The sequence below is a fragment of the Stenella coeruleoalba genome, assembly GCF_951394435.1.
Source record: "Stenella coeruleoalba genome assembly, chromosome: 17".
NCBI classification, from domain to species: domain Eukaryota; kingdom Metazoa; phylum Chordata; class Mammalia; order Artiodactyla; family Delphinidae; genus Stenella; species Stenella coeruleoalba.
Genome location: NC_137163.1, coordinates 20,678,593 through 20,966,950, shown reverse-complemented (window position 1 = coordinate 20,966,950; position 288,358 = coordinate 20,678,593). Strand labels below are relative to the sequence as shown.

Here is a 288,358-nt window from a genome sequence, read left to right as displayed (position 1 = left end):
GTCTTCGTGATGAGAGCCATTCTAACAGGTGTGAGGTGATATCTCATTGTGGTTTAGATTTGCATTTCTTTGATAGTGATGTTGACCACCTTTTTATGTACCTCATGGGCATTTGGATATTGTCTTTGGAAAAATGTCTATTTCCTTTGCCAATTTTTAAATCATATTATTTTTGCTAAGTGTGTGAATTCTTTATGTATTGTGGATGTTAACACCTGCTCCAATACGGTTAGCAAATATTTTCTCTCATTTTGTACATTGCCTTTTCATTTTTTGGTTGTTTCTTTTACTGTGCAGAAGCTTTTTAGTTTGATATATACCACTTACTAATTTATGCTTTTGTTGCTTGTGTTTTCAGTGTTGTATCTAAAACATCACTGCCAAGAGCAAAGTCAAAGAACTTCTCTCCTATTTTTCTTGTAGGTGTTTTACAGTATCAGGTCTTTGTGTCTTTAATCCATTTTGAGTTAATTTTATGAGTGGTATAAGACAGGGGTTGGATTTCATTCTCCTGCGTGTGCTTATCCAGTTTTCCCAACGCAGTTATTGAAGAGACTATCCTATCCCCATTCTTAGCTTCCTTGCCAAATATTAGTTGACTGTAAATTCAAGGGTTTATTTCTGTGCTTTTGACTCTGTTACATTGGTCTATGTGTCTATTAGCCAATACCATACTATTTTGATACTTTTTTGTAATCTGGTTTGAAATAAGGAAGTGTGATACCTTTAGCTTTGTTATTCTTTTTCATGATTGAGTTGCCTATTTGGGGTCTTCTGTGTTTCCATACAAATTTTAGGATTGCTTTTTCTATTTCTGTGAAAAATGCTATAGGAATTTTGACACAGATTGCACTGAATCTGTAGATGGCTTTGGGTAGTATATACATTTGAACAGTATTCATTCCTCTGATTCATGGACACAATATTAATATTAATCAGTTGGCTGATTAATTTTTCATTGACACTATATTCATCAGAGATTTTAGACTATAGTTTTCTTGTGCTGTCCTTATCTCAAGTGCTGGCCTCCTAAAATGAGTTTGCAATGTTCCCTTCTCTTCTGTTTTTTGAAAGAGTTTGTGAATGATTGCCATTAATTCTTCTTTAAGTGTTTAATAGAATTCACCAGTGAAACCATCTGGTCCTGGGGTTTTCTGTATTGGGAGGTTTTGATTACAGATTTAATCTCCTTACTGGTTATTGTCTCTTCAGATTTTCTATTTCTTCATGATTTAGGCTTCGTAAGTTGTATGTTTCTAGAAATTTATCCATTTCACTAGGTTATCTGATTTGTTGGCATTTAATTATTCACAGTAGTCTCTTATGATCCTTTGTATTTGTGTAGTATCAGTTGTAGTGTTTCCTCTTTCATTTCTGGTTTTATTTGAGTCTCTTCCTTAGGAAGAGTAGGTAAAGGTTTGTCCATTTTTCTTTTTTGAAAAAACGGCTCTTGGTTTTGTTGATTTTTTAAAATTGTCTTTCTGGTCTCTATTTCATTTATTTCTGCGCAGATATTAGTTATTTTAGTTATTTTCTTCCTTCTGCTTACTTTGGACTTAGTTTTTTTTTTTTTTTCTTTTTCTAGTTCCTTATGATATAAAGCTAGGTTGTTTGAGATTTCTATTTTCTTTTTTTTTTTTTTGTGGTACGTGGGCCTCTCGCTGTTGTGGCCTCTCCTGTTGCAGAGCGCAGGCTCAGCGGCCATGGCTCACAGGCCCAGCCGCTCCGCGGCATGTGGGATCCTCCCGGAACGGGGCACGAACCCGTGTCCCCTGCATCGGCAGGCGGACTCTCAACCACTGCGCCACCAGGGAAGCCCTCTATTTTCTTAATACATGCATTTATTGCTATAAACTTTCAGAACTGCTTTTGCAGCATCCCATAGGTTTTGATATATTGTGTTTCCATTTTCATTTGCTTTGAGGTAGTTTTTGATTTCCCTTTGATTTCTTTTTTGACCCATTGGTTGTTCAATAGTGTGTTATTTAATTTCTACATTTTTGTAGATTTTTCAGATTTCCTCTTGTTACTTATTTCTAGTTTTGTACTATTGTGGTCAGAAAAGATACTTGGTATGATTTCAGTCTTCTTAAATTTGCTGAGACTTGTTTTGTGGTCTGTTACATCATATCCTGGGGCTTGTTCCATGTGCACTAGAGAAAAATGTGTATTCTGCTTCTGTGGGATGGAATGTTCTATAAATGTCTCTTAGGTCCATTTGGTCTAATGTATGGTTCAAATTCAAATTTCCTTGTTGATTTTCTGTCAGGATGATCTTGTCCATTGTTGAGGGTGGGGTATTGAAGTTCCCTGCTATTATTGTCTATGTTTTCCCTTCAGATCTCTTAGTATTTGCTTAACATATTTTGGTGCTCCAATGTTGGGTTTGCATATGTTTGCAATTGTTATACCTTCTTGATGAATTGATCCCTTTATCATTATGTATTGACCTTCTGTCTCTTTTTACCATTTTTGGCTTATAGTCTATTTGGTCTGATATAATTATAGCTACCCCTGCTTTCTTTTGGTTTCCACTTGCATGGAATCTCTTTACCTGAGCTTTTGTGAGCTGAAGTGAGTCTCTTGTATGAAGCATATAGTTGAGTCTTTTTTTTCTTTAATCCATCCAGTCATTCTGTGCCTTTTGATTGGTAAATTCGACCTATTTATGTTTGGAGTTATTATTGACAGGTAAGGACGTGCTAATGCCTCTGGTTCATTGTTTTTTGGTTCTTTTGTATCTCCACCCCCTCCCCCTTCTGCATATCTTTATAAATTGGTGATTTTCCATGGTGGTGTGTTCTGTTTCTTTATCTTTTGTGCATCTACTCTAGGACATCTCGTAGATAAAACAGTCTATTTTTAAGCTGATAGCAACTTAACTTTGCTTACAAAAGCTTCAGATTTTTACTCCCCCGTTTTATTTTTTTGATGTCATTATTGGTATTAGTTATAATTACACCTCTTTTAATATCGGTGTTCGTTGTAATTATACTAGCTACAATTATTTTTAGTATTCTTTTCCTTTGCCCTTTATACTATAGTTAAGTGGTTAACACACCATGCAATTACAGAATTAGAGTTTTCTAAGTTTGACTTTATATTTACCTTTACCAGTGTATTGTATACCTTTATATATTTTTATGTCATTTCATTTCAGCTTGAAGAGCGTCCTTCAGCATTTCTTATAGGTCTGGTGGTTATCAACTCCCTCAGCTTTTGTTTGCCTAGGAAAGTCTGTATTTCTCTTTCACATCTGAAGGATAACTTTGCCAAATAGAATATTCTTGGCCGGCAGTTTTTTTCTTGGAACACTAAGGGTGTATCATTCCACTCTCTCGGATGTCTAATTCTCTCCCCAGGTTTGGGACGTTCTTAGCTGCCATTTCTCTAAATCTGTCCCCTTCGTGCTCTCTTCTCCTTCTAGACCCTGGTTATTCTAATGTTTGTTCTTTAATGGTGTCCCATAGATCATGAATGCTTTCCACTCTTTTTCTTTGTTCCCTCTAACTGGGTTATTTCAAAATTCCTACCCTCTACCTCACTTATTCTGTCTGCAGGTGCTCTGCTCTACTGCAGATGCTCTGTACTGCATTTTTCATTTCATTTACTGAATTCTTCAGCTCTAAAATTTCTGCTTGGCTCTTTTTGATGATTTCTATCTCTGGTAAATATCTCATTTTGAACCTGTGCTTTTGTGTGTGTGTGATTTCATTGATTTGTCTATCTGAGGGTTTTTTTATTTTTTTGGTAGCTCATTGAGTTTCTTCATAACAGTTATTTTGAATTCTTCATCAACCACATTGCAAATTTTGTGTTTTGAGCTCTGTTATTAGAGGATTATTAGTATCTGTTGGTGATAACCTGTTTCTTTGATCCTTTATGTTGCTTGTAGTTTTGCTTTGCTGCTTTTGCATTTGAAGAAGCAGACGCCTCTTTAAATCTTTGCTAGTTGCCTTCAGGTAGGTATTCAGTTCACTGGTGCTGATATTTTCTGGGGTTTTCTCTGCCTTTGTGTAGATACACCTGTTCCACTCATCTTGTGGCGGAATTCTTAAGCTTTTAAGTCTTCCCTGGTTCTTACAACTCACCAAGCTGGCTACTTGAAACCTCTCTTTTGTTTTCTAAAAGTGGTACTATAGCTCGAGCTTTAATTTCTTCCTTGCCCACAAACCTTCGCCCGTTTTCTAAGCACATTCACCGTCTACGGAAGCTTTCTCTTGTCGCCACACTTGGGAGTGTACAAGGAGCCAGTTGCAGACTGGAGGGAGCTATGGGTTTAGCCCTCAAGGTATTGGGGGTGCCTGTGGACTTGGTAGGGAGATCCCTGGCTGTGGGACTCCCAGAGGCTTGCGGATGGACTTCCTGCTGACTATGTTTCTTTTAATGCCCTTTGACAGTCTTACCTGTCCGTTTCCTGATCTCCTCTCTCCTCCCATTCATGGAGGTTCTACCTTGGTCCTCTTGATGCTGCTGGAGAGAAACAAGTTTCTTCAGCTGTGTCCTGCATCCCTGGTCACTCACCACTCTCCTTTTTTCCTGCAGGAGAATTCACCGCCGCCTGATAGGTCAGCCCTGTGCAGTGTTGCCGTGGTGGGGGGAGACTGGTGTTGGTAAAGTTCTTATTGTCTTGGCTGCATTCAGACTCTCTTTCCTTTAATGAGGTACTTGAATCTTTTCTCAGGTAGGCTGGACTTCTAAAATTTCTCTCTTGACTACGGGTATCTGCCCAGTTTATTCTCCAGGCTTTTTCCTGACCACGTGACAGGGGTTGCGGCGTTTGCTGCTCTGCTTGTTCCATCCTGTACTGAGGTCTGTCTGCTTATTACTGGATACACAGGTGAGTGAGACTCCTCCTGTGTCCCTTGGCACGTGTTGCTGGATCCCACAGCTCCCACCAAGGTACTGTGGTTCATGGATGGACGTCTAATTCTTTGTTGAAAAAAGGGGGACAAAGAGAGGAGTGCCTTATGCTGCCATGATGCTGTCACCCTATCTACAATGTGATGTTTTTATGTCACGTGCACTTGAGATAATAACCACAATCAAGCTTATTAACATATCCATCACCTTGCATAGTTCATTGTTACACAAAAAAATTTAAGATCTACTTTTTGCAAATTTCAAGTGTACGATACAGTATTATTAACTATATCACCATGCTGTACATTAAATCTCCAGTACGTATTTAAACTTTGTACCTTTTGACTAATAGGTCCCCATTTTCCCCCCTGCCCCAGCCCCTGGCAACCACCATTCTACTCTCTGCTTCTATGACTTTGACTATTATAGATTCCACATATAAGTGGTACTATATAGTACTTGGCTTTAAGTGTGAGACTTGTCTTTAGGTGTGAGACTTATTTCACTTAGCATAATGTCCTCCAGGTTCATTTCTATTGTCACAAATAACGGAATTTCCCTTTTTTTGGAGACTGAATGATAAAGGATATTTCTTTGTGTATGTACACCACATTTTCCTTTTCCAGTCATCTGTCAATGAACATATAACTTGTTTCTGTGTCTTGGCTACTGTGAATAATGCGGCAATGAACATGGGAGTGCAGGTATCTCTTTGAGGTACTGACTTCATTTCCTTTGGATATATACTCAGAAGGAGCATTGCCGTATTATAGGGTAATTCTATTTTTAATTTTTCATGACCGTCCATACTGTTTTCCATAATGCTTTACTTGTTTACATTCCCACCAATAGTGTACAAAGGTTTTTTTTGCTACACATTTCCTCATCCTCAACTTCATCCAAATATCCTATACTTTACACAGAACCTGGAATATAAAAGATACTTTATTTGCTTGGTGACTGTGGAGTCAAAGGAGAATTGTTAAAGCTGTCATTGTGTTTGTTGTTCTGGTGATGTTGCTATATTTTAAAGCATTAACATTTTTTCTTAAAGAAATTTGCCTACAGTGTCAGTGCTGCATTTTGGAGGATATTTTCTTTGGCCCCTAGAGGGCGCTCCCGCCTCCTCTAGCGGTCCCCTCATCAGTACTTTCCTCCAGGATTTTGTTATTCCATGCCTAAAGAGAACTGAAAATCTCTTTTAACAGCAAAAGCATTTCCTGGACGTGTATTTAGGGGCATGGGTTTCTCTCTAGATCATACAGCCACAGAAAGACTAGTTCACGGCTATTGATCTTTGGAGCTGCCGCTCTCAGGAAGGCCTTGAATTGTTGGATTTAGTTATCTATTTAATATATATTATTTGAATGCTTGCCAGGTTCCAGGCACAGTTCTAAGGCTTGGAATTCGGCAATAAACAAGTGATAGGAGATCACTGTTTCCTAAAGAGCACACCCTGGGATATTGTACCCTTTCTGCCTCAGTCCTTAGAAAGAAACTAAATACAGGTCCAACCTTAGCAAGCTTGCCAGGTCCAAAGCCTCCTAGTGATCCCAGGGAGTCCTGGCCTCTACCACTCCAAAGGTGGTTCTTAAATATAAATTGTCATTGTGTTAGCATAAGACCAACGGCTCCCCCCCACTAATTTCCCCTGAACAAAGCTGAATGGCCCAGGTGTGGGAATCTGATCAAACAAGCCCATCTGTAGGTCAGATGATAGAACAGGCTTTTCTGAGAATTTTGCCCAACAGGCGCCAGTCATTAACTTGAACCCATCAGATTCTCTCCCCTTGGAATTTGACTGAGATGCAAAAAGAATTGGTTCCTTGGTGGTAGGGGGATATTACCCCAAGGAATGTCAGTGCCACAAGGGAGCAAGGACTTTGAGTATGCAGGGGATAATCCTATCAATAGTACCTATATCTTTTTTTTTTTTTGCTACATCGCATGGCGTGTGGGATCTTAGTTCCCCAACCAGGGATCAAACCCACACCCCCTGCATTGGAAGCGTGGAGTCTTAACCACTGGACTGCCAGGGAAGTCCCAGTAGTACCTATCTTTTTTGAGGTTAAAGGATTAAGTGAGATATATATACAGTACTTAGCACCGTGCTAACATATATGGCTCTTATTTTCCCTGTTTCACATATAAGGAGAATGAGTGTATTAGAGTTCTCCAGAGAAACAGAACCAATAGGAGATTATGTATATATATATATAGAGAGAGAGAGAGAGAGAGAGAAAGAATTATTATAAGGGAATTGGTTCATACAATTATGGAGACTGAGAAGTCCCATGACCTGCCATCTGTAAGCTGGAGACCCAGTAAAGCCAGTGGTGTCATTTCAGTCCAAGTGCAGGAGGTGACCCATATTTCAGCTAGAAAACAGGCAGAAAGAGTGAATTCTCCCTTACTCCACATTAGGGAGGGCAATCTGCTTTAGTCTCCCAATTCAAATGTAAATCTCACCAAGAAACACCCTCACAGACACACCCAGATACTTGGTTAAACATTATTCTAGGAATCACCTGGCTCCATCAAATTGATACAAAATTTACTACACATCCCACTGAAACTCAGAGAGCTCAAATAACTTGCCCATGTGTGAACAGATAACAGGCAGCAGAGCTGGGATTTGAATCCAAGTCTCTAAGTCAAAGTAGCTCTGGGCACAGGTAGGGTGAGACAGCGGTAGAGTCACTGAGGCAGGCCGGATTAAAATGTTTAGAGGTCATCTACAACAAGATTTACACCCTCAACTGGGGAGATTCCTAACCCTTTAAGGAGGAATTTGACTTCTGGAAAGGACCTAAAATAATTTCATAATAATCAATGGAAAAAATGTTTTGGGGAATAATCAAAGGGAAAATTAAAATATTTCTTGTTCTCTTATGTGCTTTTGACACTGGCTCTGAAGATCATTTCAAATTCTAGGGAGGGATTCTATGCAGTGTCATTACTATTGGAAAAATGTACTGTTTCCCAAGGTAGTACTTTGAAGGACAGCATTCATACAGAGGTGTTTGTATATGCGTACGTGTATTCCTTTGCTGAACACCTTGTTGGGATTCAGTGATGAGATACAGTGTCCTTTCCTGAAGTTTGTGATCTGCCTGGGGAACAGATATGTAAATAGTGAATTTTATTACATTGAGATTAGTGTTATAATAAAACTCCTCATAAACTAGTGTTATAATAAAACTCCTTCCAGCCACAAAATTCTTTGATTGTATAACATGTAACATCAATCTGAATTTCCCGGGGGGGGGCACAAGTCAAGGTATAACTATAAATAAGTAAATAAATATATTTATAAATAATTTTTAAAGATTCATTCCACCTGAGAGCTTTCAGAAAAGCTTGACAGGGGAAGCGACATTTGAAGACTCAAAGTAGCCTAATAAAAATATATGCCAGAGACAAAGAGGTATTCAATAAATGTTTCTTAAATAAACCAGTGACATAAGGATGTACCAGTCTTTCTTGATGCCAGTATATATAGTGTTGAGCCTTTATAAAAGCTGACTATACTATTTCTTTCTTTCTTTTTTTTATTGTAGCCAATATTTATTTTTTTATAGGAAAGAGGATTAATTGAGTGCATGCGTGTGTGTGTGTTATGCATATTTTTTTGAATTTTATTTTTTTATACAGCAGGTTCTTATTAGTCATCCATTTTATACACATCAGTGTATACATGTCCCAGTCTCCCAATTCATCACACCACCACCCCCATATCCTATTTAAATTATGTCTACTCTGGTAGAAAAAGCCCTTTTGAAGCTTCAGTCTAAAGTAGACACAGTTAGCTAACTGAATGAATAAATGAATGTAGCATAAGCTACCAAATATAGGCCAAGTGGATTTATGCTGCTTGCCCTAGAGCCTCAACAATTATGATCAGGGCCCAGCAGACTTGGTTTCAGGCCCCCAGCCTTTCGGTAAATCACCTCTAAGGACTTTCTAGAATTAAGCCAAGATATAAAGGACTTCACACGTTCCTAGGTTACATTCTCAGTATTTGCTCAAGATTAACTGCCCTTTAGTGCTACTTTTCTGCGTATTTTCAGGCCCTTCCTGATGAAGTCACAGGATGGGACCAAAACAAGAGCTGGGCCACTCTTTTCTTCATTCTCACCTCATTAAGTTTGGGCGTCACCATAGCAGCAGAGTAGCTCCTGTTCTGACTTAGCTCCAGTGGGACCAAACTGTGTTTCTCCAGTGGGATGAAACAGCAGCATCAGTATCACCTGGAACATTGCCTGCTTAACATGCAGATTCCTGGCCCCAGTCACATCAACTAAATTAAAACCATCGTAGGTGAGGCCTAGAATGTACAATTTTAACAAGCACCCTAGGTGACGCTGATTATGTACGTCAAATCTAAGATCCATTAAGAAAGACGAAAGAGTGGCTTCCCTGGTGGCGCAGTGGTTGAGAGTCCCCCTGCCGATGCAGGGGACACGGGTTCATGCCCCAATCCGGGAAGATCCCACATGCCGCGGAGCGGCTGGGCCTGTGAGCCATGGCCGCTGGGCCTGCGCGTCCGGAGCCTGTGCTCCACAACGGGAGAGGCCGCAGCAGGGAGAGGCCCGCGTACCAAAAAAAAAAAAAAAAAAAAAGAGTAAAGAGCTTCTTACACTTTCCTTCTGTAGTTTCTGATTTTCTTGGGAAATGGCCAACTGTATGGCAGCCCCTATCCTAGAGGCCAACTTTCACCTCAGCCCTCTTTTCACATAATAACTCTGTGATGTGTTATTAAACTTGCTTTGTAAGTGACAAGATTGGTTACAACAGGTTGAGTGCTCTTAAAATTCACATGTAGCTCAAGGCTCTTAGAACTGGAGGGTCTGATTTGAGGGATGTTAAGTGATTGTTCAAAATGACTCGCTTGCAGAGGAAGGGCGTATGGGTGGGCATGACTAAAATCCCTGGGGTGCAGGGCAGTGACATCTCCAGTGCTTGAAGACCAGACTGCCAGCTCTTGAGAGAGGTTTTATTTTTTTTAACATTTTTTCCTTTTTTTTTAATTCGTAAAAAGTGTTATACATTTATAAGGAAAATTAAAACATTGTAGAAATAGGAGATGGAAAACGAAAGTCAACGATTAAATGTCCTCAGCAGGAGAGAGTTTAAATAAAATATAGCACATTTCTATTCTATAGAATTTTATGTAGCTATTAAGAAGATTGAGGTAAAGGTATATGTATTAATACAGGGAGAGCTTTAAGGCGTGTAGGGTAAAAAGCAAGTATCAGGACATTACTATAGTGTGATTCTATATATGTTTAAAAAACAGATGCATGTGTATGTATGTACACATATAAAGTATATACACACATAGAAACAGGAAGGGAAATGTACTCAACTATTGACAATGGAATGGAAGTGAGATGAATAAAATGAGATTTTCTTCTTTGTTTTGTTTGCTTTTAATTTTTTAGATAAACCTTTTTTTTTTTTTTGGCCACGCCATGCGGCTTGCAGGATCTTACTTCCCTGACCAGGGATTGAACCCGGGCCACAGCAGTTAAAGCACCAAGTCGTAACCACTGGACTGCCCGGGAATTCCCAATAAACTTTATTTATTTAATTTTATTTATGTATTTATTTTTGGCTGCATTGGGTCTTCATTTCTGCATGGGGACTTTCTCTAGTTGTGGCGAGCAGTGGGCTACTCTCTTCATTGTGGTGCGCAGGCTTTTCATTGCAGTGGCTTCTCGTTGCAGAGCACAGGCTCCAGGTGCATGGGCTTCAGTAGTTGTGGCACTTGGGCTTCAGTAGTTGTGGCTCGCAGGCTCTAGAGCACAGGCTCAGTAGTTGTGCCGCATGGGCTTAGTTGCTCCGCAGCATGTGGGATCTTCCCAGACCAGGGCTTGAACCCATGTCCCCTGCATTGGCATGCAGATTCTTAACCACTGCACCACCAGGGAAGTCCCTCCTATGTTTTCTTTTACAAGTTTTATGATTTCAGGTCTTAGAAAAAATGAACTTAAAATGGATTAAAGACTTAAGTGTAAGTGGTGTAAGATAAGTGTTGAATTTCATTTTTCTGCATGTGGTTGTCCAGTTTTCGCAGCACCATTTATTGAGGAAAGTGTCCTTTCCCTGTTGAGTATTATTTGCTCCCTTGTCTAATAGTGTTAGCTCATATATGCAGGGGTTTATTTCTAAGCTCTCAATTCTGTTCTATTGGTCTATATGTCTGTTTTTATGCTAGTACCATACTGTTTTGACTACTATAACTTTGTAGTATAGTTTGAATCAGGAAGTGTGATGCCTCCAGCTTTGTGGAATCTAAAAATTCTAATGCACAATTTCTCTGTAGCATGCAATGCTGTTTGATAGCATTTTATCCACAGTAGCCCTTTCAAAATTGGAATCAAACCCTGCCACTACTTTATCGACTAAGCTTATGTAATATTCCAAATCCTTTGTTGTCATTTCAACAGTCTTCACAGCATCTTCAACAGGAGTAGATTCTATCTCAAGAAACCACTTTATTGCTCACCCATAGGAAGCAACTCTTCATTTGTTAAAGTTTTATCATGAGATTGTAGCAATTCAGTCACATTGTCAGGCCCCACTTCCCTTCCTTCCTCCTTTCCTCCCTCCCTTCTTTCCTTCCTTCCTTCTCTCTCTCTTTCTTCACACATTGTGGGATCGTAGTTCCCTGACCAGGGATCAAACCTGGGCCCTCAGCAGTGAAAGCTCAGAGTCCTAACCACTGGAACGCAGGGAGATTCCCTCAGGCTCCACTTCTAATTCCAGTTGTCTTGCTATTTCTACTACATCTGCAGGTACTTCCTCCACTGAAGTCTTGAACCCCTCAAAGTCATACATGAAGGTTGGAAGCAACTTCTTCCACATTCTTATTAATGTTGATGTTTTGACCTCTTCCCATGAATCACAAATGTTAACGGCATCTGGAGTGGTGAATCCTTTCCAGAGGGTTTCAGTTTACTTTTCCCAGATCCATCAGAGGAATCACTATCTACGGTAGCCATAGCTTTACAAACTCGGTCTCTTAAATAATAAGACTTGAAATTCGAAATTACTCTTAGATCTATGGGCTGCAGAATGGATATTGTATTAGCAGGCGTGAAAACAACATTAATCTCGTTATTCATCTCCATCAGAGTTCTTGGGTGACCAGGTGCATTATCAATGAGAAGTAATATTTTGAAAGAGATCTTTTTTTACTGAGCAGTAGGTCTCAACAGTGGGCTTAAAATATTCAGCAGACCATGTTGTAAAGAGATGTGCTGTCATCCAGGCTTTGTTGTTCCACTTATAGAGCACAGGCAGAGTAGACTGAGCATAATTCGTAAGGGCCGTAGGATCTTTGGAATGGTAAATGAGTGCTGGTTTCAACTTAAAGTCACCCGCTCCAATAGCCCCTAACAAAAGAGTCAGATTGTCCTTTGAAGATTCGAAGCCAGGCCTTGACTTCTCTCTATGTATGAAAACCCAAGATGGCACTTTCTTCCAGTAGAAGGCTGTTTCATCTACACTGAAAATCTGTTGTCTAGTGCAGCCACCTTCATTAATAATCTTCACTGGATCTTCTGGATAACTTGCTACAGCTTCTACATCAGCCCTTGCTTTCTCACCTTGCACTTTCCTCATGAACCTCTGCTACCTTCAAACTTTTCTTCTGAAGCTTACTCACCTCTCTGAGCCTTATAGAGTTGAAATGAGTTAGGGCCTCACTCTGGATTAGGCTTTGGCTTAAGGGAATGTTGTGGCTGGTTTTATCTTGTATCCAGAACACTAAAACTTTCTCCATATCAACAATAAGGCTGTTTCACTTTCTTATCATTTGTGTTCACTGGAGTAGAACTTTTCATTTACTTCAAGAACTTTTCCTTTGCGTTCATAACTGGGCTCACTGTTTGGTACAAGAGGCCTAGCTTTTGGCCTGTCTCAACTTTTGACATGCCTTCCTCACTAAGCCTAATCATTTCTAGTTGTTGATTTAAAGTAAGAGACGTGTGACTCTTCCTTTCAGTGAACACTTAGAGACTATGTTGGGTAATTAATTGGCCCAATTTCAGTATTGTTGTGTCTCAGGGAATAAGGAAGCCTGAGGAGAGGGAGAGAGACAGGATTGGCCAGTGGGTGGAGCAGTCAGAAAACACACATTTATCTATTAAGTTTGTGGTCTTATATGGGTGTGGTTTGTGGCACCCCAAAGCAATTACAGTACTAATATCAAAGGTCACTGATCACCATAACAAATATAATCATAATGAAAAAGCTTGAAATATTTCAAGAATTACCAAAATGTGACACAGAGACACAAAGTGAGTGAATGTTATTGGAAAAGTGGTGCCAATAGACTTCCTCAACACAATGTTGCCATAAATGTTCAGTTTGTTAAAAAACAAACAACTGTAAGGCACAATGAAACAAAATGCAATAAAACAAGGTATGCCTATATAGATATTTGATGCTGTACTTTTCCTTTTATGTTCGGCTTTATTTGTATGTCATAAAGTTTGATGTGTTGTTTTTCTTTTTCATTTATTTCAAAACCCTTTCTAATTTCCCACTTGATTAGGTTAGGAATGTGTTACTTAGTTTCCAAATTCTTTAGTTTCTAAATATTTGGAGATTTTCTCAATATCTTTTTTTATGGATTGCTAATTTAATTCTATTGTGTTTAGAGAACACACTTTGTATATTTTGAAATTTTTAAATGTATTGACTTGTTCTACAAGACAGCATGTGGGCAACTTCTGTAAATATTCCATGTGCATTTGAAAAGATGTTTTCAGCTGTAGTTAGGTCATGTGTTCTATAAATATCAATTGGGTCAAGTTGATTGATAGTCTTGTTCAAGTCTTCTATATTAATAATACATTAGTCAGGGATCTCTAGAGACAGAACTGATAAGATACACATAAAAGGAGATTTATTAAAAAATTGGCTCCCACAGTTATGTAGTGCAGAAAGTCCCCACAGTCTGCATCTGTGAGTTGGAGAAGCAGGAAAGCTGGTGGTGTAATTCAGTCATGTCCAAAAGCCTGTGAACCATGAGGCTGCTGTTTTAAGTCTTAGAGTCTGAAGGCCTGAGAACCAGGAGCTCCAATGTCTGAGGGCAAGAGAAGATGGATATCCCAGCTCAAGAAGAAAAAGGGAGCGGCTTCCCTGGTGGCGCAGTGGTTGAGAGTCCGCCTGCTGATGCAGGGCACACGGGTTCGTGCCCCGGTCTGGGAATAATCCTACATGCTGCAGAGCAGCTGGGCCCATGAGCCGTGACCGCTGAGCCTGCGCGTCCGGAGGCCCGCATACCGCAAAAAAAAAAAAAAGAAAGGGAATTCACCCTTTGTTCTGTTTTCGGCTCTGAAGGGATTGGATGATGCCCGTCCCCATTGATGAAATCTTTACTCAGTCTACTGGTTCAAATGCTAATCTTTTCTGAAAACACCCTCATAGACATATCCAGGAATAATGTTTTACCAGCTATCTGGGCACCCCTTACCCCAGTCAAGTTGGCACATAAGATTAACCGCCCCACCTACTGATTTTCTGTCTGCTTGTTCTATCGATTATTGAGAGAGGGGGCATTGAAATCTTCAACTATAATTGTATTGGGTTGGCCGAAAGGTTCGTTCGTTTTTTTCTGTAAGATGGCTCTAGTAGAGCTTAGTCGTTTTTTAGTCGTTTTTAACTTCATTCGAAAGATTTTTTTGCGGTACACGGGCCTCTTACTGTTGTGGTCTCTCCCGTTGCGGAGCACAGGCTCCGGACGCGCAGGCTCAGCGGCCATGGCTCACGGGCCCAGCCGCTCCGCGGCATGTGGGATCTTCCCAGACCGGGGCACGAACCCGTGTCCCCTGCATTGGCAGGCGGACTCTCAACCACTGCGCTACCAGGGAAGCCCCATTCAAAAGAATTTTGTTAGATTGTATTGTGACAGCTGTCATATCACTGTGCATTAAAAAAAAAATTATTAAGACTGGTGAATTTTTTTGTAGCCATTTTAATATTGAAGATTGAAGAGAAAAAGCAATATTTTCAGCATATTATGCTTTATTATTTCAAGAAATGTAAAATCGCAACTGAAACCCCAAAAAAGTTTTGTGCAGCGTATGGAGAAGGTGCTGTGACAGAACGTGTCAAAATTGGTTTGCAAAGTTTCGTGCTGGAGATTTCTCGCTGGACGATGCTCCACAGTCGGAGTAGACCAGTTGAAGTTGATAGCTATCAAGTTGAGACATTAACAGAATAGTCAACATTATACCATGTGGGAGGTAGCTGACTACTCAAAATATCCAAATCAAGCGTTGAAAATCATCTGCACCAGCTTGGTTATGTTAATCACTTTGATGTTTCTGTTCCACATAAGTTAAGTGAAAAAAACCTTCTTGACCGTATTTCTGCATGCGATTCTCTACTGAAACATAATGAAAACGTTCCATTTTTTAAACAAATTGTGATGGGCAATGAAAAGTGGATACTGTATAATAATGTGGAATGGAAGAGATCACGGGGCAAGTGAAATGACCCACCACCAACCACACCAAAGCCTGGTCTTCATCCAAAGAAGGTGATGTTGTGTATATGGTGGGATTGGAAGGGAGTCCTCTGCTATGAGCTCCTTCTGGAAAACCAAACGATTAATTCCAACAAGTACTGCTCCCAATTAGACCAACTGAAAGCAGCACTCAACGAAAAGCTTCCAGAATTAGTCAACAGAAAACACATGATCTTCCATCAGGATAATGCAAGACTGCATGTTTCTTTGATGACCAGGCAAAAGCTGTTGCAGCTTGGCTGGGAAGTTCTAATTCATCCGTGGTATTCACCAGACATTGCACCTTTGGACTTTGCATTTATTTCGGTCTTAACAAAATTCTCTTAATGGAAAAAGTTTCCCTGGAAGACTGTAAAAGGCACTTGGAACAGTTCTTTGCTCAGAAAGATAAAAAGTTTTGTGAAGATGGAATTATGAAGTTGCCTGAAAAAATGGCAGACGGTAGTGGAACAAAAGGGTGAAGACATTGTTCAATAAAGTTCTTGGTGAAAATGAAAAACGTGTGTTTTTTAAAATTTATTTTTTAAAATTTTATTTATTTATTTACTTTTGGCTGCGTTGGGTCTTCGTTGCAGTGTGCGGGCTTCTCATTGGTGTGGCTTCTCTTGTTGCATAGCACAGGCTCTAGGCACGTGGGCTTCAGTAGTTTTGGTGCACGGGCTTAGTTGATCTGTGGCATGTGTGATCTTCCCAGACCAGGGCTTGAACCCTTGTCCCCTGCACTGGCAGGTGGATTCTTAACCACTGCACCACCAGGGAAGTCCCATGTGTTTTATTTTTTACTAAAAAACCAAAGGCACTTTTTGGCCAACCCAATAGATTCATCTAAATTCTCCTTGTAGTTCTATTAGTTATTGCTCCATGTATTTTGGAGCTCTCTTATTAGGTGCATAAATATTTAGAATTTCTGTCTTCTTGATCAGTTGGTATTTTATCATTATAAAATGACTTTATCTATCCCTGGTAAAGTATTTGCTCTAAAATATACTTGTCTAATATTAATATGCTCATTCCAGCTCTCTTTTGATGTGTTGTTATGATATACATGTGTATATATCTCATCCTTTTACATTTAACCTATACAAGTCTTTTTATTTAAAGTGAGTTCTTTTAGGCAGCATAAATTGGATTTTGTTTTTTTAATTCAATCTGACAATATCTGCATTTTTCTTGGGATGTTTAGACCATTTACATATAATGTGATTGTTTATGTGGTTGGGTTTAAATTTACCAATTTAAATGACTACATTTGCTTTCCATTTGTCTCATCTGTTCGCCTTTTCCTATTTCTCTTCATTCTTTGTATTAATTGAATATTTTTATGATTCTATCTTATCTCCTTTATTGGTTTGTTGACAATAACTCTTTGTTGTGTTACTTCTGTGGTTGCTCTTGGTTTTGCATTATATAACTTTAATAATTCACAACCTGCTTTAAACTAATATTATACCACATCAAGTATAGTATAAGAACCTGGCAACTCTATACTTCCATTTCCCCCTTCCTGGCCTTTGCTATTATTTCACACATTTTACTTCTATGATGTAAACCCTAGAATACGTTGTTAATTTGTTTTTCTTTAAATAGTAAATTAAAAATTCAATAGTAAGAAAAGTCTCTATATTTACCCACATAATTGCCCATTGCTCTTCATTCCTCTGTGTAGATTCAGATTCTATCTGATATCACTTTCATTCTACCTTAAAAACTTCCTTTAACATTTCTTAAGTGCAGGTTGTCTGGTAATGAATTATTTCAGCTTTTGTATGTCTAAAATATCTACTTTATCTTCATTTTTGAAATATTCTTTTTTAGATATAGAATTCTCAGGTGATAGGTTTTTTTTGCCTTTTTTTATTGGAGTATAATTGCTTTGCATTGTTGTGTTAGTTTCTGCTGTACAGCAAAGTGACTCAGCTATATGTATACATATATGTCTTTTTAAAACATTGAGAGGCAGGTACAGAGATTTCCTGGATACCCCCTTCCCCCTCACATGTGCAGTCTCACTCATTATCAGCGTCGCTCACCAGAATGATACTTTTTTTTTTTCCCCTGTGGATGAACCTACATTAATTCATCATAATCACCCAAAGTTCATAGTTTACCTTAGAATTCACTTTTGGTGTTGCACATTCTATGGCTTAGAACAACATACAGGCATACCTCGAAGATACCGTGGGTTCAGTTCCAGACCATGGCAATCAAGTGAATATCTCAATAAAGTGAGTCACATGAATTTTTTTCGTTTCCCAGTTCATGTAAAAGTTGTATTTAGGGACTTCCCTGGTGGTCCAGTGGTTAGGATCCACACTTTCACTGCCGAGGGTGCGGGTTCAATCCCTGGTTGGGGAACTAAGATCCCGCAAGCCACACAGTGTGGCCAAAAAAAAAAAAAAAAAGGTATATTTACGCTGTACTGTAGTCTGTTAAGCATTATATCTAAAGAAAACGATGTACATACCTTAATTTAAAAATACTTTATTTCTAAAAGATGCTAACCATCATCCAGGCCTTCAGTGGGTCATAATCTTTTTGCAATAGTAACATCAAAGATCACTGATCACAATCAATGGACAAAGAATTAATCTCCTAAATACATAAACAGCTTATGCAGCTCAATATTAAAAAAACAAACCAATCCAAAAATGGGCTTAGAAGACCTAAATAGACATTTCTCCAAAGAAGACATACAGATGGCCAAGAAGCACATGAAAAGCTGCTCAACATCACTAATTATTAGAGAAATGCAAATCAAAACTACAATGAGGTATCACCTCACACCAGGTAGAATGGGCGTCATCAGAAAATCTACAAAGAACAAATGCTGGAGAGAGTGTGGAGAAAAGGGAACCCTCTTGCACTGTTGGTGGGAATGTAAATTCATACAGCCACTATGGAGAGCAGTATGGAGGTTCCTTAAAAAACTAAAAGAATTACCATATAACCCAGCAATCCCACTACTGGACATATACCCAGAGAAAAACATAATTCAAAAAGACGCATGGGGCTTCCCTGGTGGCGCAGTGGTTGAGAGTCTGCCTGCAGGGGACACGGGTTCGTGCCCCGGTCTGGGAAGATCCCACATGCCGCGGAGCGGCTGGGCCCGTGAGCCATGGCCGCTGAGCCTGCGCGTCCGGAGCCTGTGCTCTGCAGCGGGAGAGGCCACAGTGGTGAGAGGCCTGCTTACCGCAAAAAAAAAAAAAAAAAAAAAAAGATGCATTCACCCCAATGTTCATTGCAGCACTATTTACAATAGTCAGGTCATGGAAGCAATCTAAATGCCCATCGACAAACAAATGGCTAAAGAAGATGTGGTACATATATACAATGGAATATTACTCAGCCATAAAAAGGAACGAAATTGGGTCATTTGTAGAGACATGGATGGACTTAGAGACTGTCATGCAGAGTGAAGTAAGTCAGAAAGAGAAAAACAAATATCGTATATTAATGCATGTATGTGGAATCTAGAAAAATGGTACACATGAACCAGTTTTCAGGGCAGAAATAGAGGCACAGATGTAGAGAACAAACATATGGACACCAAGGGGGGGAAAGTGGGGTGGGGTGGGTGATGAACTGGGAGATTGGGATTGACATGTATACACTAATATGTATAAAATAGATAACTAATAAGAATCTGCTGTATAAAAGATCATTGATCACAGATCATCATAACAAATAATAACAAAAAAGTTTGAAATATTGTGAGAATTACCAAAATGTGACAAAGAAAAATGAAGCGAGCAAATGCTGTTGGAAAAATGGAGTTGATAGACTTGCGAGACACAGGGTTGCCACAAACCTTCAAATTGTAATGTGTCATCTGTGAAGTGCTATAAAGTGAAGTGCAATAAAACGAGATATGCCTATCATACAAAGTATGATATCATAGAGTATTTTCACTGCCCTACGAGTCCTGTGTGCTGTGCCTATTCATCACCCCCTGCAACCACTGATCTTTTTGATAGTTTTGCCTTTTCCAGAATATCATACCGTTGGAGTCATCCAGAATGTAGCTTTTCCAAATTGGCTTCTGTTACTTAGTAATAGGCATTTAAGATTCTTCCATGTCTTTTCATGGCTGTTAGTTCAGTTATTCTTAGCACTGGATAACATTCCATTATTTAACTATACCATAGTTTACTTATCCATTCACCCCTGAAGGACAGGTTGTTTGCTTCTAAGTTTTGGCAATGATGAATAAAGCTTCTTTAAACATCCTTGTGCAAGTTTTTGTGTGGGCATAAGTTTTCAGCTCTTTTAGGTAAATACCAAGGAGCACAACTGCTGGATCATGTGATAGGAATATGTTTAGTTTTATAAGAAACCACAAAACGGTCTTCCACAGTGGCTGTGCTATTTTACATTCACATTAGCAATGTATGAGAGTTCCTATTGCTTCACATTCTCACCAGCATGTGGTGGTGTCAGTATTCTAGATTTTGGTCATTCTAATGGGTGTGTAGTGGTACCTCACTGTTGTTTTAACTTGCATTTCCCTGATAACGTATGATGTGGAGCATCTTTTCATATGCTTATTTGCCATCTGTACATCTTCTTTGGTGAGGTGACTGTTAAGATCTTTGACCCATTCTTTAAATTAGGTTGTTTTCTTAACATGGAATTTCAAGAGTTCTTTGTATACTTTGCACAACAGTCATTTATTAGCTGTATCTTTTGAAAATGTTTTCTGCCAATCCGTAGCTCGTCTTCTAATTCTCTTGAAGTAATAGTTTTTTCCCTTTGGGATTTTAAATATTTTGACCCATATTCTCTTGGCTTTGCATTGTTTCCAGTGTGTGATCTTCTGTCTTCTTTTCTCTGTTTCTCTATATGTAATGCATCTTTTTCATCTGACTGCTTTCAAGGTTTTTCTATTTATAACAAATTAGTTGCAATTTAATTATGATATACACTGGTATAGTTTTCTTCATGTTTCTTGTGCTTGGATTTTGTTAAGGTCTGGGGTTCGTGGATTTACAGTTTTCATCAAATTTGAAAAGTTTTCAGTCATTATTTCTTTACCGGTTTTTTCTGACCCTCTCCCCTCTTTGCTAGACTCCAGTTACACATATATTGGGCTTCCTGATATTGTCCTCCAGATCAGTAATACTCTACTTTTCTGTTTCATTTTGATAGTTTCTGTTGCTATAGCTTCAAGCTCATAAGCCTTATCTTTTGCAATGTCTAATCTGCTGTTAATCCCATTTGGTTGCTTGTCTCATTTTTCATTTCAGTCATTATAGTTTACATTTCTAGATGTTTGATTGGGGTCTTTAAAATTCTTTTCCCTGGGCTTCCCTGGTGGCGCAGTGGTGGAGAGTCCGCCTGCCGATGCAGGGGACGCGGGTTCGTGCCCCGGTCCGGGAGGATCCCACATGCCACGGAGCGGCTGGGCCCGTGAGCCATAGTCGCTGAGCCTGCGCGTCCAGACCTGTGCTCCGCAACGGGAGAGGCCACAACAGCGAGAGGCGCGCGTACCGAAAAAAAAAAAAAATTCTTTTCCCTGTCTCTACTACATATGCTTCATCTTTCCTCTAGCTCTTGAAATAGTGGAGTATATTCTATTAACTGTTTTAATGCTCTTCTCTACTAATTCTATATCTATGTCATTTGGGGCCTATTTCCAATGATTCCTTTTTCTCCTTATCATGGGTTATATTTTCCTGCTTCTTTGTAAGCCTAGAATTTTTTTATTGTTTATTCCAAACATTGACTATTATACCTTGTTGAATGGCTAGATATTTTTGTATTCTTACAAATGTTTTTTAAATGCAGTTAAATTCCTTGGAAGAAATTTAATCCTTTTAAGTATATTTTTAAATAGCGTTAGGTGAGACCAGAGCAATATTTAGTCTAAGGCTAATTCTGTCCCACTATTGAGACAGATCTGTTTTGGGTATCAGCACAGTATCCTATAAATGATGATATTCTCTGTTCTGGCTGGTAGGAACAGACACTATACTTCAGCCCTGTTTGAATTCCAAGTGTTGTTCCTTATACTTTCAGATAGTTCTTTTCCTGGCCTGAGTAGTTTATTTACTTACATGTGCTGATTGATACTCAGCTGAAGACTCAAGGAATGTCCTCTGCAGATCTATGAAGCCTGCTCTCTGCAACTCATTCATCTCTGGTAGTCCATCCTCTGAATTCTAGCCACCTTGTCCTCTCTGGACTCCCAGAGTCATCTCTTCCTTCCAGGGAGTTTGATGGGTTCAACCTGGGTTCCTTTTCCATGCTCTGTAGCTGGAAAAGTGTCTCCAGGCATAAAGCCATAGCAATTGTAGGAAACATTTGTTTCCACCTCTCAGGGAATATAGTCCTTTGTTGCTGATGTACAGTAACTTGAAACCCATTGTTTCATATATATTGTCCTGTTTTTCAGTTATTTCAGGTAAAAGAGTAAGTCTAGTTCCTGTCATTCCATCTTGGTTAGAAATAGAAGTTTCTTTTTTTTTTTTTTTTTTTGCGGTACGTGGGCCTCTCACTGCTGTGGCCTCTCCCGTTGCGGAGCACAGGCTCCGGACGTGCAGGCTCAGCGGCCATGGCTCACGGGCCCAGCCGCTCCACGGCATGTGGGATCTTCCCAGACCAGGACACGAACCCGTTTCCCCTGCATCGGCAGGCGGACTCTCAACCACTGCGCCACCAGGAAAGCCCAGAAGTTTCTTTTTTTTTAATTTATTTTTTTTAATTAAAGTATAGTTGATTTACAATGTTGTGTTCATTTCTGCTGTATAGCAAAGTGACTGTGTTATCCACATATATACATTCTTTTTTATATTCTTTTCCCTCATGGTTTATCCCAGGAGATTAATTATAGTTGTCTGCGCTGTATAGTAGGACCTTGCTGTTTATCCATTCTAAATGTAATAGTTTGCGTCTACTAACCCCAAACTCCCAGTCCATCCCTCCCCCGTCCCCCTTGGCAACCACAAGCCTGTTCTCTATGTCTGTGAGTCTGTTTTGTAGATAGGTTCATTTGTGCCATATTTTAGATTCCACATGTAAGTGATATCGTATGGTATTTGTCTTTTTCTGACTTATTTCACTTAGTATGATAATTTCTAGTTGCATCCATGTTGCTGCAAATGGCATTATTTTGTTCTTTTTTGTGGCTGAGTAGAGAAATAGAAGTTTCTTGACTGTAGTGCTTTTGAGACTTTAATCCTAAAACACTAGTAAACTTTGTAAAGGAATAGCTAGAGGAACGAGGTCAATCATGGTTTAATTTCGAAAGAAAGGGAAGAAATGCATGGATATGCATGAGGCGAGTCCAAATGTGAATGTTAAGATTGTTTGGCTATTAGGAGTGAGTCTTCTCTTTTTGATGGTGCAGCACGTTCCGTGGACCAAGATGAAATTATTTTTACTTGTGGCGTCACCACTAGATGGGGCTATGTGGGAGAAAAAAATACCTGAGGAGTGCTTCCCTGGTGGCGCAGTGGTTGAGAGTCCGCCTGCCGATGCAGGGGACACGGGTTCGTGCCCTGGTCTGGGAAGATCCCACATGCCGCGGAGCGGCTGCGCCCGTGAGCCATGGCCGCTGAGCCTGCGCGTCCGCAGTCTGTTGCTCCGCAGCGGGAGAGGCCACAACAGTGAGAGACCCGCGTACCGCAAAAAAAAAAAAAAAAAAAAAAAAAATACCTGAGGAGATGTGTCTTTCAAATTTGGGGCAGTTGGGTATATGCAGCATCAGGCCTTACCCTCTTCAGAGGCACTTGTGTGGGATAATAATTATTATTCATGACAATAGCAACTATTACTTCTTGAGTACTTGCTATGTGCAGGAATTCTTGTATGTTACACAATTTATGTAAATACACAACACTCTCTGGGTACATATTTTGTCCCCACTTTCTAAATGAGGGAACTAAAGTTCAGATAAATAAAATGCCCAATGTTTCTTAGTTATTGAAAGTTATAGTTAGGATTTAAACCCACATCAGAATTATCCCAAAGCCAAAACGCTTTTACATACTGTGGTATGCTGAAGGAACTGCTTCAGCCAGCTACTTTAGTTGTCTTCGGAGAAGATGCTAAGGGACCAAGAATTTGAGGGGTGTTTTGGTACCAAATTCAGCAAAGCATCATGAGGAGGAAGAGAGAATTTCCATCAACCAGTATCGGCCTGGCTTCAGTCATTCCTGGAGAAGAGAAACTAGGGGACCTGATGGAGCTCTCATTCATCACGAATTCATTTGGAGGTCCAGGGCACTGTCTGAATTTTACCCTTAGAAATCTAAACTAAAATCAAAAGTTAAACAGAGATCGTCCGGCTTCCTTTAGAAGGCATCTCATGTACTTCCAAAGCCTGGGGGAGCGTCAGTCAAGATGTCATGTAGTTCTACTTTAGCAATTTCTTTGAACATAGAATCAAGAAAATTGAATTCTTATTACCTTGGGTGGGTAAGAGTTCAAAGGTTCTGTTGGTCAAGGCTAGGATTCAATTTAATTTCATTCAGTAAACATTTATAAATGCTCTATCTACACCCGGCACCGTCTTAGGCTGGGAAATCGAAAAGGAGTAAGACATAGACCACACGCTAGAGGAAATCAAAGTCTATTTGGGGAGGTGAATGCATAAACAAAGAATTTTGAGAGGGTGAGTTAAGTACAACAGAACAAATGTACACAGAGGACTATGGGGGCTCAGAAGAGGGGCCAGTGATCCTGGCCTTGGGTTGGGAATGTCAGACTAACACTCTTTACCCAGGCATGTAGCAGTCATGCCACTTTTTTTTATTGTTGTTCTTGGTGATTCCATATGTGATTCCAGAGTCACAGTGCTGGGAATACACTGAGAGGAGAATGGAGAATTCCAAGTGGTTTAAGAGTTTGCTCTGCCTTTGATGTGCTTTGTGATTTGAGTACGTCAGTGTGCCTTTTGGCTTTTATCAGGTGTCAATCCTGTGCATGCATTTTAAGTCACCTATTGGATATTAACAGCAGAAGTCAGGAATCTTTTCTAGGAGAATTATGGGACCAGAATTCTGTTAGTGCAGAGTGAGATTCTCCTGCAATATGCATTGAAATAGTGCTTCATTCTGATTATATTCTACAGTCCTAGACAGGAACCGAGCTATGTTGAAATGTAGAAAAATATTATTCATACCACCTCTTACAGCAAGCCATACTTAACCCTTCTGTTAAATTGATTTGTGTTTCTTTTAAGTAAGATGTTGATCAAAGGAAAGTACAGAGACAACTACTACGTTTGTTTTCTATTGCTGCTGTAACCAGTTATCACAAACATAATGGCTCTAAGCCACACAAATTTGTTATCTTACAGTTCTGGATGTCAGAAATCTGAAATCAGTTTCATTGGGCTAAAGTTAAGGTGTTGGCAGGGCTGATTCCTTCTTGGAGCTTCTGAGAGCAAAATGTTTCCTTGCTTTTTGCAATTTCTGGGACCCGTTTCCTTGGCTTGTGATTCCCTTCCTGCCACTTGAAAGCACATCACTCGAATTTTGCTTCTGCCCTCATATCACCTCCTCTGACTCTGACCTTCCTGCCTTCTTACAAGGACCGTTGTGGTTGTATGAAGCTGATTCCGATACTCCAGGGTAATCTTTCCACTTCAAGATCTTTAATCACATTGGCAAGTCCCTTTTGCGAAGTAAGGTAACATTCACGGGTTCTGAGGATTAGGACACATTCAGGGGTCCATTATTCAGCCTCTACCATAACTACTGTTTATGCTCTTCAGGATTGACTTTTAATATTCTTCAAAAATTTATATAGTTCAGATTATGCTCTATGTCTACACTGGTCTTATGCTTTTTTCACTTAACCTTATATTATTTGTCCATCTTAAAAAATATATATATATATATTTGAAATAATGGTTGTTGATAGCTGTATGATTCTTCCATGGAGAAATGTCATAATTTATTTAGCCATCACATTATAATTTTTGTTAGGAATCTTGATCGTAAATAATAGAAAGCTAACTATAGGTGGTTAAACAAAGAGAGGAAAGTTATTGCCCTGGCAATCTGAAGAATGAAGAGTTGAACAACCAGGCTGTGTGGGATTCAGCAGGGCTCCAGGAGCCTCTGAAACCAGGGATTCCAATAGTGCCAGGACGTGCTCCATCTTCCTGTCCTTTTGATGCTCTCTCATTGAAGCCTGATTTTTTCCCCCCATGTCATAATTTCATCCACTAGAGGGGGCTGAATGACCAAAGCTCTCTGTCTAACCTGGCCAATGAAAGTCCCCTAACAAAAAGCAAAACCCCAGTCTCATTACAACCTGAATTTAATCTCAGGGAATTCAGTTGCAGGTCCTGGTGAGATGGGTTCTTTCTACGAGCAGTGGTTCACGGACCAATAGTATCAGCATCACTTGGGTGCTTGTTAGAAATGCAGAACTCAGGCCCCACCCAGGACGTAATGAATTATGATCTGTCTTGTAACAATATTCCAGGTGGTTTGCATGCCCATGGATGTTTGAAAAGCACTATTCTAGTGACAGTTTTATTTCTACCCTTCTGTTATGTTGACAAAGCCTGTGTTGACTGACCATCAGTCAAGATTTGTAGCTGTAAGGGGAATGGGTGAGGATGGGCCAGAAAGAGTGAAAATAAGTAGCTGCACAGGCATTGGGAATCACACTCATACCAACTGGTCATTACCTCCGCATGACACTTTCTGGCACCATGGGAAACTAAACTAGAATAGCCAAGATCTGCAGCTGTGTCATCCATACGTTGTCCAAAGCACCCCAGGAAAATATGGCCTTGTCAAGTAAATCTGGGATCTCTCTCTTTTGGGCTCTGTCCCTGTCTGGCTTACCCCAGAGAATCAGCTCCTTGGTCCTCCCATATGTTTGTTATTAAAGTAACACGATGGGTAGTCAAGGGCGAAGCTAGTGTGATGCAGTATCGTATTGCGGATTACCTGTGAGGCTTTTTCCCATTCTACACAAATCACCTATGGGGACTTTTATCTGGGACTTCTGTGATTCTTTTCCTAATAAGAAGAGTGTAGTTTACAAACTGTTGCTAGCCAGGAAATGTCCAACTTTGAGTAATGCCTAGAAGGAAAACTAAAGGAATTTGCAGAATGATTTTTTAATGATACCAAAGTATAATAAATAATTGGTAACATGTATTTGGGTCAACACAGGGGCAATATGGACTTTGGTATCTGATATTTCTGTGTTGTCACAGAGTAAAAAAAGGAAATTTGGGGCAATGTGAGGGATCCTTGTGCAGATAAAAATGGTCTGTATCTTTACTCTTTCAATGTCAATAACCTAGTTAGGATATTTCCCATAGTTTTGTGAGATGTTTCCATTGGAAGAAACTGAGTAAAGAGTACCAAGAATATTATTTCTCACAATTGCATATCAATCTACAATGATCTCAAAACGTTTAAAAGACTGCATTAAAGTAGTACTTATCTTGATTACTAGGTTTTTTCACATCCCCTTGAGTTTTTCTCCCATGGCAAGTGCCTCTCTTGCCTCTCCCAGTCCCAAGGCACACAGGCTGAATGCCACTTTCTAGTGAATAACCTTAGGCAAATAAATGATCGTCCCTTAAGCCTTAGTTTCCTCATCTGCAAAAAGGAACAACAGTACTTCTTACCTCCTAGGGTTTTTGTCAATATTAAACAAGATAATGCATATTAATTATTAGTCTAGGGCCCGGTACCTAGTAAATTCTATTTAAATGTTTGTTATATAGCCTATTGGAACATGGTAACCAGAGCATCCACGTAAAAAATGTGTACACATGGTAGGGGATAGGGTTAGCAGGAAGGTTCATTTTATTTAATGACTCAATATCCAGGTGATATGGTGCTAAAAATGTAACTCTCCCCCTCAGGGTCACTTTCATGGGCGTGTGACCTGTATGGACGGTCTCGCAGGGTCCCGTGTTTGGTTTAATGTTCTATGGTCACCATTTTGAAATTCTTAATAATTTTTCAACAGGGAGCCCCCTTTTTTGCAGTGACCCCAAAATCTATGTAGCCAGACCTGCCCCCCCCTTAATCAAAGCCCATGTCCCCCTGGATAAGGTAAGACTGACTAACCACTGCCACCTCTCCAGCATAGAGGAGACTGAAACTTCTCCCCAATAGCCCAGCAGCCTGGGAAATAGGTTCAACTCGAGTAGAGGGAGTTCTACTCCCAGACCTCTTCTATCATGACCCCATCTCTCTGTGACCCTATCTCTCCTCATTCAAAGATTCTTCCCCATCTACCCACCCCCCAACCCCAAATAATGCCTGCCCTCAAGTGGAAACCTCCCTGGCTTTGTGAGTACAGGTGGGCTGGTCTGTAGAGGGTTTTCCTCCAACTTTGTGGGTTTGGGTACTTGTGCTTGATCATTTTTTTTATTAGGCCAAAGGATATTTGTGGACAAGGTCAGGGCTCTGCTTAGCCACAGTAAAAAGAAAAAAAAAAAAATCTGTGGGTCTTGAAGAAACAGAGGAGGCTCAAGAAGAAAAACACATAAAATCATTAAACGATCGCTTCGGTGATATTTCCAAGTTGTCAAAACCACTCTGAAGTCTGTCTTGCTAAGAAGCGTTCTTGGGATTTTACAGACCCTGAGTTGGGAAGGAATTTCTCAGTGAGAAAGCTGAGGTTGTAGCCAGTAAAATGATCCATGGGGCAATATTGCCCTTGGACCTGAAGGGTCTGAGTCCTGTTTGTCCAGGTGCAGCACTCGTGTGCAAATCTGTCCACTCAGCCGCTCTGCCACTAGGGTCTGCTAAGACAGCCAGGTGTGCCCTGGGCTGGTGGGCTTAGCCTGGGGGCGGCTGCACCTCGCAGGAAGGGGGAGGGGGAGCCAGGGAGGGGGCCTGTGCTTCCTCGTGGAGAAATGATGTGCCTGGAGTAACAAAGGAAAGAAATCAAAACAAAACGAACCCGCAGCATAGGAGTTCCTACCAAGCTTAGAAGTGATGAAAGTGAAAAGAAAATTTTAGCTGGGGTTCAAACTGTGGCTAGTGTTATGACAGTTAATAAATCAGTGAATCTGGAAAACGTTACATCTCAACGATAAAATGAGGCAGCAATACTGTCATTCAGCTAGTGTTATTAAAAATAATAATTATGAAAACGTGTATATTCCTTCTGCAGATATCTATTATTTCTTCATCAGTGAGGCTTGCCCTTTCCAGGAGGTTAAGGTATATTGGTAAAAAGGGTTCTGCCACTTGCTAGCCATGAGGCCTTGGGTGGATTATTTAAGATCTCTGAGCCTCTGTAAATTGAGTTTCATAATAACTGTCTCTTCAGGTGGTGATTTTCAAATATTTTTGCAGCAGCCTGGAGTAAGAAATCGTCTTTTATCACAAGGCAGTAGTACATGTACACATACTCCATCCCTGTATAACCGAAACAAAGCTTTCATACATTTCTCTCCTCTTTTATTCTTTTTCCATTGTCTTTTATTTAAGAAATACTGGTTGTGACCCACTAAACTGATTTCATAACTTAATGTTTCCAAAATGCCATTGTGGGTAATCTACATAAAGAGCCCAGCTCACAGAAGGTGGCCAGATAGTGTGAGCTCCCTTCCTTCCTTCCTCCTCCAGCAGCCAGACTTAACTAGCTACAGTCTGTACTTCACACTTCCATGACATCTGTATGTGTAATGCTTATGTAGTTTTTGTAATTCAGTAAACTCGTCACTTGGTACTCTGGGTTTCTCGATACCAATGCCGATTTGACATTGGGCCGATGGCAAGCCTACTTTGCCTACTCACCAAGGAGTTTATAGGATCCTGGGTCAGATTTAGTCTACAACAAACAAAGCAGCCATCCAAGAAGTAAACATTTTTTAAAGCATTGCTACCCATTGATTGATAACATGAGAAATACGGCTTTAGGTTTATATAAAACGTTATTCCTTGTGCTTTCACATACTACTGTTTCATAGGTCCTTCACAGTAACTCTCAGATGCTGACACAGGAGCTGTCACTCTCATCTTGAATGTGGGAAATCTGGGCTGCAAAGGATTACACTTGTGTTCTTGACCCTGGCTGTAGATTAGAATAACTCAGAGAACTTTAAAAATATGGCCAAGGCTTGTGGTCCAGAGATTCTAACCCAAGTGGTCTGGATGGAGCCTGTACATCATTATTTCCCTTAACAGCCTCAAGTTAGTCTAATGTACAGTCAGCATTGAGAGGCACTGGGTAACACAGTAAGGAGATTGAGATGCCGATTCAATACATAAAACTAAATATCATAATATAGTGAGTACTTCTCACCCCTTCCCCAAACCTCTACTCCCTTCAAATGTTGTAACTTAGAGAATGTCTGCTGGAACCCATCACTTTGGGTTTACCTCTCTGCTATCACGTCCCACAGATTATATTGTTCTTGATTGTTTTCCCCCCAAGCCTGTTTCACTCACAGGCTGCGAGTCCTTCAAATCACACACCATATTTTAGATGCCTTTGTGTTTCCCAAACCTAGCACAGGGCATGAACTGGGGAAGAGACTCGGCAAATTTTGTTGAATAATGACCCTGGGGCTCAGAGCAGATCTGTGGTTCTGTGGGAAGATGGGACAGAGGGTGGCCCTGTAGAGCAGGTGTCCTCTGCTCTATTCTACCTCTCAGCTCTTTTATAAAAAATCATGATGTCAAAGGACAATTAGGTGAAACCTGGTGTCTCTTGATCACCACTAAGAAACCATAAAGTATAAAACCCTCCGCCATAAGGTTCCTCAAACTCCGTGATGGGTCTCTGATTTCTGAGTACCCCCAGCACTGCCAGCTGCCTCCTGTTTTGGAAGCCGACTGCACTGTAGAAAAACCGAATCCCCTGAGAACCTAAAGCCTTTCAAGTACGCACTCTACTGCCAGGCTGGAGCTGGGTCTCTACTCCAGAGTTTGGGACACTGGCCATTGGCAATGATTCTGATTTAATACACCAGACTGGTGATGTAGCAATTGAGAAAACATGGTTCACTAAATCAACCAAGAAACTTGATTTACCTCTCCTGGAAGTTCAAATCCCACATCTTGGGGACGAGTCTGGCTGATCCTGGTCCTAGCAGGAAAGCAAAGGAGAGTAGCCCCCGCTCGCCACATAATGTTACAAACATGAAATGTGTGTGCTTATCTTTCTCCCTTTCCCCTTCTCAGCAACATTTTCTACATTTTATAGCCCCTCCCCCCCCTTTTTTTAAAGCAAAACTTTTATTTTTTAAACTTTTAAAAAACTTATAATCGGATCATTAAAGCACTGTATTGTACAAAAGTCTATGGAAGACACTAAAAAACTAATCATAATCTCTATAGAGAAAACATTGATAATATTCTGGTGTGTACATTTCCATTCCTTTCATTATGTTTGTGTGCATGTCTTTGTACAGTATATGTGTATATAACAATATTGTGCTCACAGATTTGTTACCAAATTTTTCATTTAAAAATATGCTATCGGGCTTCCCTGGTGGCACAGCTGTTAAGAATCTGCCTGCCAATGCAGGGGACACGGGTTCGAGCCCTGGTCCGGGAAGATCCCACATGCCGCGGAGCAACTAAGCCCACGTGCCACAACTACTGAGCCCACATGCTGCAACTACTGAAGCCAACTGCCTAGAGCCTGTGCTCCGCAACAAGAAAAGCCACTGCAATGAGAAGCCCGTGCACTGCAAGGAAGAGTAGCCCCGCTCGCCACAGCTAGAGAAAGCCTGCGTGCAGCAACGAAGACCCAGCACAGCCAAAAATAAAACAAATATATAAAAAAATACATATATACTATCAACACACCCCTTTTCTAATTTTTAAAATTTCCTTTATCCTTAAATATTCCCTCAAGATTGTCTTTGCCTGTCCAGCAATACGTTACCAGGAATCTTGCACAGTCTTTGGTGCAACATTCATGTCTTTCAGGACCATTTATGCCCTTCTCAGATTATAGAAATCACACTATGTGCTGGGCACAGTAGGTGCTTGGTGAACACAGTAGGTGGTCAATGAAGTAAATGGAATTGAACAATTGTCGCCACAGAGAGCTCAGGTGTTAAGTCAGGAAGGCATTTGGCAGATGTTCTAAGGCCTCTTTCAGGAGATGAGGTCCCATCTTAGGGCACCTTTTCCAGCAAACAACCTGTCACTCTGCGTTTGGATAACATAGCTGGATATATTTGGTCCACTCTAAGTAATAGAGAACCCTAGGGTCTACTACAGCAGGAGTTTATTCTGCAACCTGAAGCTCTCTGTGTCTTCATTTACTTGTCTGCAGTAGTGATGATCCTAACAGCCACCACACGGGGAAATGACGTAACAAACACAAAAGTTCCCAGGGGCCATTGTGAAATGAGTTTTTTTTATAAACCCTCACCTGAGTGGGAATTTTGTCCTTTGTAGACCACACATCAAATCACGGCTTTTTCAAGTTCCTTTTGTTGAGTAAGTACACCTGAATAGACATCCTGCAAGAGCTATTCTTTTTCCAAATTAAAATTTATATCTCGCTTATAAATATTTTTATTTATATTCATGACATATGCAATCAATGCACCTTTTGGTCTCTTGGAATCTAGTTTGTTTTATAACAGCGTCTTCCAGCTGGACTTGATTTGCTTCTGGTGAGAATTCCCTCTAAACACTAGTAGATATAACAGACAAACTACTAGAGCTCTAGACATACGACTAAACATAATTTTAGGTTATTCTGACAGGCAAGGAGATCCTGGAGGCTTCTGTGGTTTATTCATTTATTGGACTATGCATTGATTTGTTCAATAAATACTAAGGGTTTTTTGGTTGGTTGGTTGGTTTTTGGCCAGGCACTGTGAAAAGTGCTGGGATAGAGGCAAAAAAGTGCTGGGATGGAGGCAAAAAGGACTCTGCCGCCAGGAGCTCACATTCCTGTGGAAAAGGCAGACTTGTCAACAAACAACTCTAATATGATAGGGCTGAGGCAATAATATAACAAGAATTTGTTGAGCTCCTCCAACATGCCAGAAACCGTTTGGGGGCTGAGAACATATTGTGTACACACAGCACTTGCCATCAGGGGCTTATATGCTAGTGTCAAGGGGAAAGTTATGACTTGGCGGTTATAGGCACAGAGGTAAAGGCAGCTAACTTTTCATGGGGAATTCATGGAAGGCTTCCTAGAGCAGGTGATATTTGGGCAAAGCTTTCACGGTTGAGGAGGGTCTTTCCAAATGACGGCTATGGATGTAGAAGCTAGTGGGGAGGGTATATGGGAGGGAGAAGGCTTACCGATCAGAGGAAACAGCGGCTGCCAGTGCATGTGTGGTTGCGTCTGGGGGAAGTGGGAAGAGATGAAAAGACCAGATCGAAAGGGATTTAGGTACCTTAATAAGGAGTTTAGGCTTCATTCTCTAGATGTAGAGGCTCAATATTCTAAGACTTGTGTTTTAAAATGATCTGTCAATAGCAGTGAGGAAAATGGATTTCTTGGGGGCAGGAGTGGGCAAGAATGTTGTCAGAAAGAAAGGTTAGGAGTCCGATCCAGTTATCTGAAAGGACGTTGATAAGTGCTTGAACTGAAAACAGTGGGATTGAGAATGGAGAAGAAGGGATGGATACAAGAGAAATCTCGGCTATAAAATCTGTAGACCTATAGAATATTTGCTGGAGAATTGGTTCAGAAGTATTAGAAGGGGTGGAATTCAAAGTGACTACTAGGTCTCTGCTTTCAGTGACTTAAGTTGTGGGTACATGATGGTGCCGTGAAGAGACCATAGGAAAGTGCCCTGGATGTCCCTTTGCTCATGTTCAGGTTGTTTGAAGAAGCTATCACTGTCCAGGGTGCAGACAGACAGCTGGTTGACTTGTGCAAGTCCTTTTAGGCTAGGAAGATAGTTTTGACATATATTCAAGTATATATACCTGTATGTATACTGTATGTATATATATGACCTGACATAATACCACACTTGTTTAAGTGACCACGCATGTGTTTACAGATACCACTTTGTTTGGCTTTTTTTAAATGACGTGTTATCGCAGCAGTACTGTGTAAAGTGATGTGTATGGTTTCTGGAGCCAGACCACCTGGGCACAGACCCTGCATCCAGCCCTCACTTGCAGGCTGACCTGGGACCAGAAATAGCACTGTTTCCTCCCCTAGTATCCCTGCCTCTGTAAAATGCTTACAGCACTTAAACCTGCCTCATAGGGGCATTGTGAGGATTCAATGAGTTAGTTCCTGGTAAATCACTTAGAACCTGGCCTGCCTGATGCATAGCGAGTGTTCTATGACTGTTATCTCTTATGATCATGCCAAAAACACCTCCATAAAGCAAGTCCTCTAAGGGTCCCTGATGCTGCTTGAATGGCAGCTGTACCTGTTGCTGACACACAGAGCCCGTGCTCTGTGTCATGGCTGTGCGTGTATTCCTTTCTTCAGTTGTACAACAGACTTATGAGGTCCCGGGTACAGTATCATGATCCAGTGTTACAGATGAAACGGTATTGGCGTATCCCAATGATCTGTACAGTTCTAGGGTGTGATGGCTTAGGAGTGACTATGATTTGAACCTAATACACTTTTAGAGGGTGTCAAATTCAGTACCAGGCAGATCCATCGCCTGACCCTAAACATGGTCCTAAAGGAAATCGCTTGAGGAAATTGGATCCCAAAGATTACAGGTGGGGAATTTTGAAGCGTGTCCATATTTCACTGGAGATCAAAGAAGCCTAACTAAAAGAATTGTGGGCTGACTCACATGACAACTTCTTTTTGAAAGGGCTGTTTTATCTTGAAGATTATGAGTTTGGAGGAACTAAGGTGATTGGCAGTGGAAAGAATCAGAACATGTGAAATTCCTTAAAAATTTATTGACTTAGGGGCTTCCCTGGTGGCGCAGTTGTTGAGAGTCCGCCTGCCGATGCAGGGGACACGGGTTCGTGCTCTGGTCGGGGAAGATCCCACGTGCCGTGGAGCGGCTGGGCCCGTGAGCCATGGCCGCTGAGCCTGCGCGTCCAGAGCCTGTGCTCCGCAACGGGAGAGGCCACAGCAGTGACAGGCCCGCGTACCGCCAAAAAAAATAAAAAAAAATTTATTGACTTAAATAACTTTGTGTTACACATAATTAAAAAAAAAAAGACACAGAGACTAGAGCTGTTGAGCAAGCTGTCCCAAATCCCACAGCGAGTGAGTAGAGGAACCAGGATCCCAACACCCAGGACTGCCTGGCTTTAATGCCCGTGGACATAATCTAGGCTGTTGCTAGGGCAACCGGTGACCAGAGCAGCAAGTTGTTTCTAGTAGGACACTGGCTGGAAGGGTCCATTACTCCAACAGCGAGCCACCTTGGTTCTCTAGGAGCCTGGTCCATACCACATAGGAGGGTGCAGTGCGACCTAGCAGGTGTCCTTCCCTCAGTGTGCAGGTGAATGATTCCACTTCTTTCTTTATCTCTTCTCCCAGCCATCCTGTCCACCACCATCGTCTCTTCTCCTCCTCCTTTTCTCTCAGGGATTTAGACCTGCTTGTAGAAATCTCGACACAAAAGATCCAATTTAGGAGGTTGCAAAACATTGTAAGATTATGATCTAGAAAAGATTTCAAATCGCAGTTGCCTCAACTGCTGTTAGTTGAACCATACAAGCCGCTTACAGGAGAATATGCTTTGAATAGGTGTCGCCTGTATGTTCAGCTTATCCATTTCCATGCCATCGCCTTCATGTCCTGCTGGAACTTGGTAAATATCATGCCTCATCTTCCATTGTGCCTTTCAGTTAGCTTCCGGCACATACTGCTGAGGGTTCGGACAAATGTTGCCATCTCTCACGAAGCTTTCTCTGATGCACGAAGATCGCAGTTTGTTCATTACAGGTGTGAAATGTTACTAATCACACTGTCTTTTTGGATTGCAAGCTGGGACACTTGGGGGAACTCAGGAGTAAATTATTGATATAGGTTATTTCCAGGGTGCTGAAGCCTGAGGACTTTGCACCATCCCAGATCACTGTTTATAATCTCAGAGCAGACTCATATTTCTAAGGACCTATTTCAGCCCAGAAGTCTGCTCTGCACAACTTTCCTAAGTTTGTGGAAGTTGAATTTTCTAAGCTTCGCATCAAACCCCTCATTTTCTCACGGAGACACTCCCACCCTCAGCAGTCTCTCATGTCATTTTCTCCTGGGTAAAGAAATCTGGTTTCCACCCAAGTCATGTGTGCTGCGTTAGCTCCTGGATATTTGAAAATCTGCACGTTAAAAGAAGATAAAGTAGATAAACTGGGTCAATGGGTCAATCTAGCAACGATCCATGTTTATCTGAAAGGATTCACCCTAGAGATTCTTTACATTAAAATCTTTCCTTGAAACTTTGAGATGATTTACAAAACCCGATTTACACAAAACTTTTCAAGAGCTCATATTTTGAGTAAAGCACTATTCATTTGCATTTGAAATCATTGGTTAGCATAGCTTAAATGCAGATCTAAAAAAAAAAGAACCCCCCCCATATTGCATATGGCAACATGGCTCTCTATATTACAAGCAAACAAGAAGTTCACGAAATTTTTGGCTTGAGAGGAAGTGAATTCTTGTGGACTCAGGTATAGTTCCTGTATTTCATTTTTGTACTCATTGACATGTTTGTTGTGTCATCCTGTGAATCTGAAGGTGATCTGGAGGCCTCATGCAAGTACAAGCTGACAGAATCACGAGAGAAATGCGTTGCTTTGCCTTGTTTTCTTTTAAAGCCACCATTTTATTGGGTACTTGTTAAGGGCTGGAAGATGTGCACAGTCCCTCATATACCTCATTTCGTCCTTGCATGAGACTGATGCAGCTAGAATTGATTGTCCTCATCTCGCCCATGAGAAAACTGAGGCTCTGGGAGATGAAAGCATTTGTCCAAGATCACACAGTTTAATTTGTAGTTCTTGATTTAAATACGGGCTTTTGTGGTGTAAAAGGTCATACTCTGAGTCAGTGCACTGGCCACTTCACCTGCGCCTCCAGGCTGAGCCACTAAGTTGTTGAGTAGGGATTCAATGGATACCTATGTGTTACTTACCCAACAGGTATAATGAGGGCAATAGTATCTCTCATGATTGTGGTGAAGGCCAGGAGAGATCCTAGATGAGAAGATACTTTCAGAGCACCTTGATGTTGTGTAAGGAGTGACAATACGAGTGTAATGTCTCCCTCTGAAAGAGTAAGTGTCTCCCTCTGAAAGAGTGAATTTGTTTTATACCACCTTGTATTGTGCTTTTGTGTATGTACTCATACCATATTTTTTGAGAGGTCAGGAATGCATCTCATTTTAATATACTTCATAGAATCTAACAGGTTAATGAGTGCTAAGTAAATACTTATTGAATGAATGAATAATAGGGTTAACATTTTTTGAGCCCTTACTGAACTCAGGCAATGTTCTAAATCTTTTATATATTGTAAACACATTCAGTCCTTACAACCGCCCTATTTGGTAGGTTGTAACATCCTTCCCATTTCACAGATGAGGAATCTAAGGTACCAGGAGGTTAAATGCCTTGCCTAAGAACACACAGTTAGAAGATGGGAGAGGAGGGATAAGAACCTAGCTCCTTCAGCTCCAGAATCTTCTCCCCTAACCATTGTGCCCTGAAGCATCTCTATAAGATCCTGCCTCACCACTTTTCCCACTTCCATTGTACTGTATAGCTCCCCTCCCTACTTTATTTTTATCATAGCATTTCTCAGAGCTGACATACTTTGTACTTGTTTAATTATGTTATTTTGTTTTCCTTTTTGGTTTATCCTCCTACGCTAGAAATGTAAGCTCCAAGAGGGCAGAGAATCCTGTCTTCTTTGTTTACTGCTATATCCCTGGCATTGTTTTTCCTGGCACATCTATGAATTACTGGTAAGCATAGAACAGTGCCTGGCACATATCAGGCAGCGAATAGCTCTTCACTGAATGAGAATGATTGAATCATGGGCATATCTGTAAGTTCATCCGAACTGGTCACCATTCAGGATCCATCCCACTATAATTCTGCTGGTAGTGGTGCTTTTGAATACAACATAGTAGAATGGTAGGTATGTAAATCAAATTTCTCTAGGTTTAAGAATGAATAAGAAGTCAAGAAGTAACGCAGTTGAGGGGAGGAAAGATATAGGATGGTAGCTGGAAGGGGTATCAGTGGTGGAAGAACATAATCTGTGGGTGAAAAGACTTCTAGACTACGAAGAAGGAAGATGTGAGTGGAGGTGATTGATGGCTCAGCAAAGGGAGATAGGAGCTGGGTTAAGAGTGCTAGTGGAGGGGTCAAACTTGGAGAAAGTGGAAGACTGCCACTCTTTCTGAAACAGGGCAAAAGGAGGTGAAGATTGGTAATTATGCAGAGAGATTTGAAGTACAGAGAAGTTGAGAAAGATCCTATTGCATGTCCCTGATCTTCCCAGGATAATAGGAGGAAGGTATCTACAGATAATACTGAAGAAAATGCTGATTTCAAAAAGTGATGTCAGATAAAATGATGGTTTGCCACTCCTGAAACAGGGAATAGGGGACTGAACTTCATCTCATTTAAGACATTCATTTCATGCAGGCAATCAGTAACAATGACAGGTGATCAAGACTGGGCTGTAATTAAGGTGAAATTGCTCTCTGTGGCACTGCTAGTAAAAGGAGATCTTGTTTGGTAAAAGAACGCTGACTTAGCACTGTTTTCATTGACCTCTTTCATCGGAACGAAGCAGTTGCTTCATGCCTTGATGTTCATATGGGATCAATCAAAGGTTCAAGACAGTTGGAAAAAGGACATCTTCCCTCCCAAAATGATGTAGTCACTGACTTTCTCAGACCAGGAGGGCACTTGTGATTCCCGGTTACTTGTGGCAATCAGATGCTGCGCTTACCAAGATCACCAACTACATTGTTCTAGTCAACATAAGATCTGCTTCCAGTTTATTACTTGAAGTTTGCTTCTGCCCCCTTTATCTTTCCAGTAGTCTCTGAGACACTAATCTTTTATCGTTCTTCTCTTATTGATACTTATTTCTGTTCTCCAGGAAGTCTCATACTCAAGAACACACTCTTTGTATTAGGTGTTGCTGAGTAACGACATTACCCCCAAATTTAGAGGCTTAAAACAGCAAACATTTATTATCTCACAGTTGCTGTGTCAGGAGTTTGAGAGCAGATTAGTTGATGCCTTTGGCTTAGGGCTTCTCACGAAGCTGTGATAGGAGTTCTGGCTGGGGCTGCAGTCTCATCTGAAAGCTCTACTGTGGGAGCATCAACTTCCAAGTTGGCCTCTCCATAGCACAGCTCACAACCTGGTAGCTGGCTTCCCTCAGTGAGCAAGAGAAGGCAAGAAAGATGGAAGTCAGGGTCTTTTTGTAACCTAATCTTAGAAGTGACATCTCATCACTTTGCCATATTATATTCATTAGGAGCAAGTCACTAGGTCCAGCCCACATTCAAGTAAAGAGAGAAACCTGAGTATCAAGAGGTGAGGATCTCTGGGGACCATCCTAGAAGCTGCCTGCCATCCTCACGTTGGTGTCTTCCCCCCACCAACCAGCTGTTGTAAATCAGCTATAGCTGATTGTTGTAGTCACTCTGCATAGACAGGATGTACTCTCCCAACCTTCACCCCCCAAATTTGGTTCAGATGTTGAAACTGAGGGCACTGCACATGAACCAAGAGGACATGAAATGATTTATTACATAATAAGGCTCTCTGGGGAGATCAGGGCTGGCTCCCATGCTGATCCAAAAAAGGCTTGAAAGAGCAAGGAAAAGAGACTGGTGCAGAGCTTGATGGTGGTTAGGTGGTGGGTCTGGGATGAGGGTCCTTGTGTGTGGGTCAAGGCTTGTGTGATTTGCATTGCCTGCTGACAGCAAAGGAGGCCGTCTGTGGGCTTTCTTATCAGTTTTCCCAGATGTACAGCAGCAGGGGAAAAGGAAGTGGTAGGGCTTAAACTGTCAGCTGTCAACTACCAAAAGTGGAGTCAGACTCTTTATTACACTTGAACTTGAAATTCAGTGGATAATATTGAGTATTAAGATTTTAAAGCCTAATTCTGTGGTAGATCTGATGATTTCGTGTGTGTACTCACCCATGCATGGAAGCACATGCCTAAAAAAGTGAGTCGACTATAAATAAATGTGTCCGTATAGTTACAAAAACTTTTGAATATTTTTTTCCTCGCAGTGGCCACCTTGGGGAATTTTTCCTCCCCCAAATTACAACATTATGATTTAGCTAAAATATATTGGCATTTTGCCAGTTGTCCTCAGCAATTTTATATTTTGATAAAAACAACACGGTGTTGTTCAACTTTTGCCTTTCAGTTTTTTTGTTTGTTTTTTTTTGCGGTACACGGGCCTCTCACTGTTGTGACCTCTGCCGTTGCGGAAAACAGGCTCCGGACGCGCAGGCTCAGCGGCCACGGCTCATGGGCCCAGCCACTCCGCGGCACGTGGGATCTTCCAGGACCGGGGCACGAACCTGTGTCCCCTGCATCGGCAGGCGGACTCTCAACCGCTGTGCCACCAGGGAAGCCCTCTCTTCTTTTTTTAAAATCAACTTTATTAAGGTATAATTTACATACAGTAAATTGAATTTAAAGTATACATTTTGATGAATTATGACAAATGTGCATACCTGTGAAACTACAGCCAAAATAAAGACACAGAAAATTACCATCACAACAAAAATTTTCCTTGTGGACCTTTGCAATCCCTCCTTTCTTTTGTCCCCATCCAGATAAGGCAACCACTTAATCTGTTTTGTCACTATAGGTTGTTTACATTTTGGGGAATTTTACAAAAAACTAAATCCTGTAGTATGTTCCGTTTTGTGTGTTCTTTCACTTAACCTAATGATTTTAGATTCATTGATACACGCTGTCACGTGTATTAATAGTTAAAGCCTCTTTATTGTTGAATAGTATTCCGCTGCACAGAAATAACACAATTTGTTGATCCAGTCAGCTGTTGATGGACATTAGGGTTTTTTTCATTAATTAACTTTTTGTGGGCATTTGTGTATAAGTCTATAGATTGACATATACTTTCATTTTTCTTGGGTAAACACCTGGGATTGGAATGACTTGGATATATAGTAGGTAAGTGTCCAACTTTTAAAGAAACTGTCAAACTTTTCCAAAGTAAAGTTGCACTTTTGCATTCACACCATTTGTTGGCTTCTTATCCTCACCAGCAATGGGTGTAGTTCATCTTAATTTTAGCCACCCTAGAAGGTATATGTCGTAGTATCTCATTGTGGTTTTAATTTGTGCTTTCCTAATGACTAATTATGTTGAGCAATTTTTCATGACATTATTTGTTCTCCAAATCTCTCTTCTCTGGTAGATTGTCTATTTAAATCTTTTGTCTCTTTTTAACTGGGTTGCTTGTTTTACTGTTGAGTTGTGTTTCTTGCATATTCTATTTACAAGTCTATTTCTCTATGTGTGTATATATAAAATGTTTTCTCCTAGTCTATGATTTGACTTTTCATTTTAACAATTCTTGAAGAGCAAAAGTTTATGATATTAAGTTCAGTTAGCTGATCTTTTTCTTTTATAGTTCATGCTTTTTGTGTTTAAGAAATCTTTGCCAAACCCCAGATCATTAAAATTTTCTCCTTTGTTTTCTTTTTGAAGTTTTATAGTTTTATTGAAGTCTATGATTCATTTCAAGTTAATTTTTGCGTATGGTGCAAGGTACTGTTGAGGTTCATTTTTTTGCATATAGCTAGCCAATTACTCCAGCACTATTTATTGAAAAGCTTATCCTTCCCCATTGAATTGCCCTTGTACCTTTGTCAAAAATCCATTTACACTGTATGTGTTGGTCTATTTCTGGACTCTCTGTTCCATTCTCCTCACTTATTTGTCTATCCTGATCCAACACAACATCGTATTGATTATTGTAGCTTTACAATATCCTTGAAATCAGAAAGAGTAAATCCTTTAACATTCTAATTCATTTGTAAGCTTGTTTCAGCTATACTCAGTTCTTTGCATTTCCATATCCTGTTGGTTTTTTATTGGGATTACATGGAGTTTATAGATCAATCTGGGGGAGAATTGACATCTTAACAGTGAGAAGTCCTCTGATCCAAGAACACAGTGTATTTCTCTATATATTATGTCTTCTTTAAATTCTCTTAGCAATGTTTTATAGTTTTCAGCATGCAGGTATTACACATCTATTGCCAAATACACTGCTAATTTCTCATATTTTTAAATGCTGTTGTCAGATATTTTTAAAAAATTTATTTTCTGATTGTATGTTGCTCACATATAAAAATATAAATAATTTTTGTGTATTGATCTTGTATCCTGCAACTTTATCAAAGCATTTAAAAATATATTTCTTAGGATTTTTTTTTACATGGAGAGTCATCACTTATGAATATAGCTGTAGGGTTTTTTTTTGGTTTTTTTTGTTTTTTGCAGTTCGCGGGCCTGTCACTGTTGTGGCCTTTCCCGCCGCGGAGCACAGGCTCCGGATGCGCAGGCTCAGCGGCCATGGCTCACGGGCCCAGCCGCTCTGCAGCATGTGGGATCTTCCCGAACCGGGGCACGAACCCGTGTCCCCTGCATCGGCAGGCGGACTCTCAACCACTGAGCCACCAGGGAAGCCCCAGCTGTAGGGTTTTATAAATGCCCTTTATTAGGTTAAGGAAGTTTCCTTCTATTCTTAGTTTGCTGAGAATTTTTATCAGGACTAGCTTGGGGATTTTCTCAAATAAATGCCTTTTCAGCAGCCATTGAAACGATCATATGACATTTTGATTTTAGCCTGTTAAAATGGTGAATGACATTGATTTTCAAATATTAAAACAACCTTGAATTTCTGGGATAAACCCCATTTGGTAATTGTGTGCTGTCTTGTTATATGTTGCTAGATTTAATTTACTAAAATTTTGTTGAGAGTTTTTGCATCTACGATTATGAGAGATATTGGTCTGTAGTTTTTTATTGTTGTTAATGTTTCCTCTGTTATTTTTCTCTTGTCCATTTCATTATTTTCTGCTATTTATTATTTCCTTTCCTGTTTTCACCTTGGGTTTTATTGGCTCTTCAGTTCCTAGTTTCTTAAGGTGAAACTTTAGATCGTTAATTTCAGACCCTTATTCTTCAGTGCTATAAATTTTTTCTATGTACTTATTTAGCTTAATCCCATAAACTTCAATAATTTGTGTTTTCATTTTTACCAGTTCAAAATAATCTCTAGCTTCCCTTTTGATTTCTTCTTTGATCCATGGATTATTAGAAATCCATTATTTAGATCTCAGGATTTTCATCACATTTTCTGTTAATTCCTAATTTGTTTTTAATCCTTTAAAATTTGTTAAATCTTGTTTTGTGGCCCAGAATATGGTCTACCTTGACAAATATTTTATGTACATTGGAGAGAATGTGTATTATGTTGTTGCTTGGAGAGTTCTATAAATATTATTTAGGTCAAGTTAGTTGGTAGTCTTGTTAATCTTTCACATCTTGACCGAATTTTTATCTACCTTTATTTAAAAAAAATTTTTTTAACATCTTTTCCTCTCGGTTTTAATGAAAGGGATGATGAAATCTCCAACTCTAATTGTAGATGCGCCTATTTCTCTTTGAGCTCTGTCAGATTTACTTTTTGTATTCTGAAGCTCTGTTATTAGGTGCATAAATATTTAGCATTCTAGATCCTTTTGATGAATAAACCCCTTTATTATTATAAAATAACTGGTAATATTCTTTGCTCTGAAATCCAATTTATTTGATATCAATATAGTCATTCCAGTTTTCTTTTGATTTGTGTTTACATGTTATATCTCTTCTTATCCTATTACTTTTAATATATTTGTGTCTTTATAGTGAATGTAGGTTTCTTATAGGCAGCCAAAAAATTGGCTTGCTGTGTCTCTGATGAAAATTCTGCTGTTACTTTTATATTGATTCCTTTATGTATAGTATGTCTTTATTCTTTGGCTATTTTAAAGATTTTTCTCTTTATCAGTGGTTTTAAACAGTTGACTATGTTGTACCTTAGTGTAGGATTTTTCATGTTTCTTTTATTGCAGCTTGTTGAGGTTCTTTAGCATTTTCATGAAATTTGGAAACTTTTGGACTTTTTTAATTCAAAATTTTAATAATTATACTCTGTTTAAAGTTATTATAATATACTGGTTATATTCCCTGTGCTGTACAATATATTCCCTGTGCTCAAGCTTATTTATTTTATGCATAGTAGTTTGTACCTCTTAATTCCATCCCCAAACCTTGCCCCACCTTTCCCTCTCCCCATTGGTAACCACTAATTTGTTCTCTGTATCTCTGAGTCTGTTTCTGTTTTGTTATATTCACTCGTTTCATTTTTTAGATTCCACATATAAGTGATAACAATGTATTTGTCTTTCTCTGTCTGACTTATTTCACTAAGCATAATACCTTCCAGGTCCATCCATGTTGTTGCAAATGGCAAAATTTCATTCTTTTTTATGGCTGAGTAGTATTCTATTGTATATATAAACCACTCTTCTTTATCCATTCATCTGTTGAAGGACACTTAGTTTGCTTGCACATCTTGGCTGTTGTAAATTATACTGCTATGAGCATTAGCAGTGTGTATGTATCTTTTTAAATGAGTGTTTTTGTTTTCTTTGGATATATACCCAGCAGTGGAATTGCTGGATCATATGGTACTTCTATTTTTTTTTTTAGATTTTTGAGGAAACTCCATACTGTTTTCCACAGTGGCTGTACCAATTTACATTCCCACCAACAGTGTACAAGGGTTCTCTTTTCTCCACATCCTTGCCAACATTCGTTCTTTGTGGTATTTTTGCTTATAGCCATTCTGACAGGCATGAGGTGATATCTCATGGTGGTTTTGATTTGCATTTCTCTGATGATTAGCAATGTTGAGCATCTTTTCATGTGCCTGTTGGCCATCTATGTGTCTTTGTTGGAAAAATGTCTATTCAGGTCTTCTGCTCATTTTTAAAATCAGGTTGTTTGTTTCTTGATATTGAATTGTATGAGCTATTTATATAGTTTGGATATTAACCCCTTATTGGTGATACCATTTACAAATATTTTCTCCCATTCAGTATGCTGTCTTTCCACTTTGTCAATGGTTTCCTTTGCTGTGCAAAAACTTTTAAGTTTACTTATGTCCCACTTGGTTATTTTTAATTTTGTTTCCTTTGCCTTAGGAGACAGATTCAAAAAATATTGCTATGATTTATGTCAAAGAGTATTCTGCCTATTTTTTCTTCTAGGAGTTTTATGGTTTCAGGGCTTCCATTTAGGTCTGTAATCCATTTTGAGTTTATTTTTATGTATGTGTAAGAGAATGTTCTAATTTCATCTTTTACACATAGCTTTCCACTTTTCCTAGCACCACTTATTGAAGAGACTGTCTCTTCTCCAATGTATATTATTGCCTCCTTTGTTTTTTTCATATTTTTTAATTTTTTCATTTTATATTCGTGTATAGTTTATATACAATGTTGTATTAGTTTCGGATGTACAGCCAAGTGATTCAGTTATACATATACATATGTTATTCTTTTTCAGATTCTTTTCCCATATAGGTTATTACAGAGTATTGAGTAGAGTTCCCTGTGCTATACAGTATGTCCTTGTTGATTATCTATTTTATATATAGTAGTGTGTATATGTTATTCCCAACCTCCTAATTTATCCCTCACCCTCCCCACTTCTTGCCACCTTTGTCATAGGTTAATTGACCATAAGTGTGTGGATTTATTTCTGGGCTCTCTATTCTGTTCCATTGATCTATGTGTCTGTTCTTATGCCAGTACCATACTGTTTTGATTACTATGGCTTTGTAGTATAGCCTGAAGTCAGGGAGCATGACACTTCCAGCTCTGTTCTTCTTTCTCAAGATTGCTTTGACAATTTGGGAAATTTTTAGTCATTCTCAAATATTTTTCCTCCTCCTCTTTTTAATGGACTCCATTAGTATATTAGACTGCCTGAATTTTCCCCTCATTGATTCTCTGTTCAATTTTTTTCAGTCATTTTTCTATGTTTCATTTTGTATAGTTTTTATTACTATTTCTTCAAAGTCACTAATCCTTTTTTCTACAGTGTCTATTCTGTTAATTCCACCTAGTAAATTTTTAAATTACAGTAATTGTATTTTTCACTTCTAGAAGTTCCATTTTGATTTTCTAAAAAAAATTAAATGTCTTTATGTAACATGTTGAATTTACCTTCTTTACCTATTGAATATAGTTATAATAGCTGTTTTAACATCTTTGTCCACTAGCTCTGTAGTCTTTGTCATTTATGGCTCTTTATCTATTGCGTTTTTCTCCTTCTAGTCATGTCCGAAATTTTTTAATTGGCTCCTGGACACTTTGAATTTTACATTGTTGGATATTTTTGTATTCCTGTATTCTTGAGATTTTTAAATAAGATGCAGTTATATTCTTTGGAAACAGTTTGCTCCTTTCAAGTCTTGTTTTTAAACTTTATTATGTATGTACAGAAAAGTCTTCATTCTCAGGCTAACTTTTTCCCATTGCTGAGGCAGTAATTTTATGAAGACCCTATGCAGTCCCCTTGATTACAAGGTTTACCACCATGGATAATGGAACACAAACTTCTCATCTTTGTGTGATCCCTGGGTATTAACACCTTGTTCTCTTTGTGTAGTTCTTTCCATAATCTCAGGTAGTTTGTTCACATGCATTCATTGAATAGTATTTACCTGAATATTCAACTCTCCAGAATGTCGAAGTTCTTTTTTTGTGTGTAGTTCTCTTCTCATAGGTGGCCTTTGAATTCTAGTCACCTTGACCTTTTTGGACAACCAGCGCCATCTTTTCAACTCAGGGAGACTGTAAAGCTTCACTTGGGTTTCCCCTCTCTGAACTGCAGCAAAGAATCTCTCTCCAAGCCTAGGCATTCAGGGGACTTATCTCACTTGTTTCCATTCTCTCAGGGACCACTGTCCTGAGCAGCCTGATGGTCAATGTCTGAAAATTTCTGTACCGTAACTGTTGTCTGTTTTTTAAATTTCATGTAGGAGGATAAATCCAGTACTTATGTTCCTTATCGGCTAGAAGGGGATACCTCTCAATGAGTTTTTAATTTGTTTTTCTCTTATTATGTGTGAGAGTGAAAATCTTGTATTTTATTTGTATTTCTTTTGCCTTTCTGTATGTTCTTGTTCTTTGACTTTTTTCCCATTGAGGAGTTGGTATTTTTCCTTCTTCATTTCTAGGAGTTCTTTAGATATGGTGATTAGCCCCCTCTTTTTTGTAAACCTATTTCAGTATCTTATTTGTGCTTTCACTTTGTTTATGGTGTTTTTTTATTCCATAAATGTGGTTTTCATTTTTATGTAGTAAAATTTATTAATGTTTTCTTTATTACACTTGGATTTTGAGTCATATTAGAAAGGCCTTCTTGTGGCATATTTTTAATATCTTCAGAGTTGAAATTCTTTGCCTGCTGAGGATGGTTTTATGTTTGCCAGTAGCCTAAAATTACTTGGAATAAAATCTGGTGAATAAAGTAGGACACGAAATTGAGTAGTGACAATTTTGATTAAATCATAAATTTTTTGTGTAGTTAAGGGGTTGGTTTTCATACCAAATGCATACATTTTTCTGAAGTTGATTCCAAAGTGAAATTATAGAAATATGTGACTGGATAATATTTTTAAATAATAAATTTCCCTTCTACTGTAGTTCCTTCTTTCCCTTTCCCCATTTAAGAAGGGAGTCTGGGGACTTCCCTGGCAATCCAGGAGTTAAGTGTCCATGCTTTCACTGCAGGGAGCACGGGTTCGATCCCTGGTCAGAGAACTAAGATCCTGCATGCTGCACAGTGCAGCAGGGGGGAAAAAAAAAAGGGAATCTGTTCTAAACTTTCTGGCTTTGGAGGAAATATGTGATGAGTAACCATGGGGAAGTTGAAGGCTCTAGAGAGAAATAGCTATATGGTACCTTTAGGAAGAAAGGACTTAGGCAGACATAGGGGAGAGGTTCTATGGTCAAGCAACAGAGAACCACTGAACCCGAAGAAGCCATCAGAGAGGAACAATGGACGTTACTTGGGTAGCTTGTGTGGACAGATGATCAACACAGAGAGCACCCCCACTCCAGATGATGAAAGACTGAGGAAGAACCTGGAATCATGACAAATTCCCCAAATGGTTGGGTAGAAACACCAAGAATAACTGACATGAGATGTCTTACCAACTGGTTGTGTGGAGTCTTGAATTTGAAATTTAGTTTATAGAAAATAAATATGGCTTATACATTTATTTTTTAATTTTTTTTAATTTATTTTTTTAAATTGAAGTATAGTTGATTTACAGTGTTGTGTCATTTTCAGCTTATACATTCAAATGAGATCTACTTTTTAAACAAATATTCTGAGCTATGGTTAACATAAATTTGTAGCTTTCCCAAGTGAGGTATTTGAAGAGATGCATTCATTTGCTTGTCTGCTAAGAGGGGGAGGAGGGTGGGTCAACTGAATTTGTTTCTATCACCTTATCACAAGGGTTTTTAACTTGAAGTCCTTAGATCCCTTAGGGATCCCTCATATCCCTAGGAACTTGGAAGGCAAAAAAGATTACATCTTTACTAACTTCTAATTGAAATATAGAATTTTCTTCTATTATAAACGTAGGCAACAAACCCATAGGAGTGTTAGCAATGTAATTTCATCAAAAATAGACCGCCCACACACACACATTATCATAGCATGATACGGTTACTGTATCTCGGTATACTGTTTGCTACTCATTACTACTCAACAATACTTCAAAATTATGGTAGTTTTAAGACTTATTGCTAGATTTTCTTATTTAATAAGGAAGCACTATAATTACTATATCACAAATATTTTTAATATTTTGATAATTTATATTTTAACATAATTCATTTTCTTTGTAATCTCATATATTTTATCTTGAGCATTTACAAACATTATCCTGACAAATTGTCCATAGGCTTCAACAGATAGTTAAATGTGTTCTTGGCATAAAACAAGTTAGGAGCCCCTGTTTGGTTCAATTCCTGGCTCGAGTCACCTCAAGAAGGGACAAGATAGTAAGAAGGCAGTTACAAGCTTTTCTTTTCCACCTCCTAAGATTTGAGGATGTAACTTAACTCTAAGAGGAACTGACCTTCTACAGTCATTTCAGGCTCAATAAACCGCAGGAGCCAGCAGTTTATCTGTCTGACTTGACAGCTTCCACCAGGAGCAGTGCTTACTAGGTTTGAGGGCCTGAAACTTCTCTGCAAGGCTTGGCTGATGATAGATTTGCTTCTCTTCTTAACTTATGAGCTGGTGCCAAGATGACTTTCCATATCAGTGAAATAGCTGTAAAGCTGACCTTCTGGGCTTGGGGGCTCTTCTCAATTTCATCAGCACCAATTCCATCCTGTCTTTGAATCCATTACATTCAGAGCACTGGGCCTATATCCTCTCATTCACCTCTGCGTCTGCCTCTGCCCTCCCAATACTCCTTCTTCTCTGTCCACATCCCCTCCAGCTGTGGCAGGTGATGGTGCCAGGAGGCTGGAGGATTCCAGCATCCAAGACTTGCAGGCCCCTGCTGAGACCAGCTATCAGCTTTCACCATTTGACAAGAAGAGAATGGAAACAAAATCAGGCCGAAAGCAAAGGCCGTGCTGAGTTGAAGTCTCTGATCTTATCGTTTTTTAAACACAAAAGTCTCTGACCCAGAACTCCCTTTTCTGAAGATCAACCTGAAAACAAAACTTTTCAGTCTCTGCTACCTAAGAACATTTTACCACATGCAACACCATCTTCTGTTTTAACTGTAGTAATGAGAACTAACATTTCACAGTGTATGAAGTGCTTTCTTAATTAGTATTTCATTTATCCTCAGGGCAATTGTGTCCATCAAGTTTTCTTGCTCCCATTTGACAGATGAGATATCTGAGCCCTGAAAGCTTTAAGTTAGATGGTATGTGAATTATCTAGATTGCCACAGTCCCCACCATTCCCTATTGAGCCCAAGCATTGAGACTGAATATCTGTTGTCATTTATTATTCTCTTCGTTCTATTTTTCTTATAGTGGAATTAAGAGGAAAGGAAAACATTTCTTAAACTCACTTATATCTCAAAAGTGGGAAAGTAAAATCTAGACCTCGAGAACTTTATTTTCAGCCTGATTTGCCTGGGTCCTGTAGGAATTTGAGATTCCTTATGGAGACAGTTGTTCCCCAATCTGGATGCCCACTGTAAACATCTTGGAAAATTTGAAAAAATACATGACTCTGCACTATACCACAGACCCATTGAGTCTGAATCTTCAGGCATGGGACCCAAGATTCTGCAATTTAAAAATTTCCCTAGATTATTTTGATTAGGAAGCCACTGATTTAACTCTCATGGCTCCTTATTTGTGAAGCCCTCTTATGGAAAGCAGACTCCACTTTCCCCTAAGGCTCCTTCAACAACCCAACACTACGAAACCCAGGTAAGCTGGAAACTGACTGACAGCCCAGGGCAGTCAGGTGAAAATGGTCCATTTGGAGTTTGTAATAAGTAGAATATCATTTGATTCACTGGTTTGGCCCTATTCAGTCACCAACAAAAGGGGCATCAGGAGACCATATCACTGCTGATTCCCATTAACCCATGGCGAATTCACAGAACCATATCCTGTTCACACTGAAAGAGACCTAGAAATCATTTAGAAAATTTGAGAAGTCACTTTCTCTCCTTGTTTCTAGCTTCTCCATCCAAAAAGCCAAAATGCAGGAAGAGATAGAGACAAAACAGGGTTTGAACATGGATTTCCTGATAATTTTTTTTTGAATTTTTGAATTTAATTTTATTTATTTTTTTTTACAGCAAGTTCTTATTAGTCATCAATTTTATACACATCAGTGTATACATGTCAATCCCAATCGCCCAGTTCATCACACCACCATCCCCACCCCGCTACGGCTTTCCCCCTTGGTGTCCATACGTTTGTTCCCTACATCTCTGTCTCAATTTCTGCCCTGCAAACCGGTTCATCTGTACCATATTTTTAGGTTCCACATATATGTGTTAATATACGATATGTGTTTTTGGCTTTCTGACTTACTCCATTCTGTATGACAGTCTCTAAATCCATTCACGTCTCAACAAATGACCCACTTTCTTTCCTTTTTATGGCTGAGTAATATTCCATTGTATATATGTACCACACCTTCTTTATCCATTTGTCTTCAATGAGCATTTAGGTTGCTTCCATGACTTGGCTGTTGTAAATAGTGCTGCAGTGAACATTGGGGTGCATGTGTCTTTTTGAATTATGGTTTTCTTTGGGTATATGCCCAGTAGTGGGATTGCTGGGTCATATGGTAATTCTATTTTTAGTTTTTTAAGGAATCTCCATACTGTTCTCCATAGTGCCCTATCAATTTACATTCCCACCAACAGTGCAAGAAGGTTCCCTTTTCTCCACACCCTCTCCAGCATATGTTGTTTGTAGATTTTCTGATGATGCCCATTCTACCTGGTGTGAGGTGATACCTCATTGTAGTTTTGATTTGCATTTCTCTAATGATTAGTGATGTTGTGCAGCTTTTCATGTGCTTCTTGGCCATCTGTATGTCTTCTTTGGAGAAATGTCATTTAGGTCTTCTGCCCATTTTTGGATTGGATTGTTTGTTTTTTTAATATTAAGCTGCATGAGCTGTTTGTATATTTTGGAGATTAATCCTTTGTCCATTGATTCGTTTGCAAATATTTTCTCCCATTCTGAAGGTTGTCTTTTCATCTTGTTTATGGTTTCCTTTGCTGTGCAAAAGCTTTGAAGTTTAATTAGGTCCCATTTGTTTATTTTTGTTTTATTTCCATTACTCTAGGAGGTGGATCAAAAAAGATCTTGCTGTGATTTATGTCAAAGAGTGTTCTGCCTATGTTTTCCTCTAAGAGTTTTATAGTGTCTGGTGTTACATTTAGGTCTTTAATCCATTTTGAGTTTATTTTTGTATATGGTGTTAGGGAGTCTTCTAATTTCATTCTTTTACATGTAGCTGTCCAGTTTTCCCAACACCACATATTGAAGAGACTGTCTTTTCTCCGTTGTATATCCTTGCCTCCTTTGTCATAGATTAGTTGACCATAGGTGCGTGGGTTTATCTCTGGGCTTACTATTCTGCTCCATTGAACTATGTTTCTGTTTTTGTGCCAGTACCATATTGTCTTGACTACTGTAGCTTTGTAGTATAGTCTGAAGGCAGGGAGTCTGATTCCTCCAACTCCGTTTTTTTCCTTCAAGACTGCTTTGGCTATTCGGGGTCTTTTGGGTCTCCATACAAATTTTAAGATTTTTTTTGTTCTAGTTCTGTAAAAAATGCCGTTGGTAATTTGATAGGGATTGCATTGAATCTGTAGATTGCTTTGGGTAGTAGAGTCATTTTCACAATGTTGATTCTTCCAATCCAAGAACATGGTATATCTGTCCATCTGTTGGTATCATCTTTAATTTCTTTCATCAGTGTCTTATAGTTTTCTGCATACAGGTCTTTTGTCTCCCTAGGTAGCTTTATTCCTAGGTATTTTATTCTTTTTGTTGCAATAGTAAATGAGAGTGTTTCCTTAATTTCTCTTTCAGAGTTTTCATCATTAGTGTATAGGAATGCCAGAGATTTCTGTGCATTAATTTTGTATCCTGCAACTTTACCAAATTCATTGATTAGCTGTAGTAGTTTTCAGGTGGCATCTTTAGGATTCTCTATGTATAGTATCATGTCATCTGCAAACAGTGACAGTTTTACTTCTTCTTTTCCAATTTGTATTCCTTTTATTACTTTTTCTTCTCTGATTGCCGTGGATAGGACTTCCAAAACTATGTTGAATAATAGTGGTGAGAGTGGACCTCCTTGTCTTGTTCCTGAGCTTAGAGGAAATGCTTTCAGTTTTTCACCATTGAGAATGATGTTTGCTGTGGGTTTGTCATATATGGGCTTTATTATGTTGAGGTAGATTCCCTCTATGCCTACCTTCTGGAGAGTTTTTATCATAAATCGGTGTTGAATTTATCAAAAGCTTTTTCTGCATCTATTGAGATGATCATATGGTTTTTCTTCTTCAGTTTGTTAAGATGGTGTATCACATTGATTGATTTGTGTATATTGAAGAATCCTTGCATCCCTGGGATAAATCCCACCTGATCATGGTGTATGATCCTTTTAATGTGTTGTTGGATTCTGTTTACTAGTATTTGGTTGAGGATTTTTGCATCTAGATTCATCAGTGATATTGGTCTGTAATTTTCTTTTTTTGTAGTGTCTTTGTCTGGTTTTGGTATCAGGGTGATGCTGGCCTCGTAGAATGAGTTTGGGAGTGTTCCTTCCTCTGCAGTTTTTTGGAAGAGTTTGAGAAGGATGGGTGTTAGCACTTCTCTACATGTTTGGTAGAATTCACCTGTGAAGCCATCTGGTCCTGGGCTTTTGTTTGTTGGAAGATTTTTAATCACAGTTTCAATTTCATTACTGTGATTGGTCAGTTCATGTTTCTTCCTGGTTCAGTCTTGGAAGGTTATACCTTTCTAAGAATTTGTCCATTTTTTCCAGGTTGTCCATTTTATTGGCATAGAGCTGTTTGTAGTTGTCTCTTAGCATGCTTTGTATTTCTGCGGTGTCTGTTGTAACTTCTCCTTTTTCATTTCTAATTTTATTGATTTGAGTCCTCTCCCTCTTTTTCTTGATGAGTCTGGCTAATGGTTTATCAATTTTGTTTATCTTCTCAGAGAACCAGCTTTTAGTTTTATTGATCTTTGCTATTGTGTTCTTTGTTTCTATTTCATTTATTTCTGCTCTGATCTTTATGATTTCTTTCCTTCTGCTAACTTTGGGTTTTGTTTGTTCTTCTTTCTCTAGTTCCTTTAAGTGTGAGGTTAGATTGTTTATTTGAGATTTTTCTTGTTTCTTGAGGTAGGCTTATATAGCTATAAACTTCCCTCTTAGAACTGCTTTTCCTGCATCCCATAGGTTTTGGATCATCATGTTTTCATTGTCATTTGTCTCTAGGTATTTCTTGATTTCTTCTTTGACTTCTTCAGTGATCCCCTGGTTATTTAGTAACGTATTGTTTAGCCTCTGTGTGTTTGTGTTTTTTACATTTTTCCTCTGTAATTCATTTCTAATCTCATAGTGTTGTGGTCAGAAAAGATGCTTGAAATGATTTCCATTTTCTTATATTTACTGAGGCTTGATTTGTGACCCAAGATGTGGTCTATCCTGGAGAATGTTCTGTGCACACTTGAGACAAAGTGTAATCTGCTGTTTTTGGATGGAATGTCCTATAAATATCAATTAAATTTATCTGGTCTATTGTGTCATTTAAAGCTTCTGTTTCCTTATTTATTTTCATTTTGAATGATCTGTCCATTGGTGTAAGTGAGGTGTTAAAGTCCCCCACAATTATTGTGTTACTGTCGATTTCCTCTTTTATAGCTGTTAGCAGTTGTCTTATGTATTGAGGTGCTCCTTATTGGGTGCATATGTATTTATAATTGTTATATCTTCTTCTTGGATTGATCCTTTGATCATTATGTAGTGTCCTTCCTTGTCTCTGTAACATTCTTTATTTTAAAGTCTATTTTATCTGATATGAGTATTGCTACTCCAGCTTTCTTTTTGTTTCCATTTGCATGGAATATCTTTTTCCATCCCCTCACTTTCAGTCTGTACGTGTCCCTAGGTCTGAAGTGGGTCTCTTGTTGACAGCATATATATGGGTCTTGTTTTTGTATCCATTCAGCAAGCCTGTGTCTTTTGGTTGGAGCCTTTAATCCATTCACGTTTAAGGTAATTATCGATATGTATGTTCCTATGACCATTTTCTTAATTGTTTTTTGTTTCTTTTTGTAGGTCCTTTTTTTCTCTTGTGTTTCCCACTTAAAGAAGTTCCTTTAGCATTTGTTGTAGAGCTGGTTTGGTGGTGCTGAATTCTCTTAGCCTTTGCTTGTCTTTTTGATTTCTCCATCTAATCTGAATGAGATCCTTGCCGGGTAGAGTAATCTTGGTTGTAGGTTCTTCCGTTTCATTACTTTAAGTATATCATTCCACTCCCTTCTGGCTTGTAGAGTTTCTGCTGAGAAATCAGCTGCTAACCTTATGGGAGTTCCCTTGTATGTTATCTGTCGTTTTCCCTTTGCTTGTTTCAATAATTTTTCTTTGTCTTTAATTTTTGCCAATTTGCTTACTATGCGTCTCGACGTGTTTCTCCTTGGGTTTATCCTGTATGGAACTCTGTGCACTTTGTGAACTTGGGTGGCTATTTCCATTCCCATTTTAGGGAAGTTTTCAACTATAATCTCTTCAAATATTTTCTTGGGTCCTTTCTCTCTCTCTCTTCTCTTTCTGGGGCCCCTATAATGTGAATGTTGTTGTGTTTAATGTTGTCCCAGAGGTCTCTTAGGCTGTCTTCATTTCTTTTCATTCTTTTTTATTCTGTTCCACAGCAGTGAATTCCACCATTCTGTCTTCCAGGTCATTTATCCGTTCTTCTGCCTTAGTTATTCTGCTATTGATTCCTTCTAGTGTAGTTTTTATTTCAGTTATTGTATTATTCATCTCTGTTTGTTTGTTGTTTCATTCTTCTAGGTCTTTGTTAAACATTTCTTGCATCTTCTCGATCTTTGCCTCCATTCTTTTTCCGAGGTTCTGGATCCTCTTCACTATCATTATTCTGAATTCATTTTCTGGAAGGTTGCCTATCTCCACTTCATTCAGTTGTTTTTCTGGGGTTTTATCTTGTTCCTTCATCCGGTACATAGCCCTCTGCCTTTTCATCTTGTCTGTCTTTCTGTTAATGTGGTTTTTGTTCCACAGGCTGCAGGATTGTAGTTTGAGAATTTTTTTTAAACAAGATCATGATGGCCTACGTTGGATTAATATTTCTCTTTTGTCCTGAGGTAAACATGGAACATTGGGAGTTTCTTGTAATTTATTTGCTACCACTTTTCTTATATCAAGGATGAATCAGTTATAATGTTGGATACCCTGTTGTCTGGTCCAGCTATTTAAGGGAATCAGGGATATGTTTTCTTTCCTTCCTTTTTGGATAATAATATTGGTAGCAATAGTAGATACTCTTTATTGAGCAATAATTCTGAGTCACACAGTCTCCTATTCATTTTCTGTATATTACCTTATTTAATCTTTACAAAAAACCCCAGCAGCAGGTGTTTACTTCCATGTTTTAGATATGAGGAATTGGAGCTCTGCAAATTAAGTTAACTTTGTTTATTCATTCAACCTCTATTTATTGAGCAGCGATCACGTGCTGGGTCAGAGAGCACATAAGCAGCAGAGCTAGTATTTAAATCCGACTTTCTGATTCTCAAACCCATGCATTTCGCCAGCCCTGAGAAACTTTTCTGTTTTTCTTTTTTTTGTTTGTTTGTTTTTTGTTTTGTTTTGTTTGTTTTTGCGGTACGCAGACCTCTCACTGTTGTGGCCTCTCCCATTGCGGAACACAGGCTCCAGACGCGCAGGCTCAGCGGCCATGGCTCACGGGCCCAGCCGCTCCGTGGCATGTGGGATCTTTCCGGACCAGGGCACGAACCCGTGTCCCCTGCATCGGCAGGCGGACTCTCAACCACTGCGCCACCAGGGAAGCCCACTTTTCTGTTTTTCTAGGACTTTCTTCCATTTCTCCCTTGGGCCCCAAGTTGATACTGATTCCAGTGTTGGTTCCCATAATACTTCTTTTCTTAATATTTCCTTGAATAAAGACCTTGTCCAGGTCAGGTCTCCTGAGGTTAGAGCCAGTGTGTGGGGTGCAGTTAATGTGAGGAGAGTATGACTGGAGGGACTTAGCTCCAGATGCTGGGGGCACCTGCCGGGAACTGCCACACGGAGGCTGCTGGGCTGGGGCAGGTGTGCTGGACACGTCTCCATGATGTTAGAGTTCACCTCCTGTGGACAGATCAGGTGAGACCCTTGTGCCATAATCTAGAGGGTCACTGGTCATGAAACACTCCCATATACCTTGGAAATAAACTACACCTAGTAAACAAAGGTAGGAGGTATCTTACAATGAATAATTATGACTCATTTCATTTTGGAGTTAATTTCCAAAGCAATTTTGTATATATGGTTTTTATTTCATGCTCAGGTATGTGTACTATAGCTAGCATAAGCAGAGATTCTGTACTTCCAGTGGGTCGGGGATTGTTAATAGCTGCTATATGCTCTGCTCCCCTTAGCCTCTCAAGAACCACTTCCTCTCTACTAAAACATTGTAAAAAAAAAAAAAAAAAGAAAGAAAGAAAAATCACTTAATAGGGACTTCCCTGGCAGTCCAGTGGTTAAGACTCCACGCTTCCACTGCAGGGGTGTGGGTTCAATCCCTGGTTGGGGAACTAAGATCCCACATGCCACATGGTGCAGCCAAAAAATTTAAAAAGAGAGGAATGATGGGAGAAACAAATAATAATATTTTAAAAGATCACTTAATAGTATTCATAGTAAAAATAAGTTTGCTAGAGTACTGACATTATGTGAGGATCGTTGTGGAAGTGGCATGGTGTGGGACCAAGGTTGTGGTGGCAAAAGTAAAAAAGTTGGTCTGGACCTGGTTGGTGGATGAGCGTGAGGGTACTGAGATCATGGGAAACATCGTCAAATGTAAAAGTTGGGGAGAAAATAATTGAGGGTGGGGTTAGAAAACAAGATAATTTGAAAAGGAATTTAGTTATATGCCAAAGGGAATGGAGAGTTGGAACGTAATTGCCCTAGATTATACTTTACAATGTGATCCTGTAGGCAAGCTGCATATAATACAGTTTCTGTGTGAGGATAAGCCTGTATCATCTTCATGGATTTTTGATAGAATACCAACCTTTAAAAGTAACAGAGCTGTGCTTCTATCAAGAAGTAATTCTCCTCATAATCCACTTTTCATTTTAATGTGCTGTACGGTGGCTTGCTCATCACTCTTTTTTCTCTCTCATGACGACCCTAAGTCTATTTTTCCAAAAGACAACCACTGACAACCCCAAAGCCACTGTTCTGAGTTCTGACTCCTATGAGTGTTTCAGGTAATACTGTTCTTAGCACCCATGTCATCTTTCTTATCCTTCCATTTGCTTTCTTGGCTGCCAAACGGCTCCCATTTATCTGTCTCCTCTTTCTTCTGTCCAGCCATTCTGAGTGGTCATTTTTCATCCTGTTTCCTTATTCCAGTGATCCATTCATTTTCTTTAGGCTCCCTTTCCTTCCTCCTCCACACCCCGTTCCTGACAGCACTTTCGCTAGTGACGTTTTGAAGCGTTTCAAGAGTTGGCAGCTGAAGATGGTGATGGAGCTGGAATGAGAAGATGAGTTTATTGAACAGCAATCCCAGGGTTTCACATTAGAGTTCTTGGCAGTCAGTGATGGCAAATCAACTCAGCTTAAGGAAAAGGGAATTTATTGGTTCACATATCAGAAGAGGAAAAGCAGGGTGGGAGGAATTACCGTAGGAACCTGGACTTCACAAACTAGAATCAGAATTTAGTGAATTCAGTGCCACTAGGTCACTGCCTCCCTTTTCTCCACTTTTTTTTTGTTTTTTGATGTTTCTTTCTGCAGGTAGGTTTCCCCTATGTGCTGGGAAATACGGCTACTGACTTTTAGCTCCAGATTCATATCTTCCAGCAGACAAAGGGCTTCCTTTCTTTCCTGCCCACCCCCTCCAACCCCAGATCCATATAGCATTCCCAGGGAGGGCATCTGAGTGATTCTGATTAGTCATGTGTCATGAGGGCATGGGGTGGAAGGGACTAGGATATGGCACTCACAACCCCACCAGAACCATCAACAGGCAGAAGAGTGGCTCTTGAAAGGATGCTAGGATGATAAAAACAGTGTATAAGCACTGCAGAATAAAAACAAAAAATTTTTTTTTCCTGCATAATTACACAAGGACGAAATCTCTTCCTCTGTAGTTACCCTTACAATTAAAAAATTAACTTTGAAGAGAAGAATTATACTATTATAGTACAGGGGTTCCCAACTACAAGTTTGTTCATTTGTTTTTTTTCCCTAAAACAATACCATATTAGATTTTAAAGAAAAAAGTCTGATATAATCTCCCTCTCTCAATCCACACTGGTTGAGTAGTCCTCTCCAACACTGACTCTGGGCTTGGCGGTTTGACTTGTTTTGGCCGGTGGGACAATAATACACATGATACAAAACAGAAGCTTGAAACGTGGGCATTGGGGCATGCCCTCACCTGCTGCTCTTGAGAACCATGTTAAGCCTGGGTTAGCCAGCTGGACTATGAATAGCACACGGCCTAGATATATCCATCATTCCTACCAACAGACAACCAAATACTAGACATGGACCACCAGCTCACCGCAAAAACATGAGTGAGCAAAGATGACACCACATGGAGTAGCAGTGAGCCATCCTAACTGAATCAAGCCCAAATTTCTGAGGAAGGTGAGGGAGCGAACCACATGGACATCTAAGGGAAGATCATTCCAGACAAAGGAAGTTACCAGTATAATAATCCTGAAGTATGATGGGCCTAGCTTGTTCCAGGCATAGCAAGGAAGCCAGTGACTGAGTGCAATGAGCAAGGGGAAAGGAAGTAGGAAATGTGATCAAAGAGGTAGTGGAGGAGAGTGAATTTGCCCCGGGGCCAATGCCATTGTAATGACTGGTGTTTACTCTGAGTGAGATGGGAAGCCTTTGGAAGGTAGTGAACAGAGGAGTCATGTGATCTGACAAAGGTTTTAACATGATCCCTCTGGCTTCTGCGTTGGGGAGAGTTTGAAGGAGGGAGTTGGCTAACGTGAAAGGGAAACCAGTTGAGAGGCAGTGATCCAGGGAAAGAGATGATGGTAACTTGGATGGTAGCAATCAAGGTAGTAAAAAGTGGTTGAATTCTGGCTATATTTTGAAGACAAAGCAGCAGGATTTGTTGGAGGGTAAGAAGTAGGGTGTGTGAGAGAAATTGAGTCAAGGGGGACTCCAAGGTTGTGGGTTTGAGGAAATGGTAGTTCCATTGACTACGATGGTGAAGTTACAGGAGGAGCTCGTTTGTAGGTGAAGATCAGAAGCTCAGCTCTGGACGTGTTAAATTTGAGATGTTCGGTACGTATCCCAGGGGACAGATCAAGAGGGCAGCCCGAGTTCAAGATTGAAGTCAGCTGGAGGTATAGAGTTGAGTAATCAGCACGTGGATGCTATTTAAAGCAATGCGACTGGAAGAAATTACCAAGGGAATGTGCACATAGGAAAAAACCTTTCAAGGACTGAGCCTTGGGGCGTTCCAGTGTTAAGGACAGGGAGATGGGGACTCAACAAAGAAATCTGAGAACCAGCTTGTAGTGAGGTGGGAAAGACAAACAGCTGAGAGAGCAAATATCCCAGAAGCCAGGTCAGAATGTATTTCAAGGATGAACCCAGAGATCAAATGAGAGAATGCACTAATTAGGACAACAAAATCATTATCATGTGATGATCATGTTTCTGCGAACAAAATGACAAACTGGATTTCTGGTTTAAGTCTTCTGTGAGTTGGATACTCCAAGTTGGACTCTGAGCAATGATTCTGCTTTGGGTCTGCTGACCAGATCGGGTAAGACTGAGGGCCAGGCCCTGGACTGTAGTAAATTCATGTGACCTTGTGAGGTGATTTGGCAATCCCTCTGCTTGTATCTGCTTTTAGTGACTTTTTAGCTTTGTCACGTGCAGGGTCTGCTTGGGAATTCCGTCCTCACATCTGCCTCTCACCAGCCTGCCCTGTCAGAGCTACTCTATCAGCTGTCTTTAAGAGATGTCCCATATGGGCTGGGTTTTTCATGCATGGGTTTTTGGAGTCATTGCCACACACATGGTGAATGGTGAAATAGAAACTATGGCCCTTATCTCAGTCAGATTGGAATTTGTGCAGGAGAAAGACTTGCCTGGAAACCAGAAAGTTTTGGTTCCAGTTCTAACTCAATCACTTAATTAGATCTATTATTTAAGGTAAGTTACTAAACTTCTTAGGGCCTCAGTGTACTATCAGGATAGGTTAGATTATGGAGCTGTTAATAAATTAACTTTGAAGTCTCAGTGGCTTAACACAACAAAGGCTTATCCCTTGCTCCTGGTATACGTTTATCCCAAGCTTATGAACAGGCTCTGCTCCCCTCAGTTGCTCAGGGACCAGCCTGTTGGAGCTGATGGAGATTCTACCAGCTAGGAGCTTCTGTGGCACTCCCACCCTCCTTAATCCCTGAGCTTGGGGGAAGAGAGGAAAGGGGAGGAAAGTTCATACGGGCTTTTCACTGCCTCAGTTCTGAAGAACTGTGCTTTGTTTCTGCTTAGAGCCCGTTGGTCACAGCTAGTTACATGACCTCACCTAACTACCATCAGAGCCGTGAAATGTAGAGAAACAAGTGAAATCTTCACTGACCATTGTAGTCTACGTCACACTCAGTTTCTACATCTGTTGATAAGGTTAATAATAATACTATTATTATTATCATAGAGATACTATTATTTATCTCACAGAGATGTTAGGAGGATTAAATGAGGTAACACAGGTGACACGCTTAATGTAGAGCCTGACTCCTAGCAAATGTTGGACAAATTCTAGCCATGATAAATGTATTATTATTATTAAGTGGGCAACAAATTGTACTATTATTATTCTTTTTTTTTTTTTTTTTTTTTTTTTTGCGGTACGCGGGCCTCTCACCGCTGTGGCCTCTCCCACTGCGGAGCACGGGCTCCGGACGCGCAGGCTCAGCGGCCATGGCTCACGGGCCCAGCCGCTCCGCGGCATGTGGGATCTTCCCGGACCGGGGCACGAACCCGTATCCCCTGCATCGGCAGGCGGACTCTCAACCACTGTGCCACCAGGGAAGCCCACTATTATTATTCTTATCATCATCATTTTATGATTCTCCTAAAAGCAAAAGTGATTTTGCCGAAGCTCTAAACCATTTGTCACCTTTGGGCCGTTACAAAGTCATTCGGCCCTGAACTTCGGCTCAGGATCAAGACAAGGGCCACTGACAAAAAAAATTCCAGGAAAACTGGAATTTGACGAGGCTTCTCTTTACCCTCTACCCCTGGCCTACCCCTTTTGCCAATACTCCTGGCCACGAATGCCTCTGTCAGCAACCCAGGAAGAAGTCTGAAGACATTGGAAGCTTTCAGCTCTTTCTCCTCCTAAATGATTTTCCAGGGCCCAGAATGATTCCTACACATCCAGGCTCTAAGAGTGTGAGACACGGGAGGCTGCTGGGACAGCTCAGTTTTCCCGGCAGTAAGGCTCCCATGTAAACAGTGGAACCAGAAGGACTTAGAAAAGTGGTCATACTCAACAAGCAGACTCGCTCTTGTCTGGAAATGTTTTTCAGCTTTCTATTTTCTATCTGGTGGTTCAAGGTATGAAGTTCCTACGTGACCTGGTTAAAAGCAGAAAGGTCTGTTGAGAGGCCCTATTTGTTGGTAAATATAGGAATGCGGAGAAGGAAGGAAAAATGCCAGGTGGTCCTTCAGCCTAGACTCTCTAGAAAGTCCAGCAAGACTGCTTAGCCTGAGAGTTGATCCTGTCCACTGCCTGCTACCTTGGCTTTGCCTCCTTACATTTGGCTCCCAAATCAACCCTCCTTCTTTTTACCTCCACGCCTTTGCCTGTGCTATTCTTTCTTCCTGGAACACCCTGCCCTTCTGGCTTCTGTATTCCACCTGCCAAATGAAATCACACTCATTCTTCAAGGTCTGGTTCAAGTGCCACTCACTACTTCCTTGACACCTTTGAAGAGGTAATTGCAAGGACTATGTTTTTGTATGCTATTAGCAGTGTCTGATGTTCAGTAAATGTGTGTCAAGTTGAAAATCTCCCTCTTTGTTAATTGTATCCTTTAGTGTCTGTTTTTTGGAAGCCATTGACTGTGTCAAAGTTTCAAAAAGTTTGTGGAAAGTTGTTTCTTCCCCAGAGTCTCATCAGGAAAAGCATTAAGTGCTGAAATTCCCCCAAACTGTTATGTTTATAAAACTTGCAACAGTTGCCCAAGAAATCAACCTTAATTATGTGGTATCCTCTTACCATCTGTGAAACTGACTTGTAGATTAAGACCTAACCTCATCTTCACCTAATATGCTCGCTCTTCTTCCTGAGGAAGCTGTGTTATTAACTACGTTTGTGGAGCTCTCCAGATAGCAAAGTCTGTGCACATACGTAACCTCATTTAGTGCCCATCATGATCAGGGGGCTTGGTAAAGTGGGGGATAACATTTCATATGCAGCTTTTATAATCAAGCAAATATGGCCATCTCTGTTATTTCAGCAGAGTCAATCTGAACACATTTGGGATTGCTTGGGTAAGAAACTCAGGATTTACGACCTATTGCATTTCAAACAGCATGAAGAAAGTGACACTGTTGTTTCCTAGAAGGCAAAGCTTCTTTTGTTTTTTTCATTACACAGCATCTTTATTTTATGATGCAAAAAAAAATTATAAATCACTTTTTGGACTGTTTTGATGTCTGTAAAACAACTTGTAAAAAATGGAGTCAGTCTTTTTCAAGACGTCCTTGTGTGCGCTGACCTTCTGGGCACCCATCCGCATGGCCCAAGGTGCTGGGAGTCTATGTTTGTCAAGGAGAAAACCTCTCTCTGGCACCCTGATGGCTGTCACTGTGACCTGGGGTTGGCAAGACTGTGTAGGCATTAGAGGTCTGGTCTACTCAGCGGGGGGCCTGGGAAACATTGTTCTGGAAGCGGGCAAGGTGGATTCCTTGTTCATCTTGCCACCCCTCTCCTGGTTGAGCACCGGAATTGCTCTGTTTTCCCATCCAGTGTACTCAGCACATTTGTCCCCCACAAAAAATTATTGTGGGGATTTAGAATCCCAAGTCAAGTATTCTTCTGTATCTGACCACTTATTTAAACTCCGAAGGGCGGCTCTCTTCTAAACTGGTAAAAGTATTACCTGAATCTTGGGCCTTTGGCTGTTTGTTCTGATCCAGCTACCTCTGCTAGGTGGGCTTTGCACCAGCCTTACAGGCGCAAACCCTACCAGAGCCTTCAGCCTCCTGCCTTGGGGCGTTTCCCAGAAGAGATGGGTAGTTAATGTCCCATGGAGCAAACCTTTGCCCACTGGGAGATGGAAGCTGGCAGATAAATTATTCTTCCTTCCTGTTAGTTTTTCTTCTTTCCTTACTTTTTAAGGCAAGATTATGAGTCTTTAAGAACCATAAGAATTCATATTCTACTCTTAAGACCAATATCTACAGACATTGGCTTGATGAGTTACTTTATTTTCATCCTTTGCCACTGGCGATGCTGAATACAATAAAAACGATCACACCCCGCTCAGAGTGACTCACCGGGCTAGGGAGTTCTGCGATTACAGACAAGTCCTCCAGAAGTTCATGTCAAGTAGTCAGAAGAAGGACAAGTAAGCAGGTAAATTACAGTATATTGTGATGTTTCATTAAAGAGGTATAGGGACTTCCCCGGTGGCGCTGTTGTTAAGACTGCGTGCTCCCAGTGCAGGGGGCCTGGGTTTGATCCCTGGTCAGGAAACTAGATCCCACATGCATGCCAAAACTAAGAGTCCACCTGCTGCAACTAAGGAGCCCACAAGCTGCAACTGAGGAGCCCGCCTGCTGCAACTAAGACCTGGTGCAATGAAAAAAAAAAAAAGGTATAAATAAAATATAGTGGAAACAGAGAAGACAGGGGAAATAATTCCTTTGGGGGAATCAAAGAAGGATTTATTTCTTTGGAGAAGCTGTCCTGATTCCCTTGAACTTACCAGAAACGTAGCTCTATGAGGCCAGGAACCATGTTTATTTTGTTCATGTCAGTATACCAGGCAGCTAGAATCATGCCTTGCTCAGAGTAAAGCCCTCAAATATTTGTAGCCTGAACAACAGCTAATAGATAAAGAGCAGTGACCACAGGCCAAGCACTATGATAAGTGCTTTGTTTGCATTATATTATTTAATCCTCATGGGATCCTTATGAGATTTTGCAGTAGAGAAGCAAGACTTAGAGAAGTTAAGGTGGTCTCCATGGTTTCTAGTTAGAGACAGAGCTTTTATTCAACCCACCTTCTGCTTATTCCAATCCCATGCCCTCAGCTAGGCCAAACTCAATAAAGAGAATCTATCAATTTTGCATTAATTTCCGGTGTACAGTAAAGTGATTCAGTTATACATATACATATATTCATTCTTTTTCAGATTCTTTTTCCATATAGGCTATTACAGAATACTGAGTAGAGTTCTCTGTGCTATGTAGTAGGTCCTCGTTGGTTATCTATTTTATGTATAGTAGTGTGTATATGTCAATCCCAAGCTCCTAATTTATCCTCCTTCCCACTATGTTTCCCCTTTGGTAACCATAAGTGTATTTTTGAAATCTGTCAGTCTGTTTCTGTTTTGTAATTAAATTCATTTGTATCATTTTAAAAAAATAGATTCCACATATGAGTGATATCATATGATATTTTTCTCTGACTTCACTTAGTATACCTCTCGATGTTTTGATGATTGCCGTTGACATGATTATTTTCCATCCACTGGCTCTCTTACTCATTCACCTAGCATGTAGGAGACCACCAGCAGCTGGGATAATTAGAGTGGGACTTGAACCCCTTTGACCAGATGCCCTCTGGAAATAACCCTGTATCGGTTTGCTGGACTTGGGGAGCTTCATTCCATCTTTGAAATGTATGGGAATTTCCCACTGAGCAGCTGTTGGCCAACTGAGACCTAATTAGTCCTAGAGCATAAATAATAAGTGATCACAGAGGGCTCCTCCTCCCTCCAGTTGGGGCTCCAGATGCTGGCCAAGTGTTCCAAAGGCAACTCTGAGGATGAGGCTAAATTGTGGTATCTAAAAATGTCATCTGGGAATTGCCTGCCTCAGAACCACAGGAATGCTCATTAAAAAGGCAGATACCTGGGCCAAATTTCAAGCCTGCAGATTCACAGTCTCCCCCATGACTGCTTCATTCGTAACATCTGAGAATCACTGCATCGTTGGGCTTTGGGAAATTTGACAGGATGAGACTTGTGTCCCTAGGTTTAATTTTTTTCTAGCCCTGCTTCTAAGAAGAGGTTTCCGTTAGCTTATGTGCTCATATAATGGTTACACAGTGGTTATCACACAAGGTAGTAGCAGGCCATAAGCTGAAGTATAAAGTCAAGTAAGAATTCTCCCTCTGGGCCTAAAGAACCAAATAAAGGCCTTGGGAAAAATGAAGACTGTACTTTGAAGAAGCAGCAGCCAACCTGTGGTCTTTGAAGCTGTGACAGAGAAAAGAGCTCTGGAAGCTTTGCTTTAGTGGCTCAAAATCGCTTTCCTTACAGCCTTCACACAGCTCAACAGAAGCCACAAACCTGAGGGTAATGGGCTGGGTCTGCGTGAGGTTGAAAACAATTTTGGATAATACATCACATTTGAAAATCAGGAGTAGGGGCTTCCCTGGTGGCGCAGTGGTTGAGAGTCCGCCTGCCGATGCAGGGGACACGGTTCGTGCCCTGGTCCGGGAAGATCCCACATGCCGCGGAGCGGCTGGGCCCGTGAGCCATGGCCGCTGAGCCTGTGTGTCCGGAGCCTGTGCTCCGCAACGGGAGTAAGCCACAACAGTGAGAGGCCCGCGTACCGCAAAAAAAAAAAAAAAAAAAAAAATCAGGAGTATTCACATAAGAATCTGGATTCCTGGCGTCTCTTGATAAACCCCTAAATGTGGCAATGCTGGGTCTTTTCTGAACCAGCAGTTGGTGAGACTTTAGCAGACACCGCCCACCCCTCCCACCTCTGTTTATCCAACACCGGGCCACTTCACTCATTTCCATTACCTGCAGAGGCTAAGCATTTGCACTCCTGACAGAAGCACAGCTGGGAGAGAAGCAGGAGGAATACTGAACAGGAAGCAGACGCTTCTGGAAGGAAGCATGTTCTTGATATAAAAGCCTCCCTGTCCTGCCACCATTTTAAATTCCTATGTTGATTTACTAGTTGACAATAACTTAAGAATGTTTAGAGGAAACAGCATGCAAGCAAGACTATAAGGCAGGAACAGAGTGATATCACTTACATGTGGAATCTAAAAAAAGCGTACAAATGAACTTATCTACAAAACAGAAATAGAGTCACAGATGTAGAAAACAAACTTACGGTTACCAGGGGGGAAGGGAAGGGGAGGGATAAATTGGGAGATTGGGATTGACATATACACACTACTATATATAAAATAGATAACTTTACTAAGAACCTGCTGTATAGCACAGGGAACTCAATACTCTGCAATGGCCTATATGGGAAAAGAATCTAAAAAAGAGTGGATATATGTATATGTGTAACTGATTCACTTTGCTGTACACCTGAAACTAACACAACATTGTAAATCAACTATACTCCAGTAAAATTTTTTAAAAAGGTAATATAAAAAAAAGAAGATAGTCAAAATAAGTGGCTCCAGATACCTACTAATGCCCCAGGGCCCCCAGCTCCACCTGAGAGGTCATGTCCAGGGATTGCTTCCTATTTTTATGGAACAGAGCTATTTGTCTGTGTATGCCCTTAGCCTCCAGGGTTTATAAGCGATAAATTCTTAAATTACTTTTATAGGAGAAGCTTAGAGACTTGTAGAAATTAACTGCCTTTTGTGATAATGTGTATATAGTGACAAAAGAAAGAAATGCTTGGATGGATGTAGCTACGTACTTCCTGATACTTTCTAGGTACCAGCCTGGCTGGACGCCTGTTGCATTCACAGAGTATTACATTTGATCCTCACAAACCCCATGAGGTAGGTCTTGCTACCCAACCTTATGGATGAGGAAACTGAGGTTCAGAGAAGGGAAGAGGTTTGCCCAAGGCACACTAGTGGTAAGTGACAGAGCTGGGCTTTAAATCCAACTGTGCCTGATTGTGAAGTTAGCAATTTTTCTACCCGGGGGTGTCATGTGATATTTTCTCATGTTTTACATGGTTTCAAGAGACATGTTATGACAGGAGACATATATAATGGTACTTATTGGATTGTATTATACTAACCAGTAGGTCATGCCACCTTAGAAATTTAACAGCATTTTTCTAAATGGTGTGAATGTTTACCTGCCTTTGGGTTAGGACTATCACAGGTGACCCCTTCTGACTTCTAAAAAATTGTGATTATTTTTCAATTATTTAGCACTATATAGTTTAATTTTTTTGGAGAAAGATCCTTAAAAGAATGTATATTAAAGCCTGCAATTTCTTTAGAAGAAAGAGGGAAAGTTTTGCCAATTAACTATAGCAATCATTCATTCATTTCCCTTCATTCATTTTTAGTTTTATTTTCCCCTAGGTTTATTGAGATAATATTGACATATAACATTGTATAATTTAAGGTGCACAGCACGTTGATTTGATACACTTATCTATTACACGATTATTACCACCATAGTGTTAGCTAACACCTCCATCTCTTCACATAATTACCATTTCTTTTTTGTGGGGAGAACATTTAATATCTACACTCTCAGCAACTTTCAAGAATATAATAAAATATTATTAACAATAATCACCGTAGTATACATTAGATTCCCAGATTCATCTAATAACTGAAAGTTTATACTCTCACCAACATCTCCCCTTTTCCCCCACCTCTCAGCCCCTGGTTCTACCAGCCTACTCTCTGCTTCTGTGAGTTCAGTTCTTTTAGATTCCACGGGTAAGTGATATCATACAGTATTTGTCTTTCTCTGACTTATTTCACTTAGTATAATGCCCTCAAGGTCCATCCATGTTATGGCAAACAGCAGGATTTCCTCCTTCTCATGACTGAATAATATTCCACTGTGTGTGTTGTGTATTTACCACATTTTCTTTACCCATTTATTGACAAACACTTAAGTTGTTTTCATATCTTGGCTTATTCTTTGATGATAGCCATTCTAGCTGTTGTGAGGTGATATCTCATCGTGGTTTTGATTTACATTTCCCTGATAGTTACAGATGCTGAACACCTTTTTATGTACCTTTGGCCATTTGTATGTCTTTTTTGAAAAAAAATGTCTATTCAGTTCCTCTGTCCTTTTTAAAAAAAAAATTTTTTTTTGCCCTTGAGTTGTATCAGTGCTTTGTATAATTTGAATATTCACCTCTTATCAAATAGATGATTTACAAATATTTTCTCCCATTCTGTAGGTTGCCTTTTCAGTTTTTTGATGGTTTCCTTTGTGCAGAAGGTTTTTTCTTTGATGTAGTCTCACTTACTTATTTTTGCTTTTGGTGTCAAATCCAAAAAATCATTTCCAAGACCAATGTCGAGGAGTTTATACTCTATGTTTTCTTCTAGGAGTTTCACAGTTTGAAGTCTTACATTCAAGTCTTTAATCCATTTTGAGTTAATTTTTGTGTATGGTATAAGATAGGGGTCCATTTTCATTCTTTTGCAGGTGCTACCCAATTATCCCAATGCCATTTATTGAGACTATCCTTTCCCTATTGAGTATTCTTGGTGCCTTTGTTGTAAATCAAATGACTGTATATGAGTGGGTTTATCTCTGATCTCCCTGTTCTAGTTCATTGATCTGTGCGTCTGTTTTCATGCCAACCCTGTGCTGTTTTAATTACTAGAGCTCTGTAATATAGTTTGAAATCAGGACATGTGATGCCTCCAGCTTTGCTCTTTCTCAAAACTGCTTTGGCTATTCAGGGTCTTTTGTCATTCCATACAAATTTTAGGATTGTTTTATTTCTGTTGGAATTTTGATAAGGATTACATTGAATCTGTATTTTGCATTGGGTAGTATGGATATTTAACAATATTCTTCTAATTCATATGCTCAGAGTATCTTTCCATTTTTCATGTCTTCTTCAATTTCTTTCATCAATATTGTATAGTTTTCAATGTATAGGTCTTTCACCTCCTTGGTAAAATTTATTCCTAGGTATTTTATTCTTTTTGATGCAATTGTAAATCAGATTGTTTTCTTAATTTCTCATTCCAATAGTTCATTGTTAGTGTGTTGAAACACAGCTGATTTTGTATCCTGCAACTTTACTAAATTTGTTTATTCTAACAATTTTTTGGGGGGAGAATCTGTAGGGTTTTCTATATATGTCACCTGTAAATAGATAAAACTTTACTTCTTATTTTCTGATTTGGATGCCTTTTCTTTCCTTTTCTTGCCTAAATGCCCTGGGTAGGACTTCTAGTACTATTTTTAATAAAAGTTTAAAGAGGGCTTCCCTGGTGCCACAGTGGTTAAGAATCCGCCTGCCAATGTGGGGGACACGGGTTCAAGCCCTGGTCTGGGAAGATCCCACATGCTGTGGAGCATCTAAGCCCATGTGCCACAACTACTGAGCCTGCGCTCTAGAGCCCCCGAGCCACAACTACTGAGCCTGCACACTGCAACTACTGAAGCCCGCGCGGCTAGAGCCCGTGCTCTGCAACAGGAGAAGCCACCGCAATGAGAAGCCCGCACAGTGAAGAGCAACCCCCATTAGCCACAACTAGAGAAAGCCCATGCACAGCAACGAAGACCCAATGCAGCCAAAAATAAAATAAAAATAAATTTTTTTAAAAAAAGAGGGCTTCTCTGGTGGTGCAGCAGTTAAGAATCCACCTGCCAATGCAGGGGGCATGGGTTCGAGACCTGGTCCGGGAAGATCCCACATGCTGCAGAGCAACTAAGCCCATGTGCCACAACTACTGAGCCTGCGCTCTAGAGCCCATGAGCCACAACTACTGAAGCCCACACGCCACAACTACTGAAGCCCATGTGCCTAGAGCCCGTGCTCTGCAACAAGAGAAGACACTGCAATGAGAAGCCTGGCCATTGCAATGAAGAGTAGCCCCTGCTCACTGCAACTAGAGAAAGCCCGCGCATGGTAATGAAGACCCAATGCAGGAAGGAAGGAGGGAGGGAGGGAGGAAGGAAGGAAGGAAAAAGGAGGGAAGGAAAGAAGGAAAAAGGAAGGAAGGGAAGTAAGTTAAGTAAGCAAAGTAAGTAAGTTAAGTAAGTAATTAAAGTAAGGGCATTCTTGCCTTGTTCCTGATCTTAGAGAAAAAAGTTTTCAGCCTTTCACCATTTAGTATGATGTTAGCTGTGGGCTTGTCATATACGGCCTTTATTATGCTGAGGTACATTGCCTCTATACCCATTTTGTTGAGAGTTTTTATAGTGAAAGATGTTGAATTTTGTCAAATGCATTCTCTGCATCTATTGATTTTTATCATTTTGTTAATGAAGTGTATCACATTAATTGATTTGCAGATGTGGATCCATCCTTACGTCCCTGGAATAAATCTCACTTGATGATGGCATATGATCCTTTTAATATGCTGTTATAATCAGTTTGCTAATATTTTGTTGAGGATTTTTGTGTTTATGTTCCTCAGGGTTATTGGTCTATAGTTTTCTTATAGTATCCTTGTCTGTTTTTGGTATCAGGGTAATGCTGGCCTGGTAAGATGAATTTGCACGTGTTCCCTCCTCTTCTATTTTTTGGAAAGGTTGAGAAAGATTGGTTTTAATTCCTCTTCAAATGTTTGGTGGAATTCACCAGTGAATCTATTTGCTCCTGGGCTTTTTTTGTTATTGGATGGTTTTTGATTACTGACTCAATCTCACCACTCATGATTTTTCTGTTCAGATTTTCTATTTATTCATAATTCAGTCTTGGTAGGTTGTAGAAATTTATCCACTATTCTAAGTTGGCATGTATTTATTATTCATAATATTCTCTTATAATACTTTGTATTTCTGTGTTATCAATTGTAATATCTCCCCTTTCATTTCTAATATTATTTCTAATAAGTTCTTTATTAGTTAGCCTACCTAAAGGTTTGCCTATTTTATTTATCTTTTCAAAAAACAGCTCTTAAGTTCATTGATTTTTTTCCTAATGTCTTTTTTAGTTTCTATTTCATTGATTTCCACTTGAATTTGTTATTTCCTTCCTTCTACTAAACTTAGATTTAGTTTTTTCTTTTTTATAGTTCCTTAACGTGTAAAGTTAGGTTGGCTATTTGAGATCTTTCTTTTTTCTTTTTTTTAAAAATTAATTAATTTATTTGTATTTAGTTTTGGCTGTGTTGGGTCTTTGTTGCTGTGCGCAGGCTTTCTCTAGTTGCAGAGAGTGAGGACTATTCTTTGTTGCAGTGTGCAGGCTTTGCATTGTCATGGCTTCTCTTGGTGAAGAGCATGGGCTCTAGGCATGTGGGCTTCAGTAGTTGTGGCACATGGGCTCAGTAGTTGTGGCGCACAGGCTTAGTTGCTCCGCAGCATGTGGGATCTTCCTGGGCCAGGGATCGAACCCGTGTCCCCTGCATTGGCAGGCAGATTCTTAACCACTGCGCCACCAGGGAAGCCCTTTCTTTTTTCTTTATGTAAGTGTTTACTGCTGTAAAATTCCCTCTTATAACTGCTTCTGCTGCATCCTGTAAGTTTTGGTATGTTGTATTTCCAATTTTTATTTGCCCCAAGATATTTTTGATTTCTCTTTCAATTTCTTTTTCAACCCATTGATTGCTTAGGAACATTTTGTTTTATCTCCACGTATTTGTGCATATTGTAGTTTTCCTCTTGTAATGGATTTCTAGTTTCATGCCACTGTGGTCAGAAAAGATGATTGATACGATTTCAGTCTTCTTAAATTTATTGACTTGTTTAATGGCCTAATATATAGCTATCCTTGAAGAACGTTCCATGTGTATTTGAGAAGAATGTGTATTCTGCTGCTTTTGGATGGAATGTTCTGTAAATGTCTAAGTCCATCTGGTCTAATGTATAGCTGAAGTCCAATGTTTCAGTTTTGAATTTTGGTCTAGATGATCTATCCAATGTTGGATGTGGGGTACTAAAGCTCCCTACTATTACTGTCTCTTTCTCCCTTCAGAGATGTTTATATTTGCTATATAGCAATATATATATTTGGGTGCTTTGATGTTGGGTATATGTGTATTTATGATTGCTATATCTTCTTGATGAATCGAGCCCCTTTATCCTTACATATTGACCTTCTTCGTCTCTTATTAATGTTTTTGGCTTAAAGTCTATTGTGTTTGATACAAGTATAGCTACCTCCACATACTTTTTGTTTCCACTGGCAAGGAATATATTTTTCCATCCCTTCACTCTGAGCCTATGTGTGTCCTTAAACCTGAAGTGAGTCTCTTGTAGGCAGCATATAATGGGGTCTTGATTTTAATCCATCCAGCCATGCTGGGTCTTTTCATTGGTGAATTCAACCCACACATATTTAGACTTATTACTGATACGTAAGGACTTAACTAATGCAATCTTATTAATAGTTCTCTGTTTGTTTTATATTTCCATTGTTTATTTTTAACCTCTGTTTCTGGCTACCTTTATAAATTGGTGATTTTTTATGATAGTATATTCTGTTTTCCCTTTATCTTTTGTGCTTTTACTATAGGTTTTTGCCTTGTGGTTATTATGATGCTTACATAAGATATCTGATAGATAAAACAGTCTATTTTAAGCTGATAGCAACTTCAATTTTCTACAAGACCTTCCCCCTTTTACTTTCCCTCTTTTAAGATTTTGATGCATTATTTACTGTTTATATTGTGTATTCATTAACAAATTATAGTAGCTATAATTTTTTTTGCTATAATTATTTTTAATACTCTTTTCTTTTGACGTTTATACTGTAGTTAAGTGGTTAACACACCATCCTACTACAGAATTAGTTTTTTAAGTTTGACTGAATATTTACTTTTACCCGTATGCTGTATACTTTTGTATGCTATCATGTTACTAATTGGCATCTTTAAATTTCAGCTTGAAAAAACCCCTTTTAGCATGTCTTGCAAAGCAGGTCTAGTGGTGATGAACTCCTTCAGATTTCGTTTTTCTGCTCTAGGAAAATCTTTATGTCTCCTTCGTATCTATATCTGAAGGATAACTTTGCTGGATGGAATATTTTGGGCTGGCAATTTTTTTCTTTCAGCACTTTCAATATATCATTGCTTCTCTCCTGACCTAGAGTTTTAGCTGAGAAATCTGCTGAGAGCAGGCCTAATGGGACTTTCTTTATAGGTTACTATCTTTTTTACCTTGGCTGTTAGGATTATCTTTTTTTTTTTTTTTTTTTTTTTTTTTTTTTGTGGTACGCGGGCCTCTCACTGTCGTGGCCTCTCCCATTGCGGAGCACAGGCTCCGGATGCGCAGGCTCAGCAGCCATGGCTCACGGGCCTAGCCGCTCCGCGGCATGTGGGATCTTCCCGGACCGGGGCACGAACCTGTGTCCCCTGCATCGGCAGGCAGACTCTCAACCACTGCGCCACCAGGGAAGCCCCATCTCTTTATTTTTGATTTTTGACAGGTTCATTATAATGTGTCTTGGATAAGGTTTTATTTGCACTGAGATAATAGCGTTATATTAGCTTTGTGAACTTGGATGTATAATTCTCTCCCCAGGTTTGGAAAGTTCTCAGCTATTATTTCTTTATTTTAAATTGAAGTATAATTGACATATATCATTGTATTAGTTTCAGGTGTACAACATAATGATTTGATATTTGTATATATTGCAAAATGATCACCACAAGTTAACATCTGTCACCATATGCAGTTACAGATTTTTTTCTTGTGATGAGAACTTTTAAGATATACTCTCTTAGCAACTTTCAATTATGCGATACAGTATTAACAACTATAGTCACCGTGCTGTACGTTACATCCCCATGACTTATTTATTTTATAACTCAAAGTTTGTACATTTTGACCTCCTTCACCCATTTTACCAACCCCTCCCCTCCACCTACCTCTGGCAACCACTAATCTGTTCCCTATATCTGTGAATTTGAAGATTTTTGTTTGCTTATCTGTTTAGATTCCACATATAAGTGATGTCACATGGTATTTGATTTTCTCTGACTTATTTCATTTAGCATAATGTTCTCAAGTTCCATCTGTGTTTTCGCAAATGGAGAAATTTCATGTCATTTGTTTTTTATGGCAGAATAATATTCCACTGTGTGTGTTTGTGTATAAAATATACATATACACACCATATCTTCTTTATCTATTCATCCATCATAGACATTTAGGTTGTTTCCATATGTTGGCTATTGTAAATAATGCTGCAGTGAATTTGGAAATGTGTATCTTCTTGAGTTAATGTTTTCGATTTCTTCACATAAATAAATACCCAGAGGCAGACTTGCTGGATCATATGGAAACTCTGTTTTTAATTTTCTTAGGAACCTCCATACTGTTTTTCATAGTGGCTGCACCAATTCACATTCTCACTAACAGTGTACAAAGTATTCCCTTTTCTCCACATCTTCACCAACATTTGTTATTTCTTGTCTTTTTGATAATAGCCATTCTGACAGGTGTGAGGTGGTATCTCATTGTGGTTTTGATTTTCATTCCCCTGATCATTAGTGATGATGAGCATATTTTCATGTACCTGTTGGCCATCTGTATTTCTTTTTTGGAAAAATGTCTACTCAGACACTCTGCCCATTTTTAAATTAGATTGTTTGTTTTGATATTGAGTTGTATGATTTCTTCATGTTTCAGATATTAATCCCTTATCAGATATATATTTTGCAAATATTTTCTCCCATTCTTTTTGTTTTCTTTTCATTTTGTTGATGGTTTCCTTTGCTGTGCAGAAGGCTTTTGATTTGATGTAGTCCTCCTTGTTAGTATTGCTTGTTGCCTTTGCTTTTAAGGTCAGCTCTAAAAAATCTTAGCCAAGACTAATGTCAAGGTGCTTATCACCTATGTTTTCTTCCAGGAGTTTTATGGTTTCAGGTCTTACACTCAAACTTTAATTGATTTATAGTTAATTATCATGTAATTTCCAGCTTCATTCTTTTGCATGTGGTTGTTCAGTTTTCCCAATACCATTTTTGAAGACACTGTCCTTTCCCAATTGTATATTCTTGGCTCCTTTGTCATAAGTTAATTGGCCATATATGCATGGGTTTAATTTTGGGCTCTCTATCCTGTTCCATTGATCTATGTGTCTGTTGTTATGACAATACCATACTGCTTTGATTACTATAGCTTTGTAATATAGTTTGAAATCACAGAGTGTGATGCCTCCAGCTTTATTCTTTATCAAGATTGCTTTGGCTTTTCAGGGTTTTTGTGGTTCCATGCAAATTTTAGGATTGTTTGTTCTATTTCTGTTAAAAAAAAAAAAAGCAGAATTTTGATAGGGATTGCATTGAATCTGTAGATTGCTTTGGGTAGTATGGACATTTTAACAATATTAATTATTCCAATCCATGAGCATGAAATATCTTTCCATTTATTTATTCAAGCGGGGTATTAAAGTCCCTACCTTTATTGTTTTGCTGTCTATTTCTCCTTTTAGTTCAATTAATTTGTCTTATATATTTAGGTACTCCTATCTTGGGTGCATAAATATTTACAAATGTTTTGTCTTCTTGTTGGATTGACCTCTGTCATTATGTAATGTCCTTTTTGTCTCTTAATGAAGTGTTTATTTTAAAGTCTATTTTGTCTGATATAAGTATAGCTATCTCAGCTTTCTTCTGGTTTCCATTTGCATGGAATATCTTTTCCCATCCCTTTACTTTTAGTCTGTGTGTGTCCTTATATCTGGAGTCTCCTATAGGCACTGTAGAGATAGGGTGGCTGAATGGATTAAAAAAAAAGAGAGACCTATTTCTTTTTACTGGAGAATTTAGTCCATTTACATTTGAAGAAATTATTGATATGTGTGTGTTTATTGTGTGGTAATTGTTTTCTGACTGTTTTGTAGTTCCTCTGTTCCTTTCTTTTTCTCTTGTTCTCTTCCTTTGTGGTTTGATTTTCTTTAGTAGTATCCTTCAATTCCTTTCTCTTTATCTTTTTTGTATCTGCTATAGACTTTTGCTTTGTGGTTACCATGAGCCTTACATATAACACCTTATATCTATAGCAGTCTATTTTAATTTGATAACAAGTTTGAGTGCATTCTAAAAGCTCTACATTTTTATTGTCTCCCCCACCTCCAAATTTTGTATTTTTGATGTCACATTTTACATCTTTTTATCTTTTGTATCCCTTAATTATTGTAGTTATAATTGTTTTTTTACTAAAACTTTTGTCTTTTAACCTTCACTACTAGGTTAGGAAATTTTTCAGCCATTACTTCTCCAAATACATTTTCTGTCACTTTTTATTTCTCTTCCCTACTGAGACCTCTATAATGCAAACGTTGGTCTGCTTGATGTTGTCCCATAAGTCCCTTAAACTACCTTCATTTATTTTTTATTTTTTCCTGCTCTGTTAATGTACTATAGTCTAGTACATTTTTTCCAGTTCAGTTATTGTATTCTTCATTAATATGACTTATGTTTGGTACCTTTTTTTTTTTTTTTTTTTGCGGTACGCAGGCCTCTCACTGTTGTGGCCTCTCCCGTTGCGGAGCACAGGCTCCAGACGCGCAGGCTCAGCGGCCATGGCTCACGGGCCCAGCCGCTCCGTGGCATGTGGGATATTCCCGGACCGGGGCATGAACTCACATCCCCTGCATCAGCAGCATTAGCAGGCGGACTCTCAACCACTGCGCACCAGGGAAGCCCTTTGGTACTTTTTTATACAGCATTTTCTTTTTTTTTTTTTGAAGTTCTCACTGGGTTCATCCATTCTTCTCCTGCGTTCAGTGAGCACCTTTATGAACATTACTTTAAACTCTTTATCAGATAAATCACTTATTTTTGTCTCATTAAGGATATTTTCCTGAGATTTTATCTTGTTCTTTCATTTGGAACATAGTTCTCTTTTTCTTCATTTTCCTTGACTTTCTGTGTTGGTTTCTGTGCATTAGGTAGAAGAGTCACTTCTCCTGGCCTTGAAGGAGTGGCCTCATGTAGGACAGGAACCTTATCATTTAACCCTGTTTAGCTCTTTGTTGTCTTTCAAACTTTTGTGATTGTCCAAGAAGATTTATTTTTAGTGGCTCCCAGTAGTTGAGAGTGTGCCAAGACCTGTATGTGTCCCAAAGAGGAGAATCTCAGTCAGCATCTGGATTTAGGCTGACTGGAAGCCAGAAACTCAGGCAGCAGCTTTTAAAGTATTCAAATGTATACAGTCCAGTGGGACCAGGTTAGGGAAGTTTTCAGCCATGACTTCTTTGAACAAGCTTTCTGCCTCTCTCTCTCTCTCTTCTTTTTTTGGGACCCCTATAATATGTATATTGATCCTCTTAATGACTTCCCATAAGTCCCTCACACTATTGTCTCTCTTTCTCTTTCTGTTCCCCAGCCCAGATGAATTCTACTCCCTGGATTTGAGTTAGCTGATTCTTCCTTCTGCTTGACTAGTCTGCTGTTGAACCCCTCTATGGAATTTTTCAGTACAGTTATTGTATTCGTACACTCTGTGATTTCTATTTGGTACTTTAAAATATTTTTTCTCTTTATGGAAATTCTCACTTTGTTCATGCAATGTTTTCCTGACTTCAGTGAACATCTGTATATTATTTTGAAATGTCTATTGGGTCATCACTTATATCTGTTTCAGTAAGATCTGTTTCTGGATATTTGTCTTGTTCTTTTGTTTGTAACGTATTTCTGTTTCTTCATTTTCTCTGACTGTGTTGGTGTCTGTGCTTAGACAGAACAGTCACCTCTCCCAGTCCTGACAAAGTGGTCTTGTGTAAGAGATGAGCCTCAGCAGTAAGCCTAGCCCTTGCTCCTAGTTGTTTCTCAAGCCTTTGTGATTGTCCAGGCTGCTTTCTTTGTTCCTACTGGCTCTCAGTAGTTGAGGGTGTACCCAGATATGACAGTGTCCCAAAGGGAAGGACTGCAATCAGCACATAGATACAGGCTGGTTGGAAGCTGGACCTTTAGGCAGCAGCTGGTTAAAGTATTTAGACCTTCCAGGTGGGTGTTTTGCCTGCTCCCTCTGATTTGGGCCTGGGTCTATGGCAGTGGGGTGTGTGTGCGCGTGTGCGTGCTTCTGAGTCTAAGCTAAGAACTCCTTTGTTGTTTGCTACAGTTCTGTGGGACTTGTGAATGTCAACTTGTGAACCCTGTTGGCTCTCAGAGTCAGGTGATCCAAGGGTCTTTCCCTCAGGCAGCAGCCGTAAAAGCTGGGGCATAAGACACTTGTGAAAGCTCCTTTCAGGGATATACTGGTGACTTGAAGCAAGCTAGAGGGAGAGAGCGGGGGGGGAGGCGTCTGCTGGTTTCCCTAGTCTGAGGAGGATTGCAGTCAGCCCCTGTAAGTGTGCTCAATTAGAAACCTGACCCTTAGGAATCAGATTTTTTTTTTTTTTTTTTTTTTTTTTCCGGTACGCAGGCCCTCACTGCTGTGGCCTCTCCCGTTGCGGAGCACAGGCTCCGGACGCGCAGGCTCAGCAGCCATGGCTCACGGGCCCAGCCGCTCCGTGGCATGTGGGATCTTCCCGGACTGGGGCACGAACCCGTGTCCCCTGCATCGGCAGGCGGACTCTCAACCACTGCGCCACCAGGAAAGCCCAGAAATCAGCTTTTAAAGTACACAAATAAGAGCCTTTCTTTGCTCCCTTTGCATTGAACCCTGGGAGGATAGCTGTGGCAAGTGCTCGCACACCTGTTAAAAACGTTTGCTAGTCTTGTGGGTCTCCCGGATGCAAGCCCCATTGGCTTTTAGAATTAGGTATTTTGGGAGCCTGTCCCTTGGGTGGCGTCTTAAGAGTTGTGGTGGTGAATGTGGGGTCCAAGTCCTCCACTCTTCAAGGAGAAGTTGGAGTTCTCTCCTGATTATATATTGCTGTGCTGGGGGTGAGGTTTATGTCAAGCATGTCTCAGCCTTTCCTACCCACTTTGACGTGGGTATGTTCTGGTTTTACCCAATGTATGGGAGTCGCTTAGGGTTTCTGGATTTCTTTCAAAGGAAACTGCTCCATGTGCAGCTGTACATTTGGTATGTCCATGGGAGGAGGGGAGTTCAGGAGCCTCCTATGTCACCATCTTTGCAGCCAGGATTGCTCATGTCATAGGGCACTGAGGCAGAAGGAAGGTAATGTGCTGAAAGGGAGGGAATGTTCAGAGAGAGACCATCTCCTAGGTTCCTTCTGGCATCTTACTCAGATTCCCTAGTGTTTACAAAGACCTTTAGTCTCTTCATAATCCTTTCTTGCATCCCACTCTTTCAGATTCATATCTTGAAAACTCCATTTTCTAATATGAATCCCTTGCTTTAAACATTTTTACAACCGCCACAATTTACTGAGTGCCCACTTTTAGGAACCCTTCGCCAATACTCTGCAAGTTCTGTACCAACCACCCAGATTGATGGTTGAGGAAATGGAGTCTCAAGGCAACCCTGGGCTATTTAACTGTAAATACCAGTTTACTTTTCACTTGACGGATTTTTCTCAAATTTTGCGACTGGTGGCAGCATGTCAGGCATTACTCCAAACCACACAGTAAATAAGATACGCCTCGCAGGCGCACTGATGTTGACTCTCAGATTGTTGTGGGAGATCTATTACTTTATTTCCTTCCATCCATTCAGTTATTTTGTATTCAGTGGGCATTAGCAATCCAGAAGAACATTCTGCAGGAAATAGGACCCAGACATCCAGTATTTTCTAAAGCTCCTCAGGTGACCACAAAGGGCAGCGAGGTTGAGAACCTCTGCTTGTATACGATCTGGCCCAGATAGAGAATAAAGCTTCTTGGGCTTTAGGCTCCATAATCAAATTAAGATTTTGAAGCTGAGTTTCTACACCCCTGGCCCATGGCTCTACTGCACCCGCCCCCCCTGTTTAAAAATTAATTAATTTTTGGCTGTGTTGGGTCTTTGTTGCTGCATGCGGGCTTTCTCTAGTTGCGGCGAGCGGGGGCGACTCTTCGTTGTGGTGCATGTGCTTCTCATTGCAGTGGCTTCTCTTGTTGCGGAGCACGGGCTCTAGGCACACGAGCTCAGTAGTTGTGGCACGCGGGCTCTAGAGCACAGGTTCAGCAGTTGTGGCGCACGGGCTTAGGAGCTCCGCGGCACGTGGGATCTTCCCGGAGCAGGGCTTGAACCTGTGTCCCCTGCATCGGCAGGTGAACCACTGTGCCACCAGGAAAGCCCTACTGCGCCCTTTTTGTTAGCTCTAAGTTGAGGAAGGAAGTCAAGGGGCAGGATTCCACTTTCACATCTCTACCTAGGCTTTTTAGAACCAAGTTGAATACTCATGGTTCTGCTATACCTGATAATAAAACCATTACCACACTGAATTATCTTTCAAATCTTAGCAAAAGCTTTTCTCGTTGGACTATCTGCAGGTACTTTGGCATGCTGTATTCTAGGCTCCCATGACTTCCATATTAGGCTGCAATTCTTTACTAGGCTGTCTTTACCACAGGTGGTGAGCCTCAAATTAAAGCATCTTCGGGTTGAGGCTAATTGGTGTTTAGTAAACATTGGTTTTTCTATTATAAACAGTATTAAACTATTTATGCGGAAGATACAGCACGGCTTACTTAAACCATAAAGTCTTGAATGTCTTAAAGCTCACAGCTGGTGGCAGGACAAGTCAGATGCTTGAGTGAAAAGGTGGATACATTCCAAGTTACCTACCAAAAGCCCTGGCTAAGGTAGGCTTCTCAGATGGCCCCAGAAAATCTCCAGGACGTTGCCCATGGGCTACAATTGTTTAGGGCGCCAAGAACCATAGGCATGTCATAATTTGTTATGTACTTAGCAGTTACAGGCCTGACCTATGCCCCAGAGATTCCTCAGTACCAGCCATTGTAACGATTTGTTTTTTACTCTAAGACCTCTTGAAAAGTTCACTTACTATTTGTATGGATAATTATTCAAGATAGGGCAAAAAAGATGAAGCGATGTTTTCTTGGGGAGTGCCACCAACTGAATACCAATACCTCAAAATTTACAGCTTATAACACAACTTTTATTAGAAAAGTTATACATAACATAGCATCAACTATTTTCAAGAACAATATTAAACCTGATAAGCAACAAAAACCAGACTAACAAAATGTGTAACAAGAAACTAATGACCTTTCTATAATCAAACATTCAATTATCTACAATGTCTTTATACAAAGGGAGAAAAAACCATGGTTTACAGGCACATCATATTGAAAATAAAGCGGCAACAGCAATTTTATACAATTACCATTCTCAAGAAACTGAATCATCAAAACAGTAATTACGAGTTCACAGATTTAAAACATCTCACATAATTTAAAATTATTGGGTATACACTGAAGTCTGAGTGATTTTTGTTTTCCACAAAAGTGCCAACACTTAAAAGCTAGAACTTTTCAGTGTGTAATTTTGCCCTAAAATGTTAAGACATGTATTGATAATCGTAACAGTCACATAATTCCTGGTGCTATCTGATCTGTTAATATTAAAGCCTTTATTTGGATGTGTTTTTCTTCACTTAAATTATAGGAAACCGGATACTGGATTTCTGTTGCAAAGCTATTAGAGTTCCAAACACAGGAGTGTGCAAGCACTGGAAAAAATGATCAGTACTAAAACATAATAAATATCAGAGAAGCCATTAGTTTTTACAGCACTGTCTGCTTAAAGGTTAAGTCAACCAGTTGTACGATTTCCCATCAGTTTGTCCTTTCAGTTGGCATAGCAATTTCTATTTTCATGATCTGAATACTCAAATATATCCAAACATCTTTTTAAAACTTTGATTTATAGCTCCTGGAAAGTTATAAATGCTTTTTATATTCATTCTACGCTAAAAAGTCTATTTCTGCTCATGTTAGAGCCTCACTAAAACAATAGATTTCAGGATAGTAAGATTCATTAAAAAGGTTCAAATGGAATGATTTACAAAAAATAGGGCACTTTAAACCAAGTCCTATTTTTTTGTAGCTGAAAGGGATTAGTTACAGTACAATTTCACACAACCCCATGATCAAGTGTGGAATTATACTTTAAAACCTAAGAGGACAATCTCTGCTTTGGGCACCATCCCTAAAGCACAATGGTTACGAAGAAGACTGCCCGGTGCTGGTGGGAAAAGACGATTCACACTATAGTTATTAACTGTCAGGCATTTTTTTCCTGAAAAGTTCTCCTTTACAATGCATTAATGGAGAACTAAGATAAAAACCCTGACTTTCCACTGCTACTCAACAGTATTATATGCGCCAGTATTGCACGAATCTGTTCTGGACTGTTAAAATAAACTTGGGGTACTTGTTTTCTCCATCAGAGCACAAACACCATACAAGCAGTTTCCCTTAATTGATAAATTTAAAATACCAGAAAACATGAAGAAAGAGGCAGGGACTTTGTACACACAAAAATCTAAATTTTCTTGAAGGGTTCTGAAGGGTTCTGTGTGCCCTACACATGGGGGCAATTTGTACACACTAGTGAAATGAACACTAGCTATAATGCTTCTAGCTGCTCAAATGATGTGGAACCTTGGTCCGGGGGTTGCAATGATATCGCTGTACGGTTCTTCCTGTGTCAGCTCAATAGCCTGCTGCTTTTTAAGAACCAGGAAGCTGTAGAACTTTGCTGCAGCCTGCTTTCTGTTCGTGTTTCGACACAACTCAAGCAAACTGATAGACTCAGCTCCAGTTTTAGCAAGAGCTCGCTGAAATGAAAGGAAGAATTAAATGAAAATAATCTACACAATGAAGTAGTAATTTTAAAAGGATACTACTTTTGGATACTGAAAAAAGTATACTGTATATTCTGTTGGGGGCTAGGAGTAGATTTTTGAACAGTACCAGGGTGTTTCTCACATTAAAAAAGGCAAGGGGGCAAAGTTAACATTTGTTGGGGCAACCTAATATAGATGATTCATTTTTTCTAATTAATAAAATCAGTTCATCTATCAATTTCATCTAGCACTTACAGCTCTGAAAACTGTCAACTCTCCTTTGAATTTATTTTAGGAGACCCGAGCACCTTGCCTGGTATTTCATAGACACTCAAGGTATCTCCTCTGTATCTGACACATTAAGGCCCAAGGATAAATGACACTGTACAATGATTTGACAAATTTAGTGATTCAACCCATTAAATTTGCTCAACCAAAAGTAAGAAAATGTGCACACACAAAGGAGCTCTGCTTTGCAGGGTAACCACGGGAAAGTGTTCACCTGGATGCTTTCCAGGCTTACTCTTAGCCCAACAGCTTATGTATTAAAATAGTTTAAGGTGTGTGGTTTTGCAAAAAGTTTCACAAAAGGTTTTCTGGTTAATTTTTTTTTTTTTTTTAAGGAAACACTGCCAAAAGCCTTTGATGCAATTTTTTCTCTAAGACTTTACCTGAAGACCATGAAGCATCTGCTGAGTCCTTTTGTTCCATCTTCTTTCCTCTTGATCCTGATCACCCCCTGAGGCATCTTCATCCTGAGTGAAAATGACCCCCACACAAAAACAAAAAACTGCCAAAACTGCTACAAAATGAAGCATTTCCGTATCTCCTGAAAGCTCTAAATTGTGTGCATTTTGACCAATGGAAAAATCACTTAGCATCTAGTTCGACATCCTTCTTAAATTACAAAAGAAAATCCTCTGTACCTGCAAGCAGTTAACTGAATATATGACTCTGTACTGGTCTATAAGTGTGTGATCTACACGGTCTGGTCCATGGACTATCGCTGGTTGGCGAGCTATGCATTACCGGCCCTTGCTAAGGTAAGAAACTTAAGCAAGGAAATAAACCAACTATGTCACTAAGCATACTGTTTATTTTAACTGAATGTATATTTATGTATTTTTTTTGTAGCATGATTTTCTGGACGATGGTATTCCAGAAAATTCCTCATCTCACTATGGACCACTACCAAAGAGCCTGCAGGCTAGCAAAGATGAGTAAGTAATACTGTTCCATACAGTGTTTTAAAAGCAATGGGCTATAATTATAATACATATTTAACTGGAGTGGCGTGGCTGCCAGTCACCTGCCCCCTACAAGACTGTCCTAAGTTGGCATGGGGCAACAGCTGAGATGCTTCCAGGCTATGCTGCAACTATCACCACATCCAAAGAACCAGGAGTTAATAACAGCTTAACATAGAAAGTATAATTTTAAATGCTAATTGAACACTAAGGCTGAGATACTCTAGCACACAGGCTGGAAGAGCTTTGGGGCTACATTCTGACTTTAAAACAGTATAAGGCTCATGTTAAGCACTAAATGGTTATGAAGTCTATGCTGGCATAAATTACAAACACGACCAGACGGTAATGAAAATTGGAAGAAACTTTAAAATATTTGACAGAACATCAAATAGAAGAATACACATTCTAATATACAACCTTAAAGATCCAGGAAAAGGGGGAAAGAAAAAACTTGAACAGCCAAAGCATGCCCCAGGACAAACCACTCCAGTCTAATGAAAAAGCAAAATCCACACAAATAGATTAGAGGCAGATGCTAATAGCTGACCACACAATAACAAAAGCAGCTCACAAACAATTCAGAAGTCAAGAAATCAGTGAAAGGGCAAGTCCCATGTCCTTGAAAAGCCCCCAAGGGACAAATAAGAGAGAACACAGCACATCTGAAGTTCTTAATGATGGTCTAGATCACTAAGAATTTGGCTAAGTTCTGCTTATATTCAAAATTTTTTCATCACTCTGATGCTCCACCACAATGAACTCAGCTCCAAGGTGAAAAATAGTAAGAGCTGGTTGAAGACTTTCGCTAAACCTAGAATGGGAATTTATTCATCAGATCTTTTTTTACAACGTTTTCTTACCTCCTCCTCTTCATCATCTTCTTTCTCCTTCTCTTTCTCCTTTTCTTTTTCTGGTAAAAGTTCTAACTCTGGAATTAATTGACAAATATTTGGAGGCTCTTCTGGGGGCAGCTCTACAGGAGGTATTTCCATCTGCTCTACCTGCTGAGGCTTAAAGCAATAAAGATAAGGCAAGTTCAGATGCACATTTCCAGGGTAGCTTCTCTTAACTATGCAAACATGCATGTAGTTGCTGCAGTTTTCAAAATGGAAAGAAATACTTTATCTTCACACTTCCTCATAATCAAAACCTGATTACACATCTTGTTCTTTTACTGTAAAGCCACAACATTAAAGTACTTTACAAAGGAAATTAATCCATTCATTATCTTAGAACAAAAGTGTTTTGTTTAATTCTATGTTAGGAATTTGCAAACAAGAAAAAACCCTCAACACTTTCTGTATTAGCATTTTAGGACTAAACAGAACCCACTGACTCCAGGGCAACGCAAAAGGGCTCGAACATTAATTAGCCTGGTACTGTCGACCACTGCTGTATAAGGGCTACTGCAACTCAGCCTGAGCTCGAAATAAGAGCCTTTGTGCTCTTCCAGCAGCAAATATTAGGCAGGAGGAGACTATTTTTCTGGGTCCATTTCTTGAATTTCTTTCTTCTCGGACTTAATACTAACACATGAGAACATTAAAAGAGTGACAAGGGAACAACTACCCGGAGAGTGGTACTAGAGTAACCCACTAATTACTTGTTCCTGTTCCTGAACTCAAAAACGCTTTTTTTTTTACAACTCCTTACCATCCGAGGGCATAGAGAACTAGTTGTTAAAATTGGCAAAGAATATTCTTTTGCCAATGTCTTGATGATGGAGGCTGAACCAAGAGCCTAAGGTACCGAAAAGCCTCCCTTTGCCCAGAGTTAATTTATTCTATAGACTTAAGCTTGGGAAGCCTTAAACCAGACCACCTCCTTCCTTTATACTCAGGATAGGAACACGAAGTGAACTTAATGGTAGCCAGTCTAAATGAAGTAGCAAGACGTTGCTTTACCTTTTTTCAGCAACTGGATGAGTATATAAGATAGCCTAAAACTGCTTAGTATTAAAGATATACAGGAATATTTATAAGGAATAAACCAGAACACGGAAGAGAATAGAGTCTAGGAATAAACCTCTGCATATATGGTCAATTAATTTAGCACAAAGCAGCATACAATGAGGAAAGGACAATCTCTTCAATAAATGGTGTTGGGAAAACTGGACAGACGCATGCAAAAGACTAAAATGGATTAACGACTTGAATCTAAGACCTGAAACCATAAAAATCCTAGAAGAAAACATTGGTCCTGACAACTTTGGATTTGACACCAAAGGCAAAAATAAACAAGTAGGACTTCATCAAACTAATATATCTGCAAATCAGAGATTAATATCCAAAATATATAAAGAATGCAACACAACTTAAGAGCAAAACAAACTGATTAAAATGGGCAGAGGATCTGAACAGACATTTTCCCGAAGACAGCAATACTGATGGCCAACAGGTACATGAAAAGGTGCTCAACATCTCTAATCAGGGGCACGTAAATAAGAACCACAATAAAGCATCACCCAAAAAACAAGAGATAACAAGTGTTGGCAAGGATGAGGAGAAAAGGGGAATCCTCTTGCACTGTTGGTGGGAATGTATATTGGTGCAGCCACTATTTATCCAAAGGAAATAAAATTGCTATCTGAAAAAGGTTATCTGCACTTCCATGTTCACTGCAGCATTATTTATAATAGCTAAGCTATGGAAACAACCTAAGTATCCATCAACACATACATGGATAAAGAAAATATGATATACGTGCACAACGAAATATCATTCACCGTAAGAAGGAAATTCTGCCTTTTGTGACAACATGGATGGACCCTGAAGGCATTATGCTAAGTGAAATAAATCAGAGAACGCTCAATCCTGCATGATAGATACATCACTTACATGTTGAATCTTAAGTATCTTAAAAAGCTCACACTCACAGAAGCAGAGAGTAGAATGGTGGTTACTAGGGGGTGGGGGAAACGAGTAGATATTGAAACGAGTAGATACTGGTCACAGTCAGTTTTGGGGATCTAATACACAGTATGATGATTACAATTAACAATACAGCTGTCCCTCAGTATCTACAGGGGATTGGTTTCAGGATCCCCTGTGAATACTAAAATTTACAGATGCTCAAGTCTCGTACTGCAGACAGCCCTCAGTATACATCCATGGATAAGGAGGTTCAACTATATACTATGTACTTGAAAGGTGCTAAGAGTAGATCTTAAAAGTTCTCGTGACAAGAAAAAAATCTAATTCTGTGAGGTGATGGATGTTAACTGAACTTACCATGGTAATAATCATTTCACAATATATACATCTATCAAATCATTATCTATTGCACACCCAAAACTAATACAATTTATATATGTCAATTATATCAATAAAACCAGAGAAAAAATGTTCCATCTTGCTGACAAAGTTATTATTAGCAGGAAGTTTGTTTCATTTTACTCACAATGTACTTAACAGGTTCCATATGCTGCTTTACTTTTCTATCTAGACTGTCGGATTCACCGTGGGCTAATATGGGCTAATGTTTGAGAAGTAAAGTAAAAACCAGAACCAAGTTCAGAGTCAAGGAGTCCACATTAGCCAAGGATGCTCACTTTAGTCCACTGTGAAGCAGAGTCAGAAAAACTCCTAAGAACACCTCCCACTTACATGATATTGTGTTTTGATCCTCAGCTGTCATTCTTTCTGGACCCATTCCTTACTATTTTCTGCCTAAACCAAGACACTTCAAAAGGTCTCCTTAAATAACACTTGCTGTTACTAGGGATCTAAAACATTGCCCGCACACCCACACCCCAAACATCTTGGAGAGCTGTGCTTACAGGGATCATGGGTTCTGGGTCCATCTGTCCCACTTTTCGCTTAACTCCCTGAGGTGGTGGTGGAGGCATGGCTGACTCATCCAGGTTTGTTCTGCTGGTCTCCATTGACTCCTGGAGGCGGCTTGGCTCTTCCAAAATGGGCTCATCTGCAATCGATCATATGAAGAGGGGACAACGGTCATACAGTCCTCAACATTCTAGAACCATTTAATACTAATATGCTAAGACTTTCCCTAATGAAGAAGGCTGAATAAAATTTTACCTCCACAAAGGTTACTAAATTTATAATACATTTAAAGGTGGGAAGAGGTTTTTAGAAGGATACGTCCCACCTCCAAGGCAGGACAATCCTTTAGTAGACTATCACTCGGCCAAGTCCTAGACCTTTCTGAAAACAGAAAACTTCCCAGCTAACAAAGGAATCAGAGAATATAAGGCATGTATTTCCCTGTCCAAAAGTTTGAGAATACGTCTTTGTTCCTGATTTCTTTTACTCTGGCAATATACAGGTAAATTCTAAGCCAATGTTCACTGCGATCGTATCAGGGAACTATTCCAGTGGAACAGACCGATGACGTCACGCTGCTGCTGCTGAGGCTGCTGGTCCTCTCTGGGAACCTCCGGATTTTCGAATTCTTTGAGGAATTCATCCAAATTATCAGCCTCTCCTCCTTTCCTCCTTTTTCTAAGATCTTCTGGTACTAGTGGTGTAAGACAGCGTGTAAACAGCTATTAAATAAAGAAATAAATATCAATTATAAAATCTCTACTATAAATCACATGAACCGAAAACCTACCACTGGCATTACTATTTTCCATAAGTATGTTTTAACTATCTGTATATATAATTTAGCATGATTTCTACTTAATGCTATATTCATGCTTCATTCTACTTTATAATTTGAAATCCTCTATGTAAAAATTATTTTCACTTGCAATTTTAGAAAAGTTGAGAATGAAATTTTTAACCATTGTCTCATAACTTGGAGATAACCCTAAAGTTCTAAATTTATTTACCTGCATTTATTTTCATATTCATACACTTAAAACAATCTAACTGAAATCATACCCAACAGCTTTGCATACTGCCTTTTTCACTTAATATTGTACAGTAATTTCATTAACTATCATTTCTAGTATTTTTAATGACTGAATATTCCACTGAGTGGAAATAAATATATATGTGCGTGTATATATATGCCACACTTGAATGATTCTTCACTATTTTAAGTTTCTTTTAACTGTAAATAATAATTAATGGACATCTTTATAGAAGTGGCTTTTTCCATATTTTGAATTACTCCTTAAGAAAAATTCCTGACAATGAGACCACTGAGTCAAAAAAAAAAAAAACCACTTCAAAACCTTCTTCCAAATGATTCTACGATTGTGCTTCCAATATACAGCAGTTTTACCAAAGCCTTGCTGCTTTAAACACTTTATAGTAAAAATCAATTGGTTCTACGATGCCTCAGAACTTTGCTTTAGAATAGTCTGGAACCTAAAGTGAGCAGAAAGGGCCTGTAAGTGAAAAAAAACTCTCATAAAGCCAGATTTCTGTACTGTGGGAAAAGCAGAACGACCCCTTGTTTTAGCCAGAAAGCAACATCTAAAGATTGCAGACTGGAACCACAGTACACACCAAGGCAACAGAAGTGGTAATGTATCATAGAAAGTTGAGGAGAGAGAACTGTTATTAAAGACATCAGTGGCTTTTTAGAATAGTGAAGATTAATTCTACATCTTTTAGAAATGCAGGTGTCACTTATCATGATCTTTCAGATCAGGTTTATGTTCAGTATACTGTTGTTTAAGGGAGGGAAAAAAAGAGAAGATGCTATATCACTGAGCAATACCTGATCAAAAATGATTCAAACAGAAGTTTTTAAAGTTTATTTTAAAAAATGATCAAAATCTATATGAAATTTAAAATTCTGCAAACTATATTACCTTCAGTAGTCTGTTATTCCACAAAGGCTGAGCAGGTAAAGAGAAAAGTTTTTCCACTCCCCCGGTCTCTTTCCACATCATCAATTTCTTGGTGGGTGGCGCCAGATCCAAAGTAGTAACAATATCGGAGTAATCACTAAGCTGGGCTCTGATTGTCTTGCTATCCAACTCTTTGACACTGTCAACAATTAGCTTCCTCTTCCTCTTGGCTTTTGTTTCTTTGACTGGCATGATATAAGAAAATAAGGTCATTTTTTCTGAGGCCAGCATGAAACATACAACTACCAGATTTGGTCTCATTATATTCCTGCTTTTCTAAACACCTAGAAGAGAAGTTAAGTTTTCATGAGGGTAGAATCTGTTTTAAGTGATATTTCCCAAGTACCATATAGAGGCTAGCGTACAATAGGTGTTCAATAAAAATTTGCTGAATGAATGAATGTTGACTTTTAGCACAAAATGAGCAAAATAATGGCAAGAGCCAATTCATTTTTGCCCATGTAGCTTTATATTGTAAACACATCACACTTGGTTCAGAGTTGGGCTCAAGTCCTAGGTTCTGCCGCTTATTAAGTGAGTGACCATTAAGAAAAGTTAACTTCATTTTGCTAACCTCTTCATTTTCTCATTTGAAATATGGCCAACCACTTATAGGGGATTGTAAAATATTTAGTACGATGTCTGACATAGATTGAGGACTCCATAAAAGGTTGCAACTACCATGATTTGTATTGGAACTTACAATTCATGTATGGCAGCTGCACAAGCAGCTTGATAAAGTGAAACAAGCCCAAACCCAGTCAGATGAACCCAGAACTCCATCCTGTACACTTTTTGTATCCTCATTTCTAATCCTTACTAAACTCTTACAAAGAGGTAACATCATCTCAATTTCTTAAGATACAGAAAAGCTCATGGTATTAAATAAATTCCTCAAGATTTCATTGTCATACATGTTATATACCCCATAGGTTTTAAAAATATTCATGTGGTTCAAAATTCAAGATTCAAAAAGATGTTATACAGTGACAGCCTCTGTCCAGGCCCTGTCCTCCAGCTACTGAGTTCCCTTCCTTGAAATTAAAAAGTTCAAGTTTTTGTAACAGCTGGCTAAGCTCAATTATCCTATTTTAAACACTGCAGTTTATGTCCCTCTTACCTTGTTTATAGATCTCTGTAATATCTGTCAATAATATAGTATATAATTTACTTAATTACCCATGTTCCCCTATTATTTAAGTTCCACAAGGATAAAGACTTGTTCATTTTTATATTTTTAGTTCCTAAATATAGCTACACAGTAAGTACTCTTTTTAAACCAGAAGCCCAAATCAGAATTTTTGGTGATCAGATTCTAAGTAGGAAACCCAAAAAGTTAATCTTGTTTTACTTAGAAGTAATAACAGTAACTTGAATTATACTGTAAATGACTTATTCTACCCCATTGTACCCATACACCATGTAGAAATTTTAAAGTTTCTCATCCAAATTACATACTGCCTCTTTTACTCAGAAGCAGCACCCCCAATTAAATATGCTTTGCTGTGCTTCTTAATAAGCAGTATAAGAAAAATACTGATTTTAGAACCTTTGATATTTCCAGCTAAAAGTATTTTTAGATTTTCCCAGATTGTAGCCCAAACCATACACAGAAATCTAGAATTTTGGAAGATAACTGATCAATCTTGTACTTTACTGAAAAATGCCTTGCAATGCTTTCTGTTACACATGTGACCTGTTGGCATTTTTGTAACCCCCAAAGACTACGATATTTATTAGCAGAAAGCTTGTTCCATACTTTTATTTCACAGCAACTTGTAAAGATACTCTGTAAGATATTCGAATTATAAGTGAATTAAAGTTTCCATAATAGATAACTAACAAAGGAGAAAAGAAGTTTAGTTATATTTAAAATGAGCAGATTAGTGGACATGAGCCAGAACTAGAAAAAGTTCTAAGTCGAAAAGTTTGTTTGCTCACCAGTGATATCAATAGGTTCCAAAGCAAACGCTTCTTCCTCATTTGGAACAAGTGTTGTTTGATCAGTCATAGTTGGCATCGGTTCGACAGGATCCACTGAATCAGGACTATCAGGCCCACCCACTGTAAAAGCAGAAATTTGGTCACAAAAGGCTTGGCTATTTAATAATATATATCCAGCAAATGAGGGGAAAAAAATCCCTTTGAGTAACTGAAAGAAACCCACGGGTTCCAAAGAAAAAACACTTTTCTAGTTATAAGGAGGTCTCTCCAGTTGACCTATTGCCCAAAAAAGGGGGCGGAACACTGGGTTAAACAGACTCAATCATAAGCACTGTTTTTAAGGAGATTTACAGCTCATTAAAAGCTGAAACTTTTAGTTTTTGGTCTTCTACAGTAAATATCTTTTTGGATGCCATACGTCATGCCCAGGATCACTGAACATGAAATGCTTACTTGATACATTATCATCCTCATCCATGTCATCATGCGCAGGCTGTTCTGGCAACATCACCCCCGCCTCAGACAGGGCAGGGGGATCGTCAAAGATACCGCCGTCATTATTACTAATAAGTTTGTCATCTGAAATACGGAATGTAATTTAGTTACAATTTGAAAAAGAAATGCTAAAAGAACAATAGCCAATCACTGGAAAAATAATGTTAAAATGGATTAAATTAAAAAATTTAAATCTGTATTCATTATGCATCTGTTCTCTTCAAGGTAGTACACAAAAGTATAAAACACTTAACATATGAAAAAATCTCTTAATTTTAAAACATATATTTACTTAAACACAAATAGAGCACTTCGAAGAATTAGTAAAACTTAAAACTCCAAGACAAGCAGTTTTAAACAAAATTAGGTATTGTTAAAACATTTTTAGGCTACAGGTTTACAGAAAACTTTTACTGAACCAACTGGTGACAATTCACACATATATACCTAGAGAGATGCTCAAGACTAAGAATTAGCAACTGCTCTAAAACCCCGCAACTAAATAAAGAAATTATGTTAGAATAATCACCTTGTTGTGACTTACCTAATATACCACCATCATTTCCTTCTCCAAAATTGTCATCCTTATATTGGTCTTCATATTCTAAATGGTTAATCTTCTCATTCAGATTGCTGGTGCTCTGTTCAGGCTCTAATAGGAGGTTAGAAGCACCAGTGCTCACTAACATGTCATCATCCTCGAAAGCGCTACCTTCTCTCATTATTTCACGATCATCCATTCCAAAGTCACCTAAACAAATTTTAGTTGGTCATTAGTTGAAAAAAAGTTAGAAACATCACCGAATCAAAAGAAAATGGCTAATGATTTATTTTAATTATAATGTCACATTTGCTTACTGAAGTCTTATTTATCTTCGAATATTAAAACATCTAGTTTAAACTTTAAATCTTTATTATATTTCATAAACTGATTCTGGTGCATGAGAAAATTCAAATATAAGATCCAAATTTAGGTTACCCTAAATATATTACATAACATAATTTTAACATTATAGCTAGTGGCTAATGATTTGTTTCTCTATTACCAAAATCATTTTCTTGTAGAATACTGATGTTTCCAACTTCTTCTCTCATGGTTATCTCTTCCACTCTACTCTGGTTCAGGCTGAACTGCTGGGCCACATCGATGTCACTTTAAGAGAATTTCAAATACAATGTAGTCTCAAGTCTCATTGTAATGTATTTATAAGGGAACACACATCTCAATTCTTTATATAAGCAAGAAAAAAAACCATACATACAACCTATGGAGCCTAAATATTTAATATTAAATAAATACAATCCAAGAATCTAAATGATGTGGAAGTTAATTTGTATTTAAATTTTAAAACTGTTAATGACCAGCAAGCAAAATATAATATGCTGAAATCACTACATAAGGCAACATGGTATACAGCGCAAAAACTTAGAGATGCATGGGCTAGATAGGCATGGGTTTTCATCAGGGCCCTGCAACTTACAGGCTATGTGAACACTGAAGTTACTGGCTTTTCTGAGACTGTTTAGTACAAATGTGGAACATCATCAACCAAATTCAGAATGTAAATACTTCCAAACAAATCACCAGGTTTGTTCAGCAAATAAATGGCAAGGACAAACACACAAAAAACATGTAGCTCTGTTACAGGTTCTTACGAGAGACTTCTGAGACATATCAACCAAATGCAGGCTGGAAACTCTGTATAGACCGTAGCTGAAACAAAGCAGGGCGGGGGGAGCCTAAGCGTCAACTGGGGGCATTTGATTGCTGCTTGTATATTATATTAAAGAATTATTGTAATTTTTAAAAAACTGTGGTAGTGTTATGGCTTTGTTTTAAAAATTCCTTGCCTCTAAAGAGATACATTCCAAGGTATTTACAGATGAAATAAAATATTTGTTATTTGCTTTAAAATAATCCGTTGTTAGAAGGTCAATTGGAGAAATACAGCTGAAACCTTGAGCAATGTGGGATTTAGGGATTTTGACCCTGAAGTCAAAAATCCACATATAACTTTACAGACAGCCCTCTGTAACTGTGGTTCTGCATCCACTAATTCAACCAACCTCAGACTGTGTAGTACTGTAGCATGTATTTAGTGAAAAAATATCTGCACATAAGTAGACCCTCCCAGGTGAAACCTGTCTAAGGGCCAATGGTACACATGAAATAAAACTGGCAATATATTGATAATGAAAGAAGCTGGATGATCAGTACCTGGGGTTCATAATATTTACTAATCTCTCTACTGTTCAGCTATGTTAAAAAATTCCACCATAAAAATATTTTAAAAATAAAATAGGAGTATAAAGAAAAGGAGGAAAAAGTAAAGCAGCCAAATAGTGCCTAGCACTAATTAACACAATAAATGCAAAATAAATCATAAATTTACTCCTATAATTAAAAGTCAAAGATCATTTTTTAAAAGAGCAGACAAATTTGTCAAAAAATAAATGGGGATTGGTGGAGAGGGTTTCTCGGATAACCGTGCTACTCAATCACTTGGAAAGTGACAGTCACTTCCCTGTCATGGTAATCATAGCTGAATTCTGAAGACTTGAGAAGAGGGAAACATACCACAGTATTCTGCTGTAATGGCCATCTCTGTACAACTTTCTCTTCTTAAATGTTGTGTGACAATGACCCTTTCTTGCTCTTTATAGAAAGTTATCTCATATGTTTATTAAAAAAAGAAAAGAACAAAAATTGTGGCTGAGTATAGCTTGGCCAAGATGATAAACTGGTAGATGACTTTACTATATACCTCTGAAAAAAATCATGAAGCAACAGTTCAAGTTTTACTGATATCATCATGTAAAGCAAACAGCTAGGCTGCTGTTCAGTTTACACAATGGCCTAAGCAAATCAGAATTCTCTTAGCTGTGTTAAAGCTGGCATCTTCTACATGATCTTATAGAAGAAACACTTCTAGGTTATGTGTTTCATATTTATACGCTAAATGAAAGCACATGCATTCTAGCTACATGTTAACGCAATGTCAAAACATCCCAAGAAAACTATGCATTTGGTAAGCCAATAATGTTTTTTGCACACCAAGTCAAAAAAAAAAAAAGAAGAGACAGAGAGAGAGAGACATACTCTAAGTCAGGCAATGGCTGATCAAAATCATGAAATTCTTCAGGTAAAGTAATAGCATTGTAAGCAGCTTCTCGATTTTCCTCAGGCAGGTCAACAACACCTGGAAAAGAAACGGTAAGCTTGAAGACCTGTGGCTACACCAAAAATTATCAAGGGGTCAAGGAAGGTAAAGTCAGTATAGGGAGGGAGGGAGACACAAAAGGGAAGAGATATGGGGACATATGTATATGTATAACTAATTCACTTTGTTATAAAGCAGAAACAAACACACCATTGTAAAGCAATTATACTCCAATAAAGATGTTAAAAAAAAAGTATAATTTCTTAAGGTTATTTTCCAGAAGGTTGATAATATTTGCAAAGTACCACTGAAGCTCAAGTACTTTTGTTTTTTTAATAATCATTAGCCACATTACTTGTGTTACAAGAGGTCAAAGCACTAATTATGCATTAAACTGAGAAGTCTTTAAAAGGATGTATCAACAAGTAAATAAATATTAATAACAGTTTTCTAAATAAGCATGAAATTTATGAGGAAAAGGAATGACTGCAAGAAAATACCCCAAATGTTAAGAGGAACTGGTTATTTTAGGAAAGTGGGATTAAATTATTTCAATTTTCTTTACATTTTCCCCTATATTTTTCAAGTGGTCTATAATAAAAATGCATTGCTTTACAAGATAAAAAGAAACAAAACATGTTATTTAAGCAAAATACACTTAGTAGCCACATATAAGAAACCATCGGCCGCTGCCTAAATATTTTACTTTTAACCAAATCTTAGATGTCAAAGATTTCACTATTTATATATTAAAATAAATGGAAGTATAAGACTATAACAACAGTAGAAATTACGGTATAAGGCATCTCTCCTACACATTGAGATTATTTTAATCAGAATAAAATTTTGTCAATGCTTTAAAAAATTATACAATAGTAATTATCTATGCAGATGCAAGTTTGGTTGCTAGAGTCCAATTTAGAATTAACTATTACCTAAAACAAAACAACAACGAAGAACTATAGAGAACATTTAATAAAGTCTCAACAACGTAAGCTAAAAGTGAATTTGATTTTAAGACTACACTAAGGGCTTCCCTGGTGGCGCAGTGGTTGAGAGTCTGCCTGCCGATGCAGGGGACATGGGTTTGTGCCCCGGTCTGGGAAGATCTCACATGCCAAGGAGCAGCTAGGCCCGTGAGCCATGGCCGCTGAGCCTGCGCGTCCGGAGCCTGTGCTCCGCAACGGGAGAGGCCACAACGGTGAGAGGCCCGCGTACCGCAAAAAAAAAAAAAAAAAAAAAAAAAAAAAAAAAAAAAAAGCATACACTAAAATTATTCAGGAAAAAATTAGAAGTCTAATATTTCCTTTCCTGAGCTTTTTAAAAATCACAGAACAATTAGTTTTCCACACTTCAACCTCTGATGATTGCTGAAAAAGGGGTTAAAAGAAAAAGGCAACTCCAAAGGATTAACAAAAAAGGTGTAACTGTCGTAATTCCATATGTAGAACAAAAATAAAATCGGTTTTCTCCCCTTGAAACACTGCCTCTCTAAGCTCTGCCCCGTTTTTAAGGGGTTCCCTGTACTGCAATTAAAACAAAACAAACTACGCTCATCTAGCATATTTGCTTAGCAGTTTTTAAACTAAACACGATTAACTCCAAAGTTAAAAACAAAACAAAGAAGTCAACAATACCTGGCCGAAAAGCCATCTTTATCTTAATGAATGCTTCATTACAGTCTGCCAGGAGATATTTGGCTTTTCTGTGATAGATTCGAACTACTCCCAGTAAGAGATGTCCTGACGTTCGGAGTGCCATCTTCACCTGTGAATTAACATTACTCTAATTTATAAAGTTAATTTTCTGGATTTAGAGACTACTTCAAAGCTTGTATGTTGTGCAATTCACAGGCAATTTATATCTCTCCATACTTTTAACCATTTATTTGAAGTTACCTCACAGTCATGTATATTTTATTTCTCACTGCCTTTACCTGTAAATTTCCTGAGTATACCCAAAGAATAGACTGGCAGAAATTCATGAATGAATATAGATGTGAAGGTAGCTATGAAGCAAGTATTAAGGCAATCCATGAACTGTTGTCATTAGCACATTAAGAAGTATGTGGCACTTTTGGTTGCCAATCTAGAGTCATTGCTCCTTGCTGGCTAACTGAACTCTGAGTTTATTTGGGAAGTGAAATGTCCCCAGTCTTGAAGGATGACTGTCTCATTCTTCTCTGCTGGTGCTCGTTTTTGAGCGGGCATGTAACCCAGTTCAGCCAACGAGAAGTTGGCTTGACTGAGCCAACTTCTCAGTCAAGTAGGTCAGAGAATTTCTGAGGAAGATTTTCCCAATTAAAACAAAACAAAACAACGAATACCCCTCCCTTCCTTCTCCCCTTCCTGCACTGTGAGTAGGTGGGGCCTGTAGCTGCCTGCAGTACCCCCGTAACTGCAAGGCTGTCTGCATGAGGACAAGAAGCCATTAAACTAAGAAAGGTGAGTCCTTGGATGACATCTTTGAACTGCTGAACCTAGATCTTCCTATTTCTAAACTTCTAGTTAAATAAGACTGTTAATTTCCTTATTGTTTAAGCCACTTTTCACTGAGTTTTTATTACCTGACTCGAAAGCATACTAACTGATAAAGGATAATGGTATCCATCTTTCTTCACAAGAAAATACATTCCTCAGCCTGTATTTTATCAAGGTAGATCTTGATCAGTGCTTAGGGGGATCCAGTATGTGGGATGAGACAGAGTAGTTGGAAAAGAATGAGAGAAGTAAATACCCAATCTAAATAGAATGATTCAAAATTCCTCTGGTTATAATAAGAATTTTTTTTTTAAGAACAAGAAAACATGAGCTCAACTTTACCAGATTGTTTTCCAGATAACACCATAAAAACATCAAATTTTTAAGTAGCAAAGAAAGCTGTTAAATATTTGCTTAAAGTTTAAATTATGCTTAGTACACTATGTTCCTTATAACTTACAAATACAATGTATTGTCTTATTTAATATGGGTACTCTCTATAGCAGTCTAGAATCCGATTTACAATAACTCTCAGGCTCTATATTTATGGTCACATCTCATAACAGCATAAATTATGAAGTTTAGTGTTATAAATTCTTAAGTATCTAAAACTGTAATAAATTTATAACTAAATCTAGGACTTATCTGATGATAAATCCCTGATATGAAAAATAATACCCAATTAAAATACTGCTCATAATGGAAAATGAGAATCTCCCTTTATGGTGTAGTCTTAGGAAATTTAAAATTACTGCTGACTGCACCTTCACCTAAGAAAAAAGGAGGGAAAAAACCCCCAATCTTGGCATGCCATTACCTTGTCCAGAATTAGCAACTTTTAAAAGGTGGTGTTTAAACAAAAACATGGAGATACAGAGAAGAGAGTAGTGGTTACCTTAGGAGAAGGGGTGGGGGAAAGGCAAAATGGCTAAAGGGGATCAACTGTATGGTAATGGATGAAAACTAAATTTTTGGTGGTGAGCACACTGTGGGGTATACAGAAGTAGAAATATAAAACCTATATAATGTTATAAATCAATGTTACCTCAAAGTAAATTTCTTAAAAATGCAGATAATAAAGAAGTCACCTCATTAAATAAAAAGGTGGTGTTTGGGCCAAGTCTTTCTTTCTGGATTAGTTTGGTTCAGAGTTCAGTCCCAGAATAGGTAAAATGAGGTGTGGCATTTTTGCTGTTGAACTAGCTCATGTTAAGAGTGGAGGTATAATCAAGAACACAGGCTATACATCCAAGGAAAACTCTGATCTGCAGGGATTTAAGAGGGGCTGTTCCAACCAGAGACGGAGAGGGGAAGGGGGGAGAGAGAACGCATGCAGCTGCAAGGAGCAATTTGTCTGCCACTTGTTCTAAACGACTAAACCAACATTTCACCCACAAGAACTGCACAACAAAAGCAGACATTAGAAATTTTCAGGTCAGTTCACCCTGTGGAGATATCTATTGTGATATATTCTATCACAATAAAACAAAATCAATCAATCAAATAAAAACACACTTAGAAATGGTTTTTAAAGTTGTAGTGTCCCTAATGGGGTACAAAGTACTCTGCACATATTATGAAAAAGTTTGTTATCCTTTTAAGCCAAATCACCCTCAATACTTGCTTATGGATGTTAAAGTTAGCCACACTTAGCAATTTCAAGAAAAGAGTTCAATTTCTCCTTTCTCCATTCACCTAACTCAGTAAGCAGACCTATAAAAAGAAAATATCATCTTCTCAAACAATTCCACCAGCAGTGCACACTGGTGCAATTTCCCCACAGAACAATTGTTAATGCACATCAGATATCTTAAATAAGTATATCACCTGCTCCAATAATTATATTCCTAAACATCAACATTAAGGAAAGACAGAGAACAAAAGATTTTACAAGTAACAGTTACTAAATGGCTGTTTTTTAAAAAGAGGAAAACAAAAACTTGTAATCCTACCACCTAGAGAAACCTTTAGTAATATTTTAATATGCCTTCTAGGCTTTTATATATGCATAAACACAATTTTTCTTTTTGTGTGCATGTGTACACAAAAAACTGTATTATATTGTTTTGTAATGAGCCTGCAGCCAGGAAAAGCTCTGTTCATAGCATTATCATAATTTTTAATGGTTGCATTATACAGACCAGAGGAATTAAATTCAAAAAATTTGGAAAAAATATGGATTACTTCCCTCCCTCCCAAAAGAAGCTGGTCAAACAAATCATACACAATCAAAATGATAAATTTCAGGTCCATAATCCTTTATATGAAGTCCTAGGGGCCAAATGTGTTTTGGAATTCAGAGCTTTTTGAATATTATAAAGGTAATGCAGTGCACATGCCGTTTATTAAAACATTCCCAAGAGTGTCTGCAGCAGCTCCCCATAACCATACACATTAGAATTTATGAAAACACAAATAACCTCACTTCAATTTTGGTCTAGTTGTGTTTCTGGGTTTTTTTGTGTATTTAAGTTCTGTGGGTAAAAGACTATGACAATGTACAATGCAACCATTAAAAATGATGGCAGAGTTATGAACAGAGCTTTTCCTGAATGCAGTCCTGTTACAAAACTTAACAGTGCAGTTTTTTTATACATGCATAAAAAAGGAGAAAAATTACATGTATAACACATGCACCCATAAAAGTCTAGAAGACACAGCAAAATACTAAAGGTTTCTCTAGGTGGTAGAACTACAGGTCACTTATTTCCCCCTGTTTGTAAAGTTTTCTAATTAGTATTGTCTTAGAAATAACATAATAGAAACATCTTTAACACCAATAAATTCTACACTATAACTCTAAGACTAGTTGAATTTCCATATACAGATAGAAATTTTATAATTTAATCTAATTCCAAATACAAACTTTCACTTCTCTCCTGTGAAACATTTATTTTCCCAGAAAACTTTTCTGAACAAGTCTCTGCTACATCCCACCTTTGTTCCTGGGATGCCCTTGCTCCTTCAGTAGTAAAGAACTACTCTTATTTAACACACTATACCAGCATTGTCCAAACTGTTAATTCTAAGAGGAGCTCCCAATGCTGATGCAGGGAGCTGCAATCTGGAATGCTTTCAAAATAGGAAAACTGGTACATGTATGTGTGTATGCATATGCATAAATACAAAGCCCAGGAAAGGACCTTTAAAACACAGATGTGATATGTGTGTGTATGTGGATATATAAAAATTATATTCAAGGACTATACCTTTGAGATTAGCCCTTCATACATTTTTAAAGTCAACCTGTCTGTTCCTCAATGAAATGCTCATGATGTTAGTAGCTATAATTGTGACTGTTTGTTTGAATGGTCTTTCCTTGGCAACACAAAAAACACATATTAAGTCATACTATTTGTGAAATAGAAGGGTGGAAACCACTGCTTCAGAAGTTTCAGAGGATATCAATAAAATCTCCTCTAGAAACAGAGTAGTAAGCAAGGCAGATAAGGTAAGGACATTCATAAGGCTTCCATTCTAGGGGAACACAGTAATTAAATATTTAGGGAAAGATGGCCAAGTACAAAAGTTCTACGATGGGGAAAAGTTCTGGTATCTTCAAGAAACGGCAAGTAGGCCTGGGAAGCTGAGGTGGAGCAAGTGTTCTGGATACTATTTGCTACGTGGATAAAGTATCAATAGTTAGATCTGGCCCCTGCAACATTTTCTAACTAATGGGTCCTTATTTTGAAAACTTTGTAAATTCCTCAATCAGGAATACCTATACACATATTTAGTATAAAAAACATCTAGAAAGTTAAATATAAAATATTTGGGTACTGTCCGACCATACTTATCTGCCACTGAAAGAGGCAAATGAAGATATCTGTATACTCAACAGAATTTTTAAAGAGAAGAAAGTATCAAATTGAAACTCTGGCTATGGATTTTCTTTACCTCCAGTATACATCGGTGCCTACCTAAGAAGCTGTTTTTATAGAATTCTATTTCACACATCAATGAACAATCAACGAAGTGAATAAAAATATCAACATCAAACATACCTTCGGTGAGATGATACTCTCCACACTGCTCTCTAAATTACACTCAAACACATGGGCTTTGGTTAGCTTCTTATCCCAGTGGGCCGCTAGCCAAATTTTGGCCAGAGGCCCTCTTTTACTGAGGACAAAATGTGCGTAGAACATTGTTCTGGTTGACTATGAAACAGGAGGAAACCTGAAGGGGACAAAAAGTTAATGCAAACAACACCACATGAGAACTGAATTATTTATCAAGACATACAAGAAACCTGAAAATAAAAGTCTCCTATTCTTCTAAATATGAAAACTATGAAAGGCTTGAGTGAAGTATAGTATGCATATAAAAAACAATCTATTGTTTAATTTTGAGAAGGTAAGAAAAGATCCCCCCAAATGCTAAGCTGAAAGGTAAGGGGACAAGTCAGGTCACTTCCATGCCCTACTGTCATCTTAAAAGTGCTAGTTTGGTTTTTTTCCTTTAAGTAAAAACTGTCTTCAGAAAACTCTTCTTTTTGAAGTTCCATCAAGTGTTAATTCCATTCCTATCCTGATTACTAACTGTAAAAATAAGTCTGCTTCTGGCCAAAAGCCAGAAAATATATTCTTCATGACAAGAAAAGAATGTCCAAGAAGAAGAACACTCAGGCACAGATATTAATCAATGAGGAAATTTCCATGTTTAGAACCCCATTAAAAACTGAGATTCTTAGCTAAATGCATTATATAATAATTGCTACCTCATGACAAGCATTTCATATTTCACCAAGCAGATAAGTAAGTGGGTTGGCCCCATTTTACAGGTAAGCAGTTTTCAAAAGCTGAGCCTTAAAAAGATAAGCATTGTATAGTTTTCTCAACTCAGGAATCTGGAAAGCACTTGATCACTAAATTCAGGACAATGATACAGTATACAATTTAACTCATGACTGAAACAGTCTTAGTAGAAACACAAGTATGTTATTCTTTTATTTTCCTTTTAGTAACCTAATGTATTAATACCTAAGAAAAAAAAAGGCAGCCTGCAGAACTCCAGCTTGGAGAGCATGTGAACGGTGTAAAAAGATAATTTCCCTTATATCATGTATTTTCCCTTTTCCACAGAAAACTTTAGAAAATCTATTTTGCCAACTGAATTTTTTCTGAAATGTCCGTAACACTAAAAAAAGGTAAGTCATGCTTTTACAGAAAGAAACTCAAGCACACCCAAAACACATGAAAACTAATTAAAATTTAAAAACTTTTAAAACTTATGTCACACCTATCCCTTGCTCCCTACCATTCCTAAGTCCTGGCAACCACCGCTCTGTTCTTTACTCAAATTTTAGCATTTTGAGAATGTTATATAAACGGAATCATACAGTATGTGACTTTTTGGAACAGCTTCTTGGATTCAGCATCATGATACAAATTCATCCAAGTGTTTGTTGCATGTCTTAACAGTATGTTCCCTTTCATTGCTGAGCAGCATTCCATGGGGGTGGTTATAGTATCACAATTTGCTTAGCCATTTACCTATTGAAGGACATTCGGTTGTTTCCAGTTTTTCGCTATTTCAAATAAAGCTACTGTAAATATTAGTGTACACAGACTTGGTGAATGTTAATTTTTCATTTTTCCAAGACAAATGTTCTGTGGTGTTATTGGACAGCATGATAAGTGTTCCTTTAGCTTTTAAAGAAACTTTAACACTGCTCCTATCAAAACTCTAATGAGGTTTTTTAATAGCTACTGACAAGATTTTTCTAAAACTCATAAGGGAAGGCAAAAGACCCAGAATAGCTAAAAGTATTTTGAAAAAGAAAAATAAAGTGGGAAGAATCAGTCTACCCAATTTTAAGACTTATTATATAGCTACAACAGTCAATACTGTGTGAAGAGAAAGATACACAGATCAATCACAGATCAATGGAGCAGAGAACCCAGAAATAGATCCACACAATTAAGTCCAACTGATTTTTCACAAAGATACAGAAGCAATTCAAAGAAGGAAGGTAGTCTTTTAGTCTTTGACAAATGGCGCTTGAGTGATCAGACATCACCCATAGGCCAAAAAAAAAAAAGAAGACCTCAACCCAAACCTCACATATTATATAAAAATTAAGTCAAAATAAATCGCAGACTTAAATGTAAAACTATAAAATTTTAAGGAGAAAACCACAAAGAAACACCTTTGATATCTAAAGCTTGGTAAGAATTTTTAGACATTGTACCAAAAACATGTCCTATAAAGGAAAAGAACCTAACATGAAGGAGTCCACTGAGGATGCAAAGACAAGACAGAAGATGGGAAAAAATATTTGCAAACCACATATCTGAAAAGGACCTGGATCCAGAATATATAAAGAACTGTCAAAACTAAAAGAGTTAAAAAAAAAAAAAATCCAACTAGAAATGGGCAAAAAAAAAAAGGACATTTCAAGGAAGAGAATATACCGATGGCAAATTAAAAACAAGAAAGATGCTCAGCATCACTAGTCATTAGGAAAATGCAAATTAAGACCCAATAAGATATCACTGCACACCTCTTATAGGAGCTAAAATAGAACATAATGGCAACAGGAAGCAAATGCTGGTGGGGATACAGAGACACTGCCATTTCTCATACACTGCTACTGGGAATGCACAATTTCTTTTGAATTAGCTTAAGAAAAAAGATCCAGAGTAAGTTAACTTGAATTTTCATGTTTTTACAAAGGGACTGTAAATTTTAAACAAGAAGTTTGCTTATTGTACTTTCAAGTAAAAACTATACTCATTCTTTCCAATAAGGTACAGAAAATAATACATATTAGTTAATGTATCCCAGGCAAGAGATTTTATGCCTGTCAAAAATGTTTGGGAGGGGGCTTCCCTGGTGGCGCAGTGGTTCAGAGTCCACCTGCCGATGCAGGGGACACGGGTTCGGGCCCCGGTCCGGGAAGATCCCATATGCCGCCGAGCGGCTGGGCCCGTGAGCCATGGCCGCCGAGCCTGCGCGTCCAGAGCCTGTGCTCCGCAACGGGAGAGGCCCACATACCGCAAAAAAAAAAAAAAAAAAAAAAAAAATGTTTGGGAGGGTGGTGCAAGAGTAATTCAGTCAGGTTTGCCTCATCTCCAGTTTCCATCACTTAATGGAATTTTCAATCTCTGAACCAGATGCTTCCAGGGGATCATTAATTCACACTAGGAAAATTTTCTCTGAAGAAAAAAATAAAATAGGCTTCATCAACTGCCTAATGATGTGAACTTTTTCTCTCAAATGTGGAGTTAAGAAAAGAACTAAGGAATACTAAACTAGGAAGAATTCGGATCAAATGCTCTAAGGTAAAAGCATTAAATAACAACACCTCAAGTGCACCTTCTATTCCACTTAGCAGATCAAAATTTGCTTCCTATAATCAAAGAGAGCCTCCTACTTCAAGCCTTAAAGTTTGTTAGCATAAAAATTAAGCTGCCTCTACAGCATTATAAATATAATCTACAGGATTTTGTAGAAATCCAATATAGCTCTATGTTCTCAGAAATACAATCACTGTCATACACAATAAGCTCCAAGTATCACTATAGAAGATAGTCATGTTCCAAATAAGTAAAAAAAACTCTTACTAGAATAAGAGAATACTCCTAGAATACTCCCTGCTGCGTGTCAACTACTAAATAAGTGTTTAATGAACAAGGAAATGAAATACACCAAGTGATCTCATAATTGATACATGTAAAAAATTCTGGAAATTTTAGAAATTGAAACTGGCACGTCTCAACAGGTGTCAGCAGTTCATGGCCAGCACTTCAGCTGCTAGTCAAGAGTACCATGCCTAAAATATCCCAGCTATGCCCAGGCAGAGATTCCTAAACGGATGCTTTCTTGGCATTGGATGGGGAGTAACTAAAGCAGAGTGGTGCTAAAATTAATCTGGGAAACAACTAGCAAGAGGAAATCACCTTAATAACTAAAGGAAGCCTGATGTACAGCAGTGGGTCAACTATTGGCTTGTACCTAAATAAGAATAAAGTGTAATCGTTGTTGCCTTTTAAACCATTTTTTTCCCTTAGTAATACCAAACCTTTAACCAATCTTTAAAGAAGATTGGTTCAAAGTTTTAAAGATTCTAAATTTTGCTAATTCTTTACAAAAGATCTTAGCAGAAAGTCTGCATTTGGTCAAAAAGCACAGCTTACCAATTTCATGATTGCTCAATTTTTTTCTAAAGCAGCAAACAACTTTTAAAAATTGATCCTAAAAAGTAATTTAAATCTGATGTGAAATGACAGACTGATAATTTAGAACATATTCAGGAACGCAAAAACGGCGATTTCTTTAAGATGTTTCTAAAAAACCAAAGTCAAATTACAGCTCATGTTTCTACAATGATGTTAAATCATTATAATATTTCACTCATCTGTTAAAAAGCAGGGCAGGATACTGGTTGCATAAATTGGTATGACCTCTTTGAAGGGCAATGTGGCAACATCTCATACTTTCCAGCAAGAAACTGCACTTCCAGTAATAAACCAAAAGTATATTTGAGGATGTATAATAACAATTAAAAAAAAAAAACCAAAAACTTACTAAGCTCTAAGTATTTTATGTGTCCATCCTCTTCGTGATAGTCTTAGAAGATAAATACTGGCCCATTTTACAAACCAGGAAAAGGAGAAAAGGAGAGGATAAGGAATGTGGCAAAGGTCACCAGCATTTAATGCGAGTGGAACTTGAACTTCAGAGCCCACAAGTCTAACTAAACACTATGTTGCCTTGCCAGCATGACCTTTAATAGCAAAGTATTAGAAATAACCTACCTAGCCCTTAATAGTGACTTTTAGCAAATTAATACAATCATACAATAGAATTCCCATGCACTCTTAAACAATGATAAAAGAGAGCTCTCTCTATACATGTATACAAACACGCACTTGCATGAGCAAAAAATATCTATGGAGTGCAAACAAAACTGATGACACACCTTCTGTACTGTTGGACTTCTTTTCTTTTGTAACTTATGGCATACACAAACGTCATCTATTCAAAGTAAAAACAATTATTTTGGGAGTGCTTTGCCAGTAACTAGCATGTTAAGCTGCTTAATCTGTGTAGTTCACTTTCCCTAACTATAAAAAACTGGAAGGTGGAAATTCAGTGATAACTAACCTTAGAAAACATCAACATCGAACTCAGATAAGAATGGAACCATCTCTTTGGGGGTGCTTGGGGAGTGTCTCAGGGACAGAAGGTATTTCCAACCCTGCACCCTAGAGCTCCCCTCCCTTTTGATACTAATGTTCTTTGAAGAAGAGTTTTACAATCGGACAGTCCTAGGTTCAAACTCAGCTCCCTCCACAGTTGTTTTGTAAGGGTTAAAAGTGAATTAACATCTGAGTCTTAGCCTTCTCATCTATAAAATGGGGATGTTTCCCGAACAGTATTATGAGAATTAAACAGAACATCATACCCAACACAATGCCACTACAGACACAAATAGTTACTTTGGAAAAAAAATCTCCCACAGAGCACATACCAGCTATCATGATCATGCCTACCAATTCTGACATCACAACATTTAAACAAAAACCACAAAATCTTTATTTCTGATATTAGAAATTTCCCTTCTGTACCAAACTATAAAGATAAAACTTCTCAGAATCTTTATGTTCCAATAAATAGGAACTCACCAGGAAAGAAATTCTCATCCTTAAGAAAAGTTAATCCTAGATTGTACTAATGCGTTGCCTCTATAAACACAAGAAAGGTAAAAGCTATGCTCTATCAATGTAATTCTGACTTGTATACAAAAAGGTGTTATGTCCACTGAGTTATGCACTGCTGTCACCTCATCTACAAACTGGTAATAATTTAATCATTGGGTATGGCATACATCCTCATCAATGCCTTTTTAAAAGTAATTGATTAGTTGCTTCCAACATGAAACAAAGTAATTTAGTGACGCTACAACTTAGGAAAGCTTCTGCAGCCTGTCTTCAACATTCCGCACAACCACACAGCTCCCTGGCATTTACATTCGTTGGAAGAAAATGGGAATTTGTTTCTGGAATTCAATGATCATTCTAAACAATATACGGAGAGCAGATGTTAACTTTCGCTTGCAAAGGGAAGCCGATGAACAGTAGCCTTTACCAGAAACCCTTAAAAACTCAAGCGCGTTTTTGAACACTGAAAGCCTAACAAATCGTAAGGCGGCCAAACCCTCCAGCGTTTCCCTCTTTCAAATTTGAAGAAGGCCGCTAAGTCTGGCAGCAGCACAGCTCGACAGTGTCACCCCACACTATCACAGCAGATCATTCTCAAAGCCTTTCTCAGCGAGGAAGGAGACACCAGGCATTTGTCAGAAACGCCCCCCCCCCCGCACCAAATACAACACCCAATATCCTCAATCGCTAGGAAAGCCAGGGAGGAAAACCAATTATGCTAATTTCCTAAGAATCAGAGGCAACTTCCCTTGATCGCGTTTTCTATGGGTCTGGCCAATATTTGATATCTCCAGCGTAACCATTTTCCTTTTAAAAAACAAAACAAAACAAAAAAAAAAACGGGGAAGGGGGAGCAACACTGGTCCCTGGCGAGGGGCCCGCCCTGTTCTCCGGCCCCACCGTGGCCGCGATGGCAGGGCCCGCGTGCCTTCCACCCCCGCACCCACGCTCGGCGGACGGCTGCGGCCCCTCGGAGCTGGCGTCGCGGGCGGCCACCCCGCCGCCCTCTCCCGCCCCGAATCCCGCGTCTTCCCAGACAGCCATTTTCACCCGAAGAGTAGGCGGCCCGGTGCCCAGAGCGCGCTCGTTCAAACCTCCTCCTCGCCCTCTGGTGCCCAGAGCCGCGTCTCCCCGAGAGACCGACCGAGTAACTGCTTCTTTGGCCTTGAAATAGACCTGAACCATTTGTTACCCAATAGACAATGATGCGGGCCCAGGCTGCGCGGGTCCCGGCTGAGGGTGGGCACCTGGGCAAGGGGCCTGGGCGGCGGCGCAGCGGTTCGGGAGCTCGGAGGGTGGCAGCACTGCCCCGACCCGGGGCGCAGGCAGTGCCGACGTCTCCCTCGCCCTCCCCCCCACCCTCCTCCGGAGTCCCCGACGGCAAGACGGCAGGGAACGGGTGGGGGGAAGAGAGCCGGAGGAAAAGAAGGGGTCGGCCGACTATCTTACCTTGTTCTCCGCCGGGAGTTGGGCGGGCTGGGTGGCCTGGGGAGGGGAAAAGGGTCGGGGGAGGGGGCGGGGAAAGGGGGGGAGCACTTGTGAGGTGTAGCTTCGGAGCTGCTCCCGCCGCCGCCACGGCCGCCGCCTCCTTCCCGATTCACTCAAACAAACAAGATGGCTGCCGTTACGCCGCGGCTCTTCCTGCCGCCCAAATCCTCGGTTCAAATCGGCAGGATGTTTACGGTCAAAATGGTACCTGTGCGCCTGCGCAGCCAGCCTAAGACCCAGAAGGAGCAACGCAGGCGCAGCGACCATTTCCTTTTCTTTGGAACCCGCCTTCTGGTTGAGCAGTCCCGAACTGAGCAAGCGCAAAGGTGATTCTCTTGCTAGAGGGTCTTCTAGCGTCGCGGAACTGGCAAGCGGCGCGCGCGCAGTGCTTGCCAAGGAAGCGCTGATTGGATGTAACTTTATTCTTGGGCTTGTTTTAAAGAGAAAAAAACCTTTGTGTAGTTTTCTGTGCCCCTTACATAAAAATTCGTTTAAATGGTTCTGTAGCAACGAATGTAACATAAATCCCTTAAATAAGTTCTCTAAAATGTAGGGGTTCATTCATTCAGTCAACCTATATTTATAGACGGTCTTCTCTGAACCGCATACTAAGATAGCTAGGGCCTGGGATATAATGACGATATAGTGAGATAGTATCTGCCTATGTGCTATTACCCAAAGTACTTAAGATGATACAATGATCCAGCCCCTGTCTCCTGACCCTCTTGCCCCTCTCTTCCTCACTGTGCTCCAGTCATCAAACCAACAGAGCTCAAGAGTTTTGCACTCACTGTTCTCTGTGCTTAGAATAGTCTTGCATTTCCATCCCGTCTCCTTTTGTCTAATTCTTAATCTTACACTCTTAGCTCAAAAGTCACTTCCACAAGAGAGTCTTCCCTGATCCTCTGTATTATTGATATTTAGGATAACACTACTAATGTAAAAAAAAAAAAGGTCCCCATCCCGCCCCAAACTTAAGGGCTTTACAAAACGGCCCTGCCAATTTCTGCCTTTATGACCATGAGTAACAGCCTCTCTGTGCTTTCGGTTTCTCACCTGAGGATTGTTGTGAGGATTCATGAATACGTGTAGAAGCATTTGGAATGGTGCATGGCATGTTACAAGTAATCTAAGTTATTTTTATTACTATCTTCATTGTCATTATCACAATTATTCTCCCCTATAATTTTTTTTTTTTCCCTAAAGAATGGCACCCTGAGCTAGACAAAATGCTCCTAGCCAGAGTAGAGGATAAGATTACCATCGTTTGATGTGGACACCTAGCAGTTTTAACCCAGCCCAGGTGTATGCTAGTTTTTCAACTGCCCTGGACCCTTCGAGGGTTTTAACACTATACAACACAACTCACTTTTAACCTTCCTATGTTGTAGCAACAGGTGGATAAGAAAGTGGGCAGCCTTGTGCTCCATTTATTCTGTGTCACCTGATTTTTGCTTGGGGCAGGGTTTAACTCACAAGCAGGAGTCCATTAGCCAAGTGGTCATGGCAGCTGGAACTCAAAGCTTCATCAAGTGACTATCCTGGGGCTTCCCTGGTGGCGCAGTGGTTGAGAGTCCGCCTGCCGATGCAGGGGACAGGGGTTCATACCCGAGTCCGGGAAGATCCCACATGCCGCGGAGCGGCTGGGCCCGTGAGCCATGGCCGCTGAGAGGCCCGCGTACCGCAAAAAAAAAAAAAAAAAAAAAGAAAAAGAAAAAAAAAGTGATTATCCTATTTTAATTGGGCAATTTTTTGTTTATTTGTTCTTTTCTTTGTGTGTTTTTTTTTTTTTGCGGTACGCGGGCCTCTCACTGTTGTGGCCTCTGCCGTTGCGGAGCACAGGCTCCGGACGCGCAGGCTCAGCGGCCATGGCTCACGGGCCCAGCCGCTCCGCGGCATGTGGGATCTTCCCGGACTGGGGTATGGACCCCTGTCCCCTGCATCGGCAGGCGGACTCTCAACCACTGCGCCACCAGGGAAGCCCCCTTTGTTTTTTTAATGGGGACTTTAAGAGGCTGCCATTAAGGATAGTTGTTGAAATCCCAAGCTAAGTAGGGAAGGGGTGCAAGCACTTTTATTATTTTCATTGTGATTTCCCTCAACCAATACAGATTAAATGTTTAAAACATTTAAATCCTTCCTGCTGGTGTGGCTTTTCATAAACTCAACTCTGGCAATTGTGTCATCATCTCCAAAAAACAAAAACAAAACCAAAAACCCACCCCCCAAAAAACAAACAAACAAAAACCCAACCAACCAACCAAACACAGACTCACTCATTAACAAACTCTTTACAACAGAAAAATTCAATTTCTGCCAGTGAACGATTTAATTCAACACTTCGAAATAATTTAAGCATATCAGCTACAAAGTAATCTAAAACTAATCGCCTGGGAAGAGTTTTGAGTCAGGTTAAGGATTACATGGATAAGACTACATTGCATGGTGAATCCTTCTTCATTGTTAATATTAAATTTCAGTTTAAATCTGTCTCCATTTCAAAATATGTTCAGATGAATATGCATTGCCACTTCCTGTCTTTCTTATATTACATTAGTTTTTAGAGTTTTTGTCAGTGGGACCACATAGATTTCCTCTTAATTTGAATAGAAACAATTCTGTTTTACTAATTTCTAATAACAAATCTAACATTTAAATCAACAGCTTACTTTTTTATCTAAGACTTTTTTCCCTCTATCTTTGAAGGATGGTTATGAATATGGGCTTTGGGTTCAAATCCATCTCTTCTACTTCCCAGCTGTTTTACCATATGCAATTTATTATACTTCTCTGGGTTTTGATTTCTTTATCTACAAAAATGGAGGCCATACTCTTTATGACTGATGAAAGAATTAAATAAGATCATATATATGAAATACTTAGCATAGTGGCTGAAACTGAGTAATTACTCAATAAATTGTGACTATTACTCTTGAACCTTCTAGCTTCTGAGTAATGAAATAGCTGGCAAGGTATGGCAAATATTTATCAAATATTCAGCTTTTAAGAACATCAGTAAATACCTAATACTCTAAATGCCCCTCTTAACTATACTTCGCTCTATGCCCATTTTGTAATCCTTATTTGATTACAATTGTAATGTCTCTCTCTCTCCAGTACTGAACTCCCAAGGTACTATCACTTCTTTTCTCTTGAACCATTTATTCTTACCCAGTAGCTCTCCACTGCAGCCCACTTTCCCTTTCATGGATTTCTTTAATATTTTCTTCACATATAACCCTAATTCCCTAAATCTGTGGATTTGATTCTTTTGAACAAGGTATATATTCTGTTCTGGCTTGAAGTCCCATCCTATCAACATATTCATTCATTTCCTTACACACAACGTTGAGCTAGTTAATTTTTCTTGCTACAGAACTTAGCTGCAGTTAATATCTCCTTTACCTGGAAATACTTATTTGGTGAGTGTGCAATTTTGCAATGTAAAATTTGCAATTTTAATAATTGTGAATTTGTTTGACTAAAACCATGGCAGGACAGACTTAAATTGCAGATCTAATCTTCCTCCAGTTGGAATACTCTGCTTTTCTTTCCTGCTTCCTCAGTTAATGACTTGTATGATTTGGGATAATCACTGTCTGAAGAACTGGATGCTGCCTCTGTCTTAAGCATGTTTATAAAGCAGCTGTGTTCTATGTCTTATTATTTCAGGAACACACACACACATTCACACAACTGAGACTTTTCATGAGATAAAAACTGTTACAGAAATAGATGATCAACACATAGTAACAGAGTTGTTTAAGGTTTAAACACAATTTCATAGATTTGTTTCTCTGAATTGCTAAACTTTCAAAACATAATGCTCTATGACATAAAAAATATATCATAAGTAGGAGGGGTTAGATTAAGAGAGGAATAAGGCAAATGGATAGATTTTCAGGAGTATTTCAATATTAATAATGGATGAGTATTAAGTATGTTGCACCAGAATTTAAAAATTATTTAAATAAAGAAAAATCAAAGTATAAAATATTTGTTGCCTGTGGTTTCTAAAGTTCATTAAAGTCCAGAAAGAGTGACTAGCCCCTTTCAGATTGTGGGCTAAATAGAGAAAAATGGACAGAAAATGACTGAAAAAAATTGTAGATTCTTGCTTTTCTTCTACTGTCAACAATATTTTTTTTTATCCCTAAAAAGGATTGGTAATATTTTGATGAAAAAGGGAACACATTTTAAGGACAACAGTCATAGTCAAAAATGTTATAATCAGATGCATTATATTTAAGAAGCGGCGGGATTAAAGACAAAACATTGGTATTCAATTCTTAATATTCTAGATATTAAATAAGTTAGTGATAACGGCATGTGTGAGAGAGGGTTTTATAAATCAGAGAAATGGTAGATTTCATTCATAGTCACATGCTCAGCTTCAGGCATGTCATTTTGAATCAGGATTCTGCTCTGGAGAGGGCCTGCAAACATCCCTGTCAAGGCTGCACGGTCTGTTCAGACAGGTAGGTGTCAGCAAAGAAAAATTACTAGGGGCCAGGAGTGGCCTCAGGGATGTGCAGTTCTCTGGGCCTCATGGGAATGTGAATTTGTCAATGACTGAGGTTGAGGCCAGTGGAAGCTGCAGAAGCAGAAGCTGGGTCAGGGTCTATGATAATCACTTTGACTTTTCTTAGAAAATTTCATTATGCTAACAACATTTCCATGCTGGGAGCACTTTTAACTCCTTAGCTGGACATTTTTGTCCTTGACTGTTTTGATGCATTTCCTCTACTTTGAAGCCCATGATCTCTTCTGTAATAATGAGGCATCTTTGGGCTTCCCTGGTGGCGTGGTGGTTGAGAGTCCGCCTGCCGATGCAGGGGACATGGGTTTGTGCCCCTGTCCGGGAAGATCCCACATGCCACAGAGCGGCTGGGCCCGTGTGCCACGGCCGCTGAGCCTGCGCGTCCGGAGCCTGTGCTCCGCAACGGGAGAGGCCACAACGGTGAGAGGCCCGCGTACCGCAAAAAAAAAAAAGAGAGACATCTTTGACAATAATGGGTGCTTACCCAAAAGCAGATGGATAGTGTTTCCTCTGAACCCCTCCAGTCATTCCAGAATGCAGGTGTTTTTGTTATAATGTAATATACATTGTTCTTTTCATCCTGCAAATTGCTTACTAAAAATAGTAGGGCAAACTGCAGGAAAATAGGGCTGGGGTAGAGCTCTTAAAAGGAATGCAGAGAACAAAAATGGTAACATCTTAATAAAAAATCCTTGCAAACTTCAAAGATGTTAAATTACCACTAATCAAGGAAGTAATATAGTAGATACAGTATAAAAAGTAGGTGAGGGCTTCCCTGGTGGCGCAGTGGTTGAGAGTCTGCCTGCCGATGCAGGGGACACGGGTTCGTGCCCCGGTCTGGGAAGATCCCACATGCCGCAGAGTGGCTGGGCCCGTGAGCCATGGCTGCTGAGCCTGCGCGTCCGGAGCCTGTGCTCCACAGCGGGAGAGGCCACAACAGTGAGAGGCCCGTGAAAAAAAGTAGGTGTAAGTAGCTTGATGGAAAAGGTGTAAAGAAAGATAGAAGCTGCTAGGTTATGAGATAAGGGAAACTCCTGCAGTAAGCACTTGAAAGACACAGTGCGGGGCTCAATGGAGCCAAGAGCTGAGTGGAAGGAAATGGGCATCATGTACAGTCCTGTGTTAATGGGCTTTGCATTAACTTGATGGGGGCAAAAAATTAATGTGTTAGGGAAAAAAGAAATCACATCTGAACTAATGTAACTTCTGTGTCATTTGGAAATCATTCCCCTATCTGCCAATTGTAAGTGAGGAATTAATATTACTATAGAAACTCACACTGTAACAAAATAGATCAAAATTCTTTCCCTAAGACTAGAGTTGATGTTTTATTATCAGTGAGGCCTGGTATATTCATAGTAGGGTGGAAGAGAGTGATTTTCCACTTTTAATGGGTTTAAAACGCATCCCGGTATTCTGTTAAATTGCAGATTTGCATTCAGCTGCTTGGGACGGGGCCCAAGAATTTGCCTTTTTTTTTTTTTTTTCCTTCCTTTAGCAAGCTTCCAGGTAATTCAGAAGCTGTTGGTACGTGGACCACAGAAAGCGGAAAGGATTTTTAGAGAACAGACTTTGGAACCAGGTAGACCTGGGTTTGCATCATGGCTCTTCCCATTTAGTAGCTGTGTGACCTTGAGTAAGCTGCTTAACTTCATGAGGCTCAGTTTTTTCATCTGTAAAATCAGGCTACTTATATCTACACCTTCGCGGCTGTGGTGCTCATTACATGAGATGACATATCTAGAGCATCTAGAATGGTGCTTGGCACATTGTTTGAGCTCAGTAAATAGTAGTTATTCTTTTAATATTATTGTAGTTACTATTAGTGATATTTGGATATCTAATGACATACTTATTTTCCTCAACACATTCACCATTCATTTCTCCTGAGATCTGCTGATTTTCTCCTTTACTGTTGATCTTTATTCTATATTGAGTTCCGTGACAAAAACTGCGTATTACTTCCCAATATCTTTCCCTTTTTCTTTAGATTGGCATATGGCACCCAGCTAAAAGATGACATTTACCAACCTCCTATGCATCTAGGTGTGGCCAGGTTAATATGTCTTGCTCAGTGTTATGTGGGCATTCCTAGATTTCTTAAAAAGAGCAGCGTTTTCCAACTGGACAAACTCTTTATCCACTAGCTAATGGAAGGTAGGGTTCAAAAAGATGATACCAAGGAATTGTTTATTTTAGGTGTGAAATGGTATTGTGGTTATATATTAAAAGAGTGCCACTATCCTTTAGAGATTCATATTAAAATATTCACAGGTTAAAACATAAGATGTTTGGGATGTATTATAAAATAATCCTCAAGAAGTGGAAAGAGGAGTGGGTGAGGGGATAGAAACAGGATTAGCAGTGAGTAGACAATTGTTGAAGGTGGGTGAAGTGTACATGAGGAAATCACTCTCTCTACCTCTGCATATGTTTGAAATTTTCCAAAACAAAACATCAAAAAAATTTTTTTAATGAAATCAAGACATGAAGAATAATTTTAATCTTTTTTTTTTTTTTTTTTTGTGGTACGCGGGCCTCTCACCGTTGTGGCCTCTCCCATTGCGGAGCACAGGCTCTGGACGCGCAGGCTCAGAGGCCATGGCTCACGGGCCCAGCCGCTCCGCGGCACGTGGGATCTTCCCGGACCAGGGCACGAACCCGTGTCCCCTGCATCGGCAGGCAGACTCTCAACCACTGTGCCACCAGGGAAGCCCTAATTTTAATCTTAAATAAGCAAATTTCCAAAGATTCACAGAACGTTTTTTAACCAGCATTTATTCTAGAACATTTGGAATTTATAAAGTATATTTATATGTAACCATCCAATTCTCCAAGTTATTCATCTGTTCTATTTGGCAATGATTAATCTAATTGGAAATGGGACTTCTCATTCATACATCTTACTGGTAGCACAAAATCAGTGACCTTTATGCACACTTGGAAAGACAAACTGAGGTGAAATCTAATATTTTAAGCAACACATCAGTTAGTCTCTATGGTCTTCCATATTTTTTCTTGCTTCCCGACTGTCATCACTCATTTCTTTCGCACAGTGAGACCATGAGTATCAGAGGCGAAGGTGGGTCATGGTATCTTCTGTTTAGGTTCTAACAGATCAATGGCTATTAATCCAACGCTGCCACCCTCTATGTCTGTCTGGTAACCATACACCACATTACCATTCACCAAGGACCTATTTGATAATTATTACATAACACTATTTTCAATATTTTAAAAACTTTCCTTTCTCTCTACATCCCTTTCCAGCTACGGCACCACTTCTCAACTACCATTTACAGCAAAATTTCTTCAAAGAATTGTTCATGTTTTCTACCTCCAGTTCCTTCCCTTCCATAATCTTTTCATTGCAGTAAAATATATATAATACAGAATTCACCATTTTAACCACTTTAAAGTATACAGTTCAGTGGCATTTAGTATATTTACAATGTTGTGCAACTATCACTATTATCTAATTCTAGAACATTCTTATCACCCAAAAAGGAAAACTTATACCCATTCAGCTATCTCTCCCTATTCCATCCTCCCTCCAGCCCCTGGACATCACTAATCTCTGGATTTTCCTGTTCTGGATTTTTTTTTTTTTTTTTTTTTTGCGGTACGCGGGCCTCTCACTGTTGTGGCCTCTCCATTTGCGGAGCACAGGCTCCGGATGCACAGGCTCAGTGGCCATGGCTCATGGGCCCAGCCACTCTGCAGCATGTGGGATCTTCCCAGAACGGGGCACAAACCCGTGATCCCTGCCTTGGCAGGCGGACTCTCAACCACTGAGCCACCAGGGAAGCCCTGGATATTTTATATAAATGGAATTATACAATATGTGACCTTTTGTGCCTAATTCTTTAACTTAGCATAATGTTTTCTAGGTTCAGCCACAATGTAGTGTATAGCTGTACTTCATTCCTTTTTCCTGGATATATAATATTCCATTGTATGGATATACCACATTTTGTTTAACCATTCATCAGTTGATGGACATTTGGGTTGTTTCAACCTTTTGGCTATTGTGAATAGTGTTGCTATGAACATATGCATACTGATATTTGTTTGAACACCTGTTTTCAATTCTTTGGGGTTTTTACCTAGGAGTGGAATTACTGAGTCATTTGGTAATTACTGAGTAATAGCCAAACTCTTTATCCAGTGTCTGTGCTATTTTGTATTCCTACCAGCAATGTATGAGGGTTCCAAGTTCTCTAGATCCTCACCATGACTAGTTATTTTCTGTTATTATTATTTCTTAATTCTATCCATCCAAGTGGGTGTGAAATGGTATCTCATTGTGGTTTTGATTTGTATTTCTTTAATGGCATTGAGCATTTTTTCATATGCTTGTTGGCCATTTATGTCTCCTCTTTGGAGAATGTGTATTCAAATACTTTGTCCACTTTTAATTGGGTTGTTTACCTTATGTTGTTGACTTGTATGAATTCTTAATATATTATGGACACGACTCTTATCAGGTATATTATTTGTAAATATTTTCTCTACTTGGGTCATTCTTGACAAAGGATAGCACAGAACCTAAAAATCTCAAATGTTCTGATATTCAATTGTGTGGGTTGAAAGTATAGCTTTTTAAAAATTTAGTTTGCCTATAGGCTCATTATTAGTAGAGATAAAAAATTTCAAATCCTTGAATTGCAGGCAATACTAGAGTCCATTTCTAATACCCAAATACTTCCCTAAACACTGAAGTATTTACATGTGCAATTTCGTTCTCAGACTATTTGAAATATTACCTTGGAACTACAATTAAATTAAATGTTAATGGGTTTAAGGAAGGCTACCACAACAGAAATTCAATGTCTTTGAATATTTCCTGATTCCTGGACCTTTGCAAAATAATATATACTATTTAATTTTAATGTACTGGATTACCAGGCTTGGAAATTTGGCCTTACATGTTTAACATTACAACTGATAGGCTGATTTATTTTGGAAGTCAGTAGACTCCTGACATTTTTGTAAAATAAAGATAGCCCATGCAGAATTCCTATGAATGACCTAAAGAAGATGTGTCAGTCAGGGTCTAGCCAGGAGACATAAATAGCTCAGTAAATTGAGTGGAACATTTCAATATAAAGAATTATTATCTAATAATGAACTAATAGCAGGGAGTAACTATTAAGGGATAAATAATTAATAGTTAACTAAATAACAGGAGATTACAGCTTAGCAATAAAGTGAACTCAACAGAACACAAGAATAGCAGAGGTAGGGAGGAGCTACTACTTCTACAGCTGAGTCTCATACCCATGGAAGGAAAAGACTTGGAAGGAGGCCAACACTGCTATCCAGACCCTGTTGGAGAGGGTGTGGCTGTGGCCTACTTAGTAACAGAGAATTTGCTGAAGTGCCACCAGCCAGGTCTGGCTGGAAACCACCTGTTGGGGCCCTAGTAAAACTAGTTGGGAATCAGCCCTCTGGGATGCTGGTGAGGCTCACTGGTAAGTCACTTTCTGAGCTGCTAGTGAGATTCTGCATGGTGCTGGCTAAACTTGTTGGTGCATGAGTGCTACTGGGTGTCCCATATGCTGCTTTCTGTTCCACGCCCCCTGCTGACAAAGCCTAACATTGCACTAGCTGACAAGAGAAAATATTTGCATGGTCCAGCTCCTGTATCACAAAGCAAAACAAAGGTGAACTTGGAGCTCAGAGACAATAAATTGATAACTGGCACAGATGGTGATCTATGACTATTTGAGGGAAGAACCCAGGTTTATGGTTTATGAGGGAAAGTTTTAGAGGTGGTTATTTATGTAATACAAAGAAGCAGAGTGATTAGTTTGAGAACAAAAGCTTAGCAATGGCTGAACCAGGAAACCTGTAATAACCGAAAAATAGATATGTTGAGGGTTATCTGAATTTGCAAGCCCAGAAGTTCCTAAAACAGGAAATTCTCTCTTGGAGCAGACCCAAAGATAATGCCAAAAGCAGGTGCTATACAATTAAGTATGAGAGTCAATATCACATGTTCTAGATAAAGTGTTCTGTTGCATTAAGAGTTGCAGACATCAGCAAACAGGTAATTTTGTTTGTTTGTTTGTTTATCTGGGGGTGCTGCTGTGAAATCAGACCAGGCCTATTTTTCAGGACCTGGAAAAAAGATACAGTTTTCCTTTTAGGGGTGTATCAATGAATGCTTTTTTCTGCAAGTAATAAATAACCTTTTTTTTTTTTTTTCCTACAAGTAATAAATAACAGTGGTTTCAGGGAAAAAGAATATCCAACATTTATGTTGGATATTAATCCCTTATGGGTCATATCATTTGCAAATATTTTCTCCCATTCAGTAGTTTGTCTTTTCATTTTGCTGATGGTTTCCTTTGTTGCATAAAAGCTTTTAAGTTTAATTAGGTCCAATTTGTTTATTTTTGTTTTTATTTCCTTTGCTTTAAGAGATGGATCCAAAAAAATATTGCTACAATTTATGTCAAAGAGTGTTCTGCCTATGTTTTCCTCTAAGAGTTTTATAGTATCTGGTCTTACACTTAGGCCTTTAGTCCATTTTGAATTTATTTTTGTATATGGTGGTATAGAATGTTCTAATTTCATTCTTTTACATGTAGCTGTCCCATTTTCCCAGCATCACTTGTTGAAGAGACTGTCTTTTCTCCATTGTGTATTCTTGCCTCCTTTGTCATAGATTAATTGACCATAAGTGTGTGGGTTTATTTTTGGGGGCTCTCTATCCTGTTTCATTGATCTATGTGTTTGTTTTTGTTCTAGTACCATACTGTTTTGATTGCTGTAGTTTTGTAGTATAGTCTGAAGCCAGGAAGTGTGATTTCTTCAGATCTGTTCTGCTTTCTCAAGATTGTTTTGGCTATTCGGGGTCTTCTGTGTTTCCATACAAATTTTAAAATTATTTGTTCTAGTTCTATGAAAAATGCCATTAGTATTTTGACAGGGATTGCACTGAATCTGTAGATTGCCTTGGGTAGTATGGTCATTTGAATAATACTGATTCTTCCAGTGCAAGAGCACGGTATATCTTTCCATCTATTTGTATCGTCTTCAATTTCTTTCATCAGTGTCTTACAGTTTTCTGAGTACAGGTCTTTTACCTCCACAGCTCATACAGCTCAACATCAAAAAAACAAACAACCCAATTAAAAATTGGGCAGAAGGACTGAATAGATATTTTTCCAAAGAAGAAATACAGATGGCTAACAGGCACATGAAAAGGTGCTCAACACTGCTAATTAGCAGGGAAATACAAATCAAAATCACAATGAGATATCAAATCATCCCTGTCAGAATGGCTATCATAAAAAAGTCTACAAATAACAAATGTTGGTGAGAATGTGGAGAAGGAAAACTTGTATGATGTTGGTAGGAATGTAAATTGGTGCAGCCACTGTGAAAAACAGTATGGAGGTTTCTTAAAAGACTAAAAATAGAACTACCATATGACTCAGCAATTCCACTCCTGGGTATACATCCAAAAAAACCAAAAACAGTATTTCAAAAAGATATCTGCACCCCAATGTTCATAGCAGCACTATTTATAATTGCCAAGATATGGAAGCAACCTAAGTGTCCATCAACAGATGAATGGATAAAAAGATGTCATACATACACACACACACACACACACACACACACACACACACACACACACAATGGAACACTACTCAGCCGTAAAAAAGAATGTAATTTTGCCATTCGCAGCAACATGGATGGACTTTATGCTAAGTGAAATAACTCAGAGAAAGATAAATACTGTGTGATATCACTTATATGTGGAATCTAAAAAATACAACAAAATAGTGAATATAATAAAAAAGAAGCAGATTCACAAATATAGAGAACAAACTAGTGCTTACCAATGGGGAGAGGGAAGAGGGGAGGGCAATATAGGGGTAGGGAATTAAGGGGCACAAACTGTTAGGTATAAAATAAGCTACAAGGATATATTGTACAACATAGGGAATAGAGTCAATATTTTATAATATATTATAAAACTATAATAACTATAAAGGAAGTATAACCCTTAAAATTTGTGAATCACTATATTGTACACCTGTAACATGTAATATTGTACAGCAACTATACTTCAATAAAAAAGAGGGAAAAAAACCCCAAATATAAATTTGCACTCAAAAGGAAAAAAAAAAAGGGGGGAATAAAATATTTAAGTACTCACATAACAAAACATCTGGAGGAAACAGCTCCTTGATAACCTCAAAGACCAACATTTTTTACATCTTCCTGCCCTATCATCCTTGGAATACTGGCTTTATGGTTGGAACATGATGCCTGTTGCTCTAGGTATCATTTCACCATTTAAGACAAGAAGAAGCAAGAAAGGAGTTGACATCTACATACGTGCTCAACAGACATCATAGGTATCAAACTGCTTGACAAATATTTATTGAACCATCGTGTGTGGCAATGTGTCAGGCTGTGGAATTTAATGATTAATTAAAAAAATGTATATTCCGGGCCCTTTAGCAAATCCTACAGACTCTCCTTCCTAGGGTTTCCTTTTCCATAATGCTCATGCCTGACTTTTCACAAAGGAGAATCTTTCTCCAACTCCTGCACACTCGCTGTAGTTCCTCTGCCCTGACTCCACCTGATACATTCTGGGAGTTACCCTATTTATTTATACTTACAATATCATATGTTTAGGATAATATTTTATCTAACGGTGTTTTGCGACAGAATTCTCTAATATAAAACCTTTTTTAAAGATATAATTTTTATTGATGGTAGCCAAGGTATTTATTCTCTCTCTTTCCCTCTTTCTCTCTTCTTCTCTCTTTTAAACCTAATAAGCTATTATGTTAGGCGCTATGATACCGCCATTTTGTTTTTGTTTTTGTTTTTGCGGTACGTGGGCCTCTCACTACTGTGGCCTCTCTCGTTGCGGAGCACAGGCTCTGGACGCGCAGGCTCAGCGGCCACGGCTCACGGGCCCAGCTGCTCCGCGGCATGTGGGATCTTCCCGGACTGGGGCACGAACCCGTGTTCCCTGCATCGGCAGGCGGACTCTCAACCACTGCGCCACCAGGGACGCCCAAGAGACCGCCATTTTTAAAGAGCATTCTCTTTGTGGTAAAGGTCTGATTTCCGTCTGAGTAGTGGGAAATGTATTGACTTTGACAACCAAGAGAGAAACTCTATTTTTAAAAATAACTTTCAATAATACTGACAATTTCTCATGATCTAACTTACAACTTTGGAAGGGACAGTTCCTTCTGTACGTTTTGGGACCCAATTCTTTTTTTTTTTTTTTTGGCCACACCATGTGGCTTGTGGGTTCTTAGTTCCCCAACCAGGGATTGAACCTGGGCCCTTGGCAGTGAAAGCGCCAAGTCCTAACCACTGGACCACCCAGGAATTCCCTGGGAACCAATGAACCAATTCGTAAAAACTCATGGAATAACTCTTTAAATAAATGGGAAAAAAAACACAGTGTGTTAAAACTGCAATATATAAAGAAAAAAAGTACAATATGATTAACTCACAGGTTATTTAATAGCTTTGTATTACTAACTTTCATACCCCTGAAAATATGTTGGTCCTTTTCATCCTCTGATCCCTTCAGCTTCATCTGCTTTCTATATTATGGAATCTCCTCTTACCAGGTTTGTCTTTTCAGAGGAGCAGCCTGTCCTCGGCTTGCCTATATATTATACAAATAATGGAGAGGATTTTCCCTCTATGATGTTTTTCTGAGATGGTTTTCTCTTTGAAAAATGTTTTCAGTTTCAAAAACAAACTCCACAGATGTACAAAAAAAACCCCCAAAAGCCAACTAGACACAGAGTTTAGCTGCTTCAACAGAATGTGCAAAAGACAGGAAGCAGCAGCCAGATTCTCAGGCTCTGATTGTCCCAAATCACACAAGTCATCAACTGAGTAATCAGAAAAGGAAAACAAGCCATTTTTAGTTGAAAGAAGATTTGAATCCATAATATGCACTGTAAGCCCACAATGGATGGTTTATAACCAAACAGCCGATTTTTGTGACTTAATTTGAGTTTCCCGGTACAACATATCTTGAAAATTGCACAAAAATATCATACAGAATATATTATGCAAAATGCTCAAATACTGAGATGCAAGATTTTCTTGCCTCTTGGGAGCAGTCTTAACAGTCATCCGTACCAGGTGCAAACTATTCCAGGCAGAGGGTTGGGCTGGAAAGAATATATTTTTTCATCAGTTCCAGAAATCTATCTTTCTGAGGGATTAGGAGGAGAAATTTCTAGAACTGTGTAGGTGTTTCTGAGTCATTGGAAGAGGAATCTAGAATTGTTCATTTAGTTTGTGGGATCATATAAACTCAGGCTTGACTTATTGCTGTCATTTAGTGTTCCTGGTGATCAGTTTTCTTGATGTAAAATGGGGGTATATTCAGGGCTCAGTTGTACATAATAGGAAACATTTGGGTAAACTAAGATGAATGAGATAGATTGTGAAGAAGAGCTGACTCTCTCTGGGTCTCCAGGAGAGACTCCCAGAATAACTGAGATCCACCTTCTAAAGAAAGGGCTGCCTCTGCAACTGTCAGGAAGCTGGGGAATCAGGAAGGCATTGTTGGTACACTTTGTTCCAGAATCACACTACCTTAGCTATGGACCGGTGTTAGAAGTGTTCACCAGCATTAGAGCTCCAGAGACAGACCATGCCTACTAAATCCACTCCAGCAAAACCATGTTATTGGCATCCCCACCTTTCCTTCCTTTTATTTACTAAATGAACACAACACATATTTGCTGAGTCTTATTACAACAAATGAGTAAAATATATAGTACATTAGAAGGTGACAACTGCCATGGAGAAAAATAGTGTACAGGATGGGAGTAGAGGGTATTGAGGGGGTGAAGGAAGTCTCCCTGAGAAAATGATATTTATGTGAAGATCTGAAGGAAACCAGAGGATGAGCCCTGTGAGTCCCTAGGGAAGAAGTGTCTGGGAGAGGGAACAGAAAGTACAAAGGCTCTGAGACAAGAGGTTCCCTGGAAGTTCCAAGGAACAGAAAGGAGATCCGCTTGGCTGAAGTGGAGTCAGTTAGGGGATGAGCCCTCTATCAGAGATTACACTTATTCCAAAGTACAAATTTCTTAAGAGGTTTCTTAAGTAATTTATTCCTTGGTTTGCTATACAGACCATGTATATATTTTGAACTAGGATATTCAAAGACTTGAATAGAATTTAAACTAATACATGCTTCTTGAAATGAAAGAACAGATCTATTAATACTAATATATTTGAAGCTACTGCTTTCAAATAATATTCTGTGCTATTAAAGATGTCATATCTAGTTTGGCATTGTTTCTTTATTTTTTTAGATTTTTATCATCATAAAAAATTTAAAGACACGTATCTGTCTTTGATGCAACATGTTTGTGTGAAGCGTTAATGAGTTACATGATTGAATTCTACATTTTGGAAGATTCTTACAATAGGTTTCATCTTTATTATAGTACAACTATTACATCCAAAAGAAAATCTGAGTATAAGTTGTCAGATGCATCACTGAAACACATCTTAAGGATGGAGAATAATGAGCAGGCTGGCTTTGACAAATACTTCTTTTCAATGGGAGGCTAAAAGTGAACAAAACAAACTCATTTCTGTGGGAGATAGCAACTTACATTTACCTTCCTTTGACAAAACACTTCACCCTCACAAATAATTTGCATATTCTAAGAATACTGGTTTTTGTCTGAGACACAACTGATCTTATTGTAAAAACCACTGCACTGCCATTAGAATCAGGTGTTACCCTAGGGATTTAGAGGAACACATGGAAGGTGGGCTGAGGAGAAAACTACACAAAAGACGTCTAAGAGACAGAAGGTGCTAGAGCACGGTTTCTCAAACTTGGCATAATTATCATTGTGCCATTTGTGGCAGCTGTCTGGTATCCAGGATATTTAGCAGCATCTCTGGCCTCTGTCTACTAGTAACATCTCCCTCCTCCTCCTTATGTGACAACCCAAAAAGTCTCCAGATTGCGGACCACTGACTTAGAATCAGAAGAGTGAAACAACTTAAAAAACTGATCTGAGCTTGAAATCTGGAAGAGACAGCTCCACCTACAGATCTGGGAACAAAAGGACTCACTGGGGCTTCCCTGGTGGCGCAGTGGTTGAGAGTCCTCCTGCCGATAAAGGGGACGCGGGTTCGTGCCCCGGTCCAGGAGGATCCCACATGCCGCGGAGCGGCTGGGCCCGTGAGTCATGGCCGCTGAGCCTGCGCATCCGGAGCCTGTGCTCCACAACGGGAGAAGCCACGGCAGTGAGAGGCCCGCATACCGCAAAAAAAAAAAAAAAAAAAAGGACTCACTGAACGGAGATACAAAGAATTTAAAATTAAATCTTAGAGGAAATTTTAGTATGATTTGCAACTCCAGTTAAATAATTATTGGTAATAATCATTAGTTTAACATGTGTACAAGTTTTTGTGTAGACATGTTTTTAACTCTTTTGAGTAAATACCAGGGGAGTAGGATTTCTGGATCATATGGTAGAATGTGTTTAGTTTTGTAAGAAGTTGCCAAACTGTCTTCCAAAGTGGGTGTACCATTTTCATTCCTATCAGCAATGAAAGTTCCTGTTGCTCCACATCTTAACCAGCATTTGGTGAGGTCAATGTTGTAGATTTTGGCCATTCTAATAGGCGTGTAGTGGTGTCTCACTGGTGTTTTAATTTGCATCTTCCTGATGACATATGATGTGGACCATTTTTTCATATGCTTATTTGCCATCTCTATATCTTCTTTGGTGAGGTATCTGTTAAGGTCTTTGGCTCATTTTCTAATTGAGTAGTTTTCTTATTGTTGAGTTTAAAGTTCTTTGTATATTTTGGATAAAAGCCCTTTATCAGATACGTATTTAGCAAGCATTTTCTCCTAGTCTTTTTTATTTTCTTAATAATATCTTTTGCAGAGCAGAAATTTTTAATTTTAATGAAGTCCAGCTTATTGATTATTTCTTTCATGGATTGTGCTTGTTGCTTTATCTAAAAAGTCATCACCAGGACTTCCCTGGTGGTCCAGTGGTGAAGAATCTGCCTTAGAATGCAGGGGACACGGGTTCGATCCCTGGTCGGGGAACTAAGATCCCACATGCCACGGGGCAACTAAGCCCGCACGCCACAACTATTGAGCTCGTGCACCTCAACTAGAACCCACGTGCCACAAACTACAGAGCCCACGCGCTCTGGAACCCGAGCGCCACAACTACAGAGCCCATGTGCTCTGGCATCTGCGCGCCACAGACAGAGAAGAGAAAACCCACATGCCACAACTAGAGAGAAGCCCGCGCACTGCAAAGAAAGATCCCACATGCCTCAATGAAGATCTGGTGTGCCACAACTAAGACCCGACGCAGCCAAAAATTTTAAAACTAACTAAATAAATAAAATAATAAATAAATCTTTAAAAAGTCATCACCAAAACTAAGGTCATTTAATTTTCTTCTATGTTATCTTCCAGGAGTTTCGTGTTTTGCATTTAAGTCTGTGATCCATTTTGAGTTAATTTCTGTGCAGAGTGTGAGGTCTAACTTTTTTTTTTTTTTTTGGCATGTGGATACAGTATCCAGTTGTTCCAGCACCATTTGTTGAATGGTGAAAATTGACAGCAGAGAGGCTTAGTAATATCCAAGATCACTAGGAAAGGGTAGAATTTATATTTATTTATTTATATATATACTTATTTATTTAAAAATTTTAATTTGTTTATTCACTTGGCTGCGCCAGGTCTTAGTTGCAGCACGTGGGATCTTCGTTAACACATGCAGGATCTTCGTTGCGGCATGTGGGCTCTTAGTTGTGGCATAGGGTATCTAGTTCCCTGACCAGGGATCGAACCTGGGTCCCCTGCATTGGGAGTGTGGAGTCTTAACTGCTGGACCGTCAGGGAAGTCCCAGAAGTTATATTTAAACACTGAAAGTCTAGCTTTGAAGACCGTAGTTTTTTTTTTTTTTGGCTGTGGTGGGTCTTCATTGCTGCAGGTGGGCTTTCTCTAGTTGCGGTGAGCCAGAGCTACTCTTCATTGCAGTGTGTGGGCTTCTCATTGCGGTGGCTTCTCTCGTTGTGGAGCACGGGCTCTAGGCACACAGGCTTCAGTAGTTGTGGCTCATGGGCTCTAGAGCGCAGGCTCAGTAGTTGTGGCGCATGGGTTTAGTTGCTCCACAGCATGTGGGATCTTCCTGGACCAGGGATTGAACCTGTGTCCCCTGCACTGGCAGGCGGATTCTTAACCACTGCAGCACCAGGGAAGTCCCATGTAGACTGTACTTTTAACTGCTGGGCTAATGTTGGTAATTCTTGCCAATAATTATAATAATGATATGGATAATCACTGCTATTTCTTAAGCATTTGCTACATTAAAGGCATTTTGATAGGTGGTGAGTGAAACTAGACATGGTACCATTTAGTTTCTAGAAATAAATATTATATTTCCATATATATTATTTATTATGCTATAGGTAATATTTTTTATCCCATTTCAATGATGGAGAAACTAAGACTTAGGGAGGTTTAGTATCTGCTAGTGAGTGGCAGACGCACTCTTTGAACAGAGGTCTGACTCCCTAGCCCATGGGTTCAACTGTCAGCTAATAACTTACTTAACTTTTGGAAATTTAGTTTTGCCAGTGGTCTCTGCTGCATCCTGCAGGTCCTTCCTACGAAAGGGAAATAAAACAACTCTTTGCCTGAGTCCAAAGATAGGATCAAAATCCCCATGTCTCCTTTAAATTGTTCAACCCATCCCAGATTGCATTTATTACTCTTATTTTAAATACAGGCCACAGAGACCAAGTAGTCTGCTTCATGAAATATAGAATAGCAGGAGGAGACGTTTGTTTTCTAATGGGGAAGTGGAGGATGCCAGCAATAACTTCCCATGTTTCCATTAAGATGTACTATTGGTGCTTGCATTCATAGAGTTGAATCCATAAATTTATAGAAAATTATACTCATTTTCTTCATCTCAGAAATCAGAAGTTTCCAAGTAGGAAAGCAAATTGACTTTCACGTAATTTTCTTAGCTCATTTCAGTTGAGGAGCCTTTTACTATCTGAAGTTTTCTGAGTGTAGCTCAGAGGCAAATGAATCTTTCACTTTAAATAGCATGAAACATCTGAGAGTGAGTTCTTATCTGTTAAATTAACAGTTCATGGAATTCCATGCACTGTAGAGTTTGTCCTAAATTCACGGTAGAATGAAAGTCCTTCTCTCTAATGGAAAAACTTTCACTGCTGTGCTGAGATTGGTTTTGCCCAAGATTGCATTTTGCACATTGATTTAATTAGGTGATTCTCATTCTGTTTTACTTTAAGATGATGTCTCTATGGGATGAAGTGAATGTTTTTTAACAGAGATATGATGCAGACAAGAATTAGTTATTAGCTAATATCAGAGATTGTTGATCCAGTCATTAGACTGCCAGGCTGAAGTGACCGAGATTAAGAGATACTTTTCAAGAGCACTCTTCAGATGGTAAAAATTGAACAATGTTCCACATGAGTTCTTCCCTTTATATTACAATTTCACATTTTAGAATTCAAAACAAATGGTAAATGTGAAATTCTCTATTAAAAACTTTCTATAATATATACTCTGTTAAAAATTTTCTGTGAAAAATTTATTTCACTAAAAACTTGCAAGCCCAAACACGCAACTCCAACATACAAAACTGTTCCCTTTTGTTCTGAACATAGCACTGTTCTCCAGATGGGGCCCAACCTTCACAGAAGAAACCTTATTGATCCCCTCTCTCATTATAAATCTTTAATAATGATACGGAAGACCCAAACATAGTGAAAAATAAGAACTGACTGAATGTTAATTGCATTTGAAAGTAGGTTGTGTTCATATTAGTTTTTTGGACCACTTTTAACCCACACTAAGCTTACTGTCAATAAAAGCCCTTCTGATTGTAAAAAATTTATTATTATACCTGCTGCTGCTAAGTCACATCTTCCTATATTTGTGCAATTGTTTCTTACGTTTATCCTTAGTTAATTTCTTATTGGTGTATTTTTGGTTCATCTTAGTACATGGAGATATTTTTTTTAGTTTTGATTTTGTCAACAGTGTTATCTGGAAGTTTTGGGGGTATAACTTTATCCAAGTCATTAACAATAAACAATGAAGCATATAAATATTAACCAGCCAGCACCAAGGACAGAGTCAATATATAGTTAGAGCAGTTGGATTGATTCTGTTATCATGTGTATATTTATGTGGACTCAACTTTAGCATTGATGTACACTTTTCTAACAAAAGACTAACTCATACCCCAGAAGGCCAAGGGACTGATTTGTAACGGAAGATTTAACTGCTGTGACTAATGTTATCATCATATCCACCAGCTGAAATTCTTCCTATTGTCAAGATATCTGGGACTCCAACTCAATAATCAGAATGATTCTCATTCTGAGAATGATCTTGCAGAGCTAAATCAAGCTGAACTCACCTAAGAATTATTTCATCTTTTTGTATTCACCCATATAGATTATCAAGAAATCTTGATTTACCAATTGGTTGTGTATCATACGTCAATTTGGGATTTTTTTGGTTTGAATTTGTAACCTATTTTCCCCTAGTAATGATATTACCATGGTGGTTAAATTCCCAGTTATTCCAATAAAACTTGTTTGAGCTGTAATGTGGATAAAACAATGTACTTTTAGCAAAAACAGATAGAAAATGGTAGCTGTCTTAAAACTAATAATTAAACAAAATAAACACAATGAATGAAAACTTGCTCATAAAATATTCACAAAAATTCTCCTACCTTCAATTTCTCTTGTGGTAAGCTGGTCCCAGTCTGCTTTCAACAGTTTTGCTCCATCCTCACGGCATACTGGGTATACCTACGAAGTGGAATTTATTGCACTGCACTGTAATTATCAACTTATTTTGCACTCTTCCTTACTAGGAGAATCTTCTGTAAACTCTGACTTGCTAATGGAGGTTTTCAGACATTAAAAAAAAAAGGTTTTGGAGGATTTAATTATGAGCATGATGCAAGCAAAAAGGCCTCTAGAAGGCCAGTTCAAAGATTCACTCTTGGCAAGAACACTTATAGGAAAAGAGGATGGTTGTCTAATATTTGTTGAACTATATAAAATAATGTTTCATAACAACCACCAAGTGAGAGTCAGCTGGGAGGGTAGATGACTGGTTTCTCAGTATTAAACCCGTTAAGCCCTAAAATTGCTTATGCATTTTATCAGGAGGGCTAATTTCTTCCCAGAGGAAGGGTTGGAATAATGTAACAGAATAGGGTTCTGTACCATACCGGGTTTTGGACAATTTGTTTTTTACAGACATAATGGGGTCTTGTATATATAAACAACCCTGATTAAAAAAAAATATGTGGTTTGGTTCAGTCTTGTTAATGAACCCAAATTTAGCTCCCCATTCTTAGAGATCACAGGTATGTATTTATGAGGATATTACAGAGAGAGAATTTGCGTGTGTGTGGATGCTACACCTTTCTATATATGGAATCAAAATCAGGAAGACTGTGCCCTCAAGCACTGTGATCATTTACCACAAAGCAGGTGTTACGGAGCATGTTGAAACAAAACAGAAAGAATGCAAGTGTTAATAGCATTACATGTCAAGCCAGTAAGGACTAGTTCAAAAATATGAAGACCTGAAAGACCTGCACCATATTAAAACTGTGGGGAAATCAATTTTGCCTTAAGAAAACAATACCACAGCAATGTATCCTGAACCACAGAAGAAGGCAATTAATAGGAAGGTTTATCCAATATGACTGGGTTTTAATTCTATGAATCTGATTTGTTTTGGAAGAAGATCTCTTTTGGAATATTTATTTATTCTTTTAAAAATATATTTAATGACATTTAAATCATTTTAACTCCCTATTTTATATGAGACCTTAATTTGTGCCAACCTACAGTTTGATTAAGTAAGATTTTTCAGGAAGGTAGACCCCAAGGTTGACAAGATATTACTATGCAGGGCCAGGATCACGCTTAATTTGTTTTTACTTAGTAGGCAGTTGGAAAGTTTTTGTTGGGTGAACTTACTGGATAAAGGATAAAATGTGTTCTGCAGGTCTGTTTGATCTATTAGAGGCTAACCAGTGTGTGCTACTGTGCCGAGTCCTTTGATGAATGAGTGAATGAATAAATGAATGAGTAAATGAATGAATAGAATTATCTGTTGGTCACCATCTGAGAGATGAGGATTCTGAGGTCACAAAGGTGGTTGCATCACTATTACCGTATTTGTCTTATCTTTAGTTACCACTCAATACTTTTTTGCTGATTTAAATCGAGCATTCCTTATTCCTGTTTCAGGTGCCGTAACATTTTACATTTCCTGTTCTCTTTTTAATATATCATTTTAACTAAAATATTTTATTGATACTTTCTATATTACTCCCCCTTTTCTATTTTTTAATGGCTTAACTACAGCTGCTAAGAAGATCAGAGGAATATATTGATGTTAAAGCAAGGTGATGCGATTAAAGTTGTGCTTTATGATTTTTATATTTTTCTACAGCTAGACTACAATACTTTTTATATAAAAATTTGTAAAACTATCTTACACCTGAAGTTTAGTTGCTTTTCAGTTCCTAAGTTTTCTCATACCCGAAGCTAAATACCTCATCTCCAAACCCTAAGCCCACACTTAGCTTGCAAGAGATATACTAGAATTGTAGAGCTGTAGAAGGGATTCAAACAGAATAAGACGGGACTAGATTTTATGATTCTACAACATTTATTATAGAGCCTGCATTCTTTTAAGGTTCATAACTGGCTAAATCCTAGGAAGAACAAGATAAATAAAATGCCAGTATTGTCTCCATGGAGCTTATATGTAGGCAAGTAGATATATCGTCTAAAATACATGTAGTGAGTGCTAGATGAGGGAAGTTCCTGGAGTTCTATGGAGTCAAGTGGATGGTGTGACACATTTCATCTCCCAAGAGGATCAGAGCATGCTTTCAAAAATAGGCAATTGGATCCTCTTAAACTGAGTCTTGAAGGGTTGAGAGCTGTGAGGTACACAAGGGGGGAGGGTTCAGTCCAGATTAAGGGAAAGGAACCTGTACAAACATGTAGCCAGAGTCACAGATGGCTATGGTCGTAATGTGGTCAGTTTAGACCTCATGGCTCTCGTAATTTCTGGCTTGAGTTGTTACCACTGAATGAAAGTGACTCTCTCAGAGGAAATGTCAACTGTCAAAATGTCTGAGACTCTGTGGCCCAATGGAAGAACTTAATGCTTGTGCCTCTGTTCTCAAGCCATTGGAATCCCCGTCACAAAAGATTGTGAAGTGAGGCAGACAGTAGTTTTAAATGTAGGTTCTAGAGTCAAAATGCCTGGCTTCACATTTACAGCCCACCAACTGGTACATCTTTGAACATGAGCAGATTTCCTGACTTCTCTCTGCTTCAGTTTCCTCATCTATAAAAGGAGGGGAGTAATAGTGACTACCTTATAGGGTGCTTGTGAGCACTGAAAAGTGCAGTTTAAGAAAGATCATCGTGGCTGCACTTCCAAGCCTTGTCCTCCAATAAAGTTTTTGTCAGTAATCCCATCTCTTAGTGGCTGCCAAGCTCAAGAGTTGGAAGCAAGTAGTGTCATTTACTGGACTCTTAAAACCTCACTACAAGGCTGCCGCGTGGGGTAGAAAAGATCTGATAGTTTGCTTTCCCGGTTAGACTTTTTTCTTCTTGGAAAATGACAGATGAACTGATAGGAACATTCTAATTGGCTTGATAGTTGTATTTCTTATTGCAAATTAACAGGTGACTCTTGGTTTATCAAGTCAGACAGCAAAAATGTGGCTCGTATTTTATGGAATCAGTTTGAGGATCAAATAAATTTCCTTTTGTACAGCATCTCTCTCTAAAAATGATACATAAACGTATTAATTGTGAGTCTTTCTTCCACTGCCAGCATGATAAAAGGCTCTATTTTATATTTTAAACCAGAATGGGAACATTTCTACTTAAATAGAAAAGCTAAAAGCCAAAGATATTCTTCCAGGAGTTATTTTAATTACTAAGCACCTTTCAGTAGATATTTATGGTTCTTGGACTATGGAATCAAATTTTGTCTTTCTAATAACTACTTGAGATTATGAATCCCAGTAGAAATAATTTGTTATATTAATTAAGAGACACTGTAGTGACATGTTGAATGGTAATAGGAATCAGACAGTATTATTAAGGATGAGGTGGATATATAAAATAATGCTTTTCATGACTAAAATTTATCTTGATTCACTTGCTAAAAATAACTCTTGATATATTTCATTTCTCTGATACTTTTATTATAATTCTCTATGAATATCATTTAGCCTAGGTAGGATATTTCATTAAGTATAAATTGTACTATGTCAAGGCAGGAAATAATAAAGTTATGTGTAAGCATTAACACATCTGAGAGTAAATGAAATAAAATTAATCTAACCAAGATGCCAAGCATAAAAATAAATTACATGGGTTGAAAAAAAATGTGAATGTCAAATAAAGAAGAGGAATTGCATTCTACAACTAGCAAGGTGGATGAATAGAGTTGAGATCCAGATAAAGAAAGTCTTAAACTCATAACTATTACTAGACTTAACTTCAAAACGAGCAAATTTCAATTTAGACTTTTTCTTACCCTGAGCTGCAGCAGTATGTCTCCACTTCATGATGAATACTGTCAAGAATGACAATGGAAGATGAACTAAACCATCAGGGCGCTCCTCCTAGGATAGGATGCCATGTGAGGGAAAAGAAGACAAATTCAGTCTAAAATTAATGCACATCACCAGCATCCTCAAAACACTGACTCATAATCAGGCTGAAGTAAACTGTGTGCTATATATTTTTTCAATTTTCAATTGTCAGTAAACATGGGGTTTTTCCAACAGAAAACTAATGTCTCTCCAAGCAGGCTAAGGTAGTAATAGTAAATTGTCAAAAGATACATTCAATGAAAGCAAAAAAATTACACTGGGCTATTTTTATTTAATTTTTTTCATTCAATTTTAAATTATAATTTATTTCAAATATTTTGCAAAATTTTCTAAGGGGAAGTTATTTGATTATAGAAAAACATTTAAAATAAAGAGAAATCAAAAGCAGAAAAGTAGCCTGTGAAATGTTTACTACTTAGAGAAAAGCACTGTTATTCCACACCCTCTTAAACTTTTATTGTTTTTTAACTTAATTGTGCCTATATTGAATATACATTCAAAATGTATATTGTATTCTGTATTCAATATATATGTATATATGCATATTGTCATCTATATTTTTATTCACTTAGTATAACATAAGCATGCTTGCATGTTATAACACACTCTTGATAAAGATAATTCTTAACAAGTTCACAGTATTCTGACAAGTGTATACAGTCCCAAAAGATATAAAAATTTTTCTCAACTTGATACATATAAACAAATAGCTTTCCAAGGATTGTACTAATTTACACCATGATGACACCATCATATTGTGTGAGAGTGCTTATTTCACTCTTCTTTCTAACATTAGTCTATTTCTGGACTGTTTGCTCCATTTCTTAGGTCTCTTTATCAATTCCTACACAAGTACCACAGTTTAAATAACAAAGCTTTAGAGTGTGTTTTGATATTGGACAGGCAAATGTCCCCAAAGATTCCTCCTTTTTCATCAGGTCTATAAAAAGTTTATTAGGCCTCACCCCATATTAACATTGCAATTACTTCTAAAAGCAATAAAGATAATCTTGCAATTTTGGTTGTGTCTTATTGCTTCAAGCCCTATCAATGACTTACCTTTTGTCTAGGGCAGTGGTGCTCAACTAGGGTCGATCCTGTCCCCCAGGGGAAATCTGGTAATATCTGGAGGCATTCTGGTTGTTGCAACTGGAGGGGGTGGAGTGCTGCTACTGACATCTAGTGGTTCAAGTCTAGGGATGCTGCTGAACATTCTTTACTGCAGTGCAGAGGATGACCTCCCCAAACGACAGAGAATTTCCCCCAATTTCCAAAATGTCAATAGTGTGGGGTTTCAGAAACCTTTGTAAATGGGATAAATTGAAAATCCCTTTGCTTGGCACAGCAGCCTCTCTTTCATCTAAGTTAACAGTCTTCAAACTGGGGAACATTTATTGATGGTCAGAGTCCAGATCCTCAAGCTGATCTTCTGGATAACGTGCCCAAGTTCAAAATAATACTTCTACATTAGAGGCAGGGGGAGGGGGAGGAGTGGGAAGGGGGAAGAGAGAGGCATATTTTTCTTTTTTTTTTTTAAAGATTTAATTTTATTTACTTTTGGCTGCGTTGGGTCTTTGTTGTTGCACGCGGGCTTTCTCTAGTTGTGGCGAGCAGGGGCTACTCTTCGTTGCGGTGCGCGGGCTTCTCATTGCGATGGCTTCTCTTGTTGTGGAGCACGGGCTCTAGGTGAGCAGGCTTCAGTAGGTGCGGCACGCGGGCTCAGTAGTCGTGGCTCACAGGCTCTAGAGCGCAGGCTCAGTAGTTGTGGCATACGGGCTTAGTTGCTCCGCGGCATGTGGGATCTTCCCTAACCAGGGCTCGAACCCATGTCCCCTGCATTTGCAGACAGATTCTTATCCGCTGAGCCACCAGGGAAGTCGGAGAGGCATATTTTCCATCCATTCCAAATCATACTATGTTGCAATGCCCCTAGGGTAAAAAGAGAAAACAAACTAGGAAGCCTGCTTTAAAGATTAATCAAGATAATCAAGACAGTGCATAAACCCACATGGCTACAACCATGTGGCTTCAGCCTTTTTTTTTTAATGGAATACAGTTGTATATTTAATAAAAGCTAAACTTATCTCAATGCTTGTTTTAATTTTTTCTAGACATTTCACAGGTTTATGATTCCATTTGAACTCGAAAACTGGTTTAGTTAAAAATACCCCAATCCACTGGGCATATTTTAATTGGATTACATCGACTTTATGGATTAAATTAGGGAGTGCTGATGGCCATGCATTTGTCTTCTTTTATATCCCTTAGTAAAGTATCAGAGCTTTCTCCCCCTTTCTTACTAAGTTACTTGAATCAGATCTTTTCCCCCTTGATATTTTAAAATGATTAGTCTCTAAACATGTAGTTGACCTAATATAGAAGCCCCTCCCTGTGACTCGTGATTACCCATACGCGTTTGCCTTGTGGGCTGGTTAGGTCTCACTCATCTTTGTATTCCCAAGTACCGGGCAGGGTGCCTTGGACATTGTAGGGAGGCCACAAATGTCTACTGAATGAAGAACTAGTTACAGGATTGAGGCATTGAAAGGCAGGGTGTGTGAGTTCTAGTACCAAGTACTCCACATGGTGCCTTCTCCTTCCCCTTCTTTTTTTTTTTTAAAAAAAAACAAGTATATAGATTATTTCATTATTATTATGGGGACATAGATGTAGAGATTAAAGCAATTCCTGCCATCGTTTATGTTTTCTCTTACAACAGTGATAAACATTGCTTGAGCAGTTACATGCTTGGCATTATGCTAAGTGTTTTGCCCACATTTAATTAATCACATTCAATTTTTCCCAAAGCCTGTGATGGAGGTAGTATTGCTCACTTTTATAAAAAATAGATGTTAGCTCTTAGAGAAGTTTCAGGTTCACAGCAAATGGAGCAGAAGGTACAGAGACGTGCCATATACGCTTTACCCCCCCCCCCCACATACACACAGCCTTCTGCACTATCACTGTCCCCTACTAGAGGAGTACATCTGTTACAATGGATCAACCTACATTGACACATTACTATAAGCTTACACACCTTAACATTTTCATTACTAGCTTCGTGACTTTCAAGAACTGTATAATGCGTCTTGTCTTTCTAGTTATAAAAGGCAAATAATCTTTCGTTTCTGAGGATCCGCTTCTCTTAGTCCCAGGAACTCTAATGCTGCTATGGGCAAGGCTTGGTGTGAGACTTTTCTAGAATTATCCTAGGAAGCTGGTGGAAGGGCACCAGGTGGGAGTGGTTGTACTTGAATACTGGGAGGGTGACAGGCAACTGGAAATACCAGGCTCCCAAAATACATTCTTGAAGTCGAATAGAAGAGTTGACTCCCATCAAAAGAGAAGAACAAACCAAAGACTGGCCTTTTCTTCCCCTAAAAGAACAAAATGAAGGAAAAAAAAAAGAAAAAATCATTAAATCGCTGAAGCAATGAGGGCTTTATTGAGAAAACATTTGTGATCATGTGACATTCAAAGGTGATATACTGACCAGAAATTGCATTTCTAGAAATTTGTCCTAAGTAATGAAGTAGAGTTGGGTATAAAGACATGCAAATAATACAAACATCTGTAGCATGCTCACAGTGTGCCAGCTATTCTGCTACGCAGTTAATGTACTTACTGAGATTGGTGATATAGTCCTCATTTTACGAGGGAAACTGAGGCTCAGAGCAGCAGCTTGCCCCAAGATGTGAATCTAGGGAGGCAGAGTCTAGATCAACGCAAAATCTGTCTGATGACCTTGCCTATGCCCAGTTTTTTCACAAAGAGCAGTCTTTTGGGCTCCACCTTTGTGTGTGTGTGTGTGTGTGTGTGTGTGTGTGTGTGTGTGTGTGTGTGTGTTTCAAAGTAATTTTGTGCCAAGCAACAATATCAGGGAAATCATGGTTTGAATATCAGTTATATTTCCCCACAACCAGTTTGAACACATTCCATCTACAATCTTCTCGGAGAGGCCAGCTCTTCGTTTTATGTATGGTCACCAGCACTTGCCTGAAAGGCTAACGTGACAACGGCAAGCAGGCAGGACTGTGAGTGTAGAGTCCAACAGGCTTCAAGGTCTGTCATGGATGGAGGGACTAGTGACCAAAGGGAACCTTGACCTGAAATACTTTACTGATGGCATTGGATTCCTGGCTGTGTCCTATTCCTACACTTCTGGCATCCAAGAGCAGTGCGTCTTCTAACTTACTCCTTATCAGTCACTTATGGGAAACATCACTCATTAGACCAATGAAAAAAATTTTTAATGTCACTAATGCTAATTAACACACTCTCTGGTGTAGATCTCAATAAGACTACCTTAAGTACCAGATAATCTACTCTAAAAATGCTGATCTGTTTTAGGACATTTCAAGTGCTATTTAACTGTCCCTAGGATGTGGATTAGGGATAACCTGCATTAGGCCTTCATGTACAAGCCTACACACAGATGCACACACGCACACACACCCCAAAATGCTTATATTGATGCAACTTAACATAAATTATCATGCAGACCACAGAACAGCCTCAGCAAATAGGAACTACCATGATTTTCATTCCAGTGTTACTTACAATAATAAAAAATTATTTAAATGTTGACTAAGAATGGCTTGCTTCAAAAAAAAAAATCCTGACACATTCTTGGATTTCTCAATGGCAGCACTTTAATATTTTGGGCTGTAGAATTCTTTGCTGTGGGAGATTGTCTTGTGCTTTGTAGGATGTTTAGCAGCACCCCAGCTTCTAACTCACTAGATGCCAGTAGTACTTCATTTCTCCCAGTTGTGCCAATCAAAAATGACATTGCAAAATGTCCACTGGGGGCAAAATTGCACTTTTAAAAACGTTTCTTTTTTTTTAATTGAGGTATAATTAACATATAACATTGTATTCATTTCGGATGTACGAAATGATTTGATGTCTGTATATATTGCAAAATGATCACCACAGTAAGTCTAGTTACAGTTTTTTTCTTGTGATGAGAACTTCTGTATATGTATATGTGTGTATATATGTATATACACACACACGCGTGCACACAATGCAATATTATTCAGTCATAAGAAAGAATGAAATTCTGCCATTTTCAACAACATGGATGGACCTAGAGGATATTATGCTACTGATACAAGCCAGACAAAGAAATATAAATAGTCTATGTCATCACTTACATGTGGAATTAAAAAAAATAAAACAGGGGGCTTCCCTGGTGGCGCAGTTGTTGAGAATCTGCCTGCCAATGCAGGGGACACGGGTTCGATCCCTGGTCTGGGAAGATCCCACATGCCGCGGAGCAACTAGGCCTGTGAGCCATGGCCGCTGAGCCTGCGCGTCTGGAGCCTGTGCTCCGCAACAAGAGAGGCCGCGATAATGAGAAGCCCGCGCACCGCGATGAAGAGCGGCCCCTGCTTGCCACAACTAGAGAACGCCCTCGCACAGAAACGAAGACCCAACACAGCAAAAATAAATAAATTAATAAACTCCTACCCCCAACATCTTCTTTAAAAAAAAATAAATAAATAAAACAAATGAATGAATGTAACAAAACAGAAACAGACTCACAGATACAGAGAACAAACTAGTACTTATTAGTGGGGAGAGGGGAGAGGAGAGGGACAAGAGAGGGGTAGGGCAGTGGTCCCCAACCGTTTTGGCACCAGGGACCAGTTTCGTGGTAGACAATTTTTCCACAGGCCAGGGTGGGAGGATGGTTCAGGCGGGAATGCGAGCGGTGGGGAGCGGCAGATGACGCTTCACTCACTCACCGCTCACCTCCTGCTGTGCGGCCCAGTCCCTAACAGGCTGCAGACCGCTATTGGTCCATGGCCTAGGGGTTGGGGACCCCTGGGGTAGGGGACTAGGATGCAAACTACTACGCATAAAATAAACAAGCAACCAAGATATATTATACAGCACCGGAAAATATAGACATGATTTTGTAGTAACTTTAAATGAAGTATAATCTATAAAAATGTTGAATCACTATGTTGTACACCTGAAACTAATATACTATTGTACGTCAACTGTACTTCAATTAAAAAAAGATCTACTCTCTTAGGAACTTTCAAATACACAATATTATTACTATATTCACCATGCTGTACCTTGACTTCTTTTTTAATAACATTTTCTTCCTAATTATTTGATCACTGAAACCTGTACTGAAGAATCTTCCCCATTATTCTAGCTTAGATGAATATTTACTGCTTCAGCTTAAAGCCTTGAATCACTGAAATAAAACCTTGATGAAACTCCTTCTAGAAAAATAAGGTAGCCAGATACCTTGAAACATTTTTTGCTTACTTAGAATTAACTAGAAAACTCAAAAATCCTTGTTGAAGATCTTTTGAAAATATATCAGCCAATTTCCCTCTCCTTGGTGAAGTACATTAACAGGCAGAGCAGATAAAAACAGCTTTAGTATCTTTGAAGATGGGGAGTCCCCGAGCCTGTGGAAACTCAGGTTTCTGATCGTGCATGATCAAGACACAATATGGACGTTTAGGAAAGTAAGACATTTCTGACCACTGGGAGATACTTTTATCTTGCTACTTGCCGGTTTGAGGCTTATTCAAAGTAGCAAAATCAAAATCCAAACAAGATCCATTATACATAGAATGGATAAACAACAAGGTCCTATTGTACAGCACAGGGAACTATATTGAACATCTTGGAATAAACCATAATGGGAAATAATATGAAAATGAATATATATATGTATAACTGAATCACTCTGCTGTACACCAGAAACTAACACAACATTGTAAATCAACTATACTTCAGTAAAAAATAAATAAATAAAGTGGCCAACACAGTTGGTTTCTGATTATTAATTAAAGCATTTTCTGCATACTGCTTATTTATGTTACTCTCCTGGTTTGGTAGAGAAGAGCCTTCATGACTGGCCTCTGCCTACTCTTCTGGCCTTGACGTTTCTTCACTATTCTTCTAAGTTCCCGACCCTCATTCAGTTTGCATTCGTTTTCCTCCCTCCTTGTATTTTCCTAGAACCCAGTGACCTACCATCAGAGATTTCTCACAGTGCTATTGGTGGAAACTCACCAACTTCATAAGCTGCCTCTTTCTGGAAGTAGATGGGGTTTTAATGATGAATAGGTATCACTACTGAGCAGTAAACATCACCCAAAGCTCACACTGTTTTTCATGTATTTTTCTGATAAAAAATGACCATATGATATTTGACTCTAAGCTTCAAGTTCCAACTTATGGAACATTCAGTTCTACTTTCCAGTCCCCATTCCAACAACACACTCACCAAGAAGGTATTTCTCAATAATAAACATCAAACAAATACAGCTTTCACATGTATACTAGGTCCTTGTCCAATATTCTCTTCATCCAAGTCTTCTTTCTTTGGAGTCAGTCTATAAGAAAACAAAAGTTAGGTATACAATTTTCACCAAAGGTGCTTTAAAATAGACAACCACAGATGGAAGAGCTAGACTCAATACTAGCAATTTCATTATAATACATTTGAGCAACCTTAGAATCAGTGAGGTGTTCTCAGGTTGGTTTCTGCCTCGAAAACAAACCTGTATCAGCTGCACGGAAAGTTATGTGAGGTCTGCTACATGAGAGGCTCAGACCGTCTTTGTCCATCACTTGTTCCCTTCTTTCCTATCCCCCATCCCTTCTTCCTGGCTAGGTGTGAGAAATCTGGAGCCATGCTGGTATGCGTGATGGGAATGGGAAGGTCATTTGGGGATTGAGGAAGGAGAATTAGCTCAGCATACCCAAGTGTATTGAAATGTGTATTCTATAGAAATAAAAAAAAATCAAATCAAAATGCTCCTCAAGTGTGTGTGCTAGTCCTTTGTTGGAAATTATCTTTTAAAAGATGTTAGGTTAAAATTTAACGAAGTGAATAATTGTTCAATCTATATTCAACCAGCATGCATTTACTAATGCATTTTTCTAGTAAAACAGTTTAAGCATTCAAAAACTTAAGGCAAATTACTTTACCATCCTAAGCCTCAGTTTTCCTTTCACTAAAAGGAAAATTTTCGTTTTTTTGTTAAATTACGTTTCACTAAAAGGAACATAATTGCCTGCCTCATAAGGGTTATTGTGAGATTAAATGATAGGTAATGCATGTGAAGAGTCTAGCACAGAGCCTGACACAGCAAAACTTCAATACATGGTAATGATACTGCTGAAAAAGAAGAGAAGCAGCAGCAGGAGGGAGAGTTTGAGCCTGGATGGTGGTAAAAGATCATGGTGGTACCATTAAGAAAAATTGAAAACCCAGAAAGAGGACTTGGTTGATTTAGAATAAGGATGATAAAAGCATATGATAATGATGATCTGGCGTATGAAATGGTAAAAGCAAGTTTTCAAGGTTGCATGTTCGGTGCCTAACACTGCCCTATTAGCCTGGGGAGAGGTTGTAGTGTCTTTTTGTGGACAGCAGGGGGCTCCCAGGTACTGGAAAGCAGCGAGCAAGGCTCCTACTGTTTTCTGTACTTTGCTCAGTTAACTTTCTTATTGCTGGCAAAAGCGAGCTAGCCTCGTTTGATGCCATGGTTTAAAAGTTGTGTATTACAAAAAGTTGTGTATTCACCTCCATATATCAGAACTTTTATGTTTACTTTTCCATTATACCTTCCAGTCCCTTCTCTTTTATGAAACTGCAACAGAAACAACCCATAGGAATCTTTCCTTCTTAACTCAACATATTTGTGTAAATAGCCATTTTATTATTAATCACACATGGACTTTTAAAGTAAAATTTCATTATTTTCTGAATGGAAAAAGAAAGCATTGTCATTAAGAAAAACATACTGAATGAAAGAAAAATCATTAATTACCTCATTGTGCAAAATATCAATAATGCTCACTGACACCCCACAATCATTGTACTCAAAATTATGTGTTACTCCTTCAATGTGTCTTGGCATGTTTTCTTTCAGTATTTTCTCAATAGGAGGTAATAGTAGTAGTAATAATAATAATAATTAAAGCGGAAATCAAGGCAAATAGGTGACTTTGAATTTTTTTTTAAAGTTTGTATTCCTAGAATCATAAATGTACAATTTTCTCTACTAGGTATTTGAAATCCACTCAAATCCCATGGAGATGGGGTACATGTCAGTCTTTAGCTTAACATTCATCCATCCTTCCCACAGCATTTATGGAACAGTGGGCTGGATCCCATAAATAAGACAAGGTGTTTGCATCAGAAACTCAGGGACTAAAGGAGATAACAAAGAAATAAAGTCTACCATAAAAAGCACTAAGAGTTGGAGTTATAGACACAGCAGTGGGAACACACAATGGAGAGAGGTTCTATTCCTGCCTAGGGAATTTGGGGAAGACTCACTAGAATTGCTGGCAGGGTGAGAAGGAAATTCCATGCATAGGAACTGCACATGTGAAGTCATGGAGCAGTGAAAGTGCCCGAGAAATACTCAGGAGCAGCAAATATTGTTTGTAGAAAAGTAACAAGGAACGGAGAAGTCAAATCCAAGTGAGTAAAGAGCACGTCTATAGATCTGTAATACACTTCTCCCTTCCCCGCACTGTCCTTCTTCCCACTATAGGGTAACAGAGCTTTGTGTCATTAAGTTACTAATTCTGCAATTTCTAGACATAGTATTTCTACCAGTGTATTTTTTTAGTTAGTAATTAGTTTCTTTCTTCAAAGAATCACATCTCAGAAGTCACTTTCTTTCCTCTAATTCTGATTTTTTTTTTAAAGATTTTTCCGTAATTAAAAAAGGAGTTCTTTGAAAAGTGGATATCTGTGTAATCTTTACCCTAAAATTGCAAACAAGAAGCATCCACTCCAGGTACTACTCACTTTTCATCATCTTGGTTCACACCTAGCACTTACTGTCCTGAGCAATGTGAGTGTACCTGTGGTCAAAGAAATTCATAATTCAACCAAGAAGCCAGGTATCTATGAAAACTTGTCTCTAATCATTAATTTAAAAGAGAGATGTTGTTGTTATTGTTTTATTAATGGAGTCGTTTCAGGGATGTACATTAATTCCCAGGATTATTAGTTTTTGGAAATTCCTTTGTTCTTCATTGAATGTGGATTTGAAAGGATGGAAGAAAATAAACAGTTAGTGGGGACAATCTAATGCAAAAAAGGCAAGAGTAACAAGAAAAACGTCCACACTAGCATCTGGCACTATTAATACACAGATAAATACTCCAAAATACTTCTTGAATGAATGAATGAATGTTGAATGAATGAAAGTTGGTGCTCTGCCCCTCACTTCCACATACATTAAACTCAGTGTGTGTTGGTGCACGTGACTTTAGATGCTAGGCTGTTTCAATATTATATAGAAACTAATATAGTCTCGATAGTCCACTTGATAGCCTTGGTGTTTTTTTTTTAGAACAACAAACTGTAACTTGAAGTACAACTTGTTTCTTCTTATCTTCATGTCCATCTAAAATATCTGGCTCTTCTCCTCTAGTATATGCATAATCTTTTCTCAAGTGTTTTTCTATTCTGTGCCTGCCAGCATTTGTTGTTTGTAGATTTTCTGATGATGCCCATTCTAACTGGTGTGAGGTGGTACCTCATTGTAGTTTTGATTTTCATTTCTCTAATAATTAGTGATGTTGAGCAGCTTTTCATGTGCTTCTTGGCCATCTGTATGTCTTCTTTGGAGAAATGTCTATTTAGATCTTCTGCCCACTTTTGGACTGGGTTGTTTGTATTTTTAATATTGAGCTGCATGAGCTGTTTATGTATTTTGGAGATTAATCCTTTGTCCATTGATTTGTTTGCAAATACTTTCTCCCATTCTGAGGGTTGTCTATTTGTCTTGTTTATAGTTTCCTTTGCTGTGCAAAAGCTTTTAAGTTTCATTAGGTCCCACTTGTTTATTTTTGTTTTTATTTCCATTACTCTAGGAGGCGGGTCAAGAAAGATCTCACTGTGATTTATATCAAAGAGTGTTCTTCCTATGTTTTCCTCTAAGAGTTTTATAGTGTCCGGTCTTACATTTAGGTCTCTAATCCATTTTGAGTTTATTTTTGTGTATGGTGTTAGGGAGTGTTCCAATTTCATTCTTTTACATGTAGGTGTCCAGTTTTCCCAGCATCACTTATTGAAGAGACTGTCTTTTCTCCATTGTATATCCTTGCCTCCTTTGTCATAGATTAGTTGATCATAGGTGCGTGGGTTTATCTCTGGGCTTTTTATCCTGTTCCATTGATCTATTTCTGTTTTTGTGCCAGTACCATATTGTCTTGATTATTGTAGCTTTGTAGTATAGTCTGAAGTCAGGGAGTCTGATTCCTCCAGCTCTGTTTTTTTCCCTCCAGATTGCTTTGGCTATTCGGGGTCCTTTGTGTCTCCATACAAATTTTTAAGATTTTTTGTTCAAATCTGTAAAAAATGCCATTGGTAATTTGATAGAATAGTAATATTTTGAAAGATATCTTTTTCTTGTTTTCTGAGCAATAGGCCTCAGCAGTGGGCTTAAAATATTCAGTAAACCATGTTGTAAAGAGATGTGCTGTCATCCAGGCTTTCTGATTCTATTTTCAGAGTACAGCCAGAGTAGGAGCATAATTTTTTTTTTATCGTTCTCTGTGCTATACAGTAGGACCTTGTTGTTTATCCATTCTCTATATAATAGCTTACATCTGCTAACCCCAACCTCTCATTCCTTCCCTTCCCCAACTCCCTCTCCCTGGGCAACCACAAGTCTATTCTCTATGTCCATGAGTCTGTTTCTGTTTTGTAGATAGGGTGATCTGTGCCGTATTTTAGATTCCACATATAACTGATATCATATGACTTTTGTCTTTCTCTTTTTGACTTACTTCACTTAGTACGATAATCTCTAGTTGCAACCATGTTGCTGCAAATGGCATTATTTTGTTCTTTTTTATGGCTACATAGTGTTCCATTGTATATATGTACCACTTCTTCTTTGTCCATTCATATGTTGATGGACATTTAGGTTGTTTCCATGTCTTGGCTATTGTGAATAGTGCTGCTGTGAACATAGGGGTGCATGTAACGTTTTGAATTAGAGTTTTGTCTGGATATATGCCCAAGAGTGAGATTTCTAGATCATATGGTAATTCTATTTTTAGCTTTCTGAGGAATCTCCATAATGGAAAAAAACAAGGTTGCTATTTCTACCACATCTGCAGGTATTTCCTCCACTGAAGTCTTGAACCCCTCAAAGTCATCCATAAAGGCTGGAATCAACTTCTTCCAAATTCCTATTAATGTTGATGTTTTGACCTCTTCCCACAAAACACAAATGTTCTTAATGGCATCTAGAGTGGTGAATCCTTTCCAGAAGGTTTTCAATTTACTTTTCTCAGATCCATCAGAGGAATCACTATCTATGGTAGTGTTAGCTTTATGAAATGTAGCTCTTAAATAATAAGACTTGAAAGTCTAAATTACTCCTAGATCTATGGGCTGCAGAATGGATGTTATATTAGCAGACATGAGAACAACATTAATCTCATTGTTCATCTCCATCAGAGCTCTTGGGTGACCAGGTGCATTGTCAATGAGCAGTAATATTTTGAAAGCAATCTTTCTTTTTTTTCTAAGCAGTAGTTCTCAACAGTGGGCTTAAAACATCCAGTAAACCATGTTTACTGGATGTGCTGTCATCCAGGCTTTGTTGTTCCATTTATAGAGCACAGGCAGAGTAGATTGAGCATAATTCTTAGAGGCCCTAGGATTTTTGGAATGGTAAATGAACTCCAGCTTCAACTTAAAATCACCAGCTGCATTAGTCCCTAACACAGCCTGGAGCCAAGCATTGACTTCTCCTCTCTAGTTATGAAAGTCTTAGATGACATTTACTTCCAATATAAGGCTGTGTAATTTACAATGAAAATGTGTTGTTTAGTGTAGCCTCCTTCACTAACGATCTTCGCTAGATGTTCTATATAACTTGCTGCAGCTTCTACATCAGCACTTGCTGCTTCATGTTGTACCTTTATGTGATGGAGACGGCTTCTTTCCTTATATCTGATGAGCCAACCTCTGCTAGCTTCAAACTTTTTTCTGCCGCTTCCTCACCCCTCTCAGCCTTCTTAGGATTGAAGAGAATTAGGTTCTTGCTCTGGATTAGGCTTTGGCTTAAGAGAACACTGTGGTTGTTTTGATCTTCTATCCAGCCAACTAAAACTTTCTCCATGGAAGCAATAAGGCTGTTTTCCTTTCTTATCATTCTTATGTTCACTAGAGTAGCACTTTTAATTTCCTTCAAAACATATGTCCTTTTATATTTAGTGTGGAAATAAAGCTGTGATGTTCTTCTCGGACTATAAACTGACAGTCTAAAATTATACAGTGTCCTGCATATCTGCTTTTATATATTCTGTCAATAAAAAAGTTACGGTTATCTATATTTCATATATACTCATAGTGCATTTAATCTAATGAGAGAGCAAATGTATTTGGACAGTTACTAGAAATCTTTTGTACCTTCCAACAACTAGATTTTTCTTGTTTGAGGCAAGTAAGCTTCAGCACATCTCTGCTCAGAAACGACACAGCAAAATTTCAATGTACCAGAACTCGTAGTCCTCTGGATGCTTTCATCTGCATTCTATTTTTAGAAAAAGGAAAGAGATCAAAAGGATAATCAGATATCAAGGCTCTCAAAAAAGTAAACACACTAGTCCTTTTGGATTTCTACATTTATTTCTCAATCGAACTACACACCCAAGATAGCCCAGCTTCCTCTCTGCTCCATGATATCTTTATTCTAGGACCCAGGGTGAAGGAACTGCCTGCCCTGGGACATCACTAGAAAACAGAAGAGGGTAGATTGTGTGATGGCGCCTATAGATTTCGCTGCGAAATCACACATGCCCCATCTGCTCGCAGTTCATTGGCTTAAGCAAGTCCTACGGCCAAGCCTGAGGTCAGCGGAGTGGAGAAATATAATCTCCCCACTGCCAAGAGGCAGAGAATATTGTGAACAATAATACAACTCACCATACACACTTAGAAGATGTGATCGACATGATTATACTTGTTCCATACGATCACTGACAATTTTAAATGGTCATCCAACCTATTGGAATGAGCACTGTCCAGCCTGGATTCACTGTTGTAGTTCAGACCTGACTCAGTTTCCCTTGCAATCCTAATACCAATTCTCCTGTATCTTTTAGATACACAGTACTATGATGCTCACTAATGCGACGCTTAGAAACATGTCTCTACAGCAAGAACCCCATCACATCCATTACGTGAGAGCAGAGATAACATTCATGAAGGGCCTACTTGGGGTAAGCCAGACCTACTTGGTTCAGAGCACTCCTGTGTGCTTTAGTTAATCTACTCAGCAACTGAGTGAGGAGGAAAAGATTATTTTCATTTTACTTGTGAACAAACTGACCCAGAGAGCTAACACAAAGTCAAATGGCCAGCAAGGAGTGAAGCTGGGATTTGAAACCAGCATTTTGACTCCAGAGTTCTGGCAAATCAAGCTAGAAAGACAATGACTACATCTTGGACATTCCACAACTAAAAAGGACTTTTTGCCAACTATTAGCCAGAAAACAATGACCACGCTCCCCACAGACTCTCAAATGATTCAAATCACTAAGCTGTTCACTGAAAAAATTACAAATATTTATTTTAAGGCTTATAAGGAAAAATCTCCTTTCTCTGAAGCCTAGAGAAATATTTTTCTTTTTTTTTGCACAGAACACTCGGGGACATTCTGCTTGCAGTGGGAACACGTGGAACCCATTGCCTAAAAGAATAATTGTTCAGAGTGGATGGTTGAAGAGGAAGCGAAGAAGTGGAATTAAAGCTAAGGTTCCCAAGGTACAGCTAAAGAACACATAAAAGAATTGGTATCCAGGTTTCCCAGGGAACAGTAAACAGGCAGGAAAAAAAAAAGTAGAAATGAGTTGCAACAAAGGTAGATATTAACTGATGAATTTATGTAAAAACATTTAGAGAGACTAGGATTCTGCGTAAGGAATTTCAGACTTTCGTTTTGCTGCTGTTCTGCGTGAATTAGGAGGATGACATGTGCATTCAACCTCCTGTTTTTCAAAAGGACTGAGAGAAGGTGTCCTTGCTAAACGTAAGGGTGACACTTAGGCTAGGGAAGAATTGGTTTAGGTAACTGGAATAAAAGAAATACAAAGTTTTAACCTTCTTTAGCTCATTTTTAATGATTCTGCAACTGTATACTGTCTGATATGGTATAAAGGAAAGAGCATAACCCTTGGAGACATATAGATCTGGAATCAACTCCTCTCTCAGCCATTTCCTTGTCTACTATATGACCTTAAGCAAGTCTCTTGCTTTCTTTGAACTTCAGGTTCCCATATGAAAAACAGAACAAAACAAACTTAACACAGGATTTTCGTGAAGATTAAGTAAATTGTATACAATTTATATCTGTATCTATATCTATACTTTTGTCTATATCGATAAGTAATCTATATCTGCATCTATACTTGTGTCCATGTCTATATCTATATAGTATTTAAGAGGTGCTCTATGAATGTTAATTGCCTTCTGCCTTGCTGTATTAATCAATTTATTAATGAATTTAACCAGTATTTGTTAAGTGTTTGTTTCATGCCAGCATGGAGGTGATGAAAAGGTGATGAAGACCCAGGCGCTGTCCTTAAGAAGCTAAAGAGAGAAACAGACATACAGACCACATGATTCCAGAAATCACATGGTTTCAGAAACTTAGCTGAGACTGTTGGGTTCAGGCACTGTCAGCTGGCTGGACTGGGGGTTGATGTCATGACCTGTCATTGCATCACGTGCACTTTGAACAAATGCATTGAAGAAATATGCTACAAGGACAGGGGTTATTTTTCTTTTCATTAGCAGATACTGTGCTCTTTTCAAGCAGGCCTGATTTATCATTTTGGAGTCACTCTGGAGAATTTCATGAACTGACATGATATTCCACGTTTGTTTCAGCTGCCTGGCTGGTCTACTCAGCTCCTTCCTCCTTATCTCTCTCCCCTTCATCCTTCTCTTTGTCCTGATGCCTTCTGTTTCTTTCTCTCTCTTCTTTTCATTCATTTCACAAAGTTTTATGTACTGCCTCCTAAATGCCAGATACCATTTTAGGCACTATTTTAGGGATATAGCAGTTAACAAGAGAAAGTACCTGTTCTCATGGAGATTATATTCTATTAGCAGACAAGAGAAGATAGATGAGAAAACAAATAAATATACAGTATGACAGTTGGTGTAAGTATTAAGGAATAAAACGAAGGGCAAAAACACAGAGAATGACGGGAGTGGAGGGGTGTATATATGCTAATTTAGATCAAGGGAGGTCTATCTGATGAAGTGACATTTGAACACAGTAAGGGAACTAGCCACTCATGTATCTGGGAGAAGAGAGTCCTAGGAAAAAGGAATAACAAAGCAAAGGCCCTGAAAGGAGAACAGTAAAGAGACCAGGGTGGCAAGATGGAGTAAGCAAAGGAGAGAGAGGAAGGAGATAAGATCAGAGAAATGGACGGAATGCCATTTGGGATGAATTATAAAGGGCTTTGTAGGCTATGGTAGAACACTGGATTTTGTTCTAAGTAAGGTGGGAAGGATCTTGAATGAAGGAGCCTTCACTGGAGGATCTTGAATGAAGAAGTGACATGATCTGCCGCAAGGAGAATAAACTAGGGAAGAAAAAGAGGGCAATTATAGAGTATAGAGATGTGTTGGAGGCTATGACAATAGTCTAGGGGACAGGGAGTGGGAAGATTAGGATGACAGGAGTTAGATGCTCTTTGATTCTGGATATACTGCAAGGCAGAGCCTACAGGATATGCTGATGAATTGCATGTAGGGTGAAAGAGGGAGAAGAAAATTGTGAGTGATTCCAAGATTTATGGTTTGGGTGACTGACAGAATAGAATTTCCATTTATTGAATTGGGTTGGGGGTACTGAAAAAAGAATATATTAAGGGATGCAGGTAATCAATGTTTAAGAATGAGATATATTAAGTTGAACATCCAAGTAGAGATACAGTTAGAAGAGAGGTCTGGCCTAAAGATAAGATTTTGAGATGTCAGCATTTCATATAGATCATAATAAAAGCCATGGAAAAAACAAGAATATATATACATATATGTATAACCAAATCACTTTGCTGTACACTTGAAACTAACACAATATTGTAAATCAACTATACTTCAATAAAAAAGAAATAAAATACTTGCATATCATAAACCTGATAAAGGGTTAATATTGAAAATACATAAAGAACTCAAACAACTCAGTGACCGAAAATAAAGAGCCATGGAACAAGACGAAATCACTTTGCAGTGAAGGGAGATAAAGGAGCGAAGTGGTCCAAGGACACAGCCTGAGACGTTCTAAAGTCCTCAAGGATGAGAGGAATCAGTAAACAAGACTGAGAAGGCTGTTTGACAAAAAGCTTTCAGGGATCACTGTTTTTCATTGCCTGGTGTTCAGTGTTTTGAATTCTGAAGTCCTCAAGGATGAGAGGAATCAGTAAACAAGACTGAGAAGGCAGTTTGAAAAAAATTCTCTCAGGGATCACTGTCTTTCATTGCCTGATGTCCAGTGTTTTGAAGTCAGTTCAATAGTATATTTGGTGCTTCTTGGCTGTTTCAGATAGGAGGATAAATCCAGTTCATGTGACTCCATCTTTACAGGTCACAGAAGTCCTGTATTTGTATTTAAAGTATATCTCTTTTAGGAAGAATATATTTGGTTCTTGCTTTTGCTTAATCCAGTTGAACACCTCTGCCTTTTAATTGGAATATTTAGTACATTAAGGCTTAATGTAATTTTTGATATGATCTAATTTAGGCCTACCATTTACCAAATGTTTTATATTTGCTCTCTCTGTGTTTTAAGCTGTATCTCTTTTCCTGCTTCATTTTGGATTAATTTAATGTTTTTAGAAGCACATTTTAGTTTATCTGCTGGCTTTAAAAGATAGACTTTATTTTTAGAGCAGTTTTAGGGTCACAGAAAAATTAAGCTGGACGTACAGAGAGTTTCCATCACCCCCTGCCTCTCCCCAACCACATAACCTCTCCCACTATCAGCATCTTGCACCAGAGTGGTACATTTGTTATAATCGATGAACCTATATTGGCATATCACTATCACTCCAAGTCCACAGTTTACATTAGGGTTCATTTTTGGTGGTATACATTCCATGAGTTTTGACAAGTGTATAATGACATGTCTCCACCATTTCAGTAACATACAGAATAGTTTTACTGCTCTAAAAATCCTGTGCTCTGTCTATTCATCCCTCCCCAACCCCCAATCCTGGTAACCACTGATCTTTTTACTGTCACCATAGTTTTGCCTTTTCTAGAATGTCATATAATTGGAATTATACAGCATGAACCATTTTCAGATTGGCTTCTCTCCATTAGCACTATGCATTTAAGATTCCTCTATGTTTTTCCATGGCTTGATAGCACATTTGTTTTTAGCTGAATAATATCCAACTGTCTGGACGTACCACAGTTTGTTTCTGTATCCACCTACTAAGGGACATCTTGGCTGTTTCCAAGTTTTGGCAATTATGAAGAAATCTGCTATAAATATTTGTGTTCAGGTTTTCATGTGGACGTAAGTTTTCAACTCCTTTAGATATAATACCAAGGAGCATGCTTGTTGTATCAGAAGGTAGGGGTACGTTTAGTTTTGTAGGAAACTGCCAGTGTCCTCCAAAGTAGCTGCGCCATTTTACATTCCCACCAGCAAAGAATGAGAGTTCCTATTGCTCCACCTCCCTGTTAACATTTGGTGTTGTCAGTGTTTTAAATTTTGGCCACAGAATGGCCAAATAGACATGTAATGATACATTATTGTTTTTTTTTTTTTTTTTTTTTTTTTTTTTTATTAACATCTTTATTGGGGTATAATTACTTTACAATGGTGTGTTAGTTTCTGCTTTATAACAAAGTGAATCAGTTATACATATACATATGTTCCCATATCTCTTCCCTCTTGCGTCTCCCTCCCTCCCACCCTCCCTATCCCACCCCTCCAGGCTGTCACAGAGCACCGAGCCAATATCCCCGTGCCATGCGGCTGCTTCCCTCTAGCTATCTACCTTACTACGTTTGTTAGTGTGTATATGTCCATGACTCTCTCTCGCCCCGTCACAGCTCACCCTTCCCCCTCCCCATAACCTCAAGTCCGTTCTCTAGGAGGTCTGCGTCTTTATTCCTGCCTTACCCCTAGGTTCTTCATGACATTTTTTTTTTTTTTCTTAAATTCCATATATATGTGTTAGCATACTGTATTTGTCTTTTTCGTTCTGACTTACTTCACTGTGTATGACAGACTCTAGGTCTATCCACCTCATTACAAATAGCTCAATTTCGTTTCTTTTTATGGCTGAGTAATATTCCATTTACATTATTGTTTTAATTTGCATTTCCCTACTGACATGTGATGTTGAGCATCTTTTCATATGCTTATTTGTTTTTCATATATGTTGATGGTGTCTGGTGTCCAGGTCATTTGCTCACATTTTAATTGGGTTATTTTCTTATTGTTGAGTTTTAAGAGTAGTTTGTATAGTTTGGATAACCGTCCTTTGTTAGATATGTCTTCGGCAAATATTTTCTCCTAGTCTGTGGCTTGTCTTCTCATTTACTTGACAGTATATTTTGCAGAGCAGAAGTTTTCTGTTTTAATGAAGTTCAAGTTATTATTTCTTTCATGGATCATGCCTTTGGTGTTGTATCTAAAATGACATCAATGTACCCAAAGTCATGTAAATTTTCTCTTACATTATCTTCCAGGAATTATAGTTATGCATTTTGGTCTATGATCCGTTTTGAATTAATTTTTGTGAGGGGTGTCTGTGTTTAGACTCATTTTTTTTTTTTTGCATACAGATGTCCAGTCATTCCAACACCACTTGTGTGTATGTCTTTTCTCCATTGTGTTGCCTTTGCTAGTCTGTCAAAGATCAGTCATGTGGGTATATCTCTCGCCTATGGTCCATGGATCTATATGTCCATTCTTTTGCCAATACCACATTGCTCGATTACTGTAGCTTTATATAGTAAGCCTTGTGGTCAAGTACTGTCAGTCCTCAATGCTCTTCTCCTTTAATATTATGTGGGCTACTGGGCATTTTGCCCCTCTACATAAACTTTAAAATCTGTTTGTGTATATCCACAAAAAACTTGCTGGGATTTTGATTGGCATTGCATTGAACCTATAGGTCAAGTTGGGAAGAACCGATATCTTGACAATACTGAGTCTTCCTATCTATGAACATGGAGTATCTCTCCATTTACTTAGTTAAGTTGTGAGTTCTTTCAGCAGAATTTTGTAGTTTTCCCCATATGGATATTTTGTTAGATTTATACCTAAGTGTTTTTCTCTTTTGGGTGCTAATGTAAAAGGTAATGTGTGTTTGAAATATCAAATTCCAGGGAATTCCCTGGCGGTCCAGTGGTTAGGACTCTGTGCTCTCACTGCTGAGGGCCTGGGTTCAATCCCTGGTTGGGGAACTAAGATCCCACAAGCCATGCAGTGTGGCCTCCCCCCAAAAAAACATCAAATTCCACTTGCTTATTGCTGGTTTATAGGAAAGTGATTAGCTTTTGTATATTCAACTTGTATCCTGCAACTTTGATATAATTGTTTATTAGTATCAGAAGGGTGTTTTTTGTTAATTGTTTCAGATTTTCTACATAGACACACTAATGGCTTTTTAGCTATACCTCTTTGCACCATTTTTTTTTAGTGATTGCTCTAGGCTTTAAAATATATATACCCTTAATCTTTTACAGTGTACCTAGGGTTACTACCTTACCACTTCATATAAAATGTACAGCTCCATTCATCCTCAAGATCACTTATTCTATAGTTACTATATTATATTGATACATCTAAATTCATTATAAAGCACAGAAGACAATGTTATAATTTTTTCATTAAACAGTCATGTGTTTTTTTAAAAAAATTAAGAGGACTGTAAGTCATTTATATGTATATATCTAGGTATTTACAATTTCCTATACTCTCATTCCTTCCTAAAGATTTGAGTTTCCCTCTATTACCATTTTACTTCAGCCTGAGGTGTTTCCTTTAGTATTTCTAACAGCATAGGTTGGCTGGTAACAAATTCTTCTAATTTTCTCTTATGTCATAACACGTTTATTTTGCCTTTGAAGGATATTTTTGCTGGATATAGAAATCTATGTTAATTTTTTCCTTCCTGAACCTAAAAAAATATTGTTCTAATATCTTCTGACCTTCATTTTTTTTTTGACAGGAAGTCAGCAGTCATTTGATTCACTGTTTACATGTCTATACCATATTTTTCCTGTGGCAGATTAAAAATCTGTCTGCATATTTTTTGATACTCCTTACTTCAAAAGAAGGAGCCTAATTCCCCTCCACTTAAATGGGGTCCAGACTTAGATACTTGATTCTAATAAACAGAATGTGGTGATGCCGTGTGACTTCCAAGACTAGATCATAAAAATATGGTTCAGAACACATATAAAGAGCTTCCATCTGGCTGTCTCTCTCTCTCTCTCTCTCTCTCTGTCTTGTTCTGAGGTAGGCTGGCCACTACATCATGAGGGCACTCAAGCAGTCCTGGTAAAGGGTCCACATGGAGAGAAACTAAGGCTTCCCACCAAACACCAGCACCAATCTGCCAGCTATGTGAATGGCCCACCTTGCAAGCAGACCCTCCAGCTCCAATCACATCCAGCTTCGGATAATATTTGACTACAATGTCATGAAAGTCCCAGATCATAATCTAAGCTGTTCCCAAACTCTTGTCCACAGAAAAGGTAAGAAATGATATTTATTGTTGTTTTAAACCACTAAATTTGGGGACAATTTGTTATGTAGCAATGGATAACTAATACATTTCCTAACGCAAATGTCTCCGCATATTATATTCACTCTGATTCACCAATGCTTCCATTCATTTTACTCGTATAAAAGAAAAAAAATTGTAAAATTCAAGATGCACCATGGCTGAAAAAATTGATCTATGGAAAATAATTAATTTGTGATAAAACCAATCTATTCTAAAACACCATTTTGTCTTACTGGTTTACTTTCACAGCCTGAGCACTCTGTATAATACTTGGTATATAAATAAGATATTAAATAACTACTGCTGAATGAATTTGTTCTTTCAGGCTTTAAGCTTCTGGAGGGCAATAATTGTGCTTTATTCACCTTTTTATCTCCCTTACATGGGACAGTGCTTAAATGAACATGCACCGTTCACTGTTTGTTGAATTAAATCAAACTTAACTGAAATTCTTGTTGAAGAAAATGATCTGGAAACAGAAGTGAAAAATCACAGCAGAAAACTAATTTTAAATATTTCTGGACCTCCCTGGTGGTGCAGTGGTTAAGAATCCGCCTGCCAATGCAGGGGACATGAGTTCGAGCCCTGGTCCGGGAAGATCCCACATGCCGCGGAGCAACTAAGCCCGAGCGCCACAACTGCTGAGCCTGTGCTCTAGAGCCCGCGAGCCACAACTACTGAGCCCATGTGCCACAACTACTGAAGCCCGCGCGCCTAGAGCCCATGCTCCGCAACAAAAGCCACCGCAATGAGAAGCCAATGCACCGCAACGAAGAGTAGCCTCCGCTCGCCGCAACTAGAGAAAGCCTGTGTGCAGCAACAAAGACCCAATGCAGCCAAAAATAAATAAATAAATTTATATATAAAAAAATATTTCTACTGCACATTGACTGGTGCTGGTTTTCAAGCCCCACCACCTATCACATATATGCATAAAAACCACAAATTTAAAAAACTTAAATATTTATATTGTTAGTTCCTAGTAGACCATATGGATTTTCATAATTTCCACCAATAGAACACATCTTCAAATGTTTCTAGAGAATCTTTGTGACAAATATACAATGATAGGTATATGACTGTGCTTAGGTTGTAAACTATTGTAAGGGGGCAGAGTGAATTCGGCAGATTATCGGCAGAATTGGTAACCTGCACTGCTCCTTATCCAGTTGAGCCTTAAGCCATTTCCGTAGAGTTGAATTTTATGAGCACAGGGAATGTGAACATTCAGTCACACAACTGAGCAACTTCTTTTCCTCTTTGGGAGGTAGTGTGTACCCAAGGTGTGTCTCAGTGGTTCAGAGCACAAGCCAGTCTTCCTAGGTGCAAATCCCAGGCCCACCATTTACCAGTTTTGTGATCTTTGCCTTACAGCTTAACATCTGCCTTAGTTTCCTCACCTGTTAAATACAGAAACTAATAGTACCTTCCTCACAGGGTTATTGTGAAGATAAAATGGGTTAATATATGAAAAGTGCCTGATACACAGGAAACACTAATCACAATTAGCTCTTACTGCCCTCAATACCAATCAGGGACTTGGAACATTGCAGGTGACTTGTAAATCATTATTAAATGAATGATTAATTCTGGGAGTACTGTATGGACATCTCTGCCCCCTTTCTGGATGGGGGGGGTAGGTATTTGCATTCTATGATCACACAAAAATTTTGATTGTTTATTCCTTTTTAGAAATTCTCGATTAGATCCAAAAGAGGCAGCTGATTCTGTTCACTGATAAAGGATATACAAGTAATACTGGCACCTGATTACACTGAGTTGGGAATTAGAAAATAACACACTCTGGAGTAAGAGGCATTTTTATTTTTCATTTTAACCCCTTCACAATGTGAAAGTGGCAGAAGGGTGTCAAGTATAGAAAAAAACACGGAGTTTCAGAATCGAAGTGTCTTCTGCATTGTTGGGCTTGTGGAAAGATCATTCTAAGTTTCAAACAGGGCCCAGCTTCTCCCACTTGACTGTGGGCAACGCCTGGGATTGGTACGAGGCCTAATCAGACTTTATATCCACAACACCTGTCACAGTGCCTCAGTCGGTAGAAAGCCAGAGAAAAATATTTTACAGGGCTGAAATATTAATACTCGAGGCAACCCGGGCCTCAAACTTTCCATCCGTACCTCAACTTCCACCTACCTGGATGGACCCAAGTCTTCCCTTAGAACGACATTCCAAGGAGCAAGAAAAAGGGGGCCAGTTGAAACCTCTTCTCGAAGTTATGGGAACCACTTCCTTCGTCTGTTGCTAAGGAGGGAAGAAGGACAGAGAGATGAGGCTGGGGGAAAGGAGCGCCTCTACACAGCGGAGCAATAGCCCCGTCCCACTTGGCAGTGGTCCCGCCGGTTCCATGAGTTACCCCGCCCCCAATCTCACCCGCCCTCATCTCGCACTTGGAAACAAACCTTTAGCAATACAAGCCTGGAACCCAGCGTCTCCGAGATGTCCTTGGGGGACTCCAGCCGCCGCAGAGAGGGAACTTCCCGGGGGCCCCACGGCATCCTAGTTGGCGCCGGGCTCAGGCCCTCAACCCTGCCTCCCTCACGAGGCTTTACCGGAGGCGGTGAGAGCGTGGCCGGCCCGGAGGAGGCCCCAGCCGCCAGCCCGCTGCTAGAAGACCTCAGGCGGCGACTGGCGAGTGCCTTCCAGCGGGCGGCGCCGCGCGGCGTCTCGAGGCGCTCGCGGGAGGAGGCGGCGGCGGAGGCGGCGCGGGAGGAGCGGAGCCGGGCGCGCGTCGAGAGCGCCCTGGCCGGGCTGCGCGCCGAGCTGGTGAGCCCGCTGGCGGCCGGCTCTCGGGGCCGCCTCTCCTTCGTCCTCTCCCGGGGCCCCCGGCCGCGGGCCGCGCACGCGCCCCACCGAGGGCTTGGGAGGCCGAGCGCCGCTTTTCCCAGGGAGAGGGTGAGGCCGTGCCGCGTGGGCGAGCTGGTCACCGGCCGTCGATCTTCCCCGACCGTGCCGATGCTCCTGCCTCCCAGGCAGCATCCAGGAGGGAAGCGGGGGAGGGGAGGGGTCCGGCAGGGCCCGAGGTGCTGGCTGGCTGTCGAGGGCTGAGTCTACTAGTGACACACCCGAGACCTCCGTCACCACCCCTCCCCAACTTGTTCTATATTTTTCTACCACATAGAAAGTTCCCTCTAGGGAACTCATAGTACGTGCATGTTATGGGGCTCGGAGGCGGAAGTTTCAATGAAATGAAATCACAGGATGGATGGAGCGAGTCCATCAGCAACTGTTTCTTTTATTCTGCAAGTTTTATCTTTCCCCTGGGTAAGAATTCAGAAAACAAAAAATGATAATAAGGTATTTTGTAAAATTGTAGCTTTTTAACATTAGGCAGGAGGAACTGTACGTAAATATTTTAGTTACTGTTTTGTGATTTAAACAATTTCCAAGTTAGGTACAATTTGAAAGAGACAAAATGAATAAGAGCAATTTAAGCTTTAAAACGGTGCTGCCCATGAATATGTGTAGTGGAGATTTGGAAAGTTCTAGTCTTTCGCATTGAATACTAATAAAATGTTAACCACTACTTTAGAACGCATTCAACCATCAGTCAGTTGCCTGATTTAAGAACCTTAACAGTTTATCTTGTTTCTGAGTTTGAGAAGGGCAAGAAGGTAGTCAATTTAATTTTACCTGTGTTAACAATTTGAATCTGACAAGGTATGTATTAATTCTGACCCAGCCATATAGGAGAAACACATGGTTTTCTTCCAATACCTGAGCAGTGGCTGGGCGAGACCCCTCATTAGTAGAGATGGCCTGGAGGGGGGTGCTATGGATGAGGACGCCCACTGGAAGGCTGAGCCCGGGCTTAGTCACCCTGTGCTGCTGACCTGGGCTGTCACCATCCCTCCCATACCTCAGCTGACTCTTTTTTTTTTTTTTTTGCGGTACGCGGGCCTCTCACTGCTGTGGCCTCTCCCATTGCGGAGCACAGGCTCCGGACGCGCAGGCTCAGCGGCCATGGCTCACGGGCCCAGCCGCTCCGCGGCACATGGGATCCTCCCGGACCGGGTCACGAACCCGCGTCCCCTGCATCAGCAGGCGGACTCCCAACCACTGCGCCACCAGGGAAGCCCTCAGCTGACTCATTTAAATCAAGTGAAGAAATTACATTCAGTAAGCTCCGAGGCACTTGAACCTTCACATTCTAACTAGTCGTTCCACTAGTAGGAGTTTTAAGCAAGTAATGCACCGGGGGTGGGGAAGAGGTGGAGAATAAAATTCCAAATAGATGAGGGTTCAAATCCCAGCATTAACATTTACAGGCTCTGCTCTCACTGTTCCTATTACTTTAGGAATGCTAATTAGCAAGTTTGGGTTTCAGCTGTAAAATGGAAATAATAAACTCATAGATCACTGTAAGTATTGTATGAGTTAATGTTATATAAAGTGCATAGAACATAGACACTACTCAGTGGCTCTTACTGTGTTTTGGTTGTGCCCCCAAAGTGACAGATACCTAGGCATGGAAGATCAAGGGTTTTTCTGGAAAGGACGCAAAGAATGTCACACATACACAGATGCTGTGTTCCTGGGATAGAGATCATGGTCAACATCTTGGCCGACCATTTCACCATTGTGTGTGGCCAGTCATGAAGCAGCAAAAGAATGTGGATCCTCAACACCATCACCACTAGAAGAAGCCGTTTTTGATAATGGGCCATTAGCCAGTTTTCTGTAGGAACTGGCACCTATCCATACATGTATGTCCACACATCATCTGTTAGGGTGGTATTTGTGTAAGGAACAATGATGAACAGGTTCAGTTCATTTAGAGGCATGTTGCTACTTATGAAATGTTATTTATGCTATTATTTGTTGTTTGAATTGGTCTTCTTAGTGGCTTGCATTGAATTCCAGGGCCTGGGAGTGAATTCCAGGGGTTCTATATACCTAAAATTGTATGCCAAATTCTGTATGCACATCAAATGCACTTCTTTCATAGCTTTCATTAGATTCTCAGTGGGATCCATGAGGAAAGAAAATTAAGGAATCACTGGTGTTTGACTTTCCTAAACAGGTGTGAGTTACACATACTTTGTTTTGCTTAGATGGTGAGCCATTATCAGTAATTCAACTGCTTGATTCTTGGCATGAAAGTATAGGATGGGTGTTCATCAGTTTCTCCATTTAGTCATTCCTTCACTCAGTCTTTTAACAAACACACAGAGAACCCACCATGTTGCGTGAGCAGGCAGTGCACCCCTAGCTGGGGATACAGTTATGAATAAGAACAAACTGTGCTCAAAATCATCAGTCTAGTGTAGGCTGTGTGCTAGGAGAGGCACATGTACAGAACACTGTGGAAGCACAGATAAGGCGAGACAGAGAAGGCTTCTAAGAAGAGTTGGCATCTGGCTGAGCTCAACAGGAAGTGGGTGGCAAGGGGCAGAGCGGGCAGAAGATGTGGCTCAGTACAACGTGTTTATTCTGGGACAAGCAAAGTTTCTGACCAGCTGCAGTGGGAGCTGGTGTGGGAAGAGGGCCAGGAAATAAAGCTGGAAGCATAGGGCAGGTTTATAGGGCGTCCGTTCCACACTGGAGAACAGAAGCTTCCTGTAGGCAAGGTGCCAGGGCTTCTTGTGCTAGTGGTTGTGTTGTTACTGTCTGTTTGCTGGATGTTCATTTACTTTATTCTTTGCAAATTCTTGCTATCAAAGAAATGGTTCCAGGTGCTGAAGAATGAAGAAAAATATGTCAGAGGAAAACTGAAAGAAATTTTATCCAGTGACTTTATTTTGCAAATTAGGAGGGGACTGCCCATATTTGCTTTTTACCAGCGGAATGTCCTGGTTCACCCTGGGGTGGTTTCTTTTGGTGAGTTGATGAGGGGTTTTCAGCAGAGAGAACAGGGTTCTCATGAACTGCATTAAACAAGACCCTAATTGAAGAAATATGCAAATAGTTGATTACTAGTTTTCAACTATAATGCAAAGATTATGTTGGACTAAGCTTTTGTCAGACTGCCTCTTAGGTACATTGCCCGAGAGATCGATCTATTTCTTAATACACGAGGACCTTCACAAACTCCCACTGGAGGGAGGGTATAAATCAGCCTTGCTGTATAACAGATTTCACTCTACAGTGAAAATTGTTAGATTCTATAAGTACACGCAAAGGGGTCGTTAAATGTTTTGCTCAACAGGGAGACCATTTAAAATCCTAAAAACTTGAAATGACAAGTAATCAAGTAAATGGGCCCAGGTCCTGAAAGTTCAGGGGGCCCTGAGCAGTTATCCTGGAGCTCAGAAAGCTCATAGAGATAAATGATTCCCTCGCAGATCACATGCCATTGCTTGGAAACAGCCTTCTATGCACAGGAATTTTTCAAATGGATGGCTCTGTGCATGAGCTTTTTTTGTTTTCATTGCAAGGCCATTTCGAAAGCTATTTGTATATCTGGATTTTACCTTATCGTAGAGAAAGTCAGTTTTATAGTCAGGCCAAACAGTCAGAACTGGAGAATAAGATGAGAAATACGTCTTTCTTGATATCTTGTTTTCCTTTCCTACAAAGTCCTTATTTTTCCTGTGCAGAGAGCAGTTTCATTTGATCCATATCTCAGGCTAATAAAAATCCTTATTTTTTTCTAACTTTTAGCTGGAAATGCATTTCCAGAATTGCCAGCTGGCCAGAACTCTGCTGGATTTAAACATGAAAATGCAGCAACTGAAAAAGTATGAACTGGAAATTGCATCAGAATTGCAAAGCTCGGAAGATAATGTCGTGAATATGGAATGAGGAAACGCACAGAAGAAGATCTGAACCCTAAAAATAACATAGACAGCTCTGAAACAATTCTGACAGTAACATTATGGATGCTTTGTGTAAGACTTTAGGGGCAATTTTTAGGCCAAAAGCTTTGATGCCATGGGGAAGTGACAGAAAACATCTACAAGAGGGGAGAGAATGGTATGTTGTCAAGTTTTACAGTTATGTATTCATTGTTTTGGCTGGGAAACAGAAGTAAAAAGAATGTACTGAAGAATGCCTTAATGCCAATTTCCAGCGTTCTGTCTTGTGCCATCTTAACTTTCTGATGTTATCTGAACTTTCAGAATCTGTGTTTGCTTTTGTTCTACTTGATTATTCTTGGTTTATCTGCCCAGTTAGCTGTTCAGTAGCCTTTCCTTCCCGTCCTGTCCCCTTTTTGGAGAATTACTCCTGCCTAGATTCCAACCATACCCTTCAGGTAGAGTCTACCATTAAGGGTGTCTCACCTCATTGGATATAGTCACGCAGATCGAGGCAGTTTGATCAACTTGTCCTCAGGAGTTTTTGAACTTGAGCTAAGGGAGCAGATGAGTATTAGAAGCTGATGGGAGAAGCTGTGGAACAGAGGGCCTTGGAAGCTGCTGGTGGCCACCATGTGAGAGAACGGAATCTCTAATATAGGAGGTCGAAACAGCACCACTGAGAGCCCAAAAGGGGAGGGAGAGAGCTGCTCTTCCTTGTCTCGGGTGCAACTGCTTAAATCCCCAGCCCTTGCTGTCATTTGGGTACATGAAAATCCTCCAATAGCCTCCTAATACCATCTCCTTTTGCCTAAGTCAATTGAGTTGGAGTTTTATGACTTGTACACAAATGGTTCCCAACTAACACAATTCCTTTGTTAAGCTTTTAGGAGTTAAAATGGTTCATGTTGAATTAGAATATCTACCTCTACCTTAATAGTGGTTCCTTCTTAATGTAAAAAATAAAGTTCATAAAAAAATAGTTGCAGGTCTCAGCGATATTCATAATGGTCATTGTCTGTAAAAATAAATATTAATTTATAAAATGGAAGTCATTTGCATATTTAATTAACAATAAAAATTAGGTCTGGAAGACAAAGGAGAACAGAATGGACATGGTCTTTCTCTTAAATACAAGTCGTTTTATGTGTGTGAGGGTTTGAGGATTATCTGAACCAAGTTTAGTTTGTCCTTAACTTTTTTTGATCACTCTAAGTGAATTATTTCAGCTCTTTGGTACTTAATTTCTTCCCTCTGTACAACTGAGGTATTACTATGTTCAACTTACAGGACATTGTCAGTGAGCTGTCAGCGATATCGGGATATCTAACCCCTGGATTTCTTGAGAAGTTCTGCATATAAGCCCTTGGCTTATAAACATACAGACTGGTTTCTTAACTTGTAAAAGAGATTTCCTATAAGTGTCTTCCTCAAAGTTATAGAAATTCTGAGGAAAGAGGCAGTGGAATTCCTGTGATCTGTTCTTCGAAAAAGAGTCTACTCAAATGTTGGAGCAGTCATTCTAAAGTACATTTTACAATTTATTATTTACAAATTCTTGTGATTTTGTGTTTAGCAAATACTCAGGATGATTCATTTTATAAGCTCAATTCCTTACAGAATACAGAGTGGCTGACGTTGGTTAGCATTCATGTGAATAATTCAATTCTACTAAAAATGTGCTCTCTTGGGAATCAAAAGAAAGAAACAAAAAGAGAACTTCTGAAAATGGATGCATTATTTTTCCCTTTTTTCAGACAGAAAAAAGTCCACCATTTATCGTAAAGTTTTTGTCACCAGTTTTTTGTCCTATCTTTCAGCGATAAACTTTGGATCACTGTATCTTTTAGGAGTGACAAATGGAGAAACAGAATAAGAAAGTCTTTGTTTGGAAGCCCTCATCGGTGGAGGTGGCCTGTGATATCAGCTGTCGATAGAGAGATACAGTGAGAACTTGATACTTGGGACACTATTGCTATTAAATGTTTTTTGCTTTGTTTCCCCTCATAAAGTGAATTCTGCTCTCATACCATATCCCTCATCTTTTTTTTTTTTTAAGTAGAAGCCAGACTGTGTTTTTTTTTTTTTTTTTTTTGCGACTGCAATCAGCTGTTTTTTTTAGCTTGCTGGATCCTGGTCCTGTCTGCTGCACACGGAAAGACAACAGGGACTCCCTTCTAAGGGATGTGGGGATGCACTTCCAATGGCTACACTTCTTCACTTTCCAGAGTGTTTAAATAAGCTAGAGCAACAGTGTGACATTTTAAAGAACTACGAGGTGGAAGGGACCAAACTACTGCCAGCTGGAGGGGAAAATGAGAAAATAATTATAACCTAAATTATGCAACAGGAAAGCAGTAACTGGATAAGTCGAAGAAAGTAAAATGTTCACCTCAGTAGTGGATAGAGAGGACCAAAGAAGAGAAAATGACAAAAACAGTTTAGCGAGGAAAATATGGCACTTAGGTTTTTCAAATGACGATTCCTCACAGCTTTAATTATGGGGGGGCTAACCACGTTATCAGGGAATGGGCTTTCACGCTCTGGTACTTGGTTAGCATCTACCACTGAAGAGGCGCCAAATTAATTATGACAATTAGGAGCTTTGCATAGGTTGTTAGGCTTCACATCCCTTTACAGGTGGCCTGGATGAATCCACGTCTTGTTTGGCTTGCGAAACTACTGCTGCTGTAACAGGTGATTCTGGAGTGCCCAGCGGGGGGACGGATCACAGTCTGATGTGGGTAAACCCGTGATGGCTGGGCCTACACCAGTGGGATGGGATGCACAAGAATCCCATCTCCCCTGGTCCCTTCCCAGGCAGGGTACGGGGCCCCACTCCAGCCATCAGTCCTGTTTATTTACCACTGTCATCACTGCCGGAGTCCCTCCTGGCCGTGAGCCTGGCACAAGGCCCTCCGGTGCCAGCTGCTTCCTCGCTTGCATTTTTGCTGCTGCCATCACTGCCGCTGCCTCTTCTGCCTCTTTGGCTGTATTATTAATGAGGGTTATGGACGGATTAGAAATATGGGGAGGTTTCGGGTTGAACCTCTGCCACTCTGCCTACCTCTGGGTCTGGCAGCCTCTTGTTTCACCTGGACCAAGGGGGCCACGCACCATCAGCGCTTCTGGGTCCTGCCTCCAATAAATGCTGGGGCTTACGAGGCTCCACTTCTTCCTTAGGAACCACAGTGCCGCCATCCTTCTCTTCTGGGACCAGTGAAGGGGGGACCCTTGGAATGTAATGATAAACCAGCAATGACATGAGCCACCTCTCCTGTGCCCCGTGTTGGGCCAAGAATGCCACGTGTATTAGCTTATTTAATCCCGTGATGATTCGTATGCACGTAGAACATGGTTTTGAGGTCATCTAGCCTTCGTATTTAGTCCTGGCTTGGCCACTTACCAGCTTTATAACCTAAAGCAAATTGCTTCAATCTCTTTAGATCTGTCTAAAGAAGCTAGTCAAAACGGTACCTGTCTTATTGAAATCTTGAGGAGCCCAAGCTGAAGAACCTCGAGGCAGGTTTGGGAGACAGAGTTCGTGGTGAAGGCTCTTCTACTTTCTGTTTCTTGTACATCTTCAGTTCTATGTGATCTCACTACCCTTTTGGACTCAGACCTTGCCTGTGCCTGCTTCTTTCTTCATCACGTCTTTATGTCTCTCTAACGTTCTGCTACCTGCTCTCTGTTGTGATGTTGACTCTTCCGCTGGTTGATAAATTGATTTACTCAACTTGAGAGGAGGCACCAGGGAGATATGAAATGGCCAATAAATGCTACTTACCAACCGCTGAATCTGCCTGGCACACAGTGCCATGTGCGTTTAAAACTCGATCATCCCAGCAACACTGTGAGGTTGGAGCTATTGCTTTTTCCATTTTATCAAGGAGGAAATGATCATCAGAGGGGCCATGCACGTGGAGCTGTCAAGATTCTTGTCCAGAGCTGAGTGTAGTCGGGCTTTTGAGACGCTCCCAAGGTAATCAGGGAGACCCAGACATAAGTGAATAAATTTGATATTATAACAGAAAGTGTTAACAGAAGCCTGTATGAAGCACTAGGGATGCTTTCTACAAGGGTCAGACAAAGAAGGCTTCCTTGAGGACCTGACCCCAGGTTCTTTCTGTTTCACCTGGAAAAAGGCCCTCATTTTGTGCCTCACATTCTCCATAGACAAGTTGGGTGATCTGGAACACATTACTCCACTCTATTTGGGCCTCATTTCACTCATTTGAAAATGAGAGAGAGAGTGGAGTGGCCTCTAAAACATTCCTCTAACTTGGAAACTCTATTCTCCGCCAATCCTGCCTGCTTGTAACTGGACTCTGCATCACTCCCCTCTGACTTGCCCAGATGTCCTGACACCTGTGATGGCGCAGGGGGCTGCTGACTATTTATCACTGGCCCTTGGCCGTGACTTGTACTCTCCTGGTCCCAGCCCTGGCCCCGACCATGGCCCTGGCTGTTGATGCAGCCTTGATGATGATGAAAAGCAATTCTTGTCACTCCTGGATGCCTCTCTGCTCTTCTCACCCACACCGTGACTGCAGCCAGGGGAAAATGTCACATTTGCACTTCACAAGGAGATAAGCATGGCTCAGGCCTTTTATGTGTTAGACTTTTGGAAGCCTGGCCGATTGCCTGCCGAGGCGGTCGCTGCAGGCTGAGAGCAGTGTAATATGTCGTTAGCAGTGCAGCCTCCGGAGTCTGGCGATGGCGTTGGAATCCTGGCTCCTTCACTGCCTCACTATGTTATTATCGCTGAAGTTCAGTTTGCTTCTGTGTAAAGTAATATTATAATAATCACACCTACCCACCCCAGGGACTTGCCGTGAGGATCTAATGGATTAATGTATGGTAAGTGTTTAGAATGCTCTCAAGTAGTGTTTAATATTCTGACAGCCCCCCTAACAAACATTTTGCTCATCCTTCTTGTCTGCTGGAAGCACCCAATTCCAGGAGAGATTGAGAATGACAGCTTCACTTTTCTCAGCCCTTCTGGGAGCTCAGAATGGCCATAGAATCCAGTTTTGTCCACTAAGACATAAGGGAAGTTTGCTGGGGTTTTTCTGAGAAACATTTTCTTTTCCTACAAAAGGAGAAAGAGGAGGTAAGCTCTCTTCTTTCTTGCTTAGGAACACTGTCACGTGAGGTGGTAAAGCTTGCACCTGCTGCAGACACCCTGTGACCAAGGTAGGAGATACACGGACACTTTGAGGATGGGAAGACAGAGAGGTGAAGAGAAGTAATGTCGCTGATGGCAACACTGAGCTCGTGAGCCAACCCTGAGACTGCCTACCTATGGCTAGTCTTGTTCTCTAAGGAACAACAGTAATAAAACTCAATTGTTTAAGCCACTTTTATTTAAGTATTTAGTTCCATGCACCCAACGAAGCATCACTAACTGACACGCTTGAACCCCGACAACCTCCTGGGATGAAGGTTCAGGATGATGCATTGTCTGATTGTAACTGTGGATATTAGAAACAATAGGCAAAGGACTCCAGAAAGATCATTTTGTCACTTAGGACCCATCTAACGCAATAGGAGACCAATCAAAGCATATTGGAGGGAAATGTATCTGAGAGAAAGCCCCTGTTGAACCCCGTGGAGACTCTGGAATTCTGCAGTAAAGGTTCTGAGTATTAAAAACATTTCCAGGGCTTCCCTGGTGGCGCAGTGATTGAGAGTCCGCCTGCCGATGCAGGGGACATGGGTTCATGCCCTGGTCCGGGAAGATCCCACATGCCGCGGAGCGGCTGGGCCCGTGAGCCATGGCTGCTGAGCCTGCGCGTCCGGAGCCTGTGCTCCGCAATGGGAGAGGCCGCAACAGTGAGAGACCCGCGTACCGCAAAAAAAAAAAAAAACCCAAACAAAAAAACATTTCCACATGATCACACTTGTTAAGAGAAAGACAACACGTCCAAAATGGAGTCACTTATGCTAAGCCCCACACCACCAAACTGAGATTTAACTTGATTACAGTTTTGCCTCTCCCAGAAATGGAATTTTAAACCAGTCAACCAGTAATCACGTGATCAGCACTCGTCAGGTAATCTGCCTGATAGACCCCTGCCATCCCCTAAAAGAAAGTGACGGTGCAATAACCCACCCACTTTTTTTGGGCCTAGTATAGCTTCCTTGTGCCTACTTCCTTCTGGCTATAAAAGTCTTCCATTTTGTACACCACCTCAGAACCCTTTTCTATCTGCAAGGTTGGATGCTGCCTGCTTTGAATCGATTTTTGCTCAAACAAACTTAACATTTTTAATATACCTTGGTTTATCTTTTAACACACTCCATCAAGGATATCCAAATGCCTATGGAACCTGCTACGTATCTGATTCTGTCACAGAAGCCATTTTATTTTTCAGCAACTGAAAGAAATCGAGATGAAATAATTTCCTAAAGTGTTTCAGGAGTGAACTGGCAGTAAAATACAATGACGTGTTCATCAGCTTTTAAATTTTTGTATCAGGGACGTTTAGGGAACTGTCAAAAAACAGCCTAAAATCAAGGCTGTACAAAAAATTGCTTCTGAATTGGTATGAAGGATGCTTGTCTCTCTAAACTTCTACAGGATTCAGTTAGGAATTGTCAAGCAAAGAAATTTCTCAAGATTCCTAGGTGAGACTGTCAGGTTACTGAGAGCACGACCAATGTCCTCTCAGTCTACTATGACTCGATGGTTTACTGTTTACCCCCAGCCCTACAGCTTACCCAGTGCTTTACAGTTTACAATATACCAGGTGCTGTCATAGGCAATAGCTCACTAAACCCACAGTAACCCTCTGGGGTAGGTGATGCTTATGGCTGTTGAAATTTGAGGGGCAGCAAGAAATCTTGCCTGCCTGACTTTGGGAATATCACCCTCATCCTGCTTCCCCCAAACATCACTCTCCCTAAGTGGCTGGTGTTTCCCCCAGGAGGAAGTGCAGTTTAGGAAGTCAGAAAACCCAGCTGTGGGTGTCAGCTCTGAGCTGAACTTGCTGTGTGATATCTGGTGAGTCTCTGGGCTTCAATTTTCTCATTTATAAAGTGAGGGACTGAACTCAAAACGATCTTTAAGACTCTTTGGGTTAAGCATTATTGTCTCCAACTAACGCTTTTGGAATCACCCTTTGAAACAATGCTGTCATCACTTCTTTAGTATGAATTACTTTAGGTTGCGATATGAAAACACCGACCTTTAGAGCAGTGGTCCCCAACATTTTTGGCACCAGGGACTGATTTCGTGGAAGACAATTTTTCCACGGATGGGGGTGGAGGTGGGGTGATGGTTCAGGCAGTAATGCCAGCGATGCAGAGCGGTGGGGAGTGGCAGATGAAGCTTCGCTTGCTCCCCTGTCACTCACCTCCCGCTGTGCGGCCCAGTTCCTAACAGGCCGTGGACCCGTACCGGTCTGCGGCCTGGAGGTTGGGGACCCCTGCTTTAGACTGTCTAGAGTGAATAATTAAACAACGGAAGGGAATGGAAAAAGAAAAAAAATACTAAATTTAAATACTTTGTACCTCATAATTTTGCCTTAAGTTCAATTAGCAGCGTGAATCTAACAGTCCAAACATTCTTTGTTTCTCTCTTTCTCCCTCTCTCTGCCCCCTCTCCCCACACTTCCTCCTTCCCTTTTTTTCTTCCCTTTTTTATTCAGCTTTATTGTTGTGCCTCCTGGGTGTCAGGCACTATTCTAGGAATGTGTTGAGCATCAACTTTGAAATGAACATCTTGCAATGAACATGAAAGATGGGGTTCTAGTTCTCACGGTGTTTATGCCCTGGATGGGAAGAGGGGCAGATAAGTCAATAAGATACTCTAGTATAATGTGATCAATGCTGTAGTGGGGGGAAATTCAGAGTGCTAAGGGGGCAAACGGGAGGCACACAAATGACAAAATCAACATCCATTCATGATAAAAACTCTCATCAAAGGGGGTATAGAGGGAACATATCTCAACATAATAAAGGCCATTTATGACAAACCCACAGCTTACATCATACTCAATGGTGAAAAGCTGAAAGATTTTCCTCTAAAATCAGGAAAAAGACAAGAATGCCCACTCTTGCCACTTCTATTTAACATAGTATTGGAAGTCCTAGACACAGCAATCAGATAAGAAAAAGAAATGAAAGCCATCCAAGTTGGAAGGGAACAAGTAAAACTGTCACTATTTGCAGTTGATGTGGCACTATATCAAGAAACCCCCCTAAACTCTCCACCAAAAAACTGTCAAAACTAATATATGAATTCAGTAAAGTTGCAGGATACAGGATTAATGTGCAGAAATCTGTTGCTTTTCTATGCACTAATAATGAACTATCAAGTTCAAGCAAGTAATAAATCCCATTTAATATCACATCAAAAAGAATAAAATATCTAGGAATAAAATTAACCAAGGAGGTGAAAGACCTATACTCTGAAAACAATAAAACACTGATGAAGGAAACTGAAGATGATACAAAGAAATGGAAAGATATCTCATGTTCATGGATTGGAAGAATTAATATTGTTAAAATGTCCATACTACCCAAAGCAATCTACAGATTAAATGCAATCCTTATCAAAATACCTATGACATTTTTCACATAAATAGAACAAACAACCCTAAAATTTATATGGAACCACAAAAGACCCTGAATAGCCAAAGCAATCTTGAGAAAGAAAACAAAGCTGGAGGTATCATGCCCCCTGACTTCAGACTATACTACAAAGCTATAGTAATCAAATCAGTATGGCACTGGCAAAAAACAGACACATAGATCAATGGAACAGAAATAAACTCACACACTTATGGTCAATTAACCTATGACAAAGGAGGCAAGAATACACAATGGAGAAAAGATATTCTTCTCTATAAATGGTGCTGGGAAAACTGGACAGTTATATGTAAAAGAGTGAAATTTGAACATTTTCTCAAACTGAATACAAAAAGAAACTCAAAATGGTTATTAAAGGCCTAAATGTAAGACCAGAAACAATAACACAGGCAGAACACTCTTTGACATAAACTGTAGCAGTATTTTTTTGGATCTGTCTCCCAAGGCAAAGGAAACAAAAGCAAAAATAAACAAATGCGGCTTAATTAAACTTAAAACCGTTTGCACTGCAAAGGACACCATCAACAAAATGAAACGGCAGCCTACTGAATGAGAGAAAATATTTGCAATAATGGGTTAATATTCGAAATATATAATTAGCTATACAACTCAATATCAAAAAAATAAACAACTTGATTAAAAAACGGGCAGAAGACCTGAAGAGACAGTTTTCCAAGAAGATACACAGACAGCCAACAGGCACATGAAAAGATGCTCAACATTGCTAACCATCAGAGAAATGAAAATCAAAACCACAATGATATAACACCTCACACATGTCAGAATGGCTATCATCGAAAAGACCAGAAATAGGAACTGTGGGTGAAGATGTGGAGAAAAAGGGACCCTCCTACGCTTTTGGTGGGAATGTAAATTGGTGTAGCCACTATGGAAAACAATATGGAGGCATACATAGTGGCAGTCCCATTTTCCATTCCTACCAGTAATACAGTAATTCAGTTTCATCATGCCCTCGCCAATTTGGGTATTGTCACTATTTTTTATTTTAGCCATTCTGATAGGTATGTAGTGATATCTCACTGCAGTTCTAATTTGCATTTCCCTTATGGCTAGTGATGTTGAACATCTTCCATGCATTTATTTTCATGTGTTATGTTCTTCAGAGAAATGTATGTTCATATCTTTTGCCCATTTTCTAATTGGATTATTTGCTTTCTTCTTAAAAAAAAAAACCTGTTGAGCTTGGAGGGCTGTTTATATGTTCTACATACAACCTTTGTCCTATATGTAATTTGCAAATGTTTTCTCCAAGTCTACTGCTAATCTTTTCATCTTCATTGGGTCTTTTACAGAGGAAGTTTTTAATCTTGATATAAACCAATTTTTCATTTTTTTCTTTTGTGAATCTTACTCTTAGTGTCATCTCTAAAAACTCTTCACCCAGACTTGGACAATACTTTTTAATTTTTCCTTCTTAGTATTAAAATTTAAAAATAAATGTAGGTGATCAAATATGCTTATCTTTTCATTTATGGTTTGTGTGTTCCACTGGATGGCCTCTCTACCCCAAAATTATAAAATTATTTGCATGTATTATTCTAGACACAAGTCTATTCTTACTAACTTGTCTTTTTTTTTAACATCTTTATTGGAGTATAATTGCTTTACAATGGTTTGTTAGTTTCTGCTTTATAACAAAGTGAATCAGTTATACATATACATATGTTCCCATATCTCTTCTCTCTTGCATCTCCCTCCCTCCCACCCTCCCTATCCCACCCCTCTAGGTGGTCAAAAAGCACCGAGCTGATCTCCCTGTGCTATGTGGCTGCTTCCCACTAGCTATCTATTTTACATTTGGTAGTGTATATATGTCCATGCCACTCTCTCACTTTGTCACAGCTTACCCTTCCCCCCCACCATATCCTCAAATCCATCTCTAGTAGGTCTGTGTCTTTATTCCTGTCTTGCCCCTAGGTTCTTCATGACCTTTTTAATTTTTTTCTTAGATTCGATATATATATATGTGTTAGCATACGGTATTTGTTTTTCTCTTTCTGACTTAATTCACTCTGTATGACAGACTCTAGGTCCATCCTCCTCACTACAAATGACTCAATTTTGTTTCTTTTTATGGCTGAGTAATATTCCATTGTATATATGTGCCACACCTTCTTTATCCATTCATCTGTTGATGGACACTTAGGTTCCTTCCATGTCCTGGCTATTGTAAATAGTGCTGCAATGAACATTGTGGTACATGACTCTTTTTGAATTATGGTTTTCTCAGGGTATATGCCCAGTAGTGGGATTGCTGGGTCGTATGGTAGTTCTATTTTTAGTTTTTTAAGGACCCTCCATACTGTTCTCCATAGTGGCTGTATTGATTTACATCCCCACCAACAGTGCAAGAGGGTTCCCTTTTCTCCACACCCTCTCCAGCATTATTGTTTGTAGATTTTTTGATGATGGCCATTCTGACTGGTGTGAGATGACACCTCATTGTAGTTTTGATTTGCATTTCTCTAACGATTAATGATGTTGAGCATTCTTCCATGTGTCTGTTGGTAATCTGTATATCTTCTTTGGAGAAATGTCTATTTAGGTCTTCTGCCCATTTTTGGATTGGGTTGTTTGTTTTCTTTGATATTGAGCTATGTGAGCTGCTTGTAAATTTGGCATAGAGGGAACTTTTCTCAACATAATAAAGGTCATATATGACAAACCCACAGCCAACATCATCCTCAATGGTGAAAAACTGAAACCATTTCCACTAAGATGAGAAAAAAGACAAGGTTGCCCACTCTCACCACCATTATTCAACATAGTTTTGGAAGTCTTACCACAGCAATCAGAGAAGAAAAAGGAATCCAAATAGGAAAAGAAGAAGTAAAGCTGTCACTGTTTGCAGATGACATGATACTATACATAGAGAATCCTAAAGATGCTACCAGAAAACTACTAGAGCTAATCAATGAATTTGGTAAAGTAGCAGGATACAAAATTAATGCACAGAAATCTCTAGCATTCCTATACACTAATGATGAAAAATCTGAAAGTGAAATTAAGAAAACACTCCCATTTACCACTGCAACAAAAAGAATAAACTATCTAGGAATAAACCTACCTAAGGAGACAAAAGACCTGTATACAGAAAATTATAAGACACTGAAGAAACAAATTAAAGATGATTCAAATAGATGGAGAGATATACCATGTTCTTGGATTGGAAGAATCAACATTGTGAAAATGACTCTACTACCCAAAGCAATCTACAGCTTCAATGCAATCCCTATCAAACTACCAATGGCATTTTTCACAGAACTAGAACAAAAAATTTCACAATTTGTATGGAAATGCAAAAGACCCCGAATAGCAAAAGCAGTCTTGAGAAAGAAAAATGGAGCTGGAGGAATCAGGCTGCCTGACTTCAGACTGTACTACAAAGCTACAGTAATCAAGACAGTATGGTACTGGCACAAAAACAGAAGTATAGATCAATGGAACAGGATAGAAAGCCCAGAGATAAACCCATGCACATATGGTCACCTTATCTTTGATAAAGGAGGCAAGAATATACAGTGGAGAAAAGACAGCCTCTTCAATAAATGGTGCTGGGAAAACTGGACAGCTACATGTAAAACAATGAAATTAGAACACTCCCTAACACCATACACAAAAATAAACTCAAAATGGATTAAAGACCTAAATGTAAGGCCAGACACTATCAAACTCTTAGAGGAAAACATAGGCAGAACACTCTATGACATAAATCACAGCAAGATCCTTTTTGACCCACCTCATAGAGAAATGGAAATAAAAACAAACAAGTGGGACCTAATGAAACTTAAAAGCTTTTGCACAGCAAAGGAAACCATAAACAAGATGAAAAGACAACTCTCAGAATGGGAGAAAATATTTGCAAATGAAGCAACTGACAAAGGATTAATCTCCAAAATTTACTAACTTGTTTTTCAATTATAGAAATAACACATATACATTAAAAAGTTCAAAATGTAGAAAGGTAAACTTTGAAGAAAAAGTTGCCTTTACTTCTGCCTGTTTTATTTCCTGAGGTAGACACTGTCAATTATTTCTTGTGTATCTTTCTAGAATTTCTCTCAGCACACACAATCACACACACACACACACACACACACACACTTACACACACAACTTTTTTTTTTAAACCAAAGGGGATCATAATGTATGTATTATTTTGTGACAATGTTTCCCACTTGATATATCTCTCTATAGCAGTACATGAAGATCATTCTCATTATTTTTAACAGCTGCAGGGACAAACCATAGTTTATAGAACTTTTCTCCTAATAATAAACAATTAGGTTACTTACAGGAGTTTTATTTGCTATGTGAAATAATGCTGTAATAAATTTTCCTGTACATATTATTGTACAGGTAATTATAAAAACTACATTCCTGGATATGGGGTTCTTAAATTACAGAGTATGTGCTTTTATAATTTTGATACTATTGGCAAATTGTCCTTTAAAAATGCAGCATCAGAATATACTCTTGCTAACAATGTATGGAAATGCCAGTTTCCCAATATCCTCACCTACTCTGGAATTACAACAATTTTTAATTCTCTGACTATTTGAGAAGAAATGCTCTCGTTTTTCTGAATTCTATTTATTTATTCTCAATTTTTTTTGGCTGCATCAGGTCTTAGTTGTGGCACCCAGGATCTTTCACTGAGTTAGGCGGGCTTCTCTCTAGTCGTGGCACGTAAGCTCAATAGATGTGGCACGTGGGCCTAGTTACCCCATGGTCGGTGGGATCTTAGTTCCCTGACTGGGGATCGAACCCTGTCCCCTGCATTGGAAGGTGAATTCTTTACCACTGGACCACCAGGGAAGTCCCTTTTTTTTTCTGAATTCTAAATACATTTAAGAGACGGTGAGTTTGTGTGTGTGTGTGTGTGTGTGTGTGTGTGTGTGTGTGTCTCAGTATAAGATTGTTAAGAAACACAGCTTTACATTTCACCCTATAAAATTCAAATTCTTTGGAATATGTGCTAAGGTTTTATAAAATAAAAGAAAGGATGTGCTTCTAAAGCCAACTGAGGTGAATTTTACGCTCTACAGAGTCAGCAACTTTCTACTTTGCTGTGCTAATGGAGAGGATGGGATTCATCAGAGGTGTCATTACTAGGAAATATCCCACCCACCACATAACTTTAGAAGTCTTGACTATCACCCAGTAGTTTTCAAGTGAGGGAAGATCTGTCTGTAAACAGAGAAATATCTAATAAATAGTTTCATCTTAGCTTTTTTTTATGGTTTAGTCATCCATTCATCCATCCACTCATTTATTTATTTAACTATTTATTTACCACCTAATTGGCATTGGCCTAGGGCCATGGAGATATAAGGATTGTGTCCATTGACCCACAGTCTGATGTGTGGGTGGAGAAAGAACAGGGTTAACAGGTCTGCACAGATGTCCACTAAGAGCCTCCAAAGACTCCTGCACAGGGAGTCAGGCGAAGACAGAGCAGGATATGCTTAAATCCCATAGTGATCAGCAGACGAGTAGATAGAAAGGGCAATCCTACCTATTGGAGATTTTGGAAGCTGGATGGAAAACTTAACTAAAATTCAAATTAAGACCCTGATCAAAACACTTAATTTCCATTGATGATCTGCAGGAGGAATCAATAACGAAGTCAGAAGATAGACCTAAAAACAAACACAATTACTAGCTCATCTGGCAATACCCCAGCCAAGAAATCTGCATGACAAACAATGACCACCTTCTTGGCTATCAGCAAATAAGTGCAAGCCTAGGGGAAGGGCAGGGCAGGCACACAGGGGGGTTCATAAATAAATAGATGGTATAAAGTGTATTTTTACTACAACTTATAAGGATGGTCTTTCCAAATGAGTATTTTCTATTTTCAAAAAACTGGTTATGATAAAGAAAAAATGTAGACCTGAGAAAAATCAAAGTGTTTTACTTGATATTCCTCTTACCACCTTTCATTTTCTAAGGAGAGAACATAAATAAAGCGATATGTCACGCAGTCTTTTACAGGTCTGTATTATCACTGTTTAGTCTTTATATATTAAAACACATCTCTAAGTAAAGGACACAGTATTATACCCCACTGACATTGACATAGGAGAAAAATTCATTTTTAGGGTGAGAAATAGGATAAGTATTGCCTAAGTCTGAGAATCCAATTTCTATTCATGTCATGGAATAGAACTTCTTCTATAGAGTATTTTTCTGAAAGGCTTTTTAATATGAGGAGATGGATCTGTTAAGAACAGATGATTTTAATAAACATTTTCTAGACTGGACTTAGGGAAGTTGAACTCCACACCCTTGAAGTCTCTGTACTCCTCTTTCAAGTCTTGAATTCCAGCATGAATTTCCATCAGCTGTTTAATTAGCATCTGATCCAGGCACCTAATCACCATCTGCCAAAAAGAAAATATCTATTGCCTGTGAGCTAGGTGAAGTCTGATCTAATACTTTTATTTACTTATTTTTAATTTTTTATTTTTTGGTGGATGATCTCTTTCTCTTCACTCTTCAACTGAGATATCTGCATTTGGTACTTTACTAGTTGGGTTGGAGGTCCATGTTTTCAGACTTATACCCCAGGATGACATGCCTCACCAGTGGGATTTCCTGGTCCCACATCTTACCCAACCAGGTCCCTGCTCTGCTCACTCTTCCTCTGACAAACTCATCTATGTACATGTGATAAAGGGTGATCTTGATGGGCAACAGATTGAAGGGGCAATCTGGAGGCAATATCGTAATGCAGAGGAGTTTAGTGTAAGCTTCACTTTGAATGTTGTTACATTGTACTACACAGTCAGCTGACATGGTTAAATGCTATGAAGCTCAAGTCTTCATTCTTCCTTCCACATACTGCCCTGTCTTCCAGGCCCATCTTGCATGGGTAGCGCCGTTCCCTCTCACCACATCCAGCCTCTTGCAGTATGCAACACGAATTCTCTTGCTTTAGGGCCTTGCTCCCAGTTCTTCTCTCTTTGGGAGCGGTGCTTTGGCCCCATACATATAGTTACCTCCCATTCATCTTCTAAAACTTGGCTGAAGAGTCACTGCTCTAGGAAATGTGCTAGAATTTTTGCCTTTCTAATCCATGAAGTCCTTTTTAGACGATGTTCCTCTGTGTTTCCTTAGCATCTTATGCATGCTTCTTTCAGAACACTTGTCAAAGACCATGCCTGTAATTTTGTTCATCCAGCACAAAGAAAGCTGGAATTAAAAGTAATCATTCATATTATTTGTAGTTGTTATTGTTATAGTACTATAATCCCCAGCCTCTAATGAAGCCACTGGTATATGCTTGGAAGTTGATAAATATTTGTAGAACGACTGGATTAACTCAGGCTTGCGTTAGGAACTATACTTTCCTTCTCTGTAGCTTCTTCTACATTATCGCAGAGAAAAGTGATCCCCACCTTCCTAATGCCTGTAATACTTTCTCCCATTCATACAGACTTTTCACTCTGTGCCCCGATTTATGCAAAGTCTCCATATATAACATATAAACTCCTTGAGGGCAGTAATGCTATTCTATGAAACTATGGCCCCTACAGAACCTAACACAAGTCACTGAATGAAGTAGATATTCAAAAAAATATTTTTCCCCCTAAGGCATAAAGCTTTACTAGAGATAGAGTGTCGTGTCATAATGACAAAAGGTACATTTCGTATGACAGAAATAATTTTAAATTTTCATGCAAATTTTGACACCGCCTCAGAATGTTTAAGCAAAAGTTAGCAGAAAAAATAGATAAATGCAATATCATACAGTGATAGTTTAACAACTCTTTCTATATTCGATAGACCAAGAATATAAAAAGTCAGCAAGAATATAGAAGGGATTAATTACATAATTAAAAAATTAGCAAGCATAATTAAGATCTAAGATATATACGTAGTAGAACAATGCACCCCCAACCAGAGAATACACTCTTTTTTTTTAACATCTTTATTGGAGTATAATTGCTTTACAATGTTGTGTTAGTTTCTGCTTTATAACAAAGTGAATCAGCTATACATGTACATATATCCCCATATCTCCTCCCTCTTGCATCTCCCTCCCACCCTCCCTATCCCACCCCTCTAGGTGGTCACAAAGCACTTAGCTGATCTCCCTGTGCTATGCGGCTGCTTCCCACTAGCTATCTATTTTACATTTGGTAGTGTATATACGTCCATGCCACTCTCTCACTTCGTCGCAGCTTACCCTTCCCCCTCCCCGTGTCCTCAAGTACATTCTCTATGTCTGCGTCTTTATTCCTGTCCTGCCCCTGGTTCTTCAGAACCATTCAAAAAATAATTTTGAATGCATAAAAAATAGATAATAAGCAGGATCACATTTGTTGATTTCTGAAAATTATAGCATATTTTTGCTGAATTAAACGTGGAGGAGGGGATGAATAGAGATATTCTGGTAACTCTGAATGTGCTGTGCAATTACAGCTCCTCAAGAAAGACCATTGGGTAATGCTAAAATGTTTGCTGAAGCACAATGGTAAATTTTTTGACAGTGTTCTTTAGTGCTAGAAACAAAATAAGAAATGATGTTAGGCTTCTATTTACAGATCTATTGCCAGCACAACTGATAATGAAAGAACTCCAAAGCTATACTGGATAAAATTAGAAAAGATTACTTGATTGATTAGTGATGTCTGCCATGAGGATGAGGAGTGCATGCCCATATATTTACCATCTCAGGACTGTGCCATCTACCCTGTCATTCAATTGGATACTAGCAAGGATCGAAAACTAATTTCCAATTCCTGAGGTTGAAACCATGGTATTTAAGTTTTTATTCTGTTGGGTTCTGTCATAAGATATACTATATAGTAGTTTGGGTGTTATAAAACACTAAGTAAAAGATTTTGGATTTGTTTTTATTTGCCCTTTCATGTTTGTTCCTAAAATCTAGGTTTTGGAAACACTTGTTGCCCCTGTAAGGAGGTGGAACCTAATATCTACCATTCCCCTTGAGTTTGGCTTCCAAAGAATAGTGTATGGAAAGGGGGGAAAAAAAAATATATATATATATATATATATATATAATTCTACAGTGGAGGAAACTGGCAAACACTCCCTAACCAAGTAATCAAGGTGAACATCCCCAATGATAAACCATGTTGATACCATGTACTCTCTCTTATGATGATAAGGGCACTTGACCTCTGTGGTATTACTCCCCAAATCTTGTAACTCCAAGTTGAATTACGAAAAAGCACCAGCCAACCCCAAATTAAGAAGCATTGCACAAAATATCTGACCAGTACTTCCCCAAACTGTCAAAATCATGCAAAAACAAGGAAAGACTGAGAAACTGTCAGAGCCAAGGGCTGTCTAAGCTGATATGATGTCTAGATGCAATGTGGTATCCTAGAACAGAAAAAGAACGTTAGTGGAAAACCACTGAAATCAAGTAAGTCTGAAGTTTAGTTAATAGCAATGTACCAGTGTTGTTTTCTTGGTTTTGACAAATGTTATCATGATAATGGAAGATGTTAATATTAGGGGAAACTAAGTGAGTGGTACACAGGAAGTCCTTATTATCTCTGCAGCTTTTTTGTACATCTCTAATTATTCTAAAATGAAGAGTTTATTTAACCAACCAACTACACAAAATGTGTTAGTGAGGTATGTGTATTCTTGTTTGGGGTGTGTGTGTCTATGTTTGTGGGTGTGTGTACTAAAACCTTGTTCAAATAACATACGTGAAACCTAGGCTTCAGAATACGATTTTACCTGGGGAGAATTTTGCCAGGGAAATGTTATTGGTAACTTATTTAGTTATTATATTTACCATTTTATTTTTAAGTTACCCTCACTTTACAGTAATGACACTTTTTCTTCCTCCTTTTCCCTTTATAAATGAAGTAATAGAAGAATAGTCAGCATTTCCCTTATTTTTTCTTGTACTTCCTCTACTTTCAAATACTAATTCTGCTATCTTCTAACAAAAATTTCTCCTTTTGGGGGAGTAGAAGGACGAGCCCTCACTCCTTGCGAGAGCACCAGAATCTAACAGCTAACTGCTGAACAATCATTGACAGGAAGACACTGGAACTCACCAGAAAAGATATCCCACCTCCAAAGACAAAGGAGAAGCCACAATGAGACGGTAGGAGGGGCACAATCACAATAAAATCAAATCCCATAACTGCTGGATGGGTGACTCACAAACTGGAGAACACTTATACCACAGAAGTCCACCCACTGGAGTGAAGGTTCTGAGCCTCACGTCAGGCTTCCTAACCTGGGGGTCTGGCAATGGGAGGAGGAATTCCTAGAGAATCAGACTTTGAAGGCTAGTGGGATTCGATTGCAGGACTTTGACAGGACTGGGGAAACATCTTGGAGGGCACACACAAAGTAGTGCGTGCTTCGGGACCCAGGGGAAGGAGCATTCACCCCATAGGAGACTGAACCAGAACTATCTGCTAGTGCTGGAGGGTCTCCTGCAGAGGCAGGGGGTGGCTGTGTCTCACTGTGAGGACAAGGACACTGGAAGCAGAAGTTCTAGGAAGTACTCCTTGGCGTGAGGCCTCCCAGAGTCTGCCATTAGCCCCACCAAAGAGCCCGGGTAGGCTCCAGTGTTGGGTCGCCTCAGGCCAAATAACCAACAAGGAGGGAACCCAGCCCCACCCATCAGCAGACAAGTCGATTAAAGTTCTACTGAGCTCTGCCCACCAGAGCAAAACCCAGCTCTACCCACCACCAGTCCCTCCCATCAGGAAACTTGCACAAGCCTCTTAGATAGCCTCATCCACCAGAGGGCAGACAGCAGAAGCAAGAAGAACTACAATCCTGCAGCCTGAGGAATTAAAACCACATTCACAGAAACACAGATGAGATGAAAAGGCAGAGGGCTAAGTACCAGATAAAGGAACAAGATAAAACCCCAGAAAAACAACTAAATGAAGTGGAGATAAGCAACCTTCCAGAAAAAGAATTCAGAATAATGATAGTGAAGATGATCCAGGACCTCGGAAAAAGAATGAGGGAAAGATCAAGAAGATGCAAGAAATGTTTAACAAAGACCTAGAAAAATTAAAGAACAAACAAACAGAGATGAACAATACAATAACTGAAATGAAAAATACACTAGAAGGAATCAATAGCAGAATAACTGAGGCAGAAGAACGGATAACAGAATGGTGGAATTCACTGCTGTGGAACAGAAAAAAGAAAAAAGAATGAAAAAAAATGAAGACAACCTAAGAGACCTCTGGGACAACATTAAACGCAACAACATTCACTTTATAGGGGTCTCAGAAGGAGAAGAGAGAGAGAGAAAGGACCGGAGAAAATATTTGAAGAGCTTATAGTCGAAAACTTCCCTAAAATGGGAAAGGAAATAGCCACCCAAGTCCAGGAAGTGCAGCAAGTCCCATACAGGATAAACCCAAGGAGAAACACGCTGAGACACACAGTAATCAAATTGGCAAAAATTAAAGACAGAGAAAAATTATTGAAAGCAGCAAGGGAAAAACGACAAATAACATACAAGGGAATTCCCATAAAGTTAACAGCTGATTTCTTGGCACAAACTCTACAAGCCAGACGGGAGTGGCATGACATATTCAAAGTGATGAAAGGGAAGAACCTACAACCAAGATTACTCTACCCAGCAAGGATCTCATTCAGATTCGATGGAGAAATCAAAAGCTTTACAGACAAGCAAAAGCTAAGAGAATTCAGCACCACCACACCAGCTCTACAACAAATGCTAAAGGAACGTCTCTAAGTGAGAAACACAAGAGAAGAAAAGGACCTACAAAAACAAACACAAAACAATTGAGAAAATGGTAATAGGAACATACATATTGATAATTATCTTAAACGTGAATGGATTAAATGCTCCAACCAAAAGCACAGGCTCGCTGAATGGATACAAAAACAAGAGCCATATATATGCTGTTTACAAGAGACCCACTTCAGACCTAGGGACACATATGGGCTGAAAGTGAGGGGATGGAAAAAGATATTCCATGCAAATGGAAATCAAAAGAAAGCTGAAGTAGCAATGCTCATATCAGATAAAATAGACTTTAAAATAAAGAATGTTACAAGAGACAAGGAAGGACACTACATAATGATCAAGGGATCAATCCAAGAAGAAGATATAACAATTATAAATATATATGCACCCAACATAGGAGCACCTCAATACATAAGGCAACTGCTAACAGCTATAAAAGAGGAAATCGACAGTAACACAATAATAGTGGGGGACTTTAGCACCTCACTTACACCAATGGACAGATCATCCAAACAGAAAATTAATAAGGAAACATAAGCTTTAAATGACACAATGGACCAGATAGATTTAACTGATATTATAGGACATTCCATCCAAAAACAGCAGATTACACTTTCTTTTCAAGTGCACATGGAACATTCTCCAGGATAGATCATATCTTAGGTCACAAATCAAGCCTCAGTAAATTAAAAAAAATTGAAATCATATACAGCATCTTTTCTGACCACAATGCTATGAGATCAGAAATCAATTACAGAGAAAAAACCATAAAAAACACAAACACATGGAGGCTAAACAATACGTTACTAAATAACCAAGAGATCACTGAAGAAATCAAAGAGGAAATCAAAAAATACCTAGAGACAAATGACAATGAAAACACGATGGTCCAAAACCTATGGGATGCAGCAAAAGCAGTTCTAAGAGGGAAGTTTATAGCAATACAAGTCTACCTCAAGAAACAAGAAAAACCTCAAATAAACAACCTCACCTTACACCTAAAGCAATTACAGAAAGAAGAACAAGAGAAACCCCAAAGTTAGCAGAAGGAAAGAAATCATAAAGATCAGAGCAGAAATCAATGAAAAAGAATGAAGCAAACAATAGCAAAGATCAATAAAACTAAAAGCTGGTTCTCTGAGAAGATAAACAAAATTGATAAACCATTAGCCAGACTCATCAAGAAAAAGAGGGAGAGGACTCAAATCAATAAAATTGGAAATGAAAAAGAAGTTACAACAGACACCACAGAAATACAAAGCATCCTGAGAGTCTACTACAAGCAACTCTAAGCCAATAAAATGGACAACCTGGAAGAAATGGACAAATTCTTAGAGAGGTATAACCTTCCAAGACTGAACCAGGAAGAAACAGAAAATATGAACTGACAAATAACAAGTAATGAAATTGAAACTGTGATTTAAAATCTTCCAACAGACAAAGTCCAGGACCAGATGGCTTCACAGGTGAATTCTGTCAAATATTTAGAAAAGAGCTAACACCCATCCTTCTCAAGCTCTTCCAAAAAATTGTAGAGGAAGGAACACTCCCAACCTCATTCTATGAGGCCACCATCACCCTGATACCAAAACCAGACAGATACTACAAAAAAAGAAAATTACAGACCAATGTCACTGATGAATATAGATGCAAAAATTCTCAACAAAATACTAGCAAACAGAATCCAGCAACACAGTAAAAGGATCATACACCATGATCAAGTGGGATTTATCCCAAGGATGCAAGGATTCTTCAATATATGCAAATCAATCAATGTTACACCATATAAACAAATTGAAGAAGAAAAACCATATGATCATCTCGAGAGATGCAGAAAAATCTTTTGACAAAATTCAACACCCATTTTTGATCCACCTCCTAGAGTAATGGAAATAAAAACAAAAATAAACAAATGGGACCTAATGAAACTTAAAAGCTTTTGCACAGCAAAGGAAACTTCAAACAAGATGAAAAGACAACCCTCAGAATGGGAGAAAATATTTGCAAACGAATCAATGGACAAAGGATTAATGTCCAAGATACATAAACAGCTCATGCAGCTTAATATTAAAAAAACAAACAACCCTATCCAAAAATGAGCAGAAGACCTAAATAGACATTTCTCCAAAGAAGACATACAGATGGCCAAGAAGCACATGAAAAGCTGCTCAACATCACTAGTTATTAGAGAAATGCAAATCAAAACTACAATGAGGGGCTCCTCTGGTGGCGCAGTGGTTGAGAGTCCGCCTGCTGATGCAGGGGACACGGGTTCATGCCCTGGTCCGGGAAGATCCCACATGCCGCGGAACGGCTGGGCCCGTGAGCCATGGCCACTGAGCCTGCACGTCCGGAGCCTGTGCTCTGCAACGGGAGTGGCCACAACATTGAGAGGCCCGCGTACCACAAAAAAAAAAAAAAAAAACAACTACAATGAGGTATCACCTCACACCATTTAGAACAGGCATCATCAGGAAATCTACAAACAACAAATGCTGGAGAGGGTGTGGAGAAAAGAGAACCCTCTTGCACTGTTGGTGGGAATGTAAATTGATACAGTCACTGCGGAGAACAGAATGGAGATTCCTTAAAAAACTAAAAATAGAATTACCGTATGACCCAGCAATCCCACTACTGGGCATATATCCTGAGAAAACCATAATTCAAAAACACACGCACCCCAATGTTCACTGCAGCACTATTTACAATAGCCAGGACATGGAAGCAATCTAAATGCCCATCGACAGACGAATGGATAAAGATGTGGTACATATATACAATGGAATATTACTCAGCCATATAAAGGAACGAAACTGGGTCATTTGTAGAGACGTGGATGGATTTAGAGACCGTCATACAGAGTGAAGTAAGTCAGAAAGAGAAAAACAAATATCGTATATTAATGCATATATGTGGAACCTAGAAAAATGGTACAGATGAATTGGTTTGCAGGGCAGAAATTGAGACACAAAAGTAGAGAACAAAGGTATGGACACCAAGGGGGGAAAGTGGCGGGAGGTGGTGGTGTGGTGGTGGTGGGATGAATTGGGAGATTGGGATAGACATATATACACTCATATGTATAAAATGGGTAACTAATGAGAACCTGCTGTATAAAAAAATAAATTAAATAAAATTCAAAAAAAATTTTCTCCTTCTTGGATATTTACCTGCATTTATATGTTTTTCTGAACTGCTTTACTTTCTATTTTCTTCCAATTTACTTGCAAAATTCAGACACACTTTTATCATTCATGGCATCAGATGTGAATCTTAATCTTTAAACAAAATAAAATATTTGGCGGGACAACAGATACATAATTTCAGCCCTTTTATCCTTTATTTTCCTCCTGATATTAGTTGGTACAGATTCATAATATTGGAATTTAAATTACTTTCCCCGACTAGAAAATATATTCCCTCTGACTTGTAGCCTGAGAAATCATGCAAGGGTCTGCTGCTGATGTGGAAAAAGAAGAACACCAGGGCCACATTTGATGATGCTTATCAAAGTCTATTTCATTCCACAGTAAGCGTCCTGTGGCCCTTAGGACTGGCAGTGCAGGGTCTACAGCCTAGAATAACATCCTGCTCTTCAACAGCTGTAAAATCAATTCAAAATGTATGGTTCTGGCAAGTACTTCTTGCTTTTAATATGTTAGTTAATAACTAAGAATATTTCACTGGGGAGACTTATTTGACTAAAATGCATTGAAATTACTTGCATCAGTGAACTATATTATAGGTAAAACTTGGTATAAATTATGTAGGAGGGGATTCAAAAATAACAAGATGACAAAGATTAGAAAAACCAGTCATGCCATCTCTTCCCTAGATTTGATTTAAGTTTATTTTAACTTCCAGGCCAGAACTAGAAAATGGTTCTGGTAGACAGTCAAAATGAAAATGCAAGCGAGGGATTTTTGCATTGACAGTAACTTGTCTCAGACTAACTCTTCTGCTGAGAATAACTATGTAAGTTGAGTTAAAGCACAAAACAAAGGAAAGAGCAGGTGTTTGAAAGTATTAGAAATCAACTCAGATGACCAGAAGAAATATGGGGTCATGATTCAATAGGGAATGAACATACATTATAAGCCCTAAGTTTATCATGGTCTTATCCTCATAAGAGCATTTGCTTATACTTAATATGAGCTTTAGAAGCTAAGAAAAAGTGGTGTCCTAGAACTTGTGGCAGTCTCATGGGTAGGGAAGACAGAAATTGGAGAAGAAGCCTACCAAGGCAGTCACAAAAAATGTGAGCCCCAAAATATGTATGCAGTCTCCTCATGAGGCATCTACTAGTTATCAAAGGATGCGTGCACGGGGCAAGATGCTCAGAAACTAAGAGAGAGGAAGCTAAGAGGCTAATACCTAAGGAGAAGAGACATATCTTATCTGGTATTGGACTCACCCTATTGTTATAAATGCACATGAGAGGTGGATAAAATATGTAAAATAACTATTTGCAGCCATTGGAGAGCAACCAACATAGGGCTTTAATCCTTGAGAGAAGGAAAGCATAAGAGGTAATCCCCATATTCCAGATGCTTTCTCCCTGACAGTAGTTTCCAATTTACAGAGGAAGAACATGGAGCCTGAATAGAGAATTGTGGTCTTGCTAAGTAAAAAAAGACAGAGATTGAAATTTTAGACTGCCAAGGTGACTGCGATTTGGGAACATGGTTCCAGAGTAAAGGCAGCCAAGTTGTTGGGGGGAAGCTCCCCAAATCTGAGTAAATAAACCCCTTGTATCTTTGGGTTGATGCTAAACTACAGGCACAGGGTACAACTCTGAGACGCTTAGCCAAGAATACTTGTTGTGAGGCTGACAGCCAAGCAAAGACTTTCAGAAGCTGTAGAGTGCTATGGAGACAGTTTAGAGTCAAAACCGAGACAGAGTGGAGAGACCTTAGGAGTACCTTGGAACTTCAGTTTAGATAGCAGGAAGGTCAAATTTTAGAGTAAGGACAATGCCCTAAGAGTATGGGCAAAACTAAAACCTAAGACCCACACTGATGAAGCCTAAAACTAAGCTTGATAAGATGTAGATGATTTGCTTGTCATTTAACTGTCTACCCCCAAAAAACTTAATACTCTTGAGAGGAAGAGAACATAATTCAAAGTATCTACAATGTCTAAAAGATTAGTGGCATGCAAAAAAGCATGAAAAGTGATCAATAATCAAGAGAAAAGACAGAACTAGAACCAGAAATAATCCAGATGTTGTAGTTAGCATTTGAACATATCAAATGACTATAAATATTATGTTAAAAATAGAAGAAAAGATGGAAAATGCATGACAATATGGAGACTGTAAGCAAATAATCAGAATCTATAAAAAAAGGAATCAAACTGACATTCTAGAACTGCAAAACATGATATCTGAAATTGAGAACTCATTGAATGAATTTAAAAGCAGAATGTGCAGCAACATGGATGGACCCAGGGATTATCATATTAAGTGAAGCAAGTCAGAAAGAGAAAGACAAAATACCATATGATATCACTTATATGTGGAATCTAAAACATGCACAAATGAACTTATCTACAAAACAGAAACAGACTCACAGACGTAAAGAAGAGACTTGTGGTTGCCAAGGCAGAGGGGGGATAGAGGAGGGATGGATTGGGAGTTTGGGATTAGCAGATGAAAACTATTATATAGAGAATGAATAAACAACAAGGTCCCACTGTATAGCACAAGGAACTAAATTCAACATCTTGTGATAAACTGTAACGGAAAAGAATATGAAAGATAATGTATATATATGTATAATTGAATCACTTTGCTGTACAGCAGAACTTAACACGAAATTGTAAATCAACTATACTTCAACAAAATAAAATGTTTAAAAAAGCGGAATGGACAGAACTTAAAGACATGTTAACAGATAATGCCCAATTTAAAAGACAGTATATAAAAAAAGAATAAAACATAAAATTAATGAGAATATAATCAAAAAGTTTGCATAACTGTACTAATATCCCCAAAAGAGGAGAGAGAGAAAATAGAACAGAAACAATACTTGAAGAAATAATGACCAAGAATTTCCCAAATCTGATAAAAAGACTATGCCATTAATTTAAGAAGTGGAGTGAATACCAAGCAGAACAAATACAAAAAAAACCACACCTGACAAACTATAGTCAAGATGATAAATTCCAAAAACAAAGAGAAGATATTAAAAACAGCCAGAGAGAAAAAAAATAGATTACAAATAATAGCTAAATTCCTAATGAAAATAACAGAAGACAGAAAACAATCAAATAACATTTGTAAAGTACTGGAAAAATCACCTACAATGCCATACGTGGGAAAATATTTCTGAAAAAATGAAAGCAAAATAAACATATTTTTAGACAAAGTGAAACTGAAAACCTCATTAGCAGCAGACTCGCACTGCAAGAAACATTATGAGAATTCTTCGTGCTGAAGGAAAATGATCCCAGATGAAAGCACGAAAGTGCAGAAAGGAATAAAGTATATCATAAAAGGTACAATGTGAGTATAAATGGATGCTGACTGTTTAAAACAATAAAGTCTTCTGCAACGCATAACATCAATAAAAGTAAAACGTGTGACAATAGCACAAAGGACATGAGAACAGAAAAATGGAGATAGTCTCTACATTTCTTGTGTTGTTTGGGCAGTGGTAAAGGTAACAATTTAAAGTATATTAGAATAGAATAAGAAAGTATACTGTAATTTTAGTGTTACAACTATAATAATGCTACTAGAAGGTATAATAAAATAGCTAATAGATGAGACAATAGAATACGTAAAAGACTTGATTAATACACAGAAAGCAGAAAGGAGAACTAAAGGAACAAAGAACGGATGGAACAGAGAAAAAATAACAAGATGATAGACATAAATTCAACTATATCAGTAACTACATTAAATGTATATGGACTAAGACACACCAATTAAGAGACAAAAATTGTCAGATCTGAGTAACAAAAAGAAAGAAAAAGACAAACTACATGTAATGTACAAGAACCACATGTAAAATCAAAACATAGATTGTGTTTAAAAGCATGGACAAACATATACTACACTAAGCAGAAGAAAGGTATTAGGTCTACATTTGTATCACTCCAAGTAGACTTTAAGGCAGAGAAATGTAAGAAATAATAAAAGATATTTGATAATAATAGAGGGTTGACACTCAACAGGAAGATGTAAGAATGTTACATGTGAATGCATCTAATAACACAGCTCCAAAATACATGAAGTTAAAAATTAACCAAATGAAAGAGTTTTAACTAAATAATGATGCAAACTCAATATATAAAAACTAGTAGTATGTAGCTAAAGCAGTGATGAAGAGAAATGAATAGCTTTAGATGTACATAGTATAAAAGAAGAAACATAAAACCAATAATCTATTATCCAACTTGAGAAATTAGGAAATAATAAACTAAATGCAAATAAGTATAGACTATAATAAAAATAAGAGCAGAAATCAATGTACTAGAAAAAAGGCACACAACTGAGAGTATCAATAAAGTAAAAATTTAATCAGAAAATCTTATTAAATTAATAATTGAGACTGATAAGAAAAAACTAATTAGAATAGCAGAAATAAGAAGGGACATTATTAGAGAACCTACAGATAATACCAAGATAATAAGAGGATATTGTGTAAAATGTAATACCAATACATTTAAAATTTAGAGTTAATGGAAAAATCTCTTGAAAACACAATGTGCCAAAACTGATAGAAGAAACAGAAAATCTTAACAGTCCCACATCTGTTAAATAAATGGAATCTGTAATTAAAAATCTTCCTCAAACAAAAAGGAAAAATCCTCCAGGCCCAGATAGCTTCACTAGTGAATTCTTCAGAACTTTTGAAGAAGAAATAAAACTAACCTTACAGAAATTATTCAAGAGAACATAAAATAGAGGGAATATAGAGCAGCTAAACCTCTCATATACTGCTTGTGGGAGTGTAAATTGATGCAATTGCTTTGGAAAACTATTTTGCACTATCTACCAAGTCAGAACTATGCAGCCCCCATTACCATTTTATAGGGTCGCTTGACCTAAGCAAATGTTGCAAAGTGACAGATGCTTACTTTGTTTGACTTACACAGTATGCATTAAAAAAAAAATGGAAGTGGAAACCCATCAAGATGATGTAGTCAACTGATGCTTTGATGTACCCAAACATATAGCAATGAGAGATAAAATGTAAAAATAGAAAGCTTAGCAGGCGTAGCTGGGTTCAAAAACAATGCAAACATCTTTAAGAACTAGAAATGGAACAGACACACAAACAGGTGGTAGGGCTAGTGTGAAGATGCACTGTGCCCTCAACTGGCAGTGATGGCCAGGAATTTTGTTTTTTCAGGGGACTGAGGGTCTTCTACATGAGAGAAGACGTCCCTCCAACACCATTTTTATAAAGCGGGAAAAAATACTGTAGATTACCGTCTGAGTCAAGGTACTTAGAAACAGCCTTGTGCCTGGGAGCTGAATGAAACCATCCAATGGCTTCGTAACTGTGTCTTTGTTCTCCTCCATGTAATCATAGGGTCTGTGCCTGGCAGTGTGTTGAATAGACACCCCCCAACCCTGCAAAAATCCATGACCATCCAGAACCTCAGAATGTGACCTTATTTGGAAATAAGGTCTTTGCAGATGTAATTAGTTAAGAATCTGGACACTAAATCATCCTGCATTTAGGGTGGTCCCTAAACCCAATGTCCGAGATGTCCTTATAAAATGAGCAGGACACATAGAGACAAACTGGGGAGAAGGCCACATGAAGACAGAGGCAGACATTGGAGTGATGCAGCTACTGCAAGCCAAGGAATGCCAGTAGCCACCAGAAGCTGGAAAGAGGCAAGGAAGGATTCTTCCCTAAACTCTTCAGAAGGAGCACGGATTTGCTGACACCATGATTCTAGGCGTTTGGCCTCCAGAACTACGAGAGTGTAAATTTCTGTTGTTTGAGGGCATCAAGCTTGTGATAATTTATTATGGCAGGCTTAGGAAACAAATATATACCCCAAACCTCCAAACCTTAAAAGACCTGGTTCTGGACTGTGGGCTGGGTGTTGGGGGCATATGGAGGCAAATGTAGAGGAAGTCACGTGGGGGGCATGTGGAGAGATGCGCACAGGAAGCAAGGGCAGGGGGTACAGACGGAAGGTGAGTGAGAGCGTGTTCACAGGCAGATGTCAGAGAACTGAAGCCCAAACCCAAACCCAAACCCAAAAGGCTTCCATTCAAAATGCGCCTGCAAGCCCAAATTCATACACACATGAAGAAAACTAGCTTTAAGAAAAACAGCAACAGAATCAACTATGGAGACATCAATGTACTCCAGATGCAATGAATTCTAGAGCTGTGTCTGACAAAGACATTACTTATTTATCTTATTAACATATGAGGTTTTCCACATTTACACCATAAATTCTGGGATAGTTTATATTGATCTAGACTTTAAAATAATTATGTTTAGGATGCTTAAAGAGACAAACTAAGGTTTCATAGCCACGCAAAGGCAAAGAAATGATGAAACAAGCTTCCATTTAAAGCGGCTTGAACATGTTGCTGTATTTTAAGTGTCTGCCTCAGACCCAAGGAGTGTTAGCTTTACTCTTGTGTTACAGATAGCACTTCGCATTTGTTGAACTTAGCACTAGCCTTAGACACAGGAGTGGGGCCGATGAGGTGGGGTGGGTAGCGTGAGGGAAACTGGCACAAATTAATTACCCTGATCCAGGGGTCTGGTCCTGGGCTCTGGCACCTATTCATATTTTGTGTAAAGATTTGTAGCCAGCCCATGCTTACAGTGGGCCTTGACCCCTGACAGTCCAGGTCAGGCTTATAGAAATTCTGACCAGGTTTGTTATAAGGACCAAAGGAGCTAATGCAGGCCCTATGCCTTTGTCAACCCTGAAGAACTACAGAAGTATATACATTGTAAACTTAAAGTGAAGAGCAAGTATTTCATCTCCTTCAATGCACTTGGCTTTGTGCCTGGATCTAGGCATTTGGTGACCCGAAAAATGAAACTGATTGTGATGTAGTATATTAATCCAAATTCTTTGGCTATATCTATGTGACACTCTCATGTTAAAATAGAAAATGGAAAAATGGAATAAAAAGTTACCATATTTTGGAAAGTAAAAAAGCCTAGTGGTTATTATGAAAAGTGGATGTTGGCTGGGTAGTCTATGCCAGGAATTGTTCTAAATGGTCTAAAAAGTAGAACGGACTTTGGAGTCTGATGGCCTGGATTCAAATACTGACCCCTCACACAGTGTCTGTGTGAACTTTGGATAAGTTATTTAACCTCTCTAGGCTTCATTTACTTCATATAAAATGGAGATGATAATGGATACATTGTAAGAATTATATGTGATAATATATAGTGTTTAGTCTCTACCTTTCAATTATATGAGCTAATACATTTCCCTTCCTGTTTGTTCTGAGAGGATTTTTCTCTTAATTGTAATTGAAAGCATCCCGATCCAAGTATTATTATTGCAACATGACACAGAACTGACTCTTTCTAAAACGATGACAATTACTGGCAAAATATTATTTCAGATTAGTACTGTTGGAAAAATATTCAGGTGACTAATTTTTCCTTTTTCATGTGAGCATTTAAATTTAATAATAAGGTCGTATTTCTGAAATAATAAGATTGAGCTTTAGCCACATTGATTGGGAGTTGAAGAAGAATGAAAATCAAACTGTAAAGGTCAGATTTATCCAGACAAACTCCATTGCCATAGAAACAATAATATTATATCAGCCACTATTGATCAGTCACCTACTGTATTCCAGGAACCCTGCTAAGTACTTTGCTTATATTTTCTTTCACTCTTTCTTAGATTCAACGTGAGAAAACAGAAGCTTAGAGAGTGGTTTCAGGGCCTAATACCTAAAATAGTACCCAGCACAAGCCAAGCTCTCAATATATCACTGTGGCATGCTAATTAACTGTCCAAGTACATGTAAGGCCAGGGTGCAGACCCCTGTCTTCTTTCTTTGAAAGTCTTTGCTCCTGTCACTGTACCACGTTGCTTCCATGCGTCAACAGTTCTGTCCTGTTATTAGTAAAAGTGTGTCCACTGGTCTAACTTACTGGATTGGTATCTAAAGCAAGTATCTGTCAATTGAGAAAGTTTAGCTTCCTCAGGGTCAATTCCTAATTTGAACACATTTACCTCCTTTTCAGAAGCTAGACTCTTAGATCATCGCCAAGAGCAAGATAAGATATATAAACTCCAGGTTGCTAAGCTCAAGTAGTTTGTAGCCCTCAAAGGAATTCTTTGTTACAAATTACATGTCTTAAATTGACATTCACACCTTGCCCCAAGGACTTTAACATCTTTATTGGAGTATAATTGCTTTACATTGTGTTAGTTTCTGCTGTATAACCAAGTGAATCAGCTATACATATACATATATCCCCTTATCTCTTCCCTCTTGCGTCTCCCTCCCACTCTCCCTATCCCACCCCTCTAGGTGGTCACAAAGCACCGAGCTGATCTCCCTGTGCTATACAGCTGCTTCCCACTAGCTAGCTATTTTACATTTGGTAGTGTATATATGTCAACGCTACTCTCTCACTTCGTCCCAGCTTACCCCTCCCCCTCCCCGTTTCCTCAAAAGAGCTGAAAACTTGTATTCCAGACCGAAGAGTGGTTACTCCGAATAAAGTTTTGGAATTCTTACCCAACTTTGAAATGACTATAAAAATATAATTCTTCTTTCAATTTTTCTTAAAATAAAAAAAAAACCATCTAGAATAAAAATATTCAATTTATAACATTTTAGTAAATGTCGGTATTGATATATTCTATTTTTTAGCATCCATTAATTGTGAGATTGCAATATTCTGAAATATATTCTCATGCTCAGATTAATCAACTTGGAACTCATACAGTAAATTATGGTCAAAAGTGTTCTGGGTCTATGGAGAGTGGCCTTATTTTTGTCAAGAAAAAAAAAAGAGAAATGGCACATATCAAATCTTGTTGAATTTTATAGCCTTTGATACTTCATGCTGTGGCTTTTGCTGCTCAGTGTAAAATTCAAGGTCCACGTTGTCTACAGTAAATGAAAAACCCAGGCCCTCTGAGGCCACAGGGGTTAATGTGGTCTATAAAACTTCCCATTAGGGCCTATATGGTCAATCAATAAACTGGTATTGTCAGCATGTATGTAATAAGAACTACTATTTGTCAAGTGCTTCCTAAGTGGTAGATGAAGTGAGAAAGGTAGGATAATGAAATGGAATATGCATATTTGTTGAGGCTTGAAGACTAGCTTATTAAATGTGCTTCTTAAGTTATTTAACTATTCAGTTTCCTCGGCTTTACAGTGGAGAACAATCATAACCACATTGCAGGTTGTGGTGAGGATTAGAAATACTGTATTGCATACACTGTGTATGGTAAGGTTTCAATAAATGTCATCATTGTTGTCATTATTAGATTTGAAAGGCAAACTTATTTGCCTAAAGTCACTTAGCTAGGAGTGGCAGAGCCAGGACTCAAACTCTGATGTAAAGTCTACTAAGATATCCTTTGTATTCAGCCAATTTTCTTATGTATCACCAAGAAAATTGGCACGGTGGATCTGGGGCAGGGGAAACCCATTCCTGGGCATGGACATTCAGGGCTTCATGGAAGGGATGATGTTTGATCGGGGTCTTAAAGGATGAGTAGGATTTTGATAAATGAAATCAATCAGCACTTTATCCTCCAGGCTCTTTAGAAGTTCACTAGCATACAAAGTGATGAAAAATGGGTTTCCCTATTAATTTATTTACAGTAATTCACTGGCAGAGTGCTGGTATCGATTAGTAGACCAGAAGGAAAATTTATGGCATCTCTGCGTTTGCTTACTCTTCTCTACAAGTTTTTTTCCGCTCTTGTTAATCTTTGAGCCTTAGAAGAATGCCTCTGTTAAAGCCAACATTTCAATTGTTGTATGTTAAAAACCCCACTTTATCCAATATGACTTTACACAGATGTGTTTGAAGAGACAACTATATATTTTGTTTAGGTCAAAGACGTGGTGGGAGATATTATAATTAAAACTGACATGTGTGATCTGAGCTCTAGCCAAACCCAGCAGCATAGCATTGTCAAATCCCTGTTTACATACCGCCCATCCTGGGTTTACACAGCTGTATCCAGTTCAGTGGGATATTCATGGTCACAATAGCCCCTTAAATTGCTCCTTCAATCGTCACACATGCTCATTTCTTTGTTCTTCAAGAGATTTCCTCATGACATTCCCATCACAGCTAAAGGATATGCGATTTAAAATGTCAAAAAGGATAAATCTAACTAGACAAGGAGCTAGGAGATACATTTTGAATGGATCTTTTTCAGTCCTCTTCAAAATAGTTCCGTTATAATGCCCAGTCTTTGAAGCAAGTCCTGGAAAATATATACTAAGCTGAGCACATATGACGCTTGGTAGAAAGTAATTCCTCTCGGGATCCTTGACTTCTCTGACATGAGACATCAAATGTAAAAGAGCTTTTGACAGCATCCACAAATACGTCTCCATCTCAGTGGACAGAAACTCCTCCTTTTCTGAGGAAAACTGGTGCCAGGAAAGGAGCTCTAAAAGCAAATCCATTTCACCAGGTACCAATATTTGATGGTGAACAATCAATCATCAATCATCAAAAGGTTTGATTGAAATGTTATTTTTAAACAGAGATCAAAAATTATGTGAATAAAGGAGTTTTCTCTTACATCTAATACAGTGAAGGTTATGAATCTCTGTACTAATTAAAACAAGAATGTTGACTTTTGAAATGCTTTTCATTTTCTTTTTGCTGTAATTTTTCTGGGTAAACTATATAATAGCACCAGATACCATCTTTCTCTGAACATTTGTCTTCAACAAGTTGTTGATTTTAGTGTTTTTTTCAGCCAAACTAATGTATTTTCCTTCTAAACAGCCATGTGTTCACCTGGCAGATGGGCAAAATCTCATGGAAAGTCATTTTCAATGGCGTCCTTCAAATACAGGGTCATAAGGTGAGAATTAAAGAGATAACAATAAGGGTTTTACATACCTTATCTCATTTGACCCTCACAGCAGCCTTACTTGGATAGATCTCCATTTTACCCTTACTAAAACTGAGGTGCAGAGAGATTAAGTAACTTGTGCAAGGCCATGCACTAGAAAATACTAGAACTGGGACTTGAATCAAAGACTACGTGGTTCCAAAACCCATGTTCTTAACCTTATGCTGTTTTCCCAGTACATCGTAATACTTTTGAGCTCCATGTCTAACATTCCAAGACGAGAAAAGGTTAGTACTAGAATTGTGGTTAATGAATAGATAACTTAGTATAAATCTGGGGGTACTTGGATCAACTTTGTCTAAGCCCAGTGATACAAATGCAGCCCTGTTATACTTGGAGAACTAAAATTATTGTACCTGGGAGTACATTTCCTACTTCAAACTCCTAAGAGTTGTTGGTATTGCAGAGAGAAGCACTGTGGACAATCTATTGCAGTAGATAATCCCAAAGAGAATGCTGTTTTATTCGGGAATCAATCTGTAGCCTCACATAGAGAACTACATATATGGTACGTTCAGGTGACTCCGCTCTCTGCTTGTCTCCAAAAGTCCTGTTCAGAGCCACCTAACTCTATCTGAGTGTGGGCTGAGGAAACCGCTGGTCAGACTGATGTACCAAACAGGTAAGAAACTACAGTCCAGAGTGGACGTTCTCTGGCGCCAAAGGTTTTAATGAGTTTACAGATGCTCTTGGCCTTGTTTGCAGAGGAGGTGGCCCTTCTACTTCACGGGGACTATCCATCTATTTGTTGCGAAGGAGCCCTTTATCCCAGGGCCCCTTCAGGTTCATGTCATGCTTCGTGTAGTACCATGTTACCTTAGGTCCCATGGCCTAGTGCAGTGATGATCGTTGAGGCTAAGCACTTGTGTTTTAGTTCCTTTTTCCTCTTCATTCTTCACTTTCCTACCCTAATGACATGATCTCCCCTGATGAGTCCGGTGTTTTTAGAGGATACTGCTGTTCCGTTGGGCAGGCCCACACATGTAGCCCACATCTGGTACCTTCTAGGTACATGATATTGGACAATCTATCTACTTGTCTAAAACTCAGTTTCCTTCCCAATAAAGGAGGGATAATACAGGGCTAATATAGGGTTAAATGAGGATCAAATGAGGTTGTACCTGTAAAGTGTCTTGAACAAATAGTTGTTCTACCAGTGCTGGTTTCCTACCCCATCTCTCTACCCAACAACTTTGTCATCAGAACCACCTGCTTTCAAAAGTTGTTGGCAAACTCAGTCATACTTATACTGAACTGCAGTGGACTGAAAAGGTTTAAGGCTTGTTATTGCCTTGGCCACCTTTGACTGGTACTAGAGAAAGAATGCCTAATGGTGGAATTGCAAATAACCTCAAGTCAATGAGGGGATGTACTCAGGAGAGCATGGGGGCCTCTCTGGAATTCCAGAAACTGTAACATGGGTGACAGCCTTTCCTACTGAAAAACATTGAGAGAGAGGGAAAAAATATTACCATTTTCTAGAAGGACCAGATGAAGTTAAGGCATCCTTCAAGGATGGACAAAGTGGTCTTTGTTTCTTGTCTTTCTTACTGTGGTTTCTGTTGTAACTCAGATTGAAGTTGAGGATTGGTAACTCTGTGTCTGTTTGACGCACCCCAGGACTCAATGAATATTAACACATTCCCAGTGACCTAGGAGTGAAGGACTCCATGGTTACTCCTCAAGGAAACAATTTGTATCTAAACCGTGTCTGACGTGCAAGCAAGCTCCACGCTAAATGCAGGCTGTTCATCAAACAGTTTAATTTGCCAGGAAAGAGTAAACCAATATGAAGAAGGCCTTCTGCTCAGCTCTGTAACAGAGAACATAAAATACTGTAGTAGAGAACATGAAAAATTGTTGACTAGGTCCACAATTCACATAAAATTATGCTACCTTTTTGAGTATGTCATGGGAATATTTTTTGTCCCCTGTTTGGAAATTGCTCATTTTCAAAACTTCATGATTCATTTCACAATATCTCTTTGGAGTTAAGCAGGCAAAGCCAACAGACTTGATTTGAGGAGGTAGTTTATGATAAAAGCAAACAGCTCAGGCTTTGAGCTTGCTTGAAACAGAACCTGAAATGGAGTTCTGTGCGTGTGAGTTTTGCCATGGGTACACTTGGGAACGACTCATGTAAGGAAGTGGGGGAAGTAAAACTGGGCAGAAGCTAAAGTTTAACTGTGACGCAGTTGTAACAGAGGCATCTAACGATCCCATGGGAAGTTCTTTGCAGTCTCCCAAATTGAGGCAAGGTGATTGGGTCTTGGTAACTTTTATCAAGGGGGCACAACCTTGGATGAAGCACCTCCCTTTCTTGAGGGAGCTCCCTTTCTGAAGGGAGATTTTGGGAGAGGACAGTTATGAGTCCCCAGCAGCCAAGACTTTGGTTAATGTCCAGAGTGTCCTGCACAGGAGTCATATGTACTGACCTGGGTTTTCAAATACGGCAGCGCCATGTTTTAGCAGTTATGTGAATTTGGGCAAGTCATTTAGACCTCTGAGACTCTCTCACAGAATTTAGAAGGTTCAATGAGGTTTATTGCTTAGTAAGCCGCCTGGCATACAGGTGATGCTCATAAATGTTGCTATCATTAGTTCATGGAGCTCTATGAAAATTATTAATTGAGCCCTTTGTCTTGAGCTCTGTACTCATATATCTGATCACTGACTGACTTCTTACATGTGGTTGTGCCACAGTTTCTTCAAACTCCACTCTCGTATACTCAACTCTTTGTCTACTCCATCCTCAGGCTACGGTCTAAGAGAACATGGGTAATTCATACAGAGAAATAGCTATGAGAACAGGAGCAAGAAAGAGAGCCAGAGAGAGTGAGAGTCAAAAGTTTTGATGATCTGCAGACCCTGAAGCCAGATTCTCTCCTGGTCTTTTCAGTGACATGAACCAGTTCTCTTTCTGATTCAACAAGTTTCTTTTTTTTTTTCCTTCCTTACTTGCAATGTTTTTATACAAATAATTAAATATTTTTTCTGCAAGATTAAAAAGAAATTAAAGTTATATGAAGGCTTGCTGTTTTATTTCCTTCTGTGATTAAACGAGTTTTAATTGGGTTTCTGTCACTTGGGATCAAGAGTCTGGACCAGTGTCTCATGTTTCAGATGCTGTCCTCCTTGCCTGAATGAAACTAATCTTTTTAGTCTGCCCTCTTATTGGGAAGTTCCTTCAAGTGCCAAGCAGCTCAATATTTCTGAGACCCCCGAGGTAAACTTCCTAAGAAGTAGATAGCTTCCAGATTAAACACTTCCACCCTGCTCTCTACATTCCAAGCCTGGGACAGAGAAAAGCCTGAAGAGCGGACAGCAGAAGTCACTCCTTGCCAGCCTCAGGGCTTCAGACTTGTTGATTCAGAGTCTGGGGCAGACTCTGTAGCTTTGGGATGGGCTGTGGATAAACTTTGCACTACCCTTGGGCACTGGCAAAAAAAAGTACGCAATTTTATTGAGGGGGGAAAAACTAGGGATGAGGTTGATATTGGAGTTTTTCGGGAGAAATAAAATACCCAATCCTCTAAAGCTTCTTAAAGAAGCTTTATGGCATTTTGTTGCATATTAATAATCATCTAATGGCAAATGATTTTTGAATATTCAATAAAACATAAACAGGATACTATTTGTAAATATATTTAAAGCTTCTAGCTTATGTATATTTATGGAAGTATTAAGATTGAATAATTTCAAAAGATTATATACAATGTAGATTTCAATAAATCAGAAGGTTTTCTGGCTCCATAGTGGCTAAGTATGGAGTAAACAGTTTCATTCTCTGTAAAACATACAGAAATTGTATGTACTTAGCTTACTTTGGAGAGAATCCAGAATAATTCCCAGGCTGCTTTCTCTTCTGAACTTTTGTACTAGTTGCCTGTACACGTATCACTCATTTTATATTTAGCATATGCTTCTTACATTTTTAACTTATTTTTAAAAATCTGAAGGGTATATAGCAAAGAAAAATATATATAAAATTAAAGGCAGTCAAAAAACACATAGAGTTCCTTTCCTATAAGTTCCTTTATTTCTTAGTTTTAATTTGTACAGACTGTTCTCTATTTTCTGTTAATATTATTTTTTAAATGATAGCCTATTGTAATATTTTACTAGTTAATCTTCCCAATCTAATTTTCTAATTCCAAACTTAATTTTCCCAATTATCATCATGTATACACACACACATATATGTCCCAATTATATAATCATAATTATATAATTAAATATAATATATAATCCCAAGTTATATACATATATATGCTTATGTATACATACATATACACAAGATCCTGAAATAGACTGTAAACCTTTGCTGGCAGAAATCACAGATTTCATGTAACCATCTGACCCTCCAGTGCCAAAAAATGTACTTTGCACTTTGTAGGAACTCAGTAAGCAGTGTCTCCACTGCATGCTGCCTTCTCATTTCCACACCTGAAATAGTTTTTGCAAAGCACAAAGTATTTAGTCACAAAAACTGGGACATAAGGACTGAGCAGCAGAGGCAGTAAGTAGGAAATATGACCAAATCATTTAGGTATCCCTTTTTGAACAGCCCCTAGTCTTGTTCTAGGCAGGATAGGTAGGATAAAAGAAGAAAATACACAAGTAAAGAAGGAAAATAATAATACTATTCACCCATTTTTTCACTACATAAATATTTATCTGTTGCCCATAATGTGGTAGGTGTATTATATAGCACTTTACAGCTTGAAAATTACAGCCATAAATATACCTAGAGTTGGAGCCAGACTTTTTGGTAAAACTGGAAATCCTTCTTAGGGGAGATTAAAAAGACATAAGAATTGTCTTAGGAGGCATAGAGGTGAGGAGACGAGAAGTGCTTTCAAACCAACCTGAATCTTTTTAAAATTTTTCTTTCCTAATCTAGTTTCATTTTTAAAAGATTTTAGTTTTATATAGATGTGTAAAAAGAACAAATCCTCCCTGTAGTTCACGCGAGAATTAGCTCATCATTATCTACCATTTTTCGATGACAGTAGATTGAAGCATAAATTGTTAGCAACTAAGTTAATGAAACTCTTGGGCCTTCATAGCTACAGAATCTCTAGCTTAGAATATTTTGGGAAAAAAGGATGGTACAGACGAGCAATATGTTTTCATTTGCCTCCTGGTGAAGTCAAGCACTGCTATGGTACGTGAGCTTGTGAGAGCTGAACATGCAGGGGCCAGGAATGATTCTGAAGACGTGGTCAGACCGCTAGAATAAATTGATATCTACATTGATAACTTGCTGGGGTTCTTTCTGGAAGTGAATGTGTGTGATCCTATTGACCTTTTGCTCCTGGCCAGTACTTCTTGGCTCCCAGAGTGTGGGTGAGAGTAATGAGGGTGTGACAAATGAAGTCTTTGAACAGAATCAGCCTATCAGCTTTGAGGACATCCTCACTGGGCCGGCCAAGGAAGGACAACGTTTGCCCAGCTCTGTGGCTGGGAGTCCCTAGGCCTTCACCCTACTCCCTCACCTGCCATGATTTAGCTGTTTAAACATGACCACGTCACGTAAATATGATGAGCCTATAAAATATGAGTGTGGGATGGTCTTTTAGGCCCTTTCAGACTTAGAGTAAAACACATGTCTATGAGAGGATGGGTTGCAAAATAAATATTCAGTATCACAACCGTGCAGATACTGGATGAAGCTACAAATTCTTGGGAACAATTAAAGGGGTCAGAAGTTAGCGAGGGGAGCTTAGGGGAGCTGCGAGCAGCATAGAGAAGTAAGGATCTCTCTCTCACACATAAAACTTCTAAAAAATTGTGCTGCATCTGACTTTGTTTATATGTCCTAGGCTGGGTACGGATTCAGGACATATTACGTCATTATTCCAATGAAAGGCCAATCACCTCACCATGAAACTAAGCGATCAGCTCACACTTATTTTTTACCTTCTACTCATCAACACAAACACACACATTTGTGCTTTGTTTACTCCTGTTTTGTGCTGTGCATCTTTCTCTCTGCACCATTCCCAGGAAAAGTTCCTTTGAAGGTGGAAAATATTTCTGGTTCATCTTTGTCTCCTTTTAGGAAAGCTGCATTTCCTAAAGTGGATTCAATGGGGACATGATGGATGTTACTGAAAAAAATGGGTTTCCTGTGTCAAACCGGTTTGTGACACAAGAAGGGAATGTAGCACACAGGATTTCCTGCACAGAACTTTTTTTTTTCACGTGGTACCTCTCTTAGGATCAGTTTCCTGGGATATACTTTGGGACACATGCCTAAAGTAGAATAATTTGCATCAGGCAGGAAATATTCAATATCACGGATGATTCTAAGCCACATTCTTCTCCTCAAATGGTCCTAACTGGTATTATGTTCTATTTCACTGGTGTTCTAGAAATGGGTACATTTGGAATAGCCGTGGGGTCATTGATAGAATATTCAGACCAGTACGCAGAAATATTTATTGTTTAGTAAGTCAACTTTGGGCCCAAGGGATGGGTGTGTAACGATTTTGGTGAAGAGGAAGGAGGGGTAATGGAACGCACTTGGTAAAGAAGGGAGTAGACATTAGGCAGAGAAGGGAGATAATACTGGGAGCAGAGACCATCTTAAATCAGGTAAAGTAACCCTGGACAAGTCCCCCAGGGCTGTCCGTCCAGACCAGGGAGAAGAAACCAGAAATCCAAGCTGGGATACTGAAGAAAAAAAGGAATAGGGGCCAAGGAAAATAGTTTGGGGATTAAGAATCTAGGCAACAAATCTAGTTTTGTGCACAGCACATGCTAAGTATACATTCATTGAATGGATGGGCACCAACGGCTAATGGAAGTTGATATTTAACTGAAGGCTTTTTTTTAACATCTTTACTGGAGTATAATTGCTCTACAATGGTGTGTTAGTTTCTGCTTTATAACAAGTGAATCAGCTATACATATACATATATCCCCATATCTCCTCTCTCTTGAGTCTCCCTCCCACCCTCCCTATCCCACCCCTCTAGGTGGTCACAAAGCACCGAGCTGATCTCCCTGTGCTATGCGGCTGCTTCCCACTAGCTATCTATTTTACATTTGGTAGAGTATATATGTCCATGCCACTCTCTCACTTCGTCCCAGCTTACCCTTCCCCTCCCCATGTCCTCAAGTCCATTCTCAACGTTTGTGTCTTTATTCCTGTCCTGCCCCTAGGTTCTTCAGAACCATTTTTTTTTTTTTTTAGATTCTATATATATGTGTTAGCATACGGTATTTGTTTTTCTCTTTCTGACTTACTTCACTCTGTAGGACAGACTCTAGGTCCATCCACCTCACTACAAATAACTCAATTTCATTTCTTTTTATGGCTGAGTAATATTCCATTGTATATATGTGCCACATCTTCTTTATCCATTCATCTGTCGATATGAGTCTGTGGGTGGCCTGGGCTCTACAGGCAGAGGACAATCAGGTTATCTGAACTGAGTCGGGGAGGAAAGGGGTAGGGAGAAAGGAGGCTCTCAACTGAACGTCGAGGCTGAATACCTGCAAATGCGTGAATCTCTCCTGTCTCCTGTTGAAATGTGCCTCAGCGGCTCTAGTTTAATTTCTACTTTGGGTAGACTTAAAACAGATATATTCATCATCTTAATAGGGGATATCTGTAGATACCACAAGTTTCACATATATTTATGTAGAAAGCTTACAACCAACTGACAAATTGCTCTGATGAGCATATAAGGCAAGAGATTAAAGTGTATAAATACGCTTAAGGCTAAACAGAAAAAATTTGCCTCATTTTCTCCCTGTCATGAGGGTGGCTGCTTAAGACAGTATGAAAAACAGTTTTTCTTCTTTCTCCATTTATTCTGAAGTTTTACTGTTTTACTGTTCATTGTTACAATAACAGTCCCATCCACTTTTTAAATAGATTTGTAAAAGATCTATGTTTCTAATCCATGCTATGCAATACTCTTTTAGCATGGTCACAATAGGATAAAGCCAATAAAATCAGGGAAACACAGTGAGGTTTAATGTATAGCCAGATGGTTAAGAGAATCAGTGCCTGGGTTTATACCTTACCTCTGACACATGTAAGCTGTGTGACCTTTGGTAAGTCACTTTACTTTCTTTCTCTTTTAAAAATTATTTTTCAATTTATTATTTATTTTCTTGTTGAAGTATAGTTGATTTACAGTATTAGGTTAGTTTCAGGTGTACAACATAGTGATTCAGTAGTTTTATAGATTATACTCCATTTTACAGTATTACAAATTAATGGCTATATTTCCCTGTGCTGTACAATATCACTTCATTTTCTATGCCTCTGTTACTTCATCTGTGAAAAGGTAATAATAGTGTCTCTCTTACAGGATAGTTTAGGGATTAAATTATTTAACACAGGAAAAGCACTTAGAACTGTGTCTGGCAGAAAATAAATGTACCAGAGTACTAATGTTGTTGTTGCTTTTATTATTATTATTATTAAAGGACATAGTCATAAGGATCAGTGGTTTGGGTAAACTTTGTCTTGTGTTCTGATATCAAGTTGTTTGCAAGCTCTTTGCTTCAGTTTCTGAAGCTGCCCAATAATAACTGGAAAGCAAGGTTTCCTCATGCCTGCCCTTAATTTTTATCTCAGTCTCTTCAACAGCATCTCATTTCTGTATTGACCACGTTTATAGTTCTTTCATTCAATCAAAATATTTACTAAACACTTACTCTGTTCTGGCGTAGTTTTAGGACCTAATGCAAGCAAGGCAAAAGGCATGACCAGATGGCCAACCTGACCTGGAACCATAGTGAAGAAGAATGGAAAGGGGTCTTGTCTTGTGGAATTGACATTCTAATTCAGGGAGGCAGAGAATAAGGAAGGAACCAAAAAATATGAAAATTCCAGAAATATCTGTGAAGAAAATAAAGAAACATGATATGACAGTTACGGAACCACAGAGAGAAGTTCAAATTTGATTGGCTTCCCAGGCTAGGGAAAACTTTGCTAAGAAGATTCTTGGTTGGGGAGGGAATGCAGATAAGATGAGGGTTTGTTCTTTGTTTTTTTTTAAAATTTCTTTATTTATTTTTAATTTTTGGCTGCATTGGGTCTTTGTTGCGGTGCACAGTCTTCTCATTGTAATGGCTTCTCTTGTTGCAGAGCACAGGCTCTAGGCACGCGGGCTTCAGTAGTTGTGGCATGTGGGCTCAGTAGTTGTGGCTCACGGGCTCTAGAGCACAGACTCAGTAGTTGTGGCACATGGGCTTAGTTGCTCCGCGGCATGTGGGATCTTCCCGGACCAGGGCTCGAACCCGCGTCCCCTGCATTGGCAGGTGGATTCTCAACCACTGCGCCAGTAGGGTCCTGAAGGAGACTAGTCAGCATTGCCAAATTTATTTTTTAAATGACAATAATAGATTTCTCAGTGAATTTCTTGAATGACTAATGTTCTTTGTGATACACTTGCACGGTTAGGCACGTAATAAAATGTACTTTGAGGGCTTCCCTGGTGGCGCAGCGGTTGAGAGTCCGCCTGCCAATGCAGGGGACACGGGTTTGTGCCCTGGTCCGGGAAGATCCCACATGCCGCGGAGCGGCTGGGCCCGTGAGCCATGGCCGCTGAGCCTGCGTGTCCGGAGCCTGTGCTCCGCAACGGGAGTAAGCCACAACAGTGAGAGGCCCACGTACCGCAAGAAACAAAAACAAAAACAAAAACAAAAAATGTACTTTGAGCGAATGAATGAATTGATAGTGAGTTAGGGACACTGGCATCACTATTCTCCCTCCAGAGGGTCAAAGGGAATAAGCAGCAGAAACTCAAATACCTACTTCCAGTTCCATTCACATTTTCTTGGCCCATATTTTTCTTTGATGCAGGGCTGACTGACCCTCTCTCTCTATGGCAGAAAATTTAGTTGCCTTTTCACAAGAACCACAGCCTTTGAAATCTGACTAGCTTTCCTAATACGGCTTTAATAGCAAACCTGAACTTCTGGTGGCCTTATAGCCAATCATATTTCAGGGAAAGATGCTACTATGCTGAATGCCTGATGGATACCCTTCTTGGGAGAAGAAAGTGTCAGTGAATGGCCTCAAGCTTAAGGTTACAGAGATAGCACCAGGCTCTCTGCAGTCCCTGGGCTTTGCAAATGTCCCCTGGGCACGAGCCACTGAGAAGGTTTCCTTTCCTTCTCAGGCTTACAGCACATTTGTTCCCAGCATGGAGTTGCACTTTAGCAGTTTATGTAGGCAAGGCAGAAGGGAGATGCAGAAAGGGAATGAGGAGAGAGATGTGCATATCTCCTTCACAGCAAAGAACAAAGTGTTCATTCAGTGAATCTCGGTGACTGCAATCTTCTGGCTGACTTTTGTGTGCTTCAGTTATAATTAACTTCCATACATTTTGTTGGGATTAGTGTCTTGTCAGCATTTCTGGAACTTAGTACTGAGCACTGGATGTAGTAACACTATTTATCTTCCATGTGGGCACATTTTACGGTGATGGATAAAGATAAGTCAAGGGCACCCACGTGATTTCATCAAACTTCCATTTGTTTTTTCCTTTTAAGGAAGCAAAGGGCAGGATGTTTTTTTTCTTCTTCTTCTTTTGCTTAGCAGAAATAGCAAAGAGAAATGTTTAATAGAAGTATGCCCTTAAGAAATTCTTGTGTAAGAGTTTTTAGATCAATGCTCAAACTAATCCCATGCTTCCAGAAATTGACCTTCCTCTCGCTGTACATGATACCCTCTCCCATAGGGTGGAAAAAGGTTTATTAACCTCCTTTCACTTTGCAGTGATTCACGGCAGTAGAGGGAAAAAAGCCCTTAGAGGAAGCAGCCAAAGTTTTGGTTCTAGCATCTCCTAAATGTGCAAGCTTAGACAAGTCACTATCTGCAGGTGGGGTGGGATGGAGTGGAAACACGTACAAGTATTGTGCACTGACTACCTGCCAGGCCCTATGCTATGCAATCTTATACTTTATCTTGCTTATTCCTCACAGAATGAATGCCGCAAGACAGCTGTTTCCTTTTTGAAATGAGGAACCGGGGATCTAGAAAGGTGAGGTGACCTGTCTGAAGTCACACAGCGATGGAGTAGCAGAACTTTGCTTTGTGCCCAGGTGTGACAGGCAGGCACATGGCTACCACACTACACTAATATTCTGGTTGTCATGAGGAAGAAGAAAGGATGCCAGGAAGTTCACTGTAATTTACAAATCCCACAAAATGTGAGGCATTATCACTGAGTAGCATTCATAGTGGTTTCTGAGGGCTTGGTCCTACAGGAGGTATTAAGAATGAGAGTACACTGGGCTTCCTGACTGGGGGCATCGTACAAAATAAAGAGCTTTGTGCTTGGCTGTTGACAAAAGGAAGAAAGTAGAATATAGGGAGAGGAACGACACCCTCATCTTAGCCTGAAGGCCCTGCCTGGTCAGCAGCCATCTTTCACTCCAGCCCCATCTCGTATCACCCACCCTGGTGCTCACAAGGCTACATCAGTAGCCTGCTTTTCAGTTTCTTCTAAGTCAAGCTCTTTCCTGCCCCAGGGCCTTTGCATCTGCTCTTCTTTCTCCCTAGGAAATTCTACCTACAGCTGTTCCTTCCCAGTCTTCGGATCTCAAACCAAAAGTCAACTTCATAGAGAAACCCAGATAACCCAGTCATTTTGTTTATGGTTTTGTCTACCTGTTAATTGTTCGGGTATTCTGAACAGAGACTGTGGTTCACTGTGCTACACTGGTGACCTGCACAGTGTTAGGCTTTTATTAGGCACCCAATAAACTAGTGTTGAGTGAAGAAATTAATGACTGCTTTAGAGGAGACCAGTGAGACCTGGGTCCTGGGGCACGCTAACCTATACTCTTCAGTCTCACTGGGATGCCTACTGATCATTTCTATTTGAAGAACAAGATAATGAATTCTCATTTCTTCACTTCTGAATAGATTTTCCTTCCATTCTAATGTTCACATGCCACCTTGCTTCCTGACACTGTCCTTGGAGAAGGCGTAAGTTATAGGAGAGAGTAGTAGGGTCTTTGAAGTTACATGGAACTGGGGTTATATCCTAATTCTATCATTTACCATGTGTGAACTTGGGTATGTCACTCAAGTTCTTTGAGCCTAAGTTTCTTCATGTATAAAATACTTCATAGGATTATTTTTGCTTAAATAAGATGTCTGCAAAGCATTCATAACGGTGTCTGGCAAACTGTTTTTTTTTTCTTTTTCCCAAGGAATTTAACTTGCTTGAAAATAAATTTTAATCTTGAAGGAGGCTGCCTGTTAGGGGGCTATTGTTTAATTTGTTAATGTTGGAGGGGAACAAAAAGTGGAGGAAGAGCAGATGAATAATTTCACATGATATCATGGTCTTCTGGAGGGCAAGGTTTTTTGTCTTCCCTCATATCGACATCACCGATACCAGTTAGGCTATTAGTAGTCATGCAAAAATAGATAGTGAGAGATTTAGATAGTGATTTTTAAAAAAAACCCTTAAAAGTTCAAATCTTTTGTGTAAGGAACCACTTAAACTGCTGCCCTTAAATATGAATACAACAAAGATCTTATGAAATGCTTTCAAAAAGAAGCTTAAGAAGTACAAACACAGCATTACTGTTCCCAGTTTTGGGGGACAGTCTTTAGATCCCAAAGGGTTGCTGTATAGTACTGCAAACCTTGGAATTAGGTATCACAGGTATATGCATATGTCCAAACTCATCAAGATACATACATTACATGCATAGAATACTTTTTGTGTATCAATCATACCTTGATAAAACTTAAACAAACAAAAAACCTGAGCCAGTTTTAATGCTTTCCTGGGGTTTTCTGACACGTATGGATCTCTGCATCTTCCTAACACATTCAGTTTGTTTTTCCTGTACGTAGTACTAGATTAGGAAGACTATTAAAGAGAGAGATGTTCTTTTTGTTGAAGTAGAAAAATGACAATTCTTCCAACATTGAACCTATAAAAACCTCAAGTCTTTGAGTGTCTGAATCCTTTTCTCTTAGCTTAAATCAAGAGGTGAAAGAATTATACATGATAGACATGTCTTCATATAGACACCTATAAAGAAAAATGCATATGATATATGTGTTTATAAATAATAAAGCACAAATATAATTAATAGATAAAGGTTATAAGTTACTGGTAACTTTGTCTAAGGTAATAGTAGAGGACATTGTTAAGGACAAGCTGACATAGTGTCAACTTAGTAGTGGGAAAAAAGCTCAGAACTAGTTTTCATTTGCCACGTTACTTCCTCTTGAGCAAATAATGTCAGTATTGTTTTATTTTATCCCCTATAACCTACTGGAAAAGAAATCAACGTTGATGGAAAAAACACATTCATTTCAAGGAATGCCAGATAGCAAGGCCAAGTAAGGGCAAAACTGCTATTTCCAACATTTTAAAATGGGGTGGGGGGTGTCATTTGCCCATGGTGTCGAGCTTGTTCATTTTTCTAAGGTAAATTGCATTGGCTCTGCCAGAATTACTCACTGTTTTCTTCATTTATTTACAGGTAGCAACATCCAATGATTTAATTACCTTAATTATAAGATGTGAACCTTTATAAGATAGATAAGAATTATAGGTAAGACATGAATGTTTCTATCAGCTAAAAGGTGGACATATTACTGATTTTTGATACTCAGGCCCTTGCAATTGTCACAGGAAGTTTAACACTGTATTCTGGTAATCTATTCGCCTTTCAGTTGTGAGATTTCAGTGCGTCTAGCGCATAGATTATTTTAGTTTTTTAAAAAGAGAATGAGAGTATGATCAGAAATTTAGTGTCAGATAAATATTCAAGGTTAGGACATCAGAGCAAAGCTCAAAAAAAAAAAAAAAGACAACCCCAGAAACTATTGCGTTTAACAATTTTTGACTTGCTTTGAAAACCAAAGTGAAAGTTTTAAAATTCATCAACCCACAGTCATAACACCCCGTGCAGCACTCCAATGCTTTGCTGGTGGATCAATAGTTCTACATTTTCTTTACTCACTGCGATAGCTAATGAAGTTCAGTGTCTCTCACATAAAGACAAAGAGCCAATGTAATGGAACTATAATTATAAAGAAGTAAATTATTGGAATGGAACGGAAAACCGACTTTAGGACACAGTTTTTCTTCTGTACAAAGTTTTTTGTTTGTTTGTTTGGAGTCATCTAACACTGCGAACAGATTCAAAATGACCCAGTCCAACATCGAGAGTATTTGACATTGAAGGAAAAAAATCACTCTTTGAGCAGTCATTTGGAAACCAATCATTAAACAAGACGAAGGCGACGATTTTCCAAATACAATGGCAAGATTTAAAGTAGGGAAGTTCCAGAGGTTGCAACGTTTGTTTGATTTCTAAACTGAAGCCCATGTGCCTCATTTTTTAAAGTTTGATGAAAATGCAGCTTCTAATAAGGACAGATCTTAGACATTTTCAGAGCACAGGAAGTTCCCTACGGATTACAGAGTTAAGAATAGCCTAGAAACAGCAGTGGAGCACATGAAGAAGTGATCCTGAGTCACTCATTGGTTTATCAGAGGAAATGTAGTTATACGGCAAATAATTGCTAATGACTATATAAACTGTCAGATTTTAAGCAAATCAGTCATACATTGCCATTATGGTGGGCATTTCTTGCTTTCGTTAAAAACAAAACAAAGACCAAAAAAAAAAAAGAAAAACCTTTCCTTAGGAAAAGATGTTCTGCATGTAAAAATACAGTGTTTTCTGCTTCTCAAACTTATTGTGAATTCTTGACCAGGCATGTTTCCGAATTCCCAGGTACGGTTTCCCTGATCTGTTTATGTTGCCTCCCATATTATCTGTTTATGTTGCCTCCCATATTTCTCTTTATGTAAATTTCATAATATTTCCAATGTTCTTACCAGTTCTTTTCTGAGTGAAGCCAAGGCACGCTCAATGTCTGAACTTGATCACTTTGGTCTGTCTTCCTCTTTGTCATGCTGAAAAGTGTAAACATCTGCCCGGACACAGTTGTTACATGTGATAGATTTCGAGGAAAAGTCTTTAAGCTGTGTCAGAATAATCTCCATTTCTCTAAATGTAATTTCACCTCAGGATAGAGCATCGTCAAGGTAGGTTCAGCTTTTGCTGAGTTATTCAGACAGTCCGGAATGTAAAACTTGGAGAAGTTGCAAGGTTTTGAAGAGCAGGCGCTCATGTAATATACCTGAACTTCTGTCAGCCAGTAGGAGACTACTGTTATTAAAATCTTGAGTTCTCTCCCTTAGTCACTCTTGACCTTTTTTCCAGGGACATGTTCAAGAAGTATAGGGAAATATCATCACAGAGGTGTGAGCTGTGTCTGCTGAGATCACTTCCTGGTAAATGCCCCGAGAAGCAATCTGTTTAGGGTGTAACCAAGAACCAGAAAGCACACACTTTCTTCCTTTCCAAGCCAACTAACAAAAAAGTCCAGAACTTTTCAGGATTTTGGTGATAAAGATTTTGTCACTTTAACTGACCCCTTGACCCAAATGTTTCATAAGAGGAAGTGGAAGTATACAGTTTTCCCTAGATACCAAGTCAGTTTGAATCCCTAGAGCTTCTCATGAAGAATAATCTTAAGTCACATTTATAAATGCTTACTATGTGCTTAGTACTATGTTAAGAACTGTATGCACATTCTGGTCATTTAATCCTCTCAGAACTTCACAGGGCAGATATTTTCATGAGGCCCATTTTATAGGTAAGAAAACTGAGGCTTAGAGGGAAAAAAGCGTCACCCAAGGCTATTTTATTGCAAAGCTTATATGCTTATATACTATACAATAGAGCTTTCTAGAATCTTGACAAATACATTTAGAAATTCAGAGAAATGCCCCTCTGAGGTCTTGAAATCTTCTAAACGGTACCCCCAGAAGTAAGGCACACACTGCTGCATGTGCTTGATGCCAACGCTTAGCCAGTGTGGGTAAGTGATACCCCGAGGACCCTCATTGTCAGCAGGGGGCTGCTTTCTAAGGGGTCAGTCTCATCCTAGCAGGGTCACTTTATTTTAGCTGGGAATAAGACACATTTACCTTCCAATTTCACCCTCTCATACCCACCTTCACACGCCCTATTATCTTTAGATATACTTGATTGTTTAAAGATTCCCTTCACTGTGTCCTGCAGTTGTGTACTCCCAAGCCTTTGATCATAGCAGCCCAGGCCTCAGCCCGTCTCTGAGGACCACCTTCCTACTCATGCTTGATGGCTGAGCTGAACATTTTTCCTGTCAAGCCTTTTTCAGCTTCTTAGGTATGATTAACGCTTCCATCTCCTGCACCCCTACAACACTCTGTCCAACCCTGTTCTTAGCACTTGTCAGGCTCTATAACACGATTATTTGTTTACCACCGGTTTTCCTAGCCAGCTCACGGGCTCTCTGATAACAGGGATCGTGTTATTTAATCAGGGCATGATGCTAGGCACATAGCAGGCAGTTAACATGCTTTTCTCAAATGAATAAAAGGTTCGATATAAAGAAATACTTTATGAAGACAGTGGAATTGCAACTGCTTTTCTTTTCAACTTCTAAAAGCCAGCTGGCTCATTTGACCTTACGTTATTTCTCACATTTACAAAACATCTACCATAGTTTGAGCCTGTGTCTGTGACAGGATAAGGCAGCTTCATCAAAGTTTCCAAAGGTCCACAGCTCTTTAGAAAGCCTTGCCAGTCTCCTGGGAGTTTCTGGCAGTTTTTAACATGCAGAACGTTCTTTAGGTGGCTTCCTGCTTTAGTAAATGTCAGAGGAACCCCTGCAATCCTGGGAAGTGTTAGCTGAAAGGGGTCCCATGAAAGGGAGGGAGTGTAGTTCTCTGGAGATGTATTAAAATTAAGGGTACCTTGGTTCAGCTGTTGTGCAAAACAGTTTGGTGGTTCTTTAAAAAGTTAAACATATAACTACCATGTGACCCAACAATTCTACTCCTTGGTAGCTATCCGAAAGAATTGAAGACAGGTACTCAAACACATGCACAAGTATTTTCATAGCAGCGTTATTCACAATAGCTAAAAGGTGGAAACAGTCCAAATGTCCATCAATTGAAAAATGGGTAAACAAACTGTAGTATATTCATGCAAAGAAATATTATTCAACCATGAAAAGGAATTAATGCTTGTACATGGTAATACACGATGAACCTCAAAGATATTAAGTGAAAGAAGCCAGACACAAAAGGTCAAATATTATATGATTCCATTTATATGAAGTATCAGTATAGGTAAATCCACAAAGAGAGAAACCAGACTGATGGTTGTTGCAAAGGGTAGAGAGAGCAGAAAATGGGGAGCAACCGCTCAATAAGCATGGGATTTCCTTTCGGGGGATGAAATGTTTTGGAACCAGGTAGAAGTGGTGATTGCAAAACATTGTGAATGCATGAAATGCCACTGAACTGTTTACGTTAAAATGGTTAATTTTAGTGGTTGCCAAGATGGGGGGGTAGGCGAGGGAAGGATTGGGAGTTTGGGATTAGCAGAGGTAAACTATTATATATAGGATAAACAACAAGGTCCTACTGTATAGCACAGGGAACTATATTAAATATCCTATGACAAACCATAATGGAAAAGAATATGAAAAAGAATATATATGTATATATGTATAACTGAGTCACTTTGCTGTACAGAAGAAATTAACACAACATTGTAAATCAACTATACTTCAATAAAATTTAAAAAAATACCCTGGGGTGGGGAGGATAAATTAGGAATTTGGGGTTAACACATACACACTACTATATATAAAACAGATAAACAACAAGGACCTATTGTATAGCACAGGTAACTATATTTAATATCTTATAATAACCTATAATAGAAAAGAATCTGAAAAAGAATATATCTATATCTAAATTACTCTGCTGTACACCTGAAACATTGTAAATCAACTACATTTCAATTAAAAAAAAAACCAAATGGTTAATTTTACATGACATGAATTTGACCTCAATTAAAAGAAATAAAGTGGGAGGGACTTAGGAAAAAAAAACGGTAGAAAAGGAGGTCAGAGTGTTATGCTGTGAGAAGGGCTTGACCAGATAATTCTGGTTTTGAAGATGTAGGAAGATCAGAAGCAAGGAATGAGAGCAGCCTCTAGAAGCTGGAAAAGGCAAGTGACAATTTCCCCCCTAGAGCCTCCAAGAAGGAATGCAGATCTGTCATCACCTTGATTTTAGCCCAGTGAGACCAGTGTTGGGCTTGTAATCTACAGAACTGTAAAATAATACATTTGTATTTTTCAAAGCTAAAAAAGGTAACAAAATATCATGCCTTGGCTTCACAGCTGAAAAGAACTTCTGAGATCTTCTAGCGCAATCGTGATGAAAATAGGGTGAGGAAGATTGCAGGCCTTTCCAAGATCACAAAGCTAGTTGTCCTATTTACTTCAAAAACAGTGTTTCCTTCCCAAAGTAGATAGGAAGGGAACAAACGCTGAATGGGCTTATTGTCCTAATCTTATGAGAAGAAACACACTCACTAAAATTAAGTAACTTGACCAATATTTCATATCTAATACTGTGAGTTTTATTTTCTTAAGTATTTAAAAAATATCAAAGTAATGAAGACAAATGAACAATAATAAAAAATCACATCATAGAGGATAGAAGGACTTATGATGAAAACCATCCACGTCTAATATACGTCAAACCAAGTCCTGATCCACTGCACTTATTAGTTCCTCTTCCCTTTCTGGTATGCCTCAAATATTACTGTATAATGTTACTATGCATTGATATTTAACAAATACTTATATGGTACTTCTCAAGTGCTTTACAAAAATAACTCATTGAATCTTTATAACAACCCTATGAGGTAGGTGCTAGTATTTGCTCTACTTTATGGGTGGGGAAACTGAGGCATGGAGCGGTTAGGACTTGCCCAACATAACACACCTAGAAGGTGCTGGAACTGGGATTTAGGACCATGTGGCTCAGACTCTATGCTGTTAACTACGACACCACACTGCTTACAAGCACTAGCTCTGCTGTATGAGGCTCATGGTGGCCAAGCAGCATGCCCACGTTCATGGCCAAGCTGGGATCCGAGCCCAGCTAGGCTCCAAGGCCCTGGTGCTTCCTGCTAAGTCTGTTGCCTCAGAAGGGGGCTGTCCATTGAAGGAATAGGACCCATGGCTGTCTTAACCCTGCCTCGGACTAGTGAGGGAGAGTCGGTTGAAAGTGACAGAGCTTTCTAGAAAAAACAAAAAACAGAGCTTTCCAGCAAATCATTTTTTAAAAATGTGTTTTAAACAAAATATATCAGAAAAACAGGTTTTATAGGTCTAATTTTTTTTGATAATGTATTTTCTTGGAGTCATAAAAAATTAAAATCCTTTTTATTTTCTCTTTTAAAATATAGGTTTTTGGAAAGCAGAAATCTGTTCAGCTGCCCTTTAACTGTTTGTGTTGTGGTTGTCCTGGAAGGCTGGTGCACAAAGTGTTTTTAGGCATTTTCTGTAGCTCAGACTAGAAGACCTGGGTCCTGGAGCTATTCCTTCTCCAACCACACCAGAGTAACTCTGCCTTCTTTCTGACAATATTGACTTGAGCTTAAGTTTCCCTTACTGCTGGCTTTCCTTGTTCTACAGAGAGGTTTTCAAACTCTACTGGGCAACCTTAGGTACCCTTGGTGACACTTCAAAATTGTCTGAAGGGTTTGGGGCGAGGAGAGTGGATAGTCAGGGACAAATGGGCAAAGGGAAGAAAAGACACGCAGGTGGGTCAGCATCCCCATCTCTCCTTAACCCAGAGAAGCCCACGTTGACCCTACAGATTTTCCCACAGTATTTTGTAGGAAGAAAATATTTTATTGAGAAAAAAGTACCATAGTGGGTAAAGAAGAATACATAGAACCAGAGAAACGGGTTAGAAGGGAATGAAATAAAAACATCACTTAGAATAATAAGAAAACAAACCATCTAAGGTGGGCTTCTAAACGTTATTCCTTAGCTACGGCAAGATTCTGGAAGCTGACCACCTATCAAGCTGGTAAGGGGAAAACTCCACTGTGCATTCTGTGGTGGGGGGAGGCCAGACTGTGTTGTGAGAATTTAAAAGAGAAAGAAAGTTAGACAAGAAAAAGATCAGGTGAATTAAATATAATAAAACCAATGTCTTTTTTTCTGGGGAAGGAGGTCCTTAATAATTCAATTCACTGTGGACTCCGAAGTTGCAGGTGAAGCCAGAGAACACTCAGAGGAAACCAAATTAAATTTTTGCTGGAGAAGGAAAAAATGGAAGAACTAGACTGCCATCATGAGGCAGAATGCTAGGAAACGGTGACTGGAGTATTGCCGGAGTGTTTGCAGCCCGATCTGGCATTTACTGTAGTATCGGAATACCCTGAAGCTGTTCTGTTTTCCTAAACAGTAGTTTTATAAAATTTACCTTAAAAACCAACGTGGGTACATGGTAAAAACGATACAAATGATACAGAAAAGTCTACATGATAATTTAAGGGTCTCTATTACTTCAAGTTCCCCTTACAAGAGGCAACTATTGTTTCCAGTTTATTGTACATCTTTTTTTTTTTTTTTTTTTTTCCTGGTACGCGGGCCTCTCACTGCTGTGGCCTCTCCCGTTGCGGAGCACAGGCTCCGGACACGCAGGCTCAGCAGCCATGGCTCACGGGCCCAGCCGCTCCGCGGCATGTGGGATCCTCCCAGACCGGGGCACGAACCCATGTCCCCTGCATCGGCAGGCGGACTCTCAACCACTGTGCCACCAGGGAAGCCCTATTGTACATCTTTTAAAAGAGATTCCATGCATCTATATTAGTTATGTATTGCAAACATTCCTTTGAAACCATCAGTGATGCCTACCGCTCTGCACTCTGACTTTTTTCCATTTAACAGTGTGTCTTGGAGCTTGTTTTCTTTTCTTGGTTGCATCGTCTTTTACTAGATGAATATACCAGACCTCACTGAATCATTCTTATACTAATGCACATTTAGTTTACTTTCAGTATTTTGCTACCACAAGCAATGCTGCAATAGATATCTTTGTCCATAGATCACTGCACACACGGGCATAACTGTAGAAAAAACTCCTAGAAGTGGAAATATTAAAAGGCGTATGAATTTAAATTTGTAGTAGTTGCAGTAAAACCGCACAACAGGGTGATGAAGCTGTTCTATCAACCATCTTTGAGAATGAGGGTCTACACCTTTGCCAACCTTAAATTACTTTGTCCCAATTGACCAGAATTATTTTCTTTCTGCATCTTCTGTATTTTTCAACACAATTTCCCTGCACAGTGAATCAAATGATCTTAAACTAAAAGACAGCAGGTTATTCGGTCACTGCAATCACTCCACCAGCATTTCGCTCTTGTGGTTGAAGGGATCTCTGAGGAAGCCTTAGAAATCGTTCTTGGCTTTCAGGACTTTCAAGCATGGTTGTAGAGTATTTGAAACTGCCATTGACGAAGACAAGGCAGTGGCAGCGAAAATAGCAGACAGATAAGCTAGAAGTGCACAGGCTGGGGAGACGTGGGGAAGTGATTCCAGAAATACTCCTGAGGTATCTCACCTCTGACCTGGAACTCAATGAATAAATGAAGATTTATATGTTAATCATTCAGACGATCTTGTGCACTCATCGTGAACCAGAACCTGTGCTGGATGCTGGGGCTAGAAGAGTGAACAAGATCTATTTCCTGCCATCAGTTTACTTGCTCATCCTTTCAGCTTCTCTTAGGAGAGAGCATACTTGTTTTCTGATGTAACAGTGCTTAGTTTTATCAATACATACTTTACATGTGTATGTTGTTTATTTATACATACATATTATGTTACTTATTTAGACATATATGTGTTGTAGTATGCATTTTGATTTTTGTCTTTCTTAATAGATAAAACTATCCCAAGTGGGCAAATATTTCTTAACACTTTTGCTACTTCTTTACTTCTACTCTACACATTTTATGGAGTTCAAGTCCTCTTTCACTCACGAACCTCTTTTGACATGTGCAACCACATGACAGTGTGTCCCGAACCTTATACAAACATGTGACGCAACTGTCTTGAACACATGCCTCCCCCGAGCTTTAATTTCAGAGGACAGGAGAAGACATTGTTGAGGTCTTAAACAATACTCTCTACCCAAGAGGTCCCTTGATAGCAATGGCTGTATTCCTAGTGGAAGGCAGGCATCAGTAAATATTAGCTGAATGGATACATCGACCCTACTCTGCTTTTGTTTCTTCTAATGACTTCTGAATGACTAGTATGTATATGACAGGTGCTTAGTAAATATTTACTCTTTTTAAGTGTTGCCTGGAATATGGGGCAAAATGGTCTCCCATACCATTTTTTAATGGCTTTTGGATTTCTTCTGACCTTTTCTGGACCTTACTGGATCTTTTGGTAAACTACTTCCCCCCGCCACACCCCAGGGAAGATGCTCCCTTTAGGTTATGATGCTGATATTTTTGCACCAACATCTGAAATTCAGGCTTTACAGGTTTTTTTCCTATCGCATGTAGCCTGGTATGCGCATTCACCCACGGACAGCAGACACACACACACACAAATCCCCTTCTGATCACTGCTACGTGCCAAGCTCATGCCTTCTGAGGTCATTTTCCTGAGAGCTTGTAACTAATTCAAAACACAGAGGAGCTCTTAGATATCTTTTCATACAAGAGAAGGAAGCAATTTGTGACCTAACAAGAGGGTTAATACCAGCTGGTCATAGTTTAGTGAGTTTAATTAGTGGAATTTCTATATAATATCACCCCAAATGACATCCGGCGTGGAACTGAACATGAGGCTCCTTTGGGGTGAGCAAAATAAAACAGGCCTTGCAAAGCTTTGCTCTGTCTAATCCTTGTGCCTGATGCACATGGGCTACAGTGACATTTCTGAGACTGATTTGTACTTGGCTAAGATGAGCTTTTTAATAAAACTGCAAGATAAAATCGGCATTAGCTACTTTTAACAAGGAAGCAAGATATACAGTTGCAAAGTGAGAATGAAAAATGCCTAAGTAAAAGATCAAAGAATTCTTCCTTTTACACCTACCTCATTCCCTGGGTTAACTGATAATCTGTTTTAATTGCCTAGTAAGTACTGGCCCCAAATGGAAATGACATGGATATTTTCACAAACGTTATGAATTGGACTCATTTCAAATTTGTTTTAAGTCAAGTGCAAGCACTGACTTAACTGCCGGAAGCCCAGTCTGGTATAGGGTGAGTTAACCCTATGTTGAGCTCACCCCTTTCATTTCCAAGTGTGGTCCACGAACCTGCATCATCAGCATCATCTGGGAGCTTGTTAGGAATTCAGAGGCTTAGGCCCTACACACAGACCTAAGGAATCAGAATATGCATTTGGCAAGACTCGCAAGAGATATCTATGCACAGGAAAACTGAGGCTCACCAGCCCATAATGTTGCCTTTCTTTTTTTTTTTTTTTTTTTTGCGGTACGCGGGCCTCTCACTATTGTGGCCTCTCCCGTTGCGGAGCACAGGCTCCGGACACGCAGGCTCAGCGGCCATGGCTCACGGGCCCAGCCACTCCGTGGCATGTGGGATCTTCCCGGACCAGGGCATGAACCCATGTCCCCCGCATCGGCAGGCGGACTCTCAACCACTGCGCCACCAGGGAAGCCCTGTTGCCTTTCTTTTAAAGGGCTTTCTCCCATACAGTAACTGAAAGACCATTTGCATGAATAACATAAACCGAGGACCAGATTTGAGACGTTTATAGCCTTCCAGCCCCCCAGAGAGGAATGCACAGATGCGTGCTCCATTCCATGGTGCCAAGCTGAAAGGTTTGCCATTTGTCCTGATGTTTTATTGCCCTCAAACTCTGCACTCAGCTTCTTGTGAGGCTTGCAAAACACAATGCATCCATGCAAAAATTAATAATGTAAAGGTTTTATAAGGCTCTTGGCAGCAGAAGGAATTTCCTTCTGCTCATATTGAGGTGGGAGTGGAGGAGGAAGGAACTTTGACATATAACATAATAGCAAGGAATTCCTAAATATTTGTCCAGGCTTCCTCATTTCAGCCTGTTGAAAAGAAATTTGTGTGTGATGGTTCTAGGATTTGTCCTTAAGAATTTCTGACAGCTTAGTAGACAAGAGCCTCAATATTTTGAGCAAAGGACTTTTACATATCGTTTGCTTTATATCTTCAGTTTTGTGTGATTTAGTGAGAAGTGAGTTGCTTCTGCCATCTCCAATAAGATATATTTCAGTTAGTATCTTTGTCTCCTCCCGCTTTTAGTATTTTCATTTGGGAAGTAGACAGCTGAAATATTGGCCAATGAAGGAAAACAGATTTCCCAATGAATAGTTCTACACCATGAAAAAATGAGATTAGAGGGATGTCTAAACTAATTCCAGGTTATTACAATCTTCATCTCAAGCCTAATTCTCTGTAGTTTCACTCCTGGTTTACATGCAGACGTTTAAAGCCAGGACATTTTATCATCTGTATCATTTAGTCCCCTTTTGACTGAAGCTTTGCAATGTTCTCTTCAATTTCCATGAGAATGAATTTTACCTTTTATGACAGTCAAAGACAATTATGGTGTCTTTATGAAAAATGATGTCACTGGTACCAGCAATAAAATAACAATGTCCTAGTGCTGAGAAATGTATTAATCATACCAGTCATCTTTCAGCTTTTCTGGTTTTGCTTCGGGAACTGCAGAAAACTTTAAGGTTTTTAATTTGTGAGCTATCTAGAAACATGGTGAGAACACTTTACATCTTTCTTTGATTGAGTGCTCAGGAAATGGAGTACAGTTAAGTGACTAGCCCACTAACGGGCAGGATTATTAGGCCAATGCATAAATCAGAAAGGATTTTGCAGACTCTCACACATATGTATCTATGAGGTGGGGTAGTGATGGGGAAAGGTGTTCTCGGGCGCCCTCTGGTCTGTCTCCATGGAATCCAGTGCTGTTTCACTCCTTGCTTTTGTGGTCCTTCGAATGTTGCCCTCTGGGAAGCACTGAAGTCCTGTTAACGTGCTAGCCCAGCCCGAAGCCCTCCTGGGATCAGGAAGAGGCCTGGGACCTCTCACGTTCTTAGGTGCAAATCTGTTATTGTGATAAGGCTGCTGAGGCTTGGAATAGGTTAAATAATTATAGATTTTTTTTCATATTAATCAGTCAATTTGCAGAGTGGCCTACTCTACACAAAGCAACATATGGAGTATTTACTTTATGCCTAGACTCAAATAAGGAGCTTCCTGGATATCAAAAACACATAACACAAAGCTTTCATTGAGTAGCTTATTTTTTGGTTGGGGAGAATATGCTTATGACAGGAAATAATTGGAGAATAAGCAGAATGTACAGTTTATACTTTCAGTTAGCATACAGCATTTTCTGGTATCCTAGCATCATCCATTTTCATCTAGTTGTGATTTTGGTTTCAGAAGTCATGGTCTCTGGGTACAGACCCTTGGGGGCTGGCTGTCAGAGATGGAGAATCACTGTGGACTTCAATAGTGGGGAGAAACTTCTGGGCAAAGAGAGGACCTAAGCGCATTTGTGAGGCTGAGTGGGAACTGCATGAATAAAGAGACACCAGGGAAGTTATCCAAAATCAGGTGGTCGGAACAAGTCACAAAAGTGAGAGGAGGATGGCATATGTCTGGAAAAGTGAGACACGTACCTGATAGGGAAGAAAAGTACCAACTGGGCAATAAAGGTGGAGGTAAAAATAGGGCCAGATTTTAGAACAAATCAACTGCCAAGCAGGGATATTTATTTGATCCTGTGAGCTATGATACTCGGACATTTTTTACCCTAGAGAAAAATATAATACAGATGACACTGTGACACATTACCATGAGTTACTCAGAGATATTCACAATTCTCTAAAAATTCTAATTATAATCCTCCCACGCAGCTGAAACAATATATTGAAATTCAAGTGAAAGAGAGGTCTCAAAACCAACAATGGATCCACAGTTATGTTATATGAAAAAGTAAGTTCTTCACCATCCACTTACGATAAAAACTTGCAAAAAAAAAGTAGATATAGTTGGGAACATACCTCAACATAATAAACGCCATATATAGCAATCCCACAGCTAACATCATACTCAACAGTAAAAAACTTCAAGCTTTTCCTCTCAGGAACAAGATAAGGATGCTCACTCTTGCCACATTATTCAACATAGTATTGGAAATCCTAGCTGGAGCAATTAGGCAAGGAAAAGAAATAAAAGGCCTCAAAATTAGAAAGGAAGAGGTAAAAATGTCACTATTCACAGATGACATGATGTTGCAGAATACCCTAAAGAATCCATCAAAAAACCATTAAAACTAATACATGAATTCAGTAAAGCTGCAGAATACAAAATTAATATATATAAATCGGCTCCATTTCTCTACACTAATAAGGAACTATCAGAAAGAGGAATTAAGAAAACAATTCAATCTACAGTTACATCACAAAGAATAAAATACCTAGGAATAAATGTAACCAAGGAGGTAAAAGACCTACACTCTGAAAAGTAAAAGACATTAATGAAAGAAATTGAAGAATACCTAAATAAATGGAAAGATATTCTGTGCTCATGGATTGAAAGAATTAATATTGTTAAAATGTCACACTATCCAAAGCAATCTACTGATTCAATGCAGTCCCTATCAAAATTCCAATGGCATTTTTCACAGAAATAGATTAAACAATCCTAAAATATGTATGGAACCATGAAAGACCCCAAATGGCCAAAGCAAGCTCGAGAAAGAAGAACAAAGCCGGAGACATTATGCCCCCTGATTTCAAACTATATTATGAAGTGATAGTAATAAAAACACTATAGTATTGGCATAAAAACAGACACACAGATAAATGGAACAGAACAGACAGCCCAGAATAAGCCCACACATATATGGTCAGTTAATTTATGATAAAGAAGCCAAGGATATACAATGGGAAAGGACAGCCTTTTCAATAAATGGTGTTGACAAAACTGAACAGCCACATGCAAAAGAATGAAACTGGACCACTATCTTACACCATACACAAAAATTAACTCAAAATGGACTAAAGACATGAACATAAGACCTGAAACCATAAAACCCCTAGTAGAAAACATAGGCCATAATCTCCTTGACATAGGTCTTGGTGGTGATTTTCTTGAAGCCGACACCAAAAGCAGAATCCAGAAAAGCAAAAATAAACAAGTGGGACTATATCAAATTAAAAGCATCTGCACAGTAAAGAAAACCATCAACAAAATGAAAAGACAACCTACTGAATGGGAGAAAATATTGCAAATCATATATCTGATACACTGAAAATATTTAAAGAACTCATACAATTCAATAGCAAAAAACCCAGTCTAATTTAAAAAGATCAAGTAGACATATTTCCAAAGAAGGCATACAGATGGCCAGGAGACACATGAAAAGATGATCAACATCACTAGTCATCAGGGAAATGCAAATCAAAACCACAATGAGATATCACCTCACACCTGTTAGAATGGCTATTATCAAAAAGACAGCAAATAAAAAGTGTTGGTGTGGGCTTCCCTGGTGGTGCAGTGGTTGAGAGTCCGCCTGCCGATGCAGGGGATGCGGGTTTGTGCCCCGGTCCGGGAAGATCCCACATGCTGCGGAGCGGCTGGGCCCGTGAGCCATGGCCGCTGAGCCTGTGCGTCCAGAGCCTGTGCTCTGCAACAGGAGAGGCCGCAACAGTGAGAGGCCTGCGTACCGCAAAAAAAAAAAAAAAGTGTTGGTGAGGATGTGGAGAAAAGGGAGCTCTCGTGCACTGTTGATGGGAATGTAAATTAGTGCATCCACCATAGAAAACAGTACGTAGGTTCCTAAGAAAAGTAAAAAAATAAAACTACCATTTGACCCATCAATGTCACTTCTGAGATTTATCCAAAGAAAACAAAACACTAATTTGACAACATACACACACCACCATGTTCATTGCAGCACTATTTACAATAGCCAAGATATAGAAACAACCTAAGGGTTCGTTGATGGATGAATGGATAAAAAAAATGTCCTATCTATCTATCTAATCTATCTACCTATACAATGAAATAGTACTCAGCCATAAAAAAGAATAAAATCTTGACGTTTCTGAAAACATGAATGGACCTTGGGGGCATTATGCTAAGTGAAATAAGTCGGACAGAGAAAGAAAAATACTGTATTATCTTACTTATATGTGGAATTTAAACACACACACACACACATACACAACCCATAAAAAACAAACAAAAAACAAGCTCATAGATACAAAGAACAGATTGGTGGTTGTCAGAGGTGGGGGTGGGTGAAATGGGTGAAGGGTTCAAAAGGTAAACACTTTCAGTTATAAAATAAATAAGTCATGGGCACAGGGAGATCAGCTCGGTGCTTTGTGACCACCTAGAGGGGTGGGATAGGGAGAGGGGGAGGGAGACACAGGAGGGAGGGGATATGGGGATATATGTATGCATATAGCTGATTCACTTTGTTATACAGCAGAAACTAACGCAGCATTGTAAAGCAATTATACTCCAGTAAAGATGTTTAAAAAGATAAGTCATGAGGATGTAATGTACAGCATGGCGACTACAGTTAATAATACTGTATTGCATATTTGAAACTTTTAAGAGAGTAAAAAAAAGTTTTGTAACTACATAAGGTGACGGATGTTAACTAGACTTGTGGTGATCATTTTGTAATGATTGAATCATTATGTTGTACACCTGAAACTAATATAATATATAATCTGTTAATTACCCCTCAATAGAAAAATAAGAAAAAAACGGAAAAAGAGGAACTAAAGACGTTTATGAACACCTACTATGTGCCACATACGAATACTTGACTTACATTGCAGAGAGATTTTGAAACAACAGTTTTATTAAAATATAATTCACATACCATAGCATTCACTTTTTAAAGTGTACTATTGAGTGATTTTTAGTATATTCACAGAGTTGTGCAACTTTTATCACTATCTAATTTTAGAACATTTTCACTACCTTAAAAAGAAACCTCATACTCTTTAGCAGTCACTTTCCACTTTCCCCAACATCTCAGCCCCTGGCAACCACTAATTTACTGTCTCAATGATTTGCAGATTCTGGATATACCGCATAAAAGAAATCAAGCAAAATGTGACCTTGTGTTGACTGACTTCTAGAACTTAATATGGTGTTTTCAAGGTTCATCCACTTGTAGCACAGATATACATTATTTTTTAAACCCTACTACAATCTTATAAACTAGGCATACTTATCTGTTTTACTGATAAGGAAATTGAAAGCATAAATGCTTTGCCCAAGGACCCACAAAGTTAGCAGAGAAATATTCACACCTAGGCCTCTGTCTCATGGTTCAACCATTTCCACCATGCCACATCGATTCTCAAATGCCTCAAAGTTCTCCATATTTTGAAACTGAAAAACACGACACCTTGTAATGCACCAGAGCTAGCAAAATGATCTTGTTTCTTCCCGTCTCTATGCTCACTCAAGACGCACCTGCATCCAAGGGCAAGGGGACTGGTATCCTATTCCCATGGCTGCCATGACAACCCCACTACTTTTGAAATTGTGAGACAACTCAAACCCAGTAGAAGACTGCGGTGAACAGGCAGCACCATGCTGTATTCTTTCAGACAAGAGGGTATTCCCTACTCAGACCAGCAAGTAGTTTAGAATAAAGCTCCAAAAAGAAAACAACAGACAATGAACAGAACCAGCCTTTAGTTCATCAGTCACTCACCAGGCAGCTGAAGTGTGCAGCCCACAAACACCATGAGTCTAAGCCACAAACAATCAAGACTCCCCCGTCCCACGTCAGGACGCTCTATGCTAAAGGGGAGTTCCCAAATCTCACAGCCAGTACCTCTATCCTTCATTCTCACAGCCCACTTACCTTCTTGTCTCCCGTGTATCCTTCAGAAGCACCAAAGCCCTCGGTGGGTTTCCAACATAGTGTCCACATCCTCAGGATCCAGGCCGATGTAATCCACCACACTTCGACCTGTAGAGCCCGGAGCCCCGACGCTGTGAGCTTCATCTGGTTACAAGTATGCCTTGCATTTCTTCTTAAGAACAATCATTTCAGGAAGGCGAACAGTAGATCCCTCCATGCTGGCAAAACAGGGTAAAAAAAATACATACACTGAGACTTCTTAACCCTCAAAATTGAGAGTTGGCCCCTTATTATTACGCATTTTAACAGTTTATTGCTTTTCAAATGGTCTGACAACTCTGCCTGAGGTTTGAAACCAGCAAAGATGGCCGACGCTCTCTTTCAAGGGGAAAGGTGATTGGATCCTTCAAAACAAGCAGCAGAACACAAGTGATCTTAATTCACCACAGAAGGATAAGCGTCACAGCAGATTCTTCTAGAGCTTGTAATTAGAGGCAACATTAGGCTTTGCATCACATTATGTATGTTATTAAAATTACACAAAAGAATAAAACAATTAGGAGGTAAGAGAATAAGCATGAGGGCTGCAAATAGGTTACCAAAATAAAATATTTCTTAAAATAAAGTAAGTTCACGAATTTTAGTATGCTTTTAATTCTACAGTTATTTAATTCAATAAATATTGATTAAGCACCTTCATGCTGAGGGCTGTAGGGTAAACTAAGCCAGATGGAGATGCAGTTCTTGAGCAGCTTATAGTCTTTGGCAGGGGAGCGGGTAGAATACTGATTCATCAACCTGAGGTTGTTCCGTAATGCTAGAAGGACGGTAATGATGAAAGTTTAGGCTGTTACGGGAACCATGTGAAGGCCATCTCATCTGGACTTGGCCTTGACAACTGACATACTTACCAAAGGAAGTGACACTTAGATTGAGAACTAGACAAGGTAGTGACATTAGCCAAGTAAAGAGGGGGCAGGAGTGCTTTCAGCAGAGTGTAACTGCGCAAAGTTCTGGAAGCTATAGAGCCATGGCCAAGGATTCTTCATTGTTTTGGGGGCTGCTGTCATAAGCACAGGGAGTCAGGATGGAAGGAAGACCACGAGAACAGTAATATTGTTTATTTATTGAACAAATAACCGAATACACATTTGAGGCTGTGCATCTTCATTAAGTGACGTTATTACTTGAAAAAAGGCAATGAAAATTCTAGCAATAGGACCTTGAAGCCAAAGGGCAAATTTATCACCTTTTAAAATATGCCAACTACAGGCTTCCCTGGTGGCGCAGTGGTTGAGAGTCCGCCTGCCGATGCAGGGGACGCAGGTTCGTGCCCCGGTCCGGGACGATCTCACATGCCGCAGAGCGGCTGGGCCCGTGAGCCATGGCCGCTGAGCCTGCGTGTCCGGAGCCTGTGCTCCGCAACGGGAGAGACCACAACAGTGAGAGGCCCGCGTACCACAACAACAACAAAAAAACCCCCAAAAAACTATAAAATATGCCAACTAGTCCTGAGAGGAAGGTAACAGCAGGTGACTCTTGTTCAATAAACAATTAGGTTTGGACTGGAAAGCTAAAACCTCCCTGGCGGAAGAGGACTGCTCCCTGGAGGCCTGTCAGCGGGTTAACGTAGCACAAGCATCGCTCCTGACAATGCTGAGAGTGGTTTTCAGAGAACAGGTTTGTCTTTGGGGTATAATTATTTGGCCTACTTAATAGAAGTCTCAAGCAGGTCAACCCTTGAAATAGGGCTCTCTCCTCTTTTTAGCAGAGCTTGAACAAAAGGAAACTTAAAATCAGTTAGAGGGAAGGAGGAAACATATTTCTGTCCTTCTGGAGACAAAAGATGTAATACAATTGGTTAAAATTCAGGGGGAATAAAAACCTCTTGGGGTGGAGGGGTTTTGCCGCCCTCAAGTAGAGCCTTTGCTTCCAATGCAGGCTTGTGCTGCCACCTCGTGTTGGAAAGGCTCAGTCCACCTCAGCGCCAGCTGGTAATGGCCTGGTGTCTGATTGCGCTCCTTACGGCTCCATCAGTAAGATGCATCAAACAAGTACGAGGCACAGAATCCAACAGGGGATTTAACCCTTCGTGGCCTGCCAGGAATTAAATTCCCTACTGACAATATTCCCCTCGTCATCCTCTTTCTTCTTGCAAAAGCGGAATTTCATTCTTTTAGCAGCCTCATTGGAAGCCAGCCCAGCCGTGATGAAGCCACAATTTGACCTTTTAAAAGCATACTGGAGGGTGGTAGTTTGGACCATTAACTTCCCCCTTCCCCCTTAGGAAGGCCCTAGTGTTTTGCCTGCAGGGACCTCTTGAGGGTGTTTTTTACAGCCTGCATACAGGAAAGCTGAAATGCTCTATCAATAAAGTCCTGCAAGAATATTTCCATGTGTCTCCCCACCAAGCTCACCTTTTGTTTTCCCCATCTTATCTTTGAAAGATTTTCACCTATCCACCAAATTAGCTTTATTTAATCGAACAATTCATTGATTGCCTGTTTGGTATTAATCAAAGAGGCCCCTGCTGTCAAGTCAGGTTTCTAGTTGCTTGGAAATGACAAACACAGCCAGCCTGGGTTAATATCTATTTCAGGCCAAAGCGAAGGGGTTTGATGTTCTGACAGTTTGTGCAGTCTTACTGTGGATAAACAGGCAGGATCTGTTAGGCTGCGCAAATACTGAGAACAGGCCATCCTCTCCCACTGGCATCTTGGAAGAACCAGGCTGGAGTGCCTGACTAGGTGAGTGGACTCCAGGCCTCTGCCAGGTAGGAACATGACAGCTACGCTGCTGTTAGCGGCAGTTCTTTGAAAACATGCCCAATGCGGAGCGCGAGACTAATCAACATTCACGAGACAAGCCATCTGTTTGTTTAACGTTTGGACATGAATGTGAACCTGAGCTTGCAGACCTCTTCAGACCAGCCAGTTGCCCCAAGATCTCTGACACTGTCTCTTTGTGCATCTCGGTCTTTACCCTTCTTTAAGAGAGACTGAACAGACTTTCCCCCACTTTTCTCCTTTTGTTTTTTAAGCTGAAAGAGGAAAATAACCCACAGATTTAAAGTTGGTTTACTCTGAGCTGTCAACATCCCTGTGCCTGATGATGGTATATGAGAAAGTCTAAGGAATGCGCAGGAGAAAAGAAATACATTTCATGAGCCACGGAGGGCAGGGTCAGCGAAAGATGTTGTGAAGGTCCCTCTCCAAGTCTGAGCATGTTGGACGACATAAAAGCAAGAGCGATTTCAGACCTGAAAATCTGGTAGTTTACTCTGGGCTCTGGGGCTGATGCTGGAGCTCACTGGGCTCAGCTGCTCAGAATTAAGAGAGGGCAGCCCCTTCCAGGAACATCTGATGAGCCTTGCACTAATTCCCTAAATATCTCCCTCACCATGACAGTCACTCCTGTGTGTCTTGTCCTTCTCTCCCATGCCTAGATAAATGCAAAATTAGTATTTGGGAAGGATACAAGTTAAGGCCTCAGTATAAATATGGCAGATATGATGTACCTGGAACATAGTAGGTGGTCAAGAATTATTTAACTTAATACATAAATTAATGAAAGGATGCATGAATAAATGACGAGACTAATAACCAGATAAGTAAATAAGACAAGGGAACTAACACGTATTGAGTGCCTAATCAGACCTCGTTTGTTCCACCCAAGTCATCTCACTAAAAAGGAGGCTGTTCTAAGGATTCCCATGGACTGGAAATGGAATCAGCACAGGAAGCTCAGGAGCTGAGAGCGAATTGTACCTTTTTCTCACTGTCTTTTTCTGCATGTCCGCTTTGTTCTCCTTTTTATTTAGAGGTCTTAGTCTCCACTCTTAAATTTCTACTTGCTCATAAAGTATGCCTACCCATGATTTTGACATGTCATACCCCCAAAACGGCCATCTTGCTCTTTTTTTATCTTCTCCTTCGTTGTTAACTATTTCAGCCTCCTCTTTTTCTAAGATCCAGAAAGAAGAATTTGATCAGCCCAGCTTGCTAATGTGTTTGTTGGTTTTTGAGCCAGGCCAACTGGCTATGGCTACCGACTAGTCTGTGCACTGTCTGCTCTGGGGTCAGGTGACGACCTTGGTCCAATCACTGTGGATGAGTAGAAGGTGGGATCCCAGAGCACCAACATGGACATTACACAGCAGAGATGACAGGGACCCAATTTCCCTTTGTTGGGGTGGTGGGAGGATAGGTACTTTAAGCATGTCTGGAAGACTCCTAGATGCCAAGTTCTGGTGAAATGACTCTCCTACGTATTAACACATTTAACTTCACAACGATCTTATGAGTGTAGCCGAGTTTGCTCTGCTTAATAGATGAGGAAAGCAAGGCTCACTAAGTGAAGTAACCTGCTTGAGACCAGAAGGCTATTAAGGGACAGCTCCTGGATTCGATCCAAAGCTCAAACTCTATTCCCCAATTACTCCCTAAACGGAGGGAATGGTACGAAAATAATATTTATTTATTTTTTAACATCTTTATTGGAGTATAATTGCTTTACATTGTTGTGTTAGTTTCTGCTGTATACAAAGTAAATCAGCTATATGCATACGTATATGCCCATATCCCCTCCCCCGTGTGTCTCTCTCCCCCCCTCCCTATCCCACCCCTCTAGGTGGTCACAAAGCACCAAGCTGATCTCCCTGTGCTATGCGGCTGCTTCCCACTAGCTATCTATTTTACATTTGGTAGTGTATATATGTCCATGCCACTCTCTCACTTTGTCACAGCTTCCCCTTCGCCCTCCCCATATCCTCAAGTCCATTCCCTAGTAGGTCTGTCTCTTTATTCCAATCTTGCCCCAAGGTTCTTCATGACTTTTTTTTTCCTCTTAGATTCTATATATATGTGTTTGTTAGCATACGGTATTTGTTTTTCTCTTTCTGACTTACTTCACTCTGTATGACAGATGCTAGATCCATCCATGTCTCAACAAATGACCCAATTTCGTTCCTTTTTATGGCTGAGTAATATTCCATTGTATATATGTACCTCACCTTCTTTATCCATTTGTCTGTCGATGAGCATTTAGGTTGCTTCCATGACTTGGCTATTGTAAATAGTGCTGCAGTGAACATTGGGGTGCATGTGTCTTTTTGAATTATGGTTTTCTCTGGGTATATGCCCAGTAGTGGGATTGCTGGGTCGTATGGTAGTTCTATTTTTAGTTTTTTAAGGGACCTCCATACTGCTCTCCATAGTGGCTGTATCGATTTACATTCCCACCAACATTGCAAGAGGGTTCCCTTTTCTCCACACCCTCTCCAGCATTTATTGTTTGTAGATTTTTTGATGATAGCCATTCTGACTAGTGTGAGGTGATACCTCGTTGTAGCTTTGATTTGCATTTCTCTAATGATTAGTGATGTTGAGCATTCTTTCATGTGTTTGTTGACAATCTGTGTATCTTCTTTAGAGAAATGTCTACTTAGTTCTTCTGCCCATTTTTGGATTGGGTTGTTTGTGTTTTTGATATTGAGCTGCATGAGCTGCTTGTATATTTTGGAGATTAATCCTTTGTCAGTTGCTTCGTTTGCAAATATTTTCTCCCATTCTGAGGGTTGTCTTTTCATCTTGTTTATGGTTACCTTTGCTGTGCAAAACCTTTTAAGTTTCATTAGGTCTCATTTGTTTGTTTTTGTTTTTATTTCCATTTCTCTAGGAGGTGAGTTAAAAAGGACCTTGCTGTACTTTATGTCATACAGTGTTCTGCCTATGTTTACCTCTAAGAGTTTTATAGTGTCTGGCCTTACATTAGGTCTTTAATCCATTCTGAGTTTATTTTTGTATGTTGTTAGGCAGTTTTCTAATTTCATTCTTTTACATGTACTTGTCCAGTTTTCCCAGCACCACTTATGGAAGAGGCTGTCTTTTCTCCATTGTATATTCTTGCCTCCTTTATCAAAAATAAGGTGACCATATGTGCGTGGGTTTATCTCTGGGCCTTCTATCCTGTTCCATTGATCTATATTTCTGTTTTTGTGCCAGTACCATACTGTCTTGATTACTGTAGATTTGTAGTATAGCCTGAAGTCAGGGAGCCTGATTCCTCCAGCTCCGTTTCTCTTTCTCAAGATTGCTTTGGCTGTTCGGGGTCTTTTGTGTTTCCACACAAATTGTGAAATTTTTGTTCTAGTTCTGTGAAAAATGCCATTAGTAGTTTGATAGGGACTGTATTGAATCTGTAGATTGCTTTGGGTAGTACAGTCATTTTCACAATGTTGATTCTTCCAATCCAAGAACATGGTATCTCTCTCCATCTGTTTGTATCATCTTTAATTACTTTCATCAGTGTCTTATAGTTTTTTGCAAACAGGTCTTTTGTCACCTTCGGTAGGTTTATGCCTAGGTGTTTTATTTTTTTTCTTGCAATGGTAAATGAGAGTGTTTCCTTAATTTCATTTTCTGATTTTTCATCATCAGTGTATAAGAATGCAAGAGATTTCTGTGAATTAATTTTGTATCCTGCTACTTTACCAAATTCATTGATTAGCTCTAGTAGTTTTCTGGTAGCATCTTAGGCTTCTCTATGTATAGTATCATGTCATCTGCAAACAGTGACAGCTTTACTTCTTCTTTCCGATTTGGATTCCTTTTAATTCTTTTACTACTCTTATTGCTATGGCTGAAAGTTCCAAAACTATGTTGAATAACAGTGGTGACAGTGGGCAACCTTGTGTTGTTCCTGGTCTTAGGGGAAATAGTTTCAGTTTTTCACCATTGAGGACGATGTTGGCTATGGGTTTGTCATATATGGCCTTTATTATGTTAAGTTCCCTCTATGCCTACTTTCTGGAGGGTGTTTATCATAAATGGGTGTTGATTTTGTCGAAAGTGTTCTCTGCATCTGTTGAGATGATCATATGGTTTTTATCCTTCAGTTTGTTAATATGTTGTATCACATTGATTGATTTGCGTGTATTGAAGAATTCTTACATTCCTGGGATAAAGCCCACTTGATCATGGTGTGTGATCCTTTTAATGTGCTGTTGGATTCTGTTTGCTAGTATTTTGTTGAGGATTTTTGCATCTATGTTCATCAGTGATATTGGCCTGTAGTTTTCTTTCTTTGTGACATCTTTGTCTGGTTTTGGTATCAGGGTGACGGTGGCCTCGTAGAATGAGTTTGGGAGTGTTCCTCCCTCTGCTATATTTTGTAAGAGTTTGAGAAGGATAGGTGTTAGCTCTTCTTAAATGTTTGATAGAATTTGCCTGTGAAGCCATCTGGTCCTGGGCTTTTGTTTGTTGGAAGATTTTTAATCACAGTCTCAATATCAGTGCTTGTTATTGGTCTGTTTATATTTTCTATTTCTTCCTGCTTCAGTCTCAGAAGGTTGTGCATTTCTAAGACTTTGTCCATTTCTTCCAGGTTGTTCATTTTATTGGCATATAGTTGCTTGTAGTAATCTCTCATGATCCTTTGTATTTCTGCAGTGTCAGTTGTTACTTCTCCTTTTTCATTTCTAATTCCATTGATTTGAGTCTTCTCCCCTTTTTTCTTGATGAGTCTGGCTAATGGTTTATCAATTTTGTTTATCTTCTCAAAGAACCAGCTTTTAGTTTTATTGATCTTTCCTATTGTTTCCTTCATTTCATTGATTTCTGATCTGATCTTTATGACTTCTTTCCTTCTGCTAACTTTGGGGTTTTTTTGTACTTCTTTCTGTTATTGCTTTAGGTGTAAGGTTAGGTTGTTTATTTGAGGTGTTTCTTGTTTCTTGAGGTAGGATTGTATTGCTATAAACTTCCCTCTTAGAACTTCTTTTGCTGCATCCCATAGGTTTTGGGTCATCATGTTTTCATTGTCATTTGTTTCTAGGAAATTTTTTGATTTCCTCTTTGATTTCTTCAGTGACCTCTTGGTTATTTAGTAGCATATTGTTTAGCCTGCATGTGTTTGTATTTTTTACAGATTTTTTCCTGTAATTGACATCTAGTCTCATAGCATTGTGGTTGGAAAAGATACTTGATACGCTTTCAATTTTCTTATATTTACCAAAGCTTGATTTGTGACCCAAGACATGATCTATCCTGGAGAATATTCCATAAGCACTTGAGAAGAAAGTGTATTCTGTTGTTTTTGGATGGCATGTCCTATAAATATCAATTAAGTCCATGTTGTTTAATGTGTCATTGAAAGCTTGTGTTTCCTTATTTATTTTGATTTTGGTTGATCTGTCCATTGGTGAAAGTGGGATGTTAAAGTCCCCTACTAATATTGTGTTACTGTTGATTTCCTCTTTTATGACTCTTAGCACTTGCTTTATGTATTGAGGTGCTCTTATGTCAGGTGCATAAATATTTACAATTGTTATATCTTCTTCTTGGATTTTCCCTGGATCATTATGTAGTGTCCTACTTTGTCTCTTGTAATAGTCTTTATTTTAAAGTCTATTTTGTCTGATATGAAAATTGCTACTCCAGCTTTCTTTTGATTTCCATTGGCTTGGAATATCTTTTTCCATCCCCTCACTTTCGGTCTGCATGTGTCTAGGTCTGAAGTGGGTCTCTTGACAGCATATATACAGGGCTTGTTTTTGTATCCATTCAGCCAGTCTGTGTCTTTTGCTTGGAGCATCTAATCCATTTACATTTAAGTTAATTATCGATATATATGTTCCTATTACCATTTTCTTAACTGTTTTGGGTTTGTTTTTGTAGGTCTTTTCCTTCTCTTGCATTTCCTGCCTAGAGAAGTTCCTTTAGCATTTATTGTAAAGCTGGCTTGGTCGTGCTGAATTCTCTTAGCTTTTGCTTGTCTGTAAAGGTTTTAATTTCTCCGTCGAATCTGAATGAGATTCTTGCTTGGTAGAGTCATCTTAGTTGTAGGTTTTCCCGTTTCATCACTTTAAATATGTCCTGCCACTCCCTTCTGGCTTGCAGAGTTTCTGATGAAAGTTCAGCTCTTAACCTTATGGGGATTCTATTGTATGTTATTTGTTGCTTTTCCCTTGCTGCTTTTAATATTTTTTGTTTGTATTATTTTTTGATAGTTTGTTAATATGTGTCTTGGCATGTTTCTCCTTGGATTTAATCTGTATGGGACTCTGCACTTCCTGGACGTGATTGACTATTTCCTTTCCCATATTAGGGAAGTTTTCAACTATAATCTCTTCAAATATTTTCTCAGTCCCTTTCTTTTTCTCTTCTTCTTCTGGGACCCCTATAAGTTGAATGTTGGTGCCTTTAATGTAGTACCAGAGGTCTCTGAGACTGTCCTCAATTCTTTTCATTCTTTTTTCTTTATTCTCCTCTGTGGTAATTATTTCTACTATTTTATCTTCCAGGTCACTTATCCGTTCTTCTGCCTCAGTTATTCTGCTATTGATTCCTTCTAGAGAATTTTTAATTTCATTTATTGTGTTGGTCATCATTGTTAGTTTGCTCTTTAGTTCTTCTAGGTCCTTGTTAAATGTTTCTTGTATTTTCTCCATTCAATTTCCAGATTTTGGATCATCTTTACTGTCATTACTCTGAATTCTTTTTCAGGCAGACTGCCTATTTCCTCTTCATTTGTTTGGTCTGGTAGGTTTTTACCTTGCTCCTTCATCTGCTGTGTATTTGTTTGTCCTCTCATTTTGCTTAACTTACTGTGTTTGGGGTCTCCTTTTTGCAGGCTACAGGTTCATAGTTCCCATTGTTTTTGGTGTCTGCCTCCAGTGGGTAAGGTTGGTTCAGTGGGTTGTGTAGGCTTCCTGTTGGAGGGCACTGGTGCCTGTGTTCTGGTGGATGAGGCTGGATTTTGTCTTTCTGGTGGGCAGGACTGCGTCCAGTGGTGTGTTTTGGGGGGTCTGTGAACTTACTATGATTTTAGGCAGCCTCTCTGCTAATGGGTGTGGTTGTGTTCCTGTCTTGCTAGTTGTTTGGCATGAGGTATCTAGCACTGGAGCTTGCTGGTCATTCATTGAGTGGAGCTGGGTCTCAGTGTTGAGATGGAGATCTCTGGGAGAGCTCTTGCCAATTGATATTATGTGGGGCCGGGAGGTCTCTGGTGGTCCACTGTCCTGAACTTGGCTCTCCCACCTCAGAGGCTCGGGCCTGACACCTGGCTGGAGCACCAAGACACTGTCAGCAACACGGCCAGGTACGTGGGGAGTTTCTTGCCTTTTGGGAAGTCTGAGGTCTTCTGCCAGCATTCAGTAGGCGTTCTGTAAGAGTTGTTCCACATGTAGATGTCTTTTTGATGTATTTGTGGGGAGGAAGGTGATCTCCACATCTTACTCCTCCTCCACTCCTAAAGATAATATTTATAAAAATGCTTTTGGCTCTCCTGTAGTCCAGGAGGTTCAGAAGCTGAAAGCCCTTCTGATAAGTGTGAGTTGGCACAGTTTCAGGGTGACTGAAATCAGTTCCGAAGCCCAACAAGTAGGATGACCTTGGAAAGTACTGCATATGGGTCCCTCACTATCTTTACGGCTAGGAAGTCAAAAAGATCAGGATATGAGACTGGATCTGCTGGCCACAGATCGTTAGAGCTCATGTGACCTTGCTAGATCATTCTCTCCCAAGGGCGGTCATATTGAATATGTTCAGTGTGATTGACCAGGATGGAAAGAATTGATTGCATGTGTTCATCAGATTTGCTGTCAGGAGGCAAGTAAATGGATGATTATCTGAACAAGGACCTGATGGCTGGGTTAGTGGGGTGGTTGGGGTGGGGGTGGAGGGAGAGAAATGAAGACTAGAGAAACATCAAGATATTTTCTTTTCTCATGCTCTCCTCCTATATCCCTAAAGTTTTATTCCAAGTGCTTTAATTGCCATAATTGTTCAAACATGCATCTTTATGTACCTACTGTGGTAACACTTTATGCTTCACATCCTTCTGTTGAATTGCCTCATTTATCACTAGATCCAGCTGATTGTGATTATTTTCAATGTCTTTAAAACAGTCTGACCTTATTCTTCCTTTCTTTTTCTATCTGGTCTAGTAGGATGGCTCATTAGATTATAAACATTTGGACAAAAATGCTGACCATTCTGTCCCTACTGCCTGGCAAAGTGCCTGGCATGGGTGCTCAACAAATATCTGTTGAATGAAGGAATGCAATAAATCTTCACCTAACACCACAGCGTTCTTTACTAAAAATAAGACTGGGTTATTCTAAGATCATTGCCCTTGTGACGTTCCCTACTGGATTAAAATACAATCTCAGTTCCATTTCTTTTATAGAGTGAACGTGAGCATAGCAAAGAGAGAAATAAACCGTGATCCTAATGTGCTGCCTTCATGGCTATAGTTAAATTTCCACTGATGTGGACCTTACTGAAAATTTTAAAAGGGGGCTTTTATTTACTTTTTGGCCGCACTGCATGGCATGTGGGATCTTCGTTCCCCAACCAGGGATCAAATCCGTGCCCCCTGCTGTGGAAGCGCAGATTCCTAACCACTGGACTGCCAGCGTATTCCCCTAAAAGGGGGCTTTTAGAAACATATGTCTTAATTTAAAAGACTGGAGATTTTTACCTATTAGTATCATATTAGATAGCTTCACAGAATTTTAGGGTGGGTTAAATAAGACGAAAATGAGGGCTTTGTAAACTAGAAGACACTAAGCAAACATAGGGTATTAACAGTATCAGTGATAATGACAATTCCACCTTGGGAGATCTTTGGTGTGTGTAGGGTTTCTTAGCCCTCCTTAAATGAAAATACATAAAGTTGTATTTCTGTTCTTTCTACCTTATATCAGCCTTTAATGGTGCCCTAGCTCTCCTTGTGGTCACTACATAATGCTTTCCACACATTAGACACTTGTGACATGAAATTCTCCCAATAATCTTCTGAAGTAGGTATGTATATAGTTACGGAAACAAATGAACAGATTATTTAACTTTCCTAAGGTTGCAAATAGTATGTTCTATTGGCTTTTAGAAGCTAGGTTACCATCTGGGCGATAATAATACCTGAATAAACCCTGTAGTCAAGCCTTTAAAATACCCCCTTTCTATCCAAGGAGGTCCCAGCTACAATTATTGCAATTTGGAGGCTGCAAAGTTCCACTTATCATTTTAGAGCCCTCAGGAATACATCAGTTGTTTGGAAGCTCTGAAAATGTTTTTACCAATTGCCATCTTCTTTACCTACGGTCTGATGTGTGGTTCCAAGTAGGCACTGTGCCTTTCTCCTTTTGAAAACCCTGAATAAATCCTTTGAATCACTTCATGAAATGACAGGTCTCTTGATCAGAATCAGCAAGAACCCACCTGTCCCATTAGAAAATGGCTTTTCCAAAAGTGAGAGCTGATGTATAGCTGCTCACGAGAACGGCCCACAGTGATTAAGAAGAACGAGTCCATCGTCATTCACAGAGGCAGCACTGTGTGGCAATCCCTGCAAGCTTCCTTTCCCGCTCTGCAAAACAATCTTCATGATATATTGGGATGCTTCATGTGGGATCTATTTTTTTTTTTTTTCTTTTTTTTGCTATACGTGGGCCTCTCACTGTTGTGGCCTCTCCTGTTGCGGAGCACAGGCTCTGGACGCGCAGGCTCAGCAGCCATGGCTCACGGGCCCAGTCGCTCCGCAGCATGTGGGATCTTCCCGGACCAGGGCACGAATCTGCATCCCCTGCATCGGCAGGCAGACTCTCAACCACTGCGCCACCAGGGAAGCCCCATGTGGGATCTATTTTAAAGTGCTTTAAGTGACCCTGGCTTGTGTGTTTTTTTCCCCTGGGGCACTGTATTTTTTTAGTTCAGTATTTCTATACTGAGAAAGAGTGAAAATGTCAGGACCTTGCACAAATTGTACTGACTTGACCCTTGGAAGGCAACAGCATGCTTTCTTCCACATCATTACTTTTCATTACACTCCCTGACACATCTCTGCAAAGGAGGGAGACAGGAAGCACGGTGCACGGCTTGTCCCCTGGCTGAGTGAGTCTGTGGCTTGACCCTGCTTTATCCTGTCTGGGTGTGTTCATCATCTGCTCCTTCTCTTAAGCAGGTTCAATGATGGGTTTGTACTCAATGGAGCAGCAGCCTTGGTGGTGGCCAGCAGTTCTCTAAGAGCTAGGGTGCAATGAATCATGCAAATGAGGGGGGCAAGAGCTTGGATGAATGGAAACCCATTTTGGGAGTCTCCTCCTCCACCACTGATTTCTTACCAGACAGGTTGACAAACAGCCAAAGAGAGAGACTGGGGTTTTACCTGCTGTTCCACCCACCCCTTCTTAAAAGGCTAATGAAGTCATAGGTCTATGAGGGAACTGGGAGGAAAAGGGGTTCAGTGGTCAGACCTGAATGATAGAGATTCTAGTCAATCCCTGCAGATAGGTTGTGGCATGACCTTGGGTGAGTTACCTGCATTCATTTGCTCAGTCTTCTCCTCTTTGAAATGAGACTAAAATTATGGATGAATTGGGTTCTGATACCCACTGATCATAGTGGATGCACGAGTCAGAGAAAAGACACAGTATTCTTGCTAAATCTGATCTCAGTGTGGCCAGAGCATAATTTAAAAAGATAATTTAATATAAAAGCAGAGACAAAAAGAGGGAGAGTAGTCTGGGATTTTTAGGATGAAACAGGAGCACAGAGGAAGGGACAGATTATGAAGTTGATTATTATAGTTTTATGATTTTGTTAAGATTATACTAACTTTTTGGAGCAGTAGTTCTCAGTGGGTATGGTACCACCCCCTAAAGAGTGTTTTTGAAATTTATGGAACTGTTTTGGCTATTACAACAATTAGGGAAGCTCTTAGTGGATCGGGGCAGAAATACTGGAAGTCTTGTGATGTGTGTTATAGTCCTGCCCCAAACGAATTATCCCATACCCATCTAACTTTTGAATGTCTACCTAGACATTTACTAGATAAAGAAGGCCTATTAATCATTATCTAAGCCTAGCAACTTATTTTTTTGTCAGCATGATAATTTTTTGCATACTTTTAACATACACTGAATTTTCCAAGAATTCAGCATGAGTTATAGTTCAACTGTATAAATTGAGAGAACATTATATTTCCTCTTTTCATAACATCATTAGGGTTTTTTTTTTTTCCAGAAAATTACATCACCAATGGCAACACAACTTGGGATGCGTGAACTGCCAATGTTACAGACTTGTGGGTCAGCTGGACTGTAGCAGCAGGATTCTATAAAAAGGTACAAGCTTCTGATTATTTCATTTAATATCCCATTGTTATCACCTCCCAGCTGTTACTTTATGAAGTACAGATGATTTTATTATAAATTACTTTCCTTTTTACTTCTCCTTCATATTATAGTTAAGCCGTTTTATTGACTTTAAAAAACATTAGGTATGTAGATAGGTCCTATTATCTCTGAATTGCATTTCAGGATAATAAAGGATGTGTTAAGTCTTCTTTTAGTGGTCAGTTGTAGCGGCTCTTTCTCACTATGATTTTTGTCTCTTAGGGGTTCAATATTCTTTTTCTATAATCTGACTTCCATCCATACCAATCCAGTCAGAGAATCAAAACTGTGTATGTTTAAACCCCGGTTATAGACTAGATTCAAGTTCTATCTGGGTCTCAGGCAAATAGAGGATGCAGACAGAAAACAGGGCCATGCTGTCTAGATTCACATTCTGGGATGTCTGTGCCTTAGCCCTAACCCAGCTGTTATAGGAACCTCTATATTATCTTTATTATATTTATCTTTATTATCTTTATCTTTATCTTTATTATCTTTATCTTTATTACATTATCTTTATTATTATTACCTCTTTATTATCCCCATTGAACATACGTAGAAATCAAGGTTCTGAGAGGTTCATGACTTTCCCAAGGTCTTAAAGAAAATCAGTGGCTGGTAGAACTTGGACTGAACTCCATTGTGTCTGGAGCCCGAGGCTGCTACATTATTCTACCATGACTCACACCCTTCAATATGAAGGCAATGAACTCACTGTTATCACATAGCTGTGACTTAACAGCAAGAATGACTAAAATAATTACTCACACTGTTGTGCATAGACTTTTAATGTTTTCAAGTATACTGAAAACCACCAGCATATTTGATCCTTTCTATAAATTTCAGAAGACTGAACAGGTATTGATACCCATGTTAGACAGAAGAAGGAGGTCTTTTGGAGTTATACAAACGAGTACTCAAAGCTAGATCCATAATTGGAACATAAATCTCTGGATTAATTCTAACCTTATGCTCTTCCTACCATACTGCATGCATGAAAGATTCATTGAAAAATAATACGTATTTGAAAGATGCCTAGTGTATATCAGATGTACTGCTAAATCCTTTACATATACCATCAAATTTAATCTTCAAACAACCCTATGGGTTCGAACTTCATTTTGTAGGTGAGGTAACTGATAAGAGCAAACGATGTGAAATTCTTGATAGAATTCAATTCACCATCATCAACATGCAAACAGACAGGACAATGCCCAAATCCCTGCCTTGTTGGACTGAACAACACTCAAAAAGTTTCTAGGTGTGACTGATGAGAAATTTTTCCCCCTTTCATCTTGGTGAGGCTAGAATAACAGAGGCAAAGGGTTAAAATGGTCAGCGCTACAGAAAATATTAATTAGATATGAGGTATGCCAGGAAAATGGTAAAGGATTGCAGAGGAGAAGGAAAATAAGCGTTTGTTTTTTTGGTTTTTTTTTTTTTTTTTTTGCGGTACGCGGGCCTCTCACTGCTGTGGCCTCTCCCGTTGCGGAGCACAGGCTCCGGATGTTCAGGCGCAGCGGCCATGTCTCACGGGCCCAGCCACTCCGCGGCACGTGGGATCTTCCCAGACTGGGGCACGAACCCGCGTCCCCTGCATCGGCAGGCGGACTCTCAACCACTGCGCCACCAGGGAAGCCCAAAATAAGAGTTTTATCCAGAGCTAGTCATAGTCACAAGAGTCTATTTTCGATAGTTTGACAAAAAAATGTTTGCTACCAAATCTCATGTGGATTCTGCAGAGCGTTTTATTCGGAGACCTAAGACTCATACCACATTTTTTACTTTACTCTGATTCTCTCAAAATGTTTTGATGAGGGAGAGAAAATAGTTTTCGGTGTGGAAAGGGCAGACCTTTCAAGGTCCTTGAAATCCAGTCTCTGGGAGACTGTGCCAGCTATTTAACCTCGCTGGACCTTAATTTGGCCATCTGTGAAATGGGGCGGATAAAACTGAACTACAGAAACACCTTGGTGATAATGAGCTTCAATCAGTGCTTGGAAATGCCTGGTTACCAGTCCCTCTCCAGGGACTGGAACTCCAAAAGCTAACATAGGGGCTCAGAGCTGATAATTTTCAGATAGGGCTGATGAGTGATCTTTTTTTCCTACTTGGTCTTCTATCTAATTGCAAAAAGATGACAGAGAATAGAAAAGCTGTGGCATGAGCCCAATTCTTCTACATTGTGGATAGAAATCTCCTTGGTTATATGCGTGTGGAGTGCTCAGCTTCAAGTCCCAATGCCCTTACTCTTAAATTACAGCTACTGAAGCAAATCCTAAATTGGCTCCCCCAAAGACAGCAGCAGTTGTTGGGCTGCATAGCATGACTTCTGATCTCAGCAGCAGTCATCACAGGACCAGCAGGGTCCCCTCTCCAGCTCCTTTTAGGATGTCATTTTGATTTAGATTCCAAATGTCACTTAAAATCTGCCTTCCTTGTTTGCTACTTCTTCAGTTAGTAAGAATTTCGTTTCTGTTCTGTGCATTCTTACCCTAATGTGATCATCATTATAGTTTCAGCTCAATAGGCCTTGTTGGAGTCATTTGAGCACCCCACATGAAATGTTGAAATAACGAAAAAAAAATTAAATGACCACTAATATGAATGAATGTATAGAGAATGTCTGTATATCTGTCCTTCAGCAAGGACATATACTAGGGTCTGGGGTACAAAGGTATTAGGAAAAAGACTAAAGGAATTCTACATATATTTGTGGTTATTAAAATGTAGATCAGTTACCCTGTGATTAAATCCACATATATACATTTTAATGCACTCTCACGTTGACCTCTTAGCTGCAGCTTAAATTTCCTTCAGACAGGCAGAATATCAGATTTTCCTCTATCCTGTAAGCATCACTGGAAACTTATCAAACAGACTGGGGAATATAAGCACAATGCAATTGAAAGCTTATTTTTAGTTTTACTTATTGAATGTTTGTAGTACTAGCATCTACCTGAAAAAACTGGTGCCTGCCCTTAGGGCCTAATGTAGTCAAAGTTATGGCCAAGAAAGTTCAAATGTAAGTTTCCTAAACGGAGAAGGTGACTAAATCTTAGGTGAGGAAGGAAATACATGCAATGGAGGGAAGGGAAGTCCATCCAAGTCCCTCTGCAACTGAGGGTGAGAGGTGGGTCTGGAGGAGAATAGGCACTGGATCCATATCTGATTGGAGGCAGATGAAGGTCAAGGACAAAACTCTGACCAAGAGAAAAGACTAAGGGTCAACACAGGGGAAAAACAATCTCTTGTCGGGTCTAAGCCAGAAATAGAAAGTCAGGAGATTCTAGCAACTGCCTCAGTTTTCTCAGTGTGTGATAGCAGTCAGGTCCAGAGAGACACAGATTAAAGCAAGCCCAAAGTTAATTAGAGGACCTCTTGGGCATGACCAAGAGAAGGACCACACCATTTCCAATACTCTCTACACCCAGACACATGTATACACACACACAGCGCTGACACCCAAATTCACTTATTCAAGCTCTAAACATGTCCAAGCATCTTTCCTCATTAAAATAATATTATCAGGCTCTATGGAGTAATAGTTCATTGTCCTGATACAGGCCACTGGATATCACTAAGATCTTTATTGGCTAGAACTCATTTCCTGACCTTTGAAAATTTATACCCATGCTACTTGGCATAAACTTGCCATTAATAGGTGGGTAGATTACTTAAAATGCAGAAAGGTGACAGCATGGTCTAGGGAAGCCTGTTTTTTGGAAAATGCCAAAGTGGAAGGAATGGATAACAAAATGAGTCCATGCAGCAGCTCCTGCATTCAAGGAAAAAACTCTAAAATCAAGACAGATATAAATGAAGAAGGACCTGGAGACTTGGATAATCTAGATGTTCTTCTCGGTGATCTGACCTGTTATGACTTTCACAATAATTCTATGCCCATAAATGGTACTAACCTTGGGACCAAACAACAAATGTTTCAAGAAACTAATTCTTTGTATTCACACAGCTGTGCAGTGTATCCACAGTCTGTTCCGTCCATTCATCTGCCATATAACTGAGCAGTTTCTCTAGACAGCCCTGTTTTTGTTGACTTAAGCCCACCAGTAAAGAATATTGGTGCATTCTCCATGTTACCAACCCCTGCTTTCAAATTATAGTGTAGCATCTGACCATGAACCATAAAATCAATACCGTCAAGGGGAACCCTTCAGGTTCAGGGCGCTTCTGGAATCCTACTTCTCCCAATCTCCTCCCCCAGCCACCATTACTGTCATCCAAGATGATGCTAACCAGTCCCTTCTGCTGCTGTCCCCATCAATGCTCATCTTCCATCACCACAGTGGTAACTATAAAGGGAAAGGCTTCTGGCCAAAGTCAGGGCTCTGTGCCTTTAACGCTCGAAGTCCCTCTGTAGGGCATGGATCTGTGAGTTTACCCTCCCTAAGGAGCACCAACCATCCTGACAAGAAGACTGGGTAGGTCCCAGGAATAGTACAACTTCAACCTTCCTTTTTTTTTTCTTTCTAAAACTGGACATAGCAGGCCAAGGGCTGCAGGCCAAGAATGAGGTCTAGTTGAGAAGAGGGTTCAGAGGAGCTGGGCTAAAGTTTGGTCAAGGAGGGAGTCTTTATCAATGAAAACCCACACATAATTTTTGCATTTAGTTTTGGGGAGGATGTCACAGACCACCCAAGAGCCCTCTGAGGAAGATGAAATGCTGTGATTCTTTGGTCTTATTTCAGACACTCCTCTCCATGTCGGATGCAGTGTTCATTGCTTGGAAGAATGGGCGGCTACTCTTAGATGTTTATAGATGTAGGGAGGCATTGCTGTAGAGCAAGGGCATTAGACCTCTGGTCAGATGACATGGCCTAGGCTTTCACTAATAATCCTGGTATCATCTTGTGTGATTTCAGACACAAGTCATTTCAGCTTCTGAGCTACAGAATCTCATCTGTAGAATGAGGAAAGCACTATAGATAGGGGTTGGCAAACTCTGGCCCATGGGCCAAACCCAGCCCACCTCCTCTTTTCATATGGCCCATATGCTAGGAATAGTTTTTTTATATTCTTAAGTGGTTGAATAAAACATCAGAAAAAGAATGATATTTTGTGACATATAAAAATCATATTAAATTCAAATTTCAGCATCTATAAATAACATTGTTTTGGAACACAGACACACCCATATCTTTACATATTATCTACGGCTGCTTTTGTGCAAAAAAGGTAGAGTTGAGTGGTTGAGGCAGAGACTACTGCCTAAAATATTTACTATTTAGCCCTTTAGAGAAAAAGTTTGCCAATCCCTTCACTATACCTTCTTTGCCTAACTTAAAAAATAGTTGTTGGAAGCAAAGTCTGTAAAGCCTGTGAAAGAATTTTTCATAGTACAGAGCACGTACAACGCTGGGAAATGATTATTATTGTTATTTTGTTTTTATATTGGAATCACATTTATGGGAGTCTGACTATCCAACAGTATGATTAACTGATCCCTAAACAATTTGACTCTGCAGACTTTTCATTGACTTCTGCATGACTTGTGTGTTGAGAGATGAAAGAGAAAAGGACCGCTGGTTTTAATCTGGCTGCAGTGAAAGTTGTTCCTCCCTCCCCATCAAAAAATATAGCTGAGTCCTCGCCTGGGGAATGTATTTGTAACAGAGTGTATGCTAGCAGAAAGCTGAGAATAATAAGCCACATTGATTTATAAAAGCATAAGAAAATATCTGCTCTTTGAGATTTGTCCAAATGTAACATTCTAGCTTAAAACGCAGTAAAAGCAAGTTGCTTTGCAAGAATTCATGAAGCATCTACTATTTCCAGAGTAATGAGCTGTGGAAAGAACTAGGCAATTGGCAGGTCTTGTCTTAGACAACCCTCTTTGCCTTTGGGCCACTGCCTGACATTCCCACACCCCTACCCATGAATAATACGCATACCTGAACTTCTAGGCAAAAGCCCAATTCTGGACCTTTCTTGAGTTCTTCCCTATCATATTGGTGTCGCTGGACCATAGACAGCAGTGGTTGATAAATCTCAATAGATGGGTCGAGGTTCTATTGTAAAGTTACTCCAATGGCAGGAGGAAATGTTTGTGCTTCATTCCAAAGACAGTGAGGTATTTTAAAGTTTTACAGCTGGGGCTGGACAAGGAAATTGGGGCTGTATTTCAGGATGATTAATCTGGTAGCTGTGTGTGTGGGATGGATTGGAGTGGGTGAAGGCAGAAAGATCAATGGAGTACGGTTGACCAGGCAAAGACTAATGAGGCTCTGAACTAGTGTGGGGCCTGAGAGGATAAGACAGAGAAAACAGACAGAAGAATCACCGCAGAAGCAATTGATTGAATGTGGGAGCTAAAGAAGAAGAGCTTTGAGCTACAGACGCCATGAATGGAAGCAGGAAAATTTGGAGGAGGAGCTGGTTTGGGAGGGAGAGAGTAAGTTTAGTTCTGGATATGTTGAGTTGCAAGTGTCAGCAGGACATGCAGGTTAAGTGGTCAAAATAGAGGATGGAGATACTGTTCCAGGGCCCAGGGGATGATGTCAGGAGATGGAAAAGCAGGGGCACGTCTACTCTGACACTGAGCTCAGATGCCGACAGCAAGACAGGAAGAAAGAGTGGGAACAATCTAGGAAACCAGGTAAAGATTTCAGGGTTTCGTCTTAAGAAGTCTACTGAACAAAGCAAAAGACAAGCGAGTAGCGTTAGTGCTGATCCGAAAGAGAAATCGTGGAGGAGAGGATGGCGTGGGAGAGGCTGTGAAGACCACAAGGCCAAACAAAAATCAGTCAGCAGAGGGACTCGACAAAGCCAAAATATAGATGCAGGAAACAAAGCCAGTTTGTAGTAAGCTTTGCAATAAAAATTTCATTACCCGGTAGCTCATCAGTGTTGCAGAGAGAAGTAAATTATGTTCTCCCAATATGCTCTATAAAACTTCTTCCTTCCATTTCTCCACTCCAGAGACAACGTGGCTTTTCTTAAATCTGATTAGACTGAAATCCCCTGTTGACTCCGTTACGTCTCTGTTTTATCACATATGTTTCCCGGCCGCCAAAAGCTGGGGAAGCAAATTTTCTAAAGGAAACTATTCCTTTTCCTCTATCAAACCACCAGGTAATTCATAGCAGCCTTTGTTTTCCCCAGGTAAACACCTTATTTTGTGTCCTTTAGTTCGGAATATATTTTGGGAACGAAAATATCACAAATGAACTTCACATTCATATTTCTTTCCCTACGCTTGCCTTTTTTTCATTCCCTATTTTGTGAGCGACCATTGAGGGTTTCTGGGTCTGTAAAGAATTAGAAGACTCTTTTGGTCCTGCTATTTCCCACCATGCTCTACTCAGCAAGCCTGCTCTTTTGCTCAGAGCGATAGCTAGTGTTGTTTTGTTATTAATCGATCGATGAAGCAGCAGAAATTGATGAGCTTCCTGGTCAATGACATCAGATCATGGTTTTCATGACTAACGTCCTTCTTCAGTTGTTCTCACTGTGTCTCTAGGTTGACTTTTCAGTGATCAAAGTCCAAACAGCAAAACCAGAAACCATCTAACTACCCATCACCCATTTGCTTATACTCCGTGGATTAGGAAAGTACACGTGTACACGTGCACACACACACACACACACAAGTACGTGCGAGCATGCACGCATGTGTGCGGTGTCAGTGGCAAGATGTGTGCAAACCTAGCCAGATACGTTTTCTCAGATTTCTTATAACTGATAAGTGGCGCATTATGGAAAATTCAGAGACCAAGTTGTGGCCTCTTTATCTTTACTCTGCGGATGAGTCCTATACATATGAACATGTTTAAAATAAGGATCATCTCAGAAGAAGCTCTTCAGCAGCTCATAAAATATATCCTAGGCATTTTCCATTGTAAAGATGAAAATAGCATTATTTCCATTTTTAAATCATATCAAAACGTTAAAAGGCCCCCCGGACGATGACCTTCTTCTAGGTTGTCATAACTCTTTGTCATAACTCCTATCAGCCGTAACTCTTTCTAAGTTATATGCCAAGATCGGGGCTGCCCAAGCTGTGCGCTGCACTGGGCCATGAAGACCCTTGGCAGAGACCTGAGTGTGTGTTCAGCCACCAGCTTTGTCTGAGATCTAGAAGGCCATTTCAGCAAATGGCATTTTACTTGTCCAGTCCCTGAGAGTCATCCCGGCAGGACTGAGCTCGGAATCACGTGCGATCACTAAGTAAAGAGAGGCAAGAGGAGACCCAAATGAGGGACAAAGCCTGTGCGTGAATCAGAAAGAACACCTGGGTATCACGAATAAGAGGAAAGACCAGACACAGGGCTGTGTGGAGGAGTCTGCAGAACGGTTTGTTACTCTCTCAGCCAAATTCACCAGCCCAGTCATGAACACAGAAGTCTCGTCCCACTGTGGAACCTCTAAGTCCCTGCTTCCCATAATTGTAATGCAGCACAATAAAATAGATGTGCAATTCTTTTATACGGAGGTACATTTATGGAAGACTTAATGTCCAACAGTACGACTAACTTCTCCCTAAACAGTTTGAATCTGCAGACATTGCACTGACAATGGATATACTGTTAGCTGAAATTTACACTTCTTATAGATACCGCTAAGCCATGACGGAAGTTCTTGGTACAGAATGCTAACGTACTACAGAGTAGCAGAGCGACCACCGCCATCTTCACAAGGTGCTGTGAATACTGTGGCAGGGTGTTATGTTACTGAGAATCGGACCAACTCTTTCTTGGCCTCGGCCCCCATCTACCTTCCCACTTTTCCCCATGTGCTTGAAACCATTCAGATGTGTCCTAGAAACAGGAGTGATTAAAGCAGCAGCATCGCCTGGGAAGGAGTTGGGTCTTCCGTAAAGAAACCCAAGCAGGATCAGGCAGGTAAATGTTGATACTGAACCACTGGATCTAGTTAGCCAGGCTTAGGGGTGAATGTGAATTTCGTTGGATGCAGGCAGGGAGTTAGCAGAATGGCAGCAGGAATGACATGGGAAAGGAGGTCTCTGTGTGGCCAGAGACTGAGCTGTGGCCATAAACCTGAGGTCAGAACTAGGAAAACTGGAGGGAGGTGAGGCAGCAGGCATGTGGCCTTTGGAGGCTGGTTAGACCCTGGGGGTGGCTAAGGCATGCTGTCCTCTTCTCTCTTGCTTCAGGACTGAGTCTCTTGGATGCCTGGGATTTCTTCCTGGACTTAACCTATGGTTTTGGTCCACAGTAGTGATGTTAGAGGGAGCTTAAAGCTTCTTTGGCAGAAATCATCTTTTTCTGATTGTAGTCTTCACTTAAAACGGCTCCCCTCTTTGCCCAGTGTGAGACCTTTCCTGCGTAGCACCACTAGACGTCTCCAGGTAACAGCTGCTCCTGACACAATGCTTCACCACTTCATACCCAACAGTGTGAGCTCACGGAATTACTGAGAGAATTACAAGCCAGATTATAATCAGGGGCTAGAGTTTCCCATCAATATACAAAGCTGTAGATATTTATTCTTGGCAGAAATGCTTTGGATGGCTGCTCACCTTCTTTCCAAAATGCTTCCTTTTCTCAGTTCATTTAATTACAGTAGGGGGAATGTCTCATTTTTTCTTTAGCAGTTGCGAAATCCCTTTTTTTTTTTTTTTGCAGTACGTGGGCCTCTCACTGCCGCGGCCTCTCCCGTTGCGGAGTACAGGCTCTGGACGCGCAGGCTCAGCGGCCATGGCTCACAGGCCTAGCCACTCCACGGCATGTGGGATCTTCCTGGACCGGGGCACGAACCCGTGTCCCCTGCATCGGCAGGCGGACTCCCAACCACTGCGCCACCAGGGAAGCCCTAAATCCCTTTTTTATCAGAGAAATTATGAGCCAGGCAGAGCTGGAGTAAGAGGGGTCAGTCAGAGGACTTTTCTTTGGCGTCCATTTATGAAAGGATGTGAAAACCTCACAGGAATAAAACAGAAATGGTCTCTCTTATCCAGTGTTCTACATATGACTCCTTACAGAAGAGGTAAAATATAAATCAGGCCAGCTCCTTCCAAAGGAGGCAACAACTTCCAATGAAAAGGAACAGGCAACTCTGAGAGCAAACATACACGTGTAAACGGGATAATACCTTGAACATATTAAATAGTGTGGTTTTTTTATTCCTCATTCTCACGTCTGTTCCCTGGTAGCCATCTGACAGTACAGACTCAGAGAAAGTGGCACTGAAAATTCTAGCTTGGTAAGGAAGAAGAGGTGGTATAGAGAAAGTTCTGACTTGAAAAGTAGAGAATATAGAAATCTTAATCCTTTCACCTCCCAGTTCATCATCAAAAGGAGAAGAGAGGGCTTCCCTGGTGGTGCAGTGGTTGAGAGTCCGCCTGCCGATGCAGGAGACACGGGTGCATGCCCCGGTCTGGGAAGATCCCACATGTCGGGGAGCGGCTGGGCCCGTGAGCCATGGCCGCTGAGCCTGCGCGTCCGGAGCCTGTGCTCCGCAATGGGAGAGGCCACAACAGTGAGAGGCCTGCGTACCGCAAAAAAAAAAAAAAAAAAAAAGAAGAGAATGTAAGTAAGTCAAAAGAAGAGTTGAGACATATTTGTCCTGACTTTCCCATTCTGCATTAAAAATCTAACAGACAGATACAGCCACTGTAGAAAACAGTATGGAGGTTCCTCAGATAGCTAAAAATAGAATTACCAAGTGATCCAGCAATCCCACTCCTGGACAAAACTGTAATTCACAATTACATGTTCATAGCACCTCTATGTTCATAGCAGCACTATTCACAATAGCTAAGAAACAACCTAAATGTCCATTGACAGATGAATGGATAAAGAAGATGTAGTAGATATATGCAATGGAATACTACTCAGCCATAAAAAGAATGAAATAATGCCATTTGCAGCAACATGGACGCAACTAGAGATCATACTAAGTGAAGTAAGTCAGAAAGAGAAAGACAAATACCATACGATACCACTTATATGTGGAATCTAAAATATGACACAAATGAACCTATCTACGGAACAGAAACAGAATCATGGACCTAGAGATCAGACTGGCGGTGGCCAAGGGAGAGGGGGTTGGGGGAGGGATGGAGTGGAAAGTTGAGGTTAGCAGACGTAAGCTTTTATAGAGAGAATGGATAAACAACAAGGTCCTACTGTATAGCACAGAGAACTATATCCAATATCCTATGATAAACCATAATGGAAAAGAATATTAAAAAACATATATATGTGTAACTGAATCATTTTGCTGTACAGCAGTAATTAATACAACATTGTAAATCAACTATACGTAAATAAAAGAAAAAAATTAAAAAATCTAACAGACTAATACAGAGATGTATTAGGTGAGTTGAGGGAAGGTCTAAAAGTTGAGGTACTTTTTGACTTACTTTTCCATTATAGGGTCTGAGAAGAGACCAACTTTCACAGTAACTCCTTCCACGCCATCTGTGGTGACCATCTCAAACTAAAATCCTTGATGTACAGTGTTTATGCAGAGAGAGGACTCCATCTCTGCAGTGTGGAAGGTATCAAGACATTCTTACACATTCTGCAGAGATGTGGGAAGTGGCTGGTGGTGCTTGTTGGTGAGCTAACCAGGAGGAATGTCACAGGGTGTGAAGTGACCCTAACCGTTGACTACTGGGGAGCAGACCATTCTGCTGGGGATCAACAGGGAGTTACAGTGAGATCTCAGGGGTGTACACGACACCAGCAATTACCAAGGAAGACCAAGTTCAGCAGGGGTGATCATAGGATACTGATCAAAGTAAGAGAACCCGCCACAGATTTTATCATTTGATGCTAGCAGGATGATTCATAACCAGGCTGCCAAAGACCTCTATCCCAGTCATCAAGGTCACCAGAGAACACAAGGATTTTTGTGTGGGAAATGATACCTCCTCTCCCTGCCACCAGGAGGCCATGTGAGCCCTCCTTCCCCATCCCCGCAACGATCACCTGCCATCTTGGAAAGAAGCAAGGGGAGGGGAAGGAAATCTGCAAGGGGGAGGAACTTTACCTAAACAAGTTTGGATCATGTAAAGAGACTGTTTAGTTTATTGGGTTGGGCCAAATTGAAGAGACGAAATTGATTTTGTTTCCCCTTTACTATCCAATAAGGTAAGGGCTTGTGAGGAAGATCAGATTAACTCTAGGAAATGAGGAGGCTCAGTGTCTTTATACATCTGAATGTTTAATTCTGACCTCACTATGTTAATTATGGTTTCTATTTATTTTTCTATTTTATTTTATCATCTAAATTTTAAGAACTTTACTATGTCTCCTAAGAAGTTACCTGGGTCAGAAAAATTGCAAAAGTAAACTGGAGACAGTGAGCTACAGAAAAGTGAGAGATATGTCCTCTGAAAGTGAGAAAGGTGCTTCAACTTTAAACCTGGAAACGAAGTTTAAGAAAACCTTATACTTATAGAAATACATGTATATACAGGTATACATCCGTGCTTAGCAAGAATGTGTCTAACATTTGAGTTATTACTGATAGAAAAATTAGTGAAATGAGTTAAAAAACCATGCAAGAAATTCCTTATTTGGAACATAAAAAAGGAAGAATATGATTTATATTAATACAAAATATTTATTTCCTTTTATAGTAAATAAATGAATGGACACCAAATTATTAGCTTGCTAGTGCCCCTGCGTATCTTGTCCTAAGATCCAGGGTTTTCTGCGGCCAGCAGCAATAGGAGCAGCAGGTAGAGGCAGTGGAATTACCCTGACCCGGACACCTGTTGCACTGTCTGTTCTTCCTTTATTCCAGTTTTTTTGGAACCCTCTCCCCTTGATTTACACTGTCACCATGAGAACAGTCCATTTTCCCCCCATGTTCTCACTCTCTGGCTACAACTGGACGGTCCATGTTGGACAAATAATACAAGCTGGGGCAACTGGTTCCTTCTCCAGGAATGTTGAAACCAAGAAGGAAGAGAGAACTCAGGTCAGTCTTGTCTGTATGGCTAACATAAGCCTTAAGAAGCAGGTTAGCAGATGATCCCGTATCTGCACATGGGATCAGATGCAGAGGTTGCAGAAGATGTCCTGTGGAATACAGAACGCCCAATTATAAATACGACTGGGGCTGGCAGAGCCTGGTCTGACTGGCCCTCAGAAAAATTGAGAAAACTGGGAAGTTTGCCACTGATGGGTCCCATTGCCCCACTCTGGCACTACTACTTTCCTCAACACTTCATTTGGGCCCCCATTTGCTCGTAACTGACTGTAGTCTCCACTTTTAGCTGTTAATTCGTGTGTTAGTGAAACACATAATACAGAACACAGGAAGGCTTCACCTGGGGTATAAGGGGACCATCTTCTTTCTCTCTCTCATAGACCCTTGGGATGTCAAACTCTCAGCCTCACGTTGAGTGCAGCAGCAATACGGAGGAAGAGACTCCAGCCAGACCAAGACTGGGCAGTGAGACTCCAGCCAGACCAAGACTGGGCAGTGAGCGCAAGAAGGAGAGCCCCTTCTCTCCCTGTCCTATTGCTCAATGGTCCTGAGGAATAAACAAGCTGCTTAGAAAGCTCTGCGGTTTTTGTGTTTAGTCCACTGAGTCTCCCTACTCTACCCATTGCTTGTTGATTTGCTGTCTTCTCTTTCTCAAAGCGTATTCAGAGATTTTTAATTACAAGACAAGGAGAGCTGGTGGAGAGAGCGCCTTTCTTGAAGTCAGGGGCCAGTGACCCAGATGCTGTTTGGCTGCTGTTGTGGGCATCTGTGCTTTTTACCACCCAGCATTTCCTGATAACAGAATAATGATCTTCCTCTGAGGTTCCTCTGAGGAACCACTCTAATCCCACTCTCACTCCACATATTTCAGTTGCAGTTGCTTCCCACTGGATCAAGGTGAGGGTGTGACACAGACTGGGCCAATAAGAACATCCAATCTCTTGGCCAGAGTGACTGATTGAAGACTGGTCACTTGACCCACCAGTGTCCATGAGATCCAGTGAAGCTTGCTCTAGAACTCCTGGGAACGATGCATACTTTTTTCCTTTTCCTTCTGGGATATTTGGCAATAAGGAAGAAGCTGGCCTAGACTTCTAGGGGTCACTCTGTGGAGGCTGAAGCTAATTTACAATGATCTGGAAAAGGCAAAGTTGAGAGAGAAAGAGAAGCCAATGCTTGACGACATCTTTTGAGCTCCTGTTTCCAGTTTTTCCTGAAAACCTCCTCTACTGGATTTTAGTCATACAAATCAATAGATGACATTCATGCTTGAGCCACTTGGAGGACTGTTTTTACTTAAAAAAAAATCTCTTTAAAAAAGTCTTATCAGTTCACCATCTCCCGTGACTTTGGGAAAAGTATGCAATCGTTGAAGAGCTTAATTTTCTCAGTCATTCATTCAATATATAAAACATCAGTACACACCAACAAACATTAGTCATTCCCTATGCTCAGAAGGTTTGTAAACTGAAGAGGACAGCATGTGTGATTCCTTCCCAGCAGTCCCAGTTTCAGTCTTCATGTATCTCACTGATTTGGGTCACACGCCTCTCCTTGGATCACTCACTATGGCCAGGAGAATGTGATGCTCTAATGGACCAAGTCAGATTGTGTGATTTCTATGGGCCCTTCTATTCTACCCTTTTAAGTCTGTAAATAGATTGGCTTTCAAGTTGAACGAGAATCCACTTTAACAGCACAAGGGAAGTCTATACAATCTAAAGTGGCCATGCGCTCTGGAGGACTCACATTTCTGTGACACCCTGAAAATGCAGATGCCGACGGGCAAGGTTTTATTCTGATGAAGCTATTCAGTCTTTTGTTGACACTTAGAAAATGTTAAGTACTCATTTTCTAACTTTGGGTGACTACATACGGGCAGTGTAGTAATTTTATTGATGACTATCTCCTGTTCCTCATTTCTCCCATAAAAGAAAAAAAGAAACTATGTAATGTCCTAGTCATACCAAATGTCCTTTTAAAAATAATATTTTATGGGCTTCCCCGGTGGCGCAGTGGTTGAGAGTCCGCCTGACGATGCAGGGGACGCGGGTTCGTGCTCCGGTCCGGGAAGATCCCACATGCCGCGGGGCGGCTGGGTCCGTGAGCCTGCGCATCCGGAGCCCGTGCTCTGCAACGGAAGAGGCCACAACAGTGAGAGGCCCGCGTACCGCAAAAAAAAAAAAAAAAAAAAAAAAAAAAAAAAAATTTATTGATCTGAGGGAGAGAAGTGAGGGGCTTCTTAATTGAAAGTAATTTTAGGTGACTAATTTTACCAAATAATGGAGTATTCCAAATTGACTACAATGGTGAAGTAGAGAACAACTCTATAAAAACTTAAGTACTGTTTCTGAGCAGATCAGAAATAGCTTGGACCTTATAAGACTTTGAACAGATTTATTTTTTATATAAGAAGTAAAAAGAAATGCTGAAAGTCATTCCTAATGAAAATCAATCTTTTTGTTCTCTTATGCGTTAATGAAAGAAGTTTCATGATCGTTAGAACGATTGAAGTCTGAATTCTTTTTAATGAATATTACATTTCTACCTATTAATGGAAGGCACTGCAGCCAGCCAGACTTGAACCCAGTTTTCATTCCCTGTAGTGTTTCCATCAGGGGTCCTAGGAGTCAACTCCTCAGAGCCTGCCTGTAGTGTTGTAGGAGGAGTGTTTCACTAGCAAAATCTAATGTCGGGCAAAATAAAAGCAAGAAAGGGCTTTAGATCCAAATAGACTTCTTAAAAGTGAGCAAATGGGGCGATTACTTTAAAATAAGGATGATCATGGCTTTACATAATTGGAAGGTGAATCATACTGTGATGCCATTCTCTCCCACCTCCTCTGTTCTCCACATGCAGCATTTGGGCATTTAATTATTATTTTTATCTTCTCAACTGCTTCCCTACTCATGGTCATCCCCATTTCAATGAATGACACTATCTTCTTATTAACTGCCCTTGGTTCCTCCTCTCTCTCCTCTTCAACTCTGACCTTCTATTCTATCTCTAAGATATGTATAAATTTCTTCCCGAATATCTCTTGAATTCTCCCTTTCTTGTTAACCATTTTGCTACTTTCTTGGCTCAGGGAATTAGCCATAGAATACTTTCATAGTTTTGTATACTGTTTGAGTGTTTTTTACCTTTTTATTTTATTACAGAGCAATATGAATGCATTATTAAAGAACACACAAGAAAATACACACAGTAATAGAAAACTATAAAGAATAGCTATAACCCCATCTACATTTCAGATTCCTCTTTAAAAAGAATTAGAGAGTATAAAAAACAAAATTGCTTAAAGTTGATGTAACTTGATATAAAGTTGACATAAAGTTGATGGTTTGCAAAACCATCTCACAGTTTTCCAAAATTTAAGATATTGGGGATATTTATTTTCAACCAGAGTTATTTCAGTAATTATCGAGCACCACCTTTCAGAGGCTTCAGCACATAGCAAGTGCTAGGATGATACTTGTTCAATTGAAATGCAAATGATGGAAAAATTATCACGTGAATGTGTAATGGGAAATAATATTTTGATGGGCACTCAGGGGTCAGCGGACCCCAATTTAGAGGGTTAGGGACTACTTCTAACATTTGTGGGGTCCTGGAGAAGACTACAATGGAGGCCTAGAAAACATAAGTTTAAACTTTTTAGTTTTAAATAAAATTAACAAACTTCAAATGTTTTATGTTATTTTGGTTAATACACCTTCATCATAACCTGAAAGGCCAGATTTGAATTTAGAATTCTTAAATTCTTCAGATTTCTGCTCTGGAATTTGACGGTGTTGGGAAAACCTGTGAGTCACTCGTTTTGTCTCTTCACAGCGGTTGTGTCCTGTGCTCTGAGGCACCTTGGTTGCCCAGGGTTGAGTGCACTAGCAGCGTGGTCTGTTCACAGGGGATGGACCCCAAGAAGCTCACACATGCCCTGGAAGTGGGTTTGCTCTTTAGTTGTGGTGTGGTTTACACATACAATTAAGTTTACTAATCACCTCTTCCTCTCCAACACTAACACGTCTTGATTTTTATCCGCTTCTTTCACATTCAGTTTCTTCATTTACTTCTGGGAGAAAACTTTCATGATCTATTGCTTCCTGTATCTGTATTGCAGGATAAAACTGAAATTAATCGGTGACTCAGAGATGTGTCCTCTTAGGAGATCTATATCTGTTAATGACTGCCGAGAAACAGTCCCCTCCAAAATCGAGTGGCTCAAACAAAAATGACTTCTTTTTTCTCACAGTTCTGTGGGTTGCACTGCTGGTTTTGCCTGAGCGTGCTCATGTGGCTGCATTCAACTGCACGGTTGGATGGCCTGGAAGGTCCAATATGGCCTCACTCACATTTCTGGCTGTTGGTGTTGGCTGCAGACAGAGGCACCCAGTTCTCCTCCACATGAGGAGTCTTAGCCTTTGCTAGGCATCCTTCCATGGCTGGTCAGGGCAGTGTCCCAACAGGCAAAGGCAGAAGCTTCAAAGTCTCCTAAACTCTTAGTTCTAGAATTCCCGTAACATCACTTCTGTCACATTCTATTTACTGGTCAAAGCAGGGCACAAGGCCAGCCCATAGTTAAGGGGTGGGGAAATACACTCCACCTTTAGATGGGAGCAGTTGCAAAATACTGTGGCCATGTTTTTCCAATCCGCCGTAGGATCTTAGTTTCTTTCTTTGTTTACCTGACGAGTAGATTACTTAAAAGTATAATTTAGATGGTTTCAGCAAATCACCTTCCCATCATCATTCTGTATTTCTGTCTGTCTTCCTAAATTTAAAATAACTCATTTCAGATGTCAATGGTGGATTATAATAGCCAAATTATGATTTAATGATTACAAAACAATAAGGAATTCTAAAAATTGGAAGTCACCTACAAATTTATGCTTTGAACACTAAAAAATATAATGGTAGAAAATAATTTGTGGCAGCAAGACATTTATACCTAAAACACCTAGGGAATAAATTGACACCAGAACAACTTATTTCAAATGATTCCTTGTGTAAAAGAAGAACCAGGAAAAGACAGGAACTCAATTCCCTAGAGAAGAAATAGACAGTGAAACTGAAAACACGTTTAACATTACCAGTAATAAAAAAATGCAAATTAAAATAAGATCAAGTTTTTCACCAACTGAAGTGGCAAAATTAAAAATATAAAAATGCCTGGTATTGGTGAGTCTGTACTGAAATGGGCACTCTCATGTACTGTTAGGAGGAGAATTTGGTATATGTACTAAGGATTTTAAACTGTGTTCAGATCTTGTGATCTAGTAACTCTAGGAAGTTATGAGATAAGTACAAAAATTTTGAAAAAGGAGAATATTTGAAGGAGAAAAAAATAAATAATTTATATGCTTCAAGTAAATTATAACATATCCTGTTGACAAAATGCTACAAGGTCATAAAAAATTATGCCACAGGAAAACTTTTAATGACATAGAAAAATGGTCATTGATGTCATGTTAACTGCAAGTGTAATATGCAAAGCTGTCAGTATATTAGATTTCCCATTTTAATATACATGCTAGTTGATCTTTAATTGCCTGCCTCCCATCAGATCCATTTTCCATTCTTGTCTGCCTTGCTGTGTGCCCTGAAGGGCTGACTCCTATAAACTGTATTTCGGATGTTTCTTCATCAGTGGTCTTCCAATTGGTTGTGGCCAATGGAAGTTACTAGCTTAAGATTGGGTGGTTGGAGAAGAAAGTGGTCTGGTGTTTGATTTTTCCCCTTTGGCACCAAATCTATGACTCTCTATGACTACAGCTCCTGCCAAGTAACTGTATTCTCCTCCCTCGGCCTTTGGATAAGGGGTTGTGACACCTTTCCACTTTTACTATTTCCTGTGTGTCTCACCATCCCTTGTGAGAGGTCCTCTCACCATCCCTTGTGAGAGGTCCTCTCACCACCCCTGCCCACACTTCTGAAAGCAGTCCCTTCATTAAGTCTCTTTATTTGAACCATCTTTATTTGAATTCAATTTTCTACCAAGTCTCTGACAGACACAACATTCATAGATAATCACGAAATATATATAGGTATTGAATACATGAAGAGTAGTTTTTTTCTTTTTTTTTGGATGGCAACATTTATGGTTGACTTTTATTCCCTTCTATATATGTTTTGTAGTTTTACATTTTTATTTTAAATAAGAATATATTATAAAAATAAAATGAGATAAAAATTTTTATAAACTGACTCTTTTAGATGAAATTGAGCTAATGTGCATTTTAGCATTGTTCATACCACAACTAACACTCTGTAGATGTCATTGTAGTTGGAAATACAGCTTATCATCTGTTCTTCCCAACTCTGTGAAGTGAGTGGGTAACCATCACTGTCCTGATTTTACCTATTAGGAAGCAGAAGCTTAGAGACTGAAAATGATTTGTCCAAATTCTATAGCTGGTAATAGGCATTGGAAGCTAGATCTTCAGTTCTTTTCTGCACTGTGGAAGTTGTGTAGGCTGAAGTTGTGGGCCATTCCATTATTATAAAAGCTGATGATGCTTGAAGTTTAAGATTTTACTTAGAAAGTAATCATGTATATTTAAATTAAGTCATTTTCCCATCATAGAAACAAACATCCTCATTTGTAAAATGCAGCTATAGTGAAAAGCATTTTTAAAAAGTCTGTTCCTAATGACACTACTAGAATATGCTTACACTTATTTTTGTGTTTTGAAAGAGATACTGTTTCTTCTTTAATACCATCAAATGTCTAATCAAGGATAAAATTTACCAGATCACCCCAAAAAGACTGTCCAATTCTTTATGTTCCCTACTTAAGTCCTTTTTCTGACTCCCCTTCAAAATGTACTACTCTTCCCTACACAGTATTTTATTTTTTGTCACCACCTTTGATTTTATTCTCTTCATTAATTCTCAGATGTTTTAGGGACCCACCTATATGAGCTGTTTTGTCAGTGTCTGCATTAAAGGGACATAAAGTCCAATCGAGAATATCCTAATAAACCAATAGCACTCCACCTCTATCAAGAAAAAATGGCTCAAATCCTAAATCCTACCTTTCCAAGGTTGTAGGGGCCCTTCTGATCCATTTTTGATATTAGCAATTCAAATCTTCCTTTCATGTATCCAAATGCCAGAGTCTTTGTACATGTAAAATTCCCGTTAACTTTAACGGCATATTTGGGTATAAAATATATGGTGTCTGACATTTATGTGTGATGTGAGAGTAGTGTCATGTCTGGAGCGTTATTTCAGTTGCTGAGATGGCTTTATAGCTTTTGATTTCTCAATCATTTCACTGCATTTCAATAGCCACCATTGGGGCTCTGCTTGAAAAATGTTCATTTTGCACCTCTGAAAGTAGATGTAATTTTTCATGGTTGAGCACACACTACTTCCAAGACTACTGGGGATTTTGGGGGCAGTACTGCTTTTGTTTCCTTCTCCAGGCTCCTTCACTACTTCTTCCTACTCCACAAATAGTTCTTGCTTTTTGCCTTTAAATAGGCCATATCCTTTTAAAATTTTCTTCTGAAATCCTATTCATCCCATTCAATACCATTTCACCTCAAATATCCAAAACTCTTTCCCTCTGGAAAATAAATTAGCTCTTCCTTAAGAGTTGTAACCGGTTTCTTGTGAGATATATTTTAGGTTAGAGAATATTCTGATCTGAGTCACTTGGATACTAAACCCCAATGGTACAGTCGATAACACTGCTCTTCTGTGATTTTGTGCCCACCTAAGATCCCTGTCAAACCTCCATGAATAGTCCAGAAGGATGGTACGTGGGATCTGACCGTCTACCCATTCTTTTCTCTCTGCATGTTTATGAATCAGGTACATGGCACAGGACAACTGAATTCTTCTTGCCATAGGAGAGCAAGTAGCGGGCAACATAACACTTGGTTAATTGGGAAACTCTTTTTTCCCTGTGACAAGAGGTGGGAGATTTCTAACATACAACGTGAAGGAGGCAGATGTCAACTGTGGGAGGAACATAATTACCTACAGTCCTTTCGGAATGAAGCATGTGGTAAGTTTGTATGTGTTTAAGTGGCTGTGATTTTAGTGCAATGGAGAATTTGAAATTTGTTTCTGAGTGATTACATTTACCTAAGTTGGAGAGCACAGTATTTAGCCCCAAGGCGTTTCCCATGGATTTGCACACAATGGTTTCATTATGAGTCAACAAGGAACAACAGAAAGAAAACTAGGATTGGAGTCGGAGCATCTGAATTCTGGGGTGGACTTGTGAATCTGGGCAGGTTTTAACCTGTTTGTCCTTAGTGTATTCATCTGTAAAATGGGAACAACTGCTTTTGAACTACCTACATCAGATGAGATATTATACAGTAAGTGTGCTTAGAAAATCACCACATGCCATACAAATGTGAAGGATTATTACCTCAGTGGGTATTGATGTCACAGCTATGGCTATCATGGATTCATTGACAATCTTCAAATCTTCATTGCCAACCCCAGTCTCCCTGCTGAGCTCAGGTCCATACTTTCAACTACCTGTTTAATATCCCCTTAAATGGTAGTGACTAAAGGCATATTCAGTTTGATATGCCTTGAACCATATGTGTTATCTTTTGAAGTTTCTCTTTCTCCTGTATTTTGGTTAATGACACCACTATATTCCTCATCACTTGAAACAGATATCTGGGCAGTATCCTCCACTCTCTCTCATCATTCATAGCCTATAAATGAGTAAGACCCACTTAGTTGCCTCTATAACATCACTTAACTCCATCTGTTCCTCTCCATTACCATCTGTGTTCTAGGTTATGATCCTTGTCATTGTGGAATAAATAGACTTCTTTGTTTAGAATGAATCACTTGGAATTATGCATTAGTTTTTTTTTTTGAAAACAATTATGTCTGTAGGGAAAAAGGCAACAACAAGGATCAACATTTTCAAATTCATGCCTCTTATGTAAGTGGAGGAGCTCCAGAAAGAAGTCAATGTATATTAAAATTTCAGTGAGTAAACTCGATTTTCTACAACTAACATAATCTAGCAAGTGCAAAATCCTATAGCAAACATACAGTGAGTAGAATACATCTAACCACAAACATGCAAAACAAGCTTGCAGTAACCTGGAGATTAAGGATTAGATTCCATGGGAGAAAGCTACAAATCTTAGTGGTTAGAAAGCAAAGTATTACAGGAAATTCTTGTCCCCCTTCTAGCAAAATGGCCAGAATCTTAATATTATGGTAACAATATATGGAATACTATAGGTTTGATTTTGTTTACAACAGTGACTAATTCTTTGTATTTATCATGTTTTTGTGGTAGTGGGTTTGCAAATATTTTTCAACTTTCCTCCATATTTTTATAACATATCACAATGTCGAGTCCAGTGCTTTGCCATCTCAAGGGTTCTTATGCCAAAACGTTCCTTCCTCTTGAGAACTCTCATAAAATGCCATTGTGAGATGTGTTCTATGCTTTCAACTGCAATTTTAATCAAATGTGAATCAAAATGTGGGTGGTCTTATGATTTTCCATTTCCACATAATAGTTTATTGGAATATTTAAATAGCCTTCATAAGGGTTTCCTCATCCTTAACTTCACCTTCCTCCAATTCATTCTCCATACTGACACCCTGCTCTTCTCAAAATGCAGACATAATCAAATCACTTTCCTATTTCTTCACCCTTCAGTCAGGTTGGGAACCCTACACAAAAAGCAAGTCAAAAACCTTAGCATCAAAAATACAAACACATGGAGGCTAAAAAAATACACTACTAAATAACCAAGAGATCACTGAATAAATCAAAGAGGAAATCAAAAAATACATAGAAACAAATGACAATGAAAACACGACGACCCAAAACCTATGGGATGCAGCAAAAGCAGTTCTAAGAGGGAAGTTTAGAGCAATACAATCCTACCTCAAGAAACAAGAAACACCTCAAATAAACAACCTAACCTTACACCTAAAGCAATAACAGAAAGAAGTACAAAAAACCCCCAAAGTTAGCAGAAGGAAAGAAGTCATAAAGATCAGATCAGAAATCAATGAAATGAAGGAAATGATAGGAAAGATCAATAAAACTAAAAGCTGGTTCTTTGAGAAGGTAAACAAAGTTGATAAACCATTAGCCAGACTCATCAAGAAAAAAAGGGAGAAGACTCAAATCAATAGAATTAGAAATGAAAAGAGAGAAGTAAAAATTGACACTGCAGAAATACAAAGGATCATGAGAGATTACTACAAGCAACTATATGCCAATAAAATGGACAACCTGGAAGAAATGGACAAAGTCTTAGAAAAGCACAACCTTCCAAGACTGAAGCAGGAAGAAATAGAAAATATGAACAGACCAATCACAAGCACTGAAATTGAAACTGTGATTAAAAATCTTCCAACACACAAAAGCTCAGGACCAGATGGCTTCACAGGCGAATTCTATCAAACATTTAAGAAGAGCTAACACCTATCCTTCTCAAACTCTTCCGAAACATAGCAAAGGGAGGAACACTCCCAAACTCATTCTGTGAGGCAACCATCACCCTGATACCAAAACAAGACAAAGATGTCACAAAGAAAGAAAACTATAGGCCAATATCAATAATGAACATAGACGCAAAAATTCTCAACAAGATACTAGCAAACAGAATCCAACAGCACGTTAAAAGGATCATACGCCATGATCAAGTGGGGTTTATTCCAGGAATGCAAGGGTTCTTCAATATGCGCAAATCAATCAGTATGATACACCATATTAACAAACTGAAGGAGAAAAACCATCTGATCGTCTCAAAAGATGCAGAGAAAGCTTTTGACAAAATTCAACACCCATTTATGATAAAAAAACCTGTCCAGAAAGTAGGCATAGAGGGAACTTCCCTCAACATAATAAAGGCCATATATGACAAACCCACAGCCAAGATTGTTCTCAATGGTCAAAAACTGAAACCATTTCCTCTAAGAACAGGACCAAGTCAAGTTGTCCACTCTTGCCACTATTATTCAACATAGTTTTGGAAGTTTTAGCCACAGCAGTCAGAGAAGAAAAAAGAGATAAAAGGAATCCAAATCAGAAAAGAAGTAAAACTGTCACTGTTTGCAGTTGACATGATACTATACATAGAGAATCCTAAAGATGCTACCAGAAAACTACTAGAGCTAATCAATGAATTTGGTAGAGTAGCAGGGTACAAAATTAGTGCACAGAAATATCTTGCACTCCTATACACTAATGATGAAAAATCTGAAAATGAAATTAAGAAAACACTCCTATTTACTATTGCCACAAAAAGAATAAAACACCTAGGCATAAACCTACTAAAGGGGACAAAAGACATGTATGCAGAAAACTGTAAGACACTCATGAAAGAAATTAAAGATGATACAAACACATGAAGAGATATACCATGTCCTTGGATTGGAAGAATAACATTGTGAAAATGGCTATACTATCCAAAGCAATCCACAGATTCCATGCAATCCTATCAAACTACCAATGGCATATTTTACAGAATAAGAACAAAAAATTTCACAATTTGTGTGGAAACACAAAAGACACTGAATAGCCAAAGCAATCTTGAGAAAGAAAAATGGAGCTGGAGGAATCAGGCCTCCTGATACCAGACTATACTACAAAGCTACAGTAATCAAGACAGTATGGTCCTGGCACAAAAACAGAAATATAGATCAATAGAACAGGATAGAAAGCCCAGAGATAAACCCACACATATATGGTCACCTTACCTTTGATAAAGGAGGCAAGAATATACAGTAGAGAAAAGAGAGCCTCTTCAATAAGTGGAGCTGGGAAAACTGGACAGCTATGTGTAAAAGAATGAAATTAGAACACTCCCTAACACCATACACAAAAATAAACTCAAAATGGATTAAAGATCTAAATGTAAGGCCAGACACTATCAAACTCTTAGAGGAAAACATAGGCAGAACACTTTATGACATAAATCACAGCAAGATCCTTTTTGACCCACCTCCTAGAGAACTGGAAATAAAAACAAAAATAAACAAATGGGACCTAATGAAACTTAAAAGCTTTTGCACAGCAAGGGAAACCGTAAACAAGACGAATAGACAACCTTCAGAATGGGAGAAAATATTTGCAAATGAAGCAACTGACAAAGGATTAATCTCCAAAACACACATGCAGTTCATGCAGCTCAGTATCAAAAAAACAAACAACCCAATCCAAAAATGGGCAGGAGACCTAAATAGACATTTCTCCAAAGAAGATATACAGATAGACAACAAACACATGAAAGGATGCTCAACATCACTAATCATTAGAGAAATGCAAATGAAAACTACAATGAAATATCACCTCACACCAGTGAGACTGGCCATCATCAAAAAATGTACAAACAATAACTGCTGGAGAGGGTGTGGAGAAAAGGGAACCCTCTTGCACTGCTGGTGGGAATGTAAATTGATACAGCCACTATGGAGAACAGTATGGAAGTTCCTTAAAAAACTAAAAATAGAACTACCATACGACACAGCAATCCCACTACTGGGCATATACCCTGAGAAAACCATAATTCAAAAAGAGTCATGTACCAAAATATTCATTGCAACTCTATTTACAATAGGCAGGACATGGAAGTAACCTAAGTGTCCATCGACAGATGAAAGGATAAAGAAGATGTGGCACATATATAAATGGAATATTACTCAGCCATAAAAAGAAACGAAATTGAGTTATTTGTAGTGAGGTGGATGGACCTAGAGACTGTCATACAGAGTGAAGTGAGTCAGAAAGAGAAGAACAAATGTCGTATGCTAACACATATATATGGAATGCAAAAAAAAAAAAGTTTCTGAGGAACCTAGGGGCAGGGCAGGAATAAATACGCAGACGTATAGAATGGACTTGAGGACATGGAGAGGGGGAAGGTTAATCTGGGGCAAAGTGAGAGAGTGGCATGGATATACATACACTACCAAACGTAAAATAGATAGCTAGAGGGAAGCAGCCGCATAGCACAGGGAGATCAGCTCGGTGCTTTGTGACCACCTAGAGGGGGAGGATAGGGAAGGTGGGAGGGAGACGCAAGGAGGAGGGGATATGGGGATATATGTATATGTATAGCTGATTCACTTTGTTATAAAGCAGAAACTAACACACCATTGCAAAGCAATTATACTCCAATAAAGGTGTTAAAAAAATAAAAAGACTATTTACTTGGAGGTAACTTGACCATAAAAAAAAACAAACAAAAAAAAACCCCTTAGCATCATATATAAGTTCCTCTATGATCTTGTCCCTGTTCTTCCCTATGTTCCATGTTCTTCCCTATCCACTCTGCCTTCAATATCTCATATTCCAGCCTTTCAAACTGCTTGCAGTCACCTGGATACACCATGTCAGTTTATGTCTCTGTACCTGTGCCTTGAATTTCTTCTCTTACCATACCTTCTCTTGCCTTTGCCATCCCAGTGAAATCCTGCTCTATTCTTTTTTCTTTTCTTTGTAACTTTTTAAACTTTTCACTTTGAAATAATTTCAGACTTTAAACAGTTACAAAATAAAATAGTACAAAACAATCTCTGTATCCTTTTCATCCAGAGTCCTTTGGTTTTTAAATGGTATTCAATTAATATCATGCCAACTATGCTAATAAAGTTCATCCCAAGTGATTCTTATCAAAACATCCAGGTAACAAAAAGTTCCAAACATTTCTGGTTAAATAAGTGTCTCAAGAGGAGGAGAAAGTCTACTTTTCTGTATTTACTGAAATAGGGATGGCCAAAAACCCAAAGGTAATCAGATATGAAATTGGTTCCCTCTCCTGTTCTTGGTGCTCCAAAAATTTAAACTACAGTGAATTCTGAGAAATAGAGTTACTCACCAAGAGGAGTGAAGAAAATTGCAAAGCTTTCTGCAAATAGCCATCATGCCACTTGTCTTGTATACTGATTACCTAAGAAAGACGGGAAACATGGACTGGGCGCTTCCAGGAAGAACCAGGCTATAATTAACCATAGGGAGTATTCTCTTCTCCAAGACAGACCTATAAGTTTGGGGTCAGTTACTTCTTTTCCTCTTCTGCTGCTTTCTAGCAAACTACACATCACACTCTTTTAAAATCATTATCTTATTTATCGGTCTCCACTAGACTCTGATCTCTTAAGGAAGAAGGGTCAAGTCTTAGTCATTTTTCTATTTGGCAGCATCTATTACAGTGCCTGGCTAAGAATAGGAATTTAAAGATGTTTGTTGGCAGGTTGACTGACTGATTGATGAACTAAATTAATGAAATGCAGCAGAAACTGATAAACATGACCTTGAGGTTTGTGAAATATCTCTTGAAGGGACATCTTATCATTAAAAGAAGAAACGTTCTACTCTTGCAGCAAGTCTTGGTAGGATATGTTCTATTTCTCTAAATCTTCTTGGCTGACATAGCTAATTATAAGACTTTTAGAGAACTACAGGGATGTTTTTGAACGCTGCAAAGCTATTAACAGATGTGGCATTTAAGAGACCTGTCTATCCTCGTGCATCTTGAGATGTTGGTGGTTGTATCTGTGAGACAGTGGCACCATCCCACCCTGTGAACTTTAAAGTTTGAACTAGCTCAATTTTTCATCCAAAGAAGAAATCTTAAATCTTTTCATTAACATAACTAACAGGAAGTCAGAGAGGTTTTTGTTGTTGTTGTTGTTGTTTTACAGAGCAGGTTTTAAACAGTAAACGTGAGAAGCAATGTCTTTCCTTCTCCATCAACTCTCCATGAACCTAAGCATTGAGGAAAAAGCCCTTCTCACTGAGTTGTCCTTTCTAGTGGCTTCTGTCTCAGCTCACCTAAGTTGCTTAGTTGAGTACTGGCCCCTGGTGGTCCATTCACCCTACATAGGTTGAGCCTCAGTATCTCCTGAGGAGCTTGTTAAAAATACAGATATGAGGGTTCTTGCAGGCATTGGGCTTAGAATGGACATTTCAGTGCTTCTGCACTTCAAGTTTCTGATCCTTTTCACTATTCCAAAAAGAAAAAGAAAAAGGTGTCTTAGGATGGCTTGCCAGAATTAATCTCTGTGCTTATTATCCCTAACCATTAAAATAAGCTACTTCTCCAACTGAACTTTTTTTGGGGTCTCTGTCCTTTGACTTTTTAATTTTCTCAGTAAGAGCTAAGTGTGACTCAAATTGTGTTTAGCTTTTCTCTATTTGATTAATACTTTGTTGCTATTTGACATCTGATTTTGGTTTTAGTACAATACTGTAAGGCCTATGACCTTTGGAGACAAATAGCTAAGAATAAGAATAAAACTAATGATAAGAGTACTTTGTTTCATCAACTGCAAGATCTACATCTTTCATATTTTACGAACTCTGAAACTGGGATGCATTTTTCACCTGATGGAATTTTATAATCTCTCTTAGGAAGGCAGCAGTTGTGAAGTGGTTGGCATTACCTGTACATGCATTCAAAGTGTCAACATCAAAATGTGTTAAATGGGTGTCAGCAGGTTGGAAGGAAATCCTGAAGAAAGGAGAAGAGTACTCTTTCAACCTCTAGAAACCAATTTTTGTTCAGAGTATCAGCAATATTTATAGAGCCAAAGTCTATGAAGACTAGCTCTACATAGTTACAAAACCATGTTAAGGAGACCCTCAGTAAAGGCTTTTTTAAAATTTTACAGGTTACTTTAGAAGTGCTTCATCTCCAGCACTCTTCACGGCACTGAGAATGATATCGTGTGAAAAACTTGGCTACTGGTGACTCAGTGGAGAAGTGATGAAGATTAAAACTCTGAATTTTGAAGCAGTTTTAGAAATACCTTAGCCAGTTTATTTCACTTACATTTCCTTTTAATGTATACACAAAGGTGATTTAGAATAAAACAATCTATGTTTCATTAAGCCAAAAGTATTCTTCTGATGAATATAAAATGTTAAGTGATAAGAATACCTTAGGTTATAGTTTAATTAATAGTCTTCTTTCCTTCTTCTCTCCTTTTCTTTCTTCCTCCCTCCCTCCCTCCCTCCCTCCCTCCTTCCTTCCTTTTCTTTCTTTCTCCCTGTCTCTCTTCCCCCAAAATAATGGAGTTTCTTACCACTGATGGACTCAGATCCCATGAAATGAAGTTATGACAATGCTAGATGTTACTGCTTCCTTACTATGTGCCAGACATGCCTCCAAGCACGTCGCATATATTAACTTATTTAATTCTCACAAAACCCTATGAGATAAGTGCTACTGCTATTCTCATTGTACAGAGAAGGAAAAAATCTCAGAGCTGTGACTCTGACTCTTGTGGCTTTTTAGATTTGTGACCCAGGACCCTCCTCTCTCTGACAGTTCCTTACATTCAAAATGGGCGTCAACACGTCCACCTCACAGTACTGATGTGAAGGTTAAGTTATATTATATTAATTACATTATATTGCTATATTATTCCACTTAGCACATAAAAAGGTCTAAGCAAGACCGCAGTGCCACAGATTATAAATTCTCTTTCTTTCACTAAGAAAATACTAACATAGTGGTCATTGTTGGTCACCTACACAGCTTCTATTATCCATTTCCCTCATAGCAGGACCCAGATTTTGTTAAGGCATTTGTCACTTCCACTAAGTAGCCCAGGTGCCTCAGAGGAACTCAACTGATCAGAACTCTACTAGCAATGTTTAATTATTTCAAGCTACTCATAGCACCATTCTCTTTACTAATGATGGGTTCAGGAACCCAGGGCTAAGCCAATCAGATCATGACATTCCTCTAGCAACAAGGAAATGGCACAGGCATTTGACTCACCTGGGCATGAAGAAAACTTTGTGGGTGCTTATGGAAAAGGTCATAGGAAAAAATATATATTTTATTCTGGACAGTTTGGAACCCGGATCTGCGACAGCCATCTTGAGGATCAAGTTGACACATGATAAGAGACAGAATTAAGATAACTACAGAGAAACAAAGCCAGTTGGAGCTACTGGATTAAGTCAACCTTGCAACCTATGCCAATTCTGGATTTCCAGTGTTTGAGCCAATTCAATTCCTTATTATTCAGACTACCTTGAGCTGAAATTTCTGTTATTTGTAATTGAAAGCATCCTAACAGAATGACTAGCTCCAATTACTTGGATCTTATATGTTCCAGGCCCTTGTTAGGTCCTTATATAGATTATATACATCCCTGTATCACTGTCTTTTTTTTTTTTTTTTAAGTTGGAGAAATGGAGATCAAGAGCACATAATTAGAAGGTGGCACAGACAAGATATGAACTCAGAAGTTCCTCCACTTTTTGTTTCAAAATCAATGATGTTAACTCTGCCATATTCTTCTTAGACTTACACGACATACAGTTTTACAAACTCTGTTAAAATTTTGTCCATGGTGGGTGGTTTGTTCTGTGTGAGGAAAATTTGCCTTTGCAGAAACTGTTTTTACTTGAATATTTAACCTGGTTTTCCTTTTACCTACTTTAATATCTTCTCCCAAAGTCACCGTTTTTTGTAACTGCAGAGCCATCTGCATCTTGTTGTTGGCCAAAGTGATTGTATCATCTGTAACAGACTGAAATTCCTCCTGGACCCAGAGAGGGAGTGAGTGAGATGATCGGGGTGTGCAGGAAAACTGTAAATCACAGGCACGGTGATGGACTGTGTGGATGGTACAATGGTTGTCTTGACCGACTTGGGCTGCCATAACAAAATACCCCAGACTGGGCAGCTTAAATGACAGAAATTTATTTCTCACAGTTCTGGAGGCAGAAAGTCCAACATCAAGGTGTCAGCAAATGTGTTTTCTCCTGAGGCTTCTCTCCTTGACTTGCAGACGTCTGTGCTCTTGCTGTGTCCTCACATGGCCTTTCCTCTGAGTGCGTGCATCCCTGGTGTCTCTTCCTCTTCTTGGAAGGACACCGGTCCTAATGGATTACGGCTCCACCCTTAAGATCTTATTTAACCTTAATTATTTCTTTAAGCAGCCTATCTCTAAATATAGTCACATTGGGGGTTAGGGCTTCAATATTTGAGGGAGACATACGTCAGTCCATAACAATGGGGAAGAGTTGCACCCTGGTGACCTGGAGAGTGAGCGCATGCCCTGTCCTTCTGAAGGAGAGGAGCCACTCCTTGGCCCCCATCAATGACTGCCACAAGGATGGCTCAGTGTTCTCAAGGCTGGCTTTTCAATTCAGGCTTGGACTACAAATCATTAAGGGAAATCTTCCAAGTTTAAAGATTGGCACTAATTCAAAACTGTACCTGTGTCTGGCTGCTTGTTTGTAAAGTCTGGTTTAAGTAGGCTGTAATAGCAGATTTACAGCGATGGCTCATTCCGTTAGATTGTCCTTCTCACACACACTCTCTCCGTCCCTAGGTGCCATTTCAATGGAAATACGCATGGAGCGTTTGAGCTGGACTCAAGCAGTAGCCCAGCCCCAGTCATCCACGGGTCAGAGGTCCTTTAGTTGTCATTCATTAACTCCTAAATCCCTGAGATTAAGCTGAGTTGAGAAGTCAGCTGTTCTTCAACAGACTTATAAACTGTAATTGGTTCCACTAAGATAGAAACACATAGCTATATTTAAAGAAGCAATAGTCTCAGTCAATTATTAAAGTAGGTTAATGGCTACCGAATGTCCAAGGACTAATGCTGTGTACGCAGTGATCCACACCTTGCTTTAATTATAATTGGTCTAGGTCCTTAAAACACAGGGCACTGTCTAGATGAAGTATGTAATGACTCTCTAATGATGAAAAGTAATATGTATACTTTTACTTATACATAAGTAAAGGGGTATAAGGAAAAGGGGTAGTGAGAAAGAATCAAGTGATTAAAAGAGAAAAAACTAGGTGATCACAGAAATGTACTTTCGAAGAACTTTAAGGTTGAGAAGTTATCTCGTTCTTTCTATCCCAGTTTAGTGGTCTTGGCTGAATCCTGGGGTTTCAGGGTTTGGGGTACCAGAAATTCAACTAGGTACGTGGTTAGAGAAACCAGTCTGAAAGATCCAACACAAGGCAATTGGTCCAGCCAAAGATGTTTATCATGATGATGTGAAGTATGAGAGCAGGCAACTAGAAGAGAACTGAATGCCATGTAATAGGATATACTAGAATAATGTAGGGTCCAGGACTCTGAATTAATGGAGAGGATTGATGTGAATAAATGCCTAGATCCCTTGCCTTAAGGTGAGACAACTCTGAACTACCATTTCCGTTCCAGAACTCCCTGTGGGGTTCCCAAGACCTTTGTTGCTACCCTGTCATAGTTCAATACTTCTCTTTGCCCAGCCAATTTCCCTCTCTCTCATAGATGTCAATTCTGAGTTTACTTCCCAATAACCTTTCAGCACAGAAATTATCCTGAGCTGTTTCCTATGTAGCCAGACCTGAGACACTTCTCTTGCTGAGAGGTAAGTGTTCCAGACGATACAGCTACGAAATGGCAAAGCCTCAGTTAATCTGGGTCTGTGAGTGGAACAGAGCTTTGTAGATCTGCAGTGGACATGTGGCATAAGGGAGAAATAAACCTTTATTGTATCAAACCACTGAGATTTGGGGTTAATTTGCCACCACAGCCTAATCTCGCCTATCTTGACTAATAAATACACTCATGGTGTCATCTGTGTCCTTGGTCCTCTGGATGGGCTTCTGCCAGTAGCATCCGAGTCCCTGTCTTCAGGCCACTTTCAAAATGGTCCCCCTGGCCTTTGCCAGTGCCGGGATAAGAATACAGAGATTAAGTAATAGAGCCTTTATGTACTCAATTCTTCCAAGAGACTTCAAATATTTTTGGCTGTAATTGTCTCTGAGAGTAACATGATGGATCTATTTAACAGATGAGACCATTTCAGGCCAATGAAGTATATAGCAGGGCTCTCTTTTTCTGTTTTATATTGTGTGATTCTCCCAAGTCTATTGGAGAGGGGAGGTTAGGTGGAAAAGAGGAGAGGAACAGAGAATTGGCTTCTACTCCCTCATGCTTATTGAGTCTGGCAGTCAGAATTTCTTCCTGAGCCATCCCATTCACCTGGGAGTGACAGAAGTCAGTCATCCCCAACTTTTGTAGTCGGCTGAATTCCCAAATTCCTGAGCAGTACAGATGGGGTATTATGACTTTACATATCTAATTTGACCCTTGTATCACATGAAAGAAGAAACAAGGAAGAACTTGCCATTTTATTAGGCTGTTCCAAGGGAATGTACCATTTCTCCGTTGCTCTGCCCTGGTAGGTACCCCCCACCTCTGCCCCATCTTCCTTGTATAATCTTGGTCAAACCAAGCTGTGTTAGAAATTCCATTCTTGTCCCCTTACGAAGGACTACCTATTCCAGGTAGAAGTTCGGCCCTTCGGTTCTTCTTGTGTTTTGTAAACGCCTGCATTTTAGTCTTTTTCTAAGTGTGAATGGTTGCTCCAACGTAGGTAGGTGGGAAAGTTAAAACCCATAGGGAGATTCTCTGATTCCAGTACAGTCTCCTCAGCAAAGACTTATAACTGGCCTCCATGTGAGCTACTTAGAATCAAGCACATCTTACCACATGGAGTAATGAAGAAGAGAGAGTCCTCATGTGAACCTGACTTTGACTCCCCTCCTGGTGAAATAATAGCCCAGGAATCACTGGATTAAGGGTGTCTGATTCCTTCCTGATGACATTATAAAGGCTCAGATTAAGCAAAATAGCTCTGAGCTACGTGAAACAAATATAAACTCCAAAGAGATTTATTATTTTCCTACGTTCAAATCTTTCTTTTGATGAGGTTTTGGGAATTCACCCTGTTTCAGAAACAAATAGGTACATAACAGAGAAAGAAATAGCTTAGGCTACAAAGTCTTCATTTTTCCCTTGGCTCTTCAGTAAGTTAAAAAACAATTATAACATATTCATCGAGTAGTTGCTGTGTGCCAGGAAGTTTATGTACACATTATTAAATACTCACAACAACTCGTTTTTACAGATGGGAAAAAACAGGTTAGTTAAATTTCTTAAGATCACTCTATTATTCATAGTACTCAGCATAGTGAGGATTTAAACCCATGTTTCTCTTATTTGCTAATCAATCCTTCTCACCATTATACCCACTCAACTCTCTGTGTAATGAATAAAGTTTGTAGGAACCACTCAGCCTCTAGAGATTTCATTATTGATGTCTACATTAAATGGGATTTCAAGTTACTTCTGAATGTGAGAAGTACAATTAGAGTTACTCAGGCCTGAAGCAACTTATAAAACTATCTTTAGAATGTCATAGGACAGAAGAATATGTACAGAAAAAATATGAAGAAAAATCTAAGAGTCCTATCTGGATAAATACCATCGGCAGCGTAACTTTCACTTACCAAGTCTTTCTTACGTGGCTTATGCTGTGCTAAAGGGTTCTTGTGACTTCTCTAATTTAATTATCAGGAAACTCCTAGCAGATAAGGACTATTATTATCTCCACTTTACAGATAGGGGAACTGAGATGCAGAGAGTTGAATTATATAGGTCATGGAGCTAATAAGAGGTGGACCCAGGAATTGAACTTGGGCAGCCTCACTCCAAATGTGTGGTCTTAGTTATAAGGAGCTTCTGTAGGATAACTGTACAAGGGTATCAAAGACAATTTAAAAGTTCTTGTGGTTACATAAGAAAGATTATGATATTTGTTGGGCAAGCATGAAGAACAAAGTAACTCCAAGAGAGTCTGAGGATTTTCGAGAAGGGATAATGGATAAACGAACAGTCTGGAACTGCTCTCTCTTCCTTGCACATGAAGTGAGTCAAGTCATGGCTCTTTTGAGAATGTTTCTTATATGTGATGTCAAGAAATAGAGGATTAACTAAAATCAGACACTCCATTTCCCAAACCAAATTTTGCTGGAAGGATGGGTTTATAACACTGGTCCTTAACTGTCTGACAAGATCTCTCAGAGACCCCAAGATCCCAAGAGACTCCAAGATCCATCCTCTGAAGCTCTTTTATATCTCCTTGGGAACTAATAACTGTAAGTGCTCAGCAAGGGTCAGGAAGCTTAATCCTGTTGAGAGAAGAGGAGGGCTCCTGCTAGGGCTCTGCTGCAAAAAAGAGTGCTCTAGTTCCTGGAGAGAAGATTAGGAGAAGGAAATTGAGGCCTATACCACTTGTAACATTTTGTCCTTTGCACTCCAATAACGGGCTCATGCTTTAAAAGTCCATACCCAGTGCTGCAGCCAGAGTGAGTTTCCTAAGTAACGAGTCTGATCCCATGCCTTTCCTGCTTCCAACCTTTCGGGGGCACTGTACTGCCCTCTGTGTAAAGTCCAACCCCTGCCCTAGACGACATCTAAAGCTCACTTCTCCAGGCATGTCTCTCACCTCTCGCCTTCTCACACCCTACAGTCTGGCCACAGTGATCTCTTTGGACTTTCCTGGACATGCCTTGCTGTCTTTTGCACCTGGAATTCTGTACTTGTTCTTTCTGCATAGAACAATGTGTGTGTGTGTGTGTGTGTGTGTGTGTGTGTGTGTGTGTGTGTGTGTGTGTGTGTGTGTGTGTGTGTGTGTGTGTGTGTGTTATGCGGGCCTCTCTCTGTTGTGGCCTCTCCCGTTGCGGAGCACAGGCTCTGGACACGCAGGCTCAGCGGCCATGGCTCACGGACCTAGCCGCTCAGCGGCATGTGGGATCTTCCCGGACCGGGGCACGAACCCGTGTCCCCTGCATGGGCAGGTGGACTCTCAACCACTGCGCCACCAGCGAAGCCCCACAGGGCAATCCTGATAACTCCTAATATATTTTTGAAAGACCAGCCATATCTACTAACTCCTATGAGAAGGTCTTTCTTCACTTATTCATTCATGCATTCACCAAATATTTGTTAAGCATCCACTCTGTGTTAGGAACCTAGGCAAGGGTTTTATGTCAGCCCCCAGGATGTCCCATAAACCCCCTGCTTAGCTCTATACACTTGGCACATTGTATTACATTTGCTTTTTAGGTAAATGTTTCTCCCACTAGACTGAGGATACCACCAGGGAAAGCACAATGGCTTTTTTTTTTTTCAAACTTATCACTGTGTATTCTTTTTTTTTAAATCATCTTTATTGGAGTATAATTGCTTTACAGTGGTGTGTTAGTTTCTGCTTTATAACAAAGTGAATCAGGTATACATATACATATGTTCCCATATCTCTTCCTTCTTGCAACTCCCTCCCTCCCACCCTCCCTTTCTCACCCCTCTAGGTCATCACAAAGCACCGAGCTGATCTCCCTGTGCTACGTGGCTGCTTCCCACTAGCTGTCTATTTTACGTTTGGTAGTGTATATATGTCCATGCCACTCTCTTACTTTGTCACAGCTTACCCTTCCCCCTCCCCGTATCCTCAAGTCCATTGTCTACTACGTCTGTGTCTTTATTCCCGTCTTGCCTCTAGGTTCTTCAGAACTTATTTTCTTTTTTTTAATTTTATATTCCATATATGTGTGTTAGCATACGGTATTTGTTTTTCTCTTTCTGACTTACTTCACTCTGTATGACAGACTCTAGGTCCATCCACCTCACTACAAATAATTCAATTTTGTTTCTTTTTATGGCTGAGTAATATTCCATTGTATATATGTGTCACATCTTCTTTATCCATTCATCTGTCGATGGACACTTAGGTTGCTTCCACGTCCTGGCTCTTGTAAATAGAGTTGCAATGAATATTTTGGTACATGACTCTTTTTGAATTATGGTTTTCTCAGGGTATATGCCCAGTAGTGGGATTGTTGGGTCGTATGGTAGTTCTATTTTTAGTTTTTTAAGGAACTTCCATACTGTTCTCCATAGTGGCTGTATCAATTTACATTCCCACCAACAGTGCAGGAGGGTTCCCTTTTCTCCACACCCTCTCCAGCGTTTATTGTTTGTAGATTTTTTGATGATGGCCATTCTGACTGCTGTGAGATGATATCTCATTATAGTTTTGATTTGCATTTCTCTAATGATTAATGATATTGAGCATTCTTTCATGTGTTTGTTGGCAATCTGTATATCTTCTTTGGAGAAATATCTATTTAGGTCTCCTGCCCATTTTTGGATTGGCTTGTTTGTTTTTTTGATATTGAGCTGCATGAGCTGCTTGTAAGTTTTGGAGATTAATCCTTTGTCAGTTGCTTCATTTGCAAATATTTTCTCCCATTCTGAGGGTTGTCCATTTGTCTTGCTTATGGTTTCCTTTGCTGTGCAAAAGCTTTTAAGTTTCATTAGGTCCTATTTGTTTATTTCTGTTTTTATTTCCAGTTCTCTAGAAGGTGGGTCAAAAGGATCTTGCTGTGATTTATGTCATAGAGTGTTCTGCCTATGCTTTCCTCTAAGATTTTGATAGTGTCTGGCCTTACACTTAGGTCTTTAATCCATTTTGAGTTTATTTTTCTGTATGGTGTTACGGAGTGTTCTGATTTCATTCTTTTACATGTAGCTGTCCAGTTTTCCCAGCTCCATTCATTGAAGAGTCTGTCTTTACTCCACTGTATATTCTTGCCTCCTTTATCAAAGATAAGTTGACCATATACATGCATGGGTTTATCTTTGGGTTTTCTATCCTGTTCCATTGATCTATATTTCTGTTTTTGTGCCAGTAATATACTGTCTTGATTACTGTAGTTTTGTAGTATAGTCTGAAGTCCGGGAGCCTGATTCCCCCAGCTCCGTTTTTCTTTCTAAAGATTGCCTGGGCTATTCGGGGTCTATTGTGTTTCCATACAAATTGTGAAATTTTTTGTTCCAGTTCTGTGAAAAATGCCATTGGTAGTTTGATAGGGATTGCATTGAATCTGTAGATTGCTTTGGGTAGTATAGTCATTTTCACAATGCTGATTCTTCCAATCCAAGAACATGGTATATCTCTCCATCTATTTGTATCATCTTTAATTTCTATCATCAATGTCATAATTTTCTGCATACAGGTCTTTTGTCTCCTTAGGTAGGTGTATTCCCAGATATTTTATTCTTTTTGTTGCAGTGGTAAATGGGAGTGTTTTCCTAATTTCACTTTCAGATTTTTCATCATTAGTGTATAGGATTGCCAAGAGATTTCTGTGCATTAATTTTGTATCCTGCTACTTTACCGAATTCATTGATTAGCTCTAGTAGTTTTCTGGTAGCATCTTTAGGATTCTCTATGTATAGTAGCATGTCCTCTGCAAAACATGACAGGTTTACTTCTTCTTTTCCAATTTGGATTCCTTTTATTTCTCTTTCTTCTCTGATTTCTGTGGCTAAAACTTCCAAAACTATGTTGAATAACAGTGGTGACAGTAGGCAACCTTGTCTTGTTCCAGATCTTAGGGGAAATGGTTTCAGTTTTTCCCCATTGAGGACAATGTTGGCTGTGGGTTTGTCATATATGGCCTTTATTTTGTTGAGGAAAGTTCCCTCTATGCCTACTTTATGAAGTGTTTTTATCATAAATGGGTGTTGAATTTTGCTGAAAGTGTTCTCTGCATCTATTGAGATGATCATATGGTTTTTATCCTTCAATTTGTTAATACGGTGTATCACATTGATTGATTTGTATATATAGAAGAATCCTAGCATTCCTGGGATAAACCCCACTTGATCATGATGTATGATCCTTTTAATGTGCTGTTGGATTCTGTTTGTTAGTATTTCGTTGAGGATTTTTGCTTCTATGTTCATCAGTGATATTGGCCTGTAGTTTTCTTTCTTTGTGACATCTTTGTCTGGTTTTGGTATCAGGGTGATGGTTGCCTCATAGAATGAGTTTGGTAGTGTTCCTCCCTCTGCAATTTTTTGGAAGAGTTTGAGAAGGAGAGGCGTTGGCTCTTCTCTGAATGTTTGATAGAATTCACCTGTGAAGCCATCTGGTCCTGGGCTTTTGTTGTTGGAAGATTTTTAATCACAGTCTCAATTTCAGTGCTTGTGATTGGTCTATTCATATTTTCTATTTCTTCCTGGTTCAGTCTCAGAAGGTTGTGCATTTCTAAGAATTTGTCCATTTTTTCCAGGTTGTTCATTTTATTGGAATATAGTTGCTTGTAGTCATGTCTCATCATCCTTTATATTTCTGCAGTGTCAGTTGTTACTTCTCCTTTTTCATTTCAAATTCTATTCATTTTTCTCCCTTTTTTTCTTGATGAGTCTGGCTAATGGTTTATCAACTTCGTTTATCTTCTCAAAGAACCAGTGTTCAGTTTTATTGATCTTTGCTACTGTTTCCTTCATTTCTTTTTCATTGATTTCTGATCTGATCTTTATGATTTCTTTCCTTCTGCTAACTTTGAGGGTTTTTTGTTCTTCTTTCTCTAATTGCTTTAGGTGTAAGGTTAGGTTGTTTACTTGAGATGTTTCTTATTTTTTTAAGTAGGATTGTATTCCTATAAACTTCCCTCTTAGAACTGCTTTTGCTGCATCCCATAGGTTTTGGGTTATCTTGTCTTCATTGTCATTTGTTTCTAGGTATTTTTTGATTTCCTCTTTGATTTCTTCAGTGATCTCTTGGTTATTAAGTAGTGTATTGTTTAGCTTCCATGCATTTGTATTTTTTTACAGATTTTTTCCAGTAATTGATATGTGGTCTCATAGCATTGTGGTCGGAAAAGATACTTGATACGATTTCAATTTTCTTAAATTTACCAAGGCTTGATTTATGACCCAAGATATGATCCATCCTGGAGAATGTTCCATGAGCACTTGAGAAGAATGTGTATTCTGTTGTTTTTGAATGGAATGTCCTATAAATATCAATTAAGTCCATTTTTTTAATGTATCATTTAAAGCTTGTGTTTCCTTATTTATTTTCATTTTGGATGATCTGTCCATTGGTGGAAGTGGGGTGTGAAAGTCCCCTACGATGACTGTGTGACTGTCAATTTCCCCTTTTATCGCTGTTAGTATTTGCCTTATGTATTGAGGTGCTTCTATGTTGCATGCATAAATATTTATAATTGTTTTATCTTCTTCTTGGATTGATCCCTTGATCATTATGTAGTGTCCTTCTTTGTCTCTTGTAATAGTCTTTGTCTTAAAGTCTATTGTGTCTGATATGAGAATTGCTACTCCAGCTTTCTTTTGATTTCCATTTGCATGGAATATCTTTTTCCATCCCCTCACTTTCAGTGTGTATGTGTCCCTAGGTCGGAAGTGGGTCTCTTCTAGACAGCATGTATATGGGTCTTGTTTTTGTATCCATTCAACCAGTCTATGTCTTTTGGTTGGAGCATTTAATCCATTTACATTTAAGGTAATTATCGATATGTATGTTCCTATTATCATTTTCTTAACTGTTTTGGGTTTGTTATTGTAGGTCTTTTCCTTCTCTTGTGTTTCCTGCCTAGAGAAGTTCCTTTAGCATTTACTGTAAAGCTGGTTTGGTGGTGCTGAAATCTCTTAGCTTTTGCTTGTCTGTAAAGGTTTTAATTTCTCTGTCAAATCTGAATGAGATCCTTGCTGGGTAGAGTAATCTTGGTTGTAGGTTTTTCTCCTTCATCACTTTAAATATGTCCTGCCACTCCCTTCTGGCTTGCAGAGTTTCTGCTGAAAGATCAGCTCTTAACCTTATGGGGATTCCCTTGTGTGTTATTTGTTGTTTTTCCCTTGCTGCTTTTAATATTTGTTCTTTGTATTTAATTTTTGATAGTTTGATTAATATGTGTCTTGGCGTGTTTCTCTGTGGATTTATCCTGTACGGGACTCTACGTGCTTCCTGGACTTTATTAAGTATTTCCTTTCCCATATTAGGAAGTTTTCAACTATAATCTCTTCAAATATTTTCTCAGTCCCTTTCTTTTTCTCTTCTTCTTCTGGAACCCCTATAATTCGAATGTTTGTGCATTTAATGTTGTCCCAGAGGTCTCTGAGACTGTCCTCAATTCTTTTCATTCTTTTTTCTTTATTCTGCTCTGCAGTAGTTATTTTCACTATTGTATCTTCCAGGTCACTTATCTGTTCTTCTACCCCAGTTATTCTGCTATTGAATCCCTCTAGAGAATTTTAAATTTCATTTATTGTGTTGTTCATCACTGTTTGCTCTTCATTTCTTCTAGGTCCTTGTTAAACGTTTCTTGTATTTTCTCCATTCTATTTGTAAGATTTTGGATCATCTTTACTATCATTATTCTGAATCCTTTTTCAGGTAGACTGCCTATTTCCTCTTCATTTGTTAGGTCTGGTGGGGTTTTGCCTTGCTCCTTCATCTGCTGTGTGTTTCTCTGTCTTCTCATTTTGCTTAACTTACCATGTTTGGGGTCTCCTTTTCACAGGCTGCATGTTCGTAGTTCCCGTTGTTTTTGGTGTCTGTCCTCAGTGGCTAAGGTTTGTTCAGTGGGTTGTGTAGGTGTCCTGGTGGAGGGAACTAGTGCCTGTTTTCTGGTTGATAAAGTTGGGTCTTGTCTTTCTGGTGGGCAGGTCCACATCTGGTGGAGTGTTTGTGGGCTGTCTGTGGCCTTATGATTTTAGGCAGCCTCTGTGCTAATGGATGGGGTTGTGTTCCTGTCTTGCTAGTTGTTTGGCATGTGGTGTCCAGCACTGTAGCTCTCTGGTCGTTGAGTGGAGCTGGGTCTTGGTTTTGAGATGGAGATCTCTGGGAGATTTTCACCGTTTGATATTATGTGGAGCTGGGAGGTTTTTGTGGACCAATGTCCTGAACTTGGCTCTCCCACCTCAGAGGCACATCACTGACACCTGGCTGGAGCAACAAGAGCCTGTCATCCACACGGCTCAGAATAAAAGGGAGAAAAAATAGAAAGAAAGAAAGAAGAAGATAAAATAAAATAAAGTAAGATAGAATAAAATAAAATTATTAAATTAAAAAATAAATATTAATTATTAAAAAAAATTTTTTTCATAAAAGTAAAAAAGAAAGAAGAGAGAAACCAAACCAAAAAACAAATCCAATGATAACAAGTGCTAAAAACTATACTTAAGAAAAACAAACAAACAAAAAACGGACAGACAGAACCGTAGGACAAATGGTAAAACCAAAGCTATACAGAGAAAGCTATACACACACAGAAGCATACACATACACACTCTCAAAAAGAGAAAAAGGGAAAAGAAAAATATATATATTGTTGCTCCCAAAGTCCACCTCCTCAATTTGGGATGATTCGTTGTCTATTCAGGTATCCCACAGATGCAGGTACATCAAGTTGATTGTGGAGCTTTAATCCGCTGCTTCTGAGGCTGCTGGGAGGGATTTCCCTTTCTCTTCTTCGTTCGCACAGCTCCCTGGCTTCAGCTTTGGATTTGGCCCCGCCTCTGTGTGTAGGTCGCCTGAGGGCGTCTGTTCTTCGCTCAGATAGGACGGGGTTAAAGGAGCAGCTGCTTCGGGGGCTCTGGCTCACTCAGGCCAGGGGGAAGGAGGGGTACGGATGCAGGGCGAGCCTGCGGCGGCAGAGGCCAGTGGGACGTTGCACCATCCTGAGGCGCGCCGTGCGTTCTCCCGGGGGAGTTGTCCCTGGATCCCGGGACCCTGGCAGTGGCGGGCTGCGTAGGCTCCCAGGGAGGTGTGGACAGTGACCTGTGCTCACACACAGGCTTCTTGGTGGCGGCAGCAGCAGCCTTAGCGTCTCATGCCCGTCTCTGGGGTCCGCGCTTTTAGCCGCAGCTCGCACCCGTCTCTGGAGCTCCTTTAAGCAGCGTTCTTAATCCCCTCTCCTCACGCACCAGGAAACAAAGAGGGAAGAAAAAGTCCCTTGCCTCTTCAGCAGTTCCAGACTTTTCCCCGGACTCCCTCCCGGCTAGCCGTGGTGCACTAACCCCCTGCAGGCTGTGTTCACACCAACCCCAGTCCTCTCCCTGCGACCTGACCGAAGCCCGAGCCTCAGCTCCCAGCCCCGCCCGCCCCGGCGGGTGAGCAGACAAGCCTCTCGGGCTGGTGAGTGCCGGTCGGAACCGATCCTCTGTGCGGCAACCTCTCCTCTTTGCCCTCAGCAGCCCCGTTGCTACACTCTCCTCCGTGGCGCTGAAGCTCCCCCCTCCGCCACCCACAGTCTCCGCCCGCGAAGGGGCTTCTAGTGTGTGGAAACCTTTCCTCCTTCACAATTAATCTGAAAATGCCTTTAAAAAATTTTTTTTATTGCATTTAGATTGGGAGAGCCCTTCATTTCAGCAAAGCCTGACCACCTGCCCTCAAGGTAAATCTATGGCAGTCCTTCCGGAATCTCTAGCCAGCTCTTCCTGATGTAACCTCTCTAGCTTCAATGAGTCCAAAGACAGAAAGCCAAAGTTCTCTTAACATGCCCCTAGGTTCCCTTTTCTTACTGTAATTTATCTTGAAAGAGTGCTAACAAAGCCAATGTCAGGGTGAGGAAGTGAACAACTGTGCAGTCACCAAAGATGAGATGTGGTTTCCTATATAGCAACTCCCTTTCCTTTCTGGAAGCCTTTTATTCCCCTTTGCTAAATGTTCGTGTGGTTCCTAGGGAGAAAAGCTTGATTTACAGCCAGCTCTCAGTTTCTGCCTTGCCTCCTTAGCTGGTCTTGGCATTGTCACAGCAAGCATATGGTAAAACTCAATAAATATTTGTTGAATTGAATTATCTTGGTGGTAAGGGAAATGAACTCTGTAGAGCTCCAAAAGCCACATTGGTCAGGAGCTATGTTTGTATTTAATCAGTTTGGAACTCTTGAGACTAGAAATATGATGCATAAAAATTGGCCACAGCAATCTCTTTTTTTTTTTTTTTTTCGGTACGCGGGCCTCTCACTGTTGTGGCCTCTCCCGTTGCGGAGCACAGGCTCCGGACACGCAGCCTCAGCGGCTGTGGCTCACGGGCCTAGCCACTCCGCGGCATGTGGGATCTTCCCGGACCGGGGCACGAACCCGTGTCCCCTGCATTGGCAGGCGGACTCTCGACCACTGCACCACCAGGGAAGCCCCACAGCAATCTCTTTTTATGTATTTTCCTCACTGTCTTTCTCCTCTTTACCTCTAGCCACATAGACAAATCTTATAAAATAATGAAGGTATTTCTATGGGCTATGTGAAAACAATGCAGTTGATTAGACTTCCGTGGTAGTTTGGGGGCTGATTCAATTGCTAATATACTGTGCCTGTTACAGAGCATTGGAGTGAATGCTCACAGGGTTCTCGCTATGACAGGCAACAGGAGTTCAAAGAAACATAAAAGGCTAATAAATCCTGAACTGGGAAAGATAGGATGACCCATTGTTCTTTTTCTTTTCAGTTTCCTTACTCTTCTGTAATCATCTATAAGCCTAAGGTAGACAGTATTGGTAGAATTATAACAAGGAGGGAAATAAAAACAGTTGAGTTCACTTTATGCACTATTTCCACTGTTCTGTTAAAAATAAAATACAAGTGCTTGTATGACCTACGGAAATAGGAACTGTATAATTTCGGTGATTCTATGTATGAACTAAATGCGCTTATATTTGCATTTAAAACTGTCATTGCACCATAAAAGATAAACAGTAAACAATTTCAATTTCAAATTTCTCTTTGCTGAGAACAAATTAAGTAGCGAATAAACATCATGACAAAGTGAGAGAGAAGACATGGTAGGAAGGGAACGCTTTGTATCTTGGTACTTTCAACGACATCTTCCCTCAGGTTTTTAAACAAGAGACCCCACATTTTCATTTTGCACTGGGACTTGCAAATTACATTGCCGGCCCAGGTTACTAGGCTGATGATGAGAATGTTCATTCATTCAACAGATATTGAATGAGTGCCTAGGCCTGAAGAGATACATGAGATAGAGGAGAACTGAATCTATAAAGTAGAAAGTGAGAAGCTGAACCTGGGAGGCACAGACAAGTGCCCTTAAGGTGAGACACTGGCACCAGTTGGGGAGGCTGCTTCTGTTGCCCCTGGGAGACACTGAGCGAAGCCTCCCATGGGTACTGCTTGGAGCAAGGCTCCATTTCATGTTGGAATCTGTGCTGTGTCTCCTTGTTTGGGACTGGAATGAGAGACAACTTACCTGAATACTCATTGTCTTTCACTGATTATTCTGGGTCCTACTCTGCTGCTAGTATTGCCTGCATCCCCCGGGAGATGTGGTTCAGATGTCTCCTAGGTTCACTAAAGGTATCGAGGTATCAACATGGGCTATTGATCCATCTCAGTCCTTCCTAACATATCCTTACAAGGAGCTGACAGAATCAAGCTCTTAATGTTACGCTTCCAAAAAGGGGCAGGACCCTGCTTCCTTGAGTTTGGTAGTCAACCTCCTCTCTCCCCTCTTCTCCTTGTGAGACAGGCTGCGACCTGGGTCCCTTTGCTGTAGTGAGTGCACCTGGACAAACATCTCCTAGCACAACAATATACAAAGTAACCATGTGGGACTAAAAATAGCTGTATACATGCCCAGTTGGGGAAAATTATAGACAACAAGATACAGAAAGACCAGAAACCCAACTGTCACTTCCGAAGAGCCAGGAGCAAAAGTAGGGTACTGGGCATGCCCTCCCTGTACACACCACCACCAAAGGGGTGGTGAAACCACTTAAGCCACCTTTCTGGCCAGACTCCTGGAGCTGTCCCTACCCCTACCCAATCTAAGGAACCAGCTTGTGCCCCCTTGGGGAGCAAGCAAGGAAACCTCGTACTTGTTTTCACTCCCTCCTGCTACAGCAGGGGCCCCAGTGAAGCCTTGCCTAGAGTTTTTGTCTGTTCTCTTTATCAACTTCTATTAACTAGGGAAGGTCAAGAATGTTGGTTGGTAACACTTGGTCACAAAGTGAGATACTCTTATAGCCCAGATATCCTCTTTTTCTTGGAATGAAAGCAGCTGGTGACAATTACGTGACTCCTCTTAGACCATGGCTTGCAGCTTTGGGACCTCAACTTCCAGCAGCTTACTTAGAAAGAAAATTCAAGGAGTTGAGATGGGGTTTGAATCCTCAACCAAGTAAGCTGAATGTGTCTCCATTCTTATCAAATCCTATCCAGTCATTGATCCTCTAGAGTATTTCTCTCTTCAGTGGCCCATATGCCCCAGAACTGTTGGATTAGTTGCAGGAACTTATATCATTTTGGCTTATACACCTTTAAGGTTTGGTCATTGCTAGTGGGGGACTATTTTTATTTGCTCAACTGTTTTGTCCTATTAAAATAATTTTCAGTAACACTAAGAACTAAAACTTTCTTGAGGTCAGGATTTATTGTTAGAAAAATGCTCTTATTTTTTCTTAGAAGGGTATTTGCTTGACATAAGGAAACTTGGCATTCATTATGCTTTCCTCACCTCCCAAACTGAGTTAATCATACAGTGAATTCAAAAACAATGACACTATACAAGTGATGTCCCATGAGATAGTGAGACAGTCAAACCTCTCAGTGAACATTTCCAAAATTCTATTGCTTCATTCACTCATTTAGTCACATACTTGATATTTATTGAGGGCTTGCTGGGCAGTGAAGTGGAAGGTATTCAGACTCTATCAGAGCTTTTTAGTAGAGTGTTTTCAGCATTCCCATTTCTTAACACCAGGGGCAGGACAAAGAGAGCTGGGTCTGCTGACTTGTCCTGGTGATCAGAATGCATGTTTATGATCTTACACGTGATAAAATTATTGAAATACCTGGAGAAAACGTCATCCCACAAAGCATGTATTCATAGCAAAATGAGACCATCTTCAGCTCAATTCTGTTTCAGAGAAGTCTTCATTAACCAGAGCTCCAATTTTAGATTAGGCCTCCCTGTCTTTCCCTCTCTTGCACACCATTACTGAGCTTCTGAGAAATTACACATTTTAAATTATGTGTTTACTTATTTAACACCTCTTCCTTTTCCAGACTGCAAGCTCCATGAAGGAAAGAACAGTGTCTATTAATTCACTATTTTCCTTTACTTCTCTGCCTCTGTACTGGAATGTGAGCTCCTTAAAGACAGGGACTAGGGTAATTTTCCTTAGTATCCCCAGCTCCTGTGGCCCTGGTAAAGCGAAGAGGCCAGAAGATCCAGGACCCATGGTTTTATGCATGGAAGGGCGGTGGGGAGAGGTGCAGGCTTCAAGGACAAGTAGAATGTGAAGTTAAAATATTGCTAAGAACTCAACATCACTAATTATCAGATAAATGCAATTCGAAACTATAATGAGGTATCACCTCACACCAGTCAGAATGGCCATCATTACAAACAATAAATGCTGGACAGGGTGTGGAGGAAAGGGAACCC

The 288,358-nt window shown here is 39.4% G+C and overlaps 2 protein-coding genes across 7 annotated transcripts; one reads left to right on the top strand and one right to left on the bottom strand.

Moving 5' to 3' along the window:
* Window positions 1–81,148: 81,148 nt before the first annotated feature.
* RAD21 (RAD21 cohesin complex component) lies at window positions 81,149–227,359 on the bottom strand. Of its 6 annotated transcripts, none has more exons than XM_079902305.1 (21): window positions 227,216–227,359; window positions 158,341–158,448; window positions 147,827–147,950; window positions 141,656–141,764; window positions 137,429–137,768; window positions 135,451–136,320; window positions 134,313–134,400; window positions 130,453–130,531; window positions 101,964–102,138; window positions 97,117–97,246; window positions 95,419–95,518; window positions 93,365–93,471; window positions 92,863–93,069; window positions 92,277–92,402; window positions 91,821–91,943; window positions 89,841–90,064; window positions 88,460–88,619; window positions 87,891–88,036; window positions 84,973–85,122; window positions 83,534–83,617; window positions 81,149–82,853 (listed from the first exon to the last, which is right to left on the bottom strand). In XM_079902305.1, exons 9-21 carry the CDS (start codon window positions 102,105–102,107, stop codon window positions 82,662–82,664), a joined length of 1,893 nt encoding a protein of 630 aa, XP_079758431.1. In that variant the 5' UTR covers window positions 102,108–102,138; window positions 130,453–130,531; window positions 134,313–134,400; window positions 135,451–136,320; window positions 137,429–137,768; window positions 141,656–141,764; window positions 147,827–147,950; window positions 158,341–158,448; window positions 227,216–227,359; the 3' UTR covers window positions 81,149–82,661. The 6 variants fall into 6 exon arrangements, with proteins under 6 accessions (XP_079758431.1, XP_079758430.1, XP_079758435.1 ...); XM_079902304.1 differs by lacking the exon at window positions 227,216–227,359 and adding an exon at window positions 158,607–158,736; XM_079902309.1 differs by lacking the exon at window positions 84,973–85,122 and having other exon boundaries at window positions 227,216–227,354.
* AARD (alanine and arginine rich domain containing protein) lies at window positions 158,644–164,063 on the top strand (the record flags this gene model as incomplete). The annotated part of the gene is made up of 2 exons (XM_079902312.1): window positions 158,644–158,970; window positions 162,808–164,063. The coding sequence occupies 2 exons, from the start codon at window positions 158,644–158,646 to the stop codon at window positions 162,946–162,948; spliced, it is 468 nt and encodes a 155-aa protein (XP_079758438.1). The 3' UTR covers window positions 162,949–164,063.
* Window positions 227,360–288,358: the final 60,999 nt, after the last annotated feature.

What these genes read in the sequence shown, in the direction of transcription:
- RAD21 (XM_079902305.1), bottom strand. Translation starts at nt 102,107, where the DNA reads ATGTTCTACGCACATTTTGTCCTCAGTAAAAGAGGGCCTCTGGCCAAA. An exon ending in GGAATAACAGACTACTGAAG is followed by an intron (nt 88,620 to 89,840) that starts GTAATATAGTTT and finishes TTTATTTAATAG; the next exon opens with CTGTTTACACGCTGTCTTAC. An exon ending in AAGATGATGAAGAGGAGGAG is followed by an intron (nt 83,618 to 84,972) that starts GTAAGAAAACGT and finishes ATTTTCACTCAG; the next exon opens with GATGAAGATGCCTCAGGGGG.